Here is a 288,358-nt window from a genome sequence, read left to right on the forward strand (position 1 = left end):
TTGGATGACAGAGAAGGTCGCCCGTCAGTAAGGCGACATCGCCTGTATACTACCATTTTTTCAGTTCAATGCATATATTTACATCCTTTCCCAAAAGTGCGCTTAATTATTTCATTTAACGAAATGCTAACGAAATGCTAAGTTCGAATCCGAGAACAGCTGAAATGATATAGTTCTTCGTTTATCCATGAGTATTGCCTAACGGCCAAGTGAACTTATGCTATGGGACGGCATCTGTCGTCCGTCTGGCGTCAACCATTTTGACGACTTTTTCTCAATAACCAAAAGTCCTATATAATCATTCTGTTTGGCAGGTGGATTCCTTGTAAGTTTGCGAAAACAAATATTCAAGAATACCAAATGAAGTGACCACAAATTGTATTCAAGGTCACATTGATAACATTTGATATCTTCTCCTTAAACAAAATGCATATTTTCTTTTTCTCTTCATTTAAAGTCCATCAAAAATATAATGCAATTCACATGTGTAAGTGGTTTTAGTAATTGTTTAGCTCGCCTTGGCCAGGTGAGCTTATGCCGTGGCGCGGCGCCGGTCGTCCGGTGTCCTGTGTCAACTTCTTCTCAATAACCAAAGGACCTAAATTTGCGAAAAGAAACTATCTTGACCTATGTTTAAGGTCACATGGGTCAATAATTTAAAAACATTTAAATGACTTCTTATTATAATCTAAGAGGTCTAGATGCATGGTATTGGGCGTGATGTTACTAGAATGAAGCTTAAGTTTGCAAAAAGAAATGACTGACCAATGTGTTCCAAGTGTTCAAGGTCACAGGAGTCAGAAAATTGAACCGACTTCTCATAAAATAAAAGGCCTAGAGGCATAATAATTGGCTGGTATGTTCTAAGATAAAGCCTAACGAGGTTTGTGAAAAGAAATTACATTGACTGAAATGTAAGGTCACGGGAGTTAAATTTGTAAAACATTTAAACGACTTCTTCTTATGAACTAAAAGACCTAGATGCATGATTTTTGGCCGGCATCTTGTTCTTAGTTATGGTGATATATGATAGCTGTCTGTGGCTAGACTGAAATTTTAACTGCTTTACTATCATCAACTTTATAGACATATTATGGTACAGATGTATATATACATTCATAAGGAAGGCCTTTAGCATTCAAATTTAAAGCATGGCTATTATGATTCTTTTGATAAATACTCTTGCATTCAGAGGCCAACTATTAAATCACCACATAAAATGTGACCCAGATCGTTACTTTGAGTCGAACTTTGTGGAAATGTCTGTGCCGTTGGCCTATTGTTGTTTATCTTCAGATATTAATCAGTGTTAAAACACCTACTATCGACCGAACACTTGTGAGGATCTCTTCAATATTAGCATTGTCTTTCATTGGAGTATTTGTACTGACTACTTGGGTGTTTTATCAATCATTGTTTTAATTAAGTGCCAACACGTGTAATGGTGCACGACGTGGCCACATTTAATACGATAGGGTAAACATGTACGGGCGATGACATTAAAAAGATTACAAACGATGTATATGTTGAAATGTTATTTACTGTCTTTGATGACACATATCAGCACCTCGCCTTCCATCTAAGTATCTGTGGTATAAAAAAAAAAGACAAAAAAGAACAAAAACACCAAAAAAGAGAAAACAGTGCGTTTAAATGTCGATTCAATGAAAATGAAACGTAACTGAAACGTAATGACAATGCGATATGTAGTCTGATTGTAACTCTTCATCGTATAGTCTTACTATTGATACTAATATTAATACTGGATCCTAACAAACGTTAATAAGATGTGTATTACTAGTATAGATTTGTGAAGGGATTATCGGAACACTTTATATTGTCGTTCATGATTGTAGTTTGCGACCTTGGCTTTTTATGTTTAATGTATGTGATGTGACTGATGTATTTTTGTGTTTTGATAAAGGGGAAAAGTTTTATAATTTACTTTTCTGCAATTTTGTTATTATCTTATTAATCCTATATATCCATCTTAAATATATACATTCATCTGTGATACTACAAATAATCATTAATTGTATACGTTTCGAAATCCCTGCAGAGGACTCCTAAGCCATTATGCAATTTTCAATCAATATTCCATCAATATTCAAAAACAATTCTCGTTATCAGAAGCTATAAACTTCCGAACACTTTTTAATGGATCAACTCTCATTTCTAACAAAGAATATTTTGCAACATTTGGCATGCATTTTCCAACATACATTTTAGAAAACAATGACATCAAGTTCCCTGCGCTTACTTAGAATAATTACATATTTAAATTGCATGATGCCTTTTTAGATTTTGAAATATTTTGGGTGTTTTTCAATATCAAAACACAAGACGTCCATAGAGTCTGTATCAGAGTCTGTTCAGAAATCCAGTGATATTAGAAAAGAGTTTTAAAAAGAAGATCAGTTTTGAGATTTATTTACAAATCCTATTAGAAAAATTCAACAAAAAAAAAAAACAAAACAAAACAAAAACAAAAACAAATACGGAATCCTTGTCATGGCATAAGCTCTAAAACACCAGTCAGCAGTTTTCTACAGTTTACCAGTCTAGTGTATGTCCATTTACCTTTAGTTTGTTATATTTCTGAAGAAAAAAACATCATTTTATTTCTTTAATGTAGCCAATAAGGCTAAGGAACAATGTATAACAAAAAAAAACCTGAAAGCAGACAGCAAAACGGAATCTTCAGTAATATATTGGATAGACATGATAACAATGGCTTCCTTTGTGTTCTGGTATTAATCCTTTTACTTCTTCTCTTCAAAAGAATCCGATTCTAGAAGCGATTAAGTGTATTATGTGTTGGCCAATATCTAATATTTACCTCTTACTGTGACATATATGTCAGATCATTTAGTGCCATGTACTTGAATTAGTTTAAATCAAATACCGTTTTACTAGGGCAATAGTCTTGTGAAGGCAGAACACGTGGTTTGCTTTTCAAAATTGATGTAGGTAAGGAGCCGTGTCAGCAGATCTAGCTAACGTATTGATACATATTGACGTAAATCACAGTTATTAAGTCGTAGACAAACAGTAATTTGACAACTTTATATTTGGTGTCTGAATGTGTCTGTTATTTTATATTTTTTACGTCTAAGCAATGCAGTACATAAAGTGAATATAAATGAAGAGGTACAATGTACCAGGTAAAAGTTATATGCATCGCATCATTCGTGTGATTATTAACGTTAGAATTGAATATGACCTAGAGGTAACCCCCTACACACAAAAACGGCCACTCCAGACTACAGACTACACTATACTCACTAAATTGGTAAATTAATGAAAAGAATAGGAATAGTGTTGAAGTGCGAGGATGCAACTACCACAGCACAGATAGATCCGTTTACCAGCTTTCAGGAAAATAAAACATACCGCCACCAGTAGGGAACTTCCAAAGTAAGAAAATGTAACGTTTGTTTTTGGTGATAAAAACTGATATCTACTACTGGCGATTTGTAACACATTGAAAATAACAAGAATAAACCAACATGTCAACATAATTAAAATCCATACTCAGATTCAATAAAACTAGGGCAAAATATGAACAAAAGAAAGATTTACAAGGTGACTCATAAAAAGCACAAGAAGAATAAGACAAGGTGTTCCGAGAGTAAGCGTCTCACACTTCATCGACAACAGCCGTCTTGTAAACTTTAGTCAATTCAAGAAAGTAATGTCATGTTCTCAAAGAAAAACAAGGCATATTACAACGGAACCAACAGGCAAGCTAACGAACACCAAATACGTTCAGATTCATATCGCACAAAGAAAAAGAGTATTTCTTAATGAGATCACTATGACTACCGTAAAATTTCCCAATAATTTTTATCAACCTGCTTCTCTTGAAAACCTGTGATACGAGTTTGTCCGCCAGGTGACGAGTTCTTGCAGGAACAGACAATTAAATAGTGAATCATCTGCGATATGCATATACCGTAGGTTTTGGATGCTGGAATGTTGATATTCGGAAATGGAAAATTCATCATAGGAAAAATGAAATAATCACATACATCATACAACGTGGTGGAGAGTTATCCATGCTGGGTTCGTTGTAGGAAAAGATCGCGATATACGGCTGATGTAGAAGAGTTAAAGATAGATGAAATATTTTGGCTTTAAGAGATCGTTTCCCATGCATTGAATATCTAGAGTTCCTGACAATATTGGTGCTCTAATCGTGTTTGATATACTGAAATAATTTTCTTTCTGATACAGCTATCTGACTGGTTTAATGACATTCTATATGAATTTATAGTCTTTTCTCCATACAGTTATCGATTAAAGTAAATTACCAATAATAAAGTGATATATCTTTCTGTCCAGGAGAAGTAGACTAATGCACATCAGCTGAGATTATCGGCACACCATACATAACTTAGCATTTGAAGTCTCATTTCAGATCGGGAGAAGTAGTGATGTAATTGTCCAACTTTTGTTTAAAACCAGTATCAGGTCATTTCCTTCTCGACAAATATTCAAAATGAGTACGGAAGGACGGACGACGCGCCATGGCACCAGCTTGTCTAGTTTTTGGCCAAGAGAGCTAACATAAATAGAATATATCTACGTAAGCATAATCAGGGGTCACAAAAACAGGTTAGCGACTTACGATAGTAACTGTGATAAGTAAGATAATATGACAAGAGTTATAACTATTTCTTAATCTAGAATAATAAGTCGTGTTACCTTGTTGTAGGTCCCTGGATGTCTTAGATGTACATTTAAAAAACAATACAAAGACGTTATATAGGCCATCTTGATAATATACACGTGCCTCCCATTGCGAAGTCTAAGGTTACTGTCCCGGTCTCTGTAACTTGTTTTGAAGGTTACAGTCCCTGATACAGCCATAATCACACTTATGCTAACCTTCAGTGATAGAAATTGTTCTTGGTAAGTCTTTAGTCCCCTAAACGGAATGCCGTCATTATTACTTTTAGCAAATACGAGGTCATCTCTATAAGTTTACCTCTGGATTCATTTAAGTTCGTTTATTACAGGTTATCCGTCGCCATACAGGACATTAAATCACACCCAAATGTACAACCTTCGTAACCGTAATAAATCGAACGGTCACGTGGTACACATTATATTTGTCTCTGCCGAAACTAACTTGTTTCGCGTGCGTTTCGCGTGCGTTTCATGCGATTGCAAACGATGTCGGTCTTGTGCTAACATATGTTATTAATTTCATCTAATGTGAAAGATCTCGGCGGCCATCACTGATCCGTCGATACCGGTTTCTTCTTTCCGTCGGCTCTCACTTTAGAATGATTTTTCTTCTGTTGGGCACTTGGTGTTTTTTTTTATAATATAAATTCTCTGTAAATGATATACCGTGACTATTCGCTATTTAGGAACCCGTGTACTCGATGAGAAATGTAGGAGGGATATCTTTACATTAAAGTCCACGCTAACTATGGGACAGATATAAAAGAATACAGCTTGGCCTTGTTTATGTGATCAGTGAATAACATCCTTTCAACCACAACCGTTAGTCTTTTACACAACAGGAGATTTGTGCTAGTTAATCAACGTCACCATAAAGATTGCATTGTATATTAGACAATACCTTCCCGTCTATAAACACTTCACTCAACTGTATAGCAAATAAGAATTTGGAACAAACATCGTCTCCATTGTGTATATGTACTGTGCGTCTACCTGCTTCATTCTCTATACAACATTTTTTAAACCTGATATATCACTTTATCTTTAATCTATTCACAAGTATCGCCAGCAATTTCTATAACCACGCCCATTAATCACGTATGAAGAAATGCTTATTATACAGTGTACCATTTCAATCTACACAATTAACAATAACCTACCATCATAACAACCCAACATCATCGTCATTACGTCTACGCTTTGATTAACAATGCATTGTGATATGTTGTTCAAGGCAGTCGACGCAAACAAACCATGCATGTAATCATGCAATACAGTCTTTTGACTTCAGGGCATTTATAAGTTAGTTTTAAATAAACAACTAAAAACTCTTTATAGATATCATACCGCTTAAGGTCACTACCAATATGAGGGTTTTATATGATTGTTGAAGTAATGTGAAATATATTAATATTGATTTGTTTACTAATTATTGACATATCATCAGCATTTAGGCAAATTATTTAATGAGCTGAAAAACAAGACGGGTTTATGAACCACTACGCTCTAGTCGCCACAAAATTCTCATGTGGGATAAATATGAAAGCTATACCTCTTATGATGCAAAACTTAAGATCATTGTTTTCAAAAGTAGGTCAAAGGTCACGGTCAAGGTCACATGATCAAGCATGTAGATACTACTGGAAAGGTCTTGCCACATGGACCACAACTGCAAACTTTGAAAGCCCTACCTTTTACGGTGCAATAGTTATGACCATTGTTAGAGTTTTCAAATGTAGGTCAAAGGTCACGGTAAAGGTCACATGAGCAAGCATGTTGATATCACTGGAAAGGTCTTGTCACATGGACCACAATTGCAATTTTTGAAAGCCCTACCTTTTACGGTGCAATAGTTATGACCATTGTTAGAGTTTTCAAATGTAGGTCAAAGGTCACATGATCAAAAATTTTGATACTACCAGAAAAGACTTGTCACAAGGTACACATTTATGGTGCAATAGCTATGGCAATGTTAAAGTTGACAACAGACAAACATCACAAAACAATATGCTCCCGATCTTTCGTTGCGGGGTCATAACAACCTCTAAAAAATCCTGAATCAAACCTATGTATATCTTTATTTTTTCCTTAAAAAACATTAACAAACAGAGCATCATATGATATATTTATCAATACATCAATTATTTTCTACCGCGATGTATCTATGTAATTTATATACGAAGGTACACATGTATGATTCAAGCTGCAGGTAACAACATTATTTAAACATTTACAATTTAGATAGCATGATTGTAATTTGTAACACGACATGCATCACATGGAACTCTTGAATATTGGAATTTCATGAGAAAAATTCCCTCTAATCAGAACATGAAACAATCGACTTTCGTCCAAGGCATGAACAGTATATCACTAATATTAATGACGCCACACCGTAATTCGTGCCTTAAGTCGTCAGTAGAACTACATTTCAGAGTTACAAGAAGGGTTATATTTTTATACATGTGACCACGTATATGACACAATAAATTGTGAGAAAGCCATCTCATGGTATCAATTAATCTCATTATATAATAATCAGCTTCCTTAATTCCAGAGAACTGTGTACACCATTCCCACAGCTAGCATTGAATTAACTGGTCATGCACAAAAACCAACCTAGAAAAGTTAGAAAAGAAGAAACCATCCCTCATTCAGATATACTGCAGAGCCGATTCATATAAATCTTATCTTCTCGGTATCATTAGGATATCATACACAAACCCTGAAATTATTTTTCTAGATTTACTATAAAAATATTTTGTAAATGGTATACGAGGTCAGAGTTTCGACTTATCAAATTATATATTTCCTACCGAAAAAATTTTTTAGTGCCTCTATGCCCTTGTTCATATGCCTGATCCTAGATGAAGTTTTACGCTCTTTCTAACGGTATTTCTGTGTTGGTTTGATTATACAGGTCACAAACAATACAAAGTTAACAGTGGGATTTAAATCACTAGGGCGACACCCGCAGCGAAGTATTCTTCTATGAAGCATACTACAGGTGTGCGTTAAGTACTAATGAATTCATTATCTAACAGTACATATACTGCAACATGTGTTGTCAGCTTCCAGAAGGGGGTAACTGTTTAGATGCAAGATTCTATTTGCATCAGGTATCTTCTCCTTGAAAATGGTACAATGATAGTTTTTTATTGAAGAAAAACTAAATCTCCATTTTTGACATAAATGTAATATACATTGTTAACCAGCGGTTACATTGTAGATTTATATCTACAGAGTATTTGCGCATCAGTAGAAGGGGAGTAACTCCAACACTGATTTTGCACGTAGATCATTGCACGTACGTATCATTCAGGCAACACATATATATATATATAGATGTGGTTTTTGTCCATCTTCACAAAATAGATATAATTTCATCTGTTTGGCAGTTGGAATTAGCTTGAAATTATTTTCTATGTGTTATGCGTCGCCAATACAAAATGTAGGTGGCGTGATGGTCTGAGATTTGCACGTGAAAATTCATACCGTTTGTTACACGTACGTATCATTCAGGCAACACAGGTAGCGACAGACATTCGTAGTTGATATCCTCTTAAAATAGTTATACAGGGAAAAATGCAATATTTGATTAGTTATTTTATGATGGTGTAGTTTTTCTTGTAGGTGCATATATATATATATAGATGTGGTTTTTGTCCATGAAGCGCGTGCTTGGTTGAAAATGGTATGTTTTCTGTCGCTGTGTCTCTGTCGTAGTGCCTCTGTCGCAGTGCCTCTATCGTTGTGCCTCTGTCGTAGTGCCTCTGTCTCAGTGCCTCTATCGTTGTGCCTCTGTCGCAGTGCCTCTGTCGCTGTGCCTCTATCGGAGTGCCTCTGTCGCTGTGCCTCTATCGGAGTGCCTATGTCGCTGTGCCTCCGTCGCAGTGCCTCTGTCGCTGTGTCTCTATCGCAGTGCCTCTGTCGCTGTGCCTATCCTAACAGATGATTGCATAGAGAATCAAACATTACTTGAAATATATTTTTAACTATTCTTTTTAGTAATTTGATTAAAATCATAACATCATGAATACATTAAATATGTTTTAAAATCAAATTAACATTCACAGCTTTTTCTTTATAGGAATTTATACGTTAAATTAGACATGTACATAAAGCTAAATACTGTGTCTATATTTACCATTGTTCATTTTGAGTAATAATTTTACCGAAAGCTAAATACTGTGTCTATATTTAATTGTTCATTCTGAGTAATAATTTTACCGAAATAGTACATTGCAATCAATAACTATACATTTCATGAACAACAGATACTTTTAGAACTAAAAAAGTCTACAAAATGCATGTATATTTCCCCTTTAGATAACAATATGACTCCGGCACGCGGATACTGAAAATATAGATAAACATACACTTAAAGACAATGATATCTATTTATATTCTATCTGGTAAACAGACTGCTGAACATTGGATACGATATCATTCATCTTTATAAACTATATATAATGGTATCCATTATGTATTATTTTTCTATACGTACAATTCTACTGTTAACTAGCGCATACTTTTCGAATGAAATGAACCCGGAGAAAAGCTATATTGCCACAAGGTACTCCAAATATCTTCTCTCGTTTGGTGGAAGAATCGAACGCTGGTCCTTCAAGAAAGTCGATTGTGTTATAGAAGATATCAAAGTATTGAATTTATATATAATGTGTGTTGTGTCATTGACATAAAGGATGGATTTATTTCTATTCTCATGTTTCTTTCTTGTCGACTGACGGAGGTCGTTATCAAACGAGTTAAAAATCAAAGTTATCCAATTATTGTACATGGAAAATAAAGAGCAAATACACGAGTTCGTTTAATACGTAAGAAATGCTAGCTGAAGACGACATTTTGTATTAATCTTAATTATCTTTAATGAATTACATGTGTTTAATGTTCGTGGTTCAAATATTTTTTAACTGTCATGCCGCACGGTTTAACCAGGTAAATGAAGTCGAATTTGAACTACATTTTTAGTTCCGTCAGGGGAGATCACTCACATGTTCTCAAAACATTACCTATAATAAAACTTATAATATCCTATGATATGAATATAAAAACTGAAAAGTATTAAATTCAAGTACAAAGCCTTTACGTTGTGTCATTGAAATTATATAAAGATTGGATTTCACTTCCTTTTGGAATGTTCATTTCGAAGGTCGTACATAAAATATCAGTCACCTGATCGAGTAGAAGTTAAAGTTATCAAATTATTGTACACTGCAAATAAAAAGGAAATACGTAATGTGGTCAAATAATAATTGTTAGCACGTGTTATAAGTATGAATTGCTTTGTTATTAGAATGTTTTTGTAAGTAGTTTATATATATCTACTGTAGTACTTTTAGTACGTGTTATCGGCGCAAAAGTTGTACACGTGAATGTGTCCGTTATGTTGTACTTAGGAGTTGTGTTGTACACGTGCGTGTGTCTGTTGTTATGTTGTACTAATGTTTGTGTTGTACACGTGCATGTGTCTGTTGTTATGTTGTACTAAGGATTTGTGTTGTACAAGTGCATGTGTCTGTTGTTATGTTGTACTAATGTTTGTGTTGTACACGTGCGTGAGTCTGTTGTTATGTTGTACTTTGGATTTGTGTTGTACACGTGCATGTATCTGTTGTTATGCTGTACTTAAGATTAGTGTTAACTTGTATACTACCACACACAATGACAGGTTTCCTTACAACATTCCGACTGTATACATACAGAATTAAGTACCCTGTACCTTCAGAAAAACCATTTACAGACTGTGGCACATTAACATTCAGTATGTGAAATTAGATATTTCGTCATTACGCTACCCAATGTATAACCAAATTAAACTCAGAAATAGCAATAACAATTATTGTTCAATGGTGAATGGACGACGGACCTAGGGCAATTTGAATAGACGGTTGGCTAAAATGTCACTATATAGAATTCTCTTGTTCAAGAGCTCTAGTACTTAACGAGAGAAGTAAAAATAAATGATTCCAACATCGTACTAGCCGTATGTTCTTATTGAAAGCAAACAGATAACACAAGCTTTTGACACTCTCAAAGGCCAATTATTTAATTGCTTCAAGTAGTACAACAAAACTAAAAAAAAAAAAAAATATGAAAAAAAAAAAAATGATAACATCCATGAATATTACGTTATGGATACTTATCTTAAAGATCGAAATCAAATAAATCTAAATACTCACATGAGTAACATGTAAATCAAAACACCCTGTTGTCACTAACCCAGAAACATTTTAACCAATGAAACACTTTTTATAACACCAAATTATATATTTTTTAAAAACATTTTGATTTCAACAATATTTTGAACTATTAAGATTAAATTCATTATCTAATATCCTTTAGTGAACAAATCACTTTTATAACATTTAGTTATTTATATATGATCAATTAAGTAATAACGACAGTACGGACAAGTGAGTTGTCAAATTTTCAAGGCAACCTGCCCCTTTATCAAGACAAAAACATTACACAAATTAATCACATACATAGAACATAAAACAAATAGAAAGTTAAAAAGTTTAATCGAGAGCGGTGGTGTAATTTTAGATGTTCCGATAACCCCTTTGGCCGATAGATGCCTAAGGCCCTTTATAAGGGACAAAATCCACTCTAAGTTGTAAGGAAGATGGTGATTAAAATATCAAAAATGTTTTATATCAATCTTGGTATGTCTTGCACTGTAGACACTGAGCATACATGTGATTGCAACGAAAACAATCGCATGTCACACTCGGAGGAAAGTTGTCTACCGGTACATCTCAGCCACACTCTAAAGAAAGGAATTGTTTGATTAGAAAAAAGTATTGTAAAAAGAATAATGAATATTTGTGTAGTTACAATAAAGTAATTTTATATAAATCACCAACCAGTGAACCATATATATATAAAGATTTTATTTCTCCGGCGGTTAACTGATTATTTACATTGTTGTGTCACTACACTCAATATAAATATACAATACAGAAAAGTCTACACAATATTTATCTCTAATGTTAGGTTGATATTGAAAAAGAAAATAAACTACTATTGTATAGAATATGTCATCAGATCCAAGTGGAAAATTATGTAAATAATGTACAGTAATCTATAGGGAATCAAAGTTTGACGGATCACAGGTATGGTCCGGATCACAGGTATGGTCCGGGTCACAGGAATGGTCCGGATCGCCGGTATGGTCATGGTCACTGGTACGGTCCGGATTACAGGTATGATCCGCATCACAGGTATGGTCCGGGTCACAGGAATGGTCCGGATCGCCGGTATGGTCCCGGTCACAGGTATGGTCCGGATCGCTGGTATGATCGCCGGTATGGTCCCGCTTTGCTTTTGGGAAGTTGCATGAATCCCAGTTATATTTCCTGGTATGTCATGTTTCAAATTACAATATGACAAAATAACATGTCAACTCTATTCTCTAAATGTATGATTACCCATATGTATATATTACAACACGACATCATAAGAATCTATCATACATGTAACATACAATGTTCAGGTCAAGTATAATACAACTGACTTTTCATTTACTTATCACTGATTCTTACAACTGTTCTTCTCTAACAATTGTTCTGCTTACTTTGGTCTTCCACCCTGTAAACACCTTGTTTCATCGTCATTTATCCCAGTAGGTTCTCGTACACAAATCATTTTCAGATTAATGAACTGTATATAAATCTTTCATCTCTGCTGGTTATATTGATGGGAAACTCACAAAGTGATGTGATTATCATGTCAGGTTGTATGGTGGGAGACTTACAATCTATGTGTAAAATCTCGGTCAGTTGAATATTAGCTTTAAATATTTGGCAGGCATATAAAGATCATGTTAAGGTCATGGTTATTTGAATATTTTGTAAAACATTGAAATGAACAACCTCAGATATAGTGTGGATTATATCAATGCACTAAATTATCAATTAATATTTCACATTTAGAGATTGTTTATGTTTTCTGTGCCTATCAACATGTACACATAACAAGCACTGACTTTCATAAAACATTTAAATAACCTTACAGACATCTTTTAAACAGCGACTTAATCACTTGATTAGCCATATTATGCAAGAAGAGGAATATGACATCACATGGGCGTCATTCTTGTTGCCATGACGACTAAATGGTTCCAAGATCAAATGCTTAAATTAATATCTTTATTAGGTATATTATGCAGCATTTTGTATGTAGATGTCATAGATTTTACTTTAAACCATGTTTACTTTAAATTTAGGAATGTAAGCAAACAGCACGCATTTCCACAGGAGTCCAAATCTATCATTGTCATGTGTTTTCATAATGATATGAAAAAATTGGGGTTGGTAGGCTCTATCTCAAGACTATACAACACAAGAGAAAATATTACATTATTGGTATAAAGATACTGAACATACAACTAATTCCCTATTTAGAAATCTCTCATCAGACTTTTCCTACCTGTCATGCTTGAATGTTCAATCCATACATGGAAAGTCGCATATTATTTGGAATACACGGATATTCAATGTCCATTGATGTTTGAAAAGTCTACCTTCCTCAGCTGGTGATTACTTATATGATGTCCGATTAACTATACATTGTACACATACATATAACCTATGATTTTGATTTAATCATAAGTTAGAAACATTTGAAACAACAATAACATATCACATTTTGTACATTTAAGTGAACAATTACGATAAAAAATATTCATTTTAAAGTACGAGCTATTACATAGCTGGGTGTCTATGAAAATGTACTACATTGTATATATATATACTACATTGTATATATACAAATGAAAGGCCTGTGGCCCTAATGACCATTTGTCAAATAAGATCCATAAATAACTAATAATAGCAGCAGTGCTAGTGGAAAGAATTATTAAATGATTAAAAACAAAACCTGAATTTTAGTAGTTAACGTTGCAAAACAATAGCACATTCTTAATTTCATCTTTGTAACCTTCCCACAAAATTTTAGCTCAATGGCACCAAAGGAACTTGATATATTTTAAAAAGCCTTTTACGAGATGGTGGCCATGATGACCCTACTGAATTTCTGACAGACCCAGAAAAATAATAGCACTCAGTCAGACCAGTTTGATTTAAATCCCATTGAGGAAACTTCGGACTTAAAAATTGGTCTGACTGTTCTTGAAAACCATGATTGTGCAACCATATTACTGTGGAACTGGACAGGTAGTTTAAAGTAAGTTTTCTGGCTGTCTCCAAAAATAACCACACTTTGTCAAGATCATCCCCATTTTAGGTACAGTATGTATGTATCAGCTTAATCCCACTGGTGGCACTTGTGAAGCGTTTTCCACAGATACTCTGCTTCCCTCTCACAATAAGATTCCTCATATGCTTCCATTCAGGCCAACAGTGATTAATATAAGCTATAAGTTTGTTTTGCAATTATTACAAAATAAATAAAGTTGATATCACATTGTCCTTGCTTACTGTTCCTTTTGTATGTCTGCTTCTGTCACGCCTTTCACAGCTAACTCTTCTGACACCCGTTCAAGGTACTCTGGATCTGGGTAGCCATATCTAAAATAAGATCATTTCAATGACTTTGAATTTAAGTTACAAAAGAAACAGATAAAATGTTCTTTCTGCTATAGTTTTGAGATTACACATCAAGTGAAAATGAAACATTACTACTTACGACTATAAATATATCATACAGCTTTCCATAACTTTTCATTATGAAAAGCTTTCAACAAGGGTCATCAGAAACAGGTAATGCTTCTCAATTGGGACAAAATTAAAGGATGAAAAAAACCAAAGGGTAAAAAGAGAGTTATTGAAAGATATTGCAGAACAACTTTTCTTCAAGTCTTGATTCCAATTGTAGAAAACAAATAATTAAAGTCTCAATTTCAATTGCTGCAAATAACAAACTGTTAAATCAGGGTTGAATTTTTATTAATTTTGTGAGTACTCCAAAATTATAATCTATTGAAAAACCACAAAATTTGAGCCTCAAGAACACATATGTTTTACAGTATATATTTACTGTTGTTGGCCACCGGTTTTATTTGTTTTGTGATGGATGTCATTCCATGTGACTACATTTTCTTCCCCAGTTGTCCTTGAGTGCCCTATCGTGAAGGTCAGTCGTCTCTTGAAGGCGATTTTCAACATCGCAAGCACTGCTCTTCCTTTAGGGTTGTCAGGAAGGTAAGCTCCCCTGCTAGTACCTTTATAACGAACGCCTGGATTTGGGTGGTCATTCTACAAAAGATTTCAGTAAACGCGGTAACATGAAAGGCATCATTTCCATCTGTATTGTTTTCCTTTTTTTAATTAAAACAGTGAACAAAACAAAAAAAGGGAGAGTGTCATGTATATATGTATAAAGATATGGTTAGAATGACACATTATGCTTATAATTTTACCTTGTTAATTGACGTCAAACTTTTGTATATATAAATTCTATCAGAAAGTAAACACTGGTGTCAAAGGCACTTAGACTTGTATACCTGAACAATGACAACCATAAATCAACTGTCTTTAAATTTCAGATATCTGAATATATGTCCCAAGAGATAAACATCAAATACGTCTTCCTTTAAAATATATCTCGATCATAGCAATCACTGTAGTTACATAATATAACAGCAAACCTTTTCCTAAATGTAACACATGTATTAGATTACTAATATATAGTACACCATATGCTTGACTGGACAACTTGAAAAATTGATAATTTCTGCTATCTTAAGATCTTTATTCCTGCTATTCAAGTCTGACCATTCTAACCTTAAGTCCTACCATTGAGTGTTAAGTTATTCTTTCTGGATAATGCTTACTTTATACATATCACTGATTAAAGAAAAACATTTTTACAAAAAAGGGGTAATGCCACAGATTGACTATATAACCCTACTCACAAACACACAAAAAAAGTAATATAAAATGATCATGAATTCCATAAAAGTCATCCAAATTAAACAAAACAGAAATCCGAATCTCCAAACTTTCACTAGCAGTGTAGATACAATAATTGACCTATAATACATAGATCATTGACTGTCCCCCTTATAGGGGAAACATAAAACTGATTACACAAGTAGGCATCCAACATTAATTTCACCAAAAATAAAGAACAGCTGCTCCCCAAGAATTTGAGGTATATACATGCATACATAATTTTATACATACCTGGTAATCCTTCTGATTAAAGAATTAGGATTGATAAGGATTTATTAGGATTGCTGATGGACGCAGGCTTAAAGCCTCTCTTTCCTTATCAGATACATTAAGAAAAAATATATCGGGTAATAAAAATGTCCATTACTTCAAACGTAAAATTTTAAGTAGTTAATTGTTCATTTTTACCTTTATCAGTTTTCAAATGTCAATCTAACAAGATATCAATCTACTGTTGTAAACTATTCCAAACATCCAATACTCCATCACTGAAAAAGTGTTTTCTTCCAGCTAGAGAGCAATGCTTTTTCTTGTCCTGTTGATATCGAAAAAGAGAAGAAGGTGTAGAAACAGATACTGTTAGCTTTCCTAGTAACGATCAATGAGAATAACAAAAGAACATACCTCTTGTATACCATCAGGAAAGCTGTATAAGATGTAAATAAATTGCTTGTCACCTTCAAACCCAGGCAAAGAGCCTTTTCTAACCTCCGTGTTCATTTTCCCATTGCGAGGTTGATTTCCAATAATGACCCCATATATGGCACCACAAGTAGGACAGACTGGTTTATGTGTAAATTGGGCATCAATACACTCTGGGTGAAAAGAATGGTTACATTTTGGAAGAGTTTTCACATTGTCACTTGTGACAGTGTCCATGCATATCACACAATCTTCATATATCCTTGGTTTCTCTTTGATTATATCCGCGTCAGACTGACTTTTGTCATCAGTCATCTTGAACATGTCACTCTCTTCCAAGTGTGTTTGCTGCTCATTCTGGTGAACAAAGCTTGGTGTCCGCTCAAATTGATGGTGGTCATCTGATTTCCATGCAGATCGGTGATAATCATCCAAACAGTCCTGTTTCAACTGATGTAATGACTGGACTAGACGTTGAGCACTGCCTGGGAAAACTTTGGGCTTAAATGAGGTTTGGATGCATGCTTTCCCAGCTTTCACATGACCCTCAAACATTTCTACTATAGCTTTTGTGACGTTTGGATCATGATTCACAAAGTGTATATCTTTAAGACTGTTGGTTGGTTGTGAAGTCTGGGCAAACTTCAAAATGGACTCCATAATAACTTTGGCAATATTTCTAGCCTTGTTGATGTCACTTCCTGGTCAACAAATACATACAAAAGGCATTAAGTAAATCTGTGTGCTTTATAATTTACCTTATCTACTTAGTTTGCAAAGTTAATAAAGATTTAAGACGATGAAAATGATTCCTAGAATTTTAGAAAACTGGTATCTGAATGCTGATTAAAGTACTAGTTTTGAACTTAAGAATTAGCTGCAATTGTTATGTCTAATAATATTTGATAACCATCTTCATTTTCAATAAACCAAAAATAAAAAAAAAAAAAAAAAAACAAAAAAACCTCAAAAAACTGAGTATTATTTTAGCAATACATATTCCCTACTGGTCTCCAAAAGCTCTAAAACTAGAATGATTTATAAAGATGGTGCTGTTCGCTATTAATTTGTACACAATTTCTTTAAACTGATTTAATGTAACTAAGTATAAATTAGTGCCATGACAATCTGACAACACCTCTTCAATCATCACTGTGTAATACTATTGTTATATGATGGAGTGCTGACAATGAATTTCTAAAAATAGTAATGGTGACCTTGACCTTGACCCATCAACTCTGAATCTCAAAGTTGTCAAAGATATTTTGATGCTTAATAAATATGTGAAGTTTATTGAAAATCCGTAAAGGAATGAAGTCAGTTGAGCAGACAAATGATTTTCCTAAAAAAAAGTGACAATGACATTTACGTAGATCCAACAAACTCTATTTTCAGATATCTAAATGTGTGATATGTGTTTGAAGTTTGATAAGAATCTTTTGAGGATTTTGTCAACTTAAACTAATAATTCTAATTCTAGTTTGAACTACTTCCAATGCTGGAATTTGAGAAGGAGATTTTAGAAGTTTCAATCAATTTGACCCTTTTTGGTCCCGCCCTCAGGCCTCTGGGTGTTTGAGTCCATATAATTTACAATTTTGGTGCATTTTTAGCCATGGAAATTTTTCGTAAAATTTTATTGAATTGGTCCATGGGTTTTCCAGAATAAGTTGGAAATGTTAAAAGTTTACGATGCAGGAAGCCGGACAAAGGGGATCTAAAAAGTGGAAGCCATGCATCTTTTCATAATTATCCAATTAAATCAGAGGCAGCTACACCTAGAACCTAATCAGATGCAGTAGATGTATTTAATATTTCAACAGCTAACCTGAAATGCAGCCTTCAAGGTTACAGTCTCAATGAATTTTCTGTCTACCTGGTATTTCAAATTAAATAAGGTTAGGAAAGAGTTTTAGCAATGGGGTTATGCATAATTCATATGTTTTATTGTGTTTCTAAGAAAAAGCGTGAAATTCTTAACATGGCCATTCCCAACCCCCAACCCCGCCTAAATGAAACAGATTTGAGAACAAGATTCATTTAGTATTTAGAGATAGTGTTGACAAAATCAATAGAAATGTGAAAGGTAAAGTAGTCTTCAGGTAATCAGTTATTTTGCTTCTTTTAATCGACCTATCTAAACTTAAAATAGACCAGGCATGGACCCAGGAATCAACAAGTTTCGTCCAGATTCTTTTACTAACTTCTGCTATGCCTGATATTTTAGTTAGCAAAATTGACAAACTTTAGGTAAAATGTCAATTAGTTATAAATTAAGCATCTAGCAAAAAGGAATTGGGAGAGAAGGATAGAATTTTAGTATGTTTTCCTTCAGCTGACAGCTAAGCAAAGAATTTTGATGTAGTATATATCTCACCTGTTCCAAGCACAGGAAGGGCGATCGAGCGCAGGCCCAGTTCAGTTGCTTTCGTAAATACGTTCAGTGCACATGAATGGATTTCTTTCTTGCATTTGCTAAGTGAATCAGTAGACAAACTGGGACAAATCACCATAAGCAGAATACCAGCATCAAAACCAGTGATTGGTACATGAAACATTTCTCCATATTTCTTCTTGTAATTCTTTTTAATTTTACTCATTTCCATGGAAAACTTTACTCCAGAAAGCTCTCCTTCCTTGATTCGTGTAGCTATTCTGCTATTGCTGTGTAATTGTTTGTCTTGACCACAAACAATTGCATCAACCCTTGTTGCCAATATGTCGCATGTATACACATGTACTCTTGTTTCAGATGTTAAATGGAATGTTTCCTCATCTATACCACGCCTGTTGCTGAATTCCCTATAAGGGTATAAAGGTTTGGCCTTTGGTCTTGCTCCCTTTGTGGTAAAGTCATCATTTCCTTCATCTATAAAAGGTGTTGAAGGAACATTATGTCCACTGATTTGCCGTGTAGGTAGGTTTGGTTGATGGCCAGTCAATTGCTGAGGATTGAGGTTTGCACTTTCAAGTAAACTATCAAATTCATTCTCAATTTCTTGCACAATCACAGCATTCTTATCAACAAAGTGAACTTCTTTCACAAAATGTTGAGTTTTCTGTTGTAATTTTGACCAGGCCCTTTTCAACCCCAAGCGATATTGCACCACACATAATGCAGGTGGCATCGAAAATATTCCTGAAATAAACAAATAACATTACAATAAACAAACTATATATTTACTTAAAGATTACCACCAATATTTTATATATGATTTATACAAACCCCCTGATGTGAAGTCGCTGTATTAACTACACAGCTTTATCACTTATTGAGAGAGTACAACCCCTTATTTCTTATACTGAGTATGTCTACTGTATCATGGCCAATCCCAATCAATGTAACAAATATATCAAAAAGGGACTGCATAGCAGTTTTAAGAATACAAAATGTTTCAAACTGGATCTATACAAATAATTAACATATCTTCACATTCACAACCGAAGATGAAATTCACAATGTTTTTAACTATTTACAATGAAGCTTGTGAATAAGGTTCTTATTGAGAGATCTTATAAAGTTCTGGTATGTACAGTCCGTTTAAGATAAATTCTGATATACACTTTGTTTACTTTCTTTTATCAAGCCTGAACATATCAAATAAAATGTGATGTAAATGAAAATAATGCATCAGTTTTGTAAGGAGAGTATTACATAAAGTTACAAATTAAGAACAGAGACACCACAACAGCCATTAGGTAGATGACTTTATAATTTAAAAAATTTGTTTTATTTTTGCTTAACATCCTATTAACAGCCAAGGTCATTGAAGGACATGTCAAGTTTGGGTTGTTGAGGAAAGCTTGAGTTCCCAGAGAAAAACCACTGACCTATGGCCAGTACCTGGTCTCTACCCTATATAGACCACATACCCATGACTCGGAGGTGGGAGAAGTGATAAGGGTGGTCAGATGCCTTAACCATTCAGCCAATGTAGGTCCCCCATTTAAATGTATAAATGTGTTGGTTAAAACTGCAATTGAAAAACAAGTATCCTATCCATAATCACTGCCTTGTCTGATGACATAATTGTCATCCATCTAAAAAAATGTTTGTTTCAACTCTTATCAAACATGTTTTTAATTTTCTGGTATTAGTATCTAAGGTCACTTTCCTTACCTGCACTGATAGCTGGGATCGCAACGGATTCTAACTCCAAGACATCAGCTTCCAGTATACTTGACATTACAGCATCCTGGAGTTTTTGTTCACATTCAGACTGCTTTTTTGAATCCCAGTGTGGTCCCACAGCATGAATGATATACTTGTAATGTTTCAGGTTACCTGCTGAGGTGTGACAAGATGTTCCTACTTTAACTTTCCCATTTTTTCGTACATATTCTGTCGATTCACGCTGAATGTTTGCAGCGTTGGATATTGCGTTTGCAACTCCTCCACCATGATCCAAATGCTCATTTGCAGCGTTCACGATACCATCAACTTTCAGACCCAGGATGTCTCCACTGTATACCAGAACCTCCATATTGTCCCCTAAATGATAAAGCCTGGCACTTGGTGGGGGTGGTAGTACTAGTATGGGTTCTTTTGTGCGGAAAGATGAAAACCCACAATCAAAATTCCTGGTTCGTCTACTGTTTGCCATGCCTATGGACTCCAAGACCTTGTATTTCATTGTCTGAACCTTGTTCCGATCAAGCCCAATAAGATTGATCACTTTCATGGTCTCTTCCTGTGGTATGCTGATATATACATCATACTGACTATCTGAAAGAGTTCTGAGGATCTCCTTCACACTTCCCATTTTGAAATGTCGGCCCTCCACATCAATTTGGACACAGACTGTATCACATTTCATTTGGGTAAGTTTCTTTTTGAAATCCAAGCAAAACTCTTTGCTTCCAGAGAAATATAATGTTGTGTCAACTTCAGAGTAACGCATACTCTTCAAACCCTTCTGGTAATGTTTGTAACTTGGATTTGTCTGCAAGAAAACTGAGAATGCATTGTAAACATCCACGTTGATTCCATCAACATAACCCTCTTCTGAAGGGAGGTTGATTTTTACAGAACCTTTCTTTTGTCTCATGTCCATGGAGTTGATAAACTCATTGGCAGCTTCAATCTGAGGGAAATTTCCAACCAGCTGACACATACCAGACATATCTACTTCCACTGTGGCTCCACTGTTCTCTTGTATCTCACATTTGTAGGGTAAAAATTTGGGGTCCATAAATGCATGAACGTTGAATAAACCCTGCAAGATTTAATTATCAAATTAGCAGATGTATTAATACTATTATCAATCTCAAATATCTGTATATCCAAACTGGAATTCAGAAAATGAATTATTCACTGTTTTACAAAAAAATAATAAATAGGAAGATGCCTTAAATCAATCATGAAGCAAACAGAAAATTAACAAAACTTCAAGCAAAGATGAATCCTGTTGAAATATTTTAGACAATTGTTGTTGTAAGCAGGTGAGTCTAGCAAACAGAAAATTAACAAAACTTCAAGCAAAGATGAATCCTGTTGAAATATTTTAGACAATTGTTGATGTAAGCAGGTGAGTCTAGCAAACAGAAAATTAACAAAACTTCAAGCAAAGATGAATCCTGTTGAAATATTTTAGACAATTGTTGATGTAAGCAGGTGAGTCTAGCAAACAGAAAATTAACAAAACTTCAAGCAAAGATGAATCCTGTTGAAATATTTTAGACAATTGTTGATGTAAGCAGGTGAGTCTAGCAAACAGAAAATTAACAAAACTTCAAGCAAAGATGAATCCTGTTGAAATATTTTAGACAATTGTTGATGTAAGCAGGTGAGTCTAGCAAACAGAAAATTAACAAAACTTCAAGCAAAGATGAATCCTGTTGAAATATTTTAGACAATTGTTGATGTAAGCAGGTGAGTCTAGCAAACAGAAAATTAACAAAACTTCAAGCAAAGATGAATCCTGTTGAAATATTTTAGACAATTGTTGATGTAAGCAGGTGAGTCTAGCAAACAGAAAATTAACAAAACTTCAAGCAAAGATGAATCCTGTTGAAATATTTTAGACAATTGTTGATGTAAGCAGGTGAGTCTAGCAAACAGAAAATTAACAAAACTTCAAGCAAAGATGAATCCTGTTGAAATATTTTAGACAATTGTTGATGTAAGCAGGTGAGTCTAGCAAACAGAAAATTAACAAAACTTCAAGCAAAGATGAATCCTGTTGAAATATTTTAGACAATTGTTGATGTAAGCAGGTGAGTCTAGCAAACAGAAAATTAACAAAACTTCAAGCAAAGATGAATCCTGTTGAAATATTTTAGACAATTGTTGATGTAAGCAGGTGAGTCTAGCAAACAGAAAATTAACAAAACCTCAAGCAAAGATGAATCCTGTTGAAATATTTAAGACAATTGTTGATGTAAGCAGGTGAGTCTAGCAAACAGAAAATTAACAAAACTTCAAGGAAAGATGAATCCTGTTGAAATATTTTAGACAATTGTTGATGTAAGCAGGTGAGTCTAGCAAACAGAAAATTAACAAAACTTCAAGCAAAGATGAATCCTGTTGAAATATTTTAGACAATTGTTGATGTAAGCAGGTGAGTCTAGCAAACAGAAAATTAACAAAACTTCAAGCAAAGATGAATCCTGTTGAAATATTTTAGACAATTGTTGATGTAAGCAGGTGAGTCTAGCAAACAGAAAATTAACAAAACTTCAAGCAAAGATGAATCCTGTTGAAATATTTTAGACAATTGTTGATGTAAGCAGGTGAGTCTAGCAAACAGAAAATTAACAAAACTTCAAGCAAAGATGAATCCTGTTGAAATATTTTAGACAATTGTTGATGTAAGCAGGTGAGTCTAGCAAACAGAAAATTAACAAAACTTCAAGCAAAGATGAATCCTGTTGAAATATTTTAGACAATTGTTGATGTAAGCAGGTGAGTCTAGCAAACAGAAAATTAACAAAACTTCAAGCAAAGGTGAATCCTGTTGAAATATTTTAGACAATTGTTGATGTAAGCAGGTGAGTCTAGCAAACAGAAGAAAATGAACAAAACTTCAAGCAAAGACAAATCCTGCTTACAGTTTGTCCATAAAACACCTGGTCACTGAACTCCTCCTTAGCACAAGATCATGTTGGACTTTGGATAAGAGTATATGCTAACAAGTATATCAGTGCTCTTTCTTTGTCTAAAATATCTTATCCTATCTGTCAACATTCACTACTACTTCTCGGAAGAGAACCGGTTTCAGTACACCTCTTGGTAGATGCTGAAGATACTGGCTTCTCAATCAACCTGATCATGGATTCATGTGGCTTGGGAAGAATTACCAAATTCGCAAGGATTCAATTGGTAGATGATCCAGTAGAATATTTATTCCGCCAAACAGACATTAAAGGTCTTCTTGCTCCAGCCATAACTAACGATTGAATTAATTGAAATCAATTGTTAAAAACACTCCTCCTGTGCACCTGAATGCCACTTTTGATTGATTGACTAAGAAACCACATCCAGAACAAGCACTGATGATAATCTAATTCTGTTTAATCTATACAACTTTCTGTTATACAACACATCCTCTGTAGCTTTACGTGAAAAGAATATCTATCATTGTTGTCTTAGGGAATGGTTTTAAATCAAATGTTGAGAAACCGATCTGAATCTAAAGTTGAAATCTAAAAAAAGTGTCACCTGTTTCAGGAACTAGTATTTCTTGGGAAAGGTGGTGAACAGGATGTTTTTGTGAGTAATAAAACCTTTACTCTGATCTATGTGTAGTGACTGTACTAACTGTGATAGGGCTTGGAGACAATAGGAGACCTAGGGGGAAAAAACATTCTTTGGCCACATCGATTTTTGATGTTCAGACAGCTCTGGTAACACTTTAAGGAAGCATCCATGGATGAAAAACAAATCCACAGAGCAATTTCACAGCTATCAACTTGCTAATGAGGATATCAGTTCACTGATTTTGAAGTAGGATTGACATCAGAATGAGGAGTACAAACTTAGATCATGCAATCTGTTAAATGAACATGAGGGACCATGTCCTTAATACCAGAAATGGGTGTGAAGTACTACCATACATGGCACATTGTGTAGCAGTGCATAACACTCAGTGTAATCTACACTCAGTCAGCTCTTGAACCTATAATGTTATAGTTTGAATGTAAAATACACCTGTCATTCCCTGCATATTATAGACTACCTCCCAGTAATAGTACCGTACATAAGAAGTAGAAAGGAACAAAATAGTCTATGAGATCCATGAAGGATTTTGACACCAGCCATCACAAGATCTATGTTGTTTCTTTATAACTTGGATTTTCTCTATCCTTTCTCATCCTCCTATTTACTTAATGTTGAATATATTGAAAGGTGAATTGATCATAAGGTACCATCAATAAACAAGAGAAATTCAATTTCCATATGAAATTGACAAAATATCCATCTAGTGCATTAAGAAAAAAGTTTTTAAAATCTACAAATATCCTTATTCAAAATGACAACATGTCATTCAGTTGTGTTTTCAGTCAGTCTCAATATATTTTATACTAATATGTAAAATTTGAAAATATCCATCCAGTGTTTCCCAAATACTAACTTTCATAGTCTAATTCAACTGCTAGTCATCTTGACCTTTCATTAAGTCTCAAAAATCTAAACATAAAATATGCAGATAGGCAACACGTCACCAAGCGAAACTTTCATAGATGTTTTTTAGAAAGAACCTAACAGAACTTCTCAAGAAGTAGCAATAATACAAATAAGTGACCAAAATCCAAGCTTTCATTCAATCTTACTCTGCATAACAAATGACCAAAGGAAACCTTGCTCAGAAGTTTTAGAATGATCCACCTACATGGTCTCAAGGAAAGGAGATAACATAATCGAAGATGGCCACCTGTCGGTCATTCATTTCTCCTGATCAGTTTTATGAAGACACAAGACCACTAAGGACCAACAGGAACCTATGTATTTGAAATTTGTGAAAATCATGAAATAGTAGAAATAGCAATGTAGATTTTAACTAGCAAAAACTATCTTTTGCCAATTTGCTTTTCTATCTATTTAATAACTGGGTTATTTGGGACCAAAGAAACCTAAAAAAGAAATTCAGAATAAGCTCCATCCAGTACTTCTAGAATAGTGATAATTCTCAAAGTCAAAGAAAGGACCATGGGGAACCTACATACATGTGTGAAATTGGAGAAAGTTCTACCCTGACTAATGACAAAATAGAGATAACAAGAACAGTTTAGGAACCGAACATAGACAGAACGACAAAGCTGGACCATGATAAAGGATAGTTTAATTAGATAGACAGAACGACAAAGCTGGACCATGATAAAGGATAGTTTAATTAGATAGACAGAACGACAAACCTGTACCATGATAAAGGGTATTTTAATTAGATAGACAGAATGACTAAGTTGGACCATGATAAAGGATAGTTTAATTAGATAGACAGAACGACAAAGCTGGACCATGATAAAGGGTATTTTAATTAGATAGACAGAAAGACTAAGTTGGACCATGATAAAGGGTAGTTTAATTAGATAGACAGAACGACTAAGTTGGACCATAATAAATGGTAGTTTAATTAGATAGACAGAACGACTAAGTTGGACCATGATAAAGGATAGTTTAATTAGATAGACAGATCGACAAAGTTGGACCATGATAAAGGATAGTTTAATTAGATAGACAGAATGACTAAGCTGGACCATGATAAAGGATAGTTTAATTAGATAGACAGAACGACAAAGCTGGACCATGATAAAGGATAGTTTAATTAGATAGACATAACGACTAAGTTGGACCATGATAAAGGATAGTTTAATTTGATAGACAGAAAGACAAAGTTGGACCATGATAAAGGATAGTTTAATTAGATAGACAGAACGACTAAGCTGGACCATGATAAAGGGTAGTTTAATTAGATAGACAGAACGACTAAGTTGGACCATGATAAAGGATAGTTTAATTAGATAGACAGATCGACAAAGTTGGACCATGATAAAGGATAGTTTAATTTGATAGACAGAACAACAAAGCTGGACCATGATAAAGGATAGTTTAATTAGATAGACATAACGACAAAGCTGAACCATGATAAAGGGTAGTTTAATTAGATAGACAGAACGACTAAGTTGGACCATGATAAAGGGTAGTTTAATTAGATAGACAGAACGACTAAGTTGGACCATGATAAAGGATAGTTTAATTAGATAGACAGATCGACAAAGTTGGACCATGATAAAGGATAGTTTAATTAGATAGACAGAACGACAAAGTTGGACCATGATCGACAAAACCATGATAAAGGATAGTTTAATTAGATAGACAGAATGACTAAGCTGGACCATGATAAAGGATAGTTTAATTAGATAGACAGAACGACTAAGCTGGACCATGATAAAGGATAGTTTAATTAGATAGACAGAACGACAAAGCTGGACCATGATAAAGGATAGTTTAATTAGATAGACATAACGACAAAGCTGGACCATGATAAAGGATAGTTTAATTAGATAGACATAACGACAAAGCTGGACCATGATAAAGGATAGTTTAATTAGATAGACAGAACGACTAAGCTGGACCATGATAAAGGATAGTTTAATTAGATAGACATAACGACAAAGCTGGACCATGATAAAGGATAGTTTAATTAGATAGACATAACGACAAAGCTGGACCATGATAAAGGATAGTTTAATTAGATAGACATAACGACAAAGTTGGACCATGATAAAGGATAGTTTAATTAGATAGACAGAACGACTAAGCTGGACCATGATAAAGGATAGTTTAATTAGATAGACATAACGACAAAGCTGGACCATGATAAAGGATAGTTTAATTAGATAGACATAACGACAAAGCTGGACCATGATAAAGGATAGTTTAATTAGATAGACATAACGACAAAGCTGGACCATGATAAAGGATAGTTTAATTAGATAGACATAACGACAAAGCTGGACCATGATAAAGGGTATTTTAATTAGATAGACAGAACGACTAAGCTGGACCATGATAAAGGATAGTTTAATTAGATAGACAGAATGACTAAGCTGGACCATGATAAAGGATAGTTTAATTAGATAGACAGAATGACTAAGCTGGACCATGATAAAGGATAGTTTAATTAGATAGACAGAACGACTAAGCTGGACCATGATAAAGGATAGTTTAATTAGATAGACAGAATGACTAAGTTGGACCATGATAAAGGATAGTTTAATTAGATAGACAGATCGACAAAGTTGGACCATGATAAAGGATAGTTTAATTTGATAGACAGAACGACAAAGCTGGACCATGATAAAGGATAGTTTAATTAGATAGACATAACGACAAAGCTGGACCATGATAAAGGGTATTTTAATTAGATAGACATAACGACAAAGCTGGACCATGATAAAGGATAGTTTAATTAGATAGACATAACGACAAAGCTGGACCATGATAAAGGATAGTTTATTTATATAGACATAACGACAAAGCTGGACCATGATAAAGGATAGTTTAATTAGATAGACATAACGACAAAGCTGGACCATGATAAAGGATAGTTTAATTAGATAGACATAACGACAAAGCTGGACCATGATAAAGGATAGTTTAATTTGATAGACAGAACGACAAAGCTGGACCATGATAAAGGATAGTTTAATTAGATAGACATAACGACAAAGCTGGACCATGATAAAGGATAGTTTAATTAGATAGACATAACGACAAAGCTGGACCATGATAAAGGATAGTTTAATTAGATAGACATAACGACAAAGCTGGACCATGATAAAGGATAGTTTAATTTGATAGACAGAACGACAAAGCTGGACCATGATAAAGGATAGTTTAATTAGATAGACATAACGACAAAGCTGGACCATGATAAAGGATAGTTTAATTAGATAGACATAACGACAAAGCTGGACCATGATAAAGGATAGTTTAATTAGATAGACATAACGACAAAGCTGGACCATGATAAAGGATAGTTTAATTAGATAGACATAACGACAAAGCTGGACCATGATAAAGGATAGTTTAATTAGATAGACATAACGACAAAGCTGGACCATGATAAAGGATAGTTTAATTAGCCTTGAAATTGAATCATTTACAAATATCTGAATATAAGATACAGCAGCAAGCAAAGCCTAAATCCATTAACTTTTACAAAGTTTATACAAAACAGACAATATGTATAGATGGTAGTACGTATTTCTACAATATTCAGTTCTCGATCATTACATCTTATCAAATATCTATGTTGTCTATATATCTAAATCATTACGTCCAACAATAGAAGCTTACATACCTGTTGTTCCATAGTTGCTGTCTGGAAATCAGCATTCTTTTCTCTCAGGACTTTTTCCGCATCTGTAATTTATACCATTATTTAGATGTAGACTGACCGAGGAGTAATCCATGTTAGTGATATTGCATACGGTATATTTGGTAATATTGGTGGGGAATTTAATTTTGCTGTATCAGCTGTCTTTAAGGACAGCATAATATTTCATACAAAGAAAGTATTTCACAGTGAAACAAAATCTTAGCAAAAGTTATTAAAATCTGTACGTATGATCATTAATGTTCAGACATGCCAGAAAACCTGAAATAAAAGCTGGTGAACTCAAACAACTAGACTGTACAGTACAACTTTGTAGTCTTGAGATCACTGGGCCTATGGGGAAACTTCAGCCATCTGAGTATTCGAGTTAATCAAATCTGAATGTTTGGTATGAAGTTTGGGTGGTACCGAGGAGTTACCTTGAATTAAACAGGTTGTTCAAATTAAAATCATACACAACTTCAAAAAATGAGGTTCAGTTGTACATGGTGTTCAGAGTTTCTCAGCTAGTGTCATATTAAGAACAATATCAGGGATCACTTTATCAAAAATATACATGTAGATACCAAAATCAAAAATGTATAATGACCACTTTACCTTGAATATTCTTTAAAAGGAATAAGAAACAAACATTCATACTGTATTTGTAGGCATTAATTGATATAACTGCCAATTTCCAGTACATGTTTACTAAAGCACTTCCAAAACAACAATAAACTTTCCTAGATTGATCTAGTAATATCTTACTGTATAAATAATGCTATGAAATGATTGAGAGTCTAGAAACAAAACAAGAGTATCAGTGAAGCTGATGAATGCTCCCCAAAACAACTTTATTGGACACAAAACTTAAACAAAGAGCAATAATTCTGTAATTAAGGAGTTGCAGGCCCTGAATTTGGTATACTGCACATTATTTTAGTATGACGAATGTGTACACCAAGTTTCATGATCCTTGTTTTAATGCAAGCAAAGCAATACTCATGACACAAAATTTTAACAACCGGCTATAGCTCTTTAACTGAGTGGGTCATGGGCTCTGATTTTGTTACACTGCACTTTGCTTTTGTGTGACTGATGTTTATATCACATTTCAATATCCTAGTTTAAATGTTGGCAAAGTAATGTTCCAGACAAAAAATTTTGAAAGGGCATATTGTCTCGATATGATAACATTGTCTTGATATGATCATATTGTCTTAATATGATCAATGTAAACACCAAGATTTATTATCTCAGCTTAAATGCAAACAAAGTTATGCTCTGGACATGAGAGGATGGATGGAAAGATGGACGGACGGACTGACAAGGTGGCGACTATATGCTCCTCTGAAAATTTGCTGGGACCATAAACAACAGATCAGTGAAAGCTTTCAAGGAAATATGAAAGATGGCAGAAAAATATAATGTATTTGTATTAAGTACAGAAGCAGGTATAGATATTTTCTAATAGCTTAGGAAATGTGATTCATAAGTAAAACTAAAGTCTGTCCTTTTCTTTACAATTCTCAATTATGTCTTCTAAGAGTTTTTATGACCCTGACTATAAAAAAAAATACATACCTGTTTTACTTTTACAGGTGACAAGCACTTCATTGACTTTGTTTCTATATGGCCATGCTATTCCAAATGGTCTAACCCCTAAGTCACGTTCAAGCCAATTCCTCACATCGGTCCTAGTGTGTTGCGATTGGATGACAACACAACTTTCCATCACTGAGGTCGGCTTTATATAATGTGTGACTCCTGAATCACTGCAAATATCGTCACCAAATATTATTGTAAATTAAAGTCTTTTACCAACTTAACCATTATATACATGTATACAGAATATACAGCAACATGGTATGTACTGAAATTTTACTGATTTTTCTGATAAATGTCATTCCAAAGATTTTTCTCCATTTATGTTTATATGTCCAAACCAATGAGACAATTGTCATTTATACCAAATAGAATTCTAACTGTAAATAAATCTAGGTTCATTTGGGTCGGGATTAACACTGTGAAAACTGTATCAAGTAATTAACTGATCACTTCACTTTCTCATGACTGTTTCTTACCTTCTGCTAGCCTTCAGTGTCATATCCATAGCTTCAGCAATGTCTTCTACAAAAAATAATCATAAAATGACAACTTATTATTACTAATTAAAAGAATTTCTTGTTATTTTATTTATCCTGCAATAAGTAACCTTGACCTTTGACCTGATGATTTACCATTTGATTTTGATTCATAATGCTTCATATCTTATGACAAAACATCTACAATGCAAGGGTAACAAAATTTTACTTTGACCTTGAACTTTTGGTAACCTTTGCTTCTGGTAAACTGTTCATCATAACAATATAACACAGTATTCACCAGTGAAATATTTCAAGTTTGAACTTGACCTCTGACCAGAAAACCTTCACTAGTTGTCAGCTTACTTCACGCCTCTAAACAAGAAACTTGGTTTATAACAAGCAGTATTTGGTAACACTTTATTTTAAGTAACACTGACCTCCAGCTGATAGTTTCAGTAATGCCATAACACTGCAATGTTTATGCATTTACATATATATTTAGTTTCAGTAAAATATCTTAAATGCTTAAGACTTATCATTTGAAAACACCATCCTGAAAATTTTGCTTCCTATCACCTAATTTCTGGTCACGCTATATGAGCATTATATTGTAAAAGTAGAGGAGCCTCAGAGTTGCATGAGGACAAGCTCAATGATGCAATAGTTATGGCTGGACAAGATTATATTGAAATGTGTAGTTTCATTTTGACATTGAAGTAAACAGTAACTGAATAATATATACTCACCTTGCTCATCTTGAAGAGAAATCTCACCACGTCCAGACCTTCTGGTTTCAGGTCTAGTTTTCTGGACAGGTTCCAGATCTCCAGTGCCATTATCCACTTTGTCGTGGTCAGGTTTACGTACATCATCTCTCAGAATATTATCAATTTTTGAAACCAGAATCATCTTATCGGCAGCACTGCATGTAACTCTAAAGTACACTCTATGCTGAGGTGTAGTTTGTTCTCCTTCAACAACACAACCTGATATTGTATTACAGCTAATTTTTTATTTGTCTCAAATCCTTAAGGAGAACAGTAAATTTTATTTTTAGTTTAGAAGGTCATCTTGAAGTAATTACGACTTATAAATGAAAAAAAGTCATCTTGTAGAAATTCCAATTAACAAAAAAAATTTAAAAAAAAGAAAAGAACAGCTTTCATACACATTTTAAAACCAAATGGACTACTGAAAAATAATGTGTAATTCCTCATACAACATTCCTTAAGTCACAAAACTGAAAATTCTGTTTGTTTCTGTAGCAGGTTTTTACACCTGCTATACAAAATGGGGATGTTCACAAATTGTATACATGTACTTACATATACTATAGTAGGAACTAAAAGTCTTAATGAAAGATAATGTAATAATTATCAAGTTGTAAAAGAATTGTTGCAGAATAGATTTAATTGACACTAATAAAGATATGAGAGAAAGTGGAAACAGTGTTTTAAATCAGGTACTTACTGATGTTGACTGGCTGAGTCTTTGGCCAAGGGTCAACAGAAGATTCACCAACTGAAATTTAAAATAGAATGTCAGTCATCAGTTTGAAGTATTAGAAATATTAAAATATTTACAAATATCAGTAGATTTTTATCAAATTGTTTCCTCATAATTTTCTGTGTATGCAATCAAATGATGTAAATAACCAGAGAATGTAAAGGAGACCACCAATGTAATTATTTGATTACCTGGTATTTCTTTTATCCTTAGATATCGAACGAGCAGAAAATCTTTTCAAAGTGTCTTATTAGTACAGGTATGTCACATAGACAAATCAGTTCATAATAAATCTGTTATCAAGATATAAGAAATAAAAGATGAAATTTGCAGGTACTGTTAATCTTTGCTGAAGTTCATATTTCATACCCATAATTGACTTTTCTTCTTCTGTGAAATTCTGAAACAGAGAAGAAATTGCTAATGGGATAATATCTAAAACTTTTAATGACAGTCTCTTAATGCTAGAGTGACATCCCTTTATGCTAGAGTGGCAGTCTCTTAATGCTAGAGTGACATCCCTTTATGCTAGAGTGGCAGTCTCTTAATGCTAGAGTGACATCCCTTTATGCTAGAGTGGCTGTCTCTTAATGTTAGAGTGACATCCCTTTATGCTAGAGTGGCAGTCTCTTAATGCTAATGTGACAGTCTCTTAATACTAGAGTGACAGTCTCTTCATGCTAGAATGACAGTCTCTTCATGCTTGAATGACAGTCTCTTAATGCTAATGTGATAGTGTTTTAATGCCAAAAGGAGGGTATTTTAACTCTAACGTCTTTGCATCTTAATTCTAAAGTGAAAGTATGTTCATTCTAAACTGCTAATTTTCTTCAGCTTAAATGCCAGTATCTTTATGCTAATGTGATAGTATCTTAATTCCAATCAATGCTAAAGTGCCCTATGTATATCAATGTTTAAGTGCCCTTTGTATATCAATGCTTAAGTGCCCTATGTATATCACTGCTAAAGTGCCCTATGTATATCACTGCTAAAGTGCCCTACTTATATCAATGCTTAAGTGCCCTACTTATATCACTGCTCAAGTGCCCTATGTATATCAATGTTTAAGTGCCCTTTGTATATCAATGCTTAAGTGCCCTATGTATATCACTGCTAAAGTGCCCTATGTCTATCACTGCTAAAGTGCCCTACTGATATCAATGCTTAAGTTCCCTACTTATATCACTGCTTAAGTGCCCTACTTATATCACTGCTAAAGTGCCCTACTTATATCAATGTTTAAGTGCCCTATGTATATCAATGCTTAAGTGCCCTATGTATATCACTGCTAAAATGCCCTATGTATATCAAAGCTAAAGTGCCCGATGTATATCAATGCTTAAGTGCCCTATGTATATCAATGTTTAAGTGCCCTACATATATCACTGCTAAAGTGCCCTATGTATATCACTGCTAAAGTGCCCTACTTATATCAATGCTTAAGTGCCCTACTTATATCACTGCTAAAGTGCCCTATGTATATCACTGCTAAAGTGCCCTATGTCTATCACTGCTTAAGTGCCCTACTTATATCACTGCTAAAGTGCCCTACTTATATCAATGTTTAAGTGCCCTATGTATATCAATGCTTAAGTGCCCTATGTATATCACTGCTAAAGTGCCCTATGTATATCACTGCTAAAGTGCCCTACTTATATCAATGCTCAAGTGCCCTATGTATATCAATGTTTAAGTGCCCTTTGTATATCAATGCTTAAGTGCCCTATGTTTATCACTGCTAAAGTGCCCTATGTCTATCACTGCTAAAGTGCCCTACTGATATCAATTCTTAAGTGCCCTACTTATATCACTGCTTAAGTGCCCTACTTATATCACTGCTAAAGTGCCCTACTTATATCAATGTTTAAGTGCCCTATGTATATCAATGCTTAAGTGCCCTATGTATATCACTGCTAAAATGCCCTATGTATATCAAAGCTAAAGTGCCCGATGTATATCAATGCTTAAGTGCCCTATGTATATCAATGTTTAAGTGCCCTACATATATCACTGCTAAAGTGCCCTATGTATATCACTGCTAAAGTGCCCTACTTATATCAATGCTTAAGTGCCTACTTATATCACTGCTAAAGTGCCCTATGTATATCACTGCTAAAGTGCCCTATGTCTATCACTGCTTAAGTGCCCTACTGATATCAATGCTTAAGTGCCCTACTTATATCAATGCTAAAGTGCCCTACTTATATCAATGCTAAAGTGCCCTATGTATATCAATGTTTAAGTGCCCTTTGTATATCAATGCTTAAGTGCCCTATGTATATCACTGCTAAAATGCCCTATGTATATCACTGCTAAAGTGCTCTATGTATATCAAAGCTAAAGTGCCCTATGCATATCAATGCTTAAGTGCTCTATGTATATCACTGCTAAAATGCCCGTAACATAGTGCTAAAGTCATAGTGATTTAATATCAGTGTGACAGTTTCTCAAATCTGAAGTGACAATATCTAAGTGCTAATAAGATAGTACCTTAATTATCCTAAAGCAACAGATATGACATGCTTAAGGGACAGTTTTCTGAATGCTTCAATGACAAGTATCTTACCACTAAATTGTCCAAATTATTTTGATATCATATGGGCTATTTGACAAAAGTTTAGAGTTGACTCAAACAGTCAAATCAATTAGGACTAAGTACTTAAGTGAGATGTTCTCATCAATTTCTGGTGTGAAAGCATCTTCCAGTTTAAGAAACCTACTGCAAAGGTCTGTGTGTCCCTTGGATAGACGACAATGCTGATTTTCTTCAAATGACTTGGGTTAGACTCCACCATGAAGCATTTAATTTTTTGGAGCATCTCCTTGGCCACCACAGATGAAGGGTAATTTAAGTTACCGGTCCCAATGGCAGGAAATGATATAGAATTCATGCCTAATTCATTAGCTCGCTCCAGGCATTTTGTCACGAACTTCCCTACCATCTAAAATGAAAAGAATGAATAAACTTTAACAGCACTAAGTGACTTGTATAGTGTTAAGATACTTGAGTGTCTGAAAGTATTGGGATGAAGTGACCCATATTTTGCTGCTGAATTTGTCTACAAGTATTCAGTTACCTTAGAATTTACAATCATAACACTATTGTGATAGCATTTTTGGCCGCAATAGTCACCCTTGCAGGCCCTGAATTTGATATATTGCACATCCTCTTTTTATAACCAATGTATACATCGTGTTTTGTTATCCTAGTTTAATTGCACACCAAGTTATGATCCCTACACAAAACTTTAACAAAGGGCAATAACTCTGTTATGAAGGATTTGCAAACCCAAACATTGATGCACTGCACTTGTTTGGTCAATGTAAACGCAAAGTTTCATTATCCTAGCTTAAATGAAAGCAAGTTACACTCTCAACAAGAAATGTAAACAAAGAGGAATAACTCTGTAATCAAGGCCCTGAATTTGGTACAATACACATCATCTTTGTATGATCAATGTATACACCAAGTTTCATTATTCTAGTTGAAACAAGAATACTGACAGGTCAGCAAGGCCCCACTATGTGGCTTGATTGTTTTATTTTCATTTTTAACTGATTTTAATTTATAGTTACAGTGACAAATGACAAATGACAAATGACCCTTGACAATCTATCTCAAACAAGCACTTTTGGTTAAGAAGCATTGCATCAAGTTTGAGTTAGATTGGCTACAGCAAACTCAAGTTGTTCCAAAAAATGGATTTTCCATTACTGCAACAACAACCTCAACCTTTGACATCTTTGGTCTGAAAAGTAACCCCTTGCAAGCACTTTTGGTTAAGAAGAATAAATTCAGGTTTGAGTAAGAATGGCTGTAACAAACTGAAGTTATTATGAAAATGTTTTTTCCATTATGGTAACAACAACCTCAACCTTTGACTTCTTGGTCTGAAAAGTAATTCCTAGCAAGCAGATTCAGTAGGAAAGCATTGTATGAATTTGGAGTTTGACTGGTCCAAGGGAACCCAAGTTATATCACAGAAACCAATTTTCTACTTAGAGTAACAGTAATCTGGACCATTGACCCTGGGACCTGTAAAGCAATCCAAAGCAAGCCATCTGTGTAAGGAAAGTTTGCGTCTGATTGGCCAAAGAAAACTTGTTATTGCAGAGAAACTGATTTTTCTATTTATAGTAACAGTGACCTTGGCCTTTCAAGATGAAAAGCAATCCCATACAAGCACTTTCAATAAGGAAGCACTGTATTAAGTTTGAAGTTATTGCACGGAAACAAAAGTGTAGACGGACTGATGAACCTTACATCAGGTTAAAACGTAGTCAGACTTTGATGCTGTACAGACCCTGTACACATAATACTTAAGGACTAAAATACTTTTAATTTTAAAATGTTAAGTACCTGGTATATCACTGATCATCAATGAAATCATGATTCAATATTGGATGTGTAACAAATAGAGAATGTAGAGTGTATCAAGTCTAACCTCTGTTTTCTTTGTTTGGTTCTTATCAAGTGAGGGCCAAACATCAAATGCTCCATGGAACACTTTTCTGCAAAGGAGCTGGTGCCCATCAGTGACTGCTAATTCACCAAACTTGATGCCATTCGCATATTTTTTCCTGCATTCCTTTTGTAACTTTGGCCCTGCCCTTTGAGACAATGAATTAGAAACAGTACCACTGGAAAGATCCAAGCATTTGCTTGTGGTGTTCACAATGACATCCGCCTTCAGGAAAAAAGAAATTATATTATATTCAATGACTTTGCAAATAGAACTTGAAGTTGATCAATAACTAAAATGATACCTAGACATTAACTGCCATTAGACATATCATTCTTACTTACTGTATAGTGTTAGGAATTTCTGTATTACCATTACAAGCTATGAAAGGGCTCACATTTTAAATGATGGTTATTTTCTCCCTTGTATTACATCTTTATCAAATATGGTAAAGATTGTGACAGCTGATGTTATCTTACTTCATAAATGGCAATTTATTGGATTCATAATGTCAACATTAAGAATATCAAAAAAGGAAAATATTTCTAGAAATAATCAATCACTCCATTGTGATGTAAACAGAATTTTTGTAAGATAACACATAACCCAAGTTTTAAAGCTATTTACATCTATGTTTCATTACCTCAAAATCTTGAAAACAGGAAATCAGTTCTTGAAATTAATCTGTTAGATGATTGAAGGATCAACCTGCGCTATTTAGGGAGATACAAGAAAACGACCCTGTTAATTGTGTACCCAAATCCATATGCAAATCCCAATTCAAATATAGTAAAACCTGCCTAAAACGTCCCATCTACATCACAAATATCTATCTTTAAAGCATCGCTTTATAAAGACTTGTGATTGTCCTTATAAACAGATCTAGACATATTGATGGAGCCGCTGTGATATCTTCGTTGATAGTGTTTTAAAGCTTTACATACCTGTTCTTTAGTAATATCTCCCTTCAAAACCAAAAGCTGTATAGGGTTACGGCCCCTGCTGCGTTGTAGACCTAAGTAAACAAAGAAATAAGGATAACGAGCTTCAGTTAATATTTCTTATAACAGAAAAAATCTTCATTCATGTAATTAAATGAGTTTCAACAAGGAACATCTTTAGCTTCATAAGATTTCTCCTCTTGGAATAAATCTTTCCATAAAAGGGAAGTGAAAAATATTGAAAAAAAAACAGATGTACACCTGAAGACTCTGTTATTGAGCATGCAGATTGGTAATCCTCCATCGGAACAGCCAGTATGATGTCCCTTAGACTAGTATCAAGAGAGCACAGCTCTTTCATGGCTTGTAATGCCACTTTTAGGAACTTTGAAAATGACCAATCACAACAGTTATGTAGGTCAACAGCTACTGAGTTGACTCCCTCCAATCGTTTAAACACTTGTGTGATTGAGGCAGCTAAGTCGTGTTTAGCCTTGCCCATGCCAGGATGTGGAACAAAAATGGTTGCTTGTTGAGCTGCTTCTGGAAAGGACATTGAACTGCATCTTACATGTCATTATGACATGTTTTATTTTTCAATATCAGAGCTATTAATTAAGAATTGTACAATATATGTGCTATACTGATGTTCTGAGAGTTTTGTTACGATTTTTGTCATTAACAGATAACTGAAAGCTTCATTGTATAATCCTATTCCATTTTGTTAACATGTTTAATAAAACTTATAAACAAATTCATTTGTATTATGTGTACAACACATCTTTAACAATAATGCTTTAAAACAAATACCATAAAATACGTCAATTTTAATGGAATCATATGATCATGGAATACATCAAGTTAACGAGACTTTCATGAATGTTTGAAATCATGTTGCCAACTGAAAAAATGTCTTCAGGAAAGGATCGACAGCAAATTTTTTTCACTATAATCATATGATAGCATACCTGCAAGTGGTGAATGAATCGGCAACATATTTACAGTAACAGATGCTGCTATGTTGTTGACGGGGCTTGTGACAAATCCAAGTTGAGCTTGACCACACGTCCACCATTCTGTTGGAATGACTGTCTTTTTGTCGGAGAAATTGTCAAAGGTCAATTGGTCATCCCTTGGCTGGTCAGAGTCTGTACTGTGAGTGGCAATCACACATCTGTTCACCATTTCGAGGTCCCTGACTTTTTCTATGTGGATCTGTGGGATAGATAATTCCACATTCGGATGCTGAAAGGATGTGATGTCATTTAAAGACGTTTGTATGTTAGCTTGAGCAGTATTTACTCTGTCTGCTGGCCCGTTGATTTGAATGACAACCCGATCAGGAGAAACATCTTGGAATGACATATCCACTTTCAAAGAGTTTCTCATTTGCAACATGTCATCTTTCACATATTTATTGAAGAATCTGATTTGGTCATACCCTTCTATGTGGACACTGCTGGTTACATTTGTCACTTTGGCTGATGACAATTTCCGTCCACCTAATACCTCAATAGTTTCTGAGACCTGAGGCAAAATGTCATCGGTGACATACACATATGTCATTTGTACTGTGTCATCAACCGACCAGCACAATTTACCTCTGAACTGTGTTTTCATTATTTGTAGCCTTTTATGTTGTTCTGTTCTTGTTGCTTTTAGGTCCAATACTTTTATACTTGACTTGATCAAGGCTGCTACCTTCTCAGTAACATCTTGGCTGTCTGCTAACACCAGAAGTTCGGGAGCAATAGTGCTTTTCTTTACCATCCAATGACAGGTAATGTTACTTAGTTTGTGATTATTTATGTAGTTCTTCACCTCACCATGTGATAACAGTTCATACTCGCCTTTGCATAGAGAGATTAAAGCTTGTTCAGATGACATTTCAAGGGCATGCTCTACGTACCACTGGTCTTTAACACTGTCTGATTTGTGGTGAATATCAACAACCACATAGGTATGGCCATCGTCTTCATTTGCATGGATGTCAAGGATACCAGCCTTCTCCAATCCGTGGTCAGCTCCTGTGATATGTCTGCACCACTTGGTCCACTGGTGAGGCATTTGTATAACCTTCACATCTCTCATCAAATCCGTATTCAGAAGGCAGTTGTGATCATTCTGACTTTGAATGTTGTACAAGGTACTTCCGATATTTGCTGTTCCTAAAACCAGGTATGTTTCAGGGATCTTAGTGGGTGTGACTTTGACATTGGCATAGGTCAGTCTCTTCGTGGACTCAATAGTTGACTCTTTGGTAATGTTGTCCAGGTTACATAAATAGGCTGACACTTCACCAACTGTTTCAAATACAGCGCGAATGGTTTCTTCCCACCAACTGCGATACTCTTCATCTGACCTGAAGGGTTGTCCGCAGTTTGAAATGGACATGTTTGTTTTCAAATCATCAAAAATGACTTCAGTATCAGGTGGTAATTTAGCCTTTAAGACAGATGACAACCGAAAGCTGTTGAACAAAAATCTCACTTTTTCAACTTTTATCCATTCTTTTACAATAGCATGTTGGTCTTTTCGTACTTTGGGTTTCCCATCTTCATACTCGTTCCACTGACGTAAGACATAAATTGTGACAGATTCATTATACCATTCTATTGCTGGCCCACTGTTCTCTGATGCTGTACCTATAATGTGATCAAAAAGTTAGAGTCAATCTTCTACAAATCAAATGCTTACCAAATTCCACTTCACCTTTCATGGAAAAAAGTATCTAATGAGTATTTAGTGGTATCTGTTAAATATCTTACATACTTTTGTCATTTAAAAAAAAAAAAGGACTTTTAACATTTATCATGATAATACGTTTTGGCAAACCCCTATAACCCTTCATACAAACATACCACTGGCAAAATCTATCTCTATCCATTCATCTTCCTGTAACCTTAGCTGTTATAAGGACTTTAAGCACCACACAAATTACAAAAGTTATTTAAAGGCTGAAATAAATCAGATTTCCCCTCTTTCCCGAGTTATACACATAGCACCTGTAGGGGCTTGCTTCAAAATTATCAGAGTGATACCCTATCACATGTTTCCCCATCCCCTTAATTCATCACGATTTTGCCCTTTACTGACCAAAAACAAAGGCCACCCCTTTAACAAATTTGATCCCACCACCGAAACAACCTTCTAATCAACTTTCTTCAAAGTGTTACAAGTGCAGTTTTTCTAGAAAAGGAAATATGTAAGAGAAAAATATTCTTTTGAAATTTGTTCTTGTTGTGAAATTTAGTAGTGCATTCAATCGTATTGTAAATAAAGCCTACCATCATGGTCTCGTTGCAACTGAACTTGAGCAGTTTTCTCGGTTGGATCTAAGGTCAAAGTGGAGTCGTCATCTTCCTCTTCATGGCTGAAGACTTGCTCTACATGTTCTGCAATAGAAGTAAACAAGTTATTGTGGTTGTCGTATACATAAACATTCAATAAAATGTGGAATGGTAGACAGATACCTGTATATATATTCAATATTTGAATACAGTAGCAGACAGTGAACGTCACCTTGTTACCATGTAGTTTTTCCTTAACCCTTCTGAACTTTTTGATAACGTAATATTGTTATTATCTCAATTCTTGGCATTGATGTCATTGTTGTATTACTGATGGGATGTCATTGCATAACACAACTGTTGACATCATAAATAGTCACGACAATGGAATTCCCTGTCTAAAGGAGCAAGGATACACCTGTCCAGGGTAAGAGGAAGTGTACATTTTTCTACTTGTTCTAGCTGTTCTTCCATCTACTTTGTACTTACCCATTCTTGACCTTTGGGTTTGCTGGAATCTTTCATCATTGGTATCCATACTGGGTGTTCTATCAGATTTCACAGGACCTTCATTCTTAGAGTTTCTGTTGATATTGCAAGCCTCTAAATCATGCTGGGTCAAGTTTTCTTCAGTTTCCAACTCTGATGGTGCAGTATCTTGGAAATGTTTAGTGTGCTCTTGATCCAGCCCTTCCTCGTCCTTTTGTTTGTGTAAGGTGTTTGCTTTTAAGTCGTCCAAATGTCCTGACAGACTTTTTTCTTGTGCTGTTTCTGTTTGTCCCTCAGCTGATGTGGTATCTTGTTGCTTGAAAACCCATGTGTTCTCATCTACACAGGTTTTAGTACTTTCAGTACCCTCTGCTGCGTCTTGTACATGATATGTTGAGCCAGTTTGGTGCTTCTCTTCTTCTTCAATGCAGAATGGTCGGTTGTCAAAGTCACTCTGTGGCTGATTTCTGCTCAAGTTTTCATCAACCTTCTTCCCATCTTTAAAGGAGATTTCCTTCAAGGGCTTTAAGGATTCATTTTCTAAACAATCTTCATCAAATTGTATGAGAGGTTGAACTTCAGTTCTATTTATGGAGCTAGCCACTGGTTCATCTAATGGTACACTTGGAAGTGAGGCTATCACATCGTTTTCTTCTTGTTCATCTAGCGCCACAGAGACTTGCCGATCTCCATACTCTTGTAAGCCTAAAGAGCTATGTATTTGACTATCACCCAATCTGGGTGACTCTTTCCTGTCACATTCTGTTTCAGACCCATGAACATTGATCTGATCTCTATTCTCCATCATCTCTCCATCCAAGGTGGATCTGCCAACTTTGTCAGTGTCTAATTTACCTGATAAATATTCATAAGGTTGATCGCCACCTGATGAATATTCATCAACTTGTAAACTTTTCATTGATCCTGATCTTCCATTGTCATCAATGATTACAAAACTTCTCATTGATATACTACTCCCTGATGACAATGACGGATATTGGGATTCTCCATGACTTTCTACGTGAATTTCTCTGCTGAAACAATCAGGTTCACTTGTTCCAAACAGTTTCCTATCCACGTCACTCCCTTCAGTTTGGGAAGAGTTGGGGTTTAGGTTTCCAAACTGTGTGTCCACTTCAATAGAACTAGCATCTAGTTCTGGTTCATTTTCTGCTTCAATCTTTTTAATTGAGGCATATAAATCTATCTTGTGTCCTTCAATATCCACCATTGTTCCAGCGATATATTCTTGATCAGGTTCTAGTTGATCTGTTTCATTTTCTGCTGTTTCATCTGTCTCCTGTGGGCTGAATGCTTTCAGTTTCAGTTTCTTTGCATTTTTCTCCCCACCAAAAGCTTGTTCTATCCCTGATAAATCTACGCTGGGAAAGGTGAAATTGGACTGCAGCTGGTTTAATTCTTCCTCTGAATCAAGGTATTTATCAGACACTGACTCTGATAAAATGGCAAAGCTCTCAGTGGACATACAGGATCCCTCAAGGCTGTTGTTAAGCTGACACTTGTTGTCCAAAGCTTGATTTTCTTGCTGTTGATATCCACCAGCTGGTTGTTCGTCCATGTTTTGCACGTGGTAGCTCGGCAAAGATCCTACAATGCTTTCAACAACTTTGTGTGTTAGTCCAATCAGTGGTGCTGATTTATTTGACATTTGGTTAGTAGATTCAGACATACCATCATCATTGGTATTAAGTTTTCCTTCTACCACAAGATTTGACATTTCCTTTGGTTTTTCTTTTGAAGCATCTTCTTGGCCGGGTATTTGTTGGTCCCCTGGGGGTGTCCCTTCATCCAAATTATTTTCTACTTCATCCTTTTCAATAACAACTAAGCTCTCGCTCAGCGATCCGTCCTTACTCTTCTCATCTAAGTTTCCTCCTTTGTCAGTTAGTTCAGACGTCTGTATTTCTTGCATACTAACGCTGGTTTTATTTCTACCGTTGTCGAACTTGGAAACATCTGTTGTGTTTGTTTCATCTGTATCTGTGTGTTTATGCGATTGTTCCAGTATGACTAAGCTGTCACCTGGTGATCCTTTTAAGGAAACCAAGCTGTCAGTACCCTTATTTATGTTAGAAATCTCAGGAAATATGGTGCCTGTATCCCCTGAGAATGAATTCTCTGTCTTAGATACTGGCGGTATATTAGGCTCTGTTTCTTTCAAATCATTCTTGTAAAGATTATCCTCTATGTCTTCCCTTACGTCACCTCTATTTTGATGCCATGATGATTGTGCAGTATCTAATGTTTCCTTATCCTTCATTTCAGTATCTGCTACAGAAATTGTGGACAATTTCATCTCATCAGTTGATTTTTCATCATCAGAACAATGTTTCTTTACCAAATCGTTCTTGATAACATCAGATTCCCCCATATTCGTTTTCTTTGGTACCATTTCTTCAATATTTTTCTGATGTCCATCCTCACCAGGTGTCACCTTGGTCGTTGAGTTCATCAGACCTGCAATCATTCTGTCAGTTATAGGCTGATGGCTGGTCTCGGGTAATGAGGAATTCTCAAAGTCTGCATAGGCAAGGACAACAAGACTTTCACCTAACGATTTGTCCTTCATCCCTATCTCATCAGCAGTTGTTTTGTTTCTTGATTGATCAAGTCTTTTGTCATCATTTCCCTTGCTGCTAATGGACTGTTGAGGACAGTCATCAGTCTTACTTATCTGCTCAGACAACAAGGAGTCATGTATATCACTTTTTCCAAGAAGAACCACGCTGTCATCAAATGAATTTTCTTTATCCTCTGATTTCTCTACTGGATTTCCATCAGAAGACAAGGATTTACCAGGTTGTTGGTCCCTTTCATCATCACTTATACACTGATTGTCCTTAAGCTTTTCTGCTTTTTCTTCCGCACCACCTCTGTCCAATAATTGTGGTTTGCCTTCGTCAAAAGAAAGAGATGCACCTTCCACTGTGCTAGTAGATAAGACTTCAAAGCTCGAACTTCCACTACTGATCATAGAGAAATCAAGACTTGGGACTGTCTTTTCATCACTTGTGGTCAGAGGAGAATGAGATACCTCAGGAATGTCCTCAGGTTTCATATCATCTGTATAGCGGTAAAATAAGAATGTAGTGATTGGTCAGGGATCACATTTTAGCCTTTTTAATATTCCTATAAAAGCTTTTATTATTGATCTTAAAACCATTCATCTGATTTATGAAAATTTGTACCACTTCATCTAGCCACTTACTAAATATCAAGTCTCAATAAGCTTTCTTGTTCAAAAGAAATCATTTCAGTGACTTAACAAAAAGAACATGATCAATGCTAAATTTTAGACAAGGCCAGAATTGATGCAATTTTAGTAGGTAAGGAAAAGTGTATATTAAACACAAAAGTAATAATAAATGGGTGTAGTTTAGACATTTCACTTCTTTTCTACTTTATGATTTAATCACATACCTGCAAAATTGTGAGGATCCTGATCAGAGGAATTGTTTGTAGCCATGGTCTATATCTGTTGTACTGTTCACCTGTTGATACAGCAATTAATTGTTCTCAATATTTAAAGAATGAGCATAATAATTTTGAATATGAAGTAAAAACTGACCTATGACTTATGTTCAGTTTTAAACTGACCCTAGATTTCTGCTGATAATAAATAGATTTGATTTCTTTCTGGTAAATGCAGTGAGGTAACAGAGACATGAAATATTGAATGCAACCTTAAAGGTCTCATACCTCATACTTCCAAACTACATGTATTGACCAAGAATGAGTTACAAATGAACCTGGCCAGCAACTATTGGTCCAGTCCAATTTTGTTTCTTCTTGATCTACTAAAAAAAACAGTATATAAAAGAATTGGATATGATTAAAATTTTACTAACTATTCAACCTCTTACTCAATGGTACCTGCTACACAGACATGTTCATTCAAGTCCTCTCACAAAAGGGCGTACATTAAAAGTTTAGTCATTATCCTATTCTTGATAACGTACCTATAATTTAGATTTCCGACCACCTGCTCTTGTAGGGAACATCTTTCATTATCCTCAATACAACTCTACTGATCATAATTTGCGAAAAAAAGAAAATGTGAAGTGTGCATGATCAATCTGACGTCGTTCCTTGTGGCCTTGTAGCTGAACAAACGAAAGTGAAAGTAGGAAATCCGGTCTGATTGTGTTAACATGAAACAGATAGTTAGATATGCTATTAGAACTAAGTAATACTAGGCCTGGTCAGTCCCTGGAATATATAATGGGTGCATTGGCAGATGGATAAATATCTGTGGTCAGAATCACACCAAATTACCTAAAGCTTCATGTTGGTGCCAAAATAAATCAAAAACAGTTGAATTACTTACTGATATTAGAATGAATTATGTTAATGTTCTATAGACTTTCATATCTGTTTACAATTGAATTTTGACTATAGACTGATAGGAAATCATATAACCTTGCACGATTCTAAGAATACATATGAAAATTTTGGGATGAACATTTCACAAAATGTAGTTTCTGTAGTTGGGGAGCTTACCAATACATTTTTACCAAAACCGAAAGTAGAATTTAAAGCGTAGTGTAAACAACCAGGAGACTACTGAGATGTTAATAAATAAAGTGAAAATTGAAGATTCAAAGTAAATATTGCTAAGACCAACTTGATGACGTTGGCATTCAATAACAAAGCTAGATTAGCATATCTCAAAGTATGGCGTAATTCTTTTTACCAAAAACGAAAGTAGAATTTAAAGCGTAATGTAACAAGAAAACAACTAGAATTACATTATTATATTATATAAAATGAAAATTTAACATTTAGAGTAAATATTGATAAGACCAACGAACTGACATTGAAAGCCAATAACACATCACATATCTCAAAGTGTGACGTAATTTTGTCAATCGCATCAGGCGAGCACTGTATAACGTTAGATGTATTGATGACTGTTACACTGTTCATCCAAGTCCTCTCACAAAAGGGCGTGCATTAAAAGTTTAGTCATTATCCTATTCTTGATAACGTACCTATAATTTAGATTTCCGACCACCTGCTCTTGTAGGGAACATCTTTCACTATCCTCAATACAACTCTACTGATCATATCTTGCGAAAAAAAGAAAACGTGAAGTGCGCATGATCAATCTGACGTCGTTCCTTGTGGCCTTGTAGCTGAACAAACGAAAGTGAAAGTAGGAAATCCGGTCTGATTGTGTTATAAATCTTTTGATTAACAACAACTGTTTTCGATATCCTAACGACTTCTAAAATCGTTTATGTCCTTGATAAAATCCGACATATTTGTCGTTACATGGTTGTAGAAAATTTCCACCGTGTATGACTAAGTGCTATGATTAGATTGAACAAGCAAGGTAGACAACTCGTTCTGATTTGAAGGTGTAAGGCTCTCTGAAAAAAACTTCGATTTTCAGTAAATATAACTGTTAAATTACACAAACAAACAAAAATTGATAAAAACACAACAAACAAATAAAATTGAATTGCACAAAAATAATAAAAAAAAAAAAACAATTGTAAGTATATGGTTTTTTTTGTCGTGAAATATCTAATCATGTCACGAGCTTATGTGTATATATCTATGTCCGTGACCAAATGCATTGTGGGCCTACATCAGTATACCATGCACATGGTGTATATCATAGTGTGAGCGGACAGTACATATATATGATGTTTCATACAGACTACAACAAAAAGAATAATTTCTTTTACTTGTTTATGTTGGTGTAATTTACTCATTTCTTCTTTGTATTAGCATGAGTATTCATGTTTATATCATTCTTTCCTTTTATTATTTTTTATGACTTTATTTTTACAGAGACGTGTATAACATATAATAAACGTCTCTGATTTTTGTAAGTTTATCAACGTGATTTAGAATAATTGTTAGCTACATATGATTTCATTACTAAAAAGTTTACTTGCCATGTCGGCAACGTACAACTTAAAGCGTACATGGCGTAGCTGCACACACAGTCTTGGTACGTACACTGTACATATAAATTGTACTTGAGAATACGGCTTATCCGAAGAAGTTATGGTGTTCGGAACAACAAAGCAGTATTTCCGTGAACTCGAATATATTTCACCATGAGACCAGGATATGGAGCAATCCCTCGTCACACAGACAAAAAAAAAAGACCAAGGAATTGATAAAGAAAGATAAAAGTCAAACACTCAGCCGACTCTGGCGTACATTTATCAGGCTAAAGGGGCCTTGACAGGAAATTTGAGAAATATCCATGCTATCTTATCTTTCCGAGAAATAGGATGATAACATTTTATATCTGTTTTTATATCAAAATGGGTTACCATAATATTCAGGAAGATGTGTGTACTGAACTTTTTTTTGACATTCCCTTTTTATTGGACTTAGTCACTCTGCCAACACTAAGACATACATCTTTTCCCGTACAATAGTCGATTGTATTCACCTATATATTATGTGTTCCAGGTAAGATATTTTGTTTCTGTTCTCTGCTGAACCTCGTCATTCTGTATCAATAATATTCTACTGACATTTTACTCAATACTCGTTTTTACATCTTACATACCCCTATCTCCATGACACAAGTTCCTGGTTATACATCACTGAGCGGCATTTTAATTCACTCTTTCATTATCAAAAGCAATACAGTTTATTAAATATTTTAGAGTGTATATAAGAAAATTATTGTATGAAAATAAAATTTCTTGCCAATGTGGTAAGTTTACGCAGGTATTGTATTGTGATGTGTTGTGTTGCATTGCGTTGTGTTGTGTTGTATCACGGTATTGTGTTGTATTGTGTTGTGTTGTATTGTATTGTATTGTGTTGTATTTTATTGTGTTGTATTGTGTTGTGTTGTGTTGTATTGTATTTTATTGTGTTGTGTTGCATTGCGTTGTGTTGTGTTGTATCACGGTATTGTGTTGTATTGTGTTGTGTTGCATTGCGTTGTGTTGTATCACGGTATTGTGTTGTATTGTGTTGTGTTGTATTTTATTGTGTTGTATTGTGTTGTGTTGTATTGTATTTTATTGTGTTGTGTTGCATTGCGTTGTGTTGTGTTGTATCACGGTATTGTGTTGTATTGTGTTGTGTTGCATTGCGTTGTGTTGTGTTGTATCACGGTATTGTGTTGTATTGTGTTGTGTTGTATTTTATTGTGTTGTATTGTATTGTGTTGTATTGTGTTGTGTTGTATTGTGTTGTATTGTATTTTATTGTGTTGTGTCGCATTTTATTGTGTTGTGTTGCATTTTATTGTGTTGTGTTGCATTTTATTGTGTTGTATTGCTATGTATTGCATTGTATTGTATTGTGTTGTGTTGTATTTTATTGTGTTGTATTGTGTTGTGTTGTATTGTATTGTGTTGTATTGCATTTTATTGTGTTGTATTGTGTTGTATTGTATTTTATTGTATTGTATTGTGTTGTATTGTATTTTATTGTGTTGTATTGCATTTTATTGTATTGTGTTGTGTTGTATTTTATTTTATTGTGTTGTATTGTATTTTATTGTGTTGTATTGTATTTTATTGTGTTGTATTGTGTTGTATTTTATTGTGTTGTGTTGTATTGTGTTGTATTGTGTTGTATTGTGTTGTATTGTGTTGTATTGTATGTTATTGTGTTGTATTGCATTTTATTGTGTTGTATTGTATTTTATTGTGTTGTATTGTGTTGTATTGTGTTGTATTTTATTTTATTGTGTTGTATTGTATTTTATTGTGTTGTGTTGTATTGTGTTGTATTGTGTTGTATTGTGTTGTATTTTATTTTATTGTGTTGTGTTGTATTGTGTTGTATTGTATTTTATTGTGTTGTGTTGTATTGTGTTGTATTGTGTTGTATTGTGTTGTATTTTATTGTGTTGTGTTGTATTGTGTTGTATTTTATTGTGTTGTGTTGTATTGTGTTGTATTTTATTTTATTGTGTTGTATTGTATTTTATTGTGTTGTATTGTGTTGTATTTTATTGTGTTGTGTTGTATTGTGTTGTATTTTATTTTATTGTGTTGTATTGTGTTGTATTTTATTGTGTTGTGTTGTATTGTGTTGTATTGTATTTTATTGTTTTGTATTGTGTTGTAGTTTATTGTGTTGTGTTGTATTGTGTTGTATTTTATTTTATTGTGTTGTATTGTATTTTATTGTGTTGTATTGTGTTGTATTTTATTGTGTTGTGTTGTATTGTGTTGTATTTTATTTTATTGTGTTGTATTGTGTTGTATTTTATTGTGTTGTGTTGTATTGTGTTGTATTGTATTTTATTGTTTTGTATTGTGTTGTAGTTTATTGTGTTGTGTTGTATTGTGTTGTATTGTGTTGTATTTTATTGTGTTGTGATGTGTTGTGTTGTATTGTGTTGTATTGTGTTGTATCACGGTATTGTGTTGTATTGTATTGTATTGTGTTGTATTGTATTTTATTGTGTTGTATTGTGTTGTATTTTATTGTGTTGTATTGTATTTTATTGTGTTGTATTGTATTTTATTGTGTTGTGTTGTATTGTGTTGTATTGTATTTTATTGTGTTGTATTTTATTGTGTTGTGTTGTATTGTGTTGTATTATGCTGCATTGCGTTGTGTGTTGTGCTGTGATGTGATGTGCTGTACTTTTTTGTGTTGCGTTGTTGTTTTGCATTTTGTTGTGTTGTGAGTTGTGCTGTACTGTGTTGTATTGTGTGTTGTGCTGTGATGTGATGTGTTGTATCACGGTATTGTATTGTATTGTGCTGCACTGCGTTGTGTGTTGTGCTGTGATGTGCTGTATCTTTTGTGTTGCGTTGTGTTTTTTGTAGTTTCTTAAAGTGATTGCATATTTGTGGAGAGATGAATGTACTTATAATTATGTTTTTCGTTGGTTTCATTTTTTTTTTTCTATTTTTAATGATCCGAAACGTGATTAGCCTTGCAATGGTTTCAAATTTGTGTTGAAACTTTTAGTCGGTTTTTTTTTTTACTGAGCATGTAAACGAATCAGTTCAACTGAGGGGTTTGCAAAATTAGAATACAATTGTATCATTATTTTGTTCGTTTACGCAGTGCCTGTATCTAAGCCGGAAGCGTTTTCCGTTTTGGATCTGACTGAAGCATGGTTGACATTACTTACAACCAGGGACTTAGATTTGTCATGCACTGTGGAAATCTGTGTTACTATGTAGATCTATGCGTATCGTCAGTGACGTCCTAAATGGCATTTACGGTAGAATTAAAGTCCTATACATATATTCCACTGGTTATATCACATTTATAATAATACAAACAAGAGTTAGGAACACATGACAGTCACGTGACTCATCTAAGGTGTAACGTAGCTGGGCACCATGCTGTCGATACTAGCACGGCACATGAGTATCTAGGTAGCGTGGCCGAGCGGTCTAAGGCGCTGGTTTTAGGCACCAGTCTCATTGAGGCGTGGGTTCGAATCCCACCGCTGCCATTAATTTTTTTTCTTCTTTTTTATTTTTCAAATGTACAACGAATGATAAAAGCAAACTATTATACAAATTTGAAGGATACTCAGAAAGAAAACCAAAAGGTTATAAATGAGTTACATAACTAAGTAACCAAGTGGTATAGAAACTAAAACGATACACACAATGTATAAATGTACATCGCTGTATAGTGTTAAATATAACAAATAGTAAGAGCTGCCGATATATCAAATGAAACACATCAGAAAAGTTGAATTATTATGCTTGGGTTTTAAGAAAGACTTTTTAAACACAGCATAATATATATGCATCATAACCTTGGACTTTTTCAAGCTTTCAAGACATGCTAACAAACGGAACCCGGACTACCTGCAAAATTCGTGTGACGTTCCGACAAAGTAAATTATAATAGACTCAAAGCCATAGCTGTAAATACTTACCTTCGAAATATATGCTCTCTCTACACTAAAAAGAAATATACATATTATCATAATATTAAAGATAGTATTGGAACGTGGAGAAATATTCTAAAAACAATCCTATTTCACTTAAGCAAGAAGAAAGTCAGAAAAGGCTTTGACAAAGGCTCTTCTAATTCACGCCAGTATTTACAAGTTAGTGTTTGAATGACATAATCATACAGTTTCACAGATTTTCTGAAAATCAACTCCTTCAAGTAAAAATAAATTTTTACGTTTTTCTTTTTATTTGTATATCTATGTGTTTCATGCGCATGCTCGAAACGATCGGGAATTCATAAACTGATAGAGAACAATTATTAAATGATTCTCACAAAATTGGATACTGAATAACAAGAATTATACTTGTAGATTTACACTGTTAACACCAAACCTTATACTGAGTTTTCTACACCACTCCAGTCACGTCCTGATCAACATTTGGTAACTCAAAAGAATTTCTACATTGGTTGTACTATTGTGCATGTCAAGATTCAAATAATTAAGAATTTGTTTGATGTTGTCAGCCACATCGTTAGACACAGTAATACAAATGTAGCAATGGTCTTATTTCCTTCAACAGCATCAGGACTGGCTAAGAATAGTCACCGTAGTGTTTTATATGTCCAACGTTATCCTTTACTGCCGTGTCACTGATTTCGGATAGAACAGGACAGTCTCGTTAACAGTTGCCGTAAACGATCGAGAAAACACATTAAATTGTACAAGCTCTAGCTCTTTTAACAGAAAATTTTAAATGTAATAGCTCTTTTTTTTTTACTTTTCTCATCTGTATTATTTTCCTGCAGGTAAAATAATTTCCCATCCAAGTTAGCTGGGGGTACGGGGTTAACAGCCATTCTAAATTTATATATATGATAGATATATGCCAAACGCTCGCACAAAACAATTCTCAATGTTTGCAATACAAGAGTTTAGAAGAGCGTAGCACCTGCATGGCGTATTGCATCAGTGGTGATTTCCTAGTAAGGCAAGAAAACACTTATGTAAAGCTAATATTATTATTGTTCGGTGTACGCCATGGCAGTTATTACAAATCTCATCCGGAATTGTTTCTTTGTGATCAGTGAGTGATAATAGATAAGGACATACAGATTTTTAATAAAATATGAAAACAATGTAATAACAGACAACATAGACCGGTAATGATTGATTTATTAACCTCGAGATAATATCAATATATTAGTTGATGGTCGATACATTGAGATAAACAAGTGAATGTAAAACTTTATAATTAACTGATTTGATACATTCAATAGTTACTTGTAGTGCTTTTGCCTCCTTAGCCCGTACAATCCCATTGCACTTGTGCCAAGTACAACAAGGCTTGGTAACATAATAACTAAGATAAGACAAACTCTTATTACATTTTCATGACGTAGAAAGGGTACAAATGTCCCATGAATCTCATTTACAGTAAACTGGAATATAATTGTCTGTATACCCAGTATACATGAGATAGTGACTTGAGTAAGCCGATTTTTTGGTCCTGTTTATCCAAACCCCCGTGTCGATATTCTGTAGGTACGTTATGGTTTATTTGTGTTTGCGTAATTTACTCATTTTGATTTTTACACAAGACGTTTGCATGAAATCCTGTTCTTTGTTTATCCATAAAAGAGGTACCATCCGACTTGACGGCCACGTGTGTTTGTAGGTCAACCTTGAAGACGCGCGTGCTGCACGTACCTCAGTCACGACAGGAGAACATGATGCCAATCGTACTTTCAGTTCCTGGCCCAAAATGTTCACGTCTTCCGTTTCCGGTATACGACAACCACGTGTAGATATACGTTTGATTCTTTTCTTTATATCCTGAAATGTTAAAATATAACTCAATCATTGAGAATCTGTATTAATTTAGGAAATATTTATAACCTTCGTACGTTCTTCCCGGGTCTCCATGAATTATTGTTTCCTATCAAAATAACGTAAAATTCTTCTGTGATATTCGAAGAATCATACCCAGTCATTCTTAACTTCGGTGACTGTGCACGTATGAGGCTTCTAGTTAGATGTATTTGTGTGTAACCTTGGTGGCTAACGCGTAGTGTCTTAAAAGTGTCATACCTACGCGGTTAGACAGAATCGCCTGCCGCGTAGGATTAATAGGAAGATACCTCAGAGATATTTTGGCGCCGGATCCCGTATGATCTTTATAAATCTGTATGATCGTTCAGTAAGAGAAATCTACATTTGAAAATCGTTACTATTTGTACATGTAGATGGGACATATTCTCTAGTCAGCCTCAAAAGAATATCCACAACAAGAAGTAAAGGGAACCTTTAAATAAAATTTCATATTCGTCTTACATTCGCCTCTGTTTGAAAACAAACGATAACAAGGCAAGGACAGGCGAACGAGCTGTCTTTCATCCGTGATGGTGGACTAAAATACTATAACGTTCACCAATGACGTGATAATGTGAGGAACTTGTATCTGTTCACCGGAATATCGTTAAAAATGAGGTGTGCTATTGAATTTACTCTCTAAAAGTCTTTATAGACGTCCATATTCAAAAAGACTGTTTTCCTCTTTAGTTACAGTGTATCACTATCACTGCAAACTGAAGATGCTAAGACAACTTACCTCAGCATTTTGTTTCCGTTTCATGTCACGGGTTAGAGCCAAAAATAATACCCAAGGCAACAATAACAATCACGTCATCTTCTTGTGACGTCACCAGCGATTTCCGGTAGACGACAACCGCGTTTAGATATACGTTTGATTCTTTTCTTTATATCCTGAAATGTTAAAATATAACTTAATCATTGAGAATCTTTATTAATTTAGGAAATATTTATAACCTTCGTACGTTCTTCCCGGGTCTCCATGAATTATTGTATCCTATCAAAATAAAGTAAGATTCTCCTGTGATAGTCGAAGAATCATACCCAGTCTTCGGTGACTGTGCACGTATGAGGCTTCTAGTTAGATGTATTTGTGTGTAACCTTGGTGGCTAACGCGTAGTGTCTTAAAAGTGTCATACCTAAGTGGATACACAGAATCCTCTTGTGACGTCACCAGCAAATTGACGTCACAAACAACTTAAATTTGTTCAATAATGCACGTTTTGGAATAATGATTATTAACTGTTATGAAAATGTGACCCAAAAGAAAACCCATCTGATGGCTGCATTGGTAAAACTATTCCTTTAATCTTATTTGTATTTGTATCAGATAGACCGAGCTTGTTGTTTTAAGATCGAATTGATTATAAGAAGTATAATTACATGTATTTGCTATTCAATCAAAAGAATAATTTTGTTCTACATAATTGCAAATGTTTTCTACCGAGTATGTTTTCTTACTTTTTCACATATAGATTCCTTCAGCTTTAATTTTATGCTTCGGTTACATGTTAGTATCGCACGTGTCTATAAATAGAGCGCAGCAAGGCATGACAGGTTTCAGCAATGCGTTTCAATAGATAGGAATATCCAAAAGGGAACGCCTCTTCTATTCTCTTCGTTTATAGAAATACATTGTAACTGACATTATCTTGAATATTTTTCTGCATTTCATGAAAGTTTACCTTCTTTCTCATTAATCTCAGTCAATTATCTATCAAACATGTTGATTTTAGTAACACTTTTCACTGTTAAAAACATGATCGTATATTTGTGTTGTCGCATGACATTAGTTTCCGGATTTTTTTTCATAATTTAATTTTTTTTTAAATTTCAAATAGAGATGATAAGCAACATAGAAGACATGAGCTAATTAAGAATGATAGATTAATCTATAAATACCTTATATTTTCTTGAGAATGTTTAATAATGTCTGATATTTCCAAATATATATTAGGCGTCGAATGATTGAGAAGTGTTTCATTTTGGGTAACGTACCATTTTGGGTAATGTGACGTTAGTTTATATTTTGATTTAAACATATTTCATTGGTATCAAATATACAGGTAGGATTGGGCACATGTTTTCTAATTTATATTAAGACCTTTCCTATAAAGTTTGATAAAATTCATATTAACGAGACAAGGCGACATGTTTAAATACAATTATTATGCGAAGAGAGAGAGAATTTAATTAATTTCTTGTAAATCGTTCTCTCCTACAATGGACAACAATCTGTAGTAATTTTTTGATATTCGTTGCATTTTTGTGACATGTTTTGTAAAGGTCCTTCTGAAGCCTACTAGTATCTTGGACAAGACACCTTACCCCGGTTCACTTTGACTGTTCAAAGGGCGATAAATCGTACAAGCTTGGTTTTAAATTCAAGTTTGTTCACCGTATATTTGTTTCTTCCTTAACAATTAAAAACTATGAAATTGGTTAAAGTGCATAAACAAAAATTATCAAACCATCTATTGTTTACAACTGTGAAACAGCTTACAGTTCAAATAAAATTCGTGGGGTCCTGGATCGATGGATATGTGAATATGTATGGAAGGTCAGTGGGGATGGGTGATCGAGCGAAGCGAAATGAGAATTACATTTACCAATAACAATAATAACACGTCCTATATTGTCCTATACAATTTATTACATATTTATTGAAAGGTTATTTCTCTGCTAGATGCAACTACAACAGTCCACTCGATATCCTAAGCAAACCTTTGCCATTAGGAACGATCTCCCGACAAATTACTTTCTAAATACTGAAGTATGATTACAAATCTTATGTCCATAATGCATTCAGCATCACCGTGTTATTTCAAGCATTTCATAGTTTTGTTAATTGAGTCTACAGAGGAGATTTTATAAGATCCTTTGCTAGAAGTAAACTATAAACGTATTTTACATGTGTGCAGTACAACTATTAGAAGAAAATACAGGTTGTCCAAAAATTTGAAAAGTAATAAAAAAATTGTGTGTCTTCCGTTGTTTTTATTCAAATAATTTAACAAATAAATGGTGTTTTATTGATGATGGAAAGCGGGCCGTCCGACTATACCGTGTATGTGTGTGTGTATGTAAGTTAGGGAGGGTGCGTGTGTGTGCGTGTGTGTGTGAACATTCTATGAGTAGCTGTGAAAATATATGCATAATTATATTATGTATCATTGTTCATAGTCCGGTTTCACTTATTTAAAAAAAATTCATTTTCATTATTTTGCTTTGGAAACTCAATGAAGATAAGAGGATTTGTGAGATCATATTTGGTGAACTAGTTCAAATTTCTACCGTATTGTAGTAGAGTTTAGATCGACAGTGACCAGAGACGAACATGGATGTTACTGCTAAGGTGAACAAACATGTTTATACATTGGTTGGTATAACTGGTGTTTGATCCTATGTCTTCAGCTGACAATAAAACATGTTTGAATCATACATTCATTGGTTGTCATGACTCTTCAAGTCTGACAAACGCCAGTTTTCATTCATACACGTAAACGGCTATGATCGTAATGAAATTGACATGCCTTTTTTTAACATCATTGTATCTTGGGTTTTAATTTTATGACACTGAAATCGCTTCTGACATTTGGAAACAGGAACAACCCAAAGAAAAAGATGTCAATTTCAATTAAGAAACTGATATCGGTTACTGAAATCTAATTGCTGGGATGACTCAAAAGCAGACAAAAAGTGAACTGGTAATGAAATTGACATGTCAAGTGTGTTTATATCTTATGCCTTAGATAAACTGGTAATGGTGACACCCAATTCTGTCGCCCCTCGAGGACAGCAAGTATGGACGTGTGACTGGTTCACGGCAATTTATAGTGGCACGTGTGAAGGCGAGGGTTTCATCATACTGAGTATAATGATTGTATAATTGTAGCTCTGAGGGGTAGATTTCTAAAGAAAAAACAGTAAGATTATTTTCTTTTTCTTTTTTAATCCCCATACCCTCCATTTATGTTTTCACATCAATTTCTTTAAATAATTCCTAACTAGGATTTTTAATATCACCTAATCGTTTTTGGTATAAATATTTTCGTTTTAACATCTTTCAGCTATGAGTTGTTCCTAATATGTATATAAACCAATAAAAAAATATACAAAATCAAATAGCTGATAATCATTCCCATGAATGAAGAAACATATCTCACTTGCCACATTATGCATTTTTTCTGACAAATATCCACTATATTTTTCCATCAACAGTATGAGACATGAAAACAGTATTTACGGATAACTCCAAATCAGTATCTACTTGGATTGCATTATGTGAATTACGTTAACTATGTAAAATATAGATTTGATCATACAGATATGGGATTTATATGGAATTCTCATAAACGGTTAGTTTAAATATCTTTTTCCAATATTCAACAATATAACACGTACATATAATAAGTATTGGATAGTAAAATAAGTATGAAATGAATAACAATAAAGTTGAACAATTTATATATGTGGCAAATGAACATTTAACATTTATAAATTTCATGAATAAAGCGTGGCTAATAACTACCATAGAAAACTTCTGCATGATAAAATATACTGTTAAAATAGCTTAATGATTTAGAGAATGAATCTTGTAGACAAGTTTATAAGTTATATTATGGAAGTAATTTACATGTACCCTAGGGCTTATCTATGTTATAAAAACATTTTTATTCAAGACAATGTTTCTGCATCTCGTATCACATTCCTATAACACATGTATGTGACCCCCGTCTCTCTCTCTCTCTCTCTCTCTCTCTCTCTCTCTCTCTCTCTCTCTCTCTCTCTCTCTCCATCTCTCTCCCTCTCTCTCTGTCCCTCTGTCTCTGTCTCTCTGTGTCTCTCTGTCTCTGTCTCTCTGTGTCTCTCTCTGTCTCTCGCTGTCTCTGTCTCTCTGTCTCTCTCTCTCGTAAATTTATAATCTATAGTTAATTAAATTAAGCTTTATGTAGAACTAAACCTGATACGTTGATTGTCTAATTTCGTCATATTTCACATTCTAATGTTTAATCATGTAACTATTGTTATTCATCACTGTATATCTGTATGGAGGGAGAGGCCACTTTTAAGTTGGTAAAACTTACTGACCAATCCTTTTCATATGACTCTAAGATATGTTTAGACTAACCATATATGTTATCTGATATATTAAGTAGAATGTTTATCGTAATGTTCCATGCTTACTATTTACAATGATCTTTTATTACACACATTTAACGTGCCTGAGTGAAAACTAAAATTTAAAAAAATCTGGTATGGAGTTACCTCCGTAAGATAGTTTCAATATAAGATGTTTGATAATTGAGACTGTCCTAATACATATATGTTACTACCAAATCTACTCGTTTAGCGAAATGAACATTGTAAAATGGTTAAATATTGGGGAAAAATCATAGTTGTAAACAACGATATATATAACTTAACAGGTTTCTTGGTGTAAAAATGAAGAAATCGGACAAAAACGAAAGATGGTCTGATGATTAGCTTCTTGATTTCCTCCAATGATGAAGAGTTACAGAAATAGAATAATAAATAAAAACAATTCGAACAATATTGAAAGAAAGAAACATACATTCTCACGTACTTATACACTTACACAGAAACACACACGGATGAACAAGTACACGCATACACACGTTCCTACGCACACTTTAATTCACATATACCGTAAATCGCCTTTCAGTATCAGTATTTGTACGTTCGTCTCACCCCGAGAGGTCAGGATTCATTTTACCAATAATGGCACATAACGATATTATATAGGTATTCTATCTCTCACGTGTAATGATATATAGCAACTAACACGATAGCGTGACTACCAGACAATACCTATGTATGATCAAATTACAACAGACTACTGTATGGAAAGGTCTTAGTAATAATGATGATTGAGTTGATTTTAAAATTCCATGAAATATACCACCAAGAAGAAGACGATAATTAGACACTGAGTTAAGATAAAATATGAAATCTGTTTTTTACCGTGCTATGTAACGCACCAGAGCTGATCACGTGATATCTCGATGTGTGAATATTTTTGTGCAGAGAACCACTTAGGTAAAAGTAAGTGTAAATATTCACGCAAAGTTTGACAAGTTTCTTGTAAATTAATTGTAAATTAAATTGTAAAAAACATGTAGAAGTGTGTACACGGTGCACTAGGCGATATCTGTTTATATGTTGTCCGTCCCGTGCCAGTGTCCTAACCAGTACGTGGAGTATAAGGAGAATGCAAGTTGCACGAGTATTGTATGGTAGGACGGAGGCAAGTAGAATCCTCTCCGGGTTTCTGGTTACCGTGTCTACATAATAAATAGATGCGACGCATACCAACAGTGTTATGTGATGACTGTTTCCGAGACTTAGCAAGGGTTGCAAACGTAAACTTGTTATGTAGAAGCTGGAATCGAGAGGAGTCTGCATCACCTGTTCAAAAATTATTACGTTTGTTGACTAAAACACCACCCTTCAAAAAAATCGTCAAGTACATAATACAAGTTGTATCTTTGTAAAATATTAGTAATGTCGGAAACAAAACCTCTGCTAGCGATAGATTAAATTTAATAAGATATTTTATAAAAATCTCAGGTGTTAATCAGCCAAATTCTTTCGAACATATTCCTACAAGTAATAACTTTTCTTTCCACTGATATATTCTTTATCTAAAAACTAGAGAAAAAATCTCCTAAAAATAAACAAACTATATTGTTCATAAGGAAAACAAATCTAGGGAAAAATGGAGAAATCTGAAATGACAGGATCGATTGAAAACTAAGAGATAGCAGGTAAATTTTACGAGGGACACAATACCATGACATGTTCCAGACAAATTCTTCTGGTGTATTCTCAAAAATCAAAAAATAAATGAAGATAGACATTTTTTCCACAGAAAGAGTCATTATGATTATAAAAATGAATGAGAATAACAATAAAGGAATTCTATAAATACCTATTTCGGACTTGCCAACGGACTATCAGGAATTGAGATTTTACTACGGTGTCAATGCAACTCTCATACCACGGTGATAAGATAGAGAAAAAAACACTTTAAATTGGTTTTTTGATTCTATTGTAAATACATGTTAAAGATGATAGTCATAAATAGTTAAACTTCGAGATTCGAATTTGATGGGACCATCGAGGAAACTTCGACACATCGAGACCTTTAGTCAAAAACGTTGAAATCCCCCTCCACCTCCCCCCCTCCCCCCCCCCCCCAAAAAAAAAATCAAATCAAATAAGATTAAGTAACTTGTGATATAAACATCGTTGGAGCTACGGTTTTGAGGGTCAGTTTGTATAGAGCAAAGTTTTAAACCACGACGGTGGTACAATTCTGAAAACACTTTAAGGCCATTGCACGTGCTTCTATAATTGAAATCTTAATTATAATTATCGGTAAGTATCACGCCGTTCCAATACTTATCAACTAAATTTTTATTTTACATTAAATCGTGTAACAGATAGTATAGTCACTTACTTAAAATGTTGATAATGTGAAGTTTGACTAAAATGAAGCAGATAGATAAACAAAACCTACTCTGTTGATATCGATGTAGAATTTTGAGACGAAAAATTTACATTGTTACAGAAAAAAAGTTACCCGTTTAACCTGCTTGATTAAGCAATATTTGAACGAAGATGTAATCATTTTTGAGCGGCCAAGATTTAAAGAAGTTTGGCTCCGATAATTAAATGATATCTACATACGAACAAGATGAACCCAATGATATCGCATCCTAATCCAGCTACATAGCCGGTTTAGGAAAGAACAAACGCTAAAAACAAGCTTCAGAACTAGTCTTTTTCTCAATATTTTGAAAACAGATTAAAAGATCTTTCGAATTTGGCCCACAGCGACAGTCTGGTGAGAGGTCGACGGTACATATTTTGCCCACTAGCGACATCTGTTAGCCAAACAGCTGAACATCTTTTTTGACAATACGAGCGGACATTTGGATCCCTTGGGGTCCAATTATTGTCCCGTTTTCAGATATACGTGTCGATAAAGACATTAAAACCAGTTCGAAAGTGTCTATATTTACACAAGGGGCTCAAATCCCATCAGTCATTCTCAAGATCGCAGAGAAGAAGGTACCAACTGACATTTTTATGGGATTTCATATTAATGAGATTTGCTTGATTTATTTCTTTTTTTATTTCATTTCAAAGAATTTAATGTTCTTTTGCCAGATGATTTATGGGTTGAAAATTTGACAAATTTATTTCATTATTTCTGCTGGATCTATACAATAGCTTGTTGATATTGGATCATCAGTTTTACTGTCAACACTGGAAAGCGACACTTCGGGTTCTACTTCTCGAAAACTCAAGGATTTCTGTGTCTCTATCTTATTGTAGGTCATTGCTAAATATCCTGACATCTTACATGACGATGGATAGATACAGCCTGTTTATGTTTATATTAATTCATAAACAGGATGTCATATGTTTATTTTTTTACACTCTGCAGTTTCATTTGGTTTTAAACTACAAATTTTACTATTTGACAAAAATAATTCTCACAAGGATACTTAAATATTCTACCAGGGAAATGTTCCTGTAGTAGTTGTAAATATCTAATATGAAAATGCGTGGACTTTTTGAAGAATTTTTTTCCAGTGGATTTTAAACATAAAAGTTCAATCAATTAATATTTCCGGAGAAATACAACTTTTCCTGAATTAGAAGTATTCGTGATGTATTGAGTAATATGTATTACATACAAGTATCTATCGATAAGAATGTTTGAATTCTATAGGATAAACTATAAAAATGTCGTAAAATTTGTTACAGTTCAGAAAAGGATATCGTCGACCGGACTTGGAAGCTTCGTACAAGGTAAGCGTCATATTTCTAGTCCTTACTAAATAACTTTACTCCATTCAATAAGTCGTCGGTAATGTTATTTATATATACAAAATGTACGTTAAAGAATAGAAATAATTCATACTTTATGTTTTATGTTTTACTTACCAAATCCCTATGAACCTAAAAAATAACAGCTGATTTAAATTCGTTTGTTTCAATTTTTTCAAGATAAAATCAAAATTTGAATTGATAATGAGGAAATTTATAATCCCAAATCGTGAATTTGAAAAAGGATTAGGATTGAACGTCTCGATACACAAATTATAGGTTAATCATATGTTGAAATGTTAATTAAATTCTGAATAATTTGTATTCTTAGCTTAGATATACAACGGTATCATGTTAAATCAGCTTAATAAGGCTATTTAAACTTAAAGACTAAAGCTGTACTGTAATGAAGTTTATTTGAATTTAGTAATAAATATATTTACAACAAATAGTGCAAAACCTATTTTGACGATTTAAAGAAATAATAATAGTCTTTTGAAATCCTAAAATCATGTTAAGATTTCACCATAAGAAAAAGGAAGATGCTTTTCAAAAACTTCTTATTCAACACTATCCAACGTTAAACAGGAAAAAATAATCGAATGACATTTAAAAACAAATAATGAAATGTTTTATTTATAACTTGATATTTATAAAAATTGTTATAAAACTTGGAAATTTTGTGATCATCTTCCCTGAACTCGCGTACGAAAAATAACATGTTTAAAGATCAAACATTTACTGAAGATATTTCGATTTAATCTTTTTTAAAAAAATGTCTTATCTTGTTTCAAGATGAATTTTGAGATTTTCGGAAGCCCTCGGGATGTTGAGCATTGTCTGACGAGTGTCAATATTGACTCTAACCGCTTGACCACAGGCTTGTCTGCCAGCCTCCGGCCAGTGGATATCAACGATGAAGATTCTGGTTTGGGAATGGACATGGTAATTAACCAGATTTATCTTCTCAACTTCTGTTCACGTTCGGAATTATATTCGTATAAAATTTTTGCTTGTATGAAACAAATTTAATTAGCGGACTCCTTCCTGTATAAAAATAATTCTGTTAAGTCTGTTTGAGAAATCTGTAACGTTTTCTTATTTTCATCACCCCGTTAATTATATAAGTTAATTCGGAGGTTGCCAAGTTTTTAATACAGAAATATACACTGACGATACGGCACCTTTATTTGCTTATTCATTCTGTTTTGTTTTTTCATCAAACGGCTTGGATATAGCTTTTGCCGAGAATAAAAATATAGTTATAAGTTTAGCAACTGCTTGAACATAAACTCAATATTGATTTTAAAAGTAATAATAAATATGCTAATAGGTTATGAAATCGTTTTGCCCGTCGGCTTGCAGTGAAGCTAGATTTACAGAACTTATGTGTGGGTGTGTCTTTATTTGTCTTGGTCAAACAAAAACTGTTCAGAAGGAAGATAAAGCCTCCGGCCACTCGCGAGTGTAAACTGATATTAGGTCAGATACACGCGTAATTATTGCAATTGCTGACCGTGTCACACGTGCTTCCGTCCTATTACGGTCAAATTTGACCAACACTTTTATCATCACTAAAACTGATATCTCACGCCACCTTTCAACCGATGTCAACGATTAAAACTACTTCCGCCGGGAAATAGGTATTGCATCACACATGTGTAGAAAAATAATATACCTGGAAACACTTCCGATATCTAAAGCATATCATATCAAACAGACACTTAACAGTTAGTATCTCAGTAGTCTTACACTGTTTAAATTTCTAAAATATTCATTGTTGGCGATAAAGTCGTGTTTGTGATTTTATCTATTGATTTCTTGTTGTTTATTTCTATCTTTGACAACAGTTTACCATCCAATTTTTAACTCGTCCTGAAATTCTAGGATGTTTTCATTATCATTTTTTTCTCCGATATGTTTGAAACTATTTTGGATTTTTTTATCCAAGTTTATATTGCGTGTTTCTTAATTAACAGACAGATGACTTTTTTGAAGATGAAGAATTAGCATCATCAATTGCTACTCCGGGATTCGAAATAAAAAAGGTAAGTGGGTAGTACCAACACACGTCTTCGTTGTTAAACTGGTTTTGTGTTTATCATTATATCATAAACAGTGCGTTTAAAATGTGATGCATTTTCAGATCATTTCAGCAGTCACGATTTTGCATTACTAAAAGAAGCCCGCAGTTTGAATTTAGTAAATATTGCAAATCTTTATTTGAACATCAACATTTAAATGTTTGTGTAAAAAATATTATGTTTTGTTTCAAAGACATGGTCAGGGAATTGCATAATTTGAAAAATGGTCTTATTACATAACACAGCGTGGTGTTTTAAAATCCTTTGGGCTCAGCTGATAGCAATCGTACATTGATTGTGCCGCGAGCATCGTTTTCTGTTATCATTGAAATGCAGCATTTTCGATCGTATCGAATGAAAAATCCCAAAATAAAAATGTCATTGCGTTTAGGCCACATTTTGTATTTTGTTTTGCAAATAAATGATTTACCAGTGATGTTTTAATGTTTATTTTATTACAGGTAAATCTGAAATCTACCGTCAGGAAGTCTCTATTTGGTCATAAACGTGTGAGGTCTGGCGAGGACGGTACCTTTAGGTCAAAGAGACAGAGGCGTTCCGAAGGGGATGATATTGTAATAGGATTCGATATGCTCTCTTTTCAGGTAAACAATTATAATAAACACAATCTGTCTACAACGTCTTGATTTGTTTTCACTGATTGATATATAAAAGTAGACATGAAAGATTCTTCATCCTATCTTTGATATTTCACATATGTATGTATAATATTTCGAAATAATACATTAATGTAAAGAAAGCGAAGCGATTTTATGTCTCGTTGTTTAATGTTCTTGTGAATTGACAATTTTATTTTGAATTTAATTCAGGATACGGCAACACCTCCAAAGTGTGATTCCGGTTTTGTAATTGATGCTGTAAACAAGTTCGTAGAGCAAGACGACATAACTGGAAATGGAAGTCAGCCATACTGTTTACCCACAATCCCTGGAAAACACAGTGATCTCAAAAGCATCTCACCTAACACAGTAAGTAATCTTTATATTCAGGTTTTCCTCTAGCATATATATCGCTATTCAAATGGTACATAGTATAAATATTGATGTAATGTTCCCCTTACTATTTCAGCAGTATCTTAAGATATAGGAAACATTCTGTAGAAATTATTATATACACTATATTGGCATTTAAGGAATTCGTTCATTCTTCTTGTAGTTATCGGACGTATTGAATGGCCAGTACGATGACGTCATCAGAAGTTACAGAATCATTGACTGTCGTTACCCTTATGAATATGAAAGTGGACATATCAGGGTAAGTTCGCATTTTTACACAATTAGTCTAGTATCATGTGAATTCGTTATGCATCATTTTTTAACCATTGAATCTCCCAGTCATAAATCGATTGTGATAAAATGATAATGACGCTACGTCATGGATTGAAAACAAAATGGCTGTCTCTGTTTCGTGTTGTCATCCACATTTCTTACTAAAAATGAAAATGTAAAGTTGCTGAGTCACGTGATAAAAATATCTTTAATTTGTTTCCATTTCATATTACATTTATGAAACTCGTTTTGAAGTTTTAATTTTTGCTCTAAAGAAAGAAAGAAACAAACCAACAAAAACAAAACTTTCATATGAAATGAAAACTCAAGAAAACCTAAGAGACATTAACAATGTTATTACATTGAGCCAGTTTATCTTTGAATCAGATACAGATAACATGACTTTATACAAAGTTTTAAAGATACAATTCTCCATCTCCAATAATATTAGCCAGTACTTTATAACTCATATTTCACGAATTAATGAAAGTAGTAATCTACCAAGTTCAGAGTATAGCATGGTGTTAGTACATTGTCTCGCCTTAAGTAAACGTCTGTAAAAACCTGTATGTATTTTTACTACCAGCCTTATGATTGACTACGATATTGAATTTTGAACTATTAAAAAGGAAAATACATTTCAGTCTCAGCTAAGCAGAAAGGACATACATCAAACATTGTTTGCTCTATATAAATTAATGTATATATATATATTTACTGTTACTTTCAATTTCTATCGCTTTAGTAATTAAAAGTTTTACACATTCAATTACTTTCTACTACATTATGCACGTGATTTCATTTTAGGGAGCTGAAAACCTGTACACCAATGAGATGATTGAAAATCTATTACGTCAGAAGACCAGACCGATGTCGGTCTCTTCAAAACGAGACATCCTCGTTTTCCATTGCGAGTTTTCTTCTGCTAGAGGACCTAGAATGTAAGCATGTTATCATAAACGTGTTACATGTACATATATATTTGTATTTTTCTCTATGATTGTATAAAAAAGAAATGTTCGGAATGACTATGCTGTTCGTTTTGTTAATACTGGTCAATTGCAAGAAAATTAGACAATTTTGTCACGGTTTTTCACACAACGCACATTTTGTATAAAACTGTTAAAATAAAACGTCAAAACCGGCAGTCGTATACAGATATAGAGGGTATTACATCTTGCCATTACATTAACAAAACATTACTAATTTCTGTACTTACTTTACAGGTCTCGTCTATTACGCAAACTTGACCGCAATTTGAACATCGAACACTACCCACTTCTGAACTACCCTGAAGTATATCTCCTCCATGATGGTTACAAAGCCTTTTATCATACCTGTCAGGTAAGTTATATAGTCTATGGTCGGTTTCCGTACGATATAATATACAACCGATCTAAGTTATTACGATGTTGGGTTTTAAAAATATGTGAAAAGTGAAGTAGTTAATTACACTATTTACCGTGGTATGTTACAGTATAAACTTACCGAAGTCATTTGTACGCACACAAAAACTTACAATGGCGTGGGGGTATTGCAAGTAATATAACGAGATGCTAAATATCAATGTAAGAATTAAGCTATTTAAAATTTGCATTCCTAGACATTATGAATGCCATCCGAATGAAGACGGGGTCAACATGAAATATTCGTTGACCTTATTCTACTGCTATTGTTCAATTTGTTTCCTACACCTTTCCATCCCACTGACTTAATGCAGATCGATTGAAACCATTTCGACACGATGTTCGATAAGCCATGCTATCTCTTCATGTTGTATAATTTACCACTAACCGATTTCAAATCTTTCAGGAACTCTGTGAACCTATGGGATACATGCCAATGCTACACAGCAACCATACGTCGGACCTTCGTCACTTCCGGTCCAAATCAAAATCTTGGTGTGTCGGAGACAGAAAACGCGGGGTACAGAACAGACTCAATTTTACCGATTGCTGAATGCAAAACAAAACGAAATCTTGCATCTTGCCATACCGGTTTTGATATTGATATTGTATACAAAGATCTGCATGATTATCCAGGGACATATTATCGGTACACTACAAACAATGGTACCTGGTTCACTGTTGGGTAGCTGATGATAAACGAGTCTTTAAAACATTTAATCTTAATTCTACGATCGAATAATGGAACGTTCATTTAAAAAAATACCGAACATACAAAAGAAGTGCCACGTGCACGCAATTACGTTCATAGATGTCGCCACGATATCATGTACATGTAAACAAGAGGTCAAGGTATGACCTCTAAATTATATCCTTCTAGATCATGTGTTTGTAACATCTGTAGGCACTGATCGACATTTAATTTTTTCATTTCAGGGAAACAGTTCAGTGCTCATAGTTCCATTTTTCACCGCTCTCGTTTTTCGAGAACGAAGTATTTATTTGTAAATAATTAAGTAATTTATTATTTTCTCACTAAGATGTGTGTACGTGCTGCGCTGTACGTGTCTTGAATATTGCAGATTCTTTTTCTCTCTACCTGTCGTATTTTCTAACATTTTGTGTTATGTATATGCTGGATTGTAAACAATTTGTCAGACAGAGATACGTGTGTGGGTGTTTGTCGTCGTCAAGGCCACGCGACCTTGTATTGCTTATTATTTGTTATGAAAGCGTTTTGCCTTCTGGACCCAACGTATGTATGCAGGTGCGTGTGTGTGTGTGTGTGTGTGTATGTGTGTGTGTGTATGTTTATTGTTTTACGGGTTCTACGGATATGAACCGTATAATATGAATTGTATTATATAAATCATGGTCATCCTGTAGATTTCCATTGGCTATATATATGTAACAGCTTTAGGGAATTGTGACCTGTGTACCTGAGGTACCGATATGTGTAAGAATTTGATACTATATTGTTTGATATTAATTGATTGACAATATTAATACCTACAGTGCTCACATTCTACACTTTTTTCTACTTTGACTATCTTTCCTCAAAACTTCAAACTGATTTTAATAAACCACAATCAGAAATTAACTTTGTTGTTTGTCTTCTTTTCTGATAACATAAAATCCCATCCCTTAAAGCTGACTATATTACTACAGGTCTAAATCAAATTTCGCATCGATTCCATATTGTTCACGACATATCTGCTCCCAGCGTCTGTAAAGATCTCGAGTAGGAGTATCCCAAAGAGATTTTAGAGTTATCCACCCTTTTTGCGCCGTTGTGAGCACATACTCGGCATTTTCTGGGTCGTTTTCAGCAGAGTACGCTCCCATTACTAGTGACTGTGCAAATCTTGCACATACGCACTGTTTCAGCACCTTTAAATCTTCATTTTCAAGAGAGAACTCTGATAAGTATCCAGCAAGAGTGTGACCTCCGGCGTCTATAGGATCTATGACGTCACTTCCGAGTATAACGTAACACATGATTATAGCAATCTCAAAAATGTAATAGGAGTACACGGAATCTCCAAAATCCAGAATTCCTATGACGTCGAAAACTCCATTGATAGGGCGTTCGCTAACAAGAATGTTATTGTCGTTGACGTCAGCATGGAGTGTTCCTATGGATAGAAAATATGTAAAACAAAACACATAAGCTATATACATTGTAATCAAATTAGCAGAAAGTGCAATAAATGATCAGAGATAAGTGTACATACATATCCTTGTATGTTATTAGTTAATCTGAATTTCTCCTTCAAAGCCCGTAGGTTAAAAAAAATCCAAATTTTGTCTTTCAAAGAACTTTTATTCTTTCTTTAACATTTTCTTCTCAAACAACAACCTATCACCGGTGTTACACACTCTCCACGACAACCAACACTTTCAATATAGTATCCAAAGTTGTCTTTTCAATACTAGCTTATAGGTGGCGTGTACCGAGCAAACCCTTCCTCTATGACTTCCCCGAACACCATTATACCCTTTGTTTTAAATGTTCCCTATCAAAATAATTATAATCCGAAAACCCGGGGTCCTGGGGATGTCACCACTGAGTGTACATCGCCGTTATCAAAAAGGTGTCCATATAATCCGTAGCACACACTACCTGAATTTGATAAGGTTGATAAGGCTTCCCCACTAGACACTAATTACTTGTCAACTGACCCCCATTAGTTGCTGATGTATAGAAACTGTCTCCACATTATTTCTACACATAGACGCCTACTTTCTATAATGTTTAATTAAATGTTTTGGATTTTTACTATTTAATCTAAACAGAAAATTAACCAACTGTATCTCTTTAACAATCGGGTACATTTTAAAACTACTTTTATACTTAAGTGATCAATTACCAATAGTTTTATACTTAAGTGATAAATTACCAAAAGTTTTATAATTAAGTGATAAATTACCAATAGTTTTATACTTAAGTGATAAATTACAAATAGTTTTATAATGAAGTGATAAATTACCAATAGTTTTATACTTCAGTGATAAATTACCAATAGTTTTATACTTAAGTGATAAATTACAAATAGTTTTATAATGAAGTGATAAATTACCAATAGTTTTATACTTAAGTGATAAATTACAAATAGTTTTTATAATGAAGTGATAAATTACCAATAGTTTTATACTTAAGTGATAAATTACCAATAGTTTTATACTTAAGTGATAAATTACCAATAGTTTTATACTTAAGTGATAAATTACCAATAGTTTTATAATTAAGTGATAAATTACCAAAAGTTTTATACTTAAGTGATAAATTACCAATAGTTTTATACTTAAGTGATAAATTACCAATAGTTTTATACTTAAGTGATAAATTACCAAAAGAATTAAGTGATAAATTAACAATAGTTTTATAATTAAGTGATCAATTACCAATAGTTTTATAATTAAGTGATAAATTACCAATAGTTTTATACTTAAGTGATAAATTACCAAAAGAATTAAGTGATAAATTACCAATAGTTTTATAATTAAGTGATAAATTACCGAAAGAATTAAGTGATAAATTACCAATAGTTTTATACTTAAGTGATAAATTACCGAAAGAATTAAGTGATAAATTACCAATAGTTTTATACTTAAGTGATAAATTACCAATAGTTTTATAATTAAGTGATAAATTACCAATAGTTTTATACTTAAGTGATAAATTACCAAAAGAATTAAGTGATAAATTACCAATAGTTTTATAATTAAGTGATAAATTACCAATAGTTTTATAATTAAGTGATCAATTACCAATAGTTTTATAATTAAGTGATCAATTACCAATAGTTTTATAATTAAGTGATAAATTACCAATAGTTTTATACTTAAGTGATAAATTACCAATAGTTTTATACTTAAGTGATAAATTACCAAAAGAATTAAGTGATAAATTACCAATAGTTTTATATCTAAGTGATAAATTACCAATAGTTTTATAATGAAGTGATAAATTACCAATAGTTACCAATAGTTTTATACTTAAGTGATAAATTACCAATAGTTTTATACTTAAGTGATAAATTACCAATAGTTTTATACTTAAGTGATAAATTACCAATAGTTTTATAATTAAGTGATAAATTACCCATAGTTTTCAACTATAACACAAATCGGCATCATCTTGGTAGTCTGTAGAACAGTCATCCGTAATATGGCGCCATATATGACACCAGACTAAAAAACCATTCATTCCATTATTTCACTTACTTCGAATAAAATTTATAAATATACCTGACTTTAGAAGAGTATAATTCGTAGTGACGTCACACCGGAAGCTGTCAATGACCTCACGGATTAAGTTAGATCTATCGTCGTCTTTGATACAGTATATGAATTTCTGAAGATCTGGAAGCTCTGTTAGATTCCAAATGCGTCTGTGTCGTGTATGAGCAGGATGTTGGAAGTCCTAGAAGAGATACAAAACAACGGATACGAAAGGGAATGAGTTAAAGCATTGATATATACGTGGTGTGGTTTTAGTCTGGTATCAATCACATCCAGTTCTTCCCTGTTAAGTTACCTCTGAAAGTCAGCGGGGAAAACTACACTTTAATTTTGATTAATTACAAAATAAGTCCAGGAGAACTATCAACTGCATTACCTGCCTTATCTACAACATTTTCTCCGTTATGTTATGCTCGTTAAAACTAAGGCAGCACTCGGCACACCTCGGCCATTTCCATTCCTTTGATAAAGTGTACCGATTGCTAAGACAGGCCAGGGCCTCCGTTTTGACCAAAAGTTTGAAAAAACGACGCTGATTGATCAATTCTGTCAACGAATCGTTGGTTAGACTTGAGCATAGGAACGTTCTCTTGTTTCTCGTGTGCCAAATGAAGCACCCATTTGTCATGATAAATGTATCTGAACTCATTTGAAACGGTTTATTTCAAACATTCAACATTCACAAATAACATGCCCAAGTTTTGATCGATAATTTGATGCTGAAAATAGCAATGTCATGTACCTGTTAAGGTGGCAGACGTAGTCGGCCACGGAAGGTAAGTGTTCTCTCTACGGCCACGGAAGGTAAATGTTCTCTATACGGCCACGGAAGGTAGGTGTTCTCTTTACGGCCACGGAAGGTAGGTGTTCTCTTTACGGCCACGGAAGGTAGGTGTTCTCTATACGGCCACGGAAGGTAGGTGTTCTCTTTAAGCTACAAAGTCACTGATTTATCAATACAATCTGACCGTGACCTCCCAAAGTTGAACGTACTGTTGAATTCGGCATCGAGGCGGGACTTGATGTTAGATTTTGCTCATGTAGAAATATTTATGCAGTTTAAGGTAGATTTTAATTGTCAGGGAGACACGTCAATAAATTCAATACTAAAAGCAAGCAGTACATCAAGTATTCATCTTATTTTGTACATATTTGATGAAAGGTTTGTTCCCCGAAACATGTTATTTACATATTTTGTTGTTTTCACAAGATTCCAATGTAGAATGTTTTATGTTTGTATTTATTTAGGCCTAAATGAGACCATGTAACTCGTGTCCAATCCTTTTGTTCATCGATAATAAAATATGTTTTAAAAAAAAACAACATGTGTTTTGACTCCTCTATCAGTAACCACTGGCGACACTAATGAATGGTCTTTCCAAAATGGCAGACGTATTGTAGTACAATAACAAAAACGAAAAAAAGTATTTTCACTTCAGTGCACCGATTTAAGTAAATGGGGATTAACTTATATTTCCACCAAAGACATTTAAAAACAATGCTTTATCGTAATATTATAAGTGATTGTGTATATGAATTACACTCTTCGTGACAGAATTGTCACATTTAAGACGATAAGCTTTCAATGTATAAATAGCTTCCCGTCATTTACGAAACGTAAACATGCTTTGTGAACAGATAACATATCCACTCCTATGACAATTGCGAATCTAATTTTATAAACTAAAACTTATTACTCTTGTTGGCGCGAATGTAAGCGCGCGAGGGGTTTGATTGTGGGAGGAAGAGGAAAAGGGAGTCTACGTAAAAAAAAGCACGTGTTGGGGAAAGTTACGTACGTTCGGGAGTGCGTTACCAGATCTAAGAGGAATGACATACAACAAAGTGACAGGTAATGTCCCTATTTATGTTCTGTTAAAGTACAAAAACAACCACAAGCGACGTTACAGCTATATTTAAATGAATTTGTAAAACACATTGAAGTTTTAATATACGCATCATTTGACAATTTAACAAGATCTAAGTTATAAAAAAATTCCGCTTGATGATTATGCAAAGATAGGATTAAAGCATATTTCAACTGGGTGGTATCTATTGAGGAACACTTCGTGAGGATATCAATACAAATGAAAATCAATTAAACTGGGCCCACTTTAAAATACAAATCGTTCTTGTACAAAGTATGGAAGGTCGTTACGTAAAAACAACCACGTGACAATCTGCATACTCAAATGAACAAGTGCATAGTAAGCACGTTTACAGGAATATATTTACATTTTGACTTCGCTCCGCCTCAATGAAACTAGTAATGTCACTTCGTTGCATTTCCCAATGAAAGAAGTGGGTCGCGTGCTTTTTTCTGAGCGACGAATCACTTTCTGTCGGCGTAGGAATACATTGTTTACTCAAATCACACCTCGTAATATAGTTAACACTGCGAGGTAAAAATAATATTTCTGAATATGTTAGCTATTTTAATTATAAAAAACATTATTAATATTTGCTATGAATGACCATTTCATATTGGATATGTATATATTCAAGTGTATAAACATGAAACAATTAAAATCTTCTAAGAACTATTGTTTTTGTTGTCTTGACGACGAGAGCAGCTTGATGACTGCTGTTCCAAATGTGTACACACGTGTACGATAAGTACAACAATGTTGCAAACCATCACTGTCATGTAGTGCAGAGTCCGTAGAAGGCATAATGTTTCAGCCGGAATTTCAAAATAGTAAATGTAAATATAAGGATTGATTGTTTATTTTGTTGCTTGCATGGACTGATGAAGGGAAGTGAACCTCGTGCAAATGAAGTGAAATCCTTAAAGCGCGATGTCGCACGTGCTTTTCGCTTTCCGTAACCTCATCTCACAGGTTGAATGCTGGTGTATAGTCATCCGACGGCTGTGTAGTGTTGAAACCGAGAAATCATCTATAGTATTTTCCCACTTCGGTTCGGCACCCATCGTAAATGATTACAATGTTTACAAAAAGTGAATTTAATTTTTTTATTTATACAAACGCACGCACGATATCGTCTTGAATCTTTCTCAGATAAGCTGGTTTTTTTACTTTTGAAGAAAAACAAACTTTTTTTTGTTGTTTACGTGTGTGTAATCTGCATTTTTACATATATTTAAGTTGAAATATATGTTTAAAAATGCAGCCTACACACAAACATAAAACAAAAAACGACAAATAGTTGGAGTGACCTACCATTAGGGCCTTGTCCAGACGACCTGTGATTCGCCCTATCTGTGACAGTAGCGAGGCGGTGTAGGGAACTCCAAGGAGGATACGACCTGGCAGATATTCTAGGAGGCGGACAGCACACCACAGGACTGAAACCAAAGATGCAGAAATTGGAGCACGTTCTCATGTATTTTTTAATCTCAATTTAAATATTTATGAGATATATCTATCTATATATATACGATATTGATTAAGAAACTGCAATAAGACTTGGTAAATCGCATAGGGTTTCTTTAGTACAAGTGTGATCCCAAATGCCCCATATCGTCGCTCTTGAATTGATTTTATCAATATCGGTTTCTAATTTATGAAAAGCCAGCGTCATTACCGGTTAAAACACAATCCGTAAAAAGTTGCACCTTGCTAGGGTTCGTAGTTGAATGCTATTGTTGATGATATAATATTTCTCGAAGCCTGAAAGCATTATTTCATGCAAAGACAATGCCTGCAAAATTCATGCAAATCACGGTGTACTGAAAAAGGAAACTGTTTTGAGATTTGTAATAAAATGTACCACTCGCCTTGGTCTTTATTTGATTTATTGTCACTTGTGAACCTCTCTAGTGACATCAGTTTGCCATTGACATTTTTTACTAGACGTGGGGTCGGGATCCCTTGGTCTGCCACGTGTAAAATCATTCCATTCTGTGCCTCTAAATGTTGAATAAGATCAGAACATTTAAAATACAAGATTCCAGTGAACAATACTGGCTGTGTCATAACTCTACAATAATTACTTATATAAAGTTTTGTATCTGGCTTAAAATTGGCAAAATAACCGTCATTTTTAGAGAGCCTAAAGGTGTCCAATATTTCTAGCTTAATAAAAAAAATCATAACAGATAACGGACAGAGAGAGAGAGATAGAGAGAGAGAGAGAGAGAGAGAGAGAGAGAGAGAGAGAGAGAGAGAGAGAGAGAGAGAGAGAGAGAGGAGAGAGAGAGAGAGAGAGAGAGAGAGAGAGAGAGAGAGAGAGAGAGAGAGAGAGAGGGGCGACAATTATATTTACATACCTACATAATCCTCGTCTCTCGAATCCAGAGAGTTTAGCACCTTTAACACATAACCATGAAAACACACATTTTTGATATGTTCGTTGGCCGTTTCCATGGATACAGTTATAAGATAGTTCCTGTCATCGTAACTGTTCAGTTCTTTCCCTTCTGTAACATCCAAATCATACAAACGCTTAACAAGTGTCGAAACGAGGTCGAGGTCAACGTTCGGTCGAATGACTTCACCTGGATTGATAACAGTTCTCTCATCTTCAGACATGTCTGTAAAAAAATCAAAATTTAAACATCAGTGATAGAGCAGAAGTTTCGACCAGGGCACATAACCCATAATATTCCTCATTTGAGGTCAGTTGCTTGATCAAAATGCACCAACATTAGTGAAAATGCATTGAATACTCTTTGTTTGACGGCATTTTAAACCAGTTCAGTGCCATAGAGCCGAATATATTTTGAGGTGATGTTGATGCACATGTAATCTTGGATAGAACTGGTATATAGGGAGGCAATAGCAACATACTGCAATAGAATTATACGTCACGTACTCATATTGACGTCACGAAAGGGTAATTAATGACGTTATAAGCACAGCAATGATGACATGATCTTGACATTAAAGATTATACAGCGGTTTCGCGATTTCCCAATGGACCATACAGTACCTCACCATTGTACAAGTGTAGTAGATAGGACAAATGCTGTTATGTCCTCAGGATCGAAAGATCTGGAGCATATTGTTTTTTGTGCTGTCTGTTTGTTTGTTGTGAACTTAAACTATTGCAGAGTAAGAGGTAGGACTTTCATATTTGGCATGTGGGTCACTTGTAACAAGACCTTTCTGGTGGTACCAAAATTTGACCACGCGGCATTGACCGTTTGACCTACATTTGAAAGTAAAAAAAAACAACGAAGACATGAGTGTTTTCACAAAGTGCAATTATCACATACCTTATACAGTTCAGTTTTAATGTCCAACTTCACAATTGTGTTGTAATCAGGGGCATAGCGTTTCATAAACACTTCCTGTTATTCCACGGATATCTATTTCACAACATGGCATGTTGTCTATTATTATTGTCATTGATATTTAGGCTTGACTACACTGATATCCTTTTAATACTGTACAAAAACACGAAAGCACCTCTAAAAACATGTGCAGATTTATAATTAGATTTAGCCGAGGCCAATAAGGAAGTGAATCGCATATCGTACTGCTGTTTCGTCCTTATAGGACTCATCGGTAATGTTAAGAACAAGGATTGAACTATTGAATTATTGGTGTATTGCAATAAAGTTATTTCTCTCATATCTCGCCATGTGGTATAGAGTTTGTTTTATAAAGGGAGGGATTCTGACTGAGATAGAAATATATTCTCGGACAGATAGTCAAAATCCTTTTAATTAGATTCATATAGGAAATGTTTTCCATACAAGTCGATGTCGAGCTGACAAGAGTTTAAGGATTCTGTTTGCCTTTACACATTTTTGTTGACATATTCTGTTCCACATGTTATATCAGATTTACATATACAATGTAGAGGTTAATGGAGACTACATGTAGATGCTGTTCCACCATCAGCATCTTGTAAGAAAGCGTTCTACTCAACTGTACCATAAAACTCCGTGGTTCTCCATTTGACCTTATGATGTTGCTAGGATATGACCAATCAAGGCAAGGACAAACATGCTTGTATGAAATGTATAAGTTTCATTTGACCTCGTTATTTACATACAGCTATATATAGAGACAGTGTTGGCCTGTTTGGCAAGTAATTTTCCTCTACCTGACCAGAATTTTACAACCTGCAAGGTCTGTCGACTTTCTAGATGCATGAACATGTACTGATAACTTAATACTACACGTGTACATACAAAAAAGGCCTTACTTGCCGTGTAACCCTTGTCTGGTAGATCGTCCCGTCAGCGCCGTCTGTATGACACGACCTATATATAACACCATGGGTCTTGATGCGTTACATATATCGCTATCAGTTAACACTGCAGTGTAGATAAACTAGAGGCCTACGGGCATCAACGGTCATCCGCCTCTGAAGGCCTATATTTGAAAGAAGCCATATAGTCCTAAAATAAATTGCTCAACTACTCTACAGCTTACAAAGAAGACATTTGTTGGTTTATAAAAACAGTTTCTGCAAACTTGAATCTATATTCTTTACACATGCTATTACGCAATCGCAACTACTCCGAACCTATTGCTTGTTGAAAAAAAAGAAAGTTTAAAATTTACTTCACCCAAGAGATTCGTTTGAAGATTATAACACATTTGACCTATGTGACCTTTAAAATAGTCAAGAACACGAACAGAATTGATAACAATCCCTCCAAACATGCCACAGGCCCAAATTTAGCACATTGGACATCTCGGTTTCTTGCGAAGAAGTCGTTTAAAGATTTTTACACACTTGTTCTCTGTGACCTTGAAAATCGGTCAAGGTGATTCATTTTAATAAACTTGGTAGCCCTTCATCCTATCATGCTACAAGCCCAATATCATTACCTTTTTGTTATTGAAAAGAAGCTGTTTCAATATTTCAACACATTCGACCCCTATGACCTTGAAAGTTAGTCAATGTCATTCATTTTAAGAAACCCAGTAGCCCTTTATCCCATCATGCTACAAACTCAATATTAGCACCATGGGACTTTTGGTTATTGAGAAGAAGTCGTTTAAAGATGTTCACACATTTGTCCCATGTGACCTTGAAAATGTCAAGGTATTTCATTTTAACAATCGTGGTGGCCCTTCATCCAGTCATGTCACAGGCCCAATATCAGCACCCTGGGCCGTTTGGTTACTGTTATTAGAATAGAAAGTTTACGCACGCACACGGCGTACAGCGCAGTTGTTGAACAGCAAATTGATATATGATCCTGTTTACTATTCATGTTTAGCGGCTGCAGAATTAAATATCGTTTTGGAATTTCGTCTGAGAATTTGGGTTTATCTTCATGTCATTTAACTGATATAGATCGTGATTACAGCATAATGCACCCGAATACTCAGCATTTGTCCTTCATGTGCTGTTTTTATTGAAATTACGAAATTGCAGAACTTATGTGACATTTTTCACACGAAGTTTTAATGATGACAAAATACACATTGCGTTCATTCTTCATAGCATACATATATTGTAGTTACCCAAGTGCTATGAACAAAGATTCAACTTTATTTTTAGCCAGGAATGTATGATGTAGAGGGATAAAATATTAGGCCCAGTGGTGACTTCTCTCGAATTAGCTTCTGTGTTTGTGCACTGAACTGTGAAATCTGTATTATGTTATTGCATCAGATATGATTATACAACTGTATATTACCTTTGTTATACTCAGTTTATTTAAATCTACCAATATAGTTTACAATATATACTGAGGTGCAAAAGTAAGTATACATGCGAAAAATGCGTTTCTTTTTAAGATTAAGAGAAAGATCGGTATAATTTATAAACATTATATTCCTGACACAAAATCATATTCTGCGGGAAAACAAACGAAAAACCATCCAAGCGTAAAAACCATCTAACCGAATGTTGCTGTTTTTCTAGCAGTGCACGCTATCGGTGTGTATCGTGTTACCTGCGCTTACAACTGTACCAGGGACGTACCCTGGCAATTCGCCATTGATAATTGACAAATACAGATATGCCACGACTTACAAAGGAACAAAGAGAAAGGGCAGTTGTATGGTGGCTGATTTCTGCTATTTCGTTGTTTCGTTTTTCGCCCCGAAAGAACGATAATGATCGTCTTTTCGCCCACGCTAAATATCGTCTTTTCGCAGCAATATAACGAAAAGACGACAAAACTCAACGCGATAAAACGAAAATCTACCAATACAGTTTATATATATCTACCAATAGAGTTTATGTATATCTACCAATATAGTTTATATATATCTTCCAATATAATATATATATATATATCTACCAATATAGTATATATTTATCTTCCAATACAGTATATATATATATATCTACCAATATAGTATATATTTATCTTCCAATATAGTATATATATATATATCTACCAATATAGTTTATATATATCAATATAGTATATATATATATATATACAATATAGTATATATATAAATCTACCAATACAGTTATATATATCTACCAATACAGTTTATATATAATATACCAATACAGTTATATATATATCTACCAATACAGTTTATATATATCTACCTATATAGTTTATATATATATCTACTAATACAGTTTATATATATCTACCTATATAGTTTATATATATATATATATCTACCAATACAGTTTATATATATCTACCTATATAGTTTATATATATATATCTACCAATACAGTTTATGTATATCTGCCTTTGCAGTTTATATATATCTACCAATATAGTTTATATATATATACCTATATATATATCAACCTATATATATATCTATATGTATATGTATACCATCGAAATATCAGATGGTTGCTATTTTTATATACCTGAGTGAGTTTGAGAACTGGTTAAATGTTCCGATGTCACGTTCAGAGAAACAGAATATTCAGCCGTTGAAGCTTCGATAAAACTTTCTATCATTTGTAATGATAATGCTGAAATAATTTCATGCAGAACTGATTATTAATAACTCACATTACATATTGTGATCAATGAAATTCTTTGTCTCGTTATTTCAGAGGGATTCAGAGGAAATGAGCCGCGTTTGGAATGCACACAATGTCCGCCCAACAATGAACCACACCAGTACACATGATCATCATCGTCACGTACATGCTACAACACTCGCTGTTATCTACATATGTAGAAGAAACTGTAACTGAAGTATGTAAAAATAAATGGATATTTGAGAAGAACTGGCCTGTGAAGAAGACATCCGCGAGCTCTCATTCATAAGTAACTACCCTGTCGACATAAGCGGAAATCAAATCAGCCAAGCATGAAATGTAGGCAAACATGAGACTTCTTGAGTTATGTAATATTTGCTGTCAACATAAGTTTCAAATTGCTTATAACAAAAAATTATAAGATATGTGAAATACAATTCATACTCAATACTGCACCAATAACGTGCAAAAGATCTCATTAATGTCCCGTCTCATTTGATAAAGCTTGCCCTGAGACATGTAATATACTTCCAGGAATCCAAACAGATCAGGTCCCACTTGTATAAAACATCTCAACTTGAGATTTCCTCAAGTCGAGATTTTCCTCAGCTGATATCTCCTCAAAAACGGCTTGTATAAAATTTTCTCAAGGAACAGGAGGAAGTCATCGGCTAGGATGTCCTGAAATTCCTTGAGGAATTTTCATACAAGATATTTTCAAGGAGATATAAGCTGAGGAAAATCTCGACTTAAGGAAATCTCAAGTTGAGATGTTTTATACAAGTGGGACCTGATCTGTTTGCTCGACATGACACTAAGTTACAAAATGTGAAGACACGAACTCCATCAACCACACATTGCTTTCCAAAGCCCGGAAACCATAAAGCTTTCATATGTCTTAGCTATACCTCATAATGGAAGTAAACATAGACACAAATACATCATTTCTATGTCATATTTACGAGATACATATACAGTTTTGTCATAATTAGATAATTAAGTCGAAATTATGAGATAACTACGTCGTAATAACGAGATAAAAATATTTCAAGTGGCTTCCGTAGGAGTTTACTTAATTAAAACTCAGAAAACAAAAAGGAAAAATATGGCAATTGAAGTCCATGGTAAATCCATCGTATGCACAACATATGCAGCAATTGAGGACATATCGCGTCGCGCTTGCGCAAATTTCTCGCTTCATTTTTTTTTACTTTAGATTATATAACGGCATTGCATATTCACCTAAATAAAATCCTCTCTCTCTCTCTCTCTCTCTCTCTCTCTCTCTCTCTCTCTCTCTCTCTCTCTCTCTTTTCTCTCCCTCCTCCCCCCTCTCTCTCTCTCAGTCAAGTGCGCACACATTTGTACGAATACCTATATAAATATGTAGGGAGTTACTGTGTAACCCCAGTAAACTCTTCAAAATTGATAATGTATTATGTACCGACGCTATTTATATCCCCTCCCATGAACGCATGCTTATTATTTTCTCACAATATTGCCATCATCTGTGCACACCTCATATCTAAGACGTTTGTCTACGCCACCCAAAGTGAACCATGGACAACTCGGCTCGTCATCAATAAGTTTACCCGTGTCCTAGACACGTATAGGTTCCAACTGTACGCCCCAGAGCAGTGGACTTTCACACCTCGGCAGCAGACCTTTTTGTATCCCCCGCTCCCCATCCGTCCTATCAGAAATGACGTGACAATGAATGGCCAATTATAAATTTACTAATGAAGAGGTGTTACATGGGGTAATTTCCAAATTTCATTACTGCTACATTGTTTCAATCATTTAAGTAAACCACAAATTACCAAGCGGAACCTTTCCTTCACAATCCGGTCAACATATCAATTCAAATTTATATAAAAAAACACCATTTTGCTAAGGGTCGTATTACGGAGGGTAGTGGATGCTTTTCTGGTATTAGCTTTTGTGTCTGCTCATTGAGCCGTGAAAGCCTTCATTTTGTTAGTTAACTGTGTCCCGTTCACTACAAAATATATGCTGTCATTGCATTAACCGGTCTGACTGGAGCCAATTTGTCAAACAGTGAAAAGGGAATCTCATTTTCGTAACAGAAATAATACTAATAAACCAATATGACGGATCATTACAATCACATTGGCCAAACGAGATATTATTGAGATTTTTACGATCACTTATATCCCTCACTTTATATAGGTCCAGAGTCATCTAACGTTCATCGACTCCAGACCGATATAAAATATAGAACACCAGAATAACGCGAACTAGTGTATGTGTGTGTCGATGTGTGTTTGTAAAAAAACGAGAAAAAAACCAGCAGGTCAACATAATCGTAATCCAAACCCAAATTCCATAATATCAACAATGGAAAGATTTACATGGAGATTCCAGGAAAGGTACAAGGAGAATCACACCAGATGTTCCAGAACAGTGAGCGTCTTCTGCTTCGTAAGCGACACCCGCCTTATAAACCTTGGTCAATCCAAGTAAGTAATGTCACGTCCTCAAATGAGAACAAGATATACAGCAATGAAACCAACAAGCAAAATATCAAACACGTCCAGCATCATATCACACAAATATGTATTATGAGCTTGTTAGTCAGTTAACGACTTATTTCACGAAAATTGTGATAATAGGAACAGGCCCCTGAATATCGAATCAACTGCGACATAAAAACACCATAGATTAGGAGTGCAGGAATGTTGCTATCCAAAAATAGAACATTCACAGTAGGGAAATTGATATCATCACGTTTACAGCTTGATGGAAAGCTGTCCGTGAGGCATCCATGATTCAGTTGAAGCGTATTGAACCCTATGTTGATTTTATATAATCTGTTTCGATATTATTGTAGCATCGAATGGAAAGCATCGGTTTTTTTCAAAGTTGTGACACTCTCTGGTTTAGTTAACATGTCTGTTGAACGTGTATGTGTAGCATGTTCCAAGTGACTTTATTTGAAAGCAATCGATCCATCAACAGCCGATTTCCATGTCAGAGTATACCCCTTCTATTATACACACTTACCTACGTCACTCGCCTTTGTCCTGCCCTATATACGCCTCCCATCCCCTAACTACCGATTGCTAGGTTAGAGTATAAGGTAAGCAGTCTAGCCTATCACATTTTGGAGGCAGAACCTGCTTATATTCTTTGCTATTGTTCACCGTAAAAGTCTGGTAAGTTTATCATATTTTAAATATGCTGATGTACGCATTTCTTATCTGTGACTAGCGGTATTTCGTTTCTCTCTGATTACAGAGCTTTTCCGTGTTCAAGGCAGTTCTAAGTTGTACATTGTACTGCAAATGTAGAAATTCCAACTAATACCATACAAAGTTCGTGCAGATGCCACTGCTTCACATACTAAAGAGTGGGCACCCATTATTTTAACAATAATTATCCCATTTATAGGACGTTCTTTCGACGTAAACAGCGCCACAAAGAAGAATATGGCTACAGAAGATACCATCGATAAGGACCAGAATGTATCGGATTTACTATATACCGTGTCTGAGAGGCCACCACTTCACGTTACCATAGTTCTCTCATTCCAGGTAAGACACTTTTACCAACAGCAGCAATTAAAGAATTATGTCCAGAGCAGATTTTTTCTTTGTTTCTTTGCAATATTAGTAGAGGAAAATTTCTGATTAGCTACTACGAAACATCGTCATCAGATATTAAGAAAACAGTTATATCGTCATCGTAGTTGCATGGAAAAATCTTTCACGCTGAGTAGTTTAAACTAATAGTTGGGTGGTAAACATGTTATTAATATTTTGACGTTCCTTCAGATCGATTTCCTCTGTCACATGGTATGATTTAAAAATGTCTGGTTCTAAACACTAAGTTTTTCGAGTTTGTTTGTAATTTGGTATGAGGTGGTCGGATATGATATCTATTTATTGGTCACTCAAGATTATTCGGGTTATAACAGCTAGGAATTGTCTTAGCGCGCGTCGGAAGAGTTGTAATTTTTAGCATGGGCACAGAAAGAATGTTTTGAGCAGATTCTGTTTACTGCCAACGCATCGCAGGCTGGAACGATCGCGGTTGAAAAGTTCCAATGGTTTTCGATGGTTTAGCGATTAAGCAAGTAAGTATTTTGTGACTTCAATACTTAATTTCTGAATAAAGCTTTGTTCGTTATCTGAACCGACACAAACGTGACGATGCATATGAGAATAGACTGAGCCACTCGTTAATGTGCATGTTTGACGGCACATCTTATCGAGGTCACTTAGCCGACAAAGGAATACTTTGAATATGTAGCATATACTTATAACCATTGCAACATACATTCCTGTTGTTTAAACATGAATTAATTATTTGTGATATATCAAAGAAGAAATATATTGCTATCAAAGAAGAGATATCTTACTATCAAAGAAGAGATATACGGAGGAAGAAATCATAACAATGATCGAGATTTTGGTTGAGAACGTTTTAATCGACTTTGGTGGTCAGATCTTTCAACAGACTATTGACATACCTGCGCTCTGTTGGCTGTCTTGTTCTGTTTTTATACGAGATTGAACTTATTGAAGAGCTTATCAAAACAGGTCACAAAGACCTCGTTCTTTTCCTACAACGAAATCAACATGGACAGCTTTCCATCAAGTTGTATAATGAACGTGATGATAACAATTTCTCTATTGTGAATTTTCCATTTCTGAATAGCAATATTCCTGCATCTCCAACTTATAGTAATTACTCTTCCAAAACACATGGTCTTATGTTCCTTGCACTTTTCAGAAATCAAAACGTCCATATTATGATGATAGCAAAACTTTCCCGCCATTTTCATCAACCTGCATCTCTTAAAACCATGTGTTGTGAGTTTGTCCGTTAGCTTCCGAAATCATATTGAGAACAAACCTTGGAATATCAAATCGACTGCGACATGTAAACACCGCAGTAACATTGTGAGCGGCGCGTATGCCGATTTTATAGTGTTATCACACTGAATTATTCTGCCGAACGCACACTGAATGGAACTGAATCCAATCACATTATACTGACATCGTGCAAACCAGTCATCACGCTACCAGAAAATACGCGCTGGAGAAATGATATCAATATTCAATCGCTGTTGTGTATCGCTGCATGTCGTAAGAGGCGAACTAATTGTGGGGAAAACGAGGAGACAATGCGTCGAAGATCCGGAGAATCCGGTCGCTGTATTCCATCGCATGATCGACTTAAAGATGATCACGTATAAAATAGGTCTCTTCCGTGTCTTTTACAACGCGAATACCGAAGATCTTGACTTTTTAGGCTAGTCATCTGCTATCAAAAGGGTTTGATTGTTTTGCATGTGATGAATTATATCCCATATTGAAATATAAATATATATATTCCCAACAAGCTAAGACTTTCAGTGATTTCAGTACTTTTCTTTCTTTCTGTGCTTTATATTCCACTCTTGGTGTTCCTGTTTGCATCCCTCTTCCTGTGCTTTGGTTTCCCCTCTTGGTATACCTCATTGCATCACTGTTTCGGTGCTTTTTTCCCATTCTTGGTGTTTCTTTTTGCATCCTTCTTCCTGTGGAAACCAACATCCTAGTTTGCTCTTGGCTTGCTTCTTAGCTCTGATCGCAGATTCAATTGTACGTTATAAAACTCCTCTAACTGGCTTTACTCAGGTTATACTCCTGGTTTCAATGAAATCATTTTATCGATTGCTTTTTATCATTCATATTAATTTAAGTCAAAGTTAGATTGAGTGCTCATTTAAAAGGGCACTTTATAGGGTTATCATCAAATGTGAACTAATTAATGTTGATATAACGTTAAAAAATCAATCCATAACTACTTATATTTGATTTTAAGTTTATTTAGTATTAGAAGTAATTAATTACTTTACTATATGTATATATAGATCTTACATATGTAATTTTCCTTCTCCATTTGAGCAGCAGGTGCTGATATCACTGGCAGGTTCATTGGCTGTGTCTTCTTTCGTGGCCGACGCCGCATGCGCAGAGAATGACACCGATCTTAAATCGAGGTTACTGAGTTCCACTTTATTGATGAACGGAGTAACCACCTTGCTGATGGTTATTCTAGGAATAAGGTAAGTGTGTGTGATAGTATATTTCATAAGCAATCTACGTTAATCTTCTTATATTATTTATGAAGTTAACTACGAAGAACTAAGGGAATTTATCACCTGGATATCGTATTTTAGCTTGGAGTTATCCGTTCTAGCAACAACCAGGGTCATATGATGACGTGTTAGTCTGGGTGGACACCAAAAAGTTGAAACATAAAAACAGAGAGGAAGGAAAGCACCAGATCGCGAGTCACTACAACGTCATCTAAAAGAAGATGCAGAGGCTCAAGATTGGTCAGATCTCACGAGATACAGAGAGAACCGACAAGGCATGTTCTTTGTAAACTCCTGCGCTGCTCTCAAAGATTTCTGAACATAATACTGCAGCAGAAAAACGGTAATGAAGGTTCATGATGTATATGGTGACGTATGCAGGAGAAAAGACATTTATCCTGTCAGAACATTGTGCTGAAATAATGTTTTTGCCTTCCCTCACCCGCCTTGTTTAAAGATTCTTTAGCATTAAGATGACCAAATTTCATTTTTGGGCTTCTAAACATTCTTAGACAATTATGAAGCCTAACTTTGCCGATATTTGACATGCCTACTTTTTTCGTAAATCTTTAGACTCCCACTATACCAGGGTGCTGCAGCATTGTACATTGTTCCGCTCATAGCGATACAATCAGTGGACCCTAACAGATGTCTCTTATCAGGTAAGATACCCATTCGAAGCACCTAAGCTTCCGTTTATGTCTGAAATGCTTTCGTCCCTGTTTTTCGCCACAAAATTCAAAAATTCAATTGGCATATTTTTCTTTGAATTGTTTCTTCAGAAAACCTTTTTATTACGATACCAAAAGAAATACAACTATAGTCTATCGCAAGGCATATTTTTTCATAGCATTTATATTAGTCACATTGCATTACCTATAACATTTTTTGCCAAGGGAACTCTCAACATCAACGCCGAAACAGATGCAATGCCCAGTGAAGGTTTAGGTTAATGATGGCAAATTCGCTTCACACCTTGCGTAATATCGTCTAAGCATGTTCCCGAAGCTTAACTTCGTGGAGTAGAAAAACGATTATACAAATCAGAATTATTTTATGTAAAGTTGTGATTACGAAATTTTATCGAGAATTTCCATTATGACGCGTTATCCAACGAGTGGAGTTATGGGGTTCCAATAAAAAAAAATTCAATATGGTCTACACCAGCACTTCTTAACATAAGAATATATAATATGTTTTCATTTTACAATCTTATTTTACAGGGGATGATGTTTCAAGTAATTATAGCACCGTGTCCTATGAGGGAAAAGAAAGTCCGGCCTTAAAAGCTCTTGCTATGTTAAAAATCAGAGAGGTAATGATGGTATTCAGGGTTAAAGGTTATGGTATCAGTAAAGAGTTGGAAGTACTAAAAGTTCTTCTGTAACTTAGGTGCCAGAACCCTTACTGCGGTTTCAGTAACCCTAATATCACTGACTGAATCACCTGTATGGCTTTTACTTCATTGTTAGATCCTACTGTATCTAAGTCCATTAAAAATGCTGTTCACATATGTGGATGGTGTACAACTCACATCCACTGTCTTATGGTGTTGGCTATAGGAAAGTGTATATCTAAAAAATTATCACAATTTTTTTTAATGAATTGATTTTTACGAATTTGTTGTATCTTTGAAATTGATCTGGATTTAAAAAAAAAATGTTTTGCAAATCGATGGTTAATAGAAATAAAAAAAATACTGTTGTCCTTTTCCAACAGATGGCAGGCAGTCTGATGTTGGCGGGAATTGTTCATTTTTTCATTGGAGCGACAGGGTTGGTAGGGTTTGCCCTCCGAGTTATCGGCCCTGTCACCATCGTGCCCACTGTGCTTCTCTCTGGCCTTTATCTGACAAGGGCAGTCACCAAATTTAGCAAAACACATTGGGGAATAGCATTTGCGTAAGTTAGATTTACAAGTTTCTTATATATATCACGTGGTGCTTGCGCAACCGCACTCATGAAAATGCATTGATCAGTTTCGGCAACATGCTATAAAGATGGGTTTTGTTAAGAGCTCAAATTTTCGCAGATTTACAAAAAGCTTGAAGAAAAGCCAGATGTTTTTCACAGAAGTCATGAAACGGACTATAGCCCCTAAAATACGATTATGATACTAATAATTAATGTGACAATTAGGTCTAGATGCTGGAAAATAATCTGAAAAAAGTAATATACTAAGTATTTGAAATACTATCGAAGTAAAACAAAGAGAAAAAACGAAATGTAAACCAAACGTGTAAAGACGTGTTCCATCTTTACTCTTTCCCTAGAACTGCTGCCATGGCCATTATCATGTCAATCTACCTCAGTAAAAAGAAGACTCGGATACCGTCATGGTCGCGAGAGAAAGGCTTCCATTGGAATAGATATCCATTCCATCAAATGTTTGCGGTCAGTGCTTGGTTTCTTGACGTCCAATTAACTGGCCACTCAATAGCAATTTGATGGTTTAGCATCTATACTTTTTCACGCCAATTGTGGGGATTAATACAAATAGGTACTTGATATAGAGAGGATCTTACATGTGTTTTACAACACTGGATCAGTTTACGGCATAGAGTAGATGATGTTGCTATCACTACAGAATACAACATTTCAATATTGATTCGTTTTGGATTTTTATTTATTTTTTTCTTTCGACGTGGTGAGATTTTTAAGGCCAAACCACGCCATAAAAGACGCCCTCAAAAAGAAATAAATCAACTTGAATTGAAAAGTTATAAACATTATAACCACGTGGGAGCCGTTATCTTATTGTAAAGGTCTGTAGTTTTGTAATCAATGTAATTACACAGACGACAGATAATTTTTGTACTCGGTGTTATTGCATTGTCAACATGTACGGTTTGTTTTGTAGGGGAATTGGCTCTTGGTTAAAGCTTTGTACTGACCATACATTTCTTACTCACACGAATAGTGTAGGGAATGCATTTCTTATAACAACTAGTTATTGTTATAGAACGATATTCCGAAGGGCATGATTTTGTATAAAGAAATATATATACTCTTTTTGTACCAGTTCTCTCAGCGCTACATGACCTATCTATGTCGAATCGTTGTTGATCAATAAATCAATCAATATTGATTGGTTGTTAAAACCTGTCTAAACTTTGATGTTGGGAAGATTGATATCTATTATCCACAGATCATGATTGGGATGCTGTTCGGATGGGCACTGGCCGCTATTCTTACTGCTGCTGATGTCATCCCGTTTGACCCCAACAACGTCCAATTCAAGGCCCGTACTGACGCCAGAGGCGACGTAGTCAGAAATGCAAAATGGTTTTATTTTCCTTATCCGGGTAGCGTTTAATTTATACTTTAATTAGTTTTATATCCTTCAACATGTTTGATGTGGACATTAGGAATAAATACAGTAATAATTTACTTTGAGGAAATACATGTAATGAATCGTCTGTAAGTACAGATTATTCCAAAAATTCTCCGAAGTTCTATACCAACATTTGATTCACGATTGTTTCCAATTTTACCTCAACTGACTGACGTTATTACCAAGGTGTGTTGGAATCGTTTATACCAGTATTACATTATGATTTTAAGAAGAGGAAATTTGTGTCATGAAACTTGCAGATACAGATGCTAGGAAAGTTTAAGATATAATCGGGCCTTTGTGGACACAGCTTTTCCTGTTCCTACCGGAGAAATCCACAGTGATCCACTTACATTGTATCGTAAGAAAGTTCTGCTACAATGCAGAATTTATTGAAGTATTTATATATTTGATATAGAAGATTGAAACCTCTTCTCTTATTTTTTGTCATTTATGTATTATTTTTTTACGTTTGTTCTCGTCAATTAAAGGTCAATTCGGAAGTCCAATATTTGAAACTGGTGCGTTCTCAGCATTTCTTATAGCAACATTCATTTCTATTTTGGATTCTATCGGTGATTATTACGCTTGTGCAATGATATGTAACGTCCCACCCCCACCAACACATGGAGTTAATCGTGGAATAGCGATCGAAGGACTGTGTACAGCCCTGTCAGGGGCCATGGGATGCGGCCATGCTACTTCCACTCAGGGCGGCAACATTGGATCTATTGGAATAACAAAGGTACAATGTTGCTCCTTGCATTATTTCGGTGTTCGATATTGCAGTATAAATGTGTTTTTATATTTACGAATTCTAATACTAACACTTATCAAATGGTATTGTTAAACACAATTGATTTGTTTAACATGTAAATAGTATTAATGTATGTGTTTGTTATTGTTGTCTGTTTGATATTTGAATTTTATTTTAAAAATTAACACACATGTATACATGTATCTGTCAACATATACGTTAATGTACATACATTATTATCTGTCACAGGATAACTTCACATTTCATCAGAAGTTACTCCATGCATTTATATATACACAATTAACATCACAAGTATTACATGTAGTTGGAATCCATTTTGAAAAATATGATTTCACTTGAAAATTTCATCAGCAAATGACATCGCCTTAACTTAAAAAATAAAATAATGGGGACCAACTTATAGCTGTCTACATGATTATCTTGAAGTTATTATGATAGAGTATGGAGTGACATTTTTGGGTATGCGAAGGCATGCTCTGATCCACTTTGATGTACCAGTACATGGCTTATTAGCATAATCTGTTGTGTTATACGTGCTTAGAATGGTTCATGTGTTTTTAGTTATAACCTTGAAAAAAGAATTCCTTTAAGAATCGCTATTATTCTATGGGTATACTTATTTAATTCTGTACAATATATTCTAGTTTCTTCATCAATGTGGTCAGTTAAATTCTATCGAGTGGGACACGGTTACAAATTTTCAGCTTGAGGAAAATTGTCTTTTTTTTTCATTCCAGGAGATGAAATGTAACTTTTATTCACCGGGAAGATAGGAAAATTCTTTTTGTTTTATTTTCTGACATCTCTCCAAAATACTAGGATAAACACGCCAGCAATGGTTATATGGGTGTTCTGTTATCATATCTTTACCTCTCGTCCGCTGAAAGACCGAAAGGTCGTAAAAAGTGGACGTAAAACCCGTTAATAAATAAATACATTACCTTACCGGATAATATAGTTTAACATCTAAGACATAGGTCCTCATATAATCTAACAAGAAGTAAGTCGATTCATTTTATTTATCACTGCCATAGTGGGATCGATACATTTTTACACCAGATCGAGATTTCCCGACCACTTTAAAGAGCTGTCTATTATCCGTTGGAAATGCTTTATATTTTCACCGTAATGCTTTGTATTTCTGTCGAACTAACTGTCTGGAGAGACATTCTTATATCGATTCAAATGAATATTGACATATCTTCTGTCTGTTTGTCTGTAAGGTTCTTTGTAGTTAAACAAAAAACGTGCATGCGTGCAAATCCCGTCTTTGGGACTAATTTGCATTAAAATTGGCATGACAGGACAGACATCATCTGATATCTTTTAAATTAATAAAAAATGTATATGTTACATTGTATAGTTTGGAAACACAAACATAGTGATAGACATGGCGATATTTCAAAAACAGGAATTATATATAAATAATTAACTGTTTTAATGATAAATAATAATAATGAACTAGGCTTAAAGATTAAGTAAAACTATTTTGAAATGTAATATATATACTTTACGTCACAATATCGTCTCGGTAAAACTTATATTGAGATTTATACCAGGAATGAACTAAAACACTGATTTGCTGTTTTTGTTTATATAAAAATTCAGTTTTAGATGAAGTGAATAAACCTATCTATAAAAGTAACACACGATATTACAAAAGTGTAATGTGTACCACGTTATATCGTGATCAATTCTCTTTGACATAATGATCGTCTTTTGCATTGTTCTCATTTATGGAGTAAAACTGCCCAAGCTATAAACATAACATACCAACTCGATGAGACTCTGATAGATGATGTCCTTGTCATTTGTAGGTTGCCAGTCGAAGTGTGTTTCTCGGCGCCTCCTTCCTATTCATTCTGTTCGGTTTGGTGGGTAAGGTATCTGCCATTTTTGTGACCATGCCTCACCCAGTGCTAGGAGGAGGGATGCTCGTCATGTATGGCATGTTTACGGGTGTAATCCTGTCTAATCTTCAAGTGATTTCCCTAAAGTCCACCCGCAATCTCGCTATCATCGGGATTTCTATCGTGGCAGGTTTGATGGTTCCTCGATGGATTGAAACAACGCCCAATGCTATTGACACAGGTTGGTCACAATGTATCATTTCGCCTTCATTTTACTAATCACTTCACATTTGTAGACTTTTTGTTTTCATTTCCAGGAATTTTTGTGACAAAGCTACGTGGGCCTTCATGGCTTTTACGTTTCGTTTACTATGGAGCTGGTGCATCTTTCCATCTAGGGGTTGGCAATAGCTGCCTTTCGAGTTAGATCCAATTCTGAAATTTTCTCAAACTTACGCCAGTCACGTAGATTTTAGAACTAGACATCTCTAGTCTGTGACGGTAACTGTTGAAGAATGGAATTAAGCAGTAAGATATTGTGAATAGATTTAGTAACGACGGAATAAGAGAACAGACTTATCACATAACAGACAGGAGGTACCATTGTTTCAAACTCCATTAATTGTCCGAGCGCTGAGAAACTAGCCCAGACTTATTTGTAGTATTACACTACAGATTATCACATAAGAGATTCGTCCATTCAAGATTCTGTTTGAAACTTTGTGATATGCTTGATAAAACATGCGTTTACCGAAAAGCAAAAAGAGCTAGGGATAGCAACATTTCCGGAGGAAGGGAAAATTTAATCACCATCCAACTCCAGAAAACTCTAAAAAGGCAGATATTCATAAAAATATTTTACATATTCGTTAAGAATGAAAATAGCACTATGAAGCCAAAAATCATCATATCACTACATAAGACGACCTTTCCATATCAGTTTTAGAATGATGGTAATGATACATCTTTTCCATGGGCTTTATAAATATAAATCTACCAAAACGTTTTACTGAAATTCGTCCATTAGCATTCGGTATTTATCAGAAAAAATGTGACATTTGTAACATTAACCTGTGTGCGATTCTATTATTTTTATTAGCAACAATATAATAGTAGTAGTATAATAGAACTGATGAGGTCGATAGTAAGTGATCGTTACCCTTCCGGAAGCGGAAACTACTGATTATATATTTTCTTTGTAGTTTCTGATGTTCTCTAGACAACCTTGCTTTCTTTGGTTGATTTATTGCCTCCTATATGTCACGTTGCAGGTCTAAATTCCATGTACGACATTGTTTAAAAGGTCAGAGAAAGCACCTCTCATTACTTCTTTCAGGTAACTTAACTGCAGATAAGATACTAAAGGTTCTTCTAGCCAATCCAAACCTGACCGGTGGCATCATATCATGTGTTCTTGACAACACTACGCCAGGTAAGGACATCTTTGGGTTCATCTCACTATGGATGTAAAGATACATACATTCGTGATATACGTATGGAGGTACAGTAGTTACTTTACAGAGCACTTTTTAAAAGTTTTCTTTCGAACGCACCTTTACACTGGCAGTGTTTTTAGCCACACAGATTCAAATGGAATGTTTGCTTCATGCGAGGTAGAAATATATTTTGAATATATACATTTTTTTGCATTAATCACACATTGTCCAGTCCAGTTCACTGTATCCTTTGGTGTACTCACTCAAATGGAGCAAGTCTTGACTAAAAACTTCGCGATGTACCTTTGGAAAAAATACCATACAATCAGTACAAACAGAGTACAAATTAAAAGATATATAGCCAAAGGGATGCTTGTACATGTAACAATATCGGTGCTTAGAACTGAAATACACTGTAGTAATTAGTTACATGAAGCATTCTTTTTCACCCCTTTTATGTTGTTAGCGACACTAAAAGAGAGAGGAATTTCTACATGGCGTTCCCAACAAAACAATGCTAAACACAACGAGGAGGAGAAAAGCGAAACATTTATCGTGGATAAGATATCGTATAGTGAGGGTTTGGAGGTGTATAACCTACCGTTCTCCATCAAATGGATTCCATACAAAGTGCTGAAATACATACCATTCCTGCCTCGACAAGACAATAACCAGGAGATATTTCCAACGCCACAATTCAGCGTATAATATATAACATGCAAGACACATTTTGAGGAAAAAATTCTGTTCAAATATAGTTCTACTTCAACAATCATACTCTCGTCATTAATAAAACTAAGAGATGTTTTATCTTACTTATTTTTTCGTGTATTTATATTTTCATGTTTTTTTGCGCTAAATAATTTTATTTTGGAAATTCAATAATTATGAAGATAGCTCTTATTTGTTTAATGTTTTTTAAGATGTTTAAATCTAATCGTCGAATTTAATTAAATTCCAAGTTAAAAGGATTAAAAGCTAAGAAATAAAGAATTTAAATATATATACTGAGTACTCTTCAAATAACAAATTTGAACACCGAGGCATTTCCATGAAACTAATAACGAGTGTGTGAAATTCGGTCTCTACACATTGTCGCTATTTCTCGTCCGCTGAAATGCCTAAAGGCCGTTAAAATTTTATGTTACATATACTTAAATTAATAGTGCGAGGGTGTACTTGTACGTCCTTGTATTACTACATGTATGTGCTCGTGCATGCGAATACCCGGTGTACTGTTCTTTTCTTTCATACAGTCTGGATTTTTTTTGTGTCTTGTTGAGTTGTATAACTCTTCATGCTTGGAGGAAACGAAGGTAAAAAAAATAAGATAAAAGCATGTACGATACTTTAATGAAACTGAGTGTCACAGTATTTTTTTATTTAGGCATTTATTTATAAATTTATTTAATGTTAAAACTATGAATAGCTGCACACCAATTCATACTTCAAATGTGACTGCAAATCGAAACCATACTTCTCATACATGTACATGTATTATCGTGTTAATATAAAAATGTATTAAGTATCACTTAAAGCTAGTGTTTTATTAGAAAAAAGGATACAGGGTACCTGTATTTCGTCAAAGGCCCTACTTTTATGGATACTTTCCATAAATAAGATCCGCTGTAATATGAGATGGTTATAGCAAAAATAACCTACTTGAATAAAAGCCAACATTTTGTTTAGATGTATGCAGCAGGATACCAAAAAGTCACCAGCCACATATCATTAAAGATTAGTATACTGGGTTGTAACAGCATTGTCAGTACATGCAGATTCCAGATTATCTAAAGCATTGATAAATCCTTCAAACCTGGTAAAAAAATCTGACATGGCTGGCCCAACACATATACGTGTACACCCGAGACCTAAATGCTGAATTTGTAAAAATTATCAAATGTCTACTGTTCAGTTACCTATGACCACCTTGATATGAGAAGATTATAAATTGATGTAAATACTGGGTAAATATGAATAAAATCTCTATAGAGATTGTCAATATACATGTGTGACATTGTTTCAAAACTGGAAAGAACGTGATGGATGGGACAGACGGGACAGATGGGAGGACATTCCTCTCTGAAAGGCAGGAGAATGAAAATGAACTTAAAACAAGACGTTTGGACACAATCTTTCTCTTTCATTTATTCATCTGTAAAAAAGTAGCTCCGTACAAATTTCGACAATCATTTCTACAATGACAATTGGTGTTAAAATAGCAATTCCAATACATATATATGCATGAATGACAAAAGACACACACATATCTTTTTCAAACTCCCTTCTTTCATTGCTATAGAGGTATCACTATACAATACCTTTAAAAGAGGTGGTTGGAGGCGTGTTTTGTCAGGTTTGGCTTTAGCACAAATACTTAAACCTGAAAATTTGACTTCATAAGAACAATTCTTTAAGATATAGCTATTAAAAACATTAATAAAGCTACATAGAGGTTTCATTGATGAATGGCTCTATCATATAGTTATGTAAAGAGAATTACTGTTTGAATTAAACAATCTTACAAAAAGCAGCATTACAGGTGTAAATACAGACCGTTATTTCTACCTTAATTAGTTATAATTAACTTTATTTAATTAAGTTATAAGATTTACCCTATAGCGTTCTACTGGCTATTGATATCTACCTACATATACTGTCATGGACAGCTAGGTCCAGTTACTCAGTTTAAACATTTTAATTGGTGTTACTGAAAAATCAAGGACTGTCAATGTGAAATTGACACTCTAAAAATGTCAATCTGACCCGTCTCAACAAATCTACATTTGTGAAATGATGGAGAATGTTCCAAGTTTTGTTTCATTGATATTTGAAAATTTTCAATAACAAGTGATTACCTATAACCAAGCTTTGAGTAAGTGGGGCCCAATGCCATAGAAAACAAGAGGTCTACTATGTAGAAAAATGACATACCTGTACATAAAAGAGAGGTTTTCAGTACAACACAAAAAGTCGTCAAACAGAAAAGTTGATACAAATTGGTAATATAATATAAACTGTCATGAGAGGACATAAATAAAAGGTTTAGTGTGTAGTAGGAATATCACAGATCAACATAGACTTATCACAAATATCTAATGTAGGTGGAAAGTCAGAAGCAGGGCAATGGCAAGGTTCTGAACCCCAAACTATACCCGAGGGAAGAATGTCCCACTTACCTACATATGGGTGACTATTATTCTCCCACCCCTTACATGAATATTGATGAAGCAAGAAAAGGTACAGTGCTGAATATTTATATATGTAGCACAATTTCTATTTGTTATACATATAAAGTAAAGCCATATTTGGCGAGATCAATCAAAATTAGGGCATACCAGAAGTATACCTTAAATCTAAAGAACATCCCAATGTCTTCTTGACTCAACAATCATCTTCCATATCATAAATCAATATGGTGGCAAAAAAATTGGCAATACTGCGTAGGGTATTTATCTCCCTTTTTTCCATTTATCCGAGCACTAGTCCTCTGTGCTTATATCAGGTAAGGTACAGTAATGAATAAGGAACTTGTGTAATAGTGCAATCTGTTCATTCGATGGAGTCAGCTGCAAACAAGGTCGTCATGAGCGGGTAAAAAGTGTTCTAACAAATATTGATTCTGACGTCATTCCACATAGGTGTTTCACATGGAATGAGAGTATCCTATATCTATCCTGAGGTGGGAGAAAAATTAGTCATCCTGACAAATATTGCAGCAAATTTGACATTTTAGTCAATGATAATACAAAAATATAGCATTTGAGAAATCCCTACTTGAAAGAATAATTCTTAAGTAGTAACAAAATAAATGGTAGATGTAAGATTTATTACAAAATATCAGGAAACAACATAAAGAAGAGGCACTTAAATAGTCATTATTAGTCATATAGGACGATGATTGATGGCCATGATAGAAAGTTATACAAGGCAATTAGTAGATAGTCATGGGCAGCACTCTATCATACATTATGTTAAATGGATTTCTAGACACAATAAAAACAAATGAATTCAGAATTTTTTAACTTCTGTTTCAGAGGTGTCTAACAAAAGGAGCTTTTTCTGTCTTTTGATACTGTGATAAGGCACCATTACCTGATAAATGAATTAATGATTTCAATCCTGGCTTCAATTAGAAAAACTGAGGTGAAATAATTCACATAACAGAATTTACCTATCATTTCTTTTATGTTTCAAATCACAACTCAAAAAGTTCATGGCGAAATAGACTGTCCTCCCATGAAATCTTGTTTGGTTGAACTATGTTTGCACTGAGTATTATACATTTTGAGAATGTAGAAACAAATAAAAGACTGAAGCCAAAGTCCTGGCTGTTACAATGGATGTATATTGGTGGAACTGGAGAATATATTATGACACAAGACTTCCTCAATTTTCCACTACAAAAAGGATTATGATAAAGAGGTGGTCTGCAATAACTGAAGGTCAAAAGGCAAGGATTCTCTCTGCAATTTCTCTTGGTCTTATAATAGTAATTCATACCCCTAAAAAAACTTTATACATTTCAGCACAATCTGTGCTTGACAATCCCTGTCTAGATTATTATTGTTAAATTTTATATCACTACTAATCTAAGCATTCAACTTCATAAATGACAACCATAGAGCAGTCTGAATTTCAACCACTGGCAGTTATTTCTCAAGTCAACATTGAGCAAAGTTTGAAAAATTTTGATTAATTACATTTAAATATATCTAAAAGTCATCTTCATTGTAAAGTGTGTAATTTTCAGTCCCCCAAGATTCTTTAGCTGGGGCTACAGATGATCGCTTGCCCTTCTTCTTCAGGCCACTCTTTGGTCGAAATCCGCCATCTGTAGATCCAGACTGAGGACGCCCAGAGCCTGGACGGGATAGCCGACTACTTGGTCCTACAGACAATAAAACAAATAGATACCAGCATGTGACATCATAGAGAGTGGATATCAATTATCTGGTGATGAACAAGTTGATAATCGTGTTTAATTTGTGATGAACCAGTAGATAATTGTGTTTTATTGGTGATGAACCAGTAGATAATTGTATTTAATTGGTGATGAACAAGTAGATAATCGTGTTTAACTGGTGATGAACCAGTAGATAATTGTGTTTAATTGGTGATGAACCAGTAGATAATTGTGTTTAATTTGTGATGAACCAGTAGATGATTGTGTTTAATTGGTTATGAACCAGTAGATAATTGTGTTTTATTGGTGATGAACCAGTAGATAATTGTATTTAATTGGTGATGAACAAGTAGATAATCGTGTTTAACTGGTTATGAACCAGTAGATAATTGTGTTTAATTGGTGATGAACCAGTAGATAATCATGTTTAACTGGTGCTGAACCAGCAGATAATAATGTTTAATTGGTGATGAACCAGTAGATAATTTTGTTTAATTGGTGATGAACCAGTAGATAATTGTGTTTAACTGGTGATGAACCACTAGATAATAATGTTTAATTGGTTATGAACCAGTAGATAATTGTGTTTAATTGGTGATGAACCAGTAGATAATTGTGTTTAACTGGTGATGAACCACTAGATAATAATGTTTAATTGGTTATGAACCAGTAGATAATTGTGTTTAATTGGTGATGAACCAGTAGATAATTGTGTTTAATTGGTTATGAACCAGTAGATAATTGTGTTTAATTGGTTATGAACCAGTAGATAATTGTGTTTAATTGGTGATGAACCAGTAGAAAATAGTGTTTAATTGGTTATGAACCAGTAGATAATCATGTTTAATTGGTGATGAACCAGTAGATAATCATGTTTAATTGGTGATGAACCTGTAGATAATGGTACTTATAAAATAAATGATATATATCAACAAGATATTTGACTAATAAAAAAAACTTACTGGTTTCTTGTTCATCAATATATTGATCCATTGCTAGGTCTGTTTTGGCCCGCTGCATTCCGTCCTTCAGTTCCTTCGCCAATTTACGGGCTTGTTTCTTGCTTCCACCTGTTGAAAATGGTTAAAATCCATAAAGGTTCAATTCAGTAGAAAGATTGTAAAACAAACCTGTATGTATGGCATAAGGTTGTGTATCTGTTGTCTGACATTGCATGATCATAAGATTTAACTGTTTTTCTCTACCAAACCCATCCCTCTCTTATGTCTCTCCTCACACTTCTTTACATTTCACTTTTGAATTCAACCCGAGTGAGGACAGCCATGGCTTCTGTCCCCAATCTGTGATTTGTTCTCCCTATGTGTCCTCCAGTATTAAATAAGATGTACAATGACTGGTTACCTATGTGACTGGAAGGATGGTGTCATGCTGTGTCATTCTAGGTAATGATATTTCAGCAGATTGTTGTTGACACAAAGATCTCCCCCAGAAGAAATACTATTCTAATCTCCTTCATTTTGCTTCTCCATAAACATACAGATGGACATATAAAGTTCTGTAATTTGACAATTACCCATATTGGCAGAATCCACAGTATCTAATATATCTTCTCTCGACATTCCACTTGTAGCTGCTAATTGCGTAATAAACTGCTGCTTTTGATTCTGAAAAACAATTGAGAATTGTATTTAAGTGGTACTTGAGTTTGGATTCTAATATGTTAAACATCGCAGTTTTGATTATTTAATTCCATTTTGTTAATCATGAATCCCTAATAGTACGAATGATTCTAAAAGACCTTTATTCTATTGATGATTAAGCTCCTTGCTGAGCCCTCCCTTTTATCTTACTAGGAGTGCCTTACCTTGAGCTCTGCCTCCAGCTCTTGTTGTAACTGCCTATTAAGTTCCTCTTTGCTTCGCTCCAGCTCAAGCTTCATGTCCTCCTCCAGCTGATTTATCTCACGTTTGTGTTTCTGCTGCATGTACAAGGTACTAAGCACCTCACTGGCCTTACTGTAACACAGATTATACAGTGTCAGAAAAACATTGGTTTTTCAGGGTACATAGTTTAAGGAATTGTACAAATTATGCATTTCCCCACCTGTACTCTACTACACGCTGGGCTGATTGTGTAAGGCTTATTAATCCAGCCATGTTTTATCATAAGTTGGACATTTTTCACATGCATACAACACATTTCTTCGTCATATCCAAAAATCTAAACAGAAAGTAGACCATTTGTTAATCTAAATTATACAGATGTTCTATCAACTTTTTTCTAAGACTCCAGAATAATTCAGACTAACCACTTGCATTTCTGTTTTGAATTGATTCAAACTTGAGAGGCAATTGTTAATTTTTTTTATACATTTAAACAATTGATATGCTACAGTTTGTTTCTTTTTAATTTACTTGGTAAGTATAATGGAAACAAAATCAGAGAAATCAACTTCCTGTTAGATATTATAGTTTATCATAACTAGATAAAAATGTTCAGCTAATTTAAATGTCCACAATACTATTTGTAGTTTTAGTTTACCTAGCTCCTCTTCGTCGTATAGATCCACCTCTTTTTTGTTGATTTTCTACTACAATTTTTTCTTGCAATTCCCTGAAAAATTCAAACAAATAAAGTTACAAAAATAAAAAAAATTGTAAGAATTACACACATCGAATAAGAAAGGACTGGAATCAACTCTGCTCCTGTGAAAAAATGGGTCTTCAACCTGACATATCTTGAAAAAAAACCTCAAAAGACGTATGAAATTGTCCGAAGAACCACGACCACTGTCAGTATTAATGACAGTATATAGTATAGTGAATACGCAAATGACAGTATATAGTATAGTGAATACACCACTGTCAGTATATAGTATTAATGACAGTATATAGTATAGTGAATACGCAAATGACAGTATATAGTAAAGTGAATACATGAATGACAGTATATAGTATAATGAATATGTGAATGACAGTATATATTATAATGGATACGCAAATGACAGTATATAGTATAATGAATACATGAATGACAGTATATAATATAATGAATACATGAATGACAGTATATAGTATAATGAATACGCAAATGACAGTATATAGTATAATGAATACATGAATGACAGTATATAGTATAATGAATACATGAATAACAGTATATAGTATAATTATTGACAATTTATTCTATGTGTAGTAGGGAATATCGCTGTAAAGTTTGTAATTTCTGACAAGTTCTTATTATTCGATATTGACCAGAATGGAAATAAAACAGAAAAACTGATGCCTTAAAAGTCAGATTGATATAGAGAACAATAATATTTCTCTTTTGTATCTAGGTTTTGGTAAAAATAACCATAAGAAATGCAACGTTTGTTAATAGTAATTAATAAATATTACACTGAATTATGAAAATACATTCCAGCACAGCAGATTAGCCATTGCAACAACATGTATATAATACAATAAGTGTTAACCAGCATACAGATCCCTTCCTCACAAATCAACAGCTGTAGCTGCTCTCCCAGTTATGTTGGAGAGGTGCTATGATGGTTAGGGAGTAATGGTACAGGTAAATTGATAGAAAACTATGAATGAAGGGTCATCCAGTACTTTACCCAACTCTCACCTGACCTGCATTGTTAAAATCTATGAGAAAGTAATGACGATAATGAAGGATTGAGACATTATGGTGCTTTTTACAAACTCCCTGACAATAGTTTATAAGGAACATATTTTGTTCCCTTATTAAAATAAAGACATTTATGGCTTTATACAGCATTTCGCAACTGTTTAGATTTTCAATATGACATATTTTTAATGCACACATAATACAAAGCTTACAAGGTAACCCTGATTCAACACACAAATGATAAGTGGCTAGTTATCTCACAGACATTTATTCCATATATAATTGATTCCACTATGAACAGCTACCATGGCAAGCTAGTTAGACTTGCAAATAAACCACAAAGACTCCATATGAATTGAAGTTGGCCGATAACAATGTTATGAAAAAACATTAAACAAGTCTAAGATGGGGGTCAGAAAATGCCACAGAGATAACTTTCCCTAGGTGTAACCTATGGGTAAGGAATCTCTCCCCCATCCTATATAAACACAAAGTGTATGTTTTGTTGGTGTATTGCAGAGAGGCTTATTTGACCGCAAGGTTTTTATAAGACAGGATTTGGACTGAATATTGACCACAACACTAATGGCAAAACAACCTTTATGTATTTTCCCAATCCTTGCATTAAAAGTCCCCAAAAGAAGAATGATTTAACAAATTATCAAAATCCTGCTTTGTACTTTCCCATGTCTAATTACGGAAAATCAGGCATAGATTTAGATTGTTGTGTATATGCTGCAGAAAAGTTTGATATAGTGCAGAAAGAAATAAACTAAAAATGATTGAATTTCACTGTTCCCAAAGTATACACCATTCTAAATCTGGTACATGTCAACCCATACTGAACTGATTTTATCAAAGAAGTAATTGGTTCTTGAAAACCTAGCTGAATGGCCAATTAGAATGTAAGTTTGTTAATCACTAAATATATTAGTTTGCTTCCTTTACTGTGCATTAAATCTACCTGCTGAGAGATGTTCTACTCATAGTTTTATTCTGTATGTTTATCAGTTGTACAGCCCATATACTGACCATGTACAGTCCATATACTGACTATGTACAGCCCATATACTGACCATGTACAGTCCATATACTGACTATGTACAGCCCATATACTGACCATGTACAGCTCATATACTGACCATGTACAGTCCATATACTGACCATGTACAGTCCATATACTGACTATGTACAGCCCATATACTGACCATGTACAGTCCATATACTGACTATGTACAGCCCATATACTGACCATGTACAGTCCATATACTGACTATGTACAGCCCATATACTGACCATGTACAGCCCATATACTGACCATGTACAGCTCATATACTGACCATGTACAGCTCATATACTGACCATGTACAGCTCATATACTGACCATGTACAGTCCATATACTGACCATGTACAGTCCATATACTGACCATGTACAGCCCATATACTGACCATGTACAGCCCATATACTGACCATGTACAGTCCATATACTGACCATGTACAGTTCATATACTGACCATGTACAGCCAATATGCTGACCATGAATAACCCATATACTGACCATATATAGCCATTACACTGACTTTGTATTGGCCATATACTGGTGGAAGAGAGAATTAAGAATAATACAAGTTTAAAGTGAGGCACATAGTCAATGTACATCCAATACACCAGTAAAATCTGTTGATGAACTGTTTCTCTGAACTGTTTCTCATGTAGAAATAGGTTATTTATCTACAGGGAATCACAGGATATAAAACAACCTATTATAACCAAGCACTTACGGCCTTAGTATATATGTTTAAACATTTATTAAGTCACATCACAGATAATGGTTGTGACTGATATTAACAACAAACAAAACAATGAGACTTGTTATCATAAATCCCCTTTTATAATGACAGTGGAATGGGCTGTGACAGACAGACCAGGGTAAAATTGTAATGCACCATAAACTAATGGGGGTATAAGGATTTCAGTTTATTTATTTTTACGAGATGTCACCACATTCTTTATTTATTGCTATTTTGTGATGAGCAGTACCAACAGACATACTTGGCGACTTGATGTTAAAAAATACCAGGATGACAGCACAATTACCAGTGTAGTAGTCAGTTCTTTCTGTGTTGGAAAGTTTCTGTGGGAAAAGATTCACCATCACAATTCTTCTACAACATCCCTACCTACAACTCTATCTGTTTTCTGCAAAAGAGAGAACTTATTGGATAAATGTTACACAAGCAATTTCAACTTCCACTTTTCCTGCCATAGGATTCAAATCACTACAGTGTCAGTAGGATAATACTGAGCAAGCATTAGAAGCACCAGAACACAATCACCAATGTAGATACTTAACATGTATCATACCTCTCCAACTCGCTGAATTGAAATACAAAATAAATCATGTACTTTGTATGAATCAACATTGTCATTCTGGTTATTCAATAAAGAGTAAGCAGAATACTCAGGCATTCACATTATTTTGGCTTTCATTTGCTATTTAGGTCTCTTCCTGTAGAGTCAGTTTTATGCCAGAGTTATTTCCCCTTGAATATCACTCATCTGATAAATGCTATTGCCAATAAAGATAAAAGTTTTCTATTTCTGTTTTGTTTATTTATATTGGATTTGTATATCCAGACTTAACCCCAATACCATTTGTCTACCCTTTTGTGTCCTTATAACCTAACACTATTATTTATCCTATCTGTAAATCTTTACTTACAGCCTAGTTCTGAAATGTGTTTTCCTTTTATATCCCATTGAACTTCTGTCTCACTACTAGTTTATGACATGAGTTATGTTCCTTTGTGTGACATCCACTTTCATCCCAGAATGACCTCATTACCTGTGTTTAACATGAGTTATCTCCCTTTGTGTTTCATCAACTTTTATCTCTACATGACCTCGTTAACTGTGTATGACTTGAGTTATGTCCCTTTGTGTTTCATCAATTTCTACCTCTACTTGACCTCATTACCTGTGTATGACATAAGTTATGTCCCTTTATGTGCCATTTATACACCCCTATGTATTTGAAATTTACTCTTTGTACTTCCAACCTATTTCCCCCTTGTTATGGCGTTTGTGATTTACTTGTCATCTGCTTCTGTTTGCCACCTACCTTTCCTTCTGTAACTTCATGGCCTGTATTTTCTCTCTGATGTTGTACTCCTGGTCCTCACGGCATGCCTGGAGCTGTTGATTGAGGTGGTCCACTTGGTTGTTGTGTTGCTGAATGATCTGGTCTGCTCCAGACAGCTGTACACCACCCTTAGAAAGCTTGTTTTCCAGTTGTTCCTAAAAACAGAAAAATCAACAATCAAATTTCAACAACATAGAATTTTGGTGATCATTATGAATTATTTGAATATGCTATGAATAAATTGTATGTAACTCTGAAATATCTTAACAGTAACTGATCTTTACAATTCATCATCTCCAATACCAATGAGACAGGCTTTCTGTAAGTTTTCTGCTGACAGGGGCAGAGATGGGAATCTCAATAACTGTAATGGTTATGACCTTAAACATGATGTTTGTCACATATTTTTAAATTCATCAGCATGACCTTCAAAGATAAGTTTGGTTATACTGAGATAACCAATCTAATTTCCATTGTTATAGTAGTCTGGTATTTTCTTTAGTTTATCAGGCAATACACCTGGATAATAATCACCATAAACCTCGTTTTTAACTTTTCTCATCAATTAATAAGTCTAGTGTAAATCAGGATTACCTGAAGAGACTGCAGCATGGTGTCTTGTTTTTGTAGCACCAACTTTCGCCTGGCTGATCCCACCTACAAAGTAAAACATTTCTATATCATTTATCACACAACAATTTGTGTGGAGGTGTTCGTTCTCCATAGACTACGGGTATTTCCATGTTCCTCCTGTACTCTTCCCAACTGCCCCGAAAGCGGGTTACTTTCATAACATTACACAACAGTGAAGCATGATGTTACCCTATACAACAACCCTCAATCAAAGATAAAGCTTTATTTATAAATCTAACAATTGCCACATGAGAATTAGAGTAGAACTCTGGAGCATCAGGACCACACAAAAATAACAAATCTTGTTTCCATATTAGACAGTACAATTCTATTCCACTCATAGGATTATTTACATCAAATTAAAAATGTTTCCTCCTTTAATTTTTTGCAATAAAATGGTATGCCAAAATCATCTTGGTTTGACTTTGACTTAAACAGCATTACATTAATCTTGCGATCAGTTAAGTAATAATGGATCAATAAGGTTGTCTTTATCACAGTGAGTCAATGAGGATTTTCAGCATTTAATCAACCTTTGAGATGGCTTACCTCCAAGAGATCGACCAGAATTTCTAAACTGATTCTACCTAACCTTACCTCCAATTGACAAATGAGTGTGAAATACCTCAATTTGACAAGCAAGTGTTGCTTACCACTGTTTGACTAATGAGTCTGACTTACCTCCAGTCGACCAATGAGGACACTCAGTTCCTGTTCTCCCTGAGCTAGAGCCTCCTCAGTCTCAGTGGCCAGTCTCTGTCGGAGACTAAGTAGAGCAGCTTGTCGTTCCTTCTCAATGTTCTCCTGTTCTAAGGCTATCTCTTCCTCCTGTTGATCATAAATTTTTATGTAGGAAAATTTTTTCAGGTGTGGTTACCTAAATTTCACTAATGGTACCTGATTTACATGTGTCAGAGAATTGGGGAAAATACAAATGACTGTCAAGCGTACTGACAGGAATCTAACCCTGGTCTTGAGTGTGATAATCCACAACTCTATGAACAGAGCTAAAGAAGCATGCTTCGTCAGCTGAGCAACAATAGTACAAGCCATACCGACCCGCTTTTCTTACACTTGTTTGTGAATATATCTTTTCTTTGAGCATGCATCATTTCCTAAATCATAAATAAAGGTGGATGGGATAGAGATTGATGTCCACTGTTCTGGTTTTCCTATGACCTAAGACTACATTTTAAAAAACCCACTCCATCACCTCATATTGTCCTTACTTAAGTATTACCACCGGAAACAAGTTGTAACTACCAACAAACACTCATTCCAGTGGAATTGAGGACTCAAACCTATGACAATTTAGTATACATGTTTGAAGTCCGTTTAAACCTATGACAATTTAGTATATATCATTGCTATAATGGATCCCCAGAAAACTTACCAACTGTTTCTCTAATTTCTCCATCTCTTCCTTGCTGGCCTTTGCCTTGTTTGCCATGGCGTCTTCCCTCTGCTTCCTCAAGGCTGCCATCTTGGCTCGTCGCTCATTTAATTGATATTCAATACTAGAAGAAAGATAAAAGATAACATGACAACACCCACAATCTTAAAGTGTGGACTTCGTTAACGTTCTTGACCAGCAATAAAGATTGGAATTACGAAAAAAAAGAAACATCTTGTATAAGTACATTTGCCTATCATAAAAGTAGATTTATAATGAAATTCTGTGTCTCTTTTAAGTTATCTTTTCTATAGTTTACATTTGTTTTCAAAACAATTCCATATCAATATCTTTTCTATAGGTTACAACTTTTTCCCAAACAGTTCCATATCAATTCTTATCTTATTTTGTAAATTTTTGTTTTCACTGGACTACTATTTGGTCAATAATGTAGTAACATTTATTTATCTGAGAGACTTTGAAAACCCTGTCATTTTCCATTAACAACAAAGAGATGTTCTGTTACTGTTGATTATATAATGTCTGTTTGGTTCCTTACTTCCGTTGCTGTCGTATTTTACTTTTATCCAGCTGGTTATTCAGAACCTCCATATTGTGTTGGTGCTCTCTAATGATCTTCTTTTTTGCCCTGGTGTTGAAAAATGTGTACATAATGTAAATGCAAATTAGTCCATTAATGAATTTGCAAGTTCACAATAATTGCCATATAAACACATATGTTATTTTTGAAATCCTACCATTCTGTAATGAAATTTGCGGTACTTAAACAGAGATAACCTGCCTTACTGAGAACCTCAGAATTTACAGATTGAAGTAAAATGTGTGACATGTACTTACTCATCGGTCAGTTCCACACTGGTGGACAGTACACGGTTGACTGTCTGGTTCTGCTGTTCATTCATTGTCTCCTTCTCCACAAAAGATTGTTGCTCCTGTTCATCTAGTTGCTGTTAAAACAATATTTCCAACAGATGTATTTATAAAAAAGTATCAAGAAAATTGTGAAACAATCAGGAAAGTATGTAATTTGTAGTATATTAATAATCAAAAAAAAAAATTAATCCAGAAAAATACAAAAAAGTCGTACTCCTTACTTCAATGGACAAAGTCCAATGGCATCATTTTATGTTAGTGCAAGGCCTCTAGATGTCACACAGTAGAAAATCTGTATTGGTTTAACAATAAGGTTGATTTTTATAACAGCAGTGACTATTTTAGTTCTGAGAGCCCTTGACTGAGAATCTAATATACCTGCATTTTTTTCTCCCATCTCTCATTTACTTTGCTTGCCATAAGGTTTCTTTCATCCATCCTTTTTTCTAAAAACAATAGGTATTATTACAATTTTTCATATCAGCTTCTACTGAAATATAATTTTTGTTTTCAATGTTGATTGTTTTTTGTGATATAATATTCTTTTTTAGATACATATTCTTCTAGTTAATACACAAAGGTCTATCAGAGTCTGAGATCTATAGCAGTACAAACAATGAACAGTTTTCTATTCAAAAATGTAAAGGAGGTAAATAAATTCAATATCTGTCCATCATACCCAGTCTATAACCGTATCATGTTAAGTCTATAATAAATTATGTACCCTTATGATGTATATTACCCACCATTAAGCTGGTCCATACGAGCCTTGTGTAAGTCTATGATCTGTTCTGCCTTTCGAGAGTCTTGCCCGAACCCCTCAAGCTGTTGCCTTATCTTCTCTGTCCGCATACTCACCTGAATAGCCTCGTCTGATGATAGTTTCTGTTACATAAAGAATCAGGCTTTCTACAACTTTCACATAGGTGTCTTTTCATTCTTATCATAACCAATATCTATCTTCAACAGTCAAGTGTTCTATGTTTATGCTACATCATCAGTCCTAAAATCCTTTCGGAAATGTCACCTTTTTCAAAGAAACATGTATTTTTCTATAGAAATGAATTTAACCAAAGTACGATATGTATGTATATACAGATGACAAACTTTCTCCTGGTTATCTAAATGAGCATATCATCAATAGAACAGTAAATATTGAAATTCCATAATTATTCATATTGTAATACCATTTTAAAATCAATCTAAACATTTTAAATATTCATCTTTATTTTTCCCAAATCTAGAGATGTTTTCATTAGGATGGTGTTGATATCATGTCAGTCTGAGATTATCTATACCTGTTTGAGATTATCTATACCTGTCTGAGATTATATATACCCGTTTGAGATTATCTATACCTGTTTGAGATTATTTATACCTGTCTGAGACTTTACATATCTGTCTGAGGTGATCTATACCTGTTTGAGATTATCTTTATCTGTCTGAGATTATTTATACCTGTTTGAGATTATTTATAATCTGAGACTCCTGTGAGGTGATCTATCTCTATTGTCTCTAATTCCTGTTGATCTATCTCTGTCTCTGTGATCTCGGTTTCTGTTCGTTGTTTCTGCAGTAGGTCATGATAGCCCTGTTCATAAGTAAAAAATTATAAGTTAAGCCATTGCATTTCATATAGAATTGGTGTTAACAATTATTTGATCTTATAATTAGAACTGTAGTGTTGTTTTGGTGGTTTTATTAAAGTATAAGGCATGATATATAATACACAGTGATACAAGAAGTTTTAATGATCCCCCACAGTTATATAAAGTTATGAACACAAGATAAACCACTGATCAGAGAAATAAATCAAGATGAAATCCCATCTTCTGTCTGGTCATTTGAAGACATCTGTAGCCAAGACCACGGACAATACAAACACAAGTGCCATATCTATGATCAACAGTACCAGGTAGATTTACCTGGATAACTTTACCTTGACATGTTTACCTGGTTAGATTAACCTGGGATAGATTTATCTGATAGATTGATCTGGGGTAGATTTATCAGGTAGATTTATCTGAGTAGATTCACCTTAGAAGATTTTTCTTAGCAGATTTACCTTGGTTGATGAACCTGTAGATCTACTTGGGTAGAGTTACCTTGGAATTACCTTGGTAGATTTTAACTACTGAAGCAAACAGGTCAGTAGAACTTTACGCGGATTCTTACCTGAGAGAAATCTGCGGCGTCTGTTCCCCTCTCTCGTTTCTCCTTATGTATGGCTCTTTCTCTCTCATGCTTATTTTGAAGCTGATTCAAACGTTTCATCCGTCTGGATCTTAGTTTATCAGATAAGTCTTCTAGTTGTCTGTTGGATTCTGTTGGTGTAAAGAAACCAATCAAGCTATATATAGCTAAAAGAATTATGTTCTTAAAATCAACTGCAATAGACTTTCGTTAGAGTCATTTAGAAATACTGCCCGCACAGCCAATTGTACAGAGACCATAATTGTATAGCAAGTATTATAAGTACCAAAAGCAAATACAGCTAACTGCTGACAGCCAAACATCTGTTCTGGCTCAACCTCAAATCTGACACTAAACAATTGTCTGTATAACATGTGCCATGTCTTGAAGATGACACAGATAAGAATGAATTACTCATGTAAATTTCAGTATTATTTTCAATCATACAATTTTGTGTTTACAGAATGATTAACCTTGATGTTGATATACATGGACAATGTTTCACAAATAATGTTATTTATCTGATAAGCATCATCTTAAATTCATGGATTTAAAATGATTGAGTACCATGTTCAAGTTTATTACAAGATCTGCCTTGTTTTGTCTTTTTGACTGTAAACTAATTGTTAGTGTACTTACAGAAAAAGGTAGCCAAAGGACCTTTTTCATTGTTATAAGAACTTAGCTGTTGTCAGGAATACTTTTGTCAAATGACATTTTTCTGTTTGTAACCATTTAATAACATAAAAACACAAACAATATACAATGTAATATGGTCAACAGCAGCTCTGTGTGACGTGACCACTTTTTACCCACCTTTTTCATGCTGACTGTGAAGTTTCTGAAGATCAAGCATATACTGGTTGATGAGCTGTGTTGCTTCTTTAGAACTCACATCTTTATTATTAACCAAGTCCTTAACTGCCTCCTCCATAACCTGAACATTATCTTTTAGTTCCTCTTTCGACTGCTGGTCTTGTAACTTACGAAACTCCAGGATTTGTCTCCTCCTGGCAAGGCGTTCCTCCAACAACTGTTATGATCAATAAATGTTTTCAGAGAGTCTTCCTAACATAATCATTATGATCAATTACTTTTACAATTGTTTTTCTATTAACACTAAGTAATAAGCATGAAAATATCTACCAATCAGTATCAAAGTTTGAAAAACTTCTATAAATAGTAACTTAGTAATTGACCTTGACCTTAGAACACAGAAACATGAAAGTGTTAGTTGACATTTGTTTAAAGTTTTACGTAAATCTGGATACAAATACTGAATTGACAGTGATTTGGGATTGTATAAACAATGGTGACGCTAGATGTCCTCATCGGTGTGGACAAAAATTTACCTACGCTGTTCTGTAGGTATATTGACAAAGGTTTACAGTCCAGCATTTAATGGGATTATTGAAAACCCATACTATTTATTTTGCACATTTCCTTTGTTTTGTACTCACCCTATTTTGTCTGTGGAACTCGAGTCCCAATTTTTTCTCCAGATTAGCCATATCCTTTAGAAGGGCAGCCATGATTGCTTCAATCTACAATATGATACCTTATGTTAATGTGAACTTCACATGTTCAGTAAATAAACATCAATTCAAAGTTGAAAACATATAATGTCTTACAGGGGTATGTACTCCACCCCTAAAAATCATCAAAATACCATTCAGGATGTACTCCTCGGATGTTTTGATCGGAAGTAAGACATAATTCAATAAAAAAAGAATTTCTAACATACTATCTTGGACTTCTGTCTTTTTATAAACTTTGTCATCTATACTGGTACTTATAAGTTGAAAATGGGCAATTTATATGACGTTCTGAAGAAATTTCACTCAGGGACTACATCTTTTTATGGCGTAGTTGAAGGTGTAGTTGACAACATGATTTGGTTAATAGTATTATGAATTTTGATGTTTTCTAGTTGCTAAGGTTATGCTCTTGTGTATAACTCTAGAAATCTTGGCTAGATTTCAACTGAATTTTGTATGCATTATCACCAAAAATTTGTGAATCCTTTTCTGGATTTTTAGGACCCAAAAATATAAATTTCAGCTGGTTTATTGATCATGGAAAATTTGGAACATTTTCCTTTTTTGGTTGCTATGTAGTTTAAAGCTTGTTAAGTCAACTGAAAACTTAGCATTTTCAAGTGATTTTTTGCTTCATATCCAAATATCATACCCTTACTTTGTAATGAAAGACAAAAATTAATTTTCAAAAAAGGTTGTTATGAAAATAATAGAGAATATCTATTATTCAGGGGAAAAATAAGAAATCATCATCAGAAAAAAGTTATAGTGGGAAAAAGTCCTACCTCCTCATCCTTCAGGTCAGTTCGTTTAGACAGCTCCTGTCTGATGAAGTCACGCTCATCCTCATGCAACTTGACAAGCTTCTGTTCAAGCTGGGAATCGAGCTTGTCCACCTCAGTTTGTACAGCACCAGGGTTCTTGTCTTTAGCCATCTGTCGTCGTGTCTCCTGTATACCATACACAACACAGGAGGAGTTTAGCCAATGATGTGAATATCACACTCAAAACATCTAAAATATTCTGAACATCTTTAATGTTAGTGTTAACTCTGCCATCTGACCAAAAACTGACATAACTAAAAAAATCATGACCAAATTAATAATTTCGCAATTTCATTCTAGTACAAAAAAAGATTTTTCAGATTCTACAGAAATTGTACTTTATGTTTATTTAGGTGATGAGGAATTTCTCGTTTCAGTGATTTTTTGTGTTTTGTTCAGTTTATTGCATTAGTCAGGGACATTTGAGATGGAGTCTCCTTGTAGTATCTGGCTGTCTACTTCATGAACAATGAAGCCTGTTGCATGCCATTCAGAGCTATTAGGGCAAAGTATCCTTCCCAAGGTCACAACCACCACAACACTGAATGGTGCATTTCTCAACTTTCTAAGAATCATGATGTAATAGGGAGTGATGAAAACACACACCTCCGATGTTCACCTGAGACTATGCAGGTGACACTCTAACTGACGAAACTATGACCACCCCTTAGTCTCAGTGACAGACAAAAATATGGAAATCCTAACATATTTAATGGCTAAAATTCCCTACAAGTACAAGTAATATGTATTGTCTCACAGGTTTTTGTGTTCTTGTTATCTGAAGTATTGTAATATGATTGTTATATATAACATCAACAACTGTTCATTCAACATATAAACATTAAACACCTATAGGTACTCTTGTAGGCCATATACCAGCAGTAGACATTTAAAAATATTGTACATTTAGCTGGAAAAATCAAATTTGTTTCTAAATATCTGCAAATACATTTTAGTGACAATAAGAATCTTAATTAGATTTTGATCTGAAAAACTTTAAATTTCCAAAACTGAAAAAAAGACAATTTATAAATGTTTGATGTTATATCAATATAAACTTCATTTATTTACAACAATTGTAAAAAAGCTATCAGCTTATATTAATCACTCTTATTGGATTGGATGGATGCATACGGAGGGATCCTACTGTGGGTGGAAACTGGAGTACCCAGGGAAAACCCATATAGTCAGGCAGACTACTCCATACCTTTCCATGTCCATACCAGGAATTGAACCCTGGATGGTATGGTGGAAGGTGAGCACATTACCACTGCGCCACCCGAACACCCATGATGTGAGAACAATCAATACCAAGTGTGTTTATTTCTTTGTTTTTGTCACTAATCATTTCATTAAAATATCTTGTGAATTATATGTCAGAATGATGCTAACACATACATAGTTGAGAGTGAGGTGACATTTCCCTTATCCTACAATGTTATCATTAAACACCTTTAAATGAGATTTCTAGTCTGGTGAAAAGCTGTAAATAGCATTCATAAAACATATTCAATAGATAAAAAATTGTATCGTGAGACAAAATCACAAATGTAAGTATTTACCAGAGTGATATTTGTTTTTTGTATGTTATTGACAAATATTTAATTAGTCAGTGACAAACAATTAATTATCTTACATCTTCTACTTCTTGTTTTTCGTCCTGGTACATCTTTGCTTTGCTGAGAAGGTCCTCCATAACATTATTCACAATTTCTTGTAGTCCAACATCTCCAACCTTCATTCTTCGTAACTGCATCTTCAACTGTTTTAGGAACATCTGTAAAGACGACCAAAGGAATGAGTATTTGTCTAAACATGTTTGAAAACCAGTAAAATTAATTACAGGAACAATACTGGCGTGTTTGGAGTCATGTTACACCAATGTCAATAACAGACTGTTACAGGTTATAGACAGAGTTTTCCAACTGGAGGTCACTTTTATCTGTGCTATATAATTACAAGGCTTTAAGTCAACAAAGAAACTTAAATTATATGTAAATTTCATTTATTAAGAAAATCATTTTCCCATCAGTGTAATACAATTCATTAATTGACATAAGGCTACAAAGACAGTCTGTCTGTTTGTCTTCCTAAATGGTTTAACTTTTTAAATTCTGTTATGTTTGCTGGGTAATGTGATAAGTTTGTGCTTAGTCAATAATGTATTGTATACTGTCAAAGTAACATTTTTTCACATCAATCTCCATGCCATTTGAAACACAACAAATGTTTCATTAATTACTCCAAGATTTTTGTACAAAATACAATGTATGTGTACATCCCTACGTCTTCTGTAACCTGATATATGAATGTCATTCAAAATCAAATGGACTCAATAACATTCCAATACCCCTATTTTTGTTATTGAAATTTACAGTTTTTGTCTGGAATAGTTATTAAATACCTGCAGTGGGTGATACTCTATATATCTATGTAAAGTTTCATTTCCAATATTTGTAACAATTAAGTGATGCAGTGATTGTGTCCTTGTGCTAGAAACCTTACCCAAAGAGCTTTGAATGGCATGCAATGGGCATTGCATACATTTTTCAATGAATAAGCCAAAGTTACACCTTAAAGTACAAGGAAATCTTTCCTCAAAATGACTTTGACTGTTAAACCCTTCTAAATAGATGTCTTTTGGCCAGACATTGGATTTGACCTTGACCAGAGACATTGATAAGTTGCTCCACAACACATCAACACAGTGAAATGCAAACATGTATAAGTTTCGATTCAAATAAGTTATCAAGAAAAAAGTCTAGGATTTCAAATTGATGTCAAATCAAGCCAAATTATTTAATCTTATTAATTTGATATTATATGGTTGGATATGACACTTTATTTGAAAAACAAGTTTGAACTCCATGAAAACGACAATTACCATACTTTATTTGAACTTTACTGACTTACATCATCTTTCTCCCGACGAAGATCTCGTGTTACTCGGTCCACTTTGTCCACATCCTGTTTACTCATTTCTGCCTCTGCTCCTTCTCTATAGAATAAATTCATACATAGTAATACTGTGAGAATGATGAAATCTGATGAAGATTTTAAACTCATACGAAAACATTGATGAACAAAGGTCACAATAATTTTAAGAACATAGAAAAAATGTGCAGTTAAGTATACATCATTTTGAATTTTTTCTTTTTAACAAGTAAACAATAGAACCCCAATGCAAATCTTGCAGTACATTGTACAATCTGTTATAAGTTTACCTTGTATTCTGTACAAGGATGTCCCCGATACCATGACAAACTTACCTTGTATTCTGTACAAGGATGTCCCCGATACCATGACAAACTTACATTGTATTCTGTACAAGGATGTCCCCGATACCATGACAAACTAATATTGTATTCTGTACAAGGATGTCCCCGATACCATGACAAACTAATATTGTATTCTGTACAAGGATGTCCCCGATACCATGACAAACTAATATTGTATTCTGTACAAGGATGTCCCCGATACCATGACAAACTTACCTTGTATTCTGTACAAGGATGTCCCCGATACCATGACAAATGTCCCCATTACCATGAAAACTTACATTGTATTCTGTACGAGGATGTCCCCGATACCATGAAAACTTACATTGTATTCTGTACGAGGATGTCCCCGATACCATGACAAACTTACATTGTATTCTGTACGAGGATGTCCCCAATACCATGACAAACTTACCTTGTATTCTGTACAAGGATGTCCCCGATACCATCAAACTAATATTGTATTCTGTACAAGGATGTCCCCGATACCATGACAAACTTACATTGTATTCTGTACAAGGATGTCCCCGATACCATGACAAACTTACATTGTATTCTGTACAAGGATGTCCCCGATACCATGACAAACTTACCTTGTATTCTGTACGAGGATGTCCCCATTACCATGAAAACTTACATTGTATTCTGTACGAGGATGTCCCCGATACCATGACAAACTTACATTGTATTCTGTGCGAGGATGTCCCCAATACCATGACAAACTTACCTTGTATTCTGTACAAGGATGTCCCCGATACCATGACAAACTTACCTTGTATTCTGTACAAGGATGTCCCCGATACCATGACAAACTTACATTGTATTCTGTACGAGGATGTCCCCGATACCATGACAAACTTACATTGTATTCTGTACAAGGATGTCCCCGATACCATGACAAACTTACATTGTATTCTGTACAAGGATGTCCCCAATACCATGACAAACTTACATTGTATTCTGTACAAGGATGTCCCCAATACCATGACAAAAGGAAGGATCTAATGGTGGCTTCTCTATGTCATTATCAGCACCCATCTCATCATCTTCATCATCTTCATCTCCCCTCTTTCCCTTCTTTCCTTTCTTTTTACCAAATTTTGTTTTTTTGGTTTGTTGGTCTCTTACATTGTAAGCATATATCTAAACCAGACAAAACAATGAATTCAAGACTCTCTGAAATGTTAAGTTCAAATCTCAAACTTACATATTTAAATTATCAGAAAAAATATTTAATAATGATATTGAATTCATGAAGTTTATTCATCATGATGTAGAAATCTGGATTTATCCATTGTCCCAATAACTAAACTTCACACAGATGCGGAGACCTTACATTTACCAGTTATCATGGGTTGGGGGTAAAATCATTCATTTTTGAGGGGATTCATTTTTGTTAAATTTGCAGGTACTCTAAATCCACAAATTTATATGTCCACGAAATAAAAAAACAAACAGAAGTTGACATGCATTATTGTTACTAGTGGATTTATGCACAAGATTTATCCATGATATCAAATGCCAACGAAAGCAGTTTTTTTGGGAAAACCACAAAAATTTTAACCTCAGGAAAATGTATGATTTTACAATATGAAAGATATCCATGATATAACAGTTAAAATTGTTGAACACATCATAAACCAAACATCCCTGAGACACTGCAACATGACTGTAAATTCTGATACTTCTCATTTTCATACCAAATCTATAGATATACATTAAGTTGAACCTGGATATATTTAGTGTATTGGGCAGGCTTAGCTCACTTAAAACACTCTACATGAACCTAGATTATCCTACCTCAACTCAGTGTTACTTACTGTGTTATTTTTGCAGTGATTATCATCACAAGAGCCACACAAGGAAAAATAAGTCTTGTTGAAATAGAGATTTATGATCACAATAATGAAATCTTAAAAATCAAAATTTGAAAAAAAAAGTACAAATAAATCTGTGTGATAGCTAACTCACCACATCTTGGTTGCCCTTAGTCACATGTACTGCTTTCTCCTCCAATAGCTCCTCTTCATCTTGTGCCTAGCAAAAAGGGAGTCTTACAATGTACCACATCTTAATGTTAGAAGAGAATATTTTAGACAGAGTAAATATACAATACCATTGTTTTATATTTTTCCTTTCAATTTTGAATCAATGATGCTGAAATCTAACCTAGAGAGACATAATAAGAGATCCTAATGCTTGTGTCAGATATTTGTATATCTGATATTAACTGTATCAATTGAACTTACTTAAAACTACCACTAATTACCTAAATGATACCTGCTGATATAAATATAATCAAATTGTCACATCTATAATCTATAACAAAATAAATTCTGAAATTTTCAAATGTAATAAAATCTTTCTCAAACATCTCTTCAAAATCACATAGCAAACATACAATACCTAAGCACAGACTTTACTATATCTGTACTACAGTATTAATGATATCAATTTCTCCAAGTTCAATTAAGAACTAGCTAAATAATGTAACATGAGATTCTCTGGATAAAATAATCAACAATGACCATGGAAGAGGTAGAACTAAATAATGTCTGACTACATAATCACACAAAGATTGTTATTGTTTTAATCAATTTTTTGCGTGAATGACAAAAACTGAAAAGATGGCAGAAGAAAAGTGAGGAAGTTTTACTACAGAAGACTATACATATATATGAAGTTATCTCCCTTTGTATGGGTGCAAACATTGATGAAATCGATGCTGGTTGATTGTTGCCATCAATTTGATTTTATCTTATCCTACAGTAAATGTGTATACATACACAACCTGATGCACTGCAAAGAAATGATTGAAACAGGAAATAAATGATGTATACTTGTGATCAGGTGTCAAAAGGATTTCTATCGAAAGCAAAATTCCATCATGCCACTGTGAAATGTTGGTATGCACTGCTTGTGTTTATAGTGTAAAGAAACATTACAATGGCTAGCTATTTAGTGAAATGTGAAATGATAATAATGAAGATGGTGCTATATGTGTCAGTATAGAATGCTAGCACATTTGAATAATGATTATAAAGTCTTATATCTAGCTAATCTTTAAATCAAATCCTAGCTTACATTTCAATTAAGTCTACAAGGTTCTTAACTAAGTATTTTATTCTTATTTAATTATATAATTATTTCATTCTTATTTAATTCATCATATTAAAGAGACATATTATTTAGAAACTATGCGACATCAAATATCTCTAATTTAATTAAGAAGAAATAACCCGCCTTCATAAAGACAACCCACAGAAGTTATTTAATCATCATTTTAAAGGAAAAATTCATTTCAAATTTGGAAATGTACATATCTAACAATACAATAAATGAGATATATTCAGTCACCATGGAATACTGATAATATATATTCACAAAAAATTTTTCGATTGATACTTGACTCATCTTTTATCTCATTGAAATTGTCAGTGTGTTTAGTATATCACAATCAAGTCAGTTTGTTTCTCCAAGTCAAATGATCTACCATTTTTTGTTACAAACAATACTGGAAATTAAAATTTTAATTCTACATACCGAAAAGTTCATACTTCGCATAAAAAGTTAAATAAATCATATAGTTACATAAGTTGAAAAAAAAAAAATTCTGTGACAATGAAAGTTCAACATATCCAAATATTGAATTTTACATTCACAAAAATCCTTCTAGGTAAAGCAAATGATTTATTTAAAGAGTAAAACATTTCATTGTGACACACTTGCTAAATGGTACTTTATTTCCATGGATCAGAAGAACACAGTCATCAAAGAGTTAGTTTGAAACATGATAAAAACAGAAAAAATGGTTTGCTATATGTTATCTATTGAGGTTTTAAACAGTTCAGTCATTGTTATAATGATCAGTACTAATTAGTAATCTCTACATTAGTGACAAGTCCAGAAAGAGAAGTAAATGACAATATAAAAAAGAAATGAAAAAAAAAAAAAACAAGTATTCACAAGAAAAAATGACTTTCTCATGAACCAGGAAGTAATTTTGATTTAGAAGTTCTAATAAAATGACTAATCCTGCTTAACAAGTTTTAAAAATTTATCAGATGAAACACTTTTGAAGGAATGCACAAAGTTAAAGCACAGAAACAGATCACAGAGATACTGATTTATAAAGGAAGCATGTCATTGAAATGATCCACCAATAACATACATATATAACAAACTTCATTTTTTTCATACTTTGACTGAAAAGGATAAGCCAGCATGAAATTGAAAATGATATCTATTAACTATCTGATATAATGTGGAAAGTTACTTTCATGACAAACTTGCTTAAGTATAAAACAGAATTTTTGAACAGTTTGTAAACAAAGATGTATGATGGCTAAAAATTGATTGTCAATATTACCTTCCTTCTCCATAACTGCAGGTAAAATCAAGGAATGAAATGTACAGAGTTATTTCACAAAAATGTCTAATAATGAATATAGCCTGCAATCTGTAACTTAAAAAAGCAATGCTCTGCAGTTTACCTTTTCAATTTTTTTTGAGTAAATGTTAAAAATCATAATACATTAGGTAACTGTTTGAAGAACAAATGATGTATTGTTACACATGTACAGCTGTTACTCAGATATAAATTCTACCTGTGACCTGACATAATAATTCTGTTGTGAACAGTTTATCTAAATGATCCGTGACAGTTGATTGGGGTTGGTAATGGGCATGCAGGAAATTCTGATTTGTGATGTACTATGTACCTGTATACATATGTTTATTGTAAAGAGTTAAATATATAAGGTGTGTGATGTCTTAAAGGTCTTCAGTAACAAAATTCAATATCAACATAACTATATTTTACCTTGTCTACATATATCTCTCCACCTACTCACCAAAGGCAGATTTAACAAAGAAAAGTAGCTTGTCAATATGATGAGCAGTTGATATATCTTTTACATGTGAAAGAGCAAAAAAAATATTTTTAAGAATATTTTTGTTACAATACACATACAAGATGATACAAACACACATCCTTCCACTCACACAAGAAATAAAAGCATTGCACACTACTCTGTACAGAAAGGTATGTTAACATGTGTAATACAGTTTACATTCAATGACCAATGTAATAAGAGAGGTCATTGGCCATAGCTGCTATTCAGAACTGACCACCATAGTTAAACTTCACTCTAAAGTCGAACATTATAACGGTTCATTGCATTGTAAAGTCATGCTTTATAAATTATGTTACAAGGTTGTATATCTCACACAGTTCCCTAGAACACTTTGTATTTTTGCTTTGAAATGTGTCTGTGCATGCATGTAGTTTCAAATATAAAAGCAAGCTATAATGAATGGTTATTGAAATGTGTACAGAGAAGATTATTTTTGGTATGTAAGGTAGATAATATGAGTCATCAAATGTTACTGGGAGATTGTGATAGAGTTATGTAGTTTATCCTAGATCAGGACAGTCCTGTGAAATCAATGTAATAAAGGTATAAATATTGATTATCATTATTCTCCATGTATATTTGCTTTCTAAGTCAAGTCCTTGAGCTTTACAGGTATAACAAACACACACTTGACTTTATTGTCAGATGTTATAGTAATTCTGTTTGTCTACCACCATCAGTTTAAGTATAAACTAACAGCTGACGAGCTATTTGTCAGACAGAGTCAACAGTTATTGTATATAATCATACTGCACCAAGTCTTATAAACACAATAGGACCTTGGGCAGTGCTACACTATATAGGTGTAACTGGAAGTGTTTTCATACAAACCAAGCATTACACAACTCCTTATCACAACTGAAACTGGATATACCTGGGGTAATCAAAAGGACAAATAAGGATTAGTATACTTTAAAACTTTTTGAAATAACTAATTTATGAAAATCTTTTTGAATTTACCATTAAACAATGATTAAGCTGCTATCCATTGACTACTTATTGAATTATGGAAATTGTGAACAATTTAGAGACTTTACTGTCAATTAGGTCTAAAGTATTTAAATTTTGGCAAAAATAAACTCTGAGAGCTAAGGATCTCTCGAAATTACCATACCTATAATTGTATCAATATGACGGAAATCAAATTTAAATGGTTTGTTGAAATCTTATGGTCTTAAAATCTTAAACATTTTAAAATCACTAACAGTCTGGTTAATTATAAAGGTATGATAAATATGTAATATAAGTAGTCATTAACATTATAACAACACATGTTCCAGGCTGCTGCCTGTGTAAAAGACCATCTTTAAATTCACCTGTTAAGCTCTTAAGACGTTGACTAGACCTTTACTAGAGACCACCTTCAATAAGAGACCACTTAACTGACACAGGTAATTAAACCCGTTAACACAGGTTTCACTGTACAAAAGTTCATGCAGATGGAGATAATTCTACAAGATCTGAAGTAATACAAAACACATTCGACACATTTTAAAAATTTCTATTTACATAACTGTAGCAGTATAGCAGTGTTTAACACTACATCATACAGACAGCCTATTTGTTACATTGACCGTGTCATATACTGATATAATACAAAACTTTCAACATCAAAATTCTTTTCCAAAAGTAAATTAGATATGATTAAACTGCCATATATTTTTGTCTGAAGTAGAATTGACAAATTTAGGTCAGTCATAAAAGTGACTTCTAGTTGTCTTTAAATGTCACTGAACGAAAATTAAAGAAAGTCATAGCTGTTACATTGTACTTTAGTTAATCCTATTAGAGATAATCTCCATAACCCTTGACCATTAAGTAAGAGTTCTCGCCTACATAACCAATGGTCAATACCTGGAGATACAGGGTGGTCAGTCTGTAATGAAACTCTATTGAAGTCTTTTGAACCAGGTCATGTTTTACTGATGCCTAGATTTTATTGTTCTGTTTCCTTTATAGTCAGTGTTTCAGGGGATGTTTGTTTAGTAGATTTCCTTAAAACTAAATTGTTTTATTGTTATGAATGTATACCATTCTTAGGACACCCAATTTAATCCCAGTAAATTCAATTACAGAAACCAGGCACCTGCTGTGTAAGCATTATTTACAGAAGTAATACATAAATGACCAGACAGATATATAAATCCTGGGTCATTACTGGTACAAAAGATTTTGTCTTTAGTATTCTTTTCCAAAACAGATGCAATAATATTTATTGAAGTAATGCTTGTCATTACATCCTTTTATTTGACAAAATCTTCATCTATAACTGTGTCATTAGCAAAATAATTCCCTTGTCATGTCTGATTGAATAGTGGGATCATTGATTTTGTGTCATAATATCAAGATAAGATATCAACCTTGTCAACTTCTTTTAATTCATAATTTTGTGTTATGAAAATCATCCTTATGTCCTTATACATGAAATTAGTAATTTGCATAAGAATGTGAGTGCTAACTATGAAGTTCATTGTGTGTTTCTAAATAATTTATACATCATGCTACTGAATGCAGGCATGCAAGACGTTAAGTTTCAGGCGATGTGTAGTGGTTTGTGTAAAGATACATAAGATGGCAGACAGATAACAGGTGCAAGTCAAGTAGTGTAGCTGTCTCATAATCAATAAGTGTTCACATAAACAATATTGTCATAGTAACCAGCCAGTAATTGATAGGCATTGATAGATAATGATGAATCTCCATGGAGAAGACACCACTCTACATGTACCTGGTACCTTCAGTCAGTGTGGATCACCAAGCAGCCACACGAGAGTAAATTATAAATAAATGTTATATATTTTTACCTTATATGTGCTGTACATGGTAACAGTTACATCATTAGCTCTAAACGTTAACTTTCAGGAAATTTCCTTATCACTTCAAATTAATGCCATTTCACATGATTTTTTTCTGTTTAAGTCATCAAAATACATATTGTCAATAGAACTAGAAACTGAAGCAGAATTTCACAGGAGAAAAGCATGTAAAAACTTAAGTGAACAAAAAGATGAAGTGTTTCCAAGCATATACAAGTATATCCAACATGTTTAATGAAATAATGTTGAAAATTGTTGTAAATTTGTAAACATTCAAGCCCATAAAGTCTTACCATTACACTGGATTCATTACTTCCCCAATATTGCATGACATAACACTCATGATCTACAGACAAACTGTCCTCCCCAACTCCTCACCACAAAAAAAAACAAAAAAACTGTGATTTAATGGTGTGGTACTAATCCTTTTTATCCCAGAGACCCTAAATCTATATAAACCTCCATTTTGAACCCCAAACACTCAATTTGGTGATCCTTAATTGAACTAGTTCCAATGTTGACCCCAGTTTTAAATCTGACTACGTGTATTTTTATGGTCTCATAATTGACCTCAAATACAAGGAACGTTTTACTGTTATATTTTACTGTTTTCCCTTCATATAACCATAACCAAAACTGCAGTGTATTTATTGGTAATTACCCACAGTGTACTCTCACTTGTCAGTGTTACTATTAACTCCCCCTCAAGTCCTCCACCTCACCGCCAACCCCCCCAACCCCCAACCCCTCACCCTCACCCTCACCACCAACCCCACCACCATAACTAAAACTGCAGTGTATTTATTGGTAACTACCCACAGTGTACTCTCACTTGTCAGTGTTACTATTAACTCCCCCCAAGTCCTCCACCTCACCGCCAACCCCCCCAACCGCCAACCCCCCAACCCCTCACCCTCACCACCAACCCCACCACCATAACTAAAACTGCAGTGTATTTATTGGTAACTACCCACAGTGTACTCTCACTTGTCAGTGTTACTGCCAACCCCCCAACCCCTTCACCACCAACCCCAACTAACTAAAACCCTACCCACAGTGTACTCTCACTTGTCTCCACCTCACCGCCAACCCCACCACCATAACTAAAACTGCAGTGTATTTATTGGTAACTACCCCAGTGTACTCTCACCCCCACCCCTCACCACCCTCACCACCAACCCCACCACCATAACTAAAACTGCAGTGTATTTATTGGTAACTACCCACAGTCCTCCACCTCACCGCCAAACCCCACCCCTCACCCTCACCACCAACCCCACCACCATAACTAAAACTGCAGTGTATTTATTGGTAACTACCCACAGTGTACTCTCACTTGTCAGTGTTACTGTTAACTAGTCCTCCACCTAACTCCCCCCCCCCCAACCCCTCACCCTCACCACCAACCCCACCACCATGGAGGCCTGAGCTTGATCTCACCCCACCAATAACCACTCTACAACTTTACAGATCATTGATAGTGTATATATTTACAGACTGTTGACAGTATTTCTGGGGTGACAACAGCCCCCACAAACATACAGCTATGTTTACAGATTACTGTAGAATACAGAAGGGTACTTCGATGTGAACGAGTACTTACACAGGACAAGAAATGAATCTGAAAAATCAATCAGTGAAAACATATAAATAGATCATTTCATTGAATAAAATAGATCATTAGATTGTGAAGTGTTACAGGTGAATGATCAAATATAACTATTTATATGAAATGAAGGAGGAAATTCCAGGTAACCAGGTTAATACTGAATAGACAACCTATAACATAATGACAAATACATCCGAAAATATGTATCAGTGAGCTATTACTGGCCACCACCAGAATCGGTATACTGATTATGCTTAATGGGTATAAATTACAATTGGAATTGTTTTCAGAAATTAAGAATCAAGGTAAATCATGGGAATAGTAAATGGTTGGTGAACATAAATATCAGATGTAAGTCACCAATGTCCGCCAGACATGTTGAGGGATCAATACTCCCTTCATTGGTAAAACATTTTCATGCTGTGTATCTGATGACATTTTACTCTTGTATAGAAATCCTGATGATAATCATCCTGCATGACCAAATATAATTATTCCTAATGGTAAACATTACTAGGACACCTGTTACCATATCAACCAATCCAGACATCCTTCACATGTTTTTAACCTTACCTAGGTTACATCAAACCATCAGGATGTCCTCCACATGTTTTTAATCTTAACTATGGTAGATCAAACCATCAGGACATCCTTCACATGTTGTTAAACGTAACTAGGGTACATCAAACCATCAGAACATCCATCACATGTTGTTAACCTTAACTATGGTACATCAAACCATCAGAACATCCTTCACATGTTTTTAACCTTAACTAGGTTACATCAAACCATCAGGATGTCCTCCACATGTTTTTAATCTTAACTATGGTAGATCAAACCATCAGGACATCCTTCACATGTTGTTAAACGTAACTAGGGTACATCAAACCATCAGAACATCCATCACATGTTGTTAACCTTAACTATGGTACATCAAACCATCAGAACATCCTTCACATGTTGTTATCCTTAACTAGGTTACATCAAACAATAAGGACATCCTTCACATGTTGTTAAACTTAACTAGGGTACATCAAACCATCAGAACATCCTTCACATGTTGTTAACCTTAACTAGGTTACATCAAACCATCAGGACATCCTTCACATGTTGTTAACTTTAACTTGAGTACATCAAACCATCAGGACGTCCTTCACATGTTGTTAGCCTTGAACAAGCTTTAACATGTTTGATGGATATGATAGAAAGTAAGAAATATTTTATGACCTATGTTTCACTAAATAAGCTAAATTGATATACTTTTAACCAGTTATTAGATGACAGAAGCCAAAGGAAAATAAGAAAAAGCAAACCACCATTTTCCTTCACTTTAACTGCATGATTTTTTACAATACACAAAACATCACTACACAAAACATAGATGTGATGGCTTGTGAAAGATTCAATAGGTATTCAAAGGATTTACAATGAAATGTCGAAGTGGGTGAAATACCAAACACTATATATTCCAACTTGGTTGTCCAATGGACTATTTCACATGTATTTATCTATTAAAAGATCTTAAATATTTTGAATTTTTCTTCAAGTTGAAATTCCCAGAATGAAATAGAAACTGTTGGTATTTAACTTGCAATATTATATCATTTAAGGTTCATTTTAATCTATAATCTAAGTCAAATGAGATACTACACCATTATATATCTTTACAAGTTTGAATGACTTAAATTTGTACATAATTCAAAAGTCATTGTTGAAATCAAAGGTGACATGAAACAGTAATTGATGCAAATATTGTCAAAAAGAAAGAGAAAAGTTACATCCTGATTGGATAGAAAGTTGATGTACAGTCTCATCCGCATAGACAGATGGAACGCAGTAGATTGATGGGTGACTTTTGTGACACGAACCCAACTGTCTGGCAGTATTAGTGTTAGTGTGTGGCTAGGACATGAATATAATTGTAGGTCTTAATGTTCTACCTATTCACATGGTCATTGTGTTTTTACATGTTATAGTAGAATTTTTCTTCCTGAACCATTTATGTGCTTACTCTTACAATACAAAATGTAATGTAATGCAAATGATTGTGATTTAGAATTGTTCATTTTTGACAGTTTGAATGTTAAATATTTACTGGAATTAAAGCTAGTTTTTTTTGACAGTAAGTCAGTTTTTTACCACAACTCAAAATCACCAGTAATCTAATAAATGTACTATTACAATATATGTACATATACCAGTAAACACTAAATCTCATCGATACAAAGGCATTGTTTTATGTCAAACTCATCTTTATAGGACGATTTACATACTGTAGAACCATAAATTTTCGTGGGGTTCAATTTTCATGATTTTCAGTAGATAAAAAATGCTTAATAAATTATACTAATTTGAACAGTTTGTGGACAACTGAATTTGTAGATTTAGAGAACCCATGAAATTAACGAACCCACCAAAAATGAATGATTTTACAGTATGTTTTTCTAGCAATAAGCCTAAGAGACAAACAATAACCACAAACTCTAAGTAGGAAGGTGGGCTTATTACAATACGATGCTAAGGCTTGTAGAACTGGGTATATCTTTTATCACACAATGACTTACCATGGTATTCATATTGTAGTACAGTACATGTAGTTACATGTAAGTTGGATACAATTTTCACAGTGATTCATACTTTAAAATCTACTTGGACTTAGCTTTTCAATGGGAGTTCATAGTTTTCTATGTTAACATTTGATTTAAATGAAGTTGAAATACCTGGTAGTAGTCAAATTTTAAGAAAAAATATAAAAAAAGGTCTACCTGTAGCCATGGAGAGTTTTCTTTCTTTGAGTTACACAAACATTTAGAATAAAGGTGGACTCTAAGGGTGATAGGTAACGTAAATACTGTATTCTTCTTGTCACAAAGTCCAGACATAAGGTTGTTTAGACGACAAGCTTGTTTTTTACCTTGAATTTTAAATGTTTTAGGATACCAAGTCTAAAAAAATGTCATCTGGCTTTTACCTGTTTCTTTGCCATACTCCGCAGACAACATGGCACCAGTAACGCTGTTATACCAATTCCAACAACAAGGCCCAAGAAAAAAGCTCCAAAAATCCATGGCTCATTTACAGTAAGCTCACTTGATTCATATTCCAATTTCACAGGAACACAGACGTCTGATGCAGAGATTGGATAGGTGGAAATGTATGCCATATCTTGTTTTTGGTGTCAATCTCAGAACGTATATTTCATTACTGTCATCTGAAAATACCAGTTACAATATTATCAACACAATTGATCCAAAAAATAATTTTGAAATTTTATTCTGTGGTCAAAACATCCAGCGGATTTTAGGAATCTTTCTTCGATACAATATTTTTTAAGATTATCAAATTCATTATAATGCCTGAATTTCTAGCAGTTTTCCTGTATGATGACAGTGACACAAGTTTCGAGCAATATCATATCAAAACTTTAAAAATTACTTTAATGCTTCCGTCGTCTTTAAAACCTCAATAATGTATTCGTTGGTTCTATGGTTCTTATCAAGACATTACTTTAACATGCATCTTTAGATGCTGACCAAGCTCAGTGTTAACTTTGGAAAATGGATACAACACTCAACTACACAGCCACAAAAGTTAACTTATATTATGCACTATGAAGATGAAATGACCATATCCATGAATTGTCACATAGGCTATTGGATAATTCTAAGCACATGGAATCTGTTTAAGAACTGACATGGTTTCTCAGTTGTTCCATTTAAACTGAAAGTGTTTTTTCAGATTCTCATGGATTTCTGACATTGATTATCGGTCAACGTGTAGGTGATTACACAAGCCAAGAAGTGTATAAATCATACTGCCATGATAATACACTGGAGGAAACATAAATTTGACATTTGTATGTAACCACCAAACATGGAGTTGTCACCCTTGATGTTTGATAAATAACCATGTTCACGGTTACATATGTGGTTGTATAACTATTGATCATTACTGATATTTTATATATATATTATTATCTAAAGTGTGTATAAGATTTTCAATATAATAATTGCTGTATGAATCAAAATAAATTTATTAACGTTGGATTGCATAGCCCAAAGAATTACTTCCCTTGGAAATGAACATCGCACCGCATTGCGGTTTTTTGTGTGCATAGTTCATTTTTTGCTCTATTCCTTCTTTGATGATAATGACATCTATAAACACATGTGTGTCAAAAGCCAATAATTAGAATTAAACCGACTAAAACACAGAAGAACACAAAATTGCGATAGTCACAATCGGCTAATAGCTTATTTTATTTTAGCGGTGTAGTTTGAAAAGATCGTAACATTAATATCGTAGTCAAATGCTTACGTATTATTTGTGTAGTGTCCGCTGAGCTGTAGCGTTGTACTTAAGGTAATGCAATCACTCTTCCATCGAACACGTTTTCCTTTCCACCATTTTTGTTGTTGTCGTAAATGCCTAAAATTGTTGTAGTGTTGTGAAGGAGCGGTTTCTACATCCCCATTTACAAACCAGATCTTATGTTTCTCCAGAATGCTAATATCTAAATGAGTTCCGAAAGTCGGGTGATCTCGAAACCTACCGTGGCTTCAAGCACCTGCTCGTTTAGGAAGCGGTGGTCAATCAAGGTAAATGTTTAATTACTTGCCATAAATTATGAGAAATGATATTGCCTTGTTTAATTGATAGAAATTTAAGTTTTACTTTATTTTCTGTCTTAAATACTTTCGATCTAACATTAATATAGTGATTATTGTCACTTGTAGTTAAGGACGCTCTGGGAAATAATGTGATTGACACATGGATGTGTAGGTGACAAGGTGAATATGTATATATCTATTTGCTACAGTTACTCCTGCAGATGTATCAGGCGATAAAACAATTTTTTGGTATTTGCTGACAATGTCTTGGTTTGAATACCAATCAGGTTACATACATACCCTAGTTATAACGCGGCATCTTCATAGGATGGAAGAATGTCGTTGACTAAAATCTGTGAGCTTGTTGGAGACATATGTCTTTGCTTTATAAAGAATACAAAACGGAACCTTAAAAAATGTGCAGCAGTCAGGAGTGAGGGGACCATAATATAGAACACTGTCATTACAGATTTCATGACGGGAATTTAAATCATTAATAATTTCAGAAAATGAAGCATTGATATTGGTTCGCGGAAGTTTTTTCGATTACGAGTGTGTGATAAAGAAGATGAAGAGAGCCATCGTAGGTATACTCCTCATTGTCCAGCTGTATCTCCAATGTACAGCAGGCACAGCTTTAAATTTCCACTTGAGTGGGGTTGAGGAGCTGTATGTGGATTTCAACACATCATCTTTTAATGGGAACAATTATGCTGCATATAATGTAAGTATGTGTTTGTCAACATTATTAAGTATTAAACACAAGGTTTAAAAAGCATTTGAAACTGCCATATTTAGAAGCTGACTATACTTGCATGTGTAATTTAGTTTAAAATTCATATTGTTAAACAGAAGATTAATTAACATATCAAACTCAACTTCTGTTTAAAGGTGCACATGGATTATAATCAGCTTTTAAAATTAAGTTTTGAAAGGTTACAAGTTTTAGAGTCAAGCTTTTGTCCCTTGTACTTTCATTTGTAAGACATTGTTAATCTGATTTTTTTTAATATCAGGGACAAAAATGTATCATTACAGATATAACTTTCCTGTATAATTAACTTAGGCCTAACAAAAATATGTATGTAACATATAACATGCTTGAAAAATTAGGGTACACAATCAATTATATGTAACCGTGTAAATCATGACTCAAACAGTGCTTCCTTATAAATCATGACTTAAACAGTTCTTCTTTGTAAATCATGACTTTAACAGCACTTTTTCGTAAATCATGACATTAACAGTGCTTCCTTGTAAATCATGACTTAAACAGTGCTTCCTTGTAAATAATGACTTAAACAATGCTTCTTTGTAAATCATGACTTTAACAGTGCATCTTTGTAAATCATGACTTCAACAGTGCATCTTTGTAAATCATGACTTTAACAGTGCTTCCTTGTAAATCATGACTTTAACAGTGCTTCCTTGTAAATCATTACTGCACTAGTACTTCATTATACACTGAAAAAAAATTAAAATGTTTCCTAGATACCTAAAATTCAGTTTAATAGGGTAACAGGAAACAAAGAATTATAACTGGTATAAATTTGGTAGTTAGAGATAAGAAAAGATCATAATTAAATGATTCAATAACTTTCTTACTGACGTTTTTCTTTTGTTACAGCAAAGTTACTATGCCCCTAGTGCAGCAGTATATGCTCCTAACATAAACACAGCAAGTTATGTAACTTACCCAGAATATATTACCAAAGCTGCTACATCTATAGATGTACTCGATATCTACGATACAGCCAACTCCCCATACACTGGAGAAGCTAAGCTTCATGTGGAAACCATTGTCGAGGTATGACTAAATTTTTTTATTGAATGTAATGATATGTAGGTGAGCAAGGTGAACCATGTTTTATTATTGCTCTTGTGACCCTTTATCGTAAATCTACATGAAATATAATCATCCTCTTGTATTGTAAGGTTAATACTTTACTTTGAGATAGTTTCAAGTACATATCAGTTTTCTCAACACTCTATTCTGATTAAATGACATTTTGGAATCTATTAAACACTTTGTTTTCTTCCTGCAGCAACATGACACCTCTGCCAACCCAGACAAGGTACAGTTATCCCTGTGGGTATACAATACTGTAAACAACACTGTGGCTTACAGTGTAGCAGTCGAAGTGGACCTCTCTGGAGGACTAGATGTGGATTATGATGTGTCCACCTTCCTCATTAATGGTTCTGGTAGCACCTTCAGTTCTGTGATCACTGTCAATAGCAAGCAGAAATTTACATGGAGTCCTGGAGATATTGCAGGTACAAATATGTTCAGATCTTATACTGAAAGATTTTTGTGTCAGTGTGATATTTACATTATTCTTATGAGAATTTTCAGCTCCATATTTGATTTGTCGCTCTGTTCAAACTATTGTCTCAAGATTGTGTTGTTTCTGTGCACCATCAAGTTCTGCACCTGATTAGTTTTTGGTGGGTATTGGTCCAGGTTAAAGGATCAAATTTCACACTAGATCACTTTTCAAATTAAAAAGACTGAAATGTGTAAAGAATACCTCATGATCCTGCTAGCACAAAGCAAGTAAAAATATTCTCAGGGAGTAGGACAGAGAAGTGTTTATTTATTTTGAGCTAAAGTCCACTTTGTTTTATTATGAAACAGGTTTAGAAGGACAAACACTGCAGTTTATTGCTACGCCATCTGGTAGTGTTGGACGAGATCTTGCTGTGGGAGCCAATCTTTTCTCCTCCAGTATTTCCTACTATCTGAATGCCACAGAGGTAAATAGTCAAGGTGGTCTGTGAAGTATGGGTGACAATACAACAAGATAAAACAATGATATTTCGTTATAATTACTATGCAGTATTATTTACCAATATATTGTGTATCTATGAATCCCTTTACATACAAACATATTTAACCTTATTATTTTTATTTGATTCACCAGTTAACACTTTTATTGATTTTGTTTCATTATTTACAAAAAATATTTTCTTATTAAATTTTGTGGAATTAGATTTGAAAAAAGTCCATTTTAATGAATTCTGAATTCAATTTTTTGCTTCCTTATTTGAAGAAGAATAGGTTGAGGGTGGGGTTGGGGGTTTGCTTAAGATAGTCACTCTAGTGTAGACATTGGTACACACAGCTTCCTACATATATCAACATGTTAAAGTTTCTTAGGAAGTTTTTGCTAGCAATATCACGGGATCATCATTATCAAGAAGTGTTGATTGTCAGTGATAGGAATAATGTATGCTGAGCCATATTCTTTATCTTAATAGGGCTAAAAAAAAAAAAAATAGATTTCTGTTTTAAAATTTTTGAAGCAAGTGTTAGGTTTAAAGTTTGTTTGCAAGTATTTTCAAGCAGTAATGGATCACAAATGTCAAGAGGCAGTTGATAGTTAGATAGTTAAAAGACTGATGTGAATTATTATCACTATGTTGAACAATATTTTTGACTCATTGTCATTAGACAATGGTCTATTCAAAATTTCCATAATCTGTGGTCTATCACTCTTTCTTAGATTCCATATGTTGGACTCCCTTGATATGAAATGATTAAGAGTAAAAATAGAATAGAAAAGTAAAAAAAAAATTAATCTCACATAAAAGCATTAAAGATCATTCACTGTTGGGCAACAAGATCCCTCAGGGATCTCTTGTATTTCAAATTCTGATATTTTGTTTTTAACCCCAGATAATGCAGTGTATGACATTTTGTTGTAGATGGCGGGTCCAATAACCATGCAAGTTTGTTTGAGCCGTGAGGATGTTGTTACTGATAGTGTAAGTGTATATAAATATTTACATTTATTTATGTAAGTGTTTTAGTATGTTATTTGTCTAAATATAATATCATTTATTGGTCCAGTATGGATGTGGTGTTGTATACATATACAACAAAATTGTGGACAAGGGGACATAATTCACAAAATCATGGTAAAGTCTTTGTTTGTAACTAAAATGCAAGGAATTTTATTTTATTTGCCTTTTGAAATTCGAGAAAAGACATTGAAATAGCTTATCATTTTCTCTCGATTTTAAACATTAAAACATCACTAATAGCACACTATGCTACAGTTAAGACAGATATGTCATTCTGATAAACTTCCTTGACAGAGTGATCTTATCACATGTACTGACTTCACATTACACCCAATGAACTATTTTGATGGACTTATGTCAGACAGATTTGGCAACATGTTCCAAAATTTTCCTTACTTTTTATACAATATTGAAAGTATATTGAATCAGGACTATGATCACTTTAAGTTTTTCGTCCTGTATTTATTTACTATTATCCTTAACGTTTCAATATTGAACAAATGTTTGACTCAAGCCATTCAATTTTATGAGACAATTTCTCTGTTGTTTCCAGGTCCTGTATAAACATGGCCTCACAGCTCTTACCTTCTTTATGGCACTCATTTTGGGAGTGATCATTGTTATTGTAGGAGTAATTCTCTACCGATTCATTTCTAATCGTAAAAGATCCAGAACTGTGCACGTCAAGGAGGTGAATATTATTCTACAAGTCATCTCCCCCTTTTTTTATATGTTGTCGAGATAAATATTAAAGTTTGACAAGTTTCTCACCCATTTTGATTTCAATGAAGAAATGTTGTTCTACTAATTATGTCGATCTGTTTACATGTTCATGAGGTAAATATTCTAAAGTTATCTGTAATTATTTACAAATAACTGAGGCAAATGTTATTCCCCTTTTTTCATGCATTTATATAGTTTTTAAGATACAATAATATCTTATGAATTATCTCCCCCATTTATGTGTTCTTGAGGTAGATATCGGTCTACAAAATATCTCCATTACTTACACATCGGTATCGTACATATTTTTCTACAGCTTTTTCTCCCTTATTTACATATCTGTGGGCTAAATATATTTCTATTTCCACATGTACTTTAACATAAATAGTTAATTGTATGAAGACCTTTTCTGAGGTACAAAATCCTACGATTATGCTTTCTTTGCAAGTAAATTATGTAAAGCAAGTTCTTAAGTGACCTGGTGGACTGTAGTCATCATATTAACCCCATGGGGCCATCATTTCTGACTTAGTCAGGGAACTGGGTGGGCATGTTACAGAACAATGAAAGAATATTGGTTTAAAATTTAACCTGAAAAGCAATATATAGGTTGTCTTAGTGACACTTGGCATTGAACAACTCTGTTTTATGTGACCATAATGAAGTCCTCCCCTTGTAGATAGATAGGCATATCAACAAGTATGTATTACTGTGGGATACGTATAGGAACATAGAACTGTTGTCAGTCACTGACTTTATGGTACATAATGTTCAATCTATAGAGAGTAAGTTTACTTGTGCTAATTAACTCAATATTGTCCATTTAAGCATGATGTCATAATGCATGAGAAAGGAAATCGTCTTGTGATGGATTATGGGAAGGCTATAACAAAGAAAGGACACACCATTACAGACTACAGGTAGATATATATATATAGATGTAATTAATCATTATATGTCATAACAGACAACAGGTAGATATATATATATATATATATATAGATGTAAATTAATCATTATATTTCATAATAGACAACAGGTAGATATATATATATATATATGTTAATTAATCATTATATTTCATAATAGACAACAGGTAGATATATATATATATATATGTATACATAGATGTTAATTAATCATTATACGTCATAACAGACAACAGGTAGATTTACGTAATCTACATTGTATTTTGATATTATTTGTGCAAAATGTATATCAGTTTTTCATTATATATCATATCTTTGTGTACTTAATATCTATGTTACCTCATTTAAGCCTTATCTCAATAAGGATTTTTTTATATTTTGTGTGCAAGAATAATTGATCATTAATGAAAAAGTGTTACACTGACAATATTGGTGTTTGCTCAGTAATGCTTCAGTTTTGTGTATTTGGAAAGCATGATCATTTCTCCAATAGAATATTAAATGTATAAACTTTTAGAGCACTGCAGTTTCAAAATTCTCTTCTTTTCCAGCTTGGTGGACGAGAATGAGAGTCTAGTTGGAATTTTGGCTATGAAAGATCCTCTTCAACGTCATCGAGAAATTGACAAGTAAAAAAACTTAGGCTGCTGTATAACAATAAACTTGCTGCTGTATAACAATTAACTTGCTGCTGCCTGATAAATATAATGATGTTTTATCAAAATAATTGGCTGTGACTTGGTGATAGCTGTGAGTTGCAGTAAATTCCGGTGTATTAGATTTATTTTGGTATAATTACTAATACTTATGGTTTTAAAGTTTTGAAAGCTAACCCCTTTTGATCTGTTAGTTATATTTATATTTCTAACAGGATTGGAAAACTCAGTTTAGTTTTTTTGATAGTTGTTAATGTAAATTGTACATGTATATGTAAAATAAGACTGAGACAATCTGTTTTTAACCTTCGTAATAATTAATTTATTTCTAGGTAACTACTGGAAATAATGTCAAAAAAATAACATTGTCTAAATGTTATGTTATGTCTGGTTTAGTTTGGACATCGCAGCCACCGTAGCTGTAGATGAGAATCTGGAGGATCAGAGAAATGAATCATCAGAGGTAGTCACTACCATGTATGTTCAAGTCATGAAACAAAATGGTGATATCTCTCAGGCAACAGAGGATAACGTACTCCAGAAACATCGCATGAGAAAGGGTGTGCTCCGTAAAAGTCTGGATGATGAATACCAAGGAGAAAAGAGAAAGCTTCTCAAGAAACTTTCTGCAAAAAACAAGGTGAAATCACAAAGGAGGAGAATGCAGTCTGGTGCATAGCCTATTTGTCAGAATCTTTAATGTGCTTTAATAAAGATTTTAATATAATATGCTATTGGCGTATATGTACATATTTGAGTACCATGCATTAAAACTGTGTATGGTTTTAACTAGACAGAAAATAAAGATTCAGTATGTGTTTGTCAATGTATACATCTGGAACCGCTAAGATGGCATTTGTCTTATGGCAGTCTTAATTGTCGTGGATTTTATCAACTCATAACAGCCAAGGTCAAGGTGACTAAGTACATACCATGTAAGTGAAGTCATCAGAACTAATGATCTAAGAGACTGAGATTGTTCTAAGAAATGTAAATCCAAAGGTCAGATACTTGAATATAGGTACAGATCTTTTATAAATGCCTATCATTGATATGTTAAGTTTCAACAAAAATCTGTTTTTCAATTTCAGGCCAAGATGTCAAGGCTTCACCAGAAACAGAAAGTGGAAAAGAGGAAGCTAATTAGTGACATGACTGATATAGGAGATGAGGTCAGTTTGAGAGGAAAACCTCAGTATGGTGGGACTAATAGAACAGCATGTTTGTAGAAGCAGGAATTTTATTTCATGCCTTCCTCAGGTGTTATAGAGAAACCGAAAATCTTACATGACCTACCTTACAACACTGTTTCTTCTACTTATTCTTTCCAATCAGTTAACCCATTATCAATGATCTGATTTATGCAGACAACTTGATTTGGGGGACCATTGTCAGTGAAATGACCTGTGTCTTTGATAATATATCTTTTTTCTTTGGAACCTATCTGGTCTTACTTAGGACTGAAATTTTCACTATTCATTGGGAAATTAATCAAGATATCCTTATGTAATGTTTATTATGTGATTTTATGAATTTTGAGGTACAGTGAGATAAACAGTTGGATTAATTACTGTATCAAGTAATTAGCCTATGCCTTTTGATAAGCTCATCCACTTCTATTGCAGTTTCAGAAGAAAATCACTCACTGTTCTATCATTATGTCTCCTCCCTAATTTTAGCTGGAGGTCATGTGTTACACCTTTGATCTTACTGTTCTATCATTATGTCTCCTCCCTAATTTTAGCTGGAGGTCATGTGTTACACCTCTGAGCTTACTGTTCTGTAATAGTCCCACATGTCCAATTTGAGTCACTAGGCTTATTGATGAATAAAAAAGTTTTATTAGATTGTTGTGATAATTCAGTGAATAAGTGATGGTAATTAGTATTAAGAAAATTGTGTCAAACTCTGACCTCTTGACCACTGCAGGAGAGGAAACAGTTGCTGGACATGATGGATAAGGAACAACAAACAGAACAAGAGGAACAAACATTCCATCTGAAGCTGGAACAGGATGAAGAGATGGAAAATCTCAGAAAGGTACAAGCTTTTATTCATCAACAAGACGTTTTAGCAAGTTTGATTTTATTTCATCATTTATTTCATGGAAAACATTACATTACAGAACGTTTAGCGAATGTTTGGGTTTAATTTTGATATATAGGTAGACTGGATCCTGATTCCTTAACTAATGCCCTATAATATGAAATGTGGTTTTGTAAGCTATGTACTGTATGTCCTGTTAACCATATGGCATTTCTGACCATCATCTTTCAGACCAAGTGATAAACACCTCTTTTTTACTAATATGACCAATCTTCATTAAAGCAATATCAATTCTCTCAGAATGTGATTTTATTTGTACAGGAATATGCATAGTAGAAGAACTTGTTTCTCTATCTTTCTCTTTTGATACAGGAATGAAGTAGAGATTTATTGAACAAGAAAGACTTTGTAATTGATGTTTTAAGAAAAACTTAAGCTTGATGACAGTGAAATGTATCATCAATAATGAAGTGATATTAACGCTTTGTCTACTTAATGCGTTATTGAATTGTATCAGAATTAAAAAAAAGTCAGAAGTGATTTTCATCTTATTTTCAATGTTATAATTTTGGCATCATGTTTACAGAATTACATGTCCAATATCTTTTTTGTAGGAATTTGTTGCCCGTGAGAGGATCAATCAAAAAGAGCTCCACCAAAACATGTTAAAGGACCTGGAAGTGGATGGTAATCTGAATGATGAGAAGGTTCAATGGCTGCTCAATGAACACAAGGAATCACAGAAACGTCTTGAACATGTTTATGATGATGAAATCTCAAAACAAAGGATGCACCTCGAGGAGAAACTTGAAAGAAGACGGGGCCTGTCTAAACTTAGTGTAAGTTTAGTGTAGAAACTTGAGTGACGATTACCCCTGTCTAGACTTACTGTAAGTTTAGTGTAGAAACTTGAGCGACGACGACCCCTGTCTAAACATAGTGTAAGTTTAGTGTAGAAACTTGAGCCACGGTGACCCCTGTCTAGACTTACTGTAAGTTTAGTGTAGAAACTTGAACCACGATGACCCCTGTCTTGACTTAGTGTAAGTTTAGTGTGGAAACTTGAGCGACGATTACCCCTGTCTAGACTTACTGTAAGTTTAGTGTAGAAACTTGAGCCACGATGACCCCTGTCTTGACTTAGTGTAAGTTTAGTGTAGAAACTTGAGCGACGACGACCCCTGTCTAGACTTACTGTAAGTTTAGTGTAGAAACTTGAGCGATGACGACCCCTGTCTAAACATAGTGTAAGTTTATTGTAGAAACTTGAGCGACAACGACCCCTGTCTAGACTTACTGTATGTTTAGTATAGAAACTTGAATGGAGACAGGGCCTGTCTAAACTTAGTGTAAGATTATTTCATCCTGAATTCTGTAATACAGGAAAGTGCTGATTTCTTCTATTTGTCCATTTGTTTGATTGTTTTGTTAGCAAATCTCAGCCATCATCCAATGCACAGACTTCAGATATGTATGTTATGTGTATTTAAAAACGTAAAACAGATGATAAAAGCAAAAACTAAGAAAACTTTGTGACCTTGCGTGACCTTTTGACCTTTAAACTTAGGTTGAATAGTTTCCACAGTGCATCTCAGACAATTTGTTTGACTAATACATGAATTTTTCCAGATTGTATAGTTAAGAGGATCTGATCATTGGATATTTTTTTTTATTTTGTGTTATTGTTCTCGAACGAGGGACAAATTCATCTTTCAGATGAAGACTGACATTGAACTGTTAGTAACTTACAGAATGCTTTCTCCATAAAAAGGGTGAATTTGATGGCAATATAGGAAGAAAAAGGAGTGAAAGTTTGACAGATTCCAAGCAGAATGCTCCTAATTAACAAAGCAGAATGGCTACATGCTGTTTGTTTCAAAGCACCTGTTTTTTTTGCCATTGAATTTTGTATCGAAGTACAGCAGAGGGATGCCTCATGTATGCTTATATACCATTTGTTGTAATTTTCATTCATTTTACAACAATGATGAAACATGGTGATATTATCTGGGACCCTTTATGCCTTTTCACATATCACACGAACCCATTAGTTAACAGATGACAATTTTACGGATTTCTCTGTGCTGAACTACTGGTTCTATATCTTGATGATGAGGAATTACATTTTTCATGTTTCTAGGAACAAAAAGAAGATGACATGAGAGACACTTTGAATTTCCTAGCATCCAATATGAACGACTTCATCAAAAAAGCCAAGAAGTAAATATTTTATGCAAATTTGCATGATGTGTTTTATTTATTCTTCAAAGTAGTCACTTTATAAAAGATATTGAAATGTTTGTTTTATAGATCTATGGTCTGTCAGGAATTGAATTGATTTTTTAGCCTAACTTAGGCAATACTACTGTTTACTTTTCAAACAAATACCTTTTTATATGGAGACATGTTGTGCATCCTGTTGTGTCTCATTCTTCCCAGTCTCATCCCGTTCTCTCCAGTTTCATCCCATTCAATCTCATCCCGATCTCTCCAATTTCATCCAGTTCTCTCCAATCTCATCCCGTTCTCTCCAATCTCATCCCGTTCTCACCAATCTCATCCCGTTCTCTCCGATCTCATCCTGTTCTCTCCAATCTCATCCCGTTCTCTCCAATCTCAACCTGTTCTCTCCAGTTTCATCTTGTTCTCTCCAATCTCATCCCGTTTTCTCCAATCTCATCCCGTTCTCTCCAATTTCATCTTGTTTTCTCCAATCTCATCCTGTTTTCTCCAATTTCATCCTGTTCTCTCCAATCTCATCCGTTCTCACCAATCTCATCCTGTTCTCTCCAATCTCATCCCGTTATCTCCAATCTCATCCCGTTCTCTCCAATCTCATCCCGTTCTCTCCAATCTCATCCTGTTCTCTCCAATCTCATCCTGTTCTCTCCAGTTTCATCTTGTTCTCTCCAATCTCATCCCATTCTCTCCAATCTCATCCCGTTCTCTCCAGTTTCATCTTGTTCTCTCCAATCTCATCCTGTTCTCTCCAATCTCATCCTATTCTCTCCAATCTCATCCTGTTCTCTCCAGTTTCATCTTGTTCTCTCCAATCTCATCCTGTTCTCTCCAATCTCATCCCGTTCTCTCCAATCTCATCCTGTTTTCTCCAATCTCATCCTGTTCTCACCAATCTCATCTTGTTCTCTCCAATCTCATCCTGTTTTCTCCAGTTTCATCTTGTTCTCTCCAATCTCATCTTATTCTTTCCAATCTCATCCTGTTCTCACCAATCTCATCCTGTTTTCTCCAATCTCATCCTGTTCTCTCCAATCTCATCCCGTTCTCTCCAATCTCATCCTGTTCTCTCCAATCTCATCCCGTTCTCTCCAATCTCATCCCGTTCTCTCCAATCTCATCCTGTTCTCTCCAGTTTCATCCTGTTCTCTCCAATCTCATCCTGTTCTCTCCAATCTCATCCCGTTCTCTCCAATCTCATCCTATTTTCTCAAATCTCATCCTATCCTCACCAGTCTCATCCTGTTCTCTCCAATCTCATCCCGTTCTCTCCAGTTTCATCTTGTTCTCTCCAATCTCATCCTGTTCACTCCAATCTCATCCCGTTATCTCCAGTTTCATCTTGTTCTCTCCAATCTCATCCTGTTCTCTCCAATTTCATCACGTTAAAGCTTATCCTGTTCTCTCCAATCTCATCAGAATTTTGTATCTACAAGTGACAATACCACTGGTTATATTTGATGCTCTGACCTTTGAAAGTTCATAGATCATATCTTTAAGCCTTGACCTTTGTCAGGGATGATATTCTGGAGGCAGATGAAGCAAAAGAAATGTTTGAGAAGACCAAGAAAGACATGATTGCCCTTAAAGAACAAATGGACAAGAACCGCCGCAAACAAGAGGATGATCTTCACAAAAAACTCAGCAACCTGAAAAGGCAACGAATGCTTAATCTGGTAGAGGTTTTATTTGATGTGTTTTTGCTGACATTCAAATCATTTACAAGTACACCACAGTACAATGATAAATATCTTACATTTAATGTTGTCAGAAACAAAATCACTCTAAGATAATACCAGTATATTATGTTCTGCACCTAGCATTGATTAAAAAATATATTCATATCATTTACCTTTTATCATCTCCCTTGAAGATTATCTGATACCTACCCAATCCCCTCTACCTCTTGGGTAATATCAGGGTATATACATAGCATATATGTTGTCTGTCCCCTCTCCCTCTTGGGTACTATCAGGGTATATACATAGCATATATGTTATCTGTCCCCTCTCCCTCATGGATAATATCAGGGTATATACATAGCATATGTGTGATCTGTCCCCTCTCCCTCATGGATAATATCAGGGTATATACATAGCATATGTGTTATCTGTCCCCTCTCCCTCTTGGGTACTATCAGGGTATATACATAGCATATGTGTTATCTGTCCCCTCTCCCTCATGGATAATATCAGGGTATATACATAGCATATGTGTTATCTGTCCCCTCTCCCTCATGGGTAATATCAGGGTATATACATAGCATACCTATATGTTATTGATTCCCTTATATCTCTCTTATTCTGAATGCAGTATCAAACCAACTGTGTATGTATTTAAAGATAAATTTTTATCATTGTTACAGTTTACAGCATGTTACCTGTATAATCCAATATTGCCGTTTAAAACCAGACCTCTGCCTTATCCATGCTGCACAATTACTTTATATATATTCATTTATGAAACAAAGTAGTGATATATCTGTAAAAAATTATTTTCATTTGAATTCATGAATCTTAACCTTCTGTTAATATCAGCTCTCTATTTCTTATTCAAATAATTTCCAGAACTAAAACTTGAAATATTATGCACTCTGTCTTAACGAGTTCATGGAAAATGTAATTGTTTTAAGACTTTCGAATAAGGTTAATTCTTGTTAAGCAGAATATTTTGTACCAATGATATAGGAAATTCAGGTTGCTATCAATATGGAAATAAAATAAATTTTAAATTAAACATCTTAAAGATTTTTACCCTCATTTATTTCAGCAAAAACAGCAGGACACAGAGCTACAAAACTACATAAAGTCTCATTCTGTCCAGACAGATGGCCCAGTGGGTAGGCACACATAATTAATCTTAAAGTAGTATTGAAAATTATCATAGGAAATTGATCTAGACCAGCTAACATGTTTTTATGTTCTATAAAGAGAGCAATCACTTATGCAATCTAACATGAAAACCTGAGGTGAGTGGTTTAACATTTTTTACCCATTGTGGTTTTTGGCATGTTCCTCAGAAATGCCGAAACAGACTACTGTTGTGGTGGTGTCCTTTGGCAAGTTACCCCAATTGCTCTTTATGGCCTTTGATGTGCCTCCTGTATAATGTTCAATGAAGTAGCCACCAGCTACCACAAACAAGTACGTGCTAAGGTACTTTTTTGCTGTATTCTGATGGTATCATTTACTGTCACAGATCCATTGTCATTGGTGGAAGGCAAGCTCCAACTTCAGTCAAAACACAGAGATGAGGCATTCAAACTTAGCAACCAGTTGGATGAGGAACATGCTCATGACCTTGCAGCTCTACGTGAGGAAATTTCCTGTCAGACCGAAGAGGATCTTAGTAATTTACAGAAACAGCTCATTAACAACCTTAAAACCAAAGGTAGGTTGAAACGATAACATTCAGTTCGGTCTCTGATCTCAATCTGGTTAAAGGTCTGAAAGTAACTGTATAATACTGAATAATCAACCTCTAAACTCAAGTTAGATCAAGGTCACAGTAGTCTATAACATCTCATTATCAACATCTGAAATCAGGCAAGGTCAAGGCCACAATAACCCTATAATACCTGATTACTGAACTCTAAATACTGTTATCAGCTTAACAGTAACATTTTAGAGTTGTCCTGAGAAATTGGTAAATGTTAGAACAGCCACTAATTTGGAAAAAAGGAATATAGTTAAAATTGTTCAAGATCAAACTTGTAAGCTTCCTAAATACTTAAATTGTACTCACAAAATAATTTTTGTTTCAGGATTTTCTGAGGACACTGCACGGTTGTTAATCAAGAAACATCGAGATTCAATGGCAAAGTTACAGGATTCCCAGGAGGCTAATCTTCATAATCAAATGGTCAACATACAGGTCAGTCTAAATGATGTCAATGAGATTTAGCTGATTTAGTCATTACAATTGTAGTTTGTTATCAAGGACTGCCTGTTATTTTACCAAGTATTGGGTACTGCAAGATCAGTAGCAGAATGGCACAGTGGAAATACACTCACATTTCACCTAGGTGTCTAGGGTTTGTCTGCCAGAATGAATGTGAAAGGAATGAAGTCACCTGTTTGACCACACAGTTTCCTCCAGCATTAAGACCCCATGCAACTATATGAAATGTTTTCATCATTTCAAGTGTACAATTTATCAATAAATGTGTTGGCCTCTCACTGTATAGATTAAAGTAGTATTTTGAAGTATCAATTTGTATTGTTTAAAGTGTTAGTTAAACTTTATTACAAAATATATTGGTGTTCATGTTATGTTGGTTGATTTTACTCAGGAGAGGCTCCAAAGAAATCGGGCTGACCTTGAAATGAGGAAAGCACAAGAGAAACAAGAACAGGCACTACTTCGGGACAGGGAGGAGAAACTAGTCAAGTAAGGGAGACAACTTGTTGTCGTAAACTGATATGGCAATTTGAAAATAATCCTTTCCATTTAGCTTTTTTTTCTTAGCTAGAAATAAACACTCTCAAAGAACACATATGAGTACCTGGTTCTTTTCACTTTTTTAAATTCATGTAACATTTTGCTTAATATCAGGTCAGAAATACAATTATTTAATATGCATGCATGTATGTCATGTCTTGCTTCATATCAAATTTCTTATGAAAAAAAATATTCACCTTAGTTGGCTTTCAGTCATATAATCATGAAATGCCATAAGTTTAGATATAGTAATTTGAATATGTTGATTGTGGTGACAGTAACCTGATCACAGGACAGATGGTGATGTCTGATGAAGAAAGGGACAGGATTCTACAGGAGCATGAGAAACAGATGGTCAAACTAGAGAACAAGTGAGTTAAGAGAAACAGAATATCAAACTGCATTGTAAAGATTGTCTTTTGAATGTGTAAAGAAAACCAGAAAATACCAATATTACAACAAATCTTAAATGAAACTAAAAATTGATGAAAGGAAAGCAGAATTTACAAAAGGACTTCAGAAAAATTAGAAGACTAGACATTATAGAGAGGTTAACATCTTTTGCTTTATTGATGACATTCACCAAGAAAGTTTGTTACATTCTGAAATGTTTAAAACTATTTTAAATTACCTTTCAAATCAAATAAATTAAGTTATGTTAACACAATAGTGACACCCTAACAGTACACTGGTATGTGATGGCACGCAGACAAACTGATATTTTATTACCTTTAAGAGTATAAAGTTTTAAAATGAGCACCAAAACACTGCTGAGCTCTAGGAAAAGCACTGGAAATTTGTATATCCATTTTTGCAGTCTCACTTTGAATAAACTTCGACAAAAGAGGATGTTAGAGGAAAAGCTAATGGAGAAACGGGATAGACAGATGCACAAATTACAGGAAAAACAGCTGCAGCAGACACAGGTAGCCCTTGTACAGTAATTGTTATGAAAGTCTGTAGGCTGGATGCCATTAATATCTTTACTCCTTGTTCTTGTGAAAATATTAGTTGTCAGAATTTTTAGATAGATACAAGCAAATGTACATCTGAATGATAATGTACATGTAAATGTTGAACAAATGTACCTTTCTGTGAATATACATGCGAATACAATTCTTTTAACCAATCCCACTCTTAAACAAAAGATTCTGCATTACAGGCACAGAAACGAAAACATGAAAACAACGCCGAGGAATCAGACGAAGAAAGCCGCAAAGAAAAGACAGACTTACTTAAAGTTCAGTTTGAACAAAGGATGGCAATATTACATGGACAGAAACTGAACCTGGAAGATGAAATGGAAAATGTATGTGCCTTGAAATGAAAATGGAAGTCATCCATGAAATTACCTGAATGCCTTCAATCAATATCTGGGATAAATTACTTCTTACTTTTATTACCTCTTCATTTAGCCTATATGAGCTGAATCTATCTAAAAGATAAAGGAATAAGTTTTTGTCTATAGTTATCTCCCTTACCTAGTTTTCATTTTTTTTTCTCCTTGTTGCTTTTTGCCAGATTAATGTAAAATCACACTGTACCGCTAAATAAACTATAAAAACTTTAGTTTCAAGAGATGAATTAAGAAAATTGGCTCTGAATCCTGTGTGATTATTACAGTATTTTTGCTGACTAGAAATATCATATTGTGCTATAGGTTCGTGTGGAGATGTTGAAGCAGCGTGCCTTAGCCTTGAAGGATCAGGAAGAAAGACTTGGTGGTATGGTAGCAGCAATGCAAGTATCAAAGGCACATGAACTTTCTAAAATTCAGGAACAGCAAAAGGCCATAAACAACCTTAAGATGAACCTGATGGATGACTTGAATGAGAGAGGTGTGCTAGACAACAAGGAATGTCACGAAATCATTGATCGATACCGAGAGGTACAGTATTTAACAATACAAAAAATTATTGCTCTCAATTTCAAGGTCTGGTTCCGTAATCGTCTGCATACTACAGATCAATGCTATGTTAATGTCACCATGTCAGGGCTATGTTAAGGTCACCAGGTTGCGGAAATGTCAAGGTCATGTGGTCAGGGTTATGTTAAGGTCAGGTCTATGTTCAGGTCAATAGGTCAGGACTTTGTAAAGGTCACTAGGTTATAACTATGTTAAGGTCATCTTTGCAGGTGTAACACTTGGCCCAAGGAATAAGGAACAATCCAATTTAAGATATTAAACATCCAAAAATAGGCTGTCAGAGTTAATCTGCCTCAAGGCACAATTAAATTTATCAAAATACCAGTTTGGGACCGAGGTGAAAGTTTGAAGACTATGTCTTAGCAGAAACTGTGGTCAGATTTCAACATCTATAACCCATAACTAGCCTTACTTATGTCATAAGTTTTATTAGCATTCTAATAGGGAGTTAATGATATCATTGATAATATTACATTCTATCATGATAGAAACGGCTGCCTAAGATCTTGGAATAAAAAATGTTGAAATAGACAAATGTTATTGATATGTGTATTATATCCCTGATTTTTTATATTGATTTTTACTGATTGTTTATTTCAGGAGCAAGACAAACTACAACAGACTTTGGCAGCTAAACAGAAGCAGCATGAACAGGTTTGTTACCATGTTAATTCTTTCCTTCATATCAACATTGGTTCAAACACATTATTTAAATGTGAATATTAGGATATTTCTGTAGGTGGAAACAGGAGTACTGTGGGGAAAACTCATATAGCTCAAACACATTATCTAAATGCGATTACTAGAACATTTCTGTAAACAAAAACAGGAGTACTCTGGGAAAACTCACATGGTTTAGCAGGTGACCTCTTACCTTTTCATATCTATTCAGGGAAACAAACCCTGGACGGCTAGATGAAAGGTGAGTGCATTATCATTGTGCCACCTGTCATCCCAATTTGTCTCCTCATGTAATTAGGTGTTCAATGTCAGTATAACAGTTTTATGTCCTTAACATGGCAGGCAACATGTTTCTAAATACACAGAACCAACTGCACAGATCCCTGTCAGCCTGTGATAGACTTAAAAAATTAAAAACAATAGTCTGTTCTATGTTTAACATTACCGGTATATATTTTTAACACTGAGCGTCAGGTGTTACTCTATTAAAGGCCCTGGAGAAACGATTAAAGCTACGTCTGAAGCAGAGAAAAAAAGCACTAGAGGAGACACAGTATAAGGAACTCCAGGAGATTATAGACCAGACTAAAAATAATGTTACTAAAAAGATCAAGACAGCCCTGCTACGGCATAAACAGATGGTTGAGATGAAGCAGATGAGGTAAAGTGGAGTGCTTGGGATGTTTTATATGTGTTCAGGTGCCTGAGCCAGACATGCTTTTCTTTAAAATGTGCTGATTTGTACCTTCAGTTATTATAAAATACAAATAAACAGCAGGGCACAAAATAAATAAGACAAACTACAACTGACAGGTTTCAATATCTGTACTAAGTTAGGGGTTCATGTTTGGAATGCAGGTTGGACATGTAGGAGATGGGAGTTTGTGTTGAGGATGAGTTAGGGTTGTAGGTTTGGGTTGTAGGTTGAGAACTCAGGTGGGATGTGTGTTGGTGTTGGGTATGTAGATGTTGGGAGTTTGTGTTGAGGATGAGTTAGGGTTGTAGGTTAGCGGTGTAGGTTGAGAACTCAGGTGGGATGTGTGTTGGTGTTGGGTATGTAGATGTTGGGAGTTTGTGTTGAGGATGAGTTAGGGTTGTAGGTTTGGGTTGTAGGTTGAGAACTCACGTGGGATGTGTGTTGGTGTTGGGTATGTAGATGATGGGAGTTTGTGTTGAGGATGAGTTAGGGTTGTAGGTTAGCAGTGTAGGTTGAGAATGCAGGTTGGAGTGTGTGTTGGTGTTGGGTATGTAGATGATGGGAGTTTGTGTTGAGGATGAGTTAGGGTTGTAGGTTTGGGTTGTAGGTTGAGAACTCAGGTGGGATGTGTGTTGGTGTTGGGTATGTAGATGTTGGGAGTTTGTGTTGAGGATGAGTTAGGGTTGTAGGTTTGGGTTGTAGGTTGAGAACTCAGGTGGGATGTGTGTTGGTGTTGGGTATGTAGATGTTGGGAGTTTGTGTTGAGGATGAGTTAGGGTTGTAGGTTAGCGGTGTAGGTTGAGAATGCAGGTTGGGGTGTGTGTTGGTGTTGGGTATGTAGATGTTGGGAGTTTGTGTTGAGGCTGAGTAAGGGGTGCAGGTTGGAGTGTGTGTTGGTGTTGGGTATGTAGATGTTGGGAGTTTGTGTTGAGGCTGAGTAAGGGGTGCAGGTTGGAGTGTGTGTTGGTGTTGGGTATGTAGATGTTGGGAGTTTGTGTTGAGGCTGAGTAAGGGGTGCAGGTTGGAGTGTGTGTTGGTGTTGGGCATGTAGGCGATGGGAGTTTGTGTTGAGGCTGAGTAAGGGGTGCAGGTTGGAGTGTGTGTTGGTGTTGGGTATGTAGATGTTGGTTGAATTTATGGTATTGGTTGGGGTGTTGTTTAATTACATATAAAGGACACTCAGTGAGAACATCCATGTTAACAAAAACAGCAACAAAAAATGTAAAAGAATTTTCAAGTTACTTAAAATCTGCATACTCTATCTGACTTTGTATGGAGTAGATGATTTATCTTTTAATATCCATCAAAGATTCTGTAGGTGTTAATACCACAAAGTATTTTAATATGCTTTTGATTTAAAGTTTATCAATTTTGTTTAATCAACAGGTACCGTATTGACAGAGAAATATCTCAAACACTCCATGAAACACAGAGGTTGTTTGAGATTGAAAGGATGCAGAAGATTCAGGAACAGGTAAGGAATATATTTATAAAGACTTCAGTAGATTTACATGAACAGTCTTATATCTTCATACAATGAATACTACTTTGTCACATTTAAAACGTTTTATTTTAACTCTAGTTAAAACTGATCTTATGTAATGCGTTGAGTTAAGTTCCACTCCAACACTAGATAAAACTGATCTAATGTAATGCTGTAAGTTTAGTTTGATGTTCCCTCAAATTTTTTTGGGGAGCAAAGTTTCCGCTTTGCCCGTTCATCATTCTGTCAATTTGTCTTTCCTTCCTTTAGTCTGTTCAACCTTTCATTTTGTGTACAGAGCATAACTTTGCCTTCAGTTAAGCAAATATCATGAATCTTCATCAGTTACATTAAAGCAATGTGCAGTGTACTAGATTCAAGTCCCATAACCCCTTCTTTACAGAGCTGTATGTTAAAACATTGGAACACAACTTTGTTTGCATTTAAACTGGGTTGATAAGTTTTTGTGTATAGTGTTCATACTAAGGCAATGTGTATCAATTAACAAAGTTTAAAATACCAAATTGTTCATAAATATACACAAACTAGAAGGAAGTAGTGTTTCTGATGAAAGTCAGGACTAATAGACTATTGCATTTTATAATTGTTGATTTTTTGAAGGTAATTCTTTCCCACAATTTTTATTCTTTTCATTTAAAATAGAAAATAAAAATGAAACCTCTTGCTTACATTTTCCTGGGCTTTGAAAGCATTTTTTCAGTGATGTAGGGGGCACTGGTAATATCTCATTTTCTAAATGATTTTTGAGAGTGGTTTGTTATAGGAACTTCTGGTGATATCCCGTCTGATAAGTATCGGTGGATTTGGGAAGGAGGACCTGACTAATGTACTACGGACATTATTCCCATCAAAGACAGAAGAGGACATCAACACAATTCTAAGTAAAATCTATGACCCACAGAAGATGCAGACAGTACCTGTATCTAAGGAGAGAGAGTAAGTTACAGACGGATACCTTTTTCATGTAAACCTGTGCCAATTTCCTCATTTTGTAAATAAAGTAAAGTTAAGATTGGGCGATTACTTTAAAGCTGAAATATGTTTTTAACTTACCGGTTACAAGTAAAGTATTACGAGTGCTGTCCCCTCCCCATGTCTTCCCCTCCCCTGTGTCTCTCAGCATGTTCATTATTTTGGAGAGGCAAAAATTGGCAGTTTTATAAGAGGACATCCAGAGGCAATATTGTAAATTCTATTGAATAATAATGAATTAACCAATAAAGTCATTGAAAATAAAAATGTTTCTGAAATTGTACTACAAAATATTATCTGATGGAAATTACATGAAAATACCAGCTTGAATTGTAACCCTTTCCTGTGGTGCTTCCTAAGGTCAGAGTAATGTGCTTATTGATCTGTTCAGATATAAAAACGTCTTGCACTTCATATATATATAAACACAATACAATCTATACATATATATATCATTTTCCCATAGTGCCAATGCCAGTGTTAAATCTAAAGTGAGTTTGACAGCAAGAGTGAAGGAGTTTTCTCGCCGTGAATCGCTGGCTGAGATGCAAGCCATGGTTCAGCCCTCAACTCCACAACGCTCTAAGAAGTAAGTGCTATCTTTTCAAATTATAGACAACGTACTATGACAGATGAAAGAATAAGGATTTTGTGTTAGCATTGTTGCTAAGAGTTGATGTTCAAACATGCTTTGAAATCAATATCAATTTTGATCAGACAGGACTTTTGGGTATATAATATATATATTTTACATCACTCTAACAATAAGGTAAGGTTTACGTTTCTTGACAAGTCAAATTTTCAATTGTACCAGAAGCTTGATTCAAAAAGGAAGCATTTTTCATGGAAGTCATGAAATGGGCAATATCATTTTGAATTGTTTTAACTTTTATTGAAATGATATCATTGATGAGAATTTAAGATTGGAATAGAAGTGAGAATCGTTTAACATAACTGATAAATGAATATCATTTAATGAGTTTAGTTAGTGGTTATTTACCCCAGTATTGTCGGACATGTTTCATGTTGAGCCTTTCTTTGTTTTCATTAATTATAAGAGATATTACCTTCATCCAACATCTAGGATGTTGCTTGAGGCCTGAGTCAATGTGGTCACAATGTTCATATACAGATATATACTCTACGTTAAGCTTGATGGCGTTTCACATAAGTTATGGTTCTTTAATAAAAGCTTGATCATATCAAAATAGAGAAAGGTCTTTAAATGTATAATATCAGTATAAATTATGGAAGAGCTCAGCAGAACACTGACATCTGTCAATGAGACGATGCCTAGCCATAGGGAAAGTCATGTATATGATAAACCTGTAATCAACCAACCAACCACCAACCAACCAACCAACCGACAAACCAACCAACCAATAAACAAATAAACCAATCAACCAACCATACAGTTAAATGATTTTAAGTTGAGTTATGATGCCTTTTTCTCATAAAACTACCTTAATGATGGCGTCATATCACTAAACATCCAACTGATAAATCTAAGGTCTCAGTGACCTCACATACTGCTAGCTTTATAGTGCGTACTATCACAAAAGAGCTGGGCTTACAGTCAAATGTTGATATCTTCACTGTCCTCCTGAGAACATGATCATTTTCAAGAAATTATCCACAATTTTTAGTCATCTTTCTATGATTTATGAAAATTGTCCTTGATTTTTTCACTTTAAATTTTATCTGACACAGAGATCTCTAAAATAAGAAGCTTACATTGTTTCATAAATCGAATTTGAAATAAAAAAATTTGAGAAACACTCTCTCAGAAAAACTGTAAATGGATAATACATAAGGGCAGCATTTCCAGCTTTATTTTTGTGGATACTCAAAAAGATTTAAGAATAAAAAGCTCTTTGATTTTATCATTAGTGTCTTTGGTTTTCAGAGGAAAATCCAAGCAAAAGTTTGTGGAACGATTGGATGAAGAGGAACCTGTTCCTTATCCTTCCTATTCACGTCCAGACCCTATAGGGGAGGTACGAGACATGCGTAAGCAAAATGATGACGAGTTTATGGAAGCCAGACATATCAACTCAGACTACCTACAGGCTCAGCCTCTCAACAAACCTCAGTTACCTCCCCTTGAATCACCTCAAGAAAGCGGTGGCAGGAAAAAGAAAAAGAAGAAATTATTGAAAAAAATGGCAAAACCAAAACAGGGTTATGACGATGATGATGACATTTTGTGATAGACTTTTATAACTTAATTTTTTTAGTAACTAAGTCTAACTTTATCTTAATCTATGTTGTAAGAAAGTCAAATATGGTGTCCGAAATGTTGAATGTCATTAAGATAATCAAAACAGGTGTTGAACTAGTGGGCTAGAAGTGCTTTATAGATCATACTGTGGTCACATTATATCCTAGCTGAACTGACTACAGTGCATTGCTACCATCTTGTGTATTTTTTGAGCTATAATCTGTTTACCTTCTCGCCACACCATTATCGACCTTATTGTACATATGATTGTAGTACAGCCAAACAAGTTTACCATCTTGTACACCAGTTACACCAGTGGTAGTACGCTCCACACTGGTCATTTGTCTGATGAAGCTGATTGTGTAGTCTTTAAAACATCACACTGAAATCGTCTACTGGTTGTGTTATCAGAACTTTTATTCTATTGATATTACAGACCTGAAAAAGGTGTTCTGAAATGATAAATCTTTGTTTCTTCCATAGCGTACACCTTCAGGTGTACCTTACCTGACCTAATGTATTACCTGTATCAGAAATCCATTCTGAAGAAATCATGACCTCACTGATAATGGAAACCTATAGTGCTCCATAACATCATCACAATTGTACATGTTATTGTTTGTGGGTTTTTTTATTGCTGGATGCTTATGCTGTTCATACACTTATACATGTAGGAAGCTTTGGTAACTGAAGAAAATAGAATTTTTTATATGAAAATAGGTACCATATTACCATGGTAATAAACATATTGATACTTTCTTGATTTTAAAAATTGGGACAAAGTTTGAAAAATCTAAAATGAAAATTCCTTTAGGAAAAATGTGATTGAGTTATCTCTCTTTACCTGCACTTATTAAAACATTTTCAAAGTACAAAACAGACTGGGTTGTAAATTTTAATGTCCCTTTTCATACATTTCCAAAATTGATGGTCTGTTCTAGTTACTTCAGAAATATTTACATGTAGAATGAACAAAGGTAACATGAATTGTACATGATAGGATTTACATTGTAACATTGAAGATGCCAATATTTCGTTATTACAACTGTAGTAGTGTATTTAATTAATGACTACGTTGAAAAACATGATTTATTTCCTTTTTAAGATCAACATTCCTTGTTAGATATCTATTATAGGTGTATTGTATGAGTGCTGTTAAGGGTAAATTTTGTAAACTGTGATATTTTACTGTTAATTCTTATTTTATGATATTCTTTACATAGTTTTTATACATAAAGTAAAATATAGACATAAATCATACCTCTGGTATATTTCATTGTTCTCTAATTTCTTAACAAAATCAAAATACTAAAGGTGTCCCTTACATTACATACCTCTTCACTGATAGCCTTCATGGCAATGTCTGAATTTATCATACCCTATGTTTTCTACAGAAAGCCCAGGGCCTAACAGCATAATCACTATTCAGGAGTTGGACTGATTACCGGACAATGAAAGAACATTTTTGGTAATCATTCAAGACCTGCTCAATCGATAGATATAGGGACCTGTATCACTAGTGTAGTATACAGCTGTCCAGACAATAAAGGGTTTCTATTGGGCTGATGAAGAATCCCTAGCCTAACCATTGAAAGTTAGATACTAAACACTAGTGTAGCCTTGATAAATGGGTTGTATTTTGTTATACAATATTATAACATTAGTTGCAATATGAATTAATAGTCATACCTGTCATCTTTTCCCTACTTTTGTGAAATTCTCACTGAATTTTACTCCAAATTGATGAATTTTAATTCTGTGTAATTTTTAAATCTTGCATTGATACTGAGCTAATTACTCTACATAGAAGAATTAATAGGAAATTTCATATGGATAATAAGGACAGTACATTTTTTTGTGTCACCACTTTCTCCCTTCCTTCAAATGTATGTGAAAAGTTGACAGGTTTGACCTGTATGACATGAGATTTAATTACCTGTGTCCAGTGTCATCATTTCAATGCACTATGTGCATTTGATTTTTGTAATGGTAAATTAAAATGATTTATGTTAAGGTTGTATGTTGCTCTAACTATGGTATGTGAGTTATCTCCCTTGCAAATTTTTCCTAATCTTTCAAAGTTTCCTAGTAAAGTGAGTAAATATATTGCATACATTAATATGTATCTTTCATGTAATTTTTTTAAGTAATAAAATTTAATGACATATTACTATTCATGGTTGAAAAATTGAGATCTGAATATCAATGGGAGAAAAACAACAATAAGTACAGGTAACATACATTCTCACTAGTCCTCTGGAATGGCTGAACATATCCTCCAAAAATATATAATGACCTGGTAATACATATTATATAGATATTATGAAAAGTTATATTCCTCATTGATATTCAGTTTGAAGGCTGGTATCACTACTAAGTGTTTGTTGTATGTGTACCACACTTGGCTTCACTATTCTTGTGCTGTTTACATTGGTAATATCTACTGAAAAACAATTTGTTATTTTCCTTACTTGTCCAGTACATTCCAAATGCATGTTTTGTGCATTTTGCATATGTTTCCAATACAGGCAAAAATATCTTTTTTTTCCAATGTATTTCATATCAAATGTTTAACTTAAATATGCTGTAAATTATTTTTGTCATTGACAGTTTATCTAACTTGAAACATGAAATCCCAAAACTTGGAATATCTGGTGGATTCAATGTTAACCTAAAAATATGTAAAGAAGTTAAAATTATTGTGAATAAAGGTCAATCAAAGACAAAATACGCTGAAGTAGGTTACAATTTGAAAATAATTCCATTTGTAAAGACAATTTGATTTTTTTCTACATGTACAGTTTAAAAGAAATAACAATTAACGTTTATTTAGTTAGGCAAATCTATTCCGTCCATTATTTGTTGTAGCTAGCACACACGGTGCTTCCAGTCGGAAGTCTTACAATTTTCTACAGCAAATAAACTATGAATTAGTATCTACAGTTTTTCTGACTTGTATGTTTCAGGACTGGACTAGATACGTAACTGGTCCAGTCTGATAACCTTTGTGAATTCTAAATACATAACAAGGTACTTTAATTGCTAGTATAAGCTTTTTGACAAAATGTTGTCAGTTAGGAACTCTTAGGAAGAGTTCTTTCCCCTTAATTTTACATAACCTTAAATCTTGTCTAGATGTCTCAGTTCTACTGATAAACTGATACTTTTTAAATCTGTGTAGTATTTATAACCATAACATAACATACATTTTCCTGATAACTTGACAATTATAGCAAGTTCATTCATACCCATTGAATTCTTCACTATTTTGTCAAGAGAATATCTTCTTCACTTCCGAACTGACTACATTTCAAATTAAAAGGCTTTTTCATGTAATGTAAAATTATTGTTACCTGTTACCTATCCACTTCATGCCTCGTGGCATATAAAGCATTGACAGAGCTTTTCCATCTCTTCCAGTCTGCTGCCACTGTTCTCACTTAGTTCCAGCATTTCCAGCCTGCTTCCTCTCTCTCCTTCTCTATCGTTTTCCGCCATGTCTTCTTTGGCCATACTCTTTTCCGTTTTCCTTCTGAGGCCCTTGCTTGTTAATGCAACATAGCAGTCCTTGTTCTTGTCCTGCCACATAATTTGCCCAATCTTTTTTGTCTTTTAAAAACTAAGCAATTCCTTTTGGCACCAGTCTTCCTAACTCTGTAGACTCTGCCTTTCTGAAGCAGTCTTCTTAATTCTAGACTCTTCCTTTCTGAAGCAGACTTCTTAAAGAAAGATCATATTCCATTCTTACGGAAGATCTTGCAACGGAAGGTACCAAGGCTTCTAATAGTTGATCATAAGCATACCGAGTGTACTTTGTTGTATGCTAGTCTGAACCTTTTAGAAGCAGATCATGAATGGTCAAGAAAAGGACTATTTTAAAAGTGACCCTTAAACATTGCTGAAAAAAATACATAGATAGTGAAGGCAATTATATTGAAAAATAATGCAATGTGTCCACCAAAAGTATTTGACAACCCTTACATGTTTCAAACTTTCCTCAATTTATTTTTTCAGTCTTCATCAACTTGTGTTGCCCGTCAGCAGGCTTCCATTGTACTTGATAGCCCTTACATGTGTTTCAAAGTTTCCTCAATCTATGAAGTCTTCATCAACCAGTGTTGTACCTCAGAGGGTTTCTGTTGTGGATAATACACTTACATGTTTGAAAAAAAAAACAAAAAATACAAACAAACAAAAAACAAATAAACTATGTCATATCCATCTCTTTTATGTGGAATGTACAAAAATAAAACATCAACAGAGAGAACAAATAACAATGCAATTATATTAAAAAATAGTACATGTTATATGTACATATCAATAATATACCAGGTAAACAACAACAGCAACTCTAGTTATAACACACAGTGAATGGAGTAGATAGTCCTTAATACACAGTGAATGGAGTAGATAGTCCTTAATACACAGTGAATGGAGTAGATAGTCCTTAATACACAGTGAATGGAGTAGATAGTCCTTAATACACAGTGAATGGAGTAGATAGTCCTTAATACACAGTGAATGGAGTAGATAGTCCTTAATACACAGTAAATGGAGTAGATAGTCCTTAATACACAGTAAATGGAGTAGAAAGTCCTTAATACACAGTGAATGGAGTAGATAGTCCTTAATACACAGTGAATGGTGTAGAAAGTCCTTAATACACAGTGAATGGTGTAGAAAGTCCTTAATATACAGTGAATGGTCTAGATAGTCCTTAATACACAGTGAATGGTCTAGATAGTCCTTAATACACAGTGATTATTTACCAGTAAATATTTCATTATGACATGCCAAGCCTTCACAATTAGCCTTGGACGCCTAGTTTTACTGTATCTATAATTAATCTTTTCATTCACTTAACATTTCTTTTTAATTCAACACACAATATTTTACAATGAAAAGTTATATTGGGCAACCTTAATTGGATTATTGATTAATAATGATAGCTATGCTGGTCCATCTGATTGCATATAGGCAGATAATCATCAACCAATCACTGCACTGCTTTCAAATGATGACAAATGTATCCAAAAAAATAGCTGGATTGAGTAGGGATATATAACACAAAGTGATAAGGAACTAGACCCAGTGGTGATTTCTCTGACATGAACTTTTGTGTTTGTGCACGGAGTTGTTACTTCCCCTCTTCTTCATACTGTTAACTACCCTTATCTATCTATATCCCAGTCACATCTATGCTGACTGACCAGACCACAGTCTTCTGTTTTGGCCAGTGAGAAGCAATTAGTAACAAAGTGGTATACAATAAAAGGATGGTATTTCAGTTGTAAACAACTTAAACATGCATTTTGTTTGATAGATATCATGAAATTAACTGAAAAAAGTTGTCATTAAAATGATCAATTTGAACATTACTAAGCTGCTCTCTTCTATTGCTTACTGAGAAAAGATTACCTAGTGATATGATTTTTTAGAATAATGGTTTATAAACTTGTCAAAGCTAGTTATCTTGAAATTCTTTGCTAAAGCATTGCAGTGAGATATAAGCAGTTTCTTATCCTCAGTATTATATGTCCCTGGTTTGAGTTATAATATACATGAAATGTGCATCGTCACTTCTTGTCAGTACTGCCAACTCACCTGATTTTGTCACATCAACCTGATATTATCCATATCATGACCTGCTCAAACCATGACAAGTTCTATAATTATATCATCAAATATTTAAAAGTTTCAAATTAAATTCTTAAGATCGAGTACATGTATAATCTAAATAATGTTCAAATATAACACCAAACATCAACAACATAAATGACTATAAGATAATAGTATTTTACTTGATGACCCTTTCAGATATCCTGTCATCCTTAAACTTAAAGGCTAGGCCTAAATATCATTTGACAAGAGGCTGGAAACACTACCTTCTTACTCTACACATGCCTATAAGAAGCTACCTGTATGAGCTTGATCCTTATATAAAAAGCTATGGATATGGTGGGTGATGAATAGACTATTGGTAAACAACCTCAGTATAGATGGTGTCTTTACATATAAATGTACACTTAAGCTGGTTTTTTTTTTATTTCAACTATTTTAACCAATAATGCCTAAGTTTAATATGGAAATTCAGTTATCTAATCAGATGTTATTTTATCTTACAAAAACTATACAAGTGTCTCTTACAAGATAGCAACATCAAAACAATTTTCTAAATAAACATGGTAATGAGTTTATTTTCATAGTTATAGTTTTGGCAGGTTAACTAAAATCTAAAATAAAAAAAGCAGGTATTCAATGCCTTTATTTCCTAATTTCATTTGGCGTTATCCTAAAAATAATGAAAACTAAAAGCCCTTTAAAACAATGTTACAACCAAACCTCCTTGACTATGTAAGTATGGTTTTATGTGTTCTATGCTAAACTGCACCAAATTTCTGACATTTTACTACTTCAGTTGTAACTTCAATAATGAGACTTGCTTTGGAAGTCAAGAGAATACCACACACCACGGGGCTAACTTTCTCACTTCAATCTATAATGCTTACCCTGGAATTTAAATCTAGCTCCAAGATTTCCATCTACAATGCTAGCTCCCATCTATAATGTGGGTAGAGATTTCCATCTACAATGCTAGCTGTATAATGTGGGTAGAGATTTCCATCTATAATGCTAGCTCTATAATGTGGGTAGAGATTTCCATCTATAATGCTAGCTCTATAATGTGGTTAGAGAATTCCTTCTAGAATGCTAGCTCTAATAATGTGGGTAGAGATTTCCTTCTATAATGGTTACCCTGGTTTTTTTTATAAGTACACAAGTAACTCTATGTGTTGACTGGTCTGCGATTGCAGTGGTAATCCACTCGCCTTTCATCTAACCATCCCAGGGTTGATTCTACAGTCCAGAACGAACATGAAAAGGTGTGGGGTCACCTGCCTGACTAGTAGGTGGGTTTCCTTGTGTACTACCAGTTTCCTCTCACAGAAAGAACATCCCCCATCCCTCAGGTGTGCTTCTATCCAGGCCAACAAGAGTGATTAATATACTAATATACTGGGTAAGCTGGAAACTTGTTTCGTAATTGTAGTAAATTAACCAAGATTTATAATTTATAAATATACTATATCATATTTAAATGTATCTGCATGATTTTAATGTACAACTATCAGATTAATATTTTTATCTTTAGCTCTAAAACTATAGAGTGTAAAGTTAGCTCGGAGTTTGCTTTTTGGAAAAAAAAACTTCCTCACAAAAAGTATATTACAATCTTTTATATCCAGATTAATCTTAATTACTTCTTACTAACTATATCAAGTTTCATTTTGATTAGTTTTCGATATCAGAGTGAAAATAGTCATGTCATACACATGTAATATGTAATATCTAAATATTCTTTTCTCTTTGTTTCAAGACAGAAAAGAAATATATTCATACAAAAGATAATATTGATTGTACTACAATACCCTGCTATAAAGGTGAGATTTCAAAAAATAAAATACATCAAGAATTGACAACTTCTACATCATGTGTAAGTCAACATGAGTAGCAACTCTGGAATCCAGGCTTCCAAATTGCCTTGCAATAGATACGAACATGGACGGAAACAATTTACACAAATATCAATAAACATATATAGATTTCAGTTTTTGTGACACTTAACACATACAGCCAAGAGTACAATTAAATCCAACATACTCTAATTCAGTATAAATTGAGAATTCTAAAGGTTATATATTTATTGACTTGTATTGTGGATTTGACCAACTTACCGTGTAAAATTCATTGGTTAGCTACATATCCATATAGAAAAAGAGCTGTTTAACATTTATACTGAAAACATGCGACAAAGGAAAACATGTTCTCTGATAACAAATTGTTAAAGATGCAATCTGTCTATCGTTTCAGAATACATCTTACCACCTACTGGTAGTGGTCTCAGCCAAGGAGTGGGGAGAAAACAAATACATACAGAATTATATTACGTAATGTATTATACCAACCTCAAAACAACTCAAATTATTTCAAACATATCAAAAAGTTCATATGTCAGAATCACATGTTTGTAAGAAGATATTCATATTTTAGAAGCATCAATTGAAGATTACAGACACAAACGAGACTTTGATACATCAGGCCAATATATACCTGTATGTTCAAAAGTAAAAAATCTTAGTGTTTCTAGAACTCAGTTTCTGATAAATTTATGAACAAGTTTCTGAACATTCCTTTCATGCAAAGAAATAAACAACAGTTGTAGCTGAAGCATTTTTTAAAGAAAATATTGAAATATTTATCACAAGATTCACTATACCTGGGCATAATCATTAAAGTCCTGACTAGCTCAGTGCTAATGATAATACTTTCAGCAGATCACATTGATAACCAGTTATTGCATAGTTTCAATGCATATTTACATGCATTGCTTTAAATTGCGGAAACACAGTGCAGAAACAATTTGAAATATTTCCATCACAAATATTCCTTAAAACAGTCTCTCAAGCAACAGATCCTTAGCACACTATACACTCTCCATTGTGGAAAAGTTTTAAGTGAAATGTTAGGTTCATCATTCAGCAAATATCAGCCAAAGATTGAGGAATAGGTCGGAACTTTGGATTTTATTGATGGCAGTGCTTCCTGGAGAGAGAAACAAAGAATCAATGTATAGTAAATTAATATCAAGAAGCTGTGTATTCAATACAAACATTTGTAAGACTTGGACTGCAGACTAAAGACTAGTTCTGTACATCAGTTATTGTCTTTCTATTATACATAAAATACTTCACTAGAACATGTCAATAACATTCACAAATTAAAGTACTCTATATTCAGAAAATTATCATTATCAAGATGTTTTCAATAAGTATAAAAAGCAAAGCATAGAATTTCAGAAAACAATTCACAACTTCATGATAATAAATCATATCAGTGATCACAATTATTCATTTACTGTTGTCTTGTTTCTATTAATGTAAGGCAAGTAACCAAAATCTATAGGTAGCTTAAACATTTAGTGAAAATATTAAAATCATTTGAATTAAAGCTATTTCTGTAAAATTATATTTTCGGATAAAAGTAGATGAAAGAGATCAGTTTTTGACTTGATAAAATGTACATTGAATGGATTAAAATTCAAAGGATTGTAATTTACAGCTCACTCTAAACGATCTGACAGCAGTGGATGGAAGAAAATTTGACTTGTCAAAAATGCATTCCAACAGCTGGTTTAAAGTTTATCTTGATGATGCCATACCTTTCCTCCATTTTGTTCCAATGTTTGTAAAACTTCTGTTATTTTATCTCTGTATTTCTTGTCCATCATTCTTTTAGCAATCTAAAAGCAAACATGTTGAACTTCATTATATTACCTGTTGTCAACACTACAGGTGATCACACACAGTATTTACTAACTGTTGTAAACATTATAGATGATAACACACAGTATTTACTAACTGTTGTCAACATTATAGATGATAACACACAGTATTTACTTACTGTTGTCAACATTATAGAGGATAACACACAGTATTTACTAACTGTTGTCAACATTGTAGATGATAACACATAGTATTTACTAACTGTTGTCAACATTATAGATGATATCACACAGTATTTACTAACTGGTGTCAACATTAGAGATGATAACACACAGTATTTACTAACTGTTGTCAACATTGTAGATGATAACACACAGTATTTACTAACTGTTGTCAACATTATAGATGATAACACACAGTATTTACTAACTGTTGTCAACATTGTAGATGATAACACATAGTATTTACTAACTGTTGTAAACATTATAGATGATAACACACAGTATTTACTAACTGTTGTCAACATTGTAGATGATAACACATAGTATTTACTAACTGTTGTAAACATTATAGATGATAACACACAGTATTTACTAATTGTTGTAAACATTATAGATGATAACACACAGTATTTACTAATTGTTGTAAACATTATAGATGATAACACACAGTATTTACTAACTGTTGTAAACATTATAGATGATATCACACAGTATTTACTAACTGTTGTCAACATTATAGATGATAACACACAGGATTTACTAACTTTTGTAAACATTGTAGATGATAACACACAGTATTTACTAACTGTTGTCAACATTATAGATGATAACACACAGTATTTACTAACTGTTGTCAACATTATAGATGATAACACACAGTATTTACTAACTGTTGTCAACATTATAGATGATAACACACAGTATTTACTAATTGTATTCAGCATAATAAGTTATTATCAACATTAACTGCTAACAGACAGATAATCATCAGTAATTCCTGTTTTAAATATTAAATCTGTAAACTTACAGGCACCATCAGAAGTTTAAGATGTTGGTTCAGTGATGGTCCAACCACATCACTTAGCTGTAGCAGTGCATCCAGACCAGCATCAAATACAGAACTATCTGAATGGCTCTGGAAAATACAAAGATAAATGTATAAATCATAGTTGCACTCACATGAAAATAATATGCTAAAAACAGCTAATGTTTTAATCAGGACACCAGAGCTGGAATTATGTCTTACTCAGGACACCAGAGCTGGAATTATGTCTTATTCAGGACAACAGAGCTGGAATTATGTCTTACTCAAGACACCAGAGCTGGAATTATGTCTTACTCAGGACACCAGAGCTGGAATTATGTCTTACTCAAGACACCAGAGCTGGAATTGTGTCTTACTCAGGACACCAGAGCTGGAATTATGTCTTACTCAAGACACCAGAGCTGGAATTGTGTCTTACTCAGGACACCAGAGCTGGAATTGTGTCTTACTCAGGACACCAGATCTGGAATTATATCTTACCCAGGACACCAGAGCTGGAATTATGTCTTACTCAGGACACCAGAGCTGGAATTGTGTCTTACTCAGGACACCAGAGCTGGAATTATGTCTTACTCAGGACACCAGAGCTGGAATTGTGTCTTACTCAGGACACCAGAGCTGGAATTATGTCTTACTCAGGACACCAGAGCTGGAATTTTGTCTTACTCAGGACACCAGAGCTGGAATTGTGTCTTACTCAGGACACCAGAGCTGGAATTGTGTCTTACTCAAGACACCAGAGCTGGAATTGTGTCTTACTCAAGACACCAGAGCTGGAATTGTGTCTTACTCAGGACACCAGAGCTGGAATTATATCTTACTCAGGACACCAGAGCTGGAATTATGTCTTACTCAGGACACCAGAGCTGGAATTGTGTCTTACTCAGGACACCAGAGCTGGAATTATATCTTACTCAAGACACCAGAGCTGGAATTGTGTCTTACTCAGGACACCAGAGCTGGAATTGTGTCTTACTCAAGACACCAGAGCTGGAATTGTGTCTTACTCAAGACACCAGAGCTGGAATTGTGTCTTACTCAGGACACCAGAGCTGGAATTATATCTTACTCAAGACACCAGAGCTGGAATTGTGTCTTACTCAGGACACCAGAGCTGGAATTGTGTCTTACTCAGGACACCAGAGCTGGAATTATGTCTTACTCAAGACACCAGAGCTGGAATTATGTCTTACTCAGGACACCAGAGCTGGAATTATATCTTACTCAAGACACCAGAGCTGGAATTGTGTCTTACTCAGGACACCAGAGACACCAGAGCTGGAATTATGTCTTACTCAGGACACCAGAGCTGGACAGCAGAGCTGGAATTGTGTCTTACTACTCAAGACACCAGAGCTGGAATTGTGTACACCAGAGCTGGAATTATGTCTTACTCAGGACACCAGAGCTGGAATTATGTCTTATTCAGGACACCAGAGCTGGAATTATGTCTTATTCAGGACACCAGAACTGGAATTATGTCTGCCTGAATTGAATGCTGAGCCATTTTTCTTCAGGCAACATCATTATTACTAGAGTCATACCACCTTCATACAGAGACATTATGCCAATCTCCAAATTTAGTATGCTAGAGTCATGGAATATCAAAATGAAGTATCAAAAAAAAAGAAACTTACATATGTAATACAAAACAAGAGTATCAGTGAAACTAAGGAATGCTCCCCAAAAACGACTTTAATGGACACAAAATTTTAACAAATGGAAATAATTCTGTAATAAAGGGGTTGTAGACCCTGAATTTGGTATACTGCACATTATTTTAGTATGGCCAATATATACACCAAGTTTCATTATCCTAGTTTTAATGCAAGCAACGACATTGACATGACACAAACTTTTAACAAAGGGCACTAACTCTGTACTGAGAAGTCATGCTTATGTATGACTGATGTATACATCAGATATCAATATCCTAGTTTAAATGCAGGTAAAGCAATGTTCAAGATTTAAACAAAAGGCAATTACAGAGTAATATATATGCTCCTGTGAAATTTTCGAGGGGCACAATCAGATAAAAATGTTGACAATACTCGTCTTACCAAACTTGTACGAACTGCTATACAGACTTTTGGCAAGATCGGCAATACTTTTTCTGTAGCACCCTCAACTTCAAGCAGTTCTTTAAACCCAGTCCTGGCCACAAACATATAGGGATGTACTGTCTCCTTTAAACCCTGTACAGTAACATAATTTAATTTCCTGAGTAGCCAGTGACAAGTTAACACACAACAAAGAATAAGATTCTATAATCGGTGTTTGTGATACAATGTTACACATTTACATGTATACATGTATATATAGATATAAGAAATATCAATATGAAGAATGTAGTCATGTATGCAGGATTCTAAAATTGTAATGAAGTTAATGATAAATCTAGCTGAAAACAGAGGCAAGAAATATCTGTACACATTTCAGAAACCTAAACCTGTTTACCTAGTCTGGTTTATTGAAGTGTGACCTCCATAGTTAGATACAAGTATGAACATAGGAAACTTTTGGATACATAACATTAAAGACATGGATGTAAATGAAAAGGCTATCAATGGTCAAAATGGAACAGAAAATTAAGGAAACAATGAACCACATTTGATAAACATTTATTCATATATATAGGTAAAATGTATATTCATAATGAAGTGCAAGCTATAAAGTCAAGTTTTCAATCAGTTGCATGATCACTTAAGGACATCTGCGACAAAAATATAATAAAGACATATAAAAGAAAGTTTACCAAAGGAAGGCTACTGTAGATAAATTAAATAGATACAGACGAGTTGACTACATAAATACTTCTTAATCAAGGGATAACTTACCTCTGCTAGGGTCACCAGAATGGGGTCAAAAGGTACCTGCTCTGGTGGAGTTTCCCAGGCCAACTTGTGTTTGACTGAACCATGAAACAACCTGGAAATGCAATTGCTATGAGAATCACCACATAGTGACCTATCCCTAAAGTCTTATCATGCAAAAGACAAAATACAAAGATATGTGCAATTTTAAATCAAAAATATTTAAACAAATCAAACTTTATTTTATTCACAGCCATTACCAGTGGAATTAAATGTCAAGTTGGTTTTTAATATCAAGAAATACAGTACTAGTAAAACCTGTCTATCCTGAGTTTCAGACACCCTGTAGAATCATACAGAATGTTGTTATCCTAAAGCACAGAATACTTATTGTCTTAAAAAATGTATTTCTCATTCAAAATCTAAGGGACAAACTGACTGCGACAAAATGTAAAGAAATATTTACATGCAGCAACCAATGTAAAAGCTCAAATAGAATAACATCAAAAATGTTCAAAATTCATAAATTTCTCTACATATTTCCATAATCTATTAATTCCACTTCTGGGCTTTATTATATAATGTCATACAAAGAATGGTATCTAAATGTTTTATTTTGATAAAAGCTTTGATATGCTAATTAAGGATTCTGAAGTATGCTGTTACAGAAAGTCAATGTACATGTGTTATTATTTAGAAAGATTATACATAGAATGAAATTTAAACATGTTTATCTTGAAACATATTTACCAACCAATCAAACTTGTCTATAAAGACTGCTCAAGGAGGAACACAAAAATGGTTTCCAGACATAACCATAATAGGTAAGTAAAATGGTTGTAAGACCTGTGAATTCTTCCAACCTGCTTAATCAGACCGATTTGATGAGTCCCATAGATTATGGGATTAAACAGGTTTTATAATTAAACTAACATACAACACACCTTGGCAAATCCATACACCTGTAAGTTTGAAACTTTATTCTTACCGACAAGGCACTCCTCCATTAGTATATACAGCAGCAAATGCAGACTGATTTTTAGCCGGACTTTTAAACTAGAGAGAAAAATAAAGTAAAATACATAAAATACAATACATAAGAAAATCATGTGATTCAATAGGACACAATGCAAGAATTTATTAGAATAAGTATATATCACTTCCGATAAAAGGATTTTTTATGTACCAACAATTGGTAGACCATGGATGAAGGACAACTTGAACCGCTTATCATCTGATGATGGTGGGCTCATAACACATCATAAAATATCAAGTTTTGAAGCAAAACAGCTGTGTAATATATGTTTATTTGTTGAAGGACATTCTTTATTAGAAGAAGTATATCTGAAAATTATTCAAGAAATTTTGGCAGATTCTAAAAATCCACCAATATATCATGTTTTTAACCCTGAAATGACCATCCAAATCTCTATACATTTTCAATCACACTCTATGTAGCTACTTATTTATAATTAGGTCTAACTAAACTCAAGATTTGTTACCACATATACAGTACTTACATTTTGAAATAATAAATCTGTTAGGTAATATTGCTTTTGGAAAGGTCTATATAATCAAGGAAAAATGAATATTTTCAAAAATTGTCTTTGCCAGTTCTCAAAATACAGCTAAAATTTAACCTCCCCCACAAAATAAAACAAAAATGAAACAAAGAAAAGTAGTCCAAAAAAATGTAACCACCAAATTTGGTTGCTTTACAAGTATCTCTTTTACTAACTATGAAACTGATCTTAACACAACTTCTTCATGTTGAATGTAGACATGTATGAAGATGTCAAAAACTGGCATGTAATTGCACTTCTGCTCTAGCTTTCACTCTGGTGAAACAAAAACAAATGAAGAGCAATGCCAGGATCGTATATATCTGTGTTTGATTCAAAAGATCACTCTCAAGATATGCCATGAACACAGAGACCTGGGTTCAATTCCTGTTAGCTGGGATGTATTCTTCATCTTCTACATTGAAGGCCTAACCTAAAATGTTTCCCGTTTCCGGTAACCCTATTTTTCGTTTGGCCTTAAATATATACATATATATATAATACAAAATATCAAATAAAACCATTACAAATAGAATACTTACTGGGTCAATTGTTTTTGGATTTAATTTGGCAGAAGGTCTTGGGTGAGCTGCAGTTAATTTCCCTATTGAACTATCAGATGAACTATTGAGTGAGCCTTTCTTGCCAGCTTTTCCTGCACTTGTTGGAGTAGCTTTTCTCACTCCTGTGCCATTGCCTCTTCCAATTCCCATTCTAGATGAGGCACTGTTTGGGGCTGAGCTAGCCATTAGTAGATTTTACTTCTCAAAATCCTTAATCCTTAGTTAAGTATATACGATGATAAACAGTGATTTTAAAAACGTTTATGTTACGTGCTGGTTCATCGTTATTAAATACTTCAGTAATCAATGACACCCCTTTATATTGTAACTAACATAACCGAATTCAAAAAATATGAATCGATATTTCTTCCAGTCATAGAATATTTGTATAAAGTATTTAAACTAGTAAATTTCAGAACACCTTCACCTTTTATTCAAATCTGTTGATCAGAATTCGATAAACTGCTTGGTGTCTTGCTCACATCAACACTTGCTGAATACCATGCACACATTCTCATTGAATTATGTTTATCAAAACATAACACATTAACCCCTATTCATATTCCTACTGTAAAGTGCTGATGGTCCAAGACATCTTCCATAAATATAACCCAAGAATTCTCTACAACAAATCCACAAAACCCCCCAAAATGCAGGAACGCCGGAAATGAAGAATCTGATGTTTCTAGTGGTGTAAGCGGCGAAGTTTTTTTTTCAATGATTTCAGCGGTAAGCCTCTCGAGACCAAAACCGGAACTTCCGCCTTTAGTTAAAATACCTTTGCACTCGAAAACAATTACAAATTCTTCAGATTTTGTACATAATAAGAAAAATGTACGAGCTGAATGTGTCGTGAGAAACACATACCGCTATGGGAAACCACGGGTCCAGCCAAGGTGGAAAAGGTAAGTCAATTTAATAGTACACTTCATACCTGGAAAGACTTCTGGTTCGCGATCAGTTTGACACTTGACTCGGTAAACATTGAATGTTTGTCACGTTGATGTCTATATACTTTTACACAAAAGTCACATGGGTGTCTCTTGGCATAAGGCATTTGTAAGACTGTATGTATCAAAATAAGAAATTACTATAATTTTAATTCTGACTATTGTAAATTGGTGTGTCTGAAGACTACAGGAATATAATTGACAGGTGAATGATCTGTGTATATGATGTTTTTTACTATATCCTGTTTACATATACTATGTACGAAGTAGGATAAGTGGTATGTGCATATTCTGTACAAACCATATCCTTAATTGTGTCTCGTTGCAGACAGTACAAATCAAATTGTCATTTGTCAGTTTCCCTAAATGGAGCCATTATCCAAATGCACATGTTGTATGCATGAAACTTTAAAGGTTGATGCTGAAATGTCACATGCTTATTGATGTACCATATATAGTCTAAATATGAAGACATCAATGGATGCTTGATAACATAAAAGAGGTGATTTTATCTTAACATATGTAATGAATCAATTATTTTTTTAAAGTTATTGACTGTGGTCATTTGTTATATAATACAGAAAGTTAAAATTAAAAAGAACCAGATTCCAGACATTGTACATACATTTGTTTTAAGTTTTGTTGTATGTTAGCTTGATTGGCAGATTATTTTAGTAGGATCAGATTGAAGTGATAGCCATTTGTACAAAACTTGAGTTGACTCAGTTTTTGTAATAATTTATTGATCCAGGTATTGAATATGTTGACATATAAGAAAACGTTCACATGATTATGATGACACATATACATACATCCGTAAAATGAATTTCTTAAGTGTTGGGACATAACGTATATTGCATATGGATCTGGTTTTCAATAGTATGCATATGACTCTATTGATCATTGGCTTTTAGTCTCAATGCTAATGTTCAAAATTTTCAAAATAACAGCATGTAATATTTTGAGCTAGTGTATGTAAGTGGCTGTTAGTGGAGGTGGTTATCAGATTTATATTTGAAAGTATAATTAAGCTATTTACAGATTTTAACTTGTTCTGCACACATAGTTGGCTAATTATCTCTCATCTTCTCATTGCATTTATTCAGTCATTATGGTACAAATGTTTATGTGTGTTTTGTCAACTTTAAAGGTGTTTGGTCTGATAAATTAAGCCACTGTTAAAATACAGTTCCGATTTAACAGAAGATACTTTGTCTGTATCTTGTTTATGTTTACTTCTTAGTTGTCAGACAAATCTAATAATTGAACCTTTTTTTGAGGATTTGGATTATTTTTCTTGCAATATTATAAAGAATGTTAAACCTGAAATAAAGACTTACTTTGGAAAGTGATATTTATAGATGAGGTGCATTTCAGTCATCAAAAACCCACTAAGTAGCAAAATTATAGAAGTTATTTGTTCAAAATATGTAATTTTCCTTCAATGGTATTTGCATTTTAGGTTTAATTTCTTTATTTTTCTTTGAGACATGCACTGCAGCCTTGATGAATATCTGGTATGAGTGATCGTGATGATCATATTGTACGCTGCCATATGTGAACTAGCCTGTATTCAACAAAAGCCATTCACTGCAAATCATTGATTTTGGAACAGACTTAAAAAGCAGCTGCTGCTGTTGCACTGGCAATGTTAAATATATTCACTCTAACATCAGTAATCAATATAGTAAACAACAATAAATCAATTATTAATATCTCATTGATTTTATTGTTTTTCTTCAAAAGCTTTCAAACCAAGAGTCAGTAAAATGTTTTAAATTATATCTATATTAAGATAAACATTGCAGTTATTTAAATATATTTATTTACATTTTCAAATGTCACTACATTTTGTAATAAACATAATTGCTGGTGTCCTTAACTATTTGTTTTAGTAAAACCTCAGTGTTTAATTAACTGAATGGTTTTATATAATTAATCAGTGATGTTTTTTTACGCCATTGCTTTTCTGGTATTTATAGTACTTTGAACATTGTAAACTTTGAACATAATATTGTCACTTTCCTAGTCCAAGTACCTTTAACAGTTATAATATGTAACAATGACAACACTCAATATTCCGATCTGATTTCCTAGAAAACTTGCTTTACTGATCTATAAAACTCAATCCCTGATTTTCAGACTGACAACTCCCATGACTGCTGATTGAAACAAGTCATCACCAGACTTTTCTGATGGACACAGTCTGACTCCTGACTTTTTCTGATCTATACAACTCAACTCCCACTTTTCTGCCCGACAACTCAACTCATTTCTTACTGACAAACTGAACGCATGACTTCAGATTGATACAAGTCATCATCTGACTTTTCTGATTGATACAACCCAACCCATGACTTTGCTGATCTTCACTACCCAACCCCTGACATTTTCTGATCTTCATAACCTTGTTATAGAATTACAGTGAGTGTATTGGCATGCAGGTTAATGTTATTGTAAATTTTAAATTTATATACAGATATTTGGAGGAGAGAGAAAATTAATTGAACATTTCAAGTATTTAATTGCTGTATATGTATTCCTAAATTTTGATGTCACAAATATGAAGAAAATATATGAATACTTATTTTCACATGTAGCTTCTGCATGGACAAACAAAACCCCTAAGACTGAGAATGATAACAGGTTTATAAGAACAAGACATATTTGTATAAGGGCTTTCATTTATAGCTGTAAATAGTCTACACTAAAATGACATAATTCTATGGTATTTCACCCAGTATGCTTCAAATTTAATTCCAGTTAAACACAGAAAATCTGAGGGTAAGTTGTGACATTTTCTGTATTTTCTGTACACCAAATCATTAGCAAGTCACATATATCTTACTAAAACCTTTTTGTACTCTGTGTACATACATATCATAAATTTCAATCCTACTAATATTTTGGAAAGATCTTTATTTCTTTCACTTTCTTTGATTCCAAAACTGGTAAATTTTCAAAGGTATGTATAGGCAATTTAGAAATACATAAATAACTCTTGCTAGTAAAATCTTTGTTCTTTCTTTGAAATTGTAATCATTCTACAAAGTGAATCTTGCTACAATATTTGAGCTAATTATGGCTCTTTGTACTACATACATTCTTACTAAGAAAGCTATGTAGGTATCTGGTGCAATGGGACTTGCAGGACATACCTTGATATAAATGTAAAGGGAATGATAAATGTATTTACTACTAAATTGTACTTATATTTGAATACTATAAAGTTAAATTGAACAACTGCATAAACAATTTGTTCAATTTTCAGCGATAGACTTGCTGCTAATTCTAGTTCTGTGATAAATGTTAGAAGCTAAGTAAATGGCTTGCACAGAGACAGTCAAAAACACTGTGTTCTAGATCATATCTAACATAAATTTCTAACATTATTATGGGTAATTTTAAATTTGATACAATTTTATGTCACCAGACTGACTTGTAACACAACTCTGTGTGTTGATGTGGGTTACGACAAATACCAGTATATTTAAATCTTGACAGGAAACTATCCCTACACTTTTTTTTACACTTACATGTACAATTGTTTCCGAAAAGTTAGTTTGTTAAATTATTGTCATTTTCTAAATATTTCAAATTACAAACACAGTTAGTGAGAGTGAAATTAATTCATTTAATCTTATGGAAAAACACACATACATGTTCAATATTTATAAGCTTTGAGTTGAAATTGGATGGATTATATTAGACATAAAGGGAATTTGAATAAGATATTGATTTTGTGAAATATAAAAAGCAAATTTGATTAAACTTTTGTAGCTCTGTTCAGGATCTTTAGTTAAAAAGGAAATTGGTATTACTACAGTACATACATTTTTTACATGCATCTGTAAGCAAAATGCCATGCATTCAATTGAAAATATGCTTTACTTTCCCTCCTTCTCCTTCCAAACATTTGTATGAATTAGATGGTAAGACTTTCATTTGCTTGTATGCACGAATTGGTCCCACATATTACAAGTTGTATGATTATCATCCTTTGCTGCACAACAAAGCTAAATAAAATACAGAACTTAATCACATACATATATAGATAAGTCTACCACTTCATCCCAGCAGCCTTGATTTTGAGAGGAATGAGGTGTCTGCTTTTTAATCTTGGAATAGTAGTACCAGGTACTTAAAGTTAAATTTTTTAGAATTCGACTCAACTTTTGGAGCAATGGGAACATTAACACACAATTTTAAAATGCGAAATGCGGGTGCTGCCACCATCATTGTTGCCAAAAGTTTGTAATATAATTAGTCATATTGCTATATAAAGACTTGTTTTCATGATCTCACACTATTTGACCATGCTGTACTTTTGATTTACAGTTTCCAACAAAATCTCAACACTGTTCCATATGAGCTATTACTAAACTATTTCATGTACAGGACAAAAAAAGAAAAGAACCATAGAGATATTGAGAACTGTCTTTCTCTTCTGTTTTTTATCTGTCTTTGTGAATCTTCATGATCACATCTTCAACTAGCTGCCTTATGAAACCTGTAATTCTATTGAAGTAATATTCAATGCTAGAGATAGTTCATGTATCATATAACCACAAAGATGTGTGTACAGTATAACATTTTGTGTGTGTTCTTTTGAATTCTGGAACACCATGACTTGAATGACAATTAATGTTTATATATACGGCAAACTGAATTTACACAGAGTTTAAGTTGAAATTAAATGAATTTGAATTCAGGGTTATACTTGTGTACATAGGTCAGAGTAGATGGGCATGTTTGTCACCTAAAAAGAAATACAATAAAGCAGCAAATATGTAGCATGCAACTCTATCTAAACATATATCAGTAACGATTTCATGAATGTCTGTGTTTAACTACATCTCAAGCATGTTGTCATTTTCTTTTGTCATCAGTTACACATATGTGTCTAATTGTTCATTTATAATTGAAAACCAAATGTGCATTCCTGTTCTAAATATTGAATGTTTTCTGAGATTTTCAACCAGTTCAACAGCCTGTAGGGTCACCCTAAGGAGGAGTAATTTCCTTGTAAAAGCTGCATGGTTGCTTCCTCAATAAAAATAATATGGGAGGCCCTCTAAAAACTGGGGATATTGGAGTAATGTGTCTGGCCAAAGCTCACACCTATAATGGCAACTGAAAGTTCATTGATCTTCCAGGGAAACAGTCACCCTTCAGGGTTTCTTTTAATGGTTATTACATTGTATTTTTGATGAGTTCTGATGTTCGAAATTTTTCATGAATCAACACGCGAAACTAAAAGATAGTGAGATGGCCAATAATAATCAGACCCCCAATATTTTGAAATCGTAAGACTAGGAAACCATTAGACAATTTTTATGGTGGTCCAACAGACCATTGCTCAAGAAAATCCCAGCAATCCTTCCATTTATTTGGGGCAGCGGGCCACTGGACCATCGCTGGTATCAATCTCTGTGAGTGGAATGAAATTTAAGAAACAGGCACTGAAATAATATTAATACAGAAAATCTTAGTCCCTCTCATTACTTATCAATGAAAGATACATCCCCCCTCCGTCAATCTTATATTAAATGGCAAAGATTTGAACCACTCAAGCCTTTACAGTACTCTGTGTGGTGTACTTCATGTATAGATATAATGCAACACACATGACATGCATACTGTAGAGCAGATAAAACTTGGGAACATTTGTCAAACCTGCATAATATTAAAAGTCTTTTGTAATTAATGCATGTTGAGAGATTGAAGAAATTAATCAAATCAAATGTTGAAAATGTTCCATTCGTCCTAGCCTTATAGTGATTGCTAGGCATATACCATCACCCAATATAGAAAGGGTAGCTTTGAAGTTGAAATTTAGTGTACAGGAATTGAAATGCGGTCTTAAGCTTGAAAGACGGTCCATTTGGATAAGAATGGGTATTGTGTAATAAATGCATTTTTTGATGAATCTAATATAACTAATAGGTTTTTATAAATACTTATCTATATGTTCTGACTTAAATATGGGATTCTATTGTTAATCAGTTAAATGGACATGAATATAAACTAGTGAGGCCATGTATTAAATTCATCTAAACTGTCTCCTGATTTGAAATGAAAAAAAAAATTTATGTAATGTTTGTAAACACATGCATTAAGACAATAAAGCCTCTAATACTGTAGCTAGTATGACTTAGAAAACTACATGTATATGTGGCTCCACAGAGCTGAGTAAACATAATGTTGATGCAAAACATCAGTATACTTGTAATTTTTTAAGGTTGTACATAGGTTTTTGATATTCTATAATTATACCAGTATCCTGTTCATGTTGAAATCTTACAATCATCGTTACACACTACCGATGTTATAACTATTTTCAGATGGTATATACATGCTAACCCTGTATCTCAGATTTTAAGTTAGCAGATGTGTAGCATATGTTCAGGACTTCGTAATTTATAATTACAGGATATGAAAATATTCTGTCAGGTAACAGCAAAAACCTGCTGTCAGTGTTCCCAATATCTTTTTTGGCCATTTTTTATTTTGGCTTTCTTAGCATTGATTATAACATGTGCTTGATATATTGATAGCTATATCAAATTTGTAACCATCAACTAATACTCCTTGCTTATGCAAGTGATTCAGTATTACTGTTATGTGGTACAAATGTATTATATTGATTTTCCCAGAGTCCATGCTATGTAGAATGCACAGTATTTATTACATTTAATATTTTCTGGGTCATATTTCCAATGTCAAGGTCACCCTTTCTGTAGAAAGAATTAATTTGTCATCATTACTCATCTTTTCAGTGAATTAGGATGGAACTTAATAAGTGTAGATTTTTAACTGAGTAGAAAACTGCCCCAAAATAGTTATAATCAGAAAATGTTCTTCAGTGCTTGCCTTAATTGTCAAGGTCATAGTTATAAGCAGAAAGTGTTCTTTAGTGCTTGCCTTAATTGTCAAGTTCATAGTTATAAACAGGAAATGTTCTTCAGTGTTTACATAAATTGTCAAGGTCATAGTTATAAACCGGAAATGTTCATCCGTGTTTATCTTAATTGTCATGGTCACAGTTAAAAACAGGAAATGTTCATCCGTGTTTACCTGAATTGTCATGGTCACAGTTATAAACAGGAAATGTTCATCTGTGTTTACCTTGTTCAAGGTCACAGTTATAAACAGGAAATGTTCATCTGTGTTTACCTTGTTCAAGGTCACAGTTATAAACAGGAAATGTTCATCTGTGCTTACCTTGTTCCAGATCACAGTTATAAACAGGAAATGTTCATCTGTGTTTACCTTAATTGTCAAGGTCACAGTTATAAACAGGAAATGTTCATCTGTGTTTACCTTGTTCAAGGTCACAGTTATAAACAGGAAATGTTCATCCGTGTTTACCTTAATTGTCAAGGTCACAGTTATAAACAGGAAATGTTCATCCGTGTTTACCTTAATTGTCATGGTCACAGTTATAAACAAGAAATGTTCATCTGTGCTTACCTTAATTGTCATGGTCACAGTTATAAACAGGAAATGTTCATCCGTGTTTACCTTAATTGTCATGGTCACAGTTATAAACAGGAAATGTTCATCTGTGCTTACCTTAATTGTCAAGGTCACAGTTATAAACAGGAAATGTTCATCTGTGCTTACCTTGTTCCAGATCACAGTTATAAACAGGAAATGTTCATCTGTGTTTACCTTAATTGTCAAGGTCACAGTTATAAACAGGAAATGTTCATCTGTGTTTACCTTGTTCAAGGTCACAGTTACAAACAGGAAATGTTCATCCGTGTTTACCTTAATTGTCAAGGTCACAGTTATAAACAGGAAATGTTCATCTGTGTTTACCTTAATTGTCATGGTCACAGTTATAAACAGGAAATGTTCATCTGTGCTTACCTTAATTGTCAAGGTCACAGTTATAAACAGGAAATGTTCATCTGTGTTTACCTTGTTCCAGATCACAGTTATTACATCAGAAAATTTGTTCATCAGTTCTGATTTTTTTTAGGTCAAGGTTTCAGTAACAGGATATGCTATTACAAATGTATCATTGTTTTACTGAATTTGTTAAGTCTTAATATGGCCACAATTTTGATTATTTGATTTCAGTTCACAATGTCATAAATGCATACTGAACACAAAATCAGTTACTAACACATATTGTTCAAAGATAATGAAATTGAATACCAGAACCTCCTCTTATCACTGGCTATATAAAAAAAACCTGCCACAATCTGTCAGTCTGAATATTATCTATAAATAGAATGAATTTTATAAGGCTGTTATGATCATTGAAGCCGTATAGATGAATTCATAATGAATCAATTCATATCAAACCCATCGTATCCGTTGAAAATCAATATTTTTCATATTTCTGTAAAAGTTTCTCTGACTGTTATTGGTTATCTTCACGTTTTTGACATTTATTAAATGTTTGTTTCAAGCCTACGAAGTAATCAATGACTGTAGATTTGAATTTTGCCTGTTAGACTACACATCACTGTGTTGGACTGGAATGTAGGTATATAACTGATCAGTGTCGGATTGGAACATTGTACACCAGATCACAATGTAGGACTGTAACAAATATTTCACTTAGTAGGATAGGAACCTGGTAGAACTGAACAAAAGAATAGGACTAGAACATTATAGAACTGAACATGAATATTGTTGGAGAACTGAACACAGGATATAACTGGGATATTGTAAAATTGAACACAGTATGGAATAGGGATGTTATAGCACTAATATAGGATAGAATAGGGATGTTATAGCACTGAATACAAGATAGAATAGGGATGATATAGCACTGAATACAGGATAGAATAGTTATGTTTAAGCACCGAATATAGGATAGAATAGGGATGTTATAGAACTGAATATAGGACAGAATAGGGATGTTATAGCCCTGAATACAGGATACAATGGGGATGTTAAAACACTGAATACAGGATAGAATAGGGATGTTATAGAACTGAATACAGGATAGAATAGGGATGTTATAGAACTGAATACAGGATAGAATAGGGATATTATAGAACTGAATACAGGATAGAATAGGGATATGATAGCACTAGATACAGTGAAGAATATGGATGTTACATCACTGAATACAGGATAGAATAGGGATGTTATAGCCCTGAATACAGGACAAAATTGGGATGGTTTAGCACTGAATACAGGATAGAATAGGGATGTTATAGCACTGAATACAGGATAGAATATGAATGTTATAGAACTGAATACAGGATACAATAGGGATGTTATAGAACTGAATACAGGATAGAATAGGGATGTTATAGAACTGAATACAGGATAGAATATGGATGTTATAGCACTGAATACAGGATAGAGTAGGGATGTTATAGAACTGAATACAGGGTAGAATAGTTATGTTATAGAACTGAATACAGGATACAATAGGGATGTTATAGAACTGAATACAGGGTACAATAGGAAAGTTACAGCACTGAATACAGGGTACAATAGGGATGTTATAGCCCTGAATACAAGATAGAATAGGGATGTTTTAGCACCGAATATAGGATGAAATAGGGATGTTATAGTACTGAATATAGAATAGAATAGGGATCTTATAATACTGAATACAGAATAGAATAGGGATGTTATAGTACTGAATATAGGAGTACTTTGTTAAATGTTACATCAATGATGAGTACTTTGTTAAATGTTACATCAATGATGAGTACTTTGTTAAATGTTACATCAATGATGAGTAATTTGTTCAATGTTACATCAATGATGAGAACTTTGTTAATTTTGATGGTAGACATGTTACTTGAGAAATTCTTTGCCAATCTCATTAAAGAGAAGTGTTGCATGATCAATCATTATGATATCAGTTTCAGTTCCATGTCAGTTCAACTTTGTGTTATTCTGGGCTATCATTGTGTTTACCTTGTGGTACATGTATGGAATCATGAAACAATTGATGTTATGAAGTACAATGACGATTGTTTTGATAACAATTCTATTCCTGAATTATGAAGTATGAGAGGGTATATATAATTTTGTCTTCACATCATACCATTTCCTGTGACATCTTTTCATGTTATTTTTGCATTTTTGAAACTGAGTTCATAAGCCAGACAAATAGGCCTAGAAATTGTTGATATTTATTAGAATTACAACTAACCTTTTCAACAGAGTATTTAAATAGTAATTTCTTATTGAATAGGTATTCAACAAATAACTGATACATGTATTTGTCATTTCTGTAAAAAAAAGAAAGTACAACATATTGATTTCCTGCAGAAAATAAGGGATGGTCAGTAAAAATGTGAATTGTATACGACTTAGCTTAAGCTATAGTCTTAGTACAGCTAGTATTATGTATTTGTGTGCATGGGGTTCTTCATGGTAAACAACTTCATAAAAATCACCACTAAAGCATTCAGGAAGTAATGACCAGGAGGCTAACCTAACCATTGGTCAAGTCTACAATTCTGTGATCATCGCTTCCAAATGATGTTAGTCATGTATATATGTATGTATGATATACTTGCCTGTATGCAGTTATAAGGTGTGTGTATACCTGTCAAAGATTATAGATCACCTGGCTGGCTTTCTCACCGCTGAAGGAGTCATGATTAGCAGCCTTTTTTAGTTACTTAGAGGAAATACATACATTTATAAGAAAGTCATTGGTTAGCTGTGCACCTTAAATACATAATGAATTTACTTTTATCCATCATTAAAATTGTGACATTCACATATGAGACATATTTCTTTACTTATAAACTTTTATATCAATTAAGTGTTTCTATGACTTATTTTAAAGGTTATGAACAAATTTGTGTGAAATAATAAAAAGCATTTTTGGTTAATTGCTCCTTATGAGATCCTTGTTTAGAACAATTTTATTCTGAATTCTGTGATTAAGTATCAATTAAAGATTTGTTATCATAATCAATCAATTTCGGATCATCTACCACTGAAGGAATTGCCAGATGTGTCTACCACAATAGAAATGGCAAATATGTCTATCACAGTAGAAATGGGGATATATGTCTATCTCAGTAGGAATAGAAAATATGTCTATCACAGTAGGAATGGGGATATATGTCTATCTCAGTAGGAATAGGAAATATGTCTATCACAGTAGGAATAGGAAGTATGCCTATCACAGTAGGAATAGGATATATGTCTATCACAGTAGGAATAGGATATATGTCTGTCACAGTAGGAATAGGATATATGTCTGTCACAGTAGGAATAGGATATATGTCTATCACAGTAGGAATAGGATATATGTCTGTCACAGTAGGAATAGGAAATATGTCTATCACAGTAGGAATAGGATATATGTCTGTCACAGTAGGAATAGGATATATGTCTGTCACAGTAGGAATAGGATATATGTCTGTCACAGTAGGAATAGGATATATGTCTATCACAGTAGGAATAGGATATATGTCTGTCACAGTAGGAATAGGATATATGTCTTATCACAGTAGGAATAGGATATATGTCTATCACAGTAGGAATAGGAAATATGTCTATCACAGTAGGAATAGGATATATGTCTATCACAGTAGGAATAGGATATATGTCTATCACAGTATTAATAGGATATATGTCTATCACAGTAGGAATAGGATATATGTCTATCACAGTAGGAATAGGATATATGTCTATCACAGTAGGAATAGGAAATATGTCTATCACAGTAGGAATAGGATATATGTCTATCACAGTAGGAATAGGATATATGTCTATCACAGTAGGAATAGGAAGTATGTACTCCATTCTGATTATCTAACACAGGAGGATTGGGGAGATATGTGTACAGTGGAATCCATTCTGATTATCTTTCACTGCAGGAGTGGACAGATATGTCTATCACAGTAGGAATGGAGAGACATATCTATAAAAGAGTGGTGAGCTATGTCTAAATAAGGTGTTGGCTGTGTAACAGATATTCTTTAAGGCCATCAGCTATTTTACCTTACACAGTATCTCTTGTCGGTCTATTAAGTGATGAGAAATGATGTATACTTTTCATGGGTTTTTATAGCAATTCAGTTTTGTTAGTCATTTTGCATGTGTCATCATTTCAATTTGTTAGGTCAAGAGCTCAATCTGGGACAGAAGATACTTTAATTGTGAAGTACTTGGCAAGCCTTGTGTTATGATTTTTCTGATGCTAGACACCATGAGATGTGTGTATTAATTTATCTTTGTGTATGATTTCAATGTTCCTGTCCAAAGCATTCCACACTAGGACAACTTTGAATTCCCAATTTTGGACTATCTGAACACCAGCCCTTGTACCATTTATATATAATCAGTGATTCAGAAAGATGTACCAGTTAGCCTCTGTGATTTGCCATTTCCATCTGTATGTCCTTCTATGAATAGAGATGGGAATTAATACTGAGTTAGAGGATTCATTTGTCTAAGTGTATTTAGACACTATGTCTCAACTTTGTGCTGAGATTTTTGAATGTCAGATCATTAACTGCCTTGAATACAAATATTTTCCTTCTTGGGTTGTAATGAATTAGCCCTGACGTTAGTTAAGGGAAAGTTCTATTGTAATAAATCTGAGGTACCAAACAAGGAGTTTTGTGTGTATATGGATCTAGCGAGACCAGTTATATTGTGTTGCTATGTTGCATGTTTCGTGAGCTGTAAAAATGGTTTAATTTCTTGGCTAATGTGGGTTCTATATATAGGCATGCAGTGTAATTAAGTTTTTAGTATCTGGTTGTGCTTACTTAAGTCATCACACAGAATCAGAGTCCTATAAACAACCTGCAAATGTCACAGTAATCTGTAGATGTAGGCTCTCCCAATTCTGTTACATGCTAATTGAAATGGAATGTTACTGTCTGTCGCTGTACAAGTACAAAGACATAATGCCAGGCAAAGCGAAATACATATCTGTTAAATGCATTAAGACTAGAATAATTTTCAATGAAAATAACAAACTTTTATTGTATGATTTAACCTTTGTTTAATTTTTTTAAATAAAAAAAATCATTCAATGATCAGAAGTGAACATTGAGAAAGGTTATGGTTTTCCAAATCAGGTTACAATGATAATATAGAATTCTGATCAATACTTTACATTTGCTTATAGCTCAAAGTTATACCAGGAGTCCAGTTTTATTTTGTCAGGACATGTTTCCTTACATACTTATATTACCACCATTTAATAGAAGGAGCATTTAAGTTTTGATGGTATTGATCAAATGGAATGAAAATATATACATGTATTTTACCTCTGTCCAAAGGGCATCATCTGTTACTGGTTGACATTTCATCTCATCATTACAATGCTTGGTGTTGTTCACTCTGACTTGATAGATATGAGTTCATAAATATGACAAAGTTTTGATGCAACAAATAATCACAAACATTTTCAGAATGATCACAAACATCTGATATTCACATTTTTTAAATTGAATTTCATAAAAGCAGGAGGTAATGATATTATATTATTGATAAGTATCTGGTTGTAATAGTTTGGGTTTCAAGTAAGTAAAATTGAGGCAAGAGGTGTTATGGGATGTACCTTAAACACAGCTCAATTTAACACATTTTGGTGACAAATTTTCTCAAATAATCTTTTACTAATTTATGTACAAAGGTTTAAAAATCAATAAGGTGAATTTAGATTTATAAGTTAATAAGATAAGAAACTTAGAACTTATTTTTATACCCCCTGCAACAAAGTAAACAAGAAGGTGTCTTGGAATTAGGTTGTCTCTTCATCTATCAGGCCATTAGTCTGTCTGTCTGTAGATCATCTTGTCCAGCCAACTTCTCCTAAACTTTAACCAACCTTGCTGAAACTTCCTAGGATTATAAAGGACCATATGTTTATGTGCATGTATTTTTTATATCTATTTTGCTAGAAATTAACTTGTCAAATTACATAATTTTTTTTGTAATGACCCCAGCTAATCAGTCCTTCGATCAATTTGAATGAAACATGGTTAGTTCGTGTAACATATTTAAGCTTCAAACTTGGTAAATTATGAGTTTCCAGAACTGTTACTATGGAAATGTTTATTTCATTGGTACTATTTTCAAAACTATTGGTTCTCCTTCGCTTGTCATGGTAACTTATAAGAAGACCTTTGATTGGACAAAATCTTTTCCTAATTGCTCCCTCTAACTTTGTAAGTTATTAACTGAATTCACTGTAACAACATGTGAAAATAAGGAACCATTTAAAATTGATATATACATGTACATTGTAGTTGATAAAGAATTTCCATCCTGGAGAGAACAAGAGAGGTTTTCTTTAAGTGCTCATTTTTTACTTAAAATCTTTACACATGTAATTTGTATATTTTTCATCCAAATTTTTAGGTCACCTGAGACAAAGTCTCATTTTATATTTCATGACCCTAGGGTCTCAAATTTCCCCCTGAGTTTACTATAGTTTATGTTATGTTTTGAGTGAATTTTGTTATTGGAAATAGATAAAACTTGGTTAGTATTGTTTATATAGGATGATAATTCAATAGTATGTACACATCGACCCTGACTGACCCCTAGGGGCTGATGGCAGGCCAAACAGGGTCATATTGACTGAAATTTCAAAAGTCTTCGTGGTACCCAAATATGGTAGAATCAGATATTCATAATGGATGGAATGGTCTTAAGGTAAAATTCTTCCATGTCTCTGTACGAATAGCATTTCTCAATTTCTCTTTTCTGTACTACATATTCATTCCAGTCATTTCTGTTTTTGAGTTCACTCACTTGTTTAGGCCCCTGAGCTTCTACTTAACAAACCCTCTGCAATATTCTAGATTATGAGAAGCAATCTAAAATGCTGGATTGATTCCCTTGTACAAATGTACATGTATTAGCACTGAATCTGTATTTATGACACTCTCTTGATAATAATTGTCCATCAAACATACATGAGGCTGCCTGATCTAAAACCATGTTCACTCTCTTCAATTTGACCTTTAGCTGATAGTTACTGCTGAATTTTTTTGTCTGAACGAGAGTCGAAAAATAATTTCATTGTGTTTCTTGTTTTGTTGGATTACAGTGTATATTAGCATTAGACATTGGTAATAAATCCTCCTCCCGGCCACATTCAGAATAGATGAGGGGAGAGATCTTGATTACAGTTATTATAGGGCCATATGAAATTGCATCACTAAACATTTCTGTTAGGAGGATTCACCCACTCTAGAGGAGAGTGTACATATAAATTGTAAGTGAAATATATAGATATAAGTCTTGTAATATTTGAATGCATTTAAAAATTTTCGTAGTGATCAAGAAATTTCGGTCAATTTTTACTACAAGTGTTTGTATATTTGGCAGTTGTCATTACATTTTGTGTTTTGCAATGTTGCAATCTATAATCAAATCGTAAAGATTAATTTTAATTAATAATTATTTAATTGATCAAGACCATAAGAACAAAGTACCTTGGCATAAACTGCTTCACAGTTTATGTGGAGAAAACTTTGTATTTTTGTGTTTTGACTGAGTAATTAATAATAAAACCAGTCCTTAATTGAACACTCCAGGGTTGTGCTGTCAGTCACCATTGTCTCCAATGGTAAAAATGAAAATTCTTCAGTGATTTTAAAATTGCAGAAGATGAGGTGAAAAATTACCATAACACACCAATAACTGAGAGCTCAATTTGACTGCATAACTCACAGTTCCAGTGATTGCATATAAAGTCACAGCTCTGCTGGTTTAATTTCACCTATATCGTACAGATGAAATGTTACATTTGCTACGAAATAGGCTGTGCAGAATATCATACTCATCCATTGTAGACTGTCCTATATCTACATGTAGTGGTTGATTTAAAGGCAGTAAACTGGCAATAAATATTTATGCTTTAAAATTTATCTTAATTCTAACCTATATGTTATAATTTATAACCCAGCACCAATTAAAACTAAAAAATGTGAATGACAAGTTGTTTGTGATTAATTATCTTGCTTCTAATGAGGCCTACGCAGAACTTAAAACCATCATAGAGTCATGTTGTAATTAGCAGAATCAGGAGAACATTTTCAACTTCAACATTTTTTTAGAAGATTTAATGAATAATATTAAAAAAGAAAAAAAATTAAAATTTATGTTAGCACATCCAGTGACAGGGTTTAACATATTTTAATTCAGTTGTGATTTGTCACATTTTTACATTGCTTTGTTCAAATGATGTAAATAATACAACACAGAATTATGTAAACACTGCATGTCTGTCTTCTAGTATGATATCATTACACGTCTACTGATTAAAATCACTGCTTCTTATACGTTATCTTTTTTTATCACAAGTAAAGAAAAATTGTTAAGTTAGGCTGTAAGTACTGTAAATCATCAAGCCAAATTTAAATATCTTAAAACGTATTGTATATCTTACATATACATAATGGAGAGTGAAATCTTAATTCCTTATCACCATGCATGACAATTTAAAGTCAAGTGTTCATGTAATTCACTACAAATTCTCATGTGGAAATCATGAACAAGTATAAACTGCATCTGGAATCCATAGATAATTGTGATTGTAAAGCTACTGTCAGATAAATTAAATTTAGTAGGAATCTTATGCCATTGATGTTAGGCTGCATAATAGATAATTATCTCATGGAATGGCTTCATTGTCAGTTATGTGGGAGTTTGGTCGTAATGGATTTGACATGAAATACCATAAACATATTTGTTTAAGCCTTAAAACTATAGCAATAGTACAATGTTGCTGCAGTGATCTTGGACTTTTGGCCTGACTTTTCCATTATAATCAGCTGTATTTGTGTTACATGGAGGGCTTAATTTTGTATGAGTATTTTAAAGGCTAAGTATTAAAAGAATGCAGTTTACATTATTGCATATCAATATCTCCTGATGTTGGAGGATTGTAATAAATTGCCTGCATCTATAATCAACTTACCATATGAATTGAGAGGATAGTATTTAGCTTCTTGTCCAACTGAAACGGTTCCATATTTTACAGGTTTTTGAAGAGTTGTGATGGTCCTATATATCAAATATTGATTAAGGAGTAACACTTTTTAGTCTAATCAACTGTATCCCTGAGTAATAGATGGTCACTTATATACCAGGCTTGTCAAATACAGTTATTTAACTTTTGGAATGGTTTCAAGTGATGATTCTTTGTATTAGTGACTTATACATTTTAATTCATATATCTGTTTCAGTCTCACTGAAGCATGTCTCTGACATTCATCATCCTTGGGGTCTGAGGGCCTAGACTGTGATGCATAAACACCTGCATCATCTGTGTAGTTATAATCTATACATTGCATCTCATTCTCCAATAAACAGTTATTGTCTCGCCACGTGTTTGCACTAAGTCTTCCCTAGTACACACCTAGTTTCATAATAAATCTAAACGGATTGCTAAAACTTCCTCAATTTTACCAATAAGCAATGCATTGAGTCATGAGGCAAGAGAAACAGAGGTAAAGTGAATTCATGCCTTGATAGTGGGAGTTGTCTCCCTTCGTCTCAGAAAAGATTTACCCAGATATATACAACAGCGTATATGTTTGTATTATCAATGATCAAATCTTTCTTATATATCATTACACAAAAGAAGATTTAAAGAACTGTTGTATATGTTTACTCCTGTTTGTACATCACTATGACAAGAGTGTGAATGAAGTATTCTAAGAGGACAGAGTGTTAAAATATTGCTAATTAAATTACAATGTTTAGGGTTAAGGAGTAATGTAATGCCGGAGGTGCTGGCCTTGAAGTCTACATGACCTCTTGTATGCATATGAATTATTCAAGGGAAATAACTCTTACACAATCACAAATGCTTTAAGACAGCTATGTTACTGTGATAAGATGCTAGTTAAGAACCTCAAATTATTAACATAATAATTAAAGATATATCTATAGATATACATCCTGTCAGGTGACAAATTTTAAGTTAGTAACAACTTGGCAGGTCTGAGGTTTAATCTTATATGGAGAGATGGACATTAAAAAATCATTCATTCAGTCTTATCAAATATTAAAACAGGATACATGATAGGCTGTACTTCCTGAGTGAATTGACTCACTATAGTTTCAGTCCTTTAAAGTAAAGTTATATCAATTTTACCAGAAGGAAGAAAATAAAAATGTTTAACATCTAAACAATACTTACTTGGGAAAGTTTCTGTGTTTGTTTTTAATTTGGTTTTATATGTAACTAAATGTTTTCTATCTTAGTTTTTAAACTGAGAGAATGAATCAGTGAGAATTCTTCTGGTCTGTTAAACAGATCAGACCGGTGCTTGGTGCCTTAATCTTAGTTTGGCAGTTAGATCCAAGGCAAACAGGCTTATCTCTCAGGGGCTGATGGGGAACTTATCAATGTAGCCTGGAGACTGGTTCCTCACTGCTGGTCCATGTAAAGATAAGTGTACTTGTACTGAGAGCAGGTGATGAAACTAAAATATGGATTGATGTGTGTTTCTCCCACACTGAAGTATATGGTTTGCGGACATTAAAAATCACCTGAATGCAAATGTTTCATATTAATGTGCAGATATTTAAAGCAAGCTTATACCTCACTGATAAAGGTATTGTAATTGATTGTCAGGGTATATGGACATGGGGCTTTATTTTCTGAATATTGTTCTGGACACAATTAATTACATACACAGTTTAAACTTCCTGATCTTTTCACCATGGTTTGTGATTTTGGATAAGGGCTGGTTGGATGTGAGGGCTGGTTAATTTTGTTGATGTCATTAATAGCTTGAAGTTAAGGACTTATTTTGCCCACATTTCTCTGAGAAACCTGTGTTTCTAATGGAAGGAAGATCAAGTTATTCAGATATCTGTTTCACAGCATACACCAAAGCAAGCTGCCTTAATACCCCCCCACTTAAGTAAAAGGGGTCATGAAGTGATAAATTTGTGTTTGTTTGTATGCATCTATGACATGTGTCCATCTATGAACCTTGTGTACAGTATCTCATGATCTCATTAATTTCAATTACATTAATCACTTTTGTTGGTCAGGATTGAAGTGCGTGGGGTTATACTTTTGGAGGAAAGTATCTTGGGAAAACCCTTGTGGTCAGCTAATGACCCATACCTTTTCATGTCAGTTTCAGGAGTTGAACCCTTATACACCTTGTTGGAAGGATGATATATAACCATTACACCAACCAAACACCTGGGAACAGGTTTTGTTTATATATCATCCCCCCATCAAGGTCTACAATACACTTGATTAGAATTTGGTGGTTATGAATCAAGAGATAAGGTCAGAGGTCACCTTGACATTTCTGAAATAAAAAACTTGTGTACAAGATATCTGTGAACTCCTGAACAGGTTTACTTCATATTCACACCATAGCATCACCTACCCTATGTCTGCACCTGGAAAGATTTTGGTGGTCATTGAGCAAGATTAAACATCAAGGGACCCTTGAGCCTTTTAGCCCTATGCAATATATCTCCTGAACCTTCCAACAGTTTTAACTTACACCATAGCATCACACTTTCACTTTCTACACCAGATTACATTTTGGTGGACGTCATTCAAGCTTAAAGGTCAAAGGTCACTGTTGACTTCTTTTAAAATAAAAGGCTTGTGTACAGGATATCTCATAAACTGCGTAATAGATTAACCCCTCAATAGATCTGAAGTCTTAAAATGAGCTCAAATAGATGTCCAAACAGGTATTTTATATCTCATATTTCCTTCAAAACTGAATTTTCCTAGAATTATGAGTTTTTTTTGTATTTTATTTGCTATAAATGTGAATTATTTTCAGTTATGAAAATAATAATATTTAAACTTGGATGGATGTATTCCATTCTCAGAAAATGAAAGTGAAAATGAGTTGTGATGTTAGAAAACCCAACACATATATGAATGAGCTGGTGTATGGATCGAATTTATTGTGGTCAGGTGACAATTTCGATCAACTTCCTGGTTTATTACTGTCTAATAATGCGAGTAAAACGTTTTGATGGAAGAAAGGATCTGATGAACCCAACTTTAATATCAGGTATGATATAACATTATGTATGACTAATGTAGAAATAATGATCCTAACTGAAGAGAAAAGGCATTACTCATGATTTACAGGGAGATTTTCTCTGATGTACACCTTATAATGAATCATTAGTAAATATAGTTTATTGATCTCCGTCACATATTTTATAATATCATGGGACCAGATCTAGATAAACCTCTTTATATAATATCATGTGATCAGATCTAGGTCACCTCTCCATATTATATCATGGGACCAGATCTAGATCTCTCTATATAATATCATGGGACCAGATCTAGATCACCTCTTTATATAATATCATGTGATCAGATCTAGGTCACCTCTCTATATATTATCATGGGACCAGATCTAGATCTCTCTATATAATATCATGGGACCAGATCTAGATCACCTCTCTATATGATATCATAGACCAGATCTAGATCACCTTTCTATATAATATCATAGACCAGATCTAGATCACCTTTCTATATAATATCATGTGACCAGATCTAGATCACCTCTTTATATAATATCATAGGCCAGATCTAGATCACCTTTCTATATAATATCATGTGACCAGATCTAGATCACCTCTCTATATAATATGATTGACCAGATCTAGATCACCTCTCTATGTAATATGATAGACCAGATCTAGATCACCTTTCTATATAATATCATAGAACCAGATCTAGATCACATCTTTATATAATATTATTTGACCAGATCTAGATCACCTCTCTATATTATATCATGGGACCAGATCTAGATCACCTCTCTATATAATATGATAGACCAGATCTAGATCACCTTTCTATATAATATCATAGAACCAGATCTTGATCACATCTTTATATAATATTATTTGACCAGATCTAGATCACCTCTCTATATTATATCATGGGACCAGATCTAGATCACCTCTTTATATAATATCATAGAACCAGATCTAGATCAAATCTTTATATAATATCATGTGACCAGATCTAGATCACCTTTCTATATAATATCATGTGACCAGATCTAGATCACATCTTTATATAATATCATGTGACCAGATCTAGATCACCTCTCTATATAATATCATGGGACCAGATCTAGATCACCTCTCTATATAATATCATGTGACCAGATCTAGATCTCCTTTCTATATAATATCATGTGACCAGATCTAGATCACATCTTTATATAATATCATGATCTCCTCTCTATATAATATCATGTGACCAGATCTAGATCACCTTTCTATATAATATCATTTGACCAGATCTAGATCACCTCTCTATATAATATCATGTGACCAGATCTAGATCACCTCTCTATATAATATGATAGACCAGATCTAGATCACCTCTCTATATAATATGATAGACCAGATCTAGATCACCTCTTTATATAATATCATAGAACCAGATCTAGATCACCTCTCTATATAATTCTAGACCAGATATACCTTTCTATATAATATGATAGACCAGATCTAGATCACCTCTCTATGTAATATGATAGACCAGATCTAGATCTCCTCTCTATATAATATCATGTGACCAGATCTAGATCACATCTCTATATAATATCATAGACCAGATCTAGATCACCTCTCTATATAATATCATGGGACCAGATCTAGATCACCTTTCTATATAATATCATAGACCAGATCTAGATCACCTCTCTATATAATATCATGGGACCAGATCTAGATCACCTCTTTATATAATATCATGTGACAAGATCTAGATCTCCTCTCTATATAATATCATGTGACCAGATCTAGATCACCTCTCTATATAATATGATAGACCAGATCTAGATCACCGTTCTATATAATATCATTTGACCAGATCTAGATCACCTCTCTATATAATATCATGGGACCAGATCTAGATCACCTCTTTATATAATATCATAGACCAGATCTAGATCACCTTTCTATATAATATCATGGGACCAGATCTAGATCACCTCTCTATATTATATGATAGACCAGATCTAGATCACATCTCTATATAATATCATTTGACCAGATCTAGATCACCTCTCTATATAATATCATATTGATGATATGTAATTAAATAAGGTAGCCACCAGCTGACCCTGGTTGTAGCCATATTTCTCAAATCCAATTCTTTCATATTTTAATTGCCTCCTTGTTTGTCAATAATGCTATCAATGTCATATTGGAAAATTTACTAAGTTAGTAAGACTAGGATTTTCTGCAGTAGTTCATATATGTTAAACTTTCCTAGACTTCTGATATAGAACCTACATATATCAGATCAACAGTAATCTTTTTGTAAATGTATAATGATAGGCTAGTAGCTTTCTAAGGCGTTTCTCTCCTTGTCTTAAAGCACTTTGTTGTAGTTTCTGATGATGTCCCTGATAACACTAACATCACCCATTGTAACTACGGAAATGTGTGTATATAGGCCTGACACAGAATCACTTGTCTCAGACAAATTCTTACCATCCACTCACTGTAATCACTGTTTTACTACTGCCTGGCTCCAAATTTGCAAAACATGCCCAGTTTATAGTCTTATATGGAGCTCTACCAAGTTTGTTCAAATGAATGACCTTGACCCACTTTAAAGGTCACAGGGGTCAAATATGTTAAAATCTTTAAACAACTTCTTCTCATTAACCAAAAGGCTCAGAGTGTAGATATTGGGCCTGTGACATGCTGGGATGAAGGACTACCAAGTTTGTTCAAATGAATGACCTTGAACCACTTTAAAGGTCACAGGGGTCAAATATGTTAAAATCTTTAAACAACTTCTTCTCAATAACCAAAAGGCTCAGATTGCTGATATTGTGCCTGTGGCATGCTGGGATGAAGGGCTATCAAGTTTGTTTAAATGAATGACCTTGAACAACTTTCAAGGTCACAGGGGTCAAATATGTCAAAATCTTTAAATAACTTCTTCTCAAATACTAGAAGGCCTAGGGGGCTAATACTTGGCCCATAGCATGCTGGCATGGAGCCCTACAAAGTTTGTTCAAATGAATGACCTTGAACCACTTTAAAGGTCACAGGGGTCAAATATGTTAAAATCTTTAAACAACTTCTTCTCAATAACCAAAAGGCTCAGATTGCTGATATTGTGCCTGTGGCATGCTGGGATGAAGGGCTATCAAGTTTGTTTAAATGAATGACCTTGAACAACTTTCAAGGTCACAGGGGTCAAATATATCAAAATCTTTAAATAACTTCTTCTCAAATACTAGAAGGCCTAGGGGGCTAATACTTAGCCCATAGCATGCTGGCATGGAGCCCTACAAAGTTTGTTCAAATGAATGACCTTGGCCCACTTTCAAGGTCACAGGGGTCAAATATGTTAAAATATACAAAGGACTTCATCTCAATAAGCAAAAGTCTATGAGTGCCGATATTGGGTCTGTAGCATGCTGGGAGGAAAGGCTACCAAGTTTATTTAAATGAATGACCTTGAACAACTTTCAAGGTCGCAGGGGTCAAATATGTCAAAATCTTTAAATAACTTCTTCTCAAATACTAGAAGGCCTAGGGGGCTAATACTTGGCCCATAGCATGCTGGCATGGAGCCCTACAAAGTTTGTTCAAATGAATGACCTTGGCCCACTTTCAAGGTCACAGGGGTCAAATATGTTAAAATATACAAAGGACTTCATCTCAATAAGCAAAAGTCTATGAGTGCCGATATTGGGTCTGTAGCATGCTGGGAGGAAAGGCTACCAAGTTTATTCAAATGAATAACCTCAACCCACTTTCAAGGTCACAGGGGTCAAATATGTTAAAATCTTTAAACAACTTCTTCTCATTAACCAAAAGGCTCAGAGTGTAGATATTGGGCCTGTGACATGCTGGGATGAAGGACTACCAAGTTTGTTCAAATGAATGACCTTGAACCACTTTAAAGGTCACAGGGGTCAAATATGTTAAAATCTTTAAACAACTTCTTCTCAATAACCAAAAGGCTCAGATTGATGATATTGTGCCTGTGGCATGCTGGGATGAAGGGCTATCAAGTTTGTTTAAATGAATGACCTTGAACAACTTTCAAGGTCACAGGGGTCAAATATGTCAAAATCTTTAAATAACTTCTTCTCAAATACTAGAAGGCCTAGGGGGCTAATACTTGGCCCATAGCATGCTGGCATGGAGCCCTACAAAGTTTGTTCAAATGAATGACCTTGGCCCACTTTCAAGGTCACAGGGGTCAAATATGTTAAAATATACAAAGGACTTCATCTCAATAAGCAAAAGTCTATGAGTGCCGATATTGGGTCTGTAGCATGCTGGGAGGAAAGGCTACCAAGTTTATTTAAATGAATGACCTTGAACAACTTTCAAGGTCGCATGGGTCAAATATGTCAAAATCTTTAAATAACTTCTTCTCAAATACTAGAAGGCCTAGGGGGCTAATACTTGGCCCATAGCATGCTGGCATGGAGCCCTACAAAGTTTGTTCCAATGAATGACCTTTGCCCACTTTCAAGGTCACAGGGGTCAAATATGTTAAAATATACAAAGGACTTCATCTTAATAAGCAAAAGTCTATGAGTGCCGATATTGGGTCTGTAGCATGCTGGGAGGAAAGGCTACCAAGTTTATTCAAATGAATAACCTCAACCCACTTTCAAGGTCGCAGGGGTCAAATATGTTAAAATATACAAAGGACTTCATCTCAATAAGCAAAAGTCTATGAGTGTTGATATTGGGTCTGTAGCATGCTGGGAGGAAAGGTTACCAAGTTTATTTAAATGAATGACCTTGAACAACTTTCAAGGTCGCAGGGGTCAAATATGTCAAAATCTTTAAATAACTTCTTCTCAAATACTAGAAGGCCTAGGGGGCTAATACTTGGCCCATAGCATGCTGGCATGGAGCCCTACAAAGTTTGTTCAAATGAATGACCTTGGCCCACTTTCAAGGTCACAGGGGTCAAATATGTTAAAATATACAAAGGACTTCATCTCAATAAGCAAAAGTCTATGAGTGCCGATATTGGGTCTGTAGCATGCTGGGAGGAAAGGCTACCAAGTTTATTCAAATGAATGACCTTAACCCACTTTCAAGGTCACAGGGGTCAAATATGTTAAAATATACAAACGACTTCTTCTCAACAAGCAAAAGTCCATGAGTGCTGATATTGGGCCTGTAAGATGCTTGGAGGAGAGGCTACCAAGTTTGTTCAAATGAATGACCTCAACCCACTTTCTAGGTTTGGCTTGCTTTTTGTCAGATGACCGTTAAGGCCCATGGGCCTCTTGTTACGTCTACAGAGACTTCACTGCTTTTACAATGTGGTTGTTTGGTACATATGTATTGATGGATATAAGTATGGGATTTGTTTGTTTGGTTCCAGTGGATATATGTATTAATTTGTTACTGGATGCTAGTTGTATTGAGGAACCTGATGTTTGGGTTATAATGGAGTTACATACGTGTATAGAACATGTTTCCAGATGGAAACATTAGTTTCACTCAATGGCTTTTAATTTGTCATTACAACTTATGTCCACTCTCACAATGTTCAATTTGTTATGAAAGTTAGTTCATCAATCAACACAGTACCAGTAACAGCAGTCACTTGATGTCTTCCTGTCCAGATTTAAAGTCTCCATGTGAAAATTAACTGGAACAATTCAACAATTTTTTTACTTCTAAAGCAGATATTGTTCAAAGTGGTTAGAGTTATGTCCCATTTGTCTTTTGTCATTTTGAATTGTTTTATTTTGCAATGTGATACATCTAGTTTTTAACATTTGATTTCAATAGTCACAAAAAAGGTTAGAAATAGTGATGATGTGATCACCTGTCACTCCTCCAAGCTATTTGCACTATATCTGTTTCTCAGTTATTTTACATAGGACAAGCCATTCTTACTGAAATCCAGCAGAATTCCTGTGTGTACCTGCTGTATTTTGTTTTAGGTTATAATCTGAGGGACTTGAATTATAAATGTATGGCCATTTGGCCATTTGGCCATTTTACTATACAAGCTAGGGCTAGGGTCAGCCATGTGTATTCATTACTGATCATAATAGCAAGTCACACTTTAATGTCAAACTTAATGCACCTATTATCAGCGAACTTGTGCAAGTCTAGCTGTGTGTAAGTTAAACTTCCTTATAAAGTTGTCTGCTAGGCTTAGTGACAACATTAACATGTACTATATTATCACAATGCAGAGTACTGCTTATTTAATTATAACTAATTGCTTAAACGGAATTTGTTGTTAATTGTTGATTACACTTTGTAACTTGTGTAAGTCTAATGATGTACATATGTGCTGTAACCTGACTGGGTGTGTACTGTGTGTATATAACCCTCACTGTGTACTGTGTGTGCACCCCTCACTGACTAGGAGCCTGGGGAGATAGTGAGGATGTTATTTCTGGTGTGTGGTGGCACCTCTGTGGGGAGGCAGTCTGTTTTAGCTACGATCCTCCTCTCTATAGCCAGACTTGTAGTAGGAACATAGATTCTGGCAGAAAAACAACCTGGCACAGAGGTGGCTTAGTTGGTTTCAACATGATTGAGTTTAAGACATAGAGATATGGGCATTTTAGCTATGGAGAGTATTGTGCTTGACTCTGCTAGCAGAGTTCGTAAACGAGGTTCACTTCAGTTACAAGGAAACCATGATTTGACGTTATCTTTATGCACTTCCAACAATTCTCAAAACTCAGCTGGGTCGAGTTCTATGCCCGGGACTCCTGTTGGAATTCATCGTGGATACAGGCGAAGCAACAGTGGTCAGCAGATCAGTGTGATATGTACCCAGAATGATCAGGAACTAATGTGTAACCGCTCCAGAACTCGAGCCTCCACCCCTGGACCAATATCAATGACCCACAGCCGGAGCCAACATCAGCTCCAGAGCTCCTCTGGCCCAGGGGGTCAGGATATGGTGTACATGACCCAGGGTGGGGCAGTGGTATCTCAAGGTGGGGCAGCACAGCGCCATAGTTTTGGTGGGAGTGGTCAGTGGATGTACATGCCTCGTGGATTACAATATTACAATGGTCATCATCCCAGTGGTCGACACAGTGTCCACAGCCATAGAACTTCATGTAGGTATACTTTGTATTCCAGGTAGATATTCAACTCGTCATGGATTCCATATATAAGCATACAGCCAGTGGTATATAAACTGTACTTTAACATACGTAATATATTTCTGAAGATGTATTAGGTGTAAGCGTTATGATATAAACAGTATCTTTGAAAGTATTATGATCCATGTTAAGTTGGTACATAGTATTTATCAGAGTGTTACAATCCCTATAACATAGCCTTATAGTACTAAGAATGATATCTGTTTAAAGTGTTATAAACAATGTATAAAGCTGGTAGCTATATAGTATAAGTTAATGTACAACACATATCTGTCCATGATTATACAGTAGAATGTGTTTCAGGTGTAAAGACTCTCATGGACTACATATAGTATGTGCATGTCATGCAGTGAGTGGTACTTTAATTGTCAATTGGTTTTGATTTGTTTGTCCTAACCAGGAAGGGTTTTTTTATGATTATTAGGTGTTACCCCTTGATCAAGGAGGAGTGTTCAGTCATATGAGGTTACCTCTTGACCAGGGAAGGGTGTAAACTGTCAATATAGGTTATTTCTTGACCAGGGAAGGATTTATGGTCAATTGAGGTGACCTCTTGACCAGGGAAGGATTGTTCAGTCATAAGAGTTTACCTCTTGACCAGGGAAGGATGTATACAGTCAATAGAGGTGACCCCTTAACTAGGGAGGAGTGTATGGCGTAGGAGGTCAACTCTTGACCATGGAGGGTCAACAGAGGTTACCTCTTGACAATGAGGGTTGTATGATCATTAGACCTTACCTCTTGCTAAAAGAGGAGTGCATGGTCATTTATATAGACGTTGCCTTCTGACAAGGAAGTGATGCACATTTATGGTCATTAGAGGTTACCTCTTGACCAGGGAGGATCGCAGTCACCAGGGAGGAGTGTTTAGTCATTAGAGGTGACCTCTTGACCAAGGAAGGATGCACGGTCATTCAGGATTACCTCCTGACCATAGAGGAGTGTTAAGTCAATAGAGGTTACCTCCTGACCAGAGAGGGTTGTTTGATCATTAGAGCTTACCTCCTGCTAAAGGTGGATTGTATTGTCATTTATATAGATGTTACCTCTTGACCAGAGAGGAGGTAGTGTATGGTTATTAGAGGTAGATTCTGGATGACCAGCACTTGTTGATACTAGTAATGCTGATTGTTATTTTGTGGCAATCTTTCCTACTTCAGTACGACTGCTTGGACAGAATCCAGAATTATATTGATATCTATATACACCTAATGTACAGATGTTGAAGTATATACCAGACCTCATGTTGGTAAACATCCGCTTGATGGGTGTTATTCCTGGTTATCTGAATTGACTGAAATGTGACTAAATAAATGAGTTAATTAAAGTTGGATGCTGTCCCTCATATAACATATGACTTATGTTATATCTCCCCTACCATGTTTCTCTGATATTGAGTTTACTTGATTGTCGATAGTTCTGTGTTCATTTATCAAAGGCTCTCTAGCTTGATTCTAATATATACCATTTATCAAAACATTTCATTGATTGTTTTCTCCGTTTGTTTTCTTGGTTATAGTCCTTTTAGGAAAGATACATGAACCATAAGATACTGTGATCAAATTATGGGATTATTTTGGGGGCAATTTAAATTTATTATAAAGTGGACCAACTTCAATTCCGAACAAAAATCTTCAGTCCTATGTCAACATTAGAAGTTGTATGTAGATCAGTTTAAAGCAGGGAGATCAACTCAACTCTACCACCTCCAAATGAAATGGGACATACAGTTTTGGCCTTGTCTGTCCTGTTGTGTTGTGTCCCAATCCCATGTGAGCACCTGGTAATTTCATTCTTTGACAGATTTTGGTAAAACTTTACACAATTGTTAGGTCACCTTTACTGTATATAGAAAATCACCAGTGGATTTAGTTTAAACCATTAGTAACTTCATTCTTTTGTGGAATTTGATCAAACTTTATACAAAGTACAAGTACAGGTATACTGTGGACATGGTTGCGGTGGCATTGATGCATGTCTCACAGACATTTTCTATTTTTTTCTTTTATTTTTTTTAAGAAATGAGGAGAGCTTCAAAAATGTTATAATTTATTTAAAATTCTCTACATACCAGCAATGTATGTGTTTTTAGCCTTTTTATCGTCATGAAAGAGTGTTCAGACTATTTTGCTCAGTGTCTTAAAATGTTTTCGACCTACCACAACCAACTTCTTGTATTATTTTCTGATTCACTTCTGATTTTGTACACACTTGATGCATAACATTGATTTCACAATTAATAAAACAGATTGTAATATTCTTCCAACAGACATGTTCTGTTTTTATGTCTTTTGGGACTTTTAGATAGACCGATGAAAAAGACAAAGAATTCTGCAGAATTCTTGTTATTTAGTCAAATACAAGAGGAATGTAATATATTCCCATCTGAGAATGTTGGCTATATTTAGCTGTAATTACCATTAGTGAGCTAACTCTGATAACTTTGTACATTTGTAGATAGACTTAATTAGTACAGTATCAGACATTTCTCTCATTAGCTCCGTGCAGTATTCCGGTGAAGTGAAAAAAATCACCTTTGAATTAATGTTTGGATTGGCTGTTGGCATTGTTCCCTCAGTGGGCGTAAGTAATATTTTTTCATGTTGTCCGGGAATCTAGCGATTCTTTGATAGAGGCAATCTATGTATATTTATCAGGCATTCCCAATGCTGGATTGAACCTTAGACCCCAGTCCGAGATAGATAGTCTTTGAAAAGTTGAAGAAATATTTCAGAATTGCTGAAAATACCTGCAGTTGATGTGAACCGAGAAATTCCTGTATTATAAAATAGAATTAGGCCTTGGCAGAGGTTATCTTTTCAATGCTATGCATATAGCTGCTTTGCTGTTTTGTAATAAGCCCACCTCCCATCTGTAAGAATTTAGTCAAGAAATGCACTAATGTTCTGGGTTTATTGTAGGATAAATACAGCTTCTTCATTTTACCCTTATCAGAGTCTTTGCAAAGAAATTGTTTAACACAACAAAACAATGGTGTGGCCTAAATCAAAGCACTATGGCACGTTGGGATGGATATTACTTCCATTACTGTTTCTGACATAACACTTTTACTTGAAATAATCTTGATACCAAAGATTTGCCGACGAGACAAGGATGCCGTTGCAAGCATGTCTGTATTACAGGTTCTACCTTGTAACAGTGTGATCCCAAGCACTTACACCAATGCTGCAGGTCGAAAAGATGCTAAAACTAAAGAATGCTTATATATTTAGGTGACATTTTTATTGATAAGACAAAGAAAGTTTTGGCAATCCTGGCTAAACAGACATTTCTGTCGGTTTTTATCACATCATCATGCTCACATCCAATGTAACACATTGCCAGAATATGGGTTAGAACTGACTCTCAAAAGGGTAGAACACATGACTTATGTAGATCCTGTGATAAAAGAATGTGATATAATTTCCTTTGATGGTCTGTAATTATAGATAGTAATTGTCACTCTTATTCATTATCTTTGCTCACATTCATTATTCAGTTGTGAATGTAGGTAAGTTATAGTATGTAATGTGATATCTGGCAGCATACACACAGTCGACAGAAGGACTTTTCATCAGATATATCAGATATTGTACTTTTTACCTCTACAGTGGCTGTAATGATCTAGTGTTCAGTGGCTGTAACAATGTCCTCTACAGTGGCTGTAATGACATCCTCTACAGTGGCTGTAATGATCTAGTGTTCAGTGGCTGTAACAATGTCCTCTACAGTGGCTGTAACAATGTCCTCTACAGTGGCTGTAATGATCTAGTGTTCAGTTGCTGTAACAATGTTGTCTACAGTGGCTGTAATGACATCCTCTACAGTGGCTGTAATGATCTAGTGTTCAGTGGCTGTAACAATGTCCTCTACAGTGGCTGTAATGATCTAGTGTTCAGTGGCTGTAACAATGTCCTCTAAAGTGGCTGTAATTGTCTACTATTCAGTGCCTGTAGCAATGTCCTCTACAGTGGCTGTAATGGTCTACTGTTCAGTGGCTGTAACAATGTTGTCTACAGTGGCTGTAACAATGTTGTCTACAGTGGCTGTAACAATGTCCTCTACAGTGGCTGTAATGATCTAGTGTTCAGTGACTGTAACAATGTCCTCTACAGAGGCTGTAATGATCTAGTGTTCAGTGGCTGTAACAATGTCCTCTACAGTGGCTGTAATTGTCTACTATTCAGTGGCTGTAGCAATGTCCTCTACACTGGCTGTAACAATGTCCTCTACAGTGACTGTAATGATCTAGTGTTCAGTGGCTGTAACAATGTCCTCTACAGTGGCTGTAATTGTCTACTATTCAGTGGCTGTAGCAATGTCCTCTACACTGGCTGTAACAATGTCCTCTATAGTGGCTGTAATTGTCTACTATTCAGTGGCTGTAGCAGTGTCCTTTACAGTGGCTGTAGCAATGTCCTCTACACTGGCTGTAACAATGTCCTCTACAGTGGCTGTAATTGTCTACTATTCAGTGGCTGTAGCAATGTCCTTTACAGTGGCTGTAACAATGTCCTCTACAGTGGCTGTAACAATGTCCTCTACAGTGGCTGTAACAATGTCCTCTACAGTGGCTGTAATGGTCTACTGTTCAGTGGCTATAGCAATGTCCGCTACAGTGGCTGTAACAATGTCCTCTACAATGGCACTAACAATGTCCTCTACAGTGGCTGTAACAATGTCCTCTACAGTGGCTGTAATGGTCTACTGTTCAGTGGCTGTAACAATGTCCTCTACAGTGGCTGTAATGACATCTTCTACAGGGGCTGTAATGACATTATTTGCAGTGGCTGTAATGACATCCTCTACAGTGACTGACATGGCATCCTCTACAGTGACTGTAATGACATCCTCTATAGTGACTGTAATGCCATCCTCTACAGTAGCTGAAATGACATTCTCTACAATGGCTGTAATGACATCCTCAATAGTGACTGTAATGACATTCTCTACAATGGCTGTAATGACATCCTCTACAGTGGCTGTAATGATCTTCTGTTCAGTGGTTGTAATAATGTCCTTTACAGTGGCTGTAACAATGTTCTATACAGTGTCTGTAATGACATCCTCTACAGTGACTGAAATGACATCCTCTGCAGTGGCTGTAATGACATCCTCTACAGTGACTGACATGGCATCCTCTACAGTAACTGTAATGACATCCTCTACAGTGGCTGTAATGCCATCCTCTACAGTGGCTGAAATGACATTCTCTACAATGGCTGTAATGACATCCTCAATAGTGACTGTAATGACATCCACTACAATGGCTGTAATGACATCCTCTACAGTGGCTGTAATGGTCTTCTGTTCAGTGGCTGTTATTACATCCTCTACATTGGTTGTAATTACATATTCTACAGTGGTTGTAATGATATCATCTATAGTGACTGTAATGACATTATCTGCAGTGGCTGTAATGAAATCCTGTACATTGTGTGTAATGGTGTCTGTACAGTGGTTGTTAAGGTGTCCTGTGCAGTGTGAGTAATGGTGTCTGTACAGTGGCTGTTAAGGTGTCCTTTGCAGTGTGTGTAATGGTGTCTCTACAGTGGCTGTTAAGGTGTCCTGTGCAGTGTGAGTAATGGTGTCTGTACAGTGGCTGTTAAGGTGTCCTGTACAGTGTGTGTAATGGTGTCTGTACAGTGGCTGTTAAGGTGTCCTGTACAGTGTGTGTAATGGTGTCTGTACAGTGGCTGTTAAGGTGTCCTGTGCAGTGTGAGTAATGGTGTCTGTACAGTGGCTGTATAAGTATCCTGTACAGTGTGTGTAATGGTGTCTGTACAGTGGCTGTTAAGGTGTCCTGTACAGTGTGTGTAATGGTGTCTGTACAGTGGCTGTTAAGGTGTCCTGTGCAGTGTGTGTAATGGTGTCTGTACAGTGGCTGTTAAGGTGTCCTGTACAGTGTTTGTAATTATGTCATATACAATGGCTGTATAAGTATCCTGTACAGTGTCTGTTAAGGTGTCCTGTGCATTGTGTATAATGGTGTCTGTACAGTGGCTGTTAAGGTGTCCTGTGCAGTGTGTGTAATGGTGTTTGTACAGTGGCTGTTAAGGTGTCCTGTGCAGTGTGTGTAATGGTGTCTGTACAGTGGCTGTATATGTATCCTGTACAGAGGCTGTTAAGGTGTCCTGTGCAGTGTGTGTAATGGTGTCTGTACAGTGGCTGTTAAGGTGTCCTGTGCAGTGTGTGTAATGGTGTCTGTACAGTGGCTGTTAAGGTGTCCTGTGCAGTGTGAGTAATGGTGTCTGTACACTGACTGCCTGTGTATTTGGTGATATTGTATCATCACATGGTGATTAAAATGGTAATGGACTGTGTAATCCAGACACTGCCTGCACTTTCTTTGTTGATAAGTAAAACACACAAGAGTACTTGGACAAGAGGGTGGGTTTTCACACTAAATTCTATACTAAATTCAATGGATCCACAGCTGTGTAGTTGCTATTACATGTATTCCAAACTGAACAATGATTCTCCTCAATATCAAATATTAACATCTTAAAGTAGAGGGATTGAGAGGAAATTCTTTAATAAATGCAAGTGATAGTCAATACCAGGTGCGACCTGCTGTTTCCAGCCTTACATCACTTACACTGATTACTCTCTAACATTTTGGGAATTGTATAAGCTTTAATCAAACTTATTGGAAACTACACAAACCTAACATGTTGCACTATGGAAACTACACAAACCTAACTTGTTGCACTATGGAAACTACACAAACTTTAATTTTACACTTTAGAAACTACACAAACTTTAATTTTACACTTTAGAAACTACACAATCCTTAATGTTACACTTTAGAAACTACACAATCCTTAATTTTACACTTTAGAAACTACATAATCCTTAATGTTACACTTTAGAAACTACACAAACTTTAATTTCACACTTTAGAAACTACACAAACTTAAATTTTTCACTTTAGAAACTACACAAACTTTAATTTCACACTTTAGAAACTACACAAACTTAAATTTTACACTTTAGAAACTACACAAACTTAAATTTTACACTTTAGAAACTACACAATCCTTAATGTTACACTTTAGAAACTACACAAACTTAAATTTTACACTTTAGAAACTACACAATCCTTAATGTTACACTTTAGAAACTACACAATCCTTAATTTTACACTTTAGAAACTACACAATCCATAATTTTACACAATCCACTTTAATTTTACACTTTAGAAACTACACAATCCTTAATGTTACACTTTAGAAACTACACAATCCTTAATGTTACACTTTAGAAACTACACAATCCTTAATGTTACACTTTAGAAACTACACAAACTTTAGCTTTTACTTTGGAAACTACACAAACTTTAATTTTACACTTTAGAAACTACACAATCCTTAATGTTACACTTTAGAAACTACACAATCCTTAATTTTACACTTTAGAAACTACACAATCCTTAATGTTACACTTTAGAAACTACACAATCCTTAATTTTACACTTACACAATCCTTAATGTTAGAAACTACACAATCCTTAATGTTACACTTTAGAAACTACACAAACTTTAGCTTTTACTTTAGAAACTACACAAACTTAAATTTTACACTTTAGAAACTACACAATCCTTAATGTTACACTTTAGAAACTACACAATCCTTAATGTTACACTTTAGAAACTACACAAACTCCTTAATTTACACTTTAGAAACTACACAATCCTTAATGTTACACTTTAGAAACTACACAATCTTTAATTTTACACTTTAGAAACTACACAATCCTTAATGTTACACTTTAGAAACTACACAATCCTTAATTGTTACACTTTAGAAACTACACAATACTTTAGAAACTACACAATCCTTAATGTTACACTTTAGAAACTACACACAACTACACAATCCTTAATGTTACACTTTAGAAACTACACAAACTTTAATTTTACACTTTAGAAACTACACAATCCTTAATGTTACACTTTAGAAACTACACAATCCTTAATTTTACACTTTAGAAACTACACAATCCTTAATTTTACACTTTAGAAACTACACAATCCTTAATGTTACACTTTAGAAACTACACAATCCTTAATGTTACACTTTAGAAACTACACAATCCTTAATGTTACACTTTAGAAACTACACAAACTTAAATTTTACACTTTAGAAACTACACAATCCTTAATGTTACACTTTAGAAACTACACAAACTTAAATTTTACACTTTAGAAACTACACAATCCTTACACAATGTTACACTTTAGAAACTACACAAACAATTTTACACTTTAGAAACTACACAAATGTTACACTTTAGAAACTACACAAACTTAATTTTACCCTTTAGAAACTACACAATCCTTAATGTTACACTTTAGAAACTACACAAACTTAAATTTTACACTTTAGAAACTACACAATCCTTAATGTTACACTTTAGAAACTACACAATCCTTAATGTTACACTTTAGAAACTACACAATCCTTAATGTTACACTTTAGAAACTACACAATCCTTAATGTTACACTTTAGAAACTACACAATCCTTAATGTTACACTTTAGAAACTACACAATCCTTAATGTTACACTTTAGAAACTACACAATCCTTAATGTTACACTTTAGAAACTACACAATCCTTAATGTTACACTTTAGAAACTACACAATCCTTAATGTTACACTTTAGAAACTACACAATCCTTAATGTTACACTTTAGAAACTACACAATCCTTAATGTTACACTTTAGAAACTACACAATCCTTAATGTTACACTTTAGAAACTACACAATCCTTAATGTTACACTTTAGAAACTACACAATCCTTAATGTTACACTTTAGAAACTACACAATCCTTAATGTTACACTTTAGAAACTACACAATCCTTAATGTTACACTTTAGAAACTACACAATCCTTAATGTTACACTTTAGAAACTACACAATCCTTAATGTTACACTTTAGAAACTACACAATCCTTAATGTTACACTTTAGAAACTACACAATCCTTAATGTTACACTTTAGAAACTACCAAAGGCTTTCATTAACATGTACATGTAATACACTTTGGAAGCTAAATGAAAGTAATTTTTACACTTGACTTCCCAAAAAGTCAGTACTATTTATCTTGTGTTTACTATAACAACAACATTTAATAACAATAACTTTCATCATATAGAAACAGATCTCAATATTTACATAGATTTATACTCTCTGTTGGGAAACTTTTAGGTCCAAATGAGCAAACATCATCCTGGAACTCTTCACTTTAAAGTAAACTCCTTTACACCCTATTTATAAGTGCATGTTTATTTTCAATTTGGCAGATAGTAAATTCTTCGGCATTTGAATATGTTGACTGTACTAGAACTCTCTGAGTAAAGCTTAAAGGGTTCTTATAGGAATGAGATGGTATATGTTTTGACTGGAGATTTCAAACACTGATTTCCCAGTAGCCTTGAATGCTGGTTTTCTTTAGTTGGTACTCATGGAAAATTCAACATTTCCCAATCATAATTATACATAGCATAGTAAACCTACAATGCACTGTATTACTTTTTTATTCTCAAAAGCTGTTGGTCTTATTCTTTTATATTGAAAATCTTTATTTACAAAATGTTTGTGCAATAGGAAAAAAACTTTCAATTATAGCGTTAATACTATGTACACAATTATAAGTGATATTTGATCTTTAAAGAATTTAAACAAGTGGTCATGCAGAAGCCCACCCTTACCTTATACATATGCTGGGCTAAAGTTTGAAAATATAGCCACACCAGTTTTTAAGTCATTTGAGACAAAGTCTCATGATGGCCTATTGTGTTTTGCGTTGTAACTTGTGACATTTTTTTTACTTCTAGGAAACTGCTGGATAAATTTTCATTGAAATTTTGCAAAAACCTTTCATGGATAGTGGTGAAACAAAAATGTAAATTACACGGTCCCCTGACCCCCAAGGGCCTGAGGGGCAGGGCCACAAGAGTTCATTTTAACTCAAATCTAAAGAATATTCTTTTCAACAGCAAAATTTGGTAGGACCAAGTGCTCTTCATGGATGGAAGGGTCTCGGTCCCAAACCCACTTACTTTTGATATAAAGTTTGACAATCACTTGAAGCCCTAGCTGATACTAGCACAAGTGTCTCTTTTGCAGTAAAGCACTAAGGTGGTCTGAATCCCACAAAATTTCTTTATAAAAAGTTAACTATGCTGTACTCTGCTGATGAGAAGCTGCCTAAATATTGGAGAACTGAGTGGCCTCGCCATGTGTTGCAGTATATAGGGCAGTGCCTGAATAAACAAAAGCTATGTTTTGGAAGAAAGGCTGTCTCCTCTAGTCTTTGAGAGACGACCCAATATAAACACAACACAGCTATAAAGCATGCAGCAAATGGAAATCTTCATATTTCTGTGAACACTAGACAGAGTGTGTAGAAGCAGTCAAAACACACCCTTCTGAAACAGGAATACACTATTTTTAGAACCTTTTCATAGTGCTTATTACCAGTGTTGTATGATTATCAACATAGAGCGGCCATGTTTCTAATACTTGTTGGTGTATAGCACATGGCATCAACACTCTGATTAATGATACTGGTCTGTAATGTTGGCATGTATTCATGCAAAAAATGTCTAGTCTTCCCCAATCCTGGCTCATTGTTTTATTAGGATAATAGTACATGCTGTGGGAGTCTGACATAACAACAAGTAGTTGTTTGTTAAAAGGACTGTTGTCTACTGTCATTAACTCTGGTCTTACATTTGTAATTAGTATTGAATTATGTGACTGTTGTAGTTGTACATGAGATTAGATCCTATTGTTTATTGGTTGTCCCAGATCTGAACCCAATAGTGTAGTAATTGTACATCACCCTGATCTAGACCTGAATGTTTATATACATTTTTTTTTATATACTCTGATTTGAGCTCTGAAAACATAAATAATGAAGGAACTTTAAGACCACTTTTGACTAGCTTGTGTAGCAGTCTCTATTCCAAAGCCACATCATCTTTTCGAAGAGTATTAGAAATTGTGAAATGTGAAATATTTCAACATTACCTGGTGTGCGATGTGCACATGATGTCTGTGTGCACACGATGTATGCACGATGTGTGCATGATATATGCATGATGTGCCCACAATAGGAAAACTGGAAAAATAAGCTTTCGCATATCCATGCACACGTTGTGTGGTTCTATCGTACATATGTGCTATTCTATCATGGTTGATATAGATTTAGAAATGACTATTAGATAAGTGTTGGGTAGGGTTTATTTATTTTCAAAATACCTAAAAGTCCGATTAAGTATATATCCTCATCAAGCAATAAATCTACAGGTTGGGTACATGTAGATCTATCAGATACAGACTGAATAGGTGTATGCATGCCTAATTCAAAGTGTTTAGTTTACAAAGTGCCATACATAACCTACCTTTAATGTGCAGACACTCATTGAACTGTCTAAAATCTTATACCATTAGAAAAGAAATTTTATTCTATATCTGTGTTACTCAGAATTTTCTATCATTTTGTATACAAAAATATGTACTTGGGTAAATCTTTATTGTGTTTGTTACATTGGGGACCTAGCTGGTAAAGTTGTGGATGTGTCACATTATACCGGTATACAGGTAATTTTGTTGCAGGAAACACACCAGCCACTCACCGAGGTGTGCAACTATACAATATAAAGATTGATTGCACAGTTGTGTGCTAGAACTGTAGGGTGTGTTGACGATGTGTGGATGATGTATGCACAATGTGTATTGTGTGTTACCAAAACTGTAATAACAAATTGACTGAACACATGTAATGTAAGATTACTCAGGACACATTTATAGAATATTGTCATCAAAAAGTCAAAGTCATTTATTTAACATTTAAGACATATTTTACCTGTATGTTTTATTATTTGACTTCAGGATCTAATTTTAATTTAACTAAATATATAGTCTTACATTGTAGAGGTAAAATATCAGATTATAATAATGTATATCATCATCATTTCATTGTTCCTTTATTGGCCTAGCTCTGTTTAATATGTCTGATTGGAACTACATATTTTTTTTAATGTGGTTGAAATATTCCTTAATTGATGTACAAATTATCTTTAATCAACCTATATGTTGTCCCTAATTTGTTTTAAATATTTCAATGATAACATTTGAATTATTCTTAAATTGATCTTGATATCACCCCTTGAGTAACTGTTATTTATTATATCTTATTTTCCCTAAATTGATATGTATTGTTTCTAATTTTATTTTTTCCCCTGAATTTGCCACCTAAATATTAGTGTATTTTATCTGAAATGTATCAATCTATGTTTTAAAGAATTTTTTGGTAAATCTACTGTGTTATGAAATAATTTGACAATTTTACATTTCTCACAAGCATCTGATACCTGGAAAATATGAAAATGTTTGGAAGCAATGTTGAAACATTAATGGATTTATTTAAACATGCAGAAAATGAAACAGTAGCTTCCCTTAGACCTGTCATATCTATAAAAATGGGGTCACACTGTATTATATCAGCCCTGCATTTAGAAAGTTAATTATATTTCAGCAAAAACATATTGGTTTTAGAGACCTAATTAAATTCCAAGGTCACTGCAGATATATACTTACCATATCCAATACAGATGTTCACTAACAGTATGTGAAATATGTGAGAAGATTGGATGGTGATCTACTGTCATAAACAGAAGTGCTCCTAGTGTTGAACACTGGTGAAGTTTATGAGGAGAAAATCTGTTTCCAAAATTATTGCTCCAAATGTTTTTACATGTACACCGTTTGTCTATGTTGTTACTGGCACGGTCTGCGATGCTTTTTAATCTTCTTCTGTTGTGTTGGTACCAAGCCAAGTCTTTGGCAGTAAGAACATTTCATAATTTGCAAAGATGCTTGGATACTGTTTATACATTTCAGTTTTCTTTGTTTAAACATTTTTGGAATTGCTAAAGAAAAGAGGCACTTTTATGTTAATTGACTCTTTAAAAATTTGATTTAAAAAAAAAAAATTTGTATAAATGTTTTTGTGAGTGTTAACAGGTCACTCAATAATTGATTCCTATTGTGGTTTGATTTTATCTCTCTATTGACCCTGATACATTTTCTGGGTGTGTTGTCTGTGATAAATAGTGTCTGTGTAATTAATCTTCCCTGATAACAATGGAATCATTGGAGTTTTCTCAGGTTAGTGGCTTATATGTCTGTATACAGTCGAACCTCAATAGCAGATTTCGGACAGTAATGGAATACATTAACATATTTCGTTTTAAACTATTGTTTATTTTATAAGTTTGACCATATATTAAATACACAATTCAACAGCTTCATTATCTCAAAGTGTGCAGGACCGTGGGAAAACTTGTTGTTATCCTGTTATTCACTTTAAGTGAGATCATATTTTTAGTGCAAATTTTGGCCATGACCGACAAAATGCTTCAAACTATACATACAGGATCTTGGAGTTATAAGAGTTTGAGATAACGAGGTTTGACTGTATGTGGTTAGCAGCTAATATTTGTACAGAAGGTTAGCATTGAAATGTCTTTGTGTAGGTCTACTGATATGCTACATCTAGAACACTCAAGTACTTACAGAGGTACATTGTGATTATAATATGATAGCTAATAACAAACTGAACCTGCTGATAGCCAGGGGTTGTTGTTCTCCCCTATCTTTACCTAACAATTTCCAAATGGCTCCCGTAGAGAAAACCCAGCCTCTATTCTGGAGTGTTGTACCCATTACATAGGTATATGTTTTAGATGTACACATGGTTATCACTCTGTCAACAGTTGATAAACAAATGATATGTGAATGTTGTAAAGGTTATTGCACTCAATAGTTACCAACTTGTCTGATTAGAGGTCTTCTATTTCTTTTTTATTGTCAAAAATTGTCTTTTGAGCGTGGAACATTTTTATTTTCTATCAGTAATAAAGTCGGTTTGACAGTTTTGTTTTCTAGCTTAAATCCACATAGAGATTGTATTTAGGATGTTTCCAGCACTGACAATGAAAATTCATCCTCATGAAAGGCAGTTCTGATAGAAGGGTGACTTAGTAGAAAGGGGCCACAACCACGTCATTTATGTCTAAATATTGTGAATCAGTCTAATCTAGAAAGTTAAAACCATTCTAGTGTTGTTAAACTTTTGTGGATTTGATCATATGCCAACATCATAAATCTGGTTGTCATATTTCATTGATACAGACACACGCACACATCTTGTCAGTAGGTGTGAGTAGGTTGTAGTAAGTCATTATGAATACACATGAAACACAATAGTACCACAGGTTAGGTCCAGACCAGGACCATTGGTGTCTTTGTGTTCAAGTCAGAATTAGTGGGGAGATATGTGTCAGAGTGTCAACAATCTTCATTTCCTGTCAGCTCTAATCTGTCTCATTTGTACTGGTTACAGGGAAGGGGATGGTAGGGTGCAGTATTTCTTTGGGCGACCGATTGTGGTTGGGGGATTAAGGGGAGGGGTTGAGAAGTAGGTTAGTTGATTTGAGGAGTGTAGGTAAGGGAGAGGTGTATTGAGGTGATGGATAAGATTGAGCTGAGAGGTAGGATTGTAAGTTGTGGGTGTTGGAGATGGGAGAAGGCAAGGGGAAAGATTGGATTGAGAGGTGATTGCAGGGGGTACGAGTGAGATGCATTGTATTCGTTAATGTGGTTCTTATTTGAGGTGTGGATGGAAGATGTGCTTACTTGAGGGGTGAGAATGAGGTCAGGGGAAAGCTGAGGATGAGTCATGTGGTTTGTCTCAATTTGTGAGGGCAGCTTGGGGACAGATATATATGAATGGGTTTTAGAGAATGGGACAGGAGACAGGTGTACACTGTGGGTCATGCTTGTAGTTCCATGTATGGTGTGTTTAGGTATTCGAGGGCGTGGCTGTCCTGGGGAAGGACATTTTATTGGATGGGAGAGAACAGATGTATTTACATGTGAATGGTTGTAGTTGAGGTTTTGGTAAATGGAGATATGTATGAAAATGGCTGTGTGGCTGTATTTATTGAGGATGTTCAAGATGTTATGCCTTCTGAACATAAGAACACATCGTATAGACAATTTGATAAATATAGTGAACAAGTAAGTTCATTTTGCCTTATAAACAAAGGTTTTGTGGAGAAGTTGCAGACTTCTAACCCAGCTTTCTGAACAAGGCAGTCTAGAGAAGAGGCCAGGTGTTGGAAAGGAGCTGTTCCCACACTAAAGCATCCTATCAACAGCTTTATCTCCTACATAGATAGTGGTGGCTGTGGAGCATGGAAGCCCCAAGTCTACAGAGATAACAGTCTTCCTACACAGCACACATACATCTCCAACAAAATACTCATAATTTTAATGTGTACATTTATAATGATATTGTTACATTGGCCTTGGAAACGTGGTCAGGTGTGGTTAGGGGAACTTAAATTTTGAATGACCTTCACCTTTCTTAATCCTATTGCAACATGTGTATACTTTACCTAAACGATACTCTATGTGCATATTATGATTGTTTACCAATAGTTTCATATAAAAAGGAAGTTTTTCTAATTGAAGTCCTGTAACAGGCTTTGGGTTCTTCATTAATTTTCTTCCAACCAAATAAAAATGACAAAAAAAATCCTTGTAAAATAACAACCAATACAGAATTTGTATAAAGTACATGGTAGGATAAACTCCTACTGACAATTAAATGTTACAGCAGGTTTGTAGTGGAAATTGAAGTTTAAAATTTACTGAAGTAAAAGCAAGGAAATTAGATCCATGACAGTGACCTTGACATTGTTAATTATATATACCTACTGTTTGAATGTTTACTGAACTATAATTATGCATATATATATCTTTTAATATAAATAGACTTCACTTTGTCCACTAGGAGAGACAGCAAGAGAGAGGAGAATTAGAGATCAGCAGAGAGGCTAGCTGGGACTTTTGCCTGAGCAACAAGTTCTGTATCAGAACTTTAATTTCATAAAAGTGCAGTTGTTGTAAATAGTTACCATACTGTGTACATGTATATTGTATCATAATAAATTGACTTCATCATCTGCTTTCAACTACATATTCAACTTTAATCAAGGTTTTACAGGTTTTTTTAGATCATCTGACCCAAAGGGTCAAGATGACCTATAGCCATCGTGCTTCGTCCGTCGTCGTCCGGCGTGTGCCGTGCGTAAACTTTTCATTCAAACAACTTCTTCTCAAATACTAGAAGGTCTAGGGGGCTAATACTTGGCACAGAGGATACTGGCATGGAGCTCTACCAAGTTTGTTCAAATGAATGACCTTGACCCACTTTAAAGGTCACAGGGGTCAAATATGTTAAAATAGGTTTGGCTTGCTTTTTGTCAGATGACCGTTAAGGCCCATGGGCCTCTTGTTTAATTATGCACTTGTATAATAGAAATAAAAGAATAATATTGATGCCAGATCGAAATAACCTGCTATGACTTATGTCAGTGTTGGTGTTACCGGTATGTATATATGTAATGTGAATGTTAAATATCTGAATTTGTTATGTGTTTTCAGGGCTGATAGGAGAGTTAGCAGGCCTGTACCAACCAGCTTCGCCCCTCAAGTTCCATCAAATTTGTGGGGACAATGTGGAACTCAATTCTGATGCCAGCATTGCTAAGCGAGGCGACAGTTTCTGTAAAGCTATATGCTTCAGTAATCGACCAATCGCTATCAACGAAAAAGTGTACATCAAATTTGCAGAGACATCCAGCAGTTGGAGTGGGGTGCTCCGGTTTGGATTTACAAACATTGACCCCGGAAGTTTGCGGGGATCTGACCTTCCTAGATATGCATGTCCAGACATGACCAACAAGCAGGGAAACTGGGCAAAGGCGTTGGCGGAACGATATGCTACACCGAATAATACTTTACATTTCTATGTGACTCGTAATGGTGATGTGTTTTATGGAGTGAATGGAGAAGATGTGGGATTGTTCTTCACAGGAGTCAACACACAGCTCCCTCTATGGGCACTGTTTGATATATATGGCAATACTCTGGCAGTGGAATTTGCCAATCCAGGTAATACAAAAAGTAATAGCAGTGCCTAAAATGATTACCATACATATCCAGCGACAACTCATGTCTTGTATCAAGCCCTCTTGTCTATTGATGGTCTGTAGAATTGCTGACAAATGCCAGGACATTGTTGTTTCATAAGCCCAACATCTACCTTGAAGTCAAAGATAATGTGTTTTGTTGCCTGAACTTATTGTAGTATAATTATAATAGGTTAAATTCAAATAAACTGAACACTCTCTTTTCTGTATTTCATATTCAATATTGTTTCTATAACAAACATGCAATATCTAGATACTTTCACTTTCCCTGTTCCAAACATATTTCAATTTGTTGGCATATTTGTACATGGTTAGGCCAGTCTTGTTATTTTAAACTTCAGGAATATGTTTTATCAGCCTGTAGGATTAAATAACTTTTCTGTAAGAGCTCCACTTTGATACACCGGCACCGTCTTTTTCTCTTTTTCATTTGTTTGTTGGGTTTATTGCCACATAAACAGCCATGATCAATAAGATGGATTGTCATTGGAGTAACTGGTGGCTACCTCACAGAACAACATACTAGAGGCCTGTTTGCATGTTATTCAGAGTAATTCGGGAATAGTACCTTGCCCAAAGAAACATCAACACAGACTGTGATTTTCTCAGCTTCCTGAGAAGCACAAACCACAAGGGGTAGGGAAAGTCAAACTACACACCTTAGATCTTCAGTTGAAGTTTTGTTGACCAACACACAAACCAATTTAACTATCCTTGTTTAAGACATTCATGTTTGTAGAGTCTCATTTGGATTTTGTCTTAAAACTGAGAGAAAATACATCTACACCCATTCCTAGCAGGATTTATTGGTACTCTGTCTTTTCCTTTGGATTTAAAATGCATATTGTTTAATTCTTCATCAATAAGCTATATGTTTCATGACTGGTAATGAAAGAAGAACGTAAATACATAATATTGTGGTGAAGATTTCTTTCATACAGTATACAAAATACTGCTTGATACAGGGTCTGTTTATCATGGAAGCAGTTAAAAATACACTAAGTATCACCGCAGTGCTTGCTGGCAATGAAGAGATGAATGTAATTTTGCTCGGATGATATATAATAGAGCCAATTGCTTTGCCCCATCCCTCATCAACACGGGCCTCTGGAGAGAAGGTGTATATTCACTATTGTTCTTAATTCACATCCTTAGTTAGACACTTGATAAAGGAGTCTAGATCCAGGAAATAAAGAACATCCAATGTTGTCACACTGTGTTGGTTAAAATAAAAATAATACTATATAGTCAACATGAAGATTTCCAGATTAACTTTGGAAATACTGAAAAGACACAAAGTGATACTTCATGGTCTCATTCAATCACAAGTTTGTTCCAGAAAGATATTCATTTGAAAAAGAAAAAACACAAATATGTTTACATGTGAAAAATGCAGATACAGTGATATTTAAATAAATATGTTTGAAAGTATGTTTCAAATACTACATTTATGTGAGTAATTGCCTTGAATGTTACTTGGAGTAGCTTTATTCATTCTAAACCAACCCTTTTAACCCTCATGTTTGAAGTGTTAATGGCTCTTGTCACATGGTAGGGGCATGAATTACTTCAAATTAATGTTGAAAGGGACTGTTGGAGATATCACATACTGTAATGTATTATCATATGAAAACCATCATCATTAAAACATTTAGAGCTTTGAATTATCTCAAGAGGATTTTGTTTTTGGTTTCCTAACACTGTTGTAGAGATTAAAGTAGACTTGTATACAAGACAAGCCCTGGTACTCTAGCGATCTCTGTTTACTTTACCTGTGAAGGAATATTGGATACAGCTGTAGGTACTGCCCCATCAGAACACACCGGCTATTGGAAACATTAGGTGAGCCAGAACAATGGCTCTTTTGACCTAATTTTCCTTGTTGTAAATGTTCCAGAAAAATCAACCAAAAACTATGTTATTTTGCTGTTTTTGCAGAATTCTAGGAATTCCTTGTGGATTTGGACAGGAAGAACAATTAGGTTATTGTATGTTGTATATGTTATTCTCATTTGACTGTGATCTTGATAGGGGTTTGGCTTCTAGCCATTTGCAGTGGAAAAGTTGTACAGAAGTTTATTTTGAGACAAAACAATAGAAAGTTTGGACACGTAGGCCATGTCTCTGGCAGTTTCTGCCATGGGTCTTAAGGGATCCAGGTTCTGACATGTGATGCTGTCAGAAAATGAAATGGAGATAGTATAGAAGTACAACTCATTGAGTTGGCAACCATTATACTGTAATTCTTCATCACAAACAACTGGTGATCAAAAACAGATATCTGTAGTACACTACATGTAGCTCTGTTAGCTTCATGTAGATGATTTTGTTTATTCAAAGTTTGCTTATCCTTGTCAACTTATAAGAATAAAGATTCGTCCTCTGATAGATTTTTTCTACTGTGATTGTGTAACACATTAAATAGATTTTACAAATCAGTATTATAGGTAAGCAACATAATCTTTAATCCTTCATCTTAGTTAAGGTAAAATTTATAGATTACTACATTAATACTGTCTTCATGGTTACAAATCTTATCACAAAACAAAGTCAGCATATACAACCTCTTAGAATTAGAGGTAAGACTTTACGAGCCTTGGTCATCAACAGACATGAGTCCTACTGATGGCCACACAGTCTGATCCTACATCATAATTTCAGTTCCCAGATATATAGGCTAATCACACTGATCTCCACACAGAAAATGTTTGAGGTTTTATATTATAAGTCTAGATAGTTGATTAACTATCTCACTTTGTAGTGAAAATTCCTGATTGTTTCATTCATAGACTTTTAGAAAATTGGTAATAAATAATATTATAACATGTTCTTATTATTTATATTGTAGAGCCAGTACGTCTGAACAACATGGTGATGTCACCAACAAGTTCATCAAGTTCTTCTGTCAGTGCAAATCGAGACCTTGCCTCGTCATTGTCATCATTATCAATAAATAGTGCTCCTACTACAGAGACACTCGGTGGCTTTCCAGCAGTACGTTACTATGCAAATTTGACTTTCACGCCACTAAAATGGCACATGCTCACTGGTAAAAATGTCCAATTAACAGCTGATCGAATAGTAGCCACACGCTCTCAGGACGAATACTGCAATGGTTATGTGTTCTCGTCACGACCATTAAAATGTGGTGAGAAAGTAGTGATACAGATTCTAGGTGTGGATCGATCCTATGTTGGCGGACTCGGTGTAGGTTTGACGGCTTGCAATCCCTCCAGAGTCCAACTTGATGACCTACCTGATGATTCAGATTTGTTACTGGACAGACCGGAATATTGGGTTGTAAATAAAGATGTGTGCAGAAGTCCAGATGTTGGAGATGAACTATGTTTTCACTTATCAAACGAAGGTTTGTACAGATTAATTTCTTAAGTTTTTTGCTCACATCCTTTCAAATTGGCAAGTAAACTTACGCCATGGTGTGGCATCTGTCTCCCAATGTATTCATGCGATCACCTGTCAACTTTTATTTTTAGACAGCTTCTTCTGAATAACCGTCAAGCCTTAGTTTATGGCTCATGTCACCAGTTGCATGCTGGGTTGAAGTTAGTTACGTAAATAACCTTGACCTTATCTCCAGTTGCAGGGGTCAAATGTGTTGCACTCTTTTAAAAACTATGATTAATCACTTAGCTTCATATGATATTTAAGTACATGTGGTAAAATGTTTTGCATGCACACTTCAATCAAAGTCTTTTCTTCATTAACTATAGCTGAAGTGATCAATGCAGGTTCATTTTGCCTCTTGTTTATGTAACTGACACTGGAATATGTATGTACACAATGCTGCAGAAGTGTGCTGTTCAATGCTTGTAGATGCTAGACCTTACTTTTTTTTATACAGCTATAATTAAGTTTATTCTTTACTCTCTACTTCCTCGTGTTTTATGATTGCTGTGTTGTCAATTTTGGAGGTAGGAATAGAGGAATTGTCACGTGGTCAAAATGTAAAAAATTCTTTAACAAAACATTCACTGTTAAATGACTGCTTAACTTTGCTTCAATAACAAGTATAAACACTGTAATGCTGATTTCTGTTATGAGGTATCCAAACAGAATAGCTCTAGTGCAGTTCAGTACTAGTAATATTGGCTGAGTGTAGGATTTGTCTGCAGTATAAAATTTATATTATCAGCATAGAGTACTAAATATTCTGAGTTTTAGTACTGCCTGATGTTTGAAGGTTTTTACTGCCACACAGAGTGTTTATTCTGGTCAAAATAACCAGCAAAATGTCTATTCCAAAGATAAAATCCAACAAATTGCCAAAGGAGTTCCTTAAAATAGATTCAAGCAATAATTTAAGATAAAGTTCAAAAATACAAAAAAAAAAAAAAAACAAAAAAAAGTTCGCATCATAAAATATTGTTTCTCAAAAAAGGCAAATGAAAACGAGAAATACATGTGAAATTGATAGATGAGTTAAAAACAGATAAAAGTACTCAATACTGGATATTGTTTATTCAGGAAAGAAGTTATGTGAAAAGGTTTAAAATACTCAAAGGAAGAGTTTATAAATAGTTTCAAAAATGTAAATGATTTGCCTCCCCCACCACACTACTGTTGGTTGAGATCCTTGACACTGCCAGCCATGTGTATGCCCTGTAAACCTACCAATATAATCTCTTAATGTTCCTGCTGAGGCTGCTATTTTCAGAATCTCAAATATTCCACATAGAAAATATATCACTGATGAGATATCAGGATGCCATTGTGATCTCATTTCTCTCTTAATTATGACATCTAAAATATGTTTGAAACACAATATACATGTATATAACTATGATTGTTATTGCAAGGCATTTTTCAATGGTGGTATGTGTGTATGTCATGCAAGTATATAAGTTCATATTTGATATTTTAGTGACAAGTACAGTAACAAACATTTCTTTACCTTTACAAACAAAGGTATTTTCTTTTATGTTTTCTTCAATAGACAATTTATAGTCTAGGTATAAAATCTGTTATACTTCAAAAAAAAGGAAAAGTCAAATGATTGGTAAAGGATAATCCAGAACAATTCTAAGAATGTATCTAATCCTGTGAAATTTGGCAAGATACTCTACGTATCCTTGTAACATACTTTCTTGGATTCACCAAGATTTACATATTTCGCCCAGCTTCATCAAAATTGAGTTTGAATTGAGATTCTGTTTTGACATGAAGTTTTTTCACTGCTGTTCTGGTATTTTATAAAAAAATAAATGTGAAAGACATGGAAAATTGGAAGCTTATAGGTAATTTGTTTACTATAGTAACAACTGAGATATCCCTAGAGTTGTAGAAAGAAAGAGCAACTTGCTTAAGTGTTAGATAAATATAGGGTAAGTTGTGAAAGGTATATTGTATTAGGACTGTACATGCTCTGAATCAAGATGAGGGGGCCCATAGACCCTGCCATATCTTTGACCAGATATAGTACTAGTTGATTTAACAGTTTGCTGATCATTTTATATGTTGTTAGCATCTGAGTAAATTGAAAGATATTTATTGTAAAGGTAGCCAAATTTACTTAGACTTTAATCCTCTAATGCTATTTGGTAACCATTTCTCAGAAGATACTTTCATTTAAGAAATATATATTTACTTTCAAAATGTAGACCATGTTTGGGTAAGACTTAAATGAGTTCCTGACTAATTGAACACAAGTTGACTCATGATCAACATTGACCTGTAAGACAAAAAGATGTTTTAATCAGACAAACTTTTCTCATAAAAGGAAATATAGACCATGATTAGTCAGCCCTCAGGAGTATTGTGTGATCCAACCTCAGATAGATATGTTTAAAAACACCTTCAAAGCTTTACAGACAATCAAAATCTTAGGTTTTACTTACAAAACAAATTTTAATTTCCTTGTATCTGATATATTAATCACAGGTCTCTGTTTAGATCTGGGTTTTCCATCAGCTTGTAATGCAACACACCTGCTGTCTGTTTGATTCAAGCTTATATCTGACTTGATCAGATATATACACAGGGAGGGAATTCTGCTATCGGAGCCTGCCAACATAACGTTTGGGTCATTTGAAAATGTAGAATAAAGGTCCACCCACGATGGGCTGTAGCTATCCCAGGCCTTTTGATTTGTCTCTCCTATTTCCCTCCTCTAACTTTGTGTGTAACTATTTATGCAAGTCTGACCGATATTCAAAAGGATAGCATCTGATTTGTTATGCAGTGTAGTTTCTTATTTGATATCTATCAGTAGTAGAATAGCCATAGATCCAGATGATATCCCTGTAAAATGTGTTTAGGTAATGGCATGTTCAAGGCTCTACTTACAGTTGATTACTGATTTCATTTCATGCCTTGCTATAGGCTGCTGTGCAACTTGATAAGGGATTCTGATTCTTTTCTTGATCATGCAAGACCATCACCTTCAACACTTGTGTAAATGAAGACATACACATCGTGTATACTGGATTAAACAGCTAGACCTACATCAGTGATTTTTTTTTTTAACTCATACCCTTCAGCTAAAATTCATTAAAAAAAAGGGGGAAGATGAAATATGGCTGGATCTTGTTGCAGGATTATCAACTAATTTGTGTAGGTTCTTGTAAAGACAGAATCATATGTGCTATAAGGTGAACATTTTTCATATTGAAAGATATCTTGGATTGTCAGGATACAAAATGTTGCCTTTTGTTTATCTGTCCATTTGTTTGTCTATTTAAGGGTTTCCACCGAATAACTTGAGTTTTTTCATCAGATTTGAACCCAATATTGTATATTGTTTTCTGCAAATGAGATCTCGTAGTAATTCTGTTTTGGTAAAAATCAGCCAACATTTGACTAAGTTATGATACTTTAAAATCATGGGGGCAAAAAATCAGGTTTTTGTTTTTGTCAAATTATCTGAATTTTTACTGGCTGTTTTTAACCAAATTTGATATATTTCTTTATATCAATAATATCTTGGAAAAGTTTGTTATTGGTTTGTCAGAGTTGAGGCCCTTTAAAATCCTTGAGAAGATTATTTCTCTATTTCTGTCAAATTGCTTTATTTTTTATTGTCAGATTTGAACCCAATTTCAGTCAACATTTGCTAGAGTTACAGAACTTAAAGACCCTGTAGAGAGATAAAATGTCTTTGTTTCCATCAAAGTAACATTACTTTTTACTTCTGAATAAAATCAGGTATAAGATTACTATCAGATTCTAACAAAATTTGGTATACTGGTTTCTATCAGTGAAATCATGAATGACACCTGATTTGGTATCATGTTTTATATCAATATAATCTTTCATGAGTTTTGATATTGGTTAAAATCTGTAAAGATTTTGCCAGTTAAAGCAATTAGATTTTTTTTTCATTTCTTTCAGATGACTTATTTTTTACTGTGCGAGACTGGAACCAAATTTTGTTTTGCTTTATCTTAGTGCGATTGCAGATTTGTTCAATTTTAGTCGGAATATATCAATATTTACATTTTCATTTTCTTAACTGTACATATACCCTTATAGAAAAATGCCTTCTTATTTAGCACATGTATTTCTAATGACTGTTTATTCAATTCTACCACATTTGTTTACCTAAGCCTTTGATGTATTGCAAAAATATCTTTCATTTGGATGTCCTAGCCCTTGTGCTTATAGCATTCATGAATGACTTCCCTCAGGGGCACAGTGTTTCTCAAACATATATAGTTAGATTTTCATATGAGTTGCTGAACAGAGAAAATACACCTGAATGCTGCTTAATTGTCCAACCATATCAATAACCCATGTTTGCAGTTTTATCTGAAGAAAGAAAATCAAATCTAATCTAAGAAAAGCTAATATTGAAATAAATGTAAGATATTCCAATCTTTTAGCCTTGATTCTTCCAAGACTTGTGTGATTCTATGAATTAAGGATAACTGTAAACAGTGACAGCAATTGCAACAAGGTAACAATTAAGCTTATCCAAGGGTAGTTTATGTGTGTTAAGGAAGAGTATGTTTTGAGACCTAGGTCAAGGTACATAGGTTTTCAGTCTGTTCATCCTGGTTTTGATAGATCTTATTGGTGTTGTAGAGTTGAGAGAGAGTGATGATGTCATATGTAGGAAAGTACAGGTACATTATGAGAAGTCATGAGTCAAGGCTGACTCAGCAGAATCTATGTTACTGATAGGGATCTCTGTAGGATGTGAATGATACAGACCAACAGGCATGTAATTATAGGGGCTCTGTGTCCAGACAAACCTACATGCACTCTAATTGTAAGTACTGTGTTAGTATCTTACAATGAGTAAGGTGTGGCCTAGGACAAGTCTGACTGCTTGAATGACTTCTTACTGTATTTTTAGTTAACCATAAAACTTGTCTCCTGGTGACCTATTGCGATCGCCTGTTGTGCCGCATTGTTTGTCACAAACTTTTAAAATTTTCAAATTTTTCTGACAAACCCCTAAAATGACTAAATTGAAATTTTGTAGAACCTTTCATGGCCTAAGTTGATTCAAAGTTGTAAATGATATGGTACAAGTGACCTGAAAGGGTGGGGGAACAACAAGAGGTAAAATTGATTGAAATTCCAAATTCTCTTAATGGATGGATTGGTCGTAAGGTGCTTTACAAAAATTGCAAATTTCTTGACTTCAGGGTTTCACATTTCCCACTGGGAAGAGATAAAGTTTGGTGATATGTACACATTGACCCTGTCTGACTTCCAGGGGTTGATGGACAGGCAAAAAAATGGTGTAATTGAATTAAATTTCAAAAATCTTTTCAGTACCAAGATATGATAGGATCTATTACATACTGTTAATGGATGGAAGAGTTTAAGTAGGAAGAAAACAGTTTTAAATGTAATTTTGTGTAATTCAAACATGTTTAGAATTCTTAGTATGGGACAACAGTTAATGTTATGCACGGTTTACATTAGCATTATATGTACAATGTAGTTCAAGTTATCTTACTTTGTAAAAACATTATTTCTATGACAATGTAACTCGTGTGATGTTTTATGCCACTGGCCCCTTTGTTTTAATACTGGCTGTATCTACAAAGTACTTGTTTTAATACTGGCTGTATCTACAAAGGACATGTTTTAATACTGGCTGTCATACTGGCTGTATCCACAAAGTACTTGTTTTAATACTGGCTGTATCTACAAAGTACTTGTTTTAATACTGGCTGTATCTACAAAGAACTTGTTTTAATACTGGCTGTATCTACAAAGTACTTGTTTTAATACTGGCTGTATCTACAAAGTACTTGTTTTAATACTGGCTGTATCTACAAAGTACTTGTTTTAATACTGGCTGTATCTACAAAGTACTTGTTTTAATACTGGCTGTATCTACAAAGTACTTGTTTTAATACTGGCTGTATCTACAAAGTACTTGTTTTAATACTGGCTGTATCTACAAAGTACTTGTTTTAATACTGGCTGTATCTACAAAGGACTTGTTTTAATACTGGCTGTATCTACAAAGGACTTGTTTTAATACTGGCTGTATCTACAAAGGACATGTTTTAATACTGGCTGTATCTACAAAGTACTTGTTTTAATACTGGCTGTATCTACAAAGTACTTGTTTTAATACTGGCTGTATCTACAAAGTACTTGTTTTAATACTGGCTGTATCTACAAAGTACTTGTTTTAATACTGGCTGTATCTACAAAGTACTTGTTTTAATACTGGCTGTATCTACAAAGTACTTGTTTTAATACTGGCTGTATCTACAAAGTACTTGTTTTAATACTGGCTGTATCTACAAAGTACTCGTTTTTCAAATGTAGAAACAATTCAAAGCTCAATCTCTATTGGTACTTAGTCAATTGATAGTGAAAACAGTATCAGTACATTGAACGAAAATATGATGTTGAGTGTTATTTGCTAGGAATCGAACCCGGAGCCCCTGGCTTACTAGTCTGACGCTTAACTGATAGAGCTAAAGAGAAGTTCTCTCTAGCTAAGCAGTATATTGCAGCTAGTACTGACCAGGGTTACATGCTCCCCCTCCAGGAAACAACTCATCCTCAAGTTTCCAGGGGTTACAAGGCTGCTGGTGGGACAAGGCTTCTTACTATTCCCATGTCCTTACATGGGCACAGTGTAACAGATGTCATTATCTATTTCAATGCCTCAGCTAGGAATTGAAACCAAGACCCTTGGCTTACTTGTATGATGCTGAACTGATAGAGCTAAGGAGAAGTTCTCTCTAACTGAGTAGTATATTGCAGCTAATATTGAGCAGGGTTACATTTGGTAAACATTTGCAAGTTAACAAAGCATTTATTGTCACTCATGTTAAAAAAAGCATTTATTGTCACTCAAGTTAACAAAGCATTTATTGTCACTCATGTTAAAAAAAGCATTTATTGTCACTCAAGTTAACAAAGCATTTATTGTCACTCATGTATCAGTTTTTGTTTACAGTTTACTAATATACTGAATGTATATGCAGTAACAAATATGTTTTAAAATTCTCTGTTACACAAACACATGAACAAAATATATTGTATCAAATCATTATAAAGCCTCAGCAAAAACATGTATAATAAATCCTATTTATTGGACGACAAAATATCATTTTCTCTGAATTCATGTCCCCCATTGATAGTTCTACATAGCTGACATTAATATTCGTCTAAGTGAATTAAGTCAAAAACACAGTTCTCAAGGTCAGATTATAAACCCTGTGGTGGAGTTCCCTTGATTATGTTTTATTCTATACATACAGTGGTTCCATTGTCTGTTTCAGGAGAACTGAGGTACTCCCGGAACAACCAGCGAGTAAGCACCCTGCTTCATGTGGACAGGACTCTGCCACTATGGATTTTCTTTGATGTCTATGGAAATGTCCAGAAAATACGCCCTTTGGGTAAGTCATGCTTGATAATAATAAGGACTTAGCCTGTAAGGACTAGCCAATCCTTCATCAGAATTAAAGGGGTCAGGATATACCTCATTACAGGTGTGTAAATCAGCGTCTATATATCCTTACAAATTACTCTCGAACACTTATGTTCATCGATGAGACAACACGTAGCAATAGGAAGAGGCATAAAAACACAAACCCTAAATAATCAATACAAACCAGCCATTTACCAACCTGGCTGTGTCTAAACCAGAAATTAAATTGATATACACTCATGGTTATGTATAAATGATGGCAAATTTCTGACATCCAGTTATTTTAGGTAACGTCATAACGCAACATTTTGAAATAATCATTGCGACAAGTTCTGTAATAATAACATCCTACCATATTTGGCCAGATTTGTATCAACTTGTTGAGAGAATAATCCCATCAGATTAAATTGGACTATCACAGATGTTGACTGATTTAAACTTGATTGTCTTTTTAATTATCTTGGGAAGTCAACATTATTTGACCAAAAGTTGTGATAGTTTAATAGAATAACACAACTGGTCACAACAATTATCTCAAAAAAGGTCATGTTACGGAAATGCGACCTGAAGTATAGGAAATGCAGAAATATGTCACCGTGTGTTGGTTGAAACATTCAAATTAGCTTTTAAAACAAATACAGTTATTCCACTAAGTTTTGTAGATGTCGAATTATCAGAAATATTTCAGATGACAAGCAAAATATCCTGTCTGATGATATAATTTGCTATGATAAAGGAAATGAAATTAGACATTTGTTCATTTGAATGTCTTACATCTAACCCAAGTTCTCTATGTCATTTGTTTGTGCAGACATACAATGAATGACACTCCAATTATATTAATTACTTTGTCTAAATGATTTCTTTTCAATTACTAAGTAGCAAGGCTTTTCAATAGCTGAGGTGAAAAAGGGCTTTCCAATTTCTTCAACTGAATCATGTTGACCAACCTTGTTCTTTCTTTCTTCTCAACAATCAAATGGCATAAGAGTCATGACTTTTGGCTAGTTAGCATGCTAGGTGTCTATGTTGTAAAGGACTTTCAAGTCTATTCATAAGAATTGCCTTGACCCATTCTCAAGGTCAGTGGTTAAATGTGTATTTAAATCTTCAAACCACCTTTCAATAAAAAGTATTGTAATTATACAAATATTTTTTGGTTTTGGAAAAAGCTGACTAAGCTGGCATGTGATGGATATGTTTAGAATATTAATGTATTCTATGTTGTGTTTCAGGTACTACTGTCCACCTACCACCTGTGCCACCCCGTCCCCGATCCACCTCATACCTGGGGGCTCAGAACTCCCTCACCGTTATGTTACCTCCTCGGGATCAGCAACCACAAGCACAAAACCTTGCAAACATGACCCACTCTAATGTTGACCAATCAGGAGTGCCAGCCAATCAAAATCCACAGCCTCACATGCTGCGTAGTTACAGTGTACCTGCAGCCACCCTGACTCAGATGTCCTCGGGACCGATGGATAACGTCCAGAAACAACCTGTGTCCATGCCTAATACACCTAACATTGCTGATAATGGCGACAGTGAGGTTCGCGATGAATGTACTGTGTGTTACGAGCGGCAAGTGAATGCTGCTCTCTACACATGTGGACATCTATGCATGTGCTTTGAATGTGCAATTCAGGTGAAGCAGCGTAAGGGAGGCCTGTGTCCTATATGTCGACAGGAGATTAAGGATGTCATACGTATTTATAAAACATGATTTTGTCATCAGGCTGCTTTACATCCCTCCTACCTAGTCTCCTGTGTACATGATCCCAATGTCTTTTCACTCTTCACAATGTCGTGTTTTAGTGAGAACCAGTCTCTTGAGGAATAGGAACGTGGTAATTGCTATCTGTTGGACAGATAATTTTACCTAATAAGTAATATCTACATAAGCAATTAATTCTCATCATACTGACATAAGTTCAATATTGGACATCTCTAAATAATTCTATAAGTGTTCCTGTTTACGATTTATGAAAAAAAAATCAGTTTTATTACAAGTTGATGAATGAAGTGAAACTGTATTTTACATAGCATTTTGACATGTAGTGAAACATTTATGAATTACGTTTGATAAGAGACATTGTGTAAAGGATAACAATTTTAGGTTAGGTTTTCATTACCTGTAGTTGGAGAAGTTCTTTCGCTGTATTTATTCCAATAAAAGTCTCCGTCCAATACTCGCCGTAAAGAAAATGAATCACTATAGATGTGGACCTGCAGTCCAGAATGAGAAAAAAACATAAGTTCAATGCTGAAACGCACCTCATTCTAATTACAAGTGGCTTTTTACACTACTGAGGAATTACAGTCACTATCCAAGCATGAAGATTTAAAAGTCATTTTCTTCAAAACGTCAAGCTCCTGGGGTTTTTATTAGAATAAATACAGTAGTTAGAACAGGTTCTGACACCTACACTGTAAATACATCTTGTACGTGTAGATAATGGAATAGACAAATTGACATGTATTACCTCCCTTTGCTATTATTTTTGCTTAGGTTGCAGGTTTGCAGGCATTATTGTTATTTTATTTCATTTATTTAATCAGTTCTGTTTTTAAGTTAATATTATTATAATTTAACAAAATGTCTTTAAATTTTAGTAATTGTTTCATCTGTGATAAATCCGTTAGATACACACAAATATATTAAATTTTGACATCATACATCACTGACTGTTGAATGCAGTCAAACACAAATATCTATACATATATTTATTCATTACTCATACATTGTCACACTTTTTCAACCAACTTAAACCTAGAAATAAAACTACATGTACTTCCACTATCACTGCAGACACAACTAATCTTAATCTTAAAGTTTTCTCATAAAAATCTTTTCATGTGTATCTTTGCACACTTTCTCATATAGACCTTCCTTTCAAACGCACTCATTGATTTTCTCACACACTATTTTGTATATATGCAGACTGACCTCACAGATTTTCACACGCAGAATCCTTTCCTTATAATCAAATAATCACACATGATCTTTTATTGTATAAACTGGCCTACGTTTGACAGAAAATAGTATTGATATAACTATTTACTAACCAATTTTCCTATAACAAATCATGTCTATCACTTTGTAGTGATGTTGATAATTAAGGGATAATTAGGTTGCTAAGTACTCTGATTGATCAAAGGGAAGTAACTCAATCATCTTGTGTTCGATGAGGGAAAGCATTGTGATGTTATTCAGTGATATCAATTATTTATGTAAAAGAAGAGAAGAATCTCTGTAATTTTTTTATTCTTTTGAATGTGTTCATGCCTAGGTAAACAGTAACGAAACTCAAATTCATTGTAGTTTATTTTGTGTTCAGAAATACAGGTGCATTTTTATGCTTTATATATTCCATAATCTTCTTCTTCTTATTTACTAAACAGTGTCTCCAAATGTTTCTACAATAAATGAACAATCCTCATGTGTAAATAGGTATAAATACTTTCTAAGACTTCGTAAAAGTGCTGATTTTAAGTTTACATAGATTACCTGCTAGTTTAAGTTATAACAATGCTTCAAATTACTTCACTTAATTTTTGTCACCTTGTTTAAATTGATTATGAATTTTTCATTTTGTGAAAAAGTTATTGCTTTTAAAAGGTTTATAGTAAATTTTCATTCGAATTGACTCTCAACAAGAACAATTCACAGATTCAATATCACCATAAAGACTTCTGGTGAAGAGGTCATGTGATGTATGATGTCAAAACCGTGTTCAGTTAAAAATGACATTATTTTCAGTACACTTTACTATGGAATTTACAAGCTTCAAATATATACATGTTTTGACTACCTGTAATTTTGTACATTTTCTGGAGTTATCTAAACATGCTTTACAGTTTTAAAAATAGTTCCTTGTAATTGTGTTCCCTAAAAGTACTTCAGTAACATAGTACCTTTGAATGTTTTAAGAAATCTTGTTATAATCATGATAAATTGTACCAGATAATTTGTAAAATTAAACATGTTGTTTTGGTTGTCTATAGGAATACTGTCTCAGTTTGTTTAAAACACTATTTTGTTTCAAGAGCTTATACCTTAAAAGTATAATTACAGACATGAAAAGAGGATTTGAAAGCTAAATAGAGGTTTAAACTTATCCTTGTAGTTTGTTACTTAAAAACGTTTGCTGGCTAAGAGCCCAATTTTTGATTTCTGTTATTCTTATTGCAACATATGGACATAAATATTAGTCTCAAGTTTGAATGAGTCTGCTATAGTATATTGTGAAATTGCTATTCTCACTCTAAGAATCTACCATAAAAAATTCTCTATATTTTTTTTTATTTGATATTAGGTGATGAAGTTTTATAAAATGCTCATCATTCACAATGAATACACCTATATCTACATGATGTATATTTTGGCACAGCAACAGTCCCTATACATTGTACATGTATAAGGCTGAAACAGGAAAAAGTATTTAAAGTCTTTATTGATGGTTTATACCTTATAGGACCTCAGGATGTTTCAACTTTATTTTTTGTTCATAAATTCTTGTATTCAGTATGAAACTTACCTAACTTAAAACTGATTGTTATAAGGAATTACCTGCAGTAGAACTACTGTCAATCATTTAGATTCTGCAAATACTTTATTTTGCTAACTTACCTATTCAGACATATTTGTGAATACATAATTTTGCGAACATTGATTTAGAAATGATTTTAAATTTGCAAATGATGAGATATAAGAGACAGGACTGTTAAGGACTCTGATATAGGAAATGAAATCAACATGAATGCCATCCCCAGTTATATCTAAAAACTTACAATTGTCATTCCTATGTACTGTAAAGTATTTTATACAGACATTTAGAGCTTGTTTGAGAGATTCAGTACAGTCTTTTAACGTAGCATTGTTTCAACACTGTATGACTATACTTGCACAAAAGTCGTTGGAAATAGAACAGAAATGATGCTCCAATAAACAGTTGAAAATAACCACAACAATTACATATATCACTATATTAACTAGTAAAATAATGCACCTCTAAAATAAAATAACCACTGAAATTAAATTTTCAAACAATAAAACCACAAATTTATCCCTTAATTATGTTACATCTTTAAGATTTCTGATACAGTACCATTAATCTGACATAAGATTACAAATAAAATTTACCCTGAAAAAAGGTTATCAATCAAATATTATGTACTGTTACCCTGAAATGAGGTAACCACAAAACAATGTGAACGGTTACCCTGAAATTAGGTTACCAACTAAATAATGTGTGCTGTTACCCTGAAATTAGGTTACCAACTTAATAATGTGAATGGTTACCCTGAAATTAGGTTAATAACTAAATAATGTGTGCTGTTACCCTGAAATTAGGTTACCAACTAAATAATGTGTGCTGTTACCCTGAAATTAGGTTACCATAATGTGAACGGTTACCCTGAAATTAGGTTAATAACTAAATAATGTGAACGGTTACCCTGAAATTTGGTTACCAACTAAATAATACGTACGGTTACCCTGAAATTAGGTTCCCAAAAAAATGTGTACTGTTACCCTGAAATTAGGTTAACAACTAAATAATGTGAACGGTTACCCTGAAATTAGGTTACCAACTAAATAATGTGAACGGTTACCCTGAAATTAGGTTAACAACTAAATAATGTGTATGGTTACCCTGAAATTAGGTTACCAACTAAATGATGTGTGCTGTTATCCTGAAATTAGGTTACCAACTAAATAATGTGTGCTGTTTACCCAACTAAATAACTTAGGTTACCAACTAAATAATGTGTGCTGTTATGAAATTAGGTTACCAACTAAATAATGTGTACGGTTACCCTGAAATTAGGTTACCAACTAAATAATGTGTACGGTTACCCTGAAATTAGGTTACCAACTAAATAATGTGTAAAGTTACCCTGAAATTAGGTTACCAACTAAATAATGTGTACGGTTACCCTGAAATTAGGTTACCAACTAAATAATGTGTGCTGTTACCCTGAAATTAGGTTACCAACTAAATAATAAAATGAAATTAGGTTACCAACTAAATAATGTGTAAAGTTACCCTGAAATTAGGTTACCAACTAAATAATGTGTGTTACCAACTAAATAATGTGAACGGTTATTAGGTTAACCCTGTTACCAACTAAATGATGTGTGCTGTTATCCTGAAATTAGGTTACCAACTAAATAATGTGTGCTGTTACCCTGAACTTAGGTACCAACTAAATAATGTGTGCGGTTACCCTGAAATTAGGTTACCAACTAAATAATGTGTGCTGTTACCCTGAAATTAGGTTACCAACTAAATAATGTGTACGGTTACCCTGAAATTAGGTTACCAACTAAATAATGTGTAAAGTTACCCTGAAATTAGGTTACCAACTAAATAATGTGTAAAGTTACCCTGAAATTAGGTTACCAACTAAATAATGTGTACGGTTACCCTGAAATTAGGTTACCAACTAAATAATGTGTACGGTTACCCTGAAATTAGGTTACCAACAAAATAATAATTACTGTTACTCTTATGGTTACTAACAAAATAATATGTACTATATTATCCTGAAGTAGCATTTCCAATAAAATTCTTAAAAATACACTCATTGAATATTTGATGTTTTGATTATTCTTTTATAGAATTACAAAATGATTTCCTGTACTAAACATACTGGGTATGTGAATCTGACAGTCAGTGGTTCTAAGGTGATCAGCGGGATTGAATACCCTGTTATACCTGGGGTAAAGATGGTCATCAGAATTTCACTGCCAGTGGAACAGTGGAATTGGAATCTTTATACCATTAAAGAGATCATTGTGATTGTTTTATATATATAAATCATGTCTCACGTGTAATGAATTAATCAATATTAATTGACTTATTGTCATTCTTTCACATTCTTTATCATACCTCTCCATCAGGTCACAATCTCTTTCACACAATTCCTAGCATTTCATATACCTAGCTACTTTTTCTAAGCAACATTTGTATAAAAAATTGTTATGATATGAAGATTTCAAATGCATCTATGAAGCTAGATAATTGACCATTATTTGTTTGCCAATACATGGAAGAATATGTCTTTGTTTTATATTCATTTTATATCTGATGTGACATATTTGATATTTCACTTTGCCAAGGTGTATATAGTGGAGTCTACTTTGATAAATTTTATTGAATTCGGATGTATATGTTTGTTATTTTAAAATGTTTGTATGATAAAAAGAAAGGCTGTAATGTTTTTTATTTTCATGTTGCTATGTACGTGTGTACTAAAATATGTAGTTCTTCATTGTATTTTTATGCTAGTTTTCTTGACCATTGGGAATGTGAACTTTTCAAAACACAGATTTCATATGGTGAATATAGCACATCAGTACATTTGCATGGCGTTTGGCTAGTTCTAGTGTCTAGTTGTATAGCCAACATTTTATAAATAGACTTGTATCGATTGTTCTGTAGTATTTTAATGGATAGTAGGTCTGTTTCTTGAGGAATTATGACAAGTGGATTTTAGTGTTATTATAATTAAACCAAACTGAAGAAGATTTAAAACCGAAAGTGTCTATTCATAAGATTTATTTTAGTATATATGACAAATTCAAGAAATGATTTATTTTGATTAACTCTTAAAGCTTGTTTTATTTCTTCAGGATAAAGTCACTAAGAATTTCAAGACAATTTATTTTATGTAAAAAATATTGAATACTTTTTATTCATAGCATCATTTATACAACTGGACATTTTCACACTAAATATTCTGAGGCTGTCAGGAAGTTCAAGATTTTATCATAATAAGTTTTATAGTATCTCATTTCATCCAAATGCCAAATATTAAGCCCTCAGTTCCTTTATAGAGGAGAAATAGAAACTGTATTTCAATGATAAATGTTTTGTTTGCTTTGTTGGCCTATCATTTATTGCAGCTGATATATCAGTTTTAATTTCATGTAAGACACATTAAATTTCAAGTCTATATCAAGAGGTTTAGAAGCTCTTTGAAAATAAAGCTTAGCCATAGTTAGGGAAGCTCTAAAAACATTTCATCATGAGTCCATATATGTCATTCAGGCACATGAGGATTTTTTCAGACTGTAAATGCAACCTGTTTGATGTTAGATCAATATATATAGAACAGAAGTATGGTAACTGTATATATACCCATTAGGAAAAATAGCACTGGAGATTTTTCCGAAACATTTTCTTTGGGTTGGTAGTGTCATGAGAATAGAATTTTTATAATACAATCAGTAGAAGATTTGAGTGTGGTGTTTCTATGACTACACCGTCACTTTCATCAGGATCTAATGAAGGTGACTGTGTTGTCTTCAAAACATCACAATTTTCAAAGTGGTTGTGTTTTAAGAGGTTCTATTATACCACAATTGAAGATATTGTATTGAGCTTGTACAGTGTGATGTATCATCAATAAATGCCCTTTTTTTTAAGGCCATGCAATGGTTACGTTTATGTTAAAATCTTTTTTTCCTTTTATATAAACTATGTGTGGAATGTTTTTATCAGAAACCCTCAGTGACAGAAATGTTAGAAGACATCATAAAGAAGTAGTTTTTGTCATGAATGGAATCTTTGAATGGTTGAAAAGTATTAAATTCTAGCCGGATCAACTTTTTTTTTCTTTTGTATTTATTTAGAAATAAATAAATAAATAAATATCAAAGAGAGCTGTCAGGGTTGGGGCCCTGGGGTCAGCCTCTGTACATTAATTGTCCCCACGCAGGAGGTCATTCATCCGTCACACATATGGTTCTCGTCTCTCGCATTCGCTCTTTCATTTTACACTTATAACATACTCAAGTTTCACAGCTTACTGTATAAACTCATAAAGTGAGTAAGCTGTGAAGCCGGATATCTTAAAAAAATACTATGGTAGATAATTACATGATTTTCTGAATAGGGAATAATTCTGTAATCTGATCATTGTGTGTTTTATAGTCTATCACTTTGCTAAAAATATAAATCTAGGACATATATGTAGTAATGATTACAGTATAGAATACTGGGTAATACTAACTAAAAGTCTGTGAAGTATTTTTTGCCAATTGAAATTGTTGTAAGTTTAGGAATGTAAATTTTATTCATTTTACAACAATTGCAAAACAAGTTATCAGACTTATCACATTTGTTTGCATATATTGAAAGGGGTCTTACAGTGGGAGGAAACCAGAGAACTCGTGGGGAGGTAGGTAACCACATTTTTGACTTTTGCACGCAAGTGTTCGTAATTTAACCTGAAATGTCTTTGTGTAAAACAGGTGTGTCACTACTACACCACACAGCCATGGATACTCTTACTGAAATGACAACCACAACAGAAAACAGAATTGATTACATTTCAAATAGAGTGAATGTGTGTACAAAAGACACAAAATGAATAGAACCATATCATAAAAATCTGAAAAATATACAGTAGGGCATGAAAATAGAAATGATTTAAACTGCATCATACGGTTTTTTCAGAGCTGTGGTTATAATAACATCAAAAAGGCTACTATGACTTCTGAAAACAAGTTACTTTTTTCCTTTATGTATGGAAGAAATAAGCAGGTTGAAAATACCAGATTTAGCTCTGTGTAGATAACATTGTTTTATAGTGTATGTTGACAAACTATTGTTATGATATGTTGGATATATACAAGGAACCATACCATTCATGACCAGTTGCTGTACCACCAGTTGCTTTTTATACAAACTATGATATGTATATGGGTATGTGCATATTACCTAAGAATAAAATATAAAACATAACCTTAATCTTGTGTTTCTTTATTTCTACCAGAAATTCTTATTTCTTATTAACAGAAATGGGGAAAGCAAGTGATGATTATAGATGTTGACAAAGGAAAAGCGGTACTGCTTTTGTACTAGAAGGGCATGATAGATCTTTCCCAAACTTTTTACAAGGAGCATATAATCTCCGCTTTATCAGTCAGTCATTCTGTTTGTCTGTCAAGTTTCTGTTTTCCACACAATAACTTGTGTATTTGTTGTCAGATGCTCACTAACTTTGATATGTGACTTTATATTCATGAGATGTCACATGGGCTCGATAACCAGTGATATCCATCACAATGTACACAAGTTATGGGTCTACAAATGACGAAAAAATTATCATTTTATTTCTTTCCTCGCACTACATATTTAACAGTTTCCCACCTATTTTGGTATTTGGGATAATGTTCACAGGACGTCACATGGATTCAATTATTTGATCTGCATCAAATTTGGTATCATTGAAATCAGTTCGTATCTACAAGAGTTACAGGACTTTAAATGCTGGCACAAATGATTATCACGAAGTCTTGCACATGTGTTGTTGTTTCTTGTGAAAATCAGAAAATCGAAAATGGCCACTGGCTTCTGACATTTTTGTTTTCTTCACGAGAATTGCTGGTGCAATTGTTTTCTCACTTCGTATATATGATCCATATGTAGTCCTTAATAAGTAGTGTTATTCCTCATGCAGGTTGAAAAATCCCAAATGGCCACCGTGTCTTCTCATTGGTTAGACATATTACAATTTTTCTCAAGAATGGATAGTGTAGATGGTATAATGGATTCCTAACTTGATACAGAATTACCTTATTAGGTCAGGACCATGCAGTGCTTCTTTTCTTGCTGCTCTGGTGTATGTGAGGCCCTTCCTTGACATTGGTTTATTGTAAATTATAATTAATCATGATACAAATATTTATCTGGTTATTAGGTCACCAGATGAATATTTGTATCATTGAAAATGTTAAATTGTTGTGCAGACACAAGACTTCAGATGAAGATGATCGCAATAAGTCTCATGTGACCTATTGCAATCACTTTCATCTGGCATTGTGCATTTGTAAACAATTTAACATTGTCGACTCCTCAAAAAGTCCTGATCTGGTCTCAATAAAATTTTGCAGAAACTTTTCCTGGCCTAAGATGAACCAAAACTGTGAATTATGCATTCCCAATCCCCAAGGGGCCTGAGGGGTGGGTCAAATTGACTCGGATTTCAAAATCTTCATCTCAACTATCAGATAGGTTGAATCAAATGCTCTTCATGGAGCATGTTAATGAGCTTTACCAAAATTATGAATTTCATGGCCCCAGGGTCTCACACTTACCCATGGGTATGGGGTAAAGTCAATATAATTAATATAGGCAAAATAGATTTTTGAGCATAATCTATTTAATTTCCATTGGAAATATTTCAAACTTGGTTAGAATTATGAGTGAAGGATGATAGCTTGATGGTATGCACATATTGATCCTGGCTGACCCCAAAAGAGCTGATTGGTGGGGCCAAAAGGGGTCAAATTAACAAAAATTTCAAAAATCTTCTTCTCAACACCTAGATATGGTAGAATCAAATGCTCTGTATGAATGGAAGCATGGAAGGTGCTTTAATTACCAAAATGGGTCTATTATTTTTTCCTTGAGAGGAAGTTTTTTTTTTAATTTTCTGTAATTTTCATAGAAAAGTTGCATATTTGAGCATAACTCTGATTATTTCCCTCTCGAAATATTTTGTAAGAATTATTAGAATAGGATAACAGTTTTGATGGGATGCATGTATTGACACTGGATTACTATATCAAGTGTCACAATTTCAGTTTCATTAATCTTGTTAACTACCCTTTAACCTTTATGTTCAATATTGCTTATCTCATGTGACCACCAAGGCCACTAGGTCTCTTGTTTTCTGTCTAATGTAAGGATATGCATTATGTAATAACAAATTATTCAGTTTTTTTCTATAGTAGCAATAAGAAAACATTTGTTTCTATAGCAGCTGATGAAGAAATTAAACTACAAATCAACATTTGTCAGGTTTATAATTGCAATCTTTTGCAGGTTTTATTGACCAGTGTAATACAATTTACAAACGGATGCCTTAATTGTACATAAATCAACCTATAATTTCTGACTATGATAACATGTCATAATAAGATGTTAACACCAAAACCAATAACAGCGTCAATATTGACAAGTAATTAGATTCACAAAAACTACACAAATAAGGTACATGTATTTAATTTGAATAAGAGAAAATATTTCCTTACAATATCTTAATTGGTAAATTACATGTTGCTTGTAAAACCCACCACTTACCACTTTCCAATTTTTAAGATAGCTCCTAAAACATCCAATACTTTCACTTCTCTTCTATATCCATCTGTATATGTCCTCTGTTTGAACAACACTCAAATAAGCCTTATTATGTTCTTTAATTGCTCATATTTATTTTTCTTATAATGATGTCCAAAACAACAATTTGATAGATGATGGCACTGATTTACAAAGATGAAAAACTTTGACAGCCACCAATGAAATAAATGAACAAAACTGGTCAACTCTTGATTAAAGGTTTCTCAAGCATGGGTATGATAAAATGATGGTTATATGTGCATACTAGCCAACACTCCTTAGCTCCTGTGGGATGACCATCTGAAGGGCGCCAAATCAATTGCCTAGATCCAGGGGAAAAGCAAGCAAATAGCAAGAATAACACACACACTTGTTACAATCTCATCAATCACTGTATATGTACCACTGGAAACCAGTTCTTAATACTTAATATTGATGCAGTGTAAATTCATTTGGAGTCAAAAACAACTTTACATTTTATGTCAGAAATCAAAAACACATTCATAAGATATATATGTATATCTATATAAATTCTGACCATAATTTTCTTTCATGTTTGTGATGCCAAAGCTTGTCCCATCTTGTGTCTCGCTCTATTGATTACAAGTTAAGCTACAAATGAGTTTACAGCTGTTGAGTTGTCTCCCTTGATCTCATTCACTGTTAGATGCTTTAGTCCAACAGCATCAGATCATTCACCATTCAAATAAGATTTCATAGATATGTTCCTGTTGGTCCTGTTTGATTTCGGGACTGATCGGAAAAACAGAATGGCTGACAAACAGCCATCTTGGATTTTGCCGAATAAAACTTGTTTTCGAAGTTTCTTGATAAGTACTAGATTGATCTCTCTTAAATTTCATGTACAGGTTCCCCCTGATCCCTAGTTGTGTTCATTTGAATTTTTGACTGATCAGAAAAAAACACTATGGCCGACAGGCGGTCATTTGGTATTCAGATTTTCAACATTTTCAATATCAGCATTTATATGCTAATGATGCAAAATTTTGGTTTTGAGAAAAATGTCCCCCACCAATTATAATAAGGCTTATTAGAAGCTAATGCGGTACCCTTATTTAGTACTTGTATTATTATAAAATGTTTATTGCATCTCAAATGAAGTGCACTGCAAAACATGCAAAGAACTCTTATGGTGTTTTATGATATATCATTCACCAAAACCAAATGTTACATAGAATTAAATATAGAACAGTTGCAACGCCTCTGCTTTGTGTGTGTGACAAATTACGACATTCGCACTTGCAATATTCGAGCCAAAATTCCCGGAACACTTCCCTCGATATACTTGTTCCGATTGTAGATAAATCCGCGACAATCTTAAATATTTCCTGAACTTACGACATTTTTTTTGTCGACTGCAATTATCTGTAGACAGACCGCAATTACACACTCTCTGTAAATCTGAGCATGGGTTGGAAAGGAGCCCCGGGGTCTAAAACTGTTTATTTTTCACAAATGTATTTGAGGTTTCTATCATGATATATATACATCGTTGTTTGACTATACAAACTACTTTTGGGTTGGGTTTGTCACTGAGACTAAAATGAAAGTTTGAGCGTCCATTACATCACAGTTGGTGTATAATCAGTTCACTGAACACGTTAGACAATGGTCATACAGAGTTTTAACTTAATACTTTAATACATTGGGGCATTAGTTTCAGACCCTTAAGAATCATATCTCATTTAAACGGTAATGACATTTTGATGAGAAAAAAATGATGTTGATGTGTGCACCTTTTCTAAATGGTTAGATTCATGTTTTTTCATTATTTGTATTTTTTTCTCAAGTGAGCCATATTTTTGGTAAACTTCTTTTTGTAACTCAACTTATATAAATTTTAATCGAGTAGGCCTATATTTTTCATCTCTCGGTCTACAACTCGCTCGTTAATAAAAATCAGAAATGAGTCGTCAATTTAGATTTCACCACTCTTCCAATATAAGACCTGTGCATGTTTTGACTTTCGTAGCCAAACAATTTCAAGAAGGCGTGGCCTATTATTCAGTGTCGATTTTCACAACTGACCGACGACAACAAAACACTGGCATCCGAGGATGGATTGGTTAGCTATTTAATCGTATCTGGGACGGATGTTTGACCTATAAAAAAGTGTATAAAGAAATAATATACCAATTTGCCAATAAAATATGTATTTTGAAAGCGTGACATTTCACAACAATCGAAATTATCCGGTTGCGAGGTCACGCAAGTCAATAGTTGGACGACTCGACAAAATGACCGTCCCGAAATACAAAACATTCCGGAACAGATGTTGAGACGATACATGCAAATTGTGCCTTAAACATGACATACAGTACAATTTACAACATCAACAAAGAAACGAACACTATAAATTGCAAATCTTCCTTTTCAAACACTGGCTTACACCTCACTGTTGTTGTTCTCTAGTTACCTTACTAATGAGGTGTTGCGGACAATGAGCTCTGCAACTTAAATATGTTTCCGTATTTGTACGTCATATATTCTAAGTTGGGCTATGACATAACGAAGGGAGGGCACTCTATAGTCGCGATGCCTCGCTAGAGCAAGTTTGAAAGCCACTAGCTAATGGCTGTACGCAAAAACAAACAAACACAGTCCTCATATTGTTTGGGCCTTGATTCTAAGTTTTTGGTTTTGGAAAGTGATTAGCTGTTCATGTGGAATTGCTGGTAGCTGCCCTTCTACTGTTTGCATGTAACCCTGTAAAAAAATAGCTGCAGTATACCAATCGGTTAGCGAGAACTTCTCTTTAGCTCGATTGGTTGAGTGTCAAACTAGTAAGCCAGGGTCCCGGGTTCGATTCCTAACGGAGACATTGAAATAAATAATGACCTCTGTTACATTCATCTAAAACATTAGACGTCGGTGTAGTCTTCTTGTCTGAAGTGTAGGAAGATTAAGTTCTTGTAACATTTTGGCCATGCTTCCCGCCTCTCAAGATTTGTAGTCTTTCGTTATGAATCTTGCACCTCGTCTTTGTATGCTTTCTAATTTTACTGACTGTGTTTGGGTACCAGATGATTGCGACATATTCCACGATTGATCTGACATGTGCTATATATGCTGTTCTTCCGCATTCGTTTGGAATCCAACTGTGGAGCCGGCCTTTCTACAGGTGTTGTTGATTTGCTCTCCTTTCCATTTAAGATCTTCTGCGATTTGGATGCTTAGGTATGGATTAGATGGCACTCAGGATGTGATCGTTCAACTTGTAGAAACGCTTGCTTTTGTTTCGTATACTAAGTATATATCATTTGTTTTTGCGTTGAATCACAACTTGCACACGTTTCTAGATGGTCTTGTTTGTTCTTTACCACCCTGTATAATCAGCGATCATCCGCAAAGAGCCTTACGGAGGACTTAACTGCTTCCGGCAGGTCCTTTCCGTTCATAGGAAGAGGATGGGTCATAGTACCGTACCTTGAGGTACTCCGGAGTCCACAATCACTTCCATACTGGTAGTTTAGTTTTATATTTATATCAGTGATTACTAGAGTATGGTCGGAGATTCTTGGGATGTTGGTAGATGTTTTAGCTAGAGCAGGGTTAGTGATAAAGATTAGGTCTAGCGGGTTATTTTCTCTAGTTGGGTTCTCATGCAATAGTGTTAGGCCTAAGTGATCCCCAGTTTATGTGTTAATTTGTATTCGATACTATCTGTGCATTTACGTGTATGTCCTTATTTGGTGTGTTACCTGTTAGGTATTGTCAGTGTCTGTCCTTATATGGTGTTGTCTTGGTAAGTCGTGCAAGAGTGAGTGTGTAGAGTAACAAATCTAGGGATAGCTCTGGGTGCGGAGCAGAACTACAGAATAGCCACCTCGCTCTGGACGTCCTCCGGATTCCAGGCACCACATATAGCGACAGGTATACATTACTGACACGACCCGACGGTTGGTGACGTGAGGTGCATTAGTGGAAACCAGCAAGCAAATATATATGTGCATGTCATTGCTGTACCACGGGTACAAATAAAAGAATTTTAAACACACAACGAATCCAGTTTTATTTGAAGGTGTGACATTTGGGTAGTTGAAGTCACCGACCTGATTAATGTTACTGCTGTCTTCTTCCGCGATACGGTTTATGGATTTTTGTTATTTCCTCAATGTTCATGGTGCTCCTGTGCGCCATGTAGAATTCACCAACTAATAGACCTTTGGTGTGTTAGAAAAACGAATTGCAGTTGTTCAGTTGCTATGATTTTATTTCTTGTTTCTTCTTTGTCATGCAACTTTATATTGGTTGTTTTTAATGATCTCATTCGATGAAATCCGTTATTTTTTAGTTTGCCAGTTTTTCTCAATACACATACACAGTAAACAACGAAAACTGAAACTAAGTAGTCCTATATTGTCCTAAGTTAATGGTTATTTATGGTACTATTGTGAAAAAAGGAACCAAAACCTGCGTTGTAATAATGAAAACTTTCATATTTTAGTTCTTCCTATCAGTACACTAAGAACAGTAACTGTAGTTTTCATGTAGTCTTCTCAATGGATTGTAAACAGACACACTCATAAATTGCACATTTAAATACAAATTTACTGACAGATGCATCTAGCAGCTGTTTCAACGTCTTAGGCTTTCTGTAATGCTAGGGGCAAAAAGCATAGAAATGTAGAAGGTAATATTAAAATATTAATCGTTTCGACTGGTGATATGTAAATTAGGTAGGTAGGTCAGTGGACCTTGTACTGTTCACACCACAGGGGCTTGCGACCCGAGATATGGTCTTAACTACATAAAGTAGTCTTAGTATTGATAAATATGACTAAAGTATACAGGTTTCATGTGTACAGAACCTGTGAATCGCACTCTCATGTCGGGTGATGCTTCATTTCGATATATCATAGTCTGTGATTTGGGTCATCTGGTTGTAGATTTTTACGTTATCTGATGTTTATCGCCGTGATGAAGGTCAGAATTAGATAAAATGTATCGTATGTCTTTGTAATACAATAACATCAACAGAACACTTCTAAAGGATTGTTTCTTCTCTACATTCAGGTGGTATTCATGTTTAAAAATCTTTTTCAATTTTGCTTTTATCTTTCATTTGACACGATTTGTCCGGTTGTTACGATGTCTACATCCACGTAACATGTTAGCATTGACTAAACTTACATCGATGGTGACCTGCACAAGAAAAAAGGGCTGGTGACATACACGGTGTAAAAAATGAATGGATATCTGTTTTAAGAGTAAGAAGGAGAAATCTTGACCCAAGGATAATATATCTCAGGGTATATTAACATGACCAGATATGTCGTGCTTGTTACCCTCGTCGTGCACTTATAACCGGTGTTAGTTGTACACCCAATAAACTGCAGCATTAGTTTGCTAAGTACAATTAGCAAAGAACATGGCCACTACGGCACAAATTTAACATCTAAACCATAGCAGGTTGTCAACATAGTTCACCACTTTAGTGTGTATTGTCACTAGTTTTTTATGATACGTTTTTATTCTGAATACTCTTTGATTTACTACATTAACTAGCACAATGTGTAATGTCTCGGGTTTGAAAAACCATTTTGAAATACAATCATTACAGATGCAGACAGGATAAAGTTCCTTTAATCAAACCTGCTGGTTGATGTGCATTCAGACTTCACCACTTGTTATCTGAGGTAAGCCATCATCTTCCAATATTTCGGTTCCTGAAAATTATTTACTTACTTTGTAATACACTTTCATTATCATTATCATCAAAGATATGAAAATATTATATATTTTTGTGGTATAATATTATTGATAACATGATAATTAGATACAATTTAATACATACAGCATATATATTATAATCATAGAATTATCTATAACATCGACAATGTCGTTGATGAAGTTTTACGATCGTCATTGAGATCTCATAGACAACATTTTTTTCTTGAGATATGAAGCTGGACATTCGTTTGCCTGTTGGTTCCGTTGTTGTATACCTTGTTCTCATTTACGAACCAGTCATTACTTATTTGGTTTGATAGAGATTTACATGACAGTTGTCGACGATGAAGCAGAAGACGCTTACTCCTTCAGAACGCATGACCTTATTTTTCCTTGTAATATTTCTGTGGTCTCCGTGTAAATTTTGCTATTGTTCTTATTTTGCATTCGTTTTATTGGATATGAGTTTGGATGATGGTTATGTTGACATGTGAAATTTTGATGTGTAAATGATTTGCTGTCAGTTCAATGTATCAGAAGATAACACAGCAAACTTCAAATAACTTGTATAAGTTTAGTTTGGTACAAAGATATCAACTGAAATGATTGTGGACATTGCAGAAACCATGGCACGGTTTATATATTCAGTTCTGCTCCTTTGCTTCGCGTCAGCAACAGCCGAGGAAGGTAAATGTACCCATTCAATTATACATCATTACACTTGATAAATTACACGACAATGAGAAAATTAGTTTTGAAGTGAAACTCATTTATTCTGATATTACTGATACTGGTTTGTTTAAACACGGAAGTGAGAGTTGATAAACAACCATAGCCTTAAGGTTGTAAAACTTGGATTCCATAATAATAATTTTTTAATTTCGAGATATTAAGTTCGAACAAAACTTTTTGTGTCTTTGGATTCTTTGAAAGCTGCAATGTATGGTTGGTTTTTCATCGAAGACATATACTCTAATATATTTTGTCCAAGTAATGTAACATCTACTAACAAACGTCCGTAGCTCGGTTTCAATCATTCATTGTACAAATCTTGATTATGAAAATCGTTGTCGTTCTTTAAGCATCATGAATAAGAGATGCAGCAAACCGCAATGACGTTAATTACCATAAGAAATGTAACCAATTCATGAAATTGTATTAGTAAAATAAGATTACGTTTAATGTTTCCTTCTTAAAGACAATGCTCCGTTTTCTTTTTGCATTTAAAAAAATTATATTCTTCTTGTGATACTAATTTGTAGAGGTGTTGTCCCGAGTGAAGAGGATCATTGGGGGATCGATCGCAACACGAGGCCAGTGGCCCTGGCTGGTCAGTCTCCACGGGAAGTTCATTTCAGAACGAATCCCTATTTTAGGAATACCTATAGCATTCCGGCATAAGTTCTGTGGTGGGTCCGTTCTAAACGATCGTTGGATACTTACAGCTGCGCATTGTTTTGACGGGTAAGAGCATTATATGTCGACAATATTACATTCCTTTATAATTGATACTAGTATAGGAAAAAGTTTGGAATTAGAATGTTTTACTGGTATTCCTTTGATGTACGTAATTATACAAAAGATACACATGTGAATAGCATCTATCACTACATTTAGAATAGATACTAAATAATAAATGAAACTAAATCATCAAGCTATTTCGTATCTCTAAAGCTCACAAAAGAAAAGAAAAAAAAGAAAAAGAAATGGAGAGGTACATTAACTCTCAAGATATGTCTTAATTTTTATGTATCTGAGAATTTCCAGAGATGACGAGTGCATGGAAGTCCAGTTGAACTGAAAAATAACCAAACCCTCATACTTATGACTACAGAATTTAACTTCTGATTGCAAACGTATCAATGCTCTGATGCTACCAATTTTGTCTCAATATCTGTAGCTTCTTCAACTGAATGAAAAAATGATAAACTACACGAAAAGGAGGAAGGAAAATATGGTGTTTTTAAAATTGAAGAATTCTGTCTAGCATAGATCTTCCTTCATAAGAGGATCATGTTATGGTGGTTATTCCTACCGAAAAATGTGGCTTTCTTGTTGTTCAGCTTTGTCATTTAGTACTCGTCAGTAATACTTCATCTTACAGTTGCTTTGTCATTTAGGCCTCGTCAGTGATACTACAGCATACAGTTGCTTTGTCATTTAGGCCTCGTCAGTGATACTACATCTTACAGCTGTTTTGTCATTTAGTACTCGTCAGTGATACTACATCTTACAGCTGTTTTGTCATTTAGGACTCGACAGTAATACTACATCTTACAGCTGTTTTGTCATTTAGGACTCGACAGTAATACTACATCTTACAGCTGTTTTGTCATTTAGTACTCGTCAGTAATACTACATCTTACAGTTGCTTTGTCATTTAGGACTCGTCAGTGATACTACATCTTATAGATGTTTTGTCTATTGGATTCGACAATGATACTACATCTTACATCTGTTTTGTCATTTAGGACTCAAAAGTAATACTACATCTTACAGTTGCTTTGTCATTTAGGACTCGTCAGTGATACTACATCCTACAGCTGTTTGTCCTTTTTTAAAAATTTGTTTATATGTTCCTTGTAGACCTGAAGGTCATATTTCAAACAGATGGGAGGCACGATTGGCAGCTACATCACTCAGGGTAGGTAAAAATTGAGGTTCAAATGTTGCATCTTTTATAAATATTGGTTAATAAATCGGGAACTGTATAGAAAATGGTGTGTATGTGTTTTCCTCATTGAAGGTATGGGTGTTTATCATATATACAAACGAAATATCTTAACTTCATTCACATCTTATGAATTATTTTGTAACTTATCTATCATATGACAACATGAATCAAATTAACGTTGGCATCGACCTTGTCAGCCATTTTACTTTTCAGAATTGCTTGTCATATAGTTCATAGTCAAAAGCATTTCAAAGTTAAGTTAGTAGTTTTCTTATCAATAAAAAACATTCGGCTTATTACGTGCATCTTTCTGCAATATTGTTTTGGCAGAAAAACTCAAACTTTTAATTTTGGGAGGTAAAATCTTAAGGCTCACTAATGCCAATTGAATGTCACAAGCAGTGTTTTATTTCAATGACTGATAAACAAAATAAATTCACAACATTTGGTAACTATATCCTTGATAAGGGTTTATAGATATTACAGCGACAAAATCGGAATATTCACCTTAAAATTTTATGAATTTCGTTATCATATTTGATGTGTCCCATTGCATTCATTTGATTTCAGAACAACTTTTTGGATACATTAAGGAATATTCTGTCCCATATAGTAGACAGGGAAGACTGGCGAACGTGGGAAATCGACATCGACAGGATTGTTATCCACCCCCGATATAACGCGTCAGGTTTGTCATGACACAGATGATCCAATATTTCCCAGATTGTTTTGCGGTTCCTTATTATCATGCAGCGGACTATGTTCCACTGCAATTGCCTAGCCTCCCAGTTTACAGGAAATTCCAGTAGTCAATTAGCGTCTAATTGTAAAATGTGATTGTTTATATACTGTAACCGTAAAATGGATTTACCTATGTTTATCTCCATGAAAATGATTTAACCGACAAATAATACATAGATAAAATATGTTGCTTCTGTATTTGATCATCCGTAGTGTGTTGCTGAAACCTGTTTTACAGCTCTTATGGTGAATAGTATTTTATATTTTGATTGGCTGATACCATGAACTTTGACCGAAAGTACTTCTTGCTCTTCGACATCATCATGTCTATTAATCACATAGACAATGAGGCACACGTTTAAACTCTTTCCGATTCTGTTTGAAGAACTAATTTGCGGTGGCACATCTTACACTAACAATATTGAAAACACAACTGCTGTCATTCTAACGTGAAATTGAATGACTGACGTTTGAACTTTGAATGAATAAACAAATTTGCGAGCAGAAGGCTTCATGTATCCCGAAATTAAAACGCACAAAAAGTAGTTAGCGATAGTTTTTGCGATAAGATTATTTTTATTTTAGTTTCTATCAATCCATTGCTTTGAGGTAATGATTATAATTCGTTATAAATCATGATATTGTTACACATTTCTGAAATTGTCAGTTTTGTAAATATAGATTAGCAGTATTTCACTATAGGTAATATTTTCGCGCCCCAATTATCATCGCAAACATAAGACACGTTGGTATAGAACCGGTTAATGCATCACGGGAATGTATATTTTACTGTAGTAGAAACATATGATGATCGCGGAGAGCGATCATGACCTTTGCCAAACTATGGTGCTACATTCTATTTCTTCGTGGAAAATGAAGCTGGTAGTGTTTGTTTTACTTCTTGAATCCGTTGTTGTATGCATTTTCTCATTTGAAATCTTGATTTACATGACGATTGTAGTCGATGAATCAAACCACGGTTATTCTTTTTTTTTCGGAACACCTCCGTCTCATTCTTTTTGTAAGTTTTCAGCAGTTTCCATATATATAAGTTTTTTGGCCGTAATTCGCCAAAGTTTTATTGTATATGATTTTAAAATAGGGTTATGTTCACATTTTCTTAATGTTACTGGTGTAAGAGGAGAGCGAATATTGTCTATCAAACTGTGGAGTACGAAAAGAGCGAATATAATATTTACCCAGCTCTGGTGTACGAGGAGAGTGAAAAAAGTATTTACCAAGCTCTGGTGTACGAGCAGAGCGAAAATAGTATTTACACAGCTGTAATGTACGAGCAGAGTGAAAATAGTATTTACCAAGCTCTGGTGTACGAGCAGAGCGAAAATAGTATTTACCAAGCTCTGGTGTACGAGGAGAGTGAATATAGTATTTACCAAGCTCTGGTGTACGAGGAGAGTGAAAATAGTATTTACCAAGCTCTGGTGTACGAGGAGAGCGAATATAGTATTTACCAAGCTCTGGTGTACGAGGAGAGTGAAAATAGTATTTACCAAGCTCTGGTGTACGAGGAGAGCGAAAATAGTATTTACCAAGCTCTGGTGTACGAGGAGAGTGAAAATAGTATTTACCAAGCTCTGGTGTACGAGGAGAGTGAAAATAGTATTTACCAAGCTCTGGTGTACGAGGAGAGTGAAAATAGTATTTACCAAGCTCTGGTGTACGAGGAGAGTGAAAATAGTATTTACAGAGCTGTAATGTACGAGGAGAGCGAATATAGTATTTACAGAGCTGTAATGTACGAGGAGAGCGAATATAGTATTTACAGAGCTCTGGTGTACGAGCAGAGCAAATAAAGTATTTACCAAGCTCTGGTGTACGAGGAGAGTGAAAATAGTATTTACAGAGCTGTAATGTACGAGGAGAGCGAATATAGTATTTACCGAGCTCTGGTGTACGAGGAGAGCAAATAAAGTATTTACCAAGCTCTGGTGTACGAGCAGAGCGAAAATAGTATTTACCAAGCTCTGGTGTACGAGAAGAGCGAAATAGTATTTACCAAGCTCTGGTGTACGAGGAGAGTGAAAATAGTATTTACCAAGCTCTGGTGTACGAGGAGAGTGAAAATAGTATTTACCAAGCTCTGGTGTACGAGGAGAGTGAAAATAGTATTTACCAAGCTCTGGTGTACGAGGAGAGTGAAAATAGTATTTACCAAGCTCTGGTGTATGAGGAGAGCGAAAATAGTATTTACCAAGCTCTGGTGTACGAGGAGAGTGAAAATAGTATTTACCAAGCTCTGGTGTACGAGGAGAGTGAAAATAGTATTTACACAGCTGTAATGTACGAGCAGAGCGAATATAGTATTTACCGAGCTCTGGTGTACGAGGAGAGCAAATAAAGTATTTACCAAGCTCTGGTGTACGAGGAGAGCGAAAATAGTATTTACCAAGCTCTGGTGTACGAGGAGAGTGAAAATAGTATTTACCAAGCTCTGGTGTACGAGGAGAGTGAAAATAGTATTTACCAAGCTCTGGTGTACGAGGAGAGTGAAAATAGTATTTACCAAGCTCTGGTGTATAAGGAGAGCGAAAATAGTATTAACCAAGCTCTGGTGTACGAGGAGAGTGAAAATAGTATTTACCAAGCTCTGGTGTACGAGGAGAGTGAAAATAGTATTTACAGAGCTGTAATGTACGAGCAGAGCGAAAATAGTATTTACCAAGCTCTGGTGTACGAGGAGAGTGAAAATAGTATTTACCAAGCTCTAGTTAACGAGAAGAGTGAAAATAGTATTTACAGAGCTCTAGTGTACGAGGAGAGCCGATATAATATTAACGAAGCTCTGGTGTCCGAGAAAAGCGAAAATAGTATTTAAACAGCTGTAATGGTAATTTATAGGAGATCCTCTTTATACTTGATCGAAACGCTACTTGCAAGTCCATCATAAATTGATTACCTACTTTGCCTTTATTGATAAATATGGTAGCTTAAATGATTTTGTCAATTGCTTGATTTTTGTGAATTTTGTTTTGTTGCAATAATGATTTTTTAATTGATTGATAGATTACTGGGCGAATGACATCGCTCTGGTACGACTTGAAGAACCCGTCCCATCCGGCCCACATTTTTCCCGCATATCAAGTATTAACCTTCCAAATTATGCCAATTTCTCATTCCCGGCTGTTGGAACCCACTGTACTATGAAAGGATGGGGATGTACTTCTGGCGGTAGGTTAATTCACCGTTACATCTTAATCCATTTTATTTATTATTTCTTCATTTATTTTATTATTATTTTCATTTTTAAAAACTTTTTTCAGTTCTTGGCCTAGTGTCATTTGTTTGCAATTTTTAACTCTATTTCCGCAAAAGAGTCACCCTCATTATCAACGTCATCACCATCATCTCAGCAATATCGGATTGTCAAGTTTGCTGGTTTTTACTTTTGTAATCAGTCACCCGAACTACACTCTGCATCACTATGGTTAATACTCTTCTCTGGTGACATTGAGTTATTTCTTGAGTCTACATTAGTATATACGTTTCATATCGAAAACAGGTTTCTATCAAATCACAATAGAGGCTTTCTGTGCCATTTTGAATAATATTGCGCCACCTTTCAGTACATATCTATATGAAGATGTGGTATACACATTTTGACAGCGTCAAAGTACACGCACATGAATATTTCCCTCCAATTCAGATTAAAATTGTCCCTGGTTTAGTATATATTTGGCATTCTTTTAATACATTAAGTAGGAATTTACATATAGCCTTTAGCTCTTCAATCAATGAGTGACTGTTAAATTGGAACAGCACAGAATAGCAGTGTTTATTTACATGACTGGTTTCCACATGTTAGTCAGGAAAACATTGCAAAGGTCAAACAACTTTAAAATATCTTGAGACAAACCGGTAAAGCTGTTTTATGTATAATAGTGAACTATTAAATTATTTCACACAATTGTTCCTACTGAATAAGTGTATTCCTAGGTTAATGTGCCATTGGATACCTCTACATAGACATATTTTATGCATACATTACGACAGCATTGTTACTACTGAGTATCGAGTTTCCTCAGTCTTCTAAAAAGTTTCAAAATTTAGGCACTTAACGTAACTGACAAATTTTAGAAGGACGAAACAGCAGTATGAAACAATTTGATTCCATGTGTAGCTCTCCTGTATCTAACTCTATGTATGTATTGAACGTTGCTGTCTATAATTCAATCATCGAGATCGTTGTAGTTTTCGCTCAGAAAAAGACTTTTGTCGATTGTTATCTTAATTGCTAAAAGGATATCCATACAAAGGCATCCAGCATTCTTTAACAACTTACCTTTTAATCATTTCTTTGAAAGGGGGACTAGTGTCTAACCACGCCCACTCCGTTGTTCTCCCGGTCTTTGATTCTGCATCCTGCTCTATCTTGCGGCGGGCTTCCAACAACCACAACCGTATTTGCGCTGGTTTCGACAACTCTAACAGGGGGATCTGTCCGGTAAGTGCCCCCCGTAAGAGGAGGTAAACCTACATTACTAGCATTTCTAACATGACAAAACCTTTTGCCAACATTTCAACATGAATCTTATTTTTTTTCAAAAATATGATTTTCTTTCGGCAGCTAACAAACACAGGGAGACACAGGTTAATGAAGGTAAAAGGAAAGCTTTATTGAGGTCACAGTGTTTTCTTTGGAGAATACTTTACTGGTAGAATATGAAGTTAGATGTGTTTGATTTTCGTCGATAAGCCTGGCGATTTTGTTTTTGTTGACTGTCCTTATTTGAAATTGACCAAGACTTGAAAGGCAATGAAACAGACGTTTACTATTAGGAAAAAGTAGTTTTCATGTTAATCTTATTCAACTGATCTTGGATTTGAAGATGAGTTCTGTGAGGAATATAATATGTAATAATAATAACGTTCAACTAGAAAAGAAAGGTATGTACATGCAAGACGGTTTCATTAGATGCATGTATAGATTATTCCCCTTTATTTATCCTCTTTTGGCCTTTACCTGGGATAACCTATCAAAGTATTGAGGACTTATTTACAGTGGTCTCCCTATTATCATCTTGCTCTAAATGTATATAGTTTTTTCTGTCCCGTTTGACGAATCGTAAGAGGTGACTTACCTACGAACGTCTCGAACTAATTACATAAAAAAAACTGTCTGTAATGGGCCCACATGTTGAGCGTTCGTACCAGTGGAGGTGATAATGACTTCTGTCCTCAGGCTGTGCTCTTTGTTATCGCTCCCCGTCGATGTAAGTATAATAGCGATGTCGAGGTTATGTGCTTGCGACACGGCATTTTAATGAAATAAGACATCGGAATGTGATGAAGTTACCTTTAACTGGCTTATATAAATTTGACCTAATCTACAATTTTCGAATTGCGTTATCATGAATGGCTACGCACATTCATTCAGTTTGCAAAAAGGGTTTTCTTTCACACCAGCATGAAACGAAAAATATATTGTTTTAACCGCGTTTAGCATTACCGTAAGTCCTTATTAAATATACAATTATATATTTTCAGGGAGATAGTGGTGGACCACTTTCTTGTTTGAATGAGAGAGGGGAGTGGTTACAAGTTGGTGTAGCCTCTTTCGCAAGCGTGCATCGTCCTGGGGATTACCCAGGTGTCTTCACGCGTGTCTCCTCCTACGTCAACTGGATACACAGTGTCATTTACAGATAAACCGTAATGTCTTTCGTGACAGCACAGACTTACAAAAGAATTTGCTGATGTCTTGACATTTTTATTCGGGAACATTTTATGTATATATACTGAGATAGAATAATAAATGTTGTTAATGGTTATGGATATGCCCATTTGAAGCTTCATCTTCTTTCCGTAGTATTGCATATCACTTGAATCGTCATTTCTTAAAGTTTCATATTAATAGCTTTACGTTATATGCTTCAAAACGTCAAATAAATAAAATCAAAGTTTTTTTTTTAAATTTAAATGAGCTGTAAGATTGGATTTGATAATTTTCTATTTCTTGTATGATTGTAGCTGAAATTTGCCCTTTTTATTTAACTACTAACAACGTGATATCTCATTTTCAAATAGTTTTATTGACAAAGATACAAATAAAAACGATAAAGGTATTGCATGTATGACAGATTTATACATTATATACGTTATATATGGCATATATGGCAATTTAAAAAAATGCACGCAAAGTCTATTAAAATGTGGGATTATGATTTCTTCAATATTTCTAAAACTCAAACTTTTCAAATTCAATACAATACAAATCATCCTCACAGCGACAGATACCGGCCCATTTCACTAGCCACAATGACATCTATAGATGGAGTTTAGAAATTCGATTCCTTGAAAGAAGTAATCTTATGTGGAATAAGTCATCTAATAACATGTACATACATGTAGATACCTCAAACATTATCTGATATAGAAGGCACTGCTTTCAGATTACTGGTAGTAAAGATGATAAAGACAAAAGAAAAACATTACATATATACACACTTGTATATACATAATATATAACGTAATGTTTAACGTAAGGACACCTGTTGACATAATTAACATGTGGAACTTTGAGTAAGTAAAATATTCATATAAAAATAAATCCATATATTATACATAAATACATATTTGCAAGGTAGTGTAAATATATGGTTTTGAACTGTACAGAAGCGTATATTGTGCAAATAACGTCCGAATCAAAAACGAAATTAACGGAAGAGGAAATCATGAAAATTGTGTCTGGTTGACAACATTTTCGTCGAGTTTGGTGATAAAGTCTTCCAACAGATTTTTTTACATGTCTATGGGAATTAAATAATTCCAAAGCAGATCACAAAGACCATGCCAAGTTGTTTAATTTCACTATGAGATATATTGGCGACTTCTTTTCATGAAACAGCAAGAAATTGATTGACAGCGTCCATCTTATATGCCTACCAGAAATGGAAATCAAGGACTCTTCTGCATCAGCTGCTTATATCGACCTTTTCCTATAACGAAATCAACACGACCAGCTTTCCACTAAGCTGTACAATAGGCGTGATTATTTTAATTTCCCTTTGTGAAATTCCCATTTCTGAACAGCAACAAACCTGCATCCCAAGCCCATGTCGCATAATCAAGGGCCTATTCATATTATCACGATGTTTGTGCAAGAAGTCATCAACAAACGGACAAACTCGTTACACAAGGTTGCAAGTGATGCAGGCTGATGAATATTATGGGGAAGTTTTACTGTCGTCATAGTGATTTCATTGAGAAATATTCTTTTTCATTTTGCTACATGAAGCTGGACGTGTTTGATGCTAGTTGTATGTCTATTGGTTCTGTTGTTGTATACCTTGTTTTCATCTGAAAACGTGATATAACTGACTTGGATTTACCGAGCTTTACATGGCCGGTGTCATCAATGGGGCAAAAGACGCTTAATCCTTAGGAACACCTGGTCTTTTTCTCATTGACCTTTTTTTCTTTTTTTCATAGTTTCATTGTTTCTTTGAGTTTGGATTATGATTATGTTGGCATATTGGTATTTTCTTATTCTAATTGTTGATATTGTTATTATTAGCCCTTTTAAGCTAAGAATAGTATTTATAACGGCAAGATGAATTTTTCTTTTTTTTTCAGTTTTAACAATCATTAATGCCAGCATGGCTGTGAGTTCTATTTAGCAATATTTAGGTTTTTCTTTGTTTTTCTTAACAGTGTTCTGTGGTGACTGTTGGATTAGTTGTATATATATTGGTGTTTCAGGGGTTGATTGGAAGCATGCAATAGAGGGGACTTTATAGATGATATAGGTGAGGATGTAGGTGTAATGTCTGTATTGTTATCTGTATCATGCTCCTCTAAGCGAGGTATACGGCTGGCAGTTGGAGTTGACGGGATAGGCGTTGGGGTTGTGTTAGTGTTTTATGAGGAATAAGTGTTTCTGTGTCCCTGTCTACTGTCACATCTAATCCTATACCTAGTTATGATTTTTAATGTGTTGTTAAATTTGTCATAGAGTTTTGTGGGATTTTATTTGCAAGGACCATGAATAGTGAACCCAGGATGTTGGTGAATTTTAGTTTTTTTTAGTTTTGTTACAGGTGAGTTGCCTATGTGTGTTGGGGCTTGTTTAATGTGGATTTGTTTTGCGCCCGACTGGAGACTGAAGGCCGTGTCAAATGATTACTGTGTCTGCGTATGATTTGGCTTTGTTGTTTTGTTTCTGATGTGTTGTGTTGTTGGTTTTGTTTTAGTTTGTTTTAATACGTATGGTGTAACTTTGATAAATCTGGTCTCATCTGAAATGTGGGGTGGAGGTGTCATTATGTTGAAGAGGAGGATGATTAACGTTGTAAATATGCCCTGTTTGTTTATAATACGTGTCGTTTTCAGAAGTGTTTTGCTAAGGATTCTGTTTGTATTGATGCTATTGACCCTGCTGGTCTTGTTTAATTGAGGTCGAACATGTGTATAAATGTGTAATCTGTTGGGGTTGAAGGGTTTTTGTAGATTTGTATCCCTTCCCCCAATGATCTTTGCCTTAAGGGTTCCTTCTATCTGCATGTTGTTGTAGTTCCCCTACAGCTTGTTTCTGATCGAGAAATTGATATGGGTGTATGTATATGTATTGTATATGTTTGTCTGTAACTAGCAGGCAGAGAATGAAGACCATTTTCTCCTGGATTCCTGAGAAAAAATAGGAATTTTGGAACAGAAAGGCAAGGAATAATTCAAAACATGAACGACCATTTCGGAAAGGGCAATAATGCTTTTGATATTGCTATAGATCATATATATATACATTAACATTTGTGTTCCATCTCTGATATCTAAATTGAGATGTGTTGATCTCAGTCCCAGTGTGAAAATGGATTAATTAAAAATGTAATCATTGACTATGATTAATTTTAGGAATTTTAGTGTATCACGATTCAAACAATTATGGCTGGATTTTGATAGCTTATATGCAATATGCGACACTTTAACACACTAGTATTATCATTATTATCATATCACAACGAAGATCGTTCTTGTAATCTCCCTCCCTCCCCCCCTCTCTCTCTCTCAAAATTAATTTGAATTATAATGGCATATTAAGAAACGATAAGATGATTTGTGTAAAACTAAAATAAGAATTGTAGAAATTTAGTTAATCATATTCAAAGTTCATTAGACATGTAGATATACAAACATCTTTGACAAGAACAATTATGGGTAATCAATACCAAATTTGTAAACCGTAAATATATCCAATTAAATGTGTTAACGCCTGCAGCTGCACACATATACATACAAACAAATACATTGTATCTCAATATACATGTGTACATGACATTCAAGCTACATTTATTTTTGTTCCTGGCTCATACACATTGGAAATTCTAAGCGCTTGGACACGTTGACATTGGGTCACTAGTGAGAATTAACCTTGTTTGAATTTCACTTTGAGTAAGGTTTGCATTCTTCGATTTTCGAAACTTCGATGCCATGAAATAGTTACTTTCAGTATTCAATCGTCGTGACTATAAACAAGACCTACGGGGAATTGCAGAATATTCGATTTTTGATAATGACACTATACGTTTATGATTCTAAATTATGGTATACCCTTAGTTAATGACCTCCCTGTACCCTAATCAGAATTGGAATTATCAACATCTTTATACCACGCGGTACTGCTGATAATTCCACTCACAACATGTATTAACTTGAGAATAACTGCAATCGAGGAAAGTGTGAATGATATTTCCGGTATTTTCTCGCATTGTATATCTTAAAATTCCAAACAGGACTTAACAGAAACTTAACAGAAGATCGGTGGGGTGCTGAAGTCGCGAACATTTGTATAAATACGTTGTACGTGTACAGCAAGGAACATCGTTACCGTGTGACAGTTACCGTTACTGTTAAAAGTTAATCCCTGTCGCCCGTCATCACGGCGATGTCACGGCAGACTGACGTACGTGTATCTGAACCGTACACTGTAACTTTATCCCTGTCGCCCGTCTGTCTCGCGATGTCGCGGCGGTTGGATCTACCAATTTATTTCACGAAACTGCCGCGGCTACGGACGACAGGTTAGGAACATTTGAGAAGCAAATCACCTCAACTGTACTGTATCAGAGTCTGTGACTACAGATGAATGATGAATTAAAGGTTAGGCATATAATGTAATATCGTTATCATTTAGTTCCATTACTAAAATGTTATTTGTGTTCTCATCTATTGAGTTATTTTGTAAAATAAATCAAGACTACGCAGATGCCATGGATTTACTTCTATATCATTAGATATTAGCAGTAATATATGAATATTAAATGAACATTACATGAAAAATAAATGAAATAAATTAATTACAACTATGTACTTCATATTTTCGTTGTGTGTCATAATAGTATATACAAATACAGATGTATAAACTATTATCAAATATATTTGCTACAATTTCAAGTTGCTAAACACACAGTTGACACTTACAAATATACAAAAAGAATAGTGTGGTTTCACTGGGATAAAACTATTTAAAAATGAAGTTCTATCACAGCATAGAAAAGAATAGAGAGCCTGGTCGTTTTTCATTAGTGAAACGTAAATATATAATTATGTGATCTGAATAAAATCTTATTTTATAACAATAAAATGTCGACTTACCGATGAATATTTATGAAGATTTAATCAGTAAGCAGAAAATTTGCATAGGCCTTCGAAGAAGGGTCTTGATGTACAACCTGTATACAACCGCGGTGTGTAAAAGAATTCCGTAAATGGTTATCATGATTAGTTGATGAATATAACAATAGTCAAAAGTCCATAAATATGGCATAATTCAGTTAATGAAATGCATGTTAATTGACTAAATACTTAACAAAAATATCATTAGAAGAAAACACTGTATATATACTAATTGTAAATATAACTGGACAAAAATGCATTATACATGTAACAATAGTTGTCAAAAGAGCAATATGTGAATATTTAAAAATACACATTTAACTCTGTATAACCTTTTTCAATTATAACACTGGATATATGATATATTCTTATATGCATATATGTATTTACAATGTAAATATAAACATTACAGAATTAATAACAGCAGATGGTTTCTCAATTGTAACGGTAAAATTAGGGATAGGTTCAAAAACTAAATTAGACATCAATTAATGATGATATACTGTACCTTGAAACTAAACATAGATAATAGACAGTACAATTTTAAGAAATCAAAATATCCATTCCGGATGTCCGATATCCAATGGAAATGTCATAAGATGGTAATGCAATATTTTTTTATCGTAATAGTGTGCTGTGTGGTTACAATTAAAACAAATGATGAAAGATAATGGAGGTCTTGAATCTGACGTACTACCGTTTTTCTGTCAGGGGTGATTCTTCTCAGATTGTAAGGCTAAAGAATGAAAAATGAAAAATAATCTTTACAGAATTCCTTGTAAATAAACATGTTAAAATTTCAGATGAAAAAGGAGTAAACGTAGATTGACCCTGTCATTATAACTGATTCAGACCTAATTTCCATACATCAGCGTGTTGTACATGTGATGGCTACACAGCATGTAGTAGAGTATTAACAAACATTTAAAAAAACCCAGTGTACAACCACGTTGGGCACTCACCATAACTAGAAAATAATATACGTTGATGATAATCATGATAAATAATAAAGACACAGCATAGTTCATAAAGACTCTTCAAAAGGTACCTCGTCAGATAAATCACATGGCATGATGGCCATATCTTTGTGTTTTCTGAAGGTTGTTGATTCTTCGTCACTGACTGACAGGTGTGTTTGAGTCACAGCGCCAGAAATGATGAAATCGTGTTAAATGTTTCGATGTAGATGTCGTAGAGTTCATAATGAAGAAGTCCAGTTCTGGTTGAAAATGTTTTCTTCTTTATATTTATGTACTGTATGCAGGTATGCTAGATACAATAACCATCCTTTATCATATCAAAGTTAAGAAGTGGAGATGTTCTTGTTCGGGCAAAAGTCTGAACGAGTAGGCGTCCAGCCAGTGGATACTAGCCTCTCTCCTGTGTGGCCTACGCTCTTCTCTTCGCAGACGGAGAGAGGTATATTTGTACTAAAATATCATGAAATCATTGGTAAAGCAACATTACACAGTTGACAATATGTCAACAAATATTGAATAATACTTGAGTAGCTGATACAGACCAAAGAGAATAGTCACAGATTATGTTGCTTTCCACAAGACGAGCACACACCGACTCTCATGCGAACTAGCCAGTCAAAGCTAAGGTAATTACCCATATATTCAGGGAATGAATCAATACATGGACACATGTAGCAAACTAAGTAACAACAGTATGCCTCTGGCCACTGGTCAACACAAAACTGCCCACCGGTCCACAGATGTCAGTAATACATTTGGCTGGTCTCATTCTGGCAGTTAAATTATGATTGAAAATCTCTTATATGTCTAACTGAACACAAATTTAAATAGTTCACTTACCTCACATATTAACTTTTAATAGTTCAAACTGTTCATCAATCCTGATTGTCAATTGATGATGAACTGTAAACAAGATGTAATCAGGATGACTTTTCACAAAGGAAGCATTATCAAAAGGAGGCCTACAAATGTTTGTATCTTTCCCATCTCGAAGCTATATGTCAATGTTCCTGTAAAGTCGTTTCTTTACTTCCGTACGATGATGGAGTCTTTCTATTCATTAACGAGAAGACAAATTCATTTAGCATTACCCCAAGAAAGCCTTTGTTCATTAGAAATTTCGAAAATTACGTTGTTTGTAACGATTTCTCGACGTGCTGTAACTGACTCATGGATTAAGTAGTACATTTCGCGTATCCGTTCTCGAAGTCCAAAGAATTCCATGTTTAAAAAAATCATAGATCAGTAGGAGGCCTACAAATGTTTGTATCTTTTCCACCGCGAAGCCAGATGTCAATGTTCTTGTAAAGTCGTGTATATTTCTTTAGTTCTGTAGGATGATGGAGTCGTCTACACAGTTCACAGAATCCATGGTTATTAAAATTGTCCACGTAGAAGGATTTTTTCCATTTAAAGTATGTTGTTGCTTCACTTTCGTTTTTCGAAAGACGCCACATATGATCCGCTAATTCTTTGGAAGATCTATATTTAGACGTGTCTAGATAAGTATTTGGGGGCAAGTAAACATCGTATTGTGTAGGTCCACGTCCAACAGGTATTGCCTTTGAATTCAGCCAATATATTTTAAACATTTTTTCCGTTATATAGTCTTTACACAGGGAATTTTCAAATGCCAAATAAAACTTGTAATTTTCAATTTTCTTGTGGCATTCACCCCATTTAGATTTAGGACATTTTAACTTCCCACAAGCACCGTAGATATCAATATCATAGAATGACTTCATAGTGTTAATGTAATCTAACCTCCTGCTAGCAATTCCACAATGAGACACAAATAAAATAGATTTATTCGATTGTGAATACCACGTAGATGTTATATTGATTTCCTCGCCAGTTTTCGGTAGGCGATGAAACCTACCGTAAAAATGCACTATATCGGAATCTCGTCTATAACCTATCGTCCAGTTAAACAGATTCTCCCATTTTTTAATTTTATTCGATGGAGGATGAAGAGTTGGTGGTTCCATTGAAAAGAATATCCACAATTGTCCTTGAGGTTTTTTCAACGGACTACTATCGAATAAAGATGGTGCTTGAAACACGATTACTGCATCACGTTTGTCTGAAATCCCGTCAATCAGACGACATCGATATTCACATCGACGAAACGGATCTACAAGATCTGTTTGTTTTTTGTAGAAATACACTGGAATTGACAGAGACCGGTTATAATGAACGGACTTCACTTCTCTGTATGTTGGTTGTCGAATAGTAGTTTCTGTTACAGCAATGAATAACCAAGTAATGCCAAAACCCAAGACGATAACTCCAGTAAATATCAGGTATCTGGAAAAATGTCAGACTGTTACTAGTTCTATAAATAAATATTTTGTGACTATGGTGTTACGTCTATGCAAACATTCGTATGGCACCATAGGACATGTAAATGCAGGTAAATGGATAAGGTATATAGTAAAGAATAATGAATATGCTAGTTTCGGAATCGGTTTCTCCGGGAAAAAAATGATAGATTATATATGTTATGATTAGAAATTAAAATACTCTAAAAAACCAACGATGTTTTCTATTGATTTTAAAGTACAGCCAATTTTAGTTATTTATCCTCTGCTATATTACCTACTTGTTTGCTTTTCTCCACTCCATTTTTGACGAATTTGCGTCTGTTTCTATAGCCTAGAGAACAAACCTGAAATACAAAAAATAGAGGAAGTATATTTAGCGGACGTTGGAAACATTTTGGTTTCTTTCACGATTGTGTAGCATGAGTAAAAGAAACCACAATTGTAAGTACCTGCGTGAAATAAGTTAATAATGACGAAACTATATCCTAGGCTGTCTATTATAACTTACTATAAATGATGAAATATTTAAAAATTGATGAAAGTTTCAAAACGTTTCTCCCAAAACTTCAGTGTCATTTCAGTCGCGAATCAAGATATCATCTTATGTAAATCAATCTTCTTGGCCCGGATAGCGCGAGGTGTTTTACAAAAGGAGGAAGCCAGCATACACTGATAAAACTATTGGGAATGGGAAAGGTGAGACGACCACACCTTTTTACGTCCGATCGTGGAATAGAGCTCTACTGGCTTAGGTGTGATATATTTCTTCTTTAGTATAAAAGAAACTGTTATCGTTGCACTTAATTTCGCAAAATATCGACGGGTTTCGATTCCTAACCATCCCACAGATCTAAGTTGTTGACTCTCCCGAAATGATACTCTGATTGATTGGAAAATGAGTCTCAATTTTATCTCGGCTAATCAAATTGCGCGTGTAATCTCCTTGTGGTCTAGATAATTATACACAATATGGCGGCGCTATTTTACTGTACGTTCTTCACGTGTTCTCTATGCATTCATGCTCTTGGGGCCAGTATGCTGTATTCTGTCAAAAGCTTTAGGAATATCGAAAATATCCTTATCCGTATTCCTATATAGATTATAAATGATGGTATCATTAATGGTTATGAACTATACATTTTCGTTTAATTCTATTCCTTGTGTTGCAAGGCACATCGGAGAGTAGGCATTTCAAATAAAACTATAATGTTATAGTGCAATAGTGTTGGACAATAAGTAAATCAGTTATTATATACAGTCCTGACAATGACTCATTAAATATCATCAAACTCATTACTGGTGTTAAATATGCTAATTGTTTAAATTTCTCTGCACAGAAAAGTTAGTGAATGTTTCAGTGCAACATGTAAAAATCATGTTATCTGTAGTCGAAATATAAATGAAACTTAAATTATTGATAGTCATAATCAATAGACTTAAGAAACTCCAATGCACATTTTCAAATCACAACACTAAACCAATATTGACATCATTTTCGAGATAGGGAAAATAACATTAGAACCATGTACAATTATATATTACATTGTAAATGCTAAAATCAATATACCGTACACATGGTAAATTAAAAACTTGTTATTAACTGCGTTATAAGCTTATTGCCTTGCTTTGCGACATGATTTTGTGTTACATGATATGTACTGGTAAAATTAAATTAAATGTATAAATATCAAACCGGTTATATAATTTCTTACATTACCACCATTTCTTAAAACTGCAATTTTCGTCTTCTCTGTATTCAAGTTAAGGCTATGGTTAACGTTATAAGATATCAGGGCGCCTAACAATTCCTGTAATTGTTCTGGGGTCTCTGCAAACAACACCATGCCATCAGCGTACATTAAAGAAAAAATACCTATTAAATTATGTTCAGTTGTTGGACAACATTCACTGATGAAAAGAATTTCACATTGTAATATATTTTTTTTTATATTTTATTTTTTTAATTAAGTTTTATCCTCACAAACACATAACAATACATTGTACATCATAAATCTTCAAACTACAGCAAATTTGTTGACCTTATGTTCTTCACATACAAAGCAGACAACTCAATTTTTACCACACACATACCAACAGACAACCCAAGTGCACACATATGACACTAACCACACATACAGCAAGATGCTGACATGTACATACACACTTGTATTAGCCAGATGTCACACATACAACACAAACCACCACTAGTACTGATTAAAACAATAATGTATGTACTTGGAATGAGACCATGCATCCTCTGAACAGTATTGGGTTATTAATAAAACATATATATAGATCTATAGGATAATAGTGAATGTACATGTATAATGTATATCTTACATACCCATTGTGTCAAAAATGTATCACCTTGCATTCATACTTCAGCAATAATCAGAAGACAAACATACCTTTTACATGTATACTTACTTCATTTTTGTCTATTCTTAAGTTATTAGCATAGTGTAGATTTTTATATGCTTTAAAAACATCAGACCAGAACATGTTTTTTACATTTATTTTGACAGCGTTGTATGTAATCAGTACCACAATTGGCCATAAGGTCTAAGTTAAGATATTATCATTACTTGCCACTTCGAAGTTGATTGAAAAAGTCTTCTACCCCACCCCGGCTTCAGAGAATCTATAAAGGCTCTAACATTAACCATTTTTAAACCACCATCAATGTAATCCTGGGTAACAACATCTCTTCTTACTTTATCTGTTTTACTGTTCCAAAGAAATTCATATAGCAATGAGTTAAATTTAGAGAAAAACTTGTCATAAGGGTTTGGCAGTGAAATAAATAGATGGTTAAATTGTGAAACTAAAAGTGATTTAATTACATTTATTTTACCAAGTGGGGTTAATAATTGTCTTTTCCAGGAATTAATTAATGATTTAAGTTTTATAAGTTTTTTGTCAAAGTTAAGTTTAGGTATCCGGTGTAAGTTACCATGAAATTCAATTCCAAGAAGAGTGAAGTGATCCTTACCCCATTGTAAATTAAGTTAAGGAAGGAATTGGTCTGTGCTGAATTTTTTTGCTGCCAACCCACAACACTTGAGTTTTCGAGATATTAATTTTCAATTCTGATATATTTGCATAAAAGTTAAGCTCTGTAATTGGTACCCTCAGTGACCTTTCTGACCCATTAAGTGCCAGTGAAGTGTCTTCTGCAATCTGTGACAGAAGTATAGGACAACCATCAACATCAATACCCTTAATTTTCTCATTATTTATTAGTTTAATTGCCAATATTTCGGCACACAAAATAAAGATATAAGGTGCGATTGGGTCCCCTTGTCGACAGCCCCTTTTTATTTAAAAAAGAAGACAGATTCCCACCCTGATTAATTGTAGCACTAGCTTTGTTATGTAATGTTTTGGCCCCAAGAGATTAAACCATTTCCAAAACCAAAAAAATTAAAAACCCTTTCAATAAATCTCCACGACACAGAATCGATTGCTTTATCGAAATCAATCTTTAAAAACATAACTGGGATATCATTTTCTTCTGTATACTGCATTACATCATACACAAGTCTAGTGTTTTCCCCTATATAACGTCCTGCTAAAAAGCCTGTTTGATCCTTGTCAATTATTTCGTTTAAAACATTTTTTATTCTGTGTGCAATGGTGCCAGAAGCAATTTTATATACAACATTAAGTAATGAAATGTGTCTCCAATTTTTTTTATAAAATGTCTGGGTTTATCTCCCTTTTGTATACATGAAATAATGCCACGCCTTTGAGAAATAGATAGACAACCATTTTTATATCCTAGATTAATAGATCTGACAACGAAGTTCCCTACATGTTTCCAAAAACATTTGAAGAATTCAGCAGTAAAGCCATCTATTCCTGGACTTATTTTTCATACCTTTCAGAGTTTCACTGGTTTCTTGGAGTGTGATAGGACCATCAAGCTTTTCATATTCACATGGACTAATTTTATTGGCATTGTATGGTTCTAAAAGATCATTCAGGTTAATATCATCTAAATAATCATTTGAATCATGAATTTTTTTTTCATGGAATTTATAAACTTCTTTCAAAATATTGTCCTGGTTTGTTAAAATATTTACATCCTCTAATTGTAATTTAGGTATAACTTTAGAAGTGAAGTTTCTACTTGCTAGATTAAATAAAATAACTTGTAGGCTTTTCTCTCTCTTCAATCTATCTTGCACGTGATCAAATTATGCTCCCTAATTGACTGTAATTCTCTTCTTTTAACTTCCAACTCAACAATATTTGTTACATCTTACTCTTCCATAGCCTGAATTTCTTTCTTAAGGATGTCCTCTCTGATATTTTATTGTTTTTTCATGTGTGGTGAGTAGGATGTAGTTTTACCTCTTATATCCATTAATACATTTCAAGAAATAATTGATCATCTATTGTAAACAAAATGTCATCTTTTGAAATACTACTTAAATTGTTAATATCATAAACTGGGAGACAATATTGGGCATTTGTCTCAAATATACAAGCTCTCACAATATTAAGGTATTCAAGATCTTGTAGTAGACTATTATTAAATTTACAAACGCCCTAACTGCTATAAATTCATTGAGTGTTAAGGATATTGTTGGGAAAGAATTATCAGACCGATAGCCAGATTCTATATTCAATTTGCTAGTACTAGATAAAAGATTCTCCGAGATTAGAAAGAAGTCCAGTCGAGCTTGCTTAAGTGGGCTGCTTTTCTTCCATGAGTACCTCCGCATATCTACATGTTGCTCTCTAAAAATATCTGCCAGACCAAAATTATCAATGATTCCTAAAACTTTATCTCTGGCTTTAGGATTATTAAGATTCTTATAGTTTTTATCATAATCAGATTTAGGATTCAGGACAAATTAAAATCACCACAAATAATGACATATTTATTTGCAAAGTCTTCAACCGTTTCAGTAACAATATTGTAAAACTCGGGGTTATCATTATTTGGGCCATATAAGTTGACGACAGTGATTCTAAAAGATTCTATCTCTATATCTAAAGCTAAAAAAGTCCCAGTATTGTCTTTCTTCTCTTTATGCGCCTTAAATTCAAAATTATTTTTTTTAAAAAGAACGGCCACCCCTCTTGCACTGGAAGTAGCGAGAAACACCCCATGTAACAGTCAATGCAATTTCCCCGACTCGTTATGTGTACGCCGAAATTAATTGATATAGAATTGTAGGCCCAAAAACTTTACTCCATTTATATTATTATATAAGACTTACCAACCGTCAGAATAATAGGTCCAATATTTCACAACACGAACCACTCAAAGCAAAGAAACATTCATACCTATATACAACTGTCACAAAATCGGTAAAACCAGGGAAAATTCCTGGTGGCATTGAAGTGCCGAGTCCGTCACCGATATTGCAGTCTATATACATGAACATGCATATACAGTAATCCAAAATTGGAATCTTCCCTCAGAAAGGTGTCCGTGAGTGGCATGCCATAAGAAAGCCTCCTTTTTCTCCCATCAGTCAGAATAGCAAAGATCCTACCGTCGACGCTATATGAGTTTTTCACAGTTTTGAGTTTGTAGGCGTCTGTGAGGATCTGCTGGTTGATCTTGGTGATATCTTCGAAGATGGTGTAGCCAGTCTTCTTCAACTTCGTCCGGTCTTTGATTATTTCATTTCTCTTCCGTCTGTGGGTAAATTTAACGATGACATTCCGGGGTCTATCTGAAGTGTATTTCCCAAGACGGTGAGCGATGTCAATATCACCACTAGTGATCTGAACATCCAGTTTTGTAGACACAAATTTCACGATTTTTTCCACACATTCCTCTACAGATTCCGATGCAGAATTGTCCTTGAGACCATGAATGCAGAGTGAATTTTTTCGACAGTGTTGTTCCAAGTCGTTATAACGTGCATCCATACCCTCCTTTACATACTGTAATTCACCAATGGTCTGACGAAGATTTTTGTTTTCCATTTCCAGTTTCAAAAACCCTACCTTTTAATTCCTCCACTAACTCCTTGTTTTCCTCTCTGATGCTTTCCTGAGTATCTTGATCGTGGAGTCAAACTCACTTTTAATAATGAGAGTAGATAGCATGGCAGAGATCTCATCAAGCCTCTCCTCATTATTCTTGTCAGACCCCCAAGTCTTAACTCCAGGACCTCCCGTGCTTTGTTTTCTACCAGCCATGATTTCCTCAGAACCAAGAGTCCCTATATATAAGTCACATAAATAGTCTATAGATAATCCAGGTAAGTGTGTACAGTATATAGCGAGCCGTTAACAGTAGTCACTATGTAGGGTCCTAGGCCATTGTACTAACTCCAGATGCCAAATTACACATTTTCATTTTGATTTTCAAAAGTCAGATGTTACAGACTGGTCAACTGTCCATTTATATCGTACGCCCAAAAAAGATTGAAATTGTTTTAAGAATAAGTAGTAAATTCACATTTTTGTCGGAGCTCCAACCAAAGGATAACCAGGCCTAGCATGACCTTGACCCCCACATTGTAATATATTGATAGGCGAGACTAATAGGCCTGTGTAAAGTATGGGAACATTCTTGTTAAAGGGACTCAATTCTCAACCGACAGTCCATTTCATATGTATTAAAGTGACACGGGCTTTAACATCCATGAAGGGGAAACTAAACATCTTTTTACCTTTTAATTGATCTTTGTGAAAAGAACCAGACATCAAGCTATATCATTATTACGACTATGCCAAAATAGCATTATGTGTAGTATGTTTCAATAGAAATTTAGTAGTACCATCTAGCTGCTCTCATTCAAACCCGCCATTTTGACTTGGACGAAGCGAATCCAAACATGAAATTGTCTTGAATTAATTAATTTCATGGTTCATGTCTGTTGGTAAATGAAATATTTATATTACTCCGTTAACTACCAAATGCCTGTTTAATGTATCTTGGCATACTTTATTAGCCGCCTAATCAATCTGAGATCTTCATACAATGTTTAACCCCTTCCTTGGATTTCCATTCGGTCACACTTGACCGAATGTCAAAAGGTGGCCTTTCGTACTGCATACTTTATATACAGCTCAAAATGACAAAGTGCTCTTTAATTTTTACCACAGTCCATCGAATTATGACCACAAGCTGTGAAAAGGAATTGTGTGCAATGGAGTGTGGTAACAAGGGAAGTTCACCTGACAAGAACGGGTAGATAACTGATGTAAATACACGAATGGAAATGTGCCGTGTACATAAATAACTAGAAAATCCATGCAAACATCATTTAAGTTTCCCTTAATTATAACGTTAGCATTATCTCTTCTCTTACAACATTCTTGATAGGATAGATTTTGGCTTAGCAATTTTCAGAGTTTCCTCATTCCCTCTGGAGGCAATATTTCCCTTGGTGTCCGAAAAAATTCTGATTGGCTCTAATTATATAAACCTAGTGCAAAATATGAACAAAAAAGATATTTACAGGCAGATTCTGAAAAAGAAGCCCGAGAATAAGATCATGTGTTGCGGAAGAGTAAGCATCTTCTGTTACCCGTCATGTAAATATTGGTTAATCCGAAAAAGTTAAATTACGTTCTCAAATGAGATCAAAATATATAACAATGGAACCAACAGGCAAACTAATGAATATCAAATACGCCAGCTTCATATTGTACGAAGAAACGAAATATTTCTCAATGAGATCACCAGGACGACGTAAAACTTCCCCTTAATTTTCATTAACCTGGATTTTTCTGTATGTCGAGGACTTTTGCTTCATATATATAGCTGAAAAGGAAGTGATACGACTTTGCAAGATCTTTATGTTTTGATAACCTTTTTGATGAATTAAGTTTCATATGAAAACATATCCGCCAAGACAGGCGCACAGTAATCTATTGGATTACCACCAGAGTCGACGAAAATGTTGTCAACCAAAAACTCATTTGAATGATTTCTTCCCGGTTAATTTCTTCTAGGAATTCACAAAAAAAACCCGCTTCAGCGTAGTGCATAAACATATATTTGTACCTTACTTGGTAAAAAGCCTGGAGTTCTTTAAAATCCACATTGTTATTAGTTATTTCCATTTCTTTGGTAATAAGTATCACAATACGACTAACACATATTGTTAATAGTGTTATGGGTAATTAGTAGGTTTGGTTGAACAGCTAAACGAATCAGCAATAAAACGCTATATGTTTTTCTCGTTAAGTTCAGGAATCCAATATAAACAGGGGAGGTCCGTATCCTTATCATTAATAGGCAATCTCAATGAGTGTGATAGCGCAGCATGATTAACCAGTATTTCTCCTTTGGAAAGACTGCATAATGAAAATGTGGGGTCTCCTTCATTACCAAGCAAACCTACTTCTTTTTGTATACAGGAAATGTAATGATGTCAATTAATTGGAGGCCTTATCTCCAGGTACAATAGCATACCCATGTGTAAATCCTGAAGTGTAAATTTAACATCACGATCAAGGATCGCTGACCAGTGTTTTGTTTTCTTTTTAGATTTCAAGTTGCAAATTCTTTTAAGAATGGTAAACCGAATTTATCTTCTTAAATTAAGAAGGTGAATTCAACGCAGTATGTTGTCATTTCTCCCATTCTCTGGCATAGATTTTAACTAAATCTTTAAGCATCATATGATAAATTCGTATTCCAACGAACAGGTAATCACGATATTTAGGACCCTTCATGAAAAGTGTTTGCAACTTTACATGTTTAAATCAAAAGTTATTATGTGCCCAGCTTGACTATAGTGATAAGCAGAAATGGAACAAAAATAAGCTGATGGAGTAGTTCTCAGGTCATCTAATTCAGTTGTTTCATCGTTTGTTTGTAGTTAAAAATTTGGATATCATGGGCATAGAGAAAAAAAACCCTGATTTGTGGCACATTATCAGTAATAGTAGTGTTACATTTGACACAGTATGGTTGTGATGATAAATTCTGATTGATCTCTAACTACAAAATAGATTTCCAGTTAGATATCTGGATGTTCAATGTTGTGCTTATGTATTGTCAGCATATCAGTTATATCACTCGTCATAACATTTGTTTAACTACTCTTTGAATTATAATTTGATACAAATTTTGATTCTAAGACAGTGTTTTTAACTTTGTTGGACGTCATCAATAATATTGATTTCTTAATCTGGTTATCGGTTATTTATATACTGGCGACATAATTTATCATTCATATTTCATCAATCTCTCAATCTTAAATTTAGAATTCCTGACATGAGTATATATGATATAATTTCCGTTTTGTATGCGGCGATAAGACCATTGAGGTTACATGTTCATCTTCATTCGAGTTATTTTAGAATATGACACCAGTTGACACAAATTTTTCAGTTATAGCTAGATATTATGACTTTAAGAGATTAAAAGAACGCAGGTAAAACATTGATTCTGACATGTTCATGTCCCTACGATCAAAATCAGCAGTCAGCAAATATTGTGTACTCACCTTCACTTAATCAACATCTTCGATGGCAGTACATGTGGTTAGTCACGGCCGGAGATACCAAGCAGTCAGTTTATATCAATATCAAAACAATATTTTCATTTCACTGACGATACACGTATTTGATGTGACTACATACCAGCTAATAATTCCCGTCTTCTGGTTTACGAAACAAGTTTATTCAATGAATAAATAATATGTTTACTTGGTTTCATTGATGTGGTAAATGCAAAATTTCTTTTTCAAAATATGTAAATTATTGTCAATGCCTTACAAAGATATACTTAAGTCACCAGAGCGAGAAATTGTATGTGTATTTATATCTCAGGTTATGTCTGCTTTACATTTGTATCAGAGTATGCGAGCGTAGTGTCGATTACCTATTAGAACAAGGTATAAAGAATAAATGAATAATGAAGGATAACAAAAGGATAGATAAAAGACCAGTGGGAAGTAAAAAATATGATTGAACCGTAACCAGTTCCCTGTAAAATGAAAACGTGTTAACTTTCAAACGTTGAGATGTTTTTCGAGTTTATATTTGATAGAAGTCCAGTTTCTGTTGGATGTATTTTAATCGGCTGCACGAATTTATGTACAACATACATGTAAACTATATACAATAGTCATCTGTTACGGTAACAAAGTTAAGAAGTGGATGTGTTCTCTCTCGGGCAAAAGTCCGAGCGAGCGGGCATCCCGCCAGTGGAGACTAGTCTCTCTCCTGTCTGGCCTCCGCTCTCCCTTCAGGAACCGATCCATACTGGCTAGAAATGTGGTCGTATTTATACTAGCCATGTTAATTAACTGATAAAACACTTTTACACATTAGCTAACAGGTAAACATGGATTGAATTATACACGAGTTATTGACATAGTCTTGCACACATCTCGAAATCTCGAATATCCAATTATGTGGGTCTATTTCAAATCAAATTAAATCAACTTTAAGCAATCATGCTGAATATCCTGTCTAAACACATTTCAACCTGAATAGATAATAAGTTTTTCTAAACCATCTATTTAGATATTCTAGTAAGTCAGACAAATTCATCACGTTATTTCACCATATGACCTTAGACATAATCCAATGTTATTTAATTTCACAAACGTAGTAGCATCTGATACCGACAAACTGCCAAATCATCGGCTTGATTAAAGGACTTTCAGCTAAGCAGGAAAATCCTCTTACGATGACATGTAAATAGTATTTTTCCAAAATGGCGGTTTTATTCAACATTTGCTATCATGACGTGCTTTCTCAAAGATGTTTTCTTTTAGGCACAAACATTGTTCCGCCTCACGTTTCTTAGTATAACGCACATGTGAATAAGACAGACGTACCAGGAATTTCGCATCTTGTTCCATTGCGATTAAATGAAAACCTTGAGCACAAGAAAGCATTATAACTACAAGGAGCAGGTATAAATATCACTTTTTTCATCAAGACGCGTGTGTCAGTCTGTTCGACAGAAGCAGAATTTTGTGTTAAATAGTTCATTAACTCCCCGGCTTTGCCGTCATCGCATCAGCTGTTTTTCATCACTAATCAAATTTAAAAGGCACAATGTCACAACTAAGTGTATCTTTTTTTATTTAGCCAAATATAACTCGCACTCTTCTGTTCCTACATATTATTTCTAAACACAAAAACGGATTTCAAAACTGTTCATCAATAACTGATTGTCGATTCATGATAAACTGTAAACAGCATGTAATCAGGATGACTTTTCACAAAGGAAGCTTTATCAAAACGAGGCCTACAAATGTTTGTATCTTTCCCATATCGAAGCTATATGTCAATGTTCCTGTAAAGTCGTTTCTTTACTTCCGTACGATGATGGAGCCGTCTACATTTCACAGAATCTTTGTATTGTTGTCGATAACATTTTCTTTTCTAGTTAAAATTTTTTTCTCTTGAGAATTGGCGGACGATTCATTAACAAGAAGACAAATTCAATTAGCATTACCCCAAGAAAGTCTTTGTTGGTGCTTTAGAAATTTCGATTACACAAGAAAATTACGTTATTTGTAACGATTTCTCAAGGTGCTGTCAGACTCATGGGTTAAGTAGTACATACTGCGTATCCGTTCTCGAAGTCCAAAGAATTTCGTTTTAAAAAAATTATAGATCAGTAGGAGGTCTACAAATGTTTGTATCTTTTCCACCGCGAAGCCAGATGTCAATGTTCGTGTAAAGTCGTGTATATTTCTTTAGTTCTGTAGGATGATGGAGTCGTCTACACAGTTCACAGAATCCACGGCTATTAAAATTGTTGTCCACGTAGAAGGATTTTTTCCATTTAAAGTATGTTGTTGCTTCACTTTCGTTTTTCGAAAGACGCCACATATGATCCGCTAATTCTTTGGAAGATCTATATTTAGACGTGTCTAGATAAGTATTTGGGGGCAAGTAAACATCGTATTGTGTAGGTCCACGTCCAACAGGTATTGCCTTTGAATTCAGCCAATATATTTTAAACATTTTTTCCGTTATATAGTCTTTACACAGGGAATTTTCAAATGCCAAATAAAACTTGTAATTTTCAATTTTCTTGTGGCATTCACCCCATTTAGATTTAGGACATTTTAACTTCCCACAAGCACCGTAGATATCAATATCATAGAATGACTTCATAGTGTTAATGTAATCTAACCTCCTGCTAGCAGTTCCACAATGAGACACAAATAAAATAGATTTATTTAATTGTGAATACCACGTAGATGTTATATTGATTTCCTCGCCAGTTTTCGGTAGGCGATGAAACCTACCGTAAAAATGCACTATATCGGAATCTCGTCTATAACCCATCGTCCAGTTAAACAGATTCTCCCATTTTTTAATTTTATTCGATGGAGGATGATACGTAGGAGCTTCCATGGAAAAAAACACCCAAAGCTGTCCCGAATATTTTTTCAGTGGTTTCTCATCGAATAAAGATGGTGCTTGAAACACGATTACTGCATCACGTTTGTTTGAAATCCCGTCAATCAGATGACATCGATATTCACATTGATGAAACGGATCTACAAGATCAATTTGTTTTTTGTAGAAATACACTGGAATTGACAGAGACCGGTTATAATGAACGGACTTCACTTCTCGGTATGTTGGTTGTCGAATAGTAGTTTCTGTTGCAGCAATGAATAACCAAGTAATGCCAAAACCCAAGACGATAACTCCAGTAAATATCAGGTATCTGGAAAAATGTCAGACTGTTACTAGTTCTATAAATAAATATTTTGTGACTATGGTGTTACGTCTATGCAAACATTCGTATGGCACCATAGGACATGTAAATGCAGGTAAATGGATAAGGTATATAGTAAAGAATAATGAATATGCTAGTTTCGGAATCGGTTTCTCCGGGGAAAAAAATGATATATATGTTATGATTAGAAATTAAAATACTCTAAAAAAAACCAACGATGTTTTCTATTGATTTTAAAGTACAGCCAATTTTAGTTATTTATCCTCTGCTGTATTACCTACTTGTTTGCTTTTCTCCACTCCATTTTTGACGAATTTGCGTCTGTTTCTGTAGCCTAGAGAACAAACCTGAAATACAAAAAATAGAGGAAGTATATTTAGCGGACGTTGGAAACATTTTGGTTTCTTTCACGATTGTGTAGCATGAGTAAAAGAAACCACAATTGTAAGTACCTGAGTGAAATAAGTTAATAATGACGAAACTATATCCTAGGCTGTCTATTATAACTTACTATAAACAGAGACGTATATAACACATTTCTAAAGCCTTTGATCGTGTCTGGCACAAGGGTTTACTATCAAAACTGAAATCCTATGGGATAGGAGGGGAATTACTGGCTTGGTTAAATCATTAACAATTAATTATTTACATCAAAGGCAACAAATTCTATGTATTAAAGATTCTTCTTCGAAAAATGGTTCTATTGATGCAGGGGTGCTACAAGGTTCAATCCTTGGTCCTTTATTGGTTTTGATAAATATAAATGATATAGCAGATATTTTTGATTCTGCATCTCATATTTTCGCTGATGACACCCTACTCCATTATTCTTCTTCCTTTTGTCTTGAAATTGAAACTACTCGAAATAAAGATCTCGAATACCTTAATACGTGGGCTAAAACTTGGTTAGTAACTTTTAATCCTGCTAAAACAGATGTACTATTTATCTCAAATAGAAACGACATTGATGAGTTATTGGAACTTGAATTTGATGGAAGCTTCCTAGACTTTACAGATATACATAAACATTTAGGTGTTACTCTTAACTCAGTTCTCAAATGGGGAGACCATATAGAAGCAGTATATACTTCTGTCATGAAAAAAATATCACGAGAAAATTGAAATTTATATTAAAACGAAATGCTCTATTGAGAATTTACCGAACATTTATTTGACCTGTTTTAGAATATTGATGTGAATTATGGGAAATTGCACTAGTTCTGAATCGGAAAAATTAGAAAAAGCTCAACGTGAAGCAGCCAGAATTATCACAGGTCTTCCATCTTATACAGGTAACCAATCTTTATACTTTGAAACAGGTTTAGAAACTCTATCGACTAGAAGTAAGAGAAGAAAACTTCAGCTTTTGTATAAGATACGTAATAATCAAACTCCGGATTATCTTTCCTCTTTACTTCCCTCCTCTGTCCAAGACGATGTTCGATATCTTTTAAGAAACACAAACGATTACAGAGTACCATATAGTAGATGAACTTTAACGAGCTCCTCTTTCTTTCCTTCAACCATTAGTTCTTGGAATTCTCTTGAAAACTCTTGAAGATCATTGGCTTCTTTAAAGTTCACTTTCTTTGTATGTGGTCGTTTTGAAAGAAATATTCATTTGCAGGTTCCTTATGATTTAGATTTGCTTTTATTTTGTAACAAAGAATTGTCGCATGATACAAACTGTGAAATTTTCCTATGTGTTCAGCACTTTTTAAAGTCCTGTAGTAGGTTTCATGCCATTTTCAATATATAAATCCGATGTAACTGATTTATCTCTCCCCCTCCCCCCCCCAAACTCTCTCTCTCTCTCTTCTTCCCCATCCCTTTCCTTCTCTCTCTCCCTCTCCCTTACTTCCCCACTCTCTTTTTAGAAATAGTCATTTGTTGTTGATTTGAAATACGTATTGTCATAATGTTATTATGAACATTGTATTTATATGCTTGTGTTTTGGAGAGGGCGTTTTATAAGTTGAAATAACTTGTACCCAATCCATTTACAACTTTGTTGCATAAAATATGTTTAAACGAAAGGAAACTTACGTCATCATAGAGCTTATATTGAATTTCAATGTATTGTAATTACATCTAATTCTGGATTAATTCGCGATTGATGTCATATAATCAGTTTCGAAGATTTTCAAATGTATGATTGTTTGCATTTGATTGTAAGTTGCATGTATGCTGTTGCTGTTGTTGTTGGTACTACTGCAATGCCAGCACCTATTTTGCTTAGTCCAAATAATGTCTTAGAACCATAAATATTGCTGGTAACTTTCCGATGCTTTTGATTTTGCTGCGCTGGCTATTCATTGCCATCAGTACTTTTGAACATTCTCGCAAGTTATGTCCAAGTACCAGTTTTTCTATTCGTTCTAGGTACCTGTCAACATTTTTATCTGGTTGTTTTTTTAGTACCGAAAAATTTGTTGTCAGAGGCTTTCTGCCCAAATCTAGCAATAAACAGTTCCTTTTTTTTGTAATTGTTTATTTTTCTGAATTTGATGCAAAATATAACACAAAGAAAAAGAAGAGACATTCACACACACACATCCTCCCTCACACACACATACACACCGTCACACCCAGACCTGCACAAACACACATTCAAATTAATTACTATTTTTATTATCTTCAATAATCACCTACACTCCTCACTAAAATCATTGCCATTATCTTGATTATTATATTGTCTATCACATACAACAGTCATCAGCTTCATGCACACATGTATAATGCCATTATCAGATCAACATCTTTCGGAACGACAGTCATCCAGAAGAAATTCTCATTTTACTTAATATTCACAAACAATTATAACATACACATTATTTATTCACATACATACATATATACATTGCTCTCATACCTACTTCTCATCACTAAAGGGAGGGGGAAAACAGATGGGCAGACCTGGAACAGACAGACAGCAACAAGAACAGACAAGCAGACAGACAGTTTACGCACAGACAAAAACAGACACACAAACATACAGCAACAAGAACAGACAAACAGACAGACAGTTTACGCACAGACGCAGAGACAACAACAAAAAACAAACAGACAGACACAACCATGGGATGTTGATTTAACTTGATTTAGGTAAATAAGAAAATATGATCAGTCAGCTCTGTCGAGAAGTATACTAATGAATAAGAAGATATGGCACAGATATTATATATCAAGTTTGATATAATTTTCCCATTTTTTCAATTCATTTGTGAATTTTAGCTTATATGTCTCATTTTTGTTGTTAGAAATGTATTTTTTGTGTAGAAAAGTGGTCTTGTATGATTTTAACAAGAGAACAGATGTTTAAAGAATTATGCAGACATCTAGTTTTGTATATATAGTGTTTGATAATTAAAATTACTTCATTATCCACTCTAAAACTGGGACTATTGTTTATTATTCCAAACAAAAAAGACTGTTTGTTGATAGAAAAAGGTATAAATAATGCATCAGTAAGTGTCTCCAGAGCTTGTAAAAAATTTTGGACTTCTTGGCATTCCCAAAGAAGATGGGTTATTGATTCTCTTTCAGAATTGCACAGATTACATAAAGGACTGTCAACTAGTTTTGCTTTAAATAGTCAGGAATTTGTTGTTAGAATGTGATGTGTTAACCTGTATTGAAACCAATGGAGTTTAGTGTTTTTCGTCACCAAAAAAGGTATTTTGTATATGGTTTCCCAGTCTCTATTAGTAAGTTCGAACTGTTCCCCCCACTTTTTTTTTACCTGTTGGTTCCCTGAAGTTTTTGTTTAGAATATCATAGAAATCTTTTGTGCCTTTATTTTTATTCAAAAAGAATTGTATATGCAACAGTATGATTGGTTGCATAACTGTAGTCTCTAAAGGAAAATGATTGAGTAAATATTTTTTTACAGATGATATTAATCCTCGGTATTTGAGAAAATTAGTAGTTATATTGTACATATGTCTGAAATCTTCAAAACTGAGAAAGTTTCCATTATCATCTCCATTTAACACATCAGCTATTGTCCTTACTCCTTTTGTATACCATTCTTTGTAAAAGATATATTTCCCTGACACAGTAATATCGTTATTGAACCAAAGGGGTATTCCTAAAACTGATTGCTCTCTTCTGATAGTCATTTCCTTCGAAATATGTAATTTGTACCATGTTTTAAAAATATCTTTCCAAAATTTATTGTTACATTTTCCTTGACAATTTTGAATATATTCCCCGCCAATGTTTAGTAAGTAATCTATGTCTACAAAAGTATTTAATATTGAAAACCATTTACCGGGTGAATTATAGAGCTTTCTGACCCAACTCAACTTCAATGAATCTGCAAATGCCCTTATATTGATCATTTTTAATCCACCATTTAGATAATCTTGAACAATAGTACTTCTCTTAACTTTATCAACTTTACTATTCCACAAAAATTCGAATAAAATGGAGTTTATTTTATTGAAAGTCTTTTCATCTGGGTTTGGTAAGGCTATAAAGAGGTGGTTAAATTGTGAAATCAGGAGGGATTTAATTATCTGTATTTTTCCTAAGGGTGTAAGACTTCTTTTCCATATATTCACAATATTTTTCAGTTTAACAATCTTTTTGTCATAGCTTATTTTAGGCATAGCGTGTAGATTTACATCAAATTCTACCCCTAGAAGATTAAACCTTTCCCGACCCCACTGTAAATTTAACTCCGGCAAAAATGTATCCTGAGTGTGCTTCTTTGATCCTATCCATATAATCTGAGTCTTATCAATATTTATTTTTAGTCCAGAGATACTTGCATACATATTTAATTCTTTAAGAGATTCAGATAATGACTGTTCTGTCCCATCAAGCATGAGAAATGTGTCGTCAGCATATTGGGAGAGAAGTAGAGGAATGTCTCCAGCTTGAATACCTTTTAAATTTGTGTTATTTCGCATTCTTATAGCTAAAACTTCAGCACAGAGTATGAAGATATACGGTGCGATTGGATCGCCCTGTCTACAGCCTCTTTTTTATGTCAAAGAAAGAAGATAAATTGCCCCCCTGATTGATTGAAGCTAATGCATTTTTATGTAAAGTTTTAAGCCAAGAAAGAATGTTGTTTCCAAAACCAAAATAAACCAGGACTTTTTGAATAAAATTCCAAGATACCGAATCAAAAGCCTTTTCAAAATCTATCATCAAAATCATGCCAGGAATATCATTTTCTTCTGTAAAATGCATCAGATCATATAGTAACCTAGTATTTTCTCCAATATAACGTCCTGATAAAAAACCTGTTTGATCTTTACTAATTAATTTATCCAGTACTGACTTCAATCTTTGAGCGATAACCCCAGAAGCTATTTTATAAGTAATATTCAGTAACGAGATTGGGCGCCAATTTTTCAAAAAAAAATGTCTTGGTTTATCGCCTTTTGGTAAGCAGGTGACTATAGCCTGTCGCTGAGTAATTGATAATTCTTCATGCAGATATCCATAATTTAAAGACCTAACAACAAAAATTCCTAATTGCTTCCAAAAAAATTAAAAAAATTCGACAGTAAAACCATCTGATCCAGGACTTTTATTATTTTTCATAGTCTTCAAAAATTTACTTGCCTCTTCCAAAGATATTAACCCTTCCAAATTTTTTGATTCTGCAACTGAAAGTTTTGGAATATCATCAAAATTATGAAAATCATCTAAATTGACATCAACTAGGTCGCAGTTTACAACATACAGCTTTTCATAAAATGACTTACCTAAAATTTCATCCTGCTTTGTTACAATGGCCCCTTCATCTATCTGAATTTTAGGGATTATTTTTGAAGTAAAATTTCTATTTTCCAAACCAAAAAAATAGCTTGTTGGCTTTTCTCCTTCTTCTATCCACTGTGCCCTTGATCTCACTACACTACCTTTCATTCTAAGTTTCCTAATATTCTCTAATTCCCTCTTCTTAACTTCTATCTCATTTATGTTAAGGATGTCTTCATTTTCTAAGTCCTTAATACTGTTTTTAAGTTCATTTTCCCTCATATTCCTTTGCTTTTTTCTATAAGAAGAGTGAGAAATACTCTTCCCTCTGATATTCATTAAAAGAGTCTCTAAAAATAATTGATCGTTAATAGTCAACTGCAATTCAAAATCTGAAATTTGGTTGATATTTTCATGATTATATACAGGTAAATAGTACTGTTTTTTGGTGTCTAGTATAACATTTTTAATTAGTTCTATATATTCAGAGTCATAAAGTAACGAATTGTTAAATTTCCATAGGCCCTTACCCTTTTTAAATTCATTAAACTGAAAAGAATTTTTTGGAAAGGAATGGTCCGACCTATATCCTGGTTCTATAGTAACACTTTTAGTACTTGAAAGAAGGGGGTCTGAAGTAAGAAAGAAGTCTAGCCTTGACTGTTTGAGTGGATTTTTTTTCCTCCAGGTATATCTTCTCTGGTTGGGATAATACTGTCTATATATGTCAATAAGATTTTCCTGGTCAATTAATTCTAAAATCTCCACAGATTACTGTTCTGTCATTACCAAATTGTTCCACAGTTTCTTTTAAGTTATCAAAAAATATAGGATCATCTGAATTAGGCCCATAAAGAGTAATTAGAGTGAATTTTACTGATTCTACTTCAATATCAATTGCTAGCAAATTACCCCTTGTGTCTTTTTTTCTTTCTTGACTGTAAATTCAGAATTGTTATTAAACAGGATAGCTACCCTTCTGGAGTTTGACTTGAACGAGCTAAAATAACATTCGTAACCCCATTCATTCCTGATAATATTTTCATGAGCTTCAATGAAATGGGTATCTTGTATACAGTAGATGTTGTAATTTTTTTCCCGAAAAAAAGAGAAAACGTCTTTTCTTTTAAACTTATCACCTAATCCCTGACAGTTCGCTGACAGAATAGTTAAATCAGCCATTATTATAGAGTTTTTTTTACGAAGAAATACAATAGAAGAAGTTCAACATCCCGTGGCAGAAAAGAAAAGAAAGAAAACATTAAAGAAGCAACATTAAAAAAAAAAAAACATTCGTTGACAAAGTCATTAACAACTACTAACTTACACACCATTCGTGCCAATAAACCGGAAGTAGTATAGGAAAATTAGAATGGGAACTGGAAGGCCGTGTCCGGAAAAGGAACATATATTACAGTGAGTTCGGGAGAATAACAGTTAAAACACAAATACGAAAAATAACAATATTGCCATGTTAACATCGTAGGCCAAGTTGATCAGTTCCCATTTTAGCATAGAGGATTTACATAATAAAAAAAAACACATATATAACCATACTCAACACTGCAATAAGTGACCATTTGCTCGCTCCATGGGACATGTGCACCAGAAATAAGCGAAAAATTGAATCGACAACATGTATGGGAAATTTGAAAGGGGACCGGTAAGCCGAATTCCGGAAAAGAAAAAAAACCACATTCTACAGAATGTACAAGGATATCCGAAGGTTGATATTACATGAGAAATGTTATAGTCTCATTAACGATTAGAGGTAAAATTCATCGAGGGTACATTTATGTAGGTGTAATAAAAAAGGGAATAAATTGAGACATAATTATTATAACATTCGAGCCTCAACATTCTCAACGAGACAAGTGCACCGGAAATAGGCGACAAAACTGGAAGATATCGGATAAGGAAATTAGAATGGGAACGGTAAGCCGAGTCCGGAAAATAGTTATAATTAAAAAATAATAATAAGGAATATGGTCTCATTACCCTCCGCGGTAGCATTGCTTCATTTCTATGCGATCATAGGGGGACCTATAGATATAATGGGAACATAGTGACAAATATATTATCGTATAGCCATTTCACATGTAATGCTGGGCCTAGCCTATAGCTACATTACAGATGATACATGTATAGGTGCGATAAAGATCAGTGGTGCGTAGCCTTACCTGAGTACAATTACAAGGAATGAAATATCCAGTAATCACTAACACATCCACAGGAAAAACAAACACTTGCCAAACATAAAAGAAATTATTTTTACAGCTGTATACATAGGCCTAATATATACTCTGTCCGACACATTCTCTCTATGATCGGCAACCGGGGGAATGTAGCCCTGGTAAAGTCCACTGCCGATCGTATAAATTTCCGTCCATTAAGTTATATTTAAAGCACTATAACACTTCCACATAAGAATCACTCAATCACTATTACCACGTATATACAAATATAATATACGCACTCTGTGTCCGACACATATATATACATGTACATACATGTACGTCGACTATGATCGGCAACCGGGGGGATGAAGCCCTGGTAAAGTCCACTGCCGATCGTATAAATTTCCGTCCATTAAGATATATTTAAAGCACTCTAACACTTCCACATCAGAATCACTCAATCACTATTACCACGTATAAGTGAATTTACTGGTACAGCTGTATACAAATATAATATACGTACTCTGATTGATTTTAAACCTCATGTCAATACAATTCAATACCCACCACGATGGGTTTTTAATAAGGCCAATTGGGACCAATTCAAAATTTTAGCAGAAATAATCCAACATGAGGAAATTTTCGATCAAGATGTTGACGTCTTTAATGCAAATTTAACTAGGGTTATTTTAGATACAGCGTCAACATCTATCCCTAAAACTTCAGGCAAACCCAAAACGAGGAAAAACAATCCATGGTGGAACGATGAGTGTAGGTTAGCCAAAAAACTCAAAAAGAATAGCGAAAGGAAATGGAGGGCAAATAAAAATAGTGAACTATTAAAAACAGAGTACACAAGATGCAAAACAAATTTCAATAACATCATTCAAAACGCCAAAAACAATCATTGGCAAGAGTTTTGTACATCTTTAAATAATAAAACTAATTTGAAAAACGTTTGGTCAAAGGTCAAAGCTATACAGGGAATAAGTAGATCAGAAATCCCTATACTAGGTAAGAACAACATTACCGATAAGGAAAAGGCAGATACTCTAGCTAAACAATATCAAAAGGCTAGTAGTAATGATAATTTGACCCCTGAATTCAAACTAAATAAAGTTCACAATCAAGTCACCATTGATAATGAAATCAAAGACCCAGGCCCCAACACCGGTGATCTCAACTGCCCATTCACAATCACCGAATACAAACAAGCACTACAGAACAAGAGAAACACGTCCCCGGGCGATGATAATATTTCATACAACATACTCAAACACTGTCCAGACAACATTACAGACATCATACTCCTTTTTTACAACCACATATGGGACACGGGTATAATACCTGAATCTTGGAAAAATGCCATTGTTATACCTATACTAAAACCAGGTAAAAATCCACAAGAACCTACATCATATAGGCCCATAGCTCTAACCTCACACCTGTGTAAGGTTATGGAAACTATGGTAAACAATAGGCTAGTACACTCATTAGAAAGATCAGGTATCATAAACGAGGAACAGAGCGGGTTCCGTAAGGGTAGATCGACATTAGACCCACTACTACGACTTACTTCAGAGATAAAAACAGGTTTTAACCTCAAACAAAACACTCTTGCTGTCTTCTTAGATCTGGAAAAAGCTTATGATCTCATTTGGCATGACGGACTTCTGGTCTCACTAAAAAAATTTGGCATAACAGGTAACATTTTCAAATTCGTCAACAGTTTCCTTAAAAACCGAAAAATTCAAGTTAGGATCCATAACACTCTTTCGGATCAACTTGAACTAGACAACGGTGTAGCACAAGGCAGCGGTATTTCTCCAACGCTCTTTAATATTTACATCAACACACTGTCAGATACGCTAAACAACAACACCAAGTTAGCGCAATTTGCAGATGATGGGTGTATCTGGAGTACAGGCAAAAACATTAGATATCTAACCAAACATATCCAAAAAAATCTTACAGCAATTAATGAGTGGGCCAATAAGTGGGGTTTTAAACCATCTAAACAAAAAACTGTAGCAATGTATTTCTCTAGAAGTAGAACACTACCAGAACTATACCTAGGCCAGACCAAATTAAAATTTGAAAAACAAGTTAGGTATTTAGGCATGATAATCGATCACAAACTCACATGGAGTAAACATATTCAATATGTAAAGGAATCATGCCAAAAGGCAATTAACACCATGAGATATATTTCTGGTTGTAAATTTGGCGCCAATAAAACAACTCAATTAATGTTATATAAGGCCTTAGTTAGATCAAGGTTAGATTACGGGTGCCAGGTATATAATATAGCTAGTGACACAGTATTAAAACATCTAGATGTCATACAACACACAGCCTTAAGGGTAGCGCTAAGGGCCATCAAAAACACCAACAGCAATAGTTTACTAGCAGAGGCCGGCGAAACAACATTAACACTTAGGCGAGAAAACCTTACACTAAAATACTGGGCTAGAACCCAAAATCATGGGGATAGGTTCTTACTAAATAAAGCAATACTAAATAGTGAAATACCCGTTACCAACATCAGGACTCCCTATCCTTTAGAAATACTTAGATTAAAACAGATATATGGTTTAGAAGGTGTCAAGATCTCCCGCAAACAAGATTTCCAAGTCCCGTGGTTAAAAACATCACCAAACGTATCGCTATTACTGCATAAGACGTTAGATAAACATCACGACCCGATAGGCGCAAAACACCTAGCATTAGAGTTGATAGATAATAAATATAACAACTTCGTTAAATTTTATACCGATATCTCTAAAAATCCAACCAATGATAGAGTAGGGATAGGTATATATAACGATACATATAACATCAGAAAATCTCTTCGACTAAGTGACAGAGCCTCGGTCTACACAGCTGAACACATGGCTATTCAAATAGCATTACTAGGTATTAAGAAAAAACACACCAAATTTGAACGAGTAGTCATTCTTTCGGACTCCCTCAGCTCCCTACAATCCTTGACAAATGGAAATAGCAGTAGACCTAAACTGCTTTATGCAATTCATTATATGATCACCGAGATCGATCAATTAGGAATAGATCTAAAATTCAAATGGATTCCATCTCATGTCGACATTTTAGGTAACGAGATAGCAGATCAACTTGCTAGAGCAGCCTTAGGGTCACGTGATGTTCATCTAAATATAGACTTGAGTGTATCAGAGGTCGTCAGTATAATCAATAACAAAACTCAATTGATAAGGCAGGAAAATTGGTCGAAATTAACTAATAACTGGCTCTATTCCATCGAGAGCAAAGTTAAGATCCAACCTCAGTTATATAGTGATAATAAAGTAGAGGATACTGTTATCACTAGACTTCGATTAGGCTACACCAAACTCGGTCATAACATCAACCGTATTAAAAAGGAAGTCAGTCCATATTGTCCAAACTGTGGTGAACCGGAAACCATAGAACACATTCTTTTCGAATGCACCATCCATGACAACTTTAGATCAGTTTTCCAAAACCAAATTGAGCATATAGACAATATGAAATTCGATTCCAAAACGGTACTCAACCCTCCAAAACAACATAGAAAATATGTATTCGACCAATTAACCTCCTATCTAACGGATATTGATTATATTGATAAAATCTAGGAAAGCGATATATTTAAAAAAAAAAAAAAAACACACACACACACACACACACACGCAATATACGCAATTATGAGTCCACGTCCAGTATAGAATAAAAACACAAATAGGTACTACTTGTAGATCGTACAACCACTGCTTACTATAACTGGATAAACAGTGGACGTATTCGAATCTACATGTGCCCAATGGTTGTTCAGTAACCTATGGTAGGTAGGGAAACCAAGATACACAGCCCTCTGTAATTGACTTTACAGGGAGGTGTATTCAACACTGGACACAGGACTAGAATTTCACCACCTCACACATACCAACAATACCCTTTAATACATGCCAATAACACACACCACATCCCTTAGCAGGGGACACTGTAGAAGAAAAACAGTAAGATCCCGCCTTTTTTAAGTAACCATACCCACAACACCACATACATACACAAAAACATCACCTACATAAATACAACATACACTGGGCCGAGACCCAAAGCCAACAACCTTTACAAAATCTCTTCCACTCTTCCTTCCACCTTCTAATATACAAATCCCTGTTCTAGTAGGGTAGACATGCAGACGATTAGACACAGTAATCTACAGTCTCCCGAACGACATCGTTTGTATAATAATTCACATTAATTCTCACTAATACCAAAAATCTACGCTAACCCAATTCCAGCACATTCTTTACATCACCCCATCACATCCACTCTCATAACTGAACTTAATAACACAGTTCCCCACTTATAAATCCACTCTAGACCAGCATGACTAACCTTGTCAAATGGTGGCTAGTAATCCCATCTACAAATAACAAACCTACACCAGCTAACAAGCTAAACCTATTTTCCATTTTTCGACTTTCCCATACGCTCTCTCCCGCTATCTTCTAAAACTTCTTGTCGTTCGGAAGGGACGTTAAACGGGGGCCCAGTGTACAGTGAGTCACGCCGTGCACGTTAAAGAACCTCTGCTGGTTTTCGGAAAAGAGAAGGCTAATTGCTAGTCGCCACAGAGCATAGGTTTATAATAGGGAAATATAAAGTGAGACTAGAGTAGGACTAGGCATTTCTGTGACAGTCCAAAATTTCCCCAGTTTTTTTTTTTTTTTTTTTTTTTTTAGACGTTAGGGTATAGATTTAGTCAGATCTGTCCTCCCCATATTAGACCTGTTTGGTGATTACTTAAAAGCGAAATTGCACACCCTAATGCATCGGCCCTACCAGCCCCCTCCCCCTTAGTGTCCTAGGCTCGGTTATAACCGGAACAAGGACGTTAAGCTCAAAAAAAAAAAAAAAAAAGACCCGAAATTTTGCCTGATCTGTACAATGTTGAAAGACTGATACAGAAAAGAAAAACAGATGAGGTAAGAATATTTTTCTTTTACTTCTAATTACTCTTTAATTTTGTTTACATGATGGTAAAATCATAGCTCCATATTTATAAACACATATTTTTTTAATTTCAAAATAGTGACATTTTTTAGTATTATTTAGCGATGACTTAAGAATTACGTCCGTCTGTTCATAGACTTACGAGTTGATATATTTATCAAAGTTTAGCACAGCATTTTTTTTAATTTATCGAAAATAGGACCTATTGTTTAGTTTGCCGGACCGATAAAAATTGCACTGATTAAATTCACACACAACCTCTTCATTCGTATCTATTTCTTTCTATTTCTACATATTTCTAATCGATGTTTAGATCAATTAATCTATAAGCATTTAATTGTCAGACCTAGCGTTCAATACTTATATCTAGAATTTTCAACTCCATACATGCAGTATATACTTTCTATAAAATTGTATTTTAAGGGTGTAACTATACTGTTATGTAATAAGTGCCCATCCCTCAAAGGACGTCGTCCATCGGGCACTTCCCTACTACTCCAACAAACAGTTTCAGGGTAGTTCGTAATCAGCGGGACACTTTCACACCCTTTCGGCGAATGAGTTGATCACTTTCAAATAATCATATTTCAAATATATATGTGCTATAAAAACATAGGTAAAGTCCAGTCGGCCAAGCGCATGCGTATAGGGAAGTTGTGTGAATTGTTGTGTATTTTTCTTAAATCAATTACTCAAATCTTAATAAATAGGTTTGATTTTTTTCATATTAAACAAGCAGTATTTTAATAGGAAAAACAATCTTCGGTTTGAAAAGATATCAATTATATAATATTATATCACCATTGTTTGGGAACCCCTACGAATATATAGCTGCTAGTGGTCGGGTGTTTACTCTAGTGACATCAAAAGGTACATTTTCCATATCCGATCCTTGGTAGAAGCAGAAATATAAATCAGTGCATGCACGTGTAAACGCAGAGACAGATATACAAGTGTTTATATGTCTGTGGTAATAGATTGTATTTGTTATTATAAAAAGGATGAAATTTCATTGAAAAAAAGGTAACGATTTGCATCATTGTATCGACTTACGTACTTTTACATTCAAAGAGGTACATGTGCGCTTTTAAAATGCCAGGGAGGTATATCCAACTAGCTAGAACTCCGGGTTAATCCAAATAACGGTAGTAACGTTAGTTCTGTCATGTCCTTCCCAACTCAGAGGTAAATCGCTCCAGGTGGTTATCTTCTGACACTACCCGTCTATTGTTTATTTGTGTCAAAATTCCCAAAAGTGCCGCGGGGCATCAGAAACCTACCTACAGCTTATTAGCAAAAACAAAATTAATCACGACTGAGGAATTCAATTCAAATTATATGACAGTAACAGCACAGCGATTTGTATATAGCTTTGTATTTAATTGGGTTACTTTTATACAAAAATGAAATTTTGTTACTTGGTTTCGGATATGTATGGGTACACCAAAAAAAGTATGCAAATTATGCAGACAATATTTTGCCTGAAATAAAGCAGAGATTTTTTTTATCAAGCCCAACAATACTAGAGTCATCGTCGAATATATATAAACATATTGTGGATAGTGTCACCTGACCTTTTTATCTTACTAAATATATTCCAAACAAATCTAGAACTTGTCTCACTAAGATACGTTTGTCGACACATTGTTTAACTATTGAATCTGGTCGATATGATGATACCCCAAGACAAAGACGTTTTTGTAATATGTGTAATACTGGACAGGTGGAGGATTATATTTTTGAATACAACAGGTATAGAGATTAAAGGGAAAAGTGTATCAAACGTTATTACTGGAATAGGCCATCTGTTTTTAAATTGGTTCAGTTATTGAGAGTTGAAAGTATTAAGGAATTGTGTTCTCGAGGAAAGTTAATATATGAGGCAACTAAGTTAAGAAACACATAATTAGATATTAAGTAATAATCACATAAAATATTAAGTATGAAATACATGGATATTATATGTCATTCTCTATATATGTATGTTACGCCATGCTGTAATTTGTTTATGTTGGTTTTTGTGACTGATAGGCCGGAAGGCCTAAGGTAATAAAAGAATAAAAGAATGTTGTTTCGATAATATTGTGGATTAATTTTGGGTGTGTCTTGTTTTGTCTTAAAATTGACATCAACATTTATATGTCAGTTGTTAAGTTTTGGAAGTCCTGCCAAGACTTTAAGGTGGACAATCATAACAATGGAGATTCCGATTGTCTTTTTTCGGGTTAATACTCCTGATGACATATTATAATGTATAAGTTCTGCTGGAGGCGGTGGTAAAAAGTCTTTTGCTTAGTCAACAATTTCCTGTGGTTCAATCTGTAGTTCAGGTTGTTGTTCAGGTTCTGGTTCTATTAACAATTGTTGTTCAGGTTCTGGTTCTATTAACAATTGTTGTTCAGGTTGTGGTTAAAGTTCTGGTTCTATTAACTATTGTTCAGATTGTGGTTCTGGCTATTCATGTTGTAAAGGTTGTATTTCTACTTACTCAATAGGTTCAGGCTGTTGTACAAGTTGTTCTCTTGAAGCAGGTTGTTCCCTTGAAGATCGTGTCCTACCGCTGGTGTATTCGATAGGGACTGGGTTCTGGGATACAGGTATCAAGATCTTACGGATTTCCACCAGTCTTTAACATTGTTTTCGTTTGTTTTCTTACGCTGTATCTGAAATGATCATGGAGACAGTCTGTTGAGTTGGTTGTTATTTAAAGGTGTCACAGTTTCAAGTGACCAGGATGACGCGATACTGCCAACTTACTTGGGAGTCTCCATAGATTTGATTGGTCAGATCTTAGGACCTATAATACTGATTGGTCAAAACATAGCGTGGGATCGGTCAAATAAAAAGGAGAAACACATCTTTGTAACAGGCTTGTTAAGACTACACCTGATTTCTTAACTGATATGACGGATGGGATTAACAAGATCTTTAATGTAGCTGGGTATAGGTGATGCTTAATTTGGGCATTAATATAATTTGAACTCTTATGTAAATATATAGCGAAGTGACAGGTGTCAGAAACTCTTTACAATAAAAAAAGTTAATTATTTTATAGAAGAAAGGAAAATGTATAAAATACATGTACTTGTAGAAAGATATTGAAATTGCTTTGAAACAAGTTTTTATTTGATTTTCAGGGGTGATATAATTTTGTATTTGATTTTTATGCGAGATAGAAACATGTACAAAATATCAATATGATAGAGATAAGAAGAAAGTAATCAATGTAAAAGACAACAAAAAGAATACGATCTGGAGAATGAAACTCTTTCAAGGTAATTTTGCAAAGCCCAATATATTGGATGGTTATCCATGAACTAATTAAAAATGGATGAACTGATTGTTAACAATATACAAATAATTGATTGTTTTCGTTTCGTGTACCGCATTGTGTGAAGTTTCTAACGTGGTTTGTCACTCTTTTATTGAGAGATTCCTGGTGAGCGGAACTGTCAGTTATTTACCGCAGCCTACAGGTGCAAATATATACATAGATATGGAAAACAAAGTGGTTAGACTGGCTAGACAGCTTCGTGAACAATGGGTACGTTAAAACGAAACAAACGGTGCCAAATAAAGGTCACCTATATCATGTTGGCGTCATGGATGATGACGTTTTCAGAAAAAGAAAAATATTCCAAATAAAAATACATGCGCTTGTTAACTCATGACTTTAAAAGCATATCGAATGAAAATGGAAATGAGAACAAACGCTCTTTATGCATTTTATATATTATATAGGATGTGCAGATTCCATCAGCGAGATCACAAAAATGTGGCAAGACTCTTGGCAGGGCTTTGATTACAACTTCTCTTGACCCTCGCATAAATGAAATAAAAAATGTT

At 34.3% G+C, this 288,358-nt stretch overlaps 10 protein-coding genes and 1 non-coding gene across 12 annotated transcripts; 6 read left to right on the forward strand and 5 right to left on the reverse strand.

Moving 5' to 3' along the window:
- Positions 1-13,409: 13,409 nt before the first annotated feature.
- Positions 13,410-37,952, reverse strand: LOC132544368 (uncharacterized). The gene is made up of 15 exons (XM_060207953.1): positions 37,853-37,952; positions 37,595-37,665; positions 36,633-36,875; positions 34,908-35,129; positions 32,557-32,587; positions 32,152-32,202; positions 31,428-31,652; positions 30,679-30,724; positions 30,179-30,369; positions 28,580-28,641; positions 20,395-21,490; positions 18,652-19,413; positions 16,257-16,975; positions 14,716-14,933; positions 13,410-14,246 (listed from the first exon to the last, which is right to left on the reverse strand). The coding sequence occupies exons 1-15, from the start codon at positions 37,950-37,952 to the stop codon at positions 14,153-14,155; spliced, it is 4,131 nt and encodes a 1,376-aa protein (XP_060063936.1). The 3' UTR covers positions 13,410-14,152.
- Positions 37,953-50,719: 12,767 nt separating this feature from the next.
- On the forward strand, positions 50,720-50,800 carry Trnal-uag (transfer RNA leucine (anticodon UAG)). The gene has a single exon. It is a non-coding gene; the product is annotated as a tRNA-Leu (tRNA).
- Positions 50,801-62,783: 11,983 nt separating this feature from the next.
- On the forward strand, positions 62,784-67,320 carry LOC132544369 (M-phase inducer phosphatase-like). The gene is made up of 8 exons (XM_060207954.1): positions 62,784-62,933; positions 63,968-64,036; positions 64,534-64,677; positions 64,903-65,061; positions 65,249-65,347; positions 66,169-66,302; positions 66,588-66,705; positions 67,174-67,320. Exons 1-8 carry the CDS (start codon positions 62,784-62,786, stop codon positions 67,318-67,320), a joined length of 1,020 nt encoding a protein of 339 aa, XP_060063937.1.
- Positions 67,321-68,313: 993 nt separating this feature from the next.
- Positions 68,314-77,154, reverse strand: LOC132544366 (hydroxylysine kinase-like). Its single transcript, XM_060207952.1, has 6 exons — positions 77,130-77,154; positions 75,244-75,507; positions 74,752-74,883; positions 74,195-74,319; positions 71,019-71,193; positions 68,314-68,902 (listed from the first exon to the last, which is right to left on the reverse strand). The coding sequence occupies exons 2-6, from the start codon at positions 75,503-75,505 to the stop codon at positions 68,430-68,432; spliced, it is 1,167 nt and encodes a 388-aa protein (XP_060063935.1). The 5' UTR covers positions 75,506-75,507; positions 77,130-77,154; the 3' UTR covers positions 68,314-68,429.
- A 6,145-nt stretch (positions 77,155-83,299) lies between these two features.
- LOC132544363 (solute carrier family 23 member 1-like) lies at positions 83,300-94,064 on the forward strand. Its single transcript, XM_060207948.1, has 11 exons — positions 83,300-83,404; positions 85,769-85,926; positions 86,533-86,621; positions 87,183-87,274; positions 87,679-87,860; positions 88,232-88,352; positions 89,107-89,263; positions 89,784-90,037; positions 91,888-92,161; positions 93,257-93,352; positions 93,823-94,064. Exons 1-11 carry the CDS (start codon positions 83,300-83,302, stop codon positions 94,062-94,064), a joined length of 1,770 nt encoding a protein of 589 aa, XP_060063931.1.
- Positions 94,065-98,034: 3,970 nt separating this feature from the next.
- Positions 98,035-129,443, reverse strand: LOC132544364 (trichohyalin-like). The gene is made up of 27 exons (XM_060207949.1): positions 129,409-129,443; positions 128,063-128,302; positions 125,086-125,103; positions 120,120-120,134; positions 117,722-117,787; positions 116,703-116,893; positions 115,386-115,470; positions 114,109-114,249; positions 112,434-112,598; positions 111,571-111,654; positions 110,927-111,143; positions 110,093-110,241; positions 109,404-109,508; positions 108,664-108,802; positions 108,296-108,363; positions 107,882-107,991; positions 107,583-107,672; positions 107,024-107,147; positions 106,312-106,458; positions 105,592-105,654; positions 104,977-105,152; positions 104,220-104,231; positions 100,765-100,836; positions 100,088-100,238; positions 99,797-99,887; positions 99,225-99,332; positions 98,035-98,247 (listed from the first exon to the last, which is right to left on the reverse strand). The coding sequence occupies exons 2-27, from the start codon at positions 128,252-128,254 to the stop codon at positions 98,072-98,074; spliced, it is 2,955 nt and encodes a 984-aa protein (XP_060063932.1). The 5' UTR covers positions 128,255-128,302; positions 129,409-129,443; the 3' UTR covers positions 98,035-98,071.
- Positions 129,444-130,269: 826 nt separating this feature from the next.
- Positions 130,270-152,531, forward strand: LOC132544365 (trichohyalin-like). Its single transcript, XM_060207951.1, has 28 exons — positions 130,270-130,425; positions 131,329-131,508; positions 131,747-131,978; positions 132,340-132,458; positions 133,410-133,469; positions 134,062-134,199; positions 135,060-135,151; positions 135,712-135,789; positions 136,213-136,456; positions 136,908-136,988; positions 137,746-137,856; positions 138,477-138,701; positions 140,003-140,082; positions 141,617-141,776; positions 142,870-142,939; positions 143,299-143,490; positions 143,864-143,973; positions 144,392-144,489; positions 144,819-144,911; positions 145,358-145,466; positions 145,703-145,849; positions 146,201-146,428; positions 147,068-147,121; positions 147,640-147,809; positions 149,232-149,319; positions 150,113-150,285; positions 150,788-150,910; positions 152,228-152,531. The coding sequence occupies exons 1-28, from the start codon at positions 130,270-130,272 to the stop codon at positions 152,529-152,531; spliced, it is 3,915 nt and encodes a 1,304-aa protein (XP_060063934.1).
- Positions 152,532-156,750: 4,219 nt separating this feature from the next.
- On the reverse strand, positions 156,751-168,463 carry LOC132544354 (PACRG-like protein). The gene is made up of 7 exons (XM_060207938.1): positions 167,791-168,463; positions 166,675-166,742; positions 165,711-165,801; positions 164,934-165,068; positions 162,856-162,963; positions 161,763-161,843; positions 156,751-161,146 (listed from the first exon to the last, which is right to left on the reverse strand). Exons 1-7 carry the CDS (start codon positions 167,995-167,997, stop codon positions 161,090-161,092), a joined length of 747 nt encoding a protein of 248 aa, XP_060063921.1. The 5' UTR covers positions 167,998-168,463; the 3' UTR covers positions 156,751-161,089.
- A 137-nt stretch (positions 168,464-168,600) lies between these two features.
- LOC132544358 (protein neuralized-like) lies at positions 168,601-229,513 on the forward strand. Of its 2 annotated transcripts, none has more exons than XM_060207944.1 (5): positions 168,601-168,716; positions 212,368-212,877; positions 215,764-216,282; positions 223,634-223,753; positions 225,021-229,513. In XM_060207944.1, the coding sequence occupies exons 1-5, from the start codon at positions 168,683-168,685 to the stop codon at positions 225,509-225,511; spliced, it is 1,674 nt and encodes a 557-aa protein (XP_060063927.1). In that variant the 5' UTR covers positions 168,601-168,682; the 3' UTR covers positions 225,512-229,513. The 2 variants fall into 2 exon arrangements, with proteins under 2 accessions (XP_060063927.1, XP_060063926.1); XM_060207943.1 differs by lacking the exon at positions 168,601-168,716 and adding an exon at positions 195,189-195,793.
- Positions 229,514-242,239: 12,726 nt separating this feature from the next.
- On the forward strand, positions 242,240-250,695 carry LOC132544370 (transmembrane protease serine 6-like). The gene is made up of 7 exons (XM_060207955.1): positions 242,240-242,300; positions 242,876-243,077; positions 244,200-244,257; positions 244,858-244,975; positions 248,053-248,217; positions 249,351-249,490; positions 250,534-250,695. The coding sequence occupies exons 1-7, from the start codon at positions 242,240-242,242 to the stop codon at positions 250,693-250,695; spliced, it is 906 nt and encodes a 301-aa protein (XP_060063938.1).
- A 19,819-nt stretch (positions 250,696-270,514) lies between these two features.
- On the reverse strand, positions 270,515-277,601 carry LOC132544371 (glycoprotein 3-alpha-L-fucosyltransferase A-like). The gene is made up of 3 exons (XM_060207956.1): positions 277,325-277,601; positions 271,883-271,948; positions 270,515-271,416 (listed from the first exon to the last, which is right to left on the reverse strand). Exons 1-3 carry the CDS (start codon positions 277,599-277,601, stop codon positions 270,515-270,517), a joined length of 1,245 nt encoding a protein of 414 aa, XP_060063939.1.
- Between the last annotated feature and the right edge of the window lie 10,757 nt (positions 277,602-288,358).

Source organism: Ylistrum balloti, unplaced genomic scaffold, assembly GCF_031769215.1.
Source record: "Ylistrum balloti isolate Yb309-2 unplaced genomic scaffold, AGI_CSIRO_Ybal_v1 Utg369794, whole genome shotgun sequence".
Lineage (NCBI taxonomy): Eukaryota > Metazoa > Mollusca > Bivalvia > Pectinida > Pectinidae > Ylistrum > Ylistrum balloti.

Coding starts and splice junctions, on each gene's coding strand:
- LOC132544368 (XM_060207953.1), bottom strand. CDS start 37,952: ATGAAAGAGCTGTGCTCTCTTGATACTAGTCTAAGGGACATCATACTG. Junction 28,642..30,178: donor CACCTGTAAAAGTAAAACAG/GTATGTATTTTT, acceptor TATAAATTACAG/ATGCGGAAAAAGTCCTGAGA. Junction 14,934..16,256: donor TTCCTGATGGTATACAAGAG/GTATGTTCTTTT, acceptor AATCTTTTGTAG/AATGACCACCCAAATCCAGG.
- LOC132544369 (XM_060207954.1), top strand. CDS start 62,784: ATGAATTTTGAGATTTTCGGAAGCCCTCGGGATGTTGAGCATTGTCTG. Junction 65,062..65,248: donor AAAGCATCTCACCTAACACA/GTAAGTAATCTT, acceptor TTCTTCTTGTAG/TTATCGGACGTATTGAATGG. Junction 66,706..67,173: donor CCTTTTATCATACCTGTCAG/GTAAGTTATATA, acceptor CAAATCTTTCAG/GAACTCTGTGAACCTATGGG.
- LOC132544366 (XM_060207952.1), bottom strand. CDS start 75,505: ATGTCTGAAGATGAGAGAACTGTTATCAATCCAGGTGAAGTCATTCGA. Junction 74,884..75,243: donor GAGAGACGAGGATTATGTAG/GTATGTAAATAT, acceptor TTCAACATTTAG/AGGCACAGAATGGAATGATT. Junction 74,320..74,751: donor TAAATCAAATAAAGACCAAG/GCGAGTGGTACA, acceptor CTTTGGTTTCAG/TCCTGTGGTGTGCTGTCCGC.
- LOC132544363 (XM_060207948.1), top strand. CDS start 83,300: ATGGCTACAGAAGATACCATCGATAAGGACCAGAATGTATCGGATTTA. Junction 87,861..88,231: donor CATTGGGGAATAGCATTTGC/GTAAGTTAGATT, acceptor CTCTTTCCCTAG/AACTGCTGCCATGGCCATTA. Junction 88,353..89,106: donor CATTCCATCAAATGTTTGCG/GTCAGTGCTTGG, acceptor TATTATCCACAG/ATCATGATTGGGATGCTGTT.
- LOC132544364 (XM_060207949.1), bottom strand. CDS start 128,254: ATGGCATACATTTCCACCTATCCAATCTCTGCATCAGACGTCTGTGTT. Junction 100,239..100,764: donor ATACGACGAAGAGGAGCTAG/GTAAACTAAAAC, acceptor TCTGTGTTACAG/TAAGGCCAGTGAGGTGCTTA. Junction 99,888..100,087: donor AGCTGGAGGCAGAGCTCAAG/GTAAGGCACTCC, acceptor ATTGTTTTTCAG/AATCAAAAGCAGCAGTTTAT.
- LOC132544365 (XM_060207951.1), top strand. CDS start 130,270: ATGAAGAGAGCCATCGTAGGTATACTCCTCATTGTCCAGCTGTATCTC. Junction 135,152..135,711: donor CACACCATTACAGACTACAG/GTAGATATATAT, acceptor CTTCTTTTCCAG/CTTGGTGGACGAGAATGAGA. Junction 145,467..145,702: donor AACAGCTGCAGCAGACACAG/GTAGCCCTTGTA, acceptor TCTGCATTACAG/GCACAGAAACGAAAACATGA.
- LOC132544354 (XM_060207938.1), bottom strand. CDS start 167,997: ATGGCTAGCTCAGCCCCAAACAGTGCCTCATCTAGAATGGGAATTGGA. Junction 166,743..167,790: donor ATCCAAAAACAATTGACCCA/GTAAGTATTCTA, acceptor TTTTCTCTCTAG/TTTAAAAGTCCGGCTAAAAA. Junction 162,964..164,933: donor TAGCAGTTCGTACAAGTTTG/GTAAGACGAGTA, acceptor TGTATTTTCCAG/AGCCATTCAGATAGTTCTGT.
- LOC132544358 (XM_060207943.1), top strand. CDS start 195,277: ATGGGCATTTTAGCTATGGAGAGTATTGTGCTTGACTCTGCTAGCAGA. Junction 195,794..212,367: donor CCACAGCCATAGAACTTCAT/GTAGGTATACTT, acceptor ATGTGTTTTCAG/GGCTGATAGGAGAGTTAGCA. Junction 223,754..225,020: donor CCAGAAAATACGCCCTTTGG/GTAAGTCATGCT, acceptor GTTGTGTTTCAG/GTACTACTGTCCACCTACCA.
- LOC132544370 (XM_060207955.1), top strand. CDS start 242,240: ATGGCACGGTTTATATATTCAGTTCTGCTCCTTTGCTTCGCGTCAGCA. Junction 244,976..248,052: donor CCCCCGATATAACGCGTCAG/GTTTGTCATGAC, acceptor ATTGATTGATAG/ATTACTGGGCGAATGACATC. Junction 248,218..249,350: donor ATGGGGATGTACTTCTGGCG/GTAGGTTAATTC, acceptor TTTCTTTGAAAG/GGGGACTAGTGTCTAACCAC.
- LOC132544371 (XM_060207956.1), bottom strand. CDS start 277,601: ATGAGGGAAAATGAACTTAAAAACAGTATTAAGGACTTAGAAAATGAA. Junction 271,949..277,324: donor AAAGCAGGATGAAATTTTAG/GTAAGTCATTTT, acceptor TTTGTATTTCAG/GTTTGTTCTCTAGGCTACAG. Junction 271,417..271,882: donor GAGTGGAGAAAAGCAAACAA/GTAGGTAATACA, acceptor TTGATCTTGTAG/ATCCGTTTCATCAATGTGAA.